Source organism: Pleurodeles waltl, chromosome 5, assembly GCF_031143425.1.
Source record: "Pleurodeles waltl isolate 20211129_DDA chromosome 5, aPleWal1.hap1.20221129, whole genome shotgun sequence".
In the NCBI taxonomy this organism is placed as follows: Eukaryota; Metazoa; Chordata; class Amphibia; order Caudata; family Salamandridae; genus Pleurodeles; species Pleurodeles waltl.
In genome coordinates, this window is record NC_090444.1 from 1,072,213,267 (window position 1) to 1,072,501,624 (window position 288,358).

Sequence of the window (288,358 nt, forward strand, 5' to 3'; positions counted from 1 at the left end):
GCAGCTAGCAAGGCTTGTTGGCGTTCTTTTGGCGGGAAAATACTTCTGCACGACTCTCCGTGGCAAGAGAGATCCGTCCACCAAAGGGGAAGTCTCTAGCCCTTTTCGTTCCTGCAGAAACCTCAGCTTCTTCTGTCCAGTCGAAGCTTCTTTGCACCCGCAGCTGGCATTTCCTGGGCATCTGCTCATCTCCGACTTGCTTGTGACTTTTGGACTTGGTCCCCTTGTTCCACAGGTACCCTAGATTGGAAATCCACAGTTGTTGCATTGCTGGTTTGTGTCTTTCCTGCATTATTCCTCTAACACGACTACTTTGTCTTTAGGGGAACTTTAGTGCACTTTGCACTCACTTTTCAGGGTCTTGGGGAGGGTTATTTTTCTAACTCTCACTATTTTCTAATAGTCCCAGCGACCCTCTACAAGGTCACATAGGTTTGGGGTCCATTCGTGGTTCGCATTCCACTTTTGGAGTATATGGTTTGTGTTGCCCCTATCCCTATGTTTCCCCATTGCATCCTATTGTAACTATACATTGTTTGCACTGTTTTCTAAGACTATACTGCATATTTTTGCTATTGTGTATATATATCTTGTGTATATTTCCTATCCTCTCACTGAGGATACACTCTAAGATACTTTGGCATATTGTCATAAAAATAAAGTACCTTTATTTTTAGTATAACTGTGTATTGTGTTTTCTTATGATATTGTGCATATGACACTAAGTGGTACTGTAGTAGCTTCACACGTCTCCTAGTTCAGCCTAAGCTGCTCTGCTAAGCTACCATTATCTATCAGCCTAAGCTGCTAGACACCCTATACACTAATAAGGGATAACTGGGCCTGGTGCAAGGTGCAAGTACCCCTTGGTACTCACTACAAGCCAGTCCACAGGTCCTAGTGGAAGCAGTGTTGGAACTAAGAGCGTCAATCACAACTGACAGAGAGGAGATTAGAGGTATAAAACTCAGAGAGAGAGAGAGAGCTGCCAGAAATACTTGAGACATTAGCGAACAGGGTAAGAAGAAATAATTTCAGAATCCTGAATTTGTCAGAGGGGGCTGAAGGGTAGGATATTCAGACGTTCATTGTGGTTCTACTCAAGGCAGGAGGAGTATAAGAAGATTCGAAGGAAGACCTGGCCAGGCATATCCAAAAGGTGCATCAGGACCCATTTAGGAAACACCCTAGCAGAAGTAAGCCCAGAAAGATCTTGATGAACTTCCTTGCATACTTTGTAAAAGAGTCAATCTTTGCCTGAGCATTGAAGCAGAAATCCTTAAAAGGAAGTGGGTTCCCATATGAGGCCAGATCTTATATTTCTCAAACCACCCTGAACAGACAGTGGGAGCTGGGAAGTGATTAGAGGAATTCAAGAAGTTAGGTGCCACAGCCCAATTGAGATTTCCCACTACATAAAGAGTTATGCATAACAATAAAATGTATAACATAAGGGACCATAAGGAAGCATATGAGGTGATTGATGTGATAAGGGAAGCCTGCCACAAGGAGATTAGTTTACATTTGATTCTGTTTAGTATATTACAGCACAATAAGGGGTTATTATGTTATATGAGTCATTAAGGGTCATTCTGTTTGTTACCATTCTTCTTTAGTTTCATTCCTCTCTTTTCCGTGTTTTTGTTACACCCCGACAAGCATTCAAAGGACTTCTTTAGGCCATGAAAAAGAATGGGAGGGTTCTCCAGGTGGGGCGGAGATCAGGAGTGAGGGGTTGGAGAGCATAACAGGAACAAAGAAGAAATAAATAGTCCTCAGATATCTCTTTCAAAATCAATTGATGCACAGATTACAGCCCGGTTTAACATGATAGCTACTTATAGATCGACTCTAGAATCAGGGTCATGAAGGCACCAATGGAAATCCTCTCATGGAATGTTAACAAGCTCAGGACAGACAGGCGACAAGCAAGATTAATTCAGTACCTAAGGGACTCAACAGCTGAAATCATTGTTTTACAAGAAACTCATTAAACTAGAAAGGAATGCCTGGACTTGTTCTGTAAACAGAAATGGGTTAGACAAGTAGTCTGTACCTATCAAACCGGCAGTATGAAAGAGGTAGCTATTTTAATAAAACAATGGGCAGAGGCAACAAAAGTAGAGAATGAAACAGAAAATATGGGCAGATGGGCTATTGCTACTCTGGAGCTATATAACAAAAGATACACCTTGGCAGGATATTCTGAACCCAACGTGGAGGATATTGAACCCCTCAAAGCTGTCTTTCAAAAATTACTGGTGTTCTCTGCTTCGCTTATCATGGCTGGAGATTGTAATATCATCATTGATATTAACTTAGGTAAATCGAATATTATCAGGGCTAAAACATCTCCTAAAATGCAAATATGCCTCAAGAATATGATGAGTCAGCTAGGCCTGTGTGATATTTCTAGAATAAGATCTAGGAAGGACCGGGGAGACACCTTTCATAATAAAAAGGTATGGTCATTCAGCCACAATAGATTACCTGTTTGATCATATGATTGTTATTTTAGACATGAAACCTATTGATAGACAAAAATCAAAGAGGTAGACCCTAGACCATACTCTTCTGTTAGATTAGGAGGTCATCGATAATGTGAGAATGGAAACAGAGAACTATATTAACATAAATGTATGATCAGCCCCTTTGAATGTAGTCTGGGATGCATTTAAGGTATTTGCGAGGGACAAGTTAATCAGTATAGCTGGCCAGAAGCACAGGTAATGCAAATAAGAGATTGAGGTATTAGAGGAAGAGATGAGCCTGCTAAAGAGGCAGCTATTGGGTCAGCAGCAGACAGTTGACAATGAAGTATAATTGGAGAAAGAATTGCAGGAGAATAAGGATTGGCTATTGTTAATATTGGAGACAAGGGTAAAAGCAAGATCGGAGGCAAGTAAGATGGCACACTTTGAGAATGGGGAAAGTGCTAGGAAGCTGTTGTGTTGGAAAACTCAAACAGATCAAGTTAGGACTGTGGAGAAGGAGATAAAAGATGAAGGGACAGTGTTAACTCTATTGAATACCCAAGAAATTCAAAAAGTCTTCCTTAACGTCTTTGCAGAGTCATATACAGTTGTATACAGAGAACCATATCATCACAAAGGAGACAGTTGATGAGTGATTGGAGAAAGACCTGCTAAAAAAGCTTTCCGAGGATCAGAAGGCACGGATAGACCAATAAATCAATAAATTATGCTACACACAGTTTGGCAGGCAGTTATTTCCAGTAAGAGATGGAAACCAGCAGGTATGGATGGTTTTCCTAATGAATTCTTTAAAGTATTGGGAAACACAATAGCTCCTATCATGACTAAGCTGTTTGGAGAAATTCTAGAGAATGGGGCAATGCTGCCTCAATCATGGGAAGACTCTGTAGTTACTTTAATCTTAAAACCAGGGAAACATCCAAGCCATTGTGAGTCTTATAGGCCCATATCACTTTGAAATAGTGATTACAAAATCTTTACTAATATTCTAGCCAAAAGGTTAAGTCAAGTAGCGGGTAACTTAGTTCATGAGTATCAGAAGGGCTTTATGAAAGGAAGGCACCTCCAACTTGGTGTCCTGACATTGGATGCCACCAAAGCTTTTGACGGGGTAAATTAGTCCCATTTGAACTCAATCCTAAAGCTATATAACCTTAGGGAGAACGTGTGGAGAGTAATTCAGTTGATCTGTTCAAACCCCTCTGCCAGACTTTTCATAACTTGTGGATTAACACCAGAATTCAAAGTTACAAGAGGAACAAGGCAGGTATGTTCCCTTTCCCTACTGTTGTTTAACCCCTTCGCTGCCAGGCCTTTTATCCTCCTGTGCCGAGCCTTTTTTGGCTTTTGGGGCAGTTCGCACTTAGGCTCTCATAACTTTTTGTCCACATAAGCTACCCACGCCTAATTTGCATTCTTTTTTGCCAACATCCTAGGGATTCGAGAGGTACCCAGATTTTGAGGGTTCCCCTGAAGGAGACCAAGAAATTAGCCAAAACACAGCAAAAACTTTTTTTGTTTTTTTTGTTATGGTAATAGGGGCTGCAGAAGAAGGCATGTGTTTTTTTTTCTCTGAAAATGGCATCAACAAAGGGTTTATGGTGCTAAAATAACCATCTTCCCAGCTTACAGGAACAGGTAGACTTGAATCAGAAAACCCAATTTTTCAACACAATTTTAGCATTTTATTGGGACATACACCATTTTTACTATTTTTTGGGCTTTCAGCCTCCTTCCAGTTAGTGACTGAAATGGGTGTGAAACCAATGCTGGATACCAGAACGCTAAACATTTCTGAAAAGTAGACAAAATTCTGAATTTAGAAAGGGGTCATTTGTGTAGATCCTACAGGTGTTTCCTACAGAAAATAACAGCTGAAATAAAAAAATATTGAAATTGAGGTGAATAAAACAGCAATTTTTCTCCACGTTTTACTCTGTAACTTTTTCCTGCAAAGTCAGATTTTTTAAATCAATATACTGTTACATCTGCTGGACTATTCTGGTTGCAGGGATATATAGGGCTTGTAGGTTCATCTAGAACCCTAGGTACCCAGAGCCAATAAATGAGCTGCAACTTGTAATGGGTTTTCATTCTAAACGGGGTATGCAGCAATTCATTTGCTGAAATATAAAAAGTGAAAAATTGGTATCAAGAAAACCTTTGTATTTCCAAAATGGAGAAAAGATAAGGTGGTTATTTGCACATCTCTGAATTCCGGGGTGCCCATAGTAGCATGTGAATTACAGGGCATTTCTCAAATAGATGTCTTTTTTACACACGGTCTTACAATTGGAAGGAAAAAATGGTACCTCACTTGCATGGGTAGGCCTAATGCTCGCGACAGGAAACACAACATGGGCACATCACACTTTTTCATTGAAATCTGACATGTTTTTTGCAAAGTGCCTAGCTGCAGATTTTGGCCTCTAGCTCAGCCGGCACCTAGGGAAACCTACCAAACCTGTGCATTTTTTTAAACTAGCCACTTAGGGGAGTCTAATATGGGGTGACTTGTGGGGCTCTCATCAGGTTCTGTTACCCAGAATCCTTTGCAAACCTCACAATTTGGCCAAAAAAACACTTTTTCCTCTCATTTCGGTGACAGAAAGTTCTGGAATCTTAAAGGACCCACAAATTTCCTACCACCCAGAGTTCCCCCATGTCTCCCGATGAAAATGGTACCTCACTTGTGTGGGTAGGCCATATTGCCCGCGACAGGAAATGCCCCAAAACACAACGTGGACACATAACATTTTCCAAACGAAAACAGAGCTGTTTTTTGCGAAGTGCCTAGCTGTGGATTTTGGCATCTAGCTCAGCCGGCACCTAAGGAAACCTACCAAACCTGCAAAGTTTTGAAAACTAGACACCTAGGGGAATCCAAGATGGGGTGACTTGTGGGGCTCTGACCAGGTTCTGTTAACTAGAATCGTTTGCAAACCTCAAAATGTGGCTAAAAAAACAGTTTTTGCTCACATTTCTGTGACAGAAAGTTCTGGAATCTGAGAGGAGCCACAAATTTCATCCCACCCAGTGTTCCCCCAAGTCTCCCGATAAAAATCGTACCTCACTTGTGTGGGTAGGCCTAGCGCCTGTGAAAGGAAATGCTGCAGAACACTATACGGACACATCAAAAATATCAAATACAAAACTAACTGTTTTTGTGGGGGAGGAGGGGCACCTGTGTTTTTGGTCTGGGCTCAGCAGCCATATAGAGAAACCTACCAAGCCCAAACATTTCTGTACACTAGACACATCGAGGGAGTCCAGGGAGGTGTGATTTGTGTGGATCCCCCAGTGTTTTCTTACCCCAAATCTTTTGTAAACCTCAAAATTTGGCTAAAAAACACTTTTCCTCACATTTGGGTGACAGAAAGTTCTGGAATCTGAGAGGAGCTACACATTTCCTTCCACCCAGCGTTCCCCCAAGTCTCCTGATAAAAATGATACCTCACTTTTGTGGGTGGTCCGGGTGCCTGCAACAGAAAAATGCCAAAAACCTGTAGAGATTGAGGGGATAGCACAGCAAGTTGATAAGCACATATTTTGTTTTATACATCTTTTAGGCTGACTCTGCTTTGGGGGCCCACACAAGTGAGGTATCATTTTTCTTGGGAGGCTGAGGGGAATGCTGGGTGGTAGGAACTTTGTGCTGGAGCGGTGATCCTACAAAGAGAAGTGAGGAATTTAATCACATTTTGAGGTTTGCAGAGGAGTCTGGGTAAGAAAATGTTGGGGGATTCAGGCAAGCCAGACCTCCTTGGACTCCTTGGGGCATCTATTTTTAAAACATGTCTGGATTTTGGTAGGTTTCCCTAGATGAAGGCCGCACCCGGGACCAAAAACATAGGCGCCACCTCCCCCCAACAGAGGTAGTTTTGCAATAGATCATTTTGATGTGTCCACGTACTTAACATGACAAACACTAAAATTGAGAAACACACTTAGGTTATGTTAAAAAGACCCCTCACCCACCAACCAAGTTGACAGCATGCTTCATCATCGGGGTCCCACCCGAGACACTTAGCGTGTCACGGGTGTGCTGCAACGCCTGATTACAGCAGAGCAGGTTTTGTCATTTTAACCAAACATACTGGCTGGATTTGGCACGAGGGTGAGTGATGGTTCAGCAGATCAAATTTTACTAACAAGAGATTTCACAAAAATGAAATGCACTGTTAATAACTGAAAGGCCAAAAAACTGATCTAATGACTCACAGCTCGAAAGCTGTAAAGCCACGACAAGGCAACAACCACTTTACAGTCCATTCACAGGCCTTTCATACATGACATGCACAAAACTATTCACAGACAGCGCCACTCAAGGGCCCATCTCTGACGTACGCCCACATGCCTGATACAGCAATCACACCAGCTGATGGGAGTGTGTGGACTGGCGTTTGGCTGGCAGTGTGTTGCAGTAGCCAACAGCAAGTCAGTATTTACACCGCCAGCCAACCACCACGCCACACACAATGGCATCCCTTTTTTTTTAAACAAAGAAACCACTAACTAATTAGAAATAAGTAAAAAATTACAAACACAAAAGCTCTAACTAAATACACGACAGAAATGGCAACCATGAAACTGAAGTTTACACTCATGGTAGTTCCCAGTACTTCTTCAGAGTGTGGTAATTTCTGAAACAACCACCCACACACAGGCCAGGCTTTGAAAGACAATCTGGGCAGTACATTCGAGTCTCCCTCCGGATACCTCTTCGAGCACAGACTACATTTTTTTGTTGGAAAGTTATTTTTGGGTGTGGGAGGAATGTGCTCAGCAAAGTGGCAATCTTTCAATCTAGCCACATCCTCCACCACTGCTTTTCTAGGAACTCTTGCCTGTTCCACCACAGTAAGGCTCTCTATCACTGACTCCTGATATTTCACAAATGTCATCTTTGACTCTGAAGACCTATCCTTGAACACAATAAAAGCATTAAAAGTTGCCAAGTGGAACAGGTGAATTACTAACTTCTTATACCAAATGTAAGACATACGAATAGCAGTATAAGGTTCCAACCTCTGATCAACTCTATCTACACCTCTCATGTGCTTATTGTAATTTAAAATGCACACAGGTTTGCGCACTTCAGCAACCTAGCCCCAAACAGTCAATGGGGAAGTACTCTCATTATGGATGGTACTTAGCATGTAGACATCCCTCCTGTCTGTAAATTTCAGAGCTAGCAGCTTTTCATTCTGCAAGGCACTGCACTAACCCTCTCAAGTTTTTTACAGACAAGCTCCCTTGGATAGCCTTTCCGGTTACAACAAATTGTGCCACAAGCACCAGTGTCCACTCTAAACAATTCCTTGAACAACTGCACTCCAGTGTAGAAGTAATCTACATACAAATGGTGACCTTTGTTAAACAGTCGTCTACCAAGTTCCCACACAATTTTCTCAGTAACTCCAAAAGTGGGAGGATAACCAGGGGGGTCAATACTGGAGTCCCTACCCGTGTAGACCCGGAAATTATAAACATATCCTACACTACTTTCAGACAACATTTAAAATTTAATTCCATATTGTGCCCTCTTGCTAGGAATGTACTGCCTAAAAACCAAACGACCCTTGAGAAGGACCAAAGACTCATCCACAGCTATTTCTTTGCCTGGAACATAGACCTCTGAAAACCGATCTACAAAATGATCAAGGACAGGCCTAATCTTAAAAAGATAGTCAGAATCAGGGTGATCTTGTGGCAAGGCTAAAGCATTGTCAACAAAATGCAGCATCCTAGTAAGAAGCAAATACCGATTACGACTCATGGTTGCAGGAAATATAGCTGTTGCCATCAAGGGACTAGTAGACAAATAAGAAGCCAGTGATGGCTTCCTTATCAACCCCATCAAAACAGTCAAACCCAAAAATCTTTTCATCTCTTCCAAATTTGTGAGAATCCACTGGGTAGCTCTAGAGTGTGGCCTAAGTCTGGCAGAGTTGTCCCTCAAATACTGTTCTGGATACAAATTAGTCTGCTCAACAATCGCTTCCAAAAACACATTATCCATAAATAACTAAAAGAAATTGAAAGGCAAAAAGTTCTTTGTATTGACTCTACACCCCAGGAGACCAGTAAAGGCAGGCAACTCTGGCTGCTCCATGTTTGGGGCAACCCAGAGTTCAGGTCTTCCAACGGGAAACCTTTCAGCCCCAGGTTGCTGCACTATTGACACATCAGTGTCCTACTCTAAAACACTCCTTTCATCTGCACTGAGAGTGGCTTCCTCATCAGAAGATTCCTCTCCGACAGAAACTCCACTGCCAGAATCTCTCACTTCTTCCTCAGCCTCAGCCTCAGATGCAGAGTCAGTCTCATAATTATGATCAGACAATGACTCAAAAAGCATACCAACAACCTGCTGAGCGGGCATCCTGCTGCTAGCCATGATCCTTTCTACAAAAAGTAACTGGACAAATGCACCACCAACAACCAGCACTGTGTAAGATAAGTAATAAACAAAGTGTGGCTTTATCACGAAGAGTTATGTACTGAAATACTCTTCCGCTCACTTGCCGGAAAAACCTACTCACCAGCAACTACTCTGCACAGACACAGCAATCACCAATAATATCCCACTGAAAAGAAAGAAAGAAAAGCAAATTAGAATTAAGACAAGACAAATATCTTTGTACACAAATCTAAGGACAATTTCACACACAATCCTGCATTTAGTATACCACCTACAAACATGCCATTCATGCATGGAAACAATACTCCTTTGGAGTAAATTGTTTTTACTTACCGAAAACATGCAGCTACGCAAACCGCAGGTCAACAACAGCCAAAGCCGCAAGGAGCCACAGCAAAGGAAGCAAAAGCTTTGAATTAGAACAAAAAGGAGAAAAAGACTGTTATAATCACAAATGCAAATACTTCGCCAGTTGACAAACACCCCACCATCAAGCATTTAGAAAGTGGTGCCTAAGTGGATTTTGTCCCCCATAGGGGCAGTTTGGCATACTAAAAAATAGGCCGATCCGCCCCAAGGGGGGCAGAAAATATCTTTAGTAGTGTGCCCCCCATGGGAAGCGACCCTTAACCAAGGGGCCACCCCCCAAACAAAAACACACACAGACTCACAGAAATAAACAAAGAAAAACAATTCCTGGCATTTGGGCAGATCAGCCTAAAAATAATAGGCCGCTTTGCCCCCAGGGGGGGGCAAAAATGGCCATACATAATATGCCACCCCTAAGGGGAGTGACACTTGCCAAAGGGGCCGCCTACCCATCCAATAAACATACACACACATTATCCATGCTGCCTAAGTGGCTTCTGCCCCCAAGGTGGCAGATGGGCCTAAAAAAAAAATAGGCAGAAATGGCCAACAGTTCTATGCCCCCCCACAGAAATAGACAAATAAAACAAATCCCTGGTGTACCAGTGGATCAGCCTAAAAATAATAGGCCGATCTGCCCCCAAGTGGGGCAGATATGACCATAAAATATATGCCCCCCCAAAGGGGAGCAACCCTGCCTAAGGGGCCGCTCCCCAACACATACAAACCACATGTAAAACAAATAAATAAAATCCCTGGTGTCTAGTGGGCATTCCTGCTGCGCGATCAAGGAAAACCCTTTCCTTTCCACGATGCAGCTTTGTGTGAAATCCCCCCCCCCCAGAGGAGTAACTTACCTGTTTCTCCAAAGACATGCTGGAAGCAAATTGCTTCCAGCATGACCAGCACCCTCTAATGATGTCAGCGCGCGATCACGCGCTGACGTCGTTAGAGGAGGGCATGGGGTTTGGGGGTAACCATTAAATCCCCGGCACAGAACGGTTTAATTTACACATGGAACCATTGGCATGGAAGTTGAGGTGAGAGAGTATGATAAGACCTTTTAAATATGTTGTGTGGGAAAAAAAAGGTTTCCCTATATGCAGACGATTTGATGGTTTTCAGTGCAAATTTGCAACCTGCTTTCTGGGGGATTGAACGGCTGGTATCAGTCTTCGGGAAGATGTCGGGTATGCAGTAATCACTTTGGAAACTGAAATAATGGGTTAAAATATGGAGGGGATCAGCCTACTAGTCCAGAGAGATGAGATATCTCAGAATAAAAATTTCACAGGCCATAGATAGGATTTTAGAAACCAAGTTTAAAAGGCTGATAAAAGACACTAGTAGCCTGTTAGTCAGTTAGTCTCATCTACTGTTAATGATATTTGGCAGGGCCAATTTGATAAAAATGAATATTGTGACAAAATTTACTTTTCTTTTCAATACAATTCCCATATATTTGAAAAAAGAGCAGTTGGGGAAGCTAAAGTGAAATATTAACATGTTCTTCTGGGCGTCAAAGGGCATGAGAATTTCATGGAAAAAGCTTCACAGAAGGTTAGTTAAGGGACGGATCTTATTGCCAGACTTTCAGATCTAGATATGGGCTTTCCAGTTGAAAAGCTATAGCTATGTTTTTTATGGAAGCAGCTGACTGGAGCAACCTGTTCAAGGCTATGTTTAAGGATGTAAGAGGGGTGAATCCCACTTTTTGTACATATTTGGGGATGTGAAACTTTACAAGAAAGTAAAAGTGCTGCAGGCAATGGCATATATCTAGTCACAGATAAGAAGGGCCATAAAGCTATCTTACTATAGCAGGAATGCACCAATGTGTGAATCTCCAGGCACACCCGAGTTTCTATGAGATAGATGAGCAACTATAGTCAGGGAGATAGAGATACATTGTTGGGATCAGCTATTACAAGATGGTGAACTTCTCCCATGGGATGATTTGCAAAGGGTCACCTGGGGCGAAATCTCTTTTTTCAAGTACCTTCAGTTAAAACGTTTGATCAAACTCTGAGGATAAAGGATGAAAACTTAAATGAGCTTGAAGAACAATGACAAAAGGTGAATTTGAAGAAGAGAGAGATCTCACAGTGGTTACGGCTGGTTCTGTACAGCATGGACGTAGACTTTGTATTTCTGTAGGAACTGTAGGGAAGAGATTTGGGGCCATATGTACGAACACATTTTCCCATTGACACAGAATGGGAAAAAGCCTTCGCCACATCTGGCCCTTGCTGAGGTGCAGATCCGGGATTTATGGCAAGTATCAATTTGCACACTTTATAGTACAGTAAAACAGCATATTTAAGAAGGAACCATCTTTTCTCCCTACACAGAGCCTTCTGTGTCCCAAATAATGTTGCAAAACTGGGGAAAAGAGACTCAGCGTGGTGTATTAAATGCGGCCAAGAAAAGCCCAACAATTTCCATCTATTTATAGCTTGCCCCAGGATACAACAGAACTGGAAAGACAAGAGTAGGGATATTAGTGAGATTTTCCAAGTAGACATCAAGGTAGCCTAGGTTTAATACATTTTGAAAAAGAGAAGACACAATGAAGCTGAATTAGGGCAATAGTAAGCTAGTGTTCTACTTGATCCTGTTAGCATACAGGGAGATCTGAAGGAAATGCATGTTAAACATGTCTCCCACTAAAGCAGAGTGGCTAGACTCAGTATTGGGCACTCTAAAATTGGACACTGACTCTAGGGACTCAAGAAGATCTAATATTTGGGGACTCTTGATTGCATGGATAGGGAAGACTGCTGAGGAAGGGTAGACCCAATAGCCCCATCATTACACCAGACCTAAATCCTGAATGGTGTGTGTTAAGATCAGAAAGGTCAACTACATCTTCCCATGCTTGTAAACCAAAGAATCCTGGTGAGTTTACAGGGCAGAAAAAGGGTCAGGATGTTGGAAGCCAGAGGTAAAAGAGGTGAATGAGTACATAACATTTTAAAAATGAAATTAAAAAAACACTTAAATGACCTTTACACAAAAGATGTGGGCCCAGAAATAGTAATTTTCCTTGCAACACAACACAGCAAATAAGTTTGCTGGGCTGCATTGCTAAGAGCATACATGATAAGGGACATATTTTCAATCCCCTAGCAACTCCTCGTGCCACATTAGCGTCATTTTTTTTACACTAATGTGCATTAAGGAGGCATTTTTGCCATGTCATTTTTACAAAGTGGCACAATGCATGGATTGAACCACTTTGTAAACCATTGCGCCACTTTATTCCTGTGCTAGGGATAATGTATGCAAGGGGGGGTTCTGGCGCTAGGAGGCCCTCAAAAATTGCACAGTGAAACTTGCAAGTTTTCAAAGTGAGACCATTTTTGGCATCATTTTGAATGCCTGCTGAAAGCAGGCGTTAAAATGACACGCCCATAGTAATCTACGGGCCTCCTTGCACTTTGCTGCACTAGCGTCAACATTTTTGTCGCTACTGTTGTAAAGCCCCACAATAGCGTTAAATATTCTAAAGCTATTGGCCTAATGACTGCCATGGTGCACCATATCATAAATACAGCTCTATCATGGTGTTGTTAGGTGCCGGTAGGAGGGGTGCAAGGAAAGTGGTGCATTATCTGTGATGCACCACTTTCTTGTAAATATGTCCCTAAGAGTGGGCAGCTGTTGCTGTCATCTGGTAGTGGCGGATCTCACAGAGAGCCTCAGACCTGGGCTGAGAGACGTTTTGCCTCCTGTGGTGGTAGGAGAACTCTTTCAGACAACTTGGTGCCAGCTATTTGTGAGGCACTTTCCCTCTGGTGGACTTGCTTGGTACAGTTCATAGCAAACGCACAAGCTATCTCTGTACAATGTACAAGATATATTCTTTGTGCTGGTTCTCTATCAAGTTGACTTAAATGACACACAGCCTCTAACCATGGTGCAGAGTTGAGTATGATATATATCATAGCATATCCTTGCAGTACAAATTCCTGTACCTAGAAAAACTCAGAAGGATCCTACACATTAGATGTATGCTAGATGCTGCAGCACCCATGCAATGTGACACTGTGTTCAGAACATATTCTCTCCTATTTACACCTGCCTCAAGTAGACATTGGCTTTTAATGGAAAGCCCAGCTGGCTACCTTATTAGGCCATGCTTTGCATTAAAAGTTTAAAACCTAGGGGTGTTTCTGCTGATCTGCCCCATTACACAAAGCACTGCACAGCAGTATAAAGGATTTCTTTCACTTAGAAAATAGCACTTCTCCAGTGCACGCACACTTTGCATGGGATGGCAACGATTCACGCCAGCCCAAAGCCTTCGTGAATCGGAGCCAAAATGCCCTAAAATCTTCAGATGGCAAAGATCCTCACTTAGGGCTGCATTATGACTGCCCCTGTAGTCAAGATATGGCCGTAAGGCGAGAGCTGCAAAAAGAGTGATGGTTCTACGAATAACACACGTCAAAACATTTTTAAGCAGCTTGATTGAGGAATTTTAAAAGTGAAAAAAGGTGTAATGCAGTATTTTAGTTGATTTTGAATGATATAAAAATGATATTTATGACATACAAGCAGTATTGCTGACAACTTTTAGAAGATTTGGCATGCAGTGACGTACACAATAAAAAACATGAATTGGAAGAAAAGTTTGAAAAGGAATAACATAAAAGTGAGTTGACAGAAGGCAGCACCAACTTTCTTCATAGGACATAAGAACAAAGCTGACAGTGATAGCAAAGCAATGGGGTGAATTAAGGGTGATGACTAAAACAGTGCATGTGTGCAAGAACAGAATCATGGGGTCAATCGCCATATGTGTTTATCTATAGACAGTTGTTGCTTGTGGGGGCCCAACAGCACTCAATTGTGGGGAGCTGCACTTATTTTTCAGCATCAGACAATCTATGAGCACAAGAGAGGGAAACAAACACAAAAAGGAATTTCATAGGATGAGAAAGATAGAAAAACCTTAAAAAATGGAGACAGCAGGAACTTGCAAGAGTGGGATAAATGGACAGAGAGTGCCTGGTAGTGAATTTAAGATGATTGAGATGAATTTAGGACCACACAGCTTTGGTCCGGGCTTCTGTTTAGAGACCTAAGCACCAGTACCCATTCTTTTACAAGTTAAGCACTGTTCGCTACCTTGACCCTCATTATGAGTGGCCCATAAATTCTGATGGGCCCAGTTAGTGAAGTTATCAAGCTCATCAGAATTAGAAGTTATGTGTGTTTCACATGGATATTTTGGCTGCTGTAGAGAGATGACATCTGTGTGAAACTCCAGCATGCAGGAATTGCCAAATAAACATATTCCCACATGCTATTCCCCAAAAACTCATAATTTCTATGATGTCCTCACCCTCAGAATTATCTGCACTCCCCAGTAATGGTAATTCCAGGGCAGAGGAAGTTAAAAAATTTCAACAGGCCACTCAGAATGATGGCATTCATTTATTTTAAGCTGTGTCAACACTTTTAGGGGGTCATTCCAACCTCGGCGGTAAAAGGCGCTTAACGCGGTAAACCGCCACGGTCATTCTGACCCACAACAGGCAAACCGCCAAAATACAGACATCCCCAAAAGTCCGCCACGCCAAAGGGCAGTGAGAAACTGGCGATGACCAAACCTCCACCGTCACGCCAACAGAAATACGCCCACACTATCACGACACACGAATCCACGCTGCGGTCTTTCAAACGCGGTATTCCATTGGCGGTACACACCGCCGCGCTCAAAATACACACACTCTTACTAAACACAGCCACATTGGACAATTCGAAATACACACACCTGATACACATACACACACCACTCCCACACACCCAATACAATATAAAACACACACCCACATCACCCACAAACCCCTACTCCTAGAGATTCGTGAACACGCACAGAGATAAGAGACCCGAGCACACAGAGGCACAATTCACTGTCACCCAGCAATACTACCACGCACGTCAAAATACACACCAATACACATCACCACACTTAGCACCACACAATCCACCCCACACATCACCCAAACCACCCAAGGGCACCGCAAAGACACCCCAGGTTTTCTGACGCTGAACTCAGGGTCATGGTGGAGGAAATTGTACGGGTAGAGCCACAGCTCTTCGGGACACAGGTGCAGCACACCACCATTGCCAGGAAGATGGAGCTATGGAGCAGAATAGTGGACAGGGTCAACGCTGTGGGACAGCACCCAAGAAATAGGGACGACATCAGGAAGCGGTGGAACGACCTACGGGGGAAGGTGTGTTCCATGGTATCCAGGCACAACATCGCGGTGCAGCGGACTGGCGGCGGACCCCCACCTCCTCCCCCAGAATTTACAACATGGGAGGAGCAGGTCTTGGCGATCCTGCATCCTGAGGGCCTCGCAGGAGTATCTGGAGGAATGGACTCTGGCATGTCATATCTTAATTACTTCATCCCCCCAACCCCACCAGCATGCCAACTCATACCCCCACCCTCACCCCCACCCCCATCACACCTACTCCTTGCAAATGTCTCACCCTCACAACCCACCCATCCCAACACCAAGCCCTGCATGCGACCACTAAGCATGGACACCCATCACCTAAGCATGCCCACTGCACATACCCATCCCCCCCCAAACCACCCTCACAAAAGCCCCCATACAGGAATGCAAGCACAGGGGTACACGGGCACCCACCCATTGCACGCTATGGCACACACAGAAGCAATAATCATACTATTATACCCCTGCAGGACCCGAACGCCACGTCACCGCGCAGGAGGGTCCACAAATGTCCACTCCACCCCCAGAAGAGGCCCACAGTGATGACAGCACCTCTGTCGACCTGGATCTAAATGACCAGCCGGCCCATCGGGGACCTCTGGACAGTCGGTTCCCCTCAGACAGCCACAGGCCACAGCAGACCTTCCCCCCTCTGGGAACACCAGCACAGCACCCACCCAGCGGGCCCATATCTCTGTCCCCAGGACACGTCAATCAGCGGTGTGTCCACCACTACAGGGCACCCAGGTAACCCACCACCCCAACAACAACAGGGACCTATGGGCAGTGGTAGTGGGCACACGGTCCAGGAGACAGAGGCACAGGGAAACAGGGGAACTGGAGGGCTGCTGTGCGACAGGGGGGGGACAGGCCCAGGGAACCCACCCTCCACGAGGCCCTCTCCTCCATCATGGGAGCATACCACCACTCCCAGGAGACGATGGTGACGGTCCTGGCCAGGTTTCAGGAGATCCAGCTTCTGCAGGAGCAACAGTATATGGGGTTCAGGGAAGAACTAAGAAACATCAGTACCGCCATGGGCACCATCGTAGTGGCTCTGAATGAGGTAGTCACCACATTGCGGGACACTGTTGCACCACAAAGGGCCCCTGACACTAGCATGGACCAAGAACTGCCTACCACCTCCGCCGGCGCTAGTGGACAGGAGGCCCCGACACAAGACCAACAGGCCACCAGAACCCCAACCCCTGCAGAAGGTGAACCACCCCCCAAGCAGGCCCTGAGATCCAGGAAGAAGACAGAGTAAGATGCCAAGACCCCCGCCAGCAAAGGATACCTCCCTGATTGTCATCCAACTGTCCCACATTGACACCCTGTCCATTCTTACACTGCCCCTGCTCCACTTTCCACAGGCATCTGGACAATGCACCTGTGATACTGATAGTCTGGTCTCTGCCATGGACAATCCTCCACCATCACACCTCAACGATTTGCAACCACCCACCAATTTAGAGCACTGTAATAAACACACGTATTGCATAAAACAATCTGGAGTCTGGCTGTGATTATGTACAAATGTATTAGACATTACCGTGCCAAATGGCATATTCACATTGTGATGCCAACATACCAATGTCACACAGCTGTAGTCCATGGGGAAATAAAGCAGATGTCACGCAGTGGGGCCCACATCTCTGAAATTGGAAGGGAAAGTCACAACTCAGTTACCACACACTGGGGGAAAAGGACAGACAGTAGAGAGGTAGTAGGGGTTAAGTATATGTAATATGCCGGTGTGGATTCTTACCTGTGTGTCATTGAAAATACTGCTGTATTACAGTGTTCCTGTTCTCTATGTCGTCCTCTTCGCCTTCCTCGTCTTCACTCTCCACAGGCTCACAGCTGCTACAACACCACCATCTGGACCATCCTCCTGCAGAAAAGGCACCTGGCGTCGCAAAGCCAGGTTGTGAAGCATACAGCAGGCCACGATGATCTGGCACACCTTCTTTGGTGAGTACATTAGGGATCCACCAGTCATATGGAGGCACCTAAACCTGGCCTTCAGGAGGCCGAAGGTCCGCTCGATCACCCTCCTAGTTCTCCCATGGGCCTCATTGTGCCGTTCCTCTGCCCTTGTCCTGGGATTCCTCACTGGGGTCAGTAGCCATGACAGGTTGGGGTAACCAGAGTTTCCTAATAGCCACACACGGTGCCTCTGGAGTTGACCCATCACGTAAGGGATGCTGCTATTCCGCATGATGTACGCGTCATGCACTGACCCAGGGAACTTGCCATTAACATGGGAGATGTACTGGTCAGCCAAACACACCATCTGGACATTAATGGAATGATAACTCTTCCTGTTCCTGTACACCTGTTCACTCCTGCTGGGGGGGACCAAAGCAACATGTGTCCAATCAATGGCACCAATGATGTTGGGGATATGTCCAAGGGCATAGAAATCAGCCTTCACTGTAGCCAAATCCCCCACCTCAGGGAAGACGATGTAGCTCCGCATGTGTTTCAGCAGGGCAGACAACACTCTGGACAACACCTTGGAAAACATGGGCTGGGACATCCCTGATGATATGGCCACTGTTGTTTTAAATGACCCACTTGCAAGGAAATGGAGTACTGACAGCACCTGCACTAGAGGGGGGATCCCTGTGGGTTGGCGGATTGGTGACATCAGGTCTGGCTCCAACTGGGTACATAGTTCCTGTATAGTGGCTTGGTCAAGCCTGTATGTCAGTATGACATGTCTTTCCTCCATTGTCGACAGGTCCACCAGCGGTCTGTACACGGGAAGATTTCTCCATCTCCTCGCATGTCCCAGTGGATGGTGCCTATGAAGGACAACAGCGAGCACAGAGTCAATCAACCCACAGGTACGTAACCACAGCTTGCACATAACACGATTCCCAATGCATTGAATGGCTTGTATGAGTGTCGATACAAGGCCTAGGTATGTGTGATGCAGTAGAAAATAAGGGATGTGGGCCCTTGAAATGGCGGCTGCCTGACCTGTGAAGTGCGACAATGGGATGTGAGGTCAATGCGCTGGCGTGGGACACCGTGGCGGTAGGCGGTCGAAGACCGCGTCGCAAAGCTGCATTGGTTAACATTGAACCCTATGGGTCTCAGGAGCCAATGACGATGTGCGCCGGCGGTCACGGTACGCACCGCCGTGGTACGCACCGCCACGGGCGTGACCGCCATTTTCTATCTGCTTAATCACTCGATACCTGATCTTCCACAGTAGAGGACCTACACTGCAAGTTCTGCTGTGACCACGGTCTGGAAGAGACAATGGCTCATGCGACTGGGGAAAGGGCCCCTGCCTTCACTGCTCAGGAGTTGGAGAAACTCGTGGATGGGGTCCTCCCCCAGTATGCGCTACTCTACGGTCGTCCAGACCAACAGGTAAGTACACTGGGACCATGCTTTGGGGGCAATGCCTTTGTTGAGTCGGGTGGATGAAAGATGGTGGGGAGGGGAGCGATTGAGGCATGCATCAAACGACAGATGAGAGCATGTGCCACATGGCAAGGGTGGGGGTGGGGGGCCACTCACATCGAGCATGCAGAAGGTGATGATTATTCTTCTCTCCCTGTACATGTCACATAGGTCAGCGCCCACCAGAAAATCGGTATTTGGCGTGCCATCGCCAAGGACGTCCGGACCCTGGGGGTCCACCAGAGACGGGGCCCCCACTGCAGGAAGAGATGGGAGGACATCCGACGCTGGAGCAGGAAGACGGCGGAGGCTCAGCTGGGGATGGCCTCCCAACGTGGGAGGGGTGCCAGTCGTACTTTGACCCCCCTGATCTCCCGGATCCTGGCGGTGGCCTACCCCGAGTTGGATGGGCGCGTGAGGACATCACAGCAGACACAAGGGGGTGAGTACACTCAAATCCTGGTGACTTTGCGTGCAGTGGAGGTGTCTGGGTGGGGGAGGAGGGCTGTGGGTTTCCCTAGGCCAGGGCGATATCTGTAGGCTAGGCCCCTCCGTAAGGCATGGCCCTGTGCCCCCGCCCCCCACCTCTGTAGGGTGCCAAGTACAGCTATTCATTGCCCTGTGTCATGTATGTGAGCAGAGGTCGCCCATAGGCTTGTAGGCCATGTCCCACGGATTGCGTAGTCGACCCCAAGTGCGCGGTGTAGTGCAGGGGGCTTCTGTGTCTGTCCTGTCCCCCAACGGTGTCGCCAATGCATGCACTCAACATTTCTTTATTTTTCCCCACCCCCCTTTTTTGTTGTCTTCCTGTTCATTTGTGCATTAGCATCATCAGGCGGAGGAGAAGTGGCATCGGAGCACGAGGGAGCTGCATCTCACATGGCCATGGCGGGCCATGCAACTGACTCGGATTTCACAGTGAGACGGAGGGGAGCTCCACAGCGGGGACTCGTGCGGATGTCAGTGACAGCGACTCGTCCTCTGAAGGGAGCTCCCTTGTGGTGGCAGCAACATCCGTGCCCCCCGCTACAACAGGTAGAGCCGCCACCCAGCGCACCAGCACTGCCCTCCCAGCAGCCCCTCAGCATTTGCCCCGTGCCCGCTCACCCAGGAAGGTGGGCATCTCCTTCGCCCCAGGCACCTCAGGCCCTGCCCCAGTCGCCCCTGCTGCCCTCAGTGAGGAGGTCATTGACCTCCTGCGGACGCTCATTGTTGGGCAGTCTACCCTTTTGAATGCCATCCAGGGTGTAGAAAGGGAGGTGCACCAGAGTAATGCATACCTGGAGGGCATTCATTCGGGTCAGGCTGCCCATCAGCGATCGTTCAACACTCTGGCCTCAGCACTGATGGCAGCAATTGTCCCTGTCTCTAGCCTCCCCCCTCCAACTTCCTCCACCCAGACCCAATCCCCTGTACCTCTGCCTATCCCAGACACACCATCAGACCAGCCTGCACACACCTCAACACCCAAGGGAAGCTCATCCAGACATAAGCGCCACACATCACACAAGCATTCACACAAGCAACATCCACATGCAGACATACCAAAACCCACTGCCTCCACTGTGTCCCCCTCCTCCTCGTCTCCCTCCTCCGTCCCTGTCTCGTCTACACTCACACCTGCATGCACAACATCTTCGGCCACTACGTCCATCACCAGCACACCCACCAGAACCCCCCGCACACGTGCAGTCACCACCCACACTACCATTCACATGTCCCCTGTGTCCTCTCCCAGTGTGTCTGTCACCCCCTCTTCCAAGCTACACAAATGCAGGCAGCCACCCACCCACCCAACAGCCATCCACCTCACGACAGCCTCCAGCACAAGCACCTGCACCAAAAGACACCAGACTTCAAACTCCTACAACCACAACCTCCTCCTCCACTCCCATACCTACTACACCTACCCGTCCCTCTCTTCCTAAACTTATTTTCCTTTCCAAACTTGACCTCTTCCCAACAACTCCCCCACCCCGTCCATCTAAAAAGACTCCAGTCAGCACCTCAGCCACCACAACAGCGGGCCCTGTGAAGACAGTCTGCCATGGACTGTGGAGTCCCCCACCCTCAAGGGCAGCCAGCTCAGTAGGGAGCCAAGGCACGGGCAGCCCACCGCCGCAAAAACATGCCAAAATTGTCAGTGCCCGGCGCGAGAGGCCTAAAACACCTGGACCAAAATCCCTACCATGGCTCCGGCAGGGAGTGTGGTGCCACCTGGCACACCGCCAAAGGTGGGGAAGGGCCACAGGCGACCAGGGAAGGCTGGGAAGGGCAGCACGCCCGCCAAGACCGCCAGCAGCCCAGCTGTGCAGGAGGGCCCCGCATGCCCCATCCCAGGTGGGCAGGAGGACACTAACAGGCCCGGGACTGCAGCCCAGGAGGGCCCCACCAGCGCGATCCCATGTGGCAGGAAGGCGCAGCCAGCCACAGGTCAGGTGGCGAATGACCTCCACGCCATGGGCTGATCCGCTGAACTGGGCACTCATCCGAAGCACTGCTGCGCTGGGCCCTTCATCTCAAGCACCGCTCCGCTGGGCACCGCCGTCTCAAGAACCGCTCCGCTGGGCCCTTCATCTCAAGCACTGCTCCGCTGGGCCCTTCATCTCAAGCACTGCTCCGCTGGGCCCTTCATCTCAAGCACCGCTCCGCTGGGCACCGCCGTCTCAAGCACCGCTGAACTGGGCCCTTCATCTCAAGCACTGCTCCGCTGGGCCCTTCATCTCAAGCACTGCTCCGCTGGGCCCTTCATCTCAAGCACCGCTCCGCTGGGCACCGCTGTCTCAAGCACCGCTCCGCTGGGCCCTTCATCTCAAGCACCGCTCCACTGGGCCCTTCATCTCAAGCGCCACTCCGCTGGGCCCTTCATCTCAAGCACTGCTCCGCTGGGCCCTTCATCTCAAGCACCGCTCCGCTGGGCCCTTCATCTCAAGCACTGCTCCGCTGGGCCCTTCATCTCAAGCACTGCTCCGCTGGGCCCTTCATCTCAAGCACCGCTCCGCTGGGCCCTTCATCTCAAGCACCGCTCCGCTGGGCCCTTCATCTCAAGCACTGCTCCTCTGGGCCCTTCATCTCAAGCACTCCCCAGGATGGCACAGTGGGCAAGCCACCCACTGTAGAGACTTGAGAGACTGTGGCTTTGCACTCCCCAGGATGGCACAGTGGGCAAGCCACCCACTGTAGAGACTTGAGAGACTGTGGCTTTGCACTCCCCAGGATGGCACAGTGGGCAAGCCACCCACTGTAGAGACTTGAGAGCCTGTGGCTTTGCACTCCCCAGGATGGCACAGTGGCCATGGAGGCCCCTCGTGGATCTGGCGTCGTGGACTCATCTGGCTGAGGTGCCCCCCCTTCCCTTCCCCCTGAGGTGCCTGTAGTTTTGCTATCTGATGCCCCTGCAGTGTTCTCTCCGTTGGAGTCAGGTATCCTGTGTGGGCTTTGCCCATGTGATTTTGGCCCAGTGGCCCACGAACAATGGCTGATACACATATTGGACTGGACAATTGATGTATATAAAGTTTTAGATGTGTGATATATTTTATACTCAGTCATACAATATATTTCTAAGTTTATAATCATTTCCTTTTGTCTTTGCATTCTTCCAGGGGGTTTGGGGGGGTAACTGTGATGTGTTGCTATGCATTGATGTGTGTGTTGTAGTGGGTGAGGGTGAGGGTGGGTGTGTCGCATATGTGTGTCCCCGATATTTTTGCCTCCCCCCACCCCTGTGTCGTAGGTGCAGTACTCACCGTTGTCTTCTGCGTCGGCGTTCGTGCTCCTGGTAGAGGAGCAGGAAGACAATAGCTGGGAGGATGTGGAGTTCGGGTTCCATGCTGTCCAGATTCCTCGTGGGGTGTATGGAGGTGAGCGTTTTCCGTTTGAAATGTCTGTTTCCGCCGTGTTTTTATCGGCGGGGCTACCGCCCCGGAAAAGGTGGCGGATTGGTGGATTGTGATAGGGTGGGCGGTACATTGTCTCCCGCCTGTCTGTTGGCGGTGACCGCCGCACTGTTTGTTTGTCCCACCGTGGCGGGCGGTGTGTTAAAGTGGCGGTCCCTGTTGGCGGTTTCCGCCAGGGTCGGAATTGCATTTTTTTTACCGCCAGCCTGTTGGCGGTTTTGCCGCCGCTTTAACACCGACCGCCAGGGTTGGAATGACCACCATAGTCTAAAAAATGAAGCCATAGTTTTCTGTTGAGGGAGTTTCCAAAGGTTTCTGACTCCAAATCATATGCAGATGTTGCTAGTGCCGGAGTTATTCAGAAAAGAATAATTTAAACCTAAAAGTGTATGATAGGTAGGATGTACAGTTTGATACTTTCAGCCCAATTTATAAATTGGATGTAAGCACACTCCGTCACAAGGGTAATGTAGTATCCTTGCCATCACTGTATTGTATGCCCACTGAGTTTATATGGGGTTGGATATTAGCTTGGCAAAGTCAGAGACTACTCCCTCTCTGCCGTGACCTAATTTACCCAACGGCCCTAAAGAGTGAGGGCTGTCAGAGAAATGGCAATAAGCCAGTCTGAACAATTTAGATGGGTGGACATATAGCCATTTTTTGTTGCCCGTCACTGCCAGGAAAACCATGGTGGCAAAGATTATAAAAAAGTTAAAACACCCCACTCGCCATGAGATGACTCCCATGGCAACGGGGGCATATTGTTTAATATTCAAAAACCCACTTTGGGGTTTTGTTTCTCAAAATTGAAAAATGTTTTGAACTTTTCCTGTATGGCAAAGTTCCAAAACATTCACAGGATCCACCTGATGGTGATGCCTGTGAGTGGTAGCAATGTCCGTCCGGATGACAGTTATTTCTAAATCTTATAGGTGGGTCCTCCATCAGGACAATGGATTAATGTACTCTGTTGCCCTGATGTAGTACAGTCGGACCACTGTCTGCTCTGAAAAAATATTTTCGATGCCATTCACAAAGGGGAAGGGGTCCCGTGGGGACCCTTTCCCATTTGCGAATGGGTTCGCACCAGTTCGAAACTGGTGCTAACTGCGATTGTTTTGTGACTACACTCATGGTCACAAAACAATGCTACATCTCGCTGCAACTCGCAATTAGGAAGGGAACGCCCCTTCCTAATTGCGACTCACAAACCTATTTTGCAATTTAGTAAATAGAATCGCAAATTAGGGTCTGTACATACCAAAATGTTTTTTTCCTGTCGCAAATGGTCCGATTCTGCGAATTGGGCCGTTTGCAACAGGAAAAATGGTACGTACATGTGCCCCTTAATCTCTTAGTGCTAAAAAATTGAATCTAACCTTGTGTAATATGACTGATGCGCATATAAAGTTCCCCAATGGCTTTGGTCTGAGTTAGCCCTACATAAAACTACAAAAGAGAAAAAAACGAAACAAAAGGGTGATTTCTTCGAGGCGTCGCACTCGCTTTACTGGCAGTGCCTTTGGTTATTTAAGCCTGTCCTCAGAAAATCTGTGATGACCAGTGATGGAAGGAATAAACCACGAAGCACAAAACCTCTGCTAGCTGCTATTTCATTTCACTGGCCCAGTTCTCACAAGGATGTCTATAATCTGGTATAATTTGGAATAGATATGTAGGGTGGAAAATAAATCTGAGATTTTGAGATGGCTGGATTGAAAGGGCAATGGGAAATATTGTTCTTCTGGCATGCAAATATTAAAAAGTGATTCACAAAATTATAGAATGGCAACACCTTACATTACAATGAAAATGCTTCATTGCATTTTATTGTATGAAAACCAAAGATATGGGAAATTGTTTTTGCTGATTTTATTCTTCAGTGGTCAATTTCTGGTTTTACTTGATTTGGTTTGGACAGCCAACACATATTTTGCCACTTTAGTTGGAACACAGGCAAGTGGAATTTTTCAAGTCATGAAAGTACTCAAGAGTATAGTTCAAATTGGTTAGGTTTAACCTGTAAACTGTAATGGTGTACAAAGGTTGCTGAAGATTTTGCAGGAGGGAAACACAATGTTCTGTAATTCAGCATCCATTTAGACTTTCGTCAGCGTATGTAGTAGCAGTATCTCAGTTTCTCGCTGTTTGTTAGAGCCTAACTTATAGGTTACCCACCTGTGCATATTTTTTGCTGCCCCACCCTCTCTTTAAAAGTAGCCCGCGTATGCAGGCTAAATGGAAAGAGTATACAGTCATAGGGGTTTCTGATACCATAATAGTGAAGAAGGTTTGGCTTCCTCAGCCTGCCTTCAGGCAGTGGCCTCATCGTTTTGCCCTTCAGACTGTTCCCCTTTCTTGCTCCACTCATGGTAAATAATCCATGTACCCAATATGTTTCAAGTTTCCACAGCATTGTACAAAAAGCATAGGACAAAAATATGTAATTCTTTCCAAGTCACCAACGATTGAAGATGCCTACAAAAATAGAGCCTCAAATTCGGAGTTTCCTGCCATAAATACAGAGAAGGAGGGGGGACTCAAACGGAGATCATTTGCTCATAGAAATGTAAGGCCTGAATGAGGAAATACGGAACAAAGGATGAACATGCCAAGAAGAGGGCAAGAATAACAAACATGACTGAAATTAGTCATTCAGTATAAAAAGTAGAATAGACATAAAGTGGCAGTTTAGTAGGTATGAAATGAGAAGTGAAAAAATAGGGCAAAACACTTGACTTATCTCCAACTCAGTGCTTAATTTGTAAAAATGCATGTGCCAGGCCACAAGGCATTCTAATGTGGCTTGCCCCACTCACAGCTCCTGTCACTGCCGAACACCAGTGTCAACATTACCTACTAACCATTACACTTTAAAAAGTGTGGCATTGTGGACTACTGTATGTCATCCCAAGCTGTAGTGATGCTAGGAAGGACAGCTTACCATAACGGAATCAGGAAAGGTCTAGAGAACTGCATAATTTAATTAGAGGAAACACCAAAGAGAGATGCCAAGACAACATTTTACAACATTGTTCAGCCCTCATACACGGAATTGTGAGTTCCATAGTAGATTGTCTTTGTTAGTTTCAAGCCTACGTTGCAAGGCACTGTTGTTGTTTTAATAATAATATAAAGAAAAGCTCATACAAAGGTGATGTGTTTAGAGTTGTACTGCAGCAGTACCCAAAGTCCGGTTCCATAGACAATTCCCTCCACAACAGAACAGTCACACTGCAGTACACGTTTCCATGCTGTTCGTTTACTACTTTTTTCAATGTGTTCACCCTAATCAGTCAAAGTTCTTCCTCAAGTCTACTCGCACCCTTCAGTTAACTGAAAGGTTGTAGAACGGGGAAGTTCCCGCTTTAACTTGAGCGAGCTGGTCGAAATGTTAAACAATCTAACAAGGTTTTAATTCTTACATAAACCAACTTCTAAAGGCCTCTCCCTAATGGCAAAAAGTCAAAAGACAACAGGTTATGTGATCCTGATAAAGAAAAATTGCCCAGGTTTTGAATAATCCTATACTATGACCGCTTGAGAAGCTTTAGCAATAGAGTAGACTGCAATGGAAATATGTGCACTAAGCAAACTTTACCCAGCATTTGTGGGGATTTTATTGATGCAACTTAGCAAGGGTGGAGACAGAGTGAATGTGCAACATTTTAATTTGGGGAAGAGTAAAAGGACACTGGGAACATTCTAGAGAACATAGAGACATATGGAAAGTCACAATTTGATATAAATAAATGATGTAAATCCTGAATTAATAAAATGCTTTTATTTACCCACAAGTAAGTGTCATTCCAGGTTTCAAACTTTTGTCTGTAGAATGTCACTTGTACGTACATTGAAATCATAGCAATAGGAAAACTTAGTAGCTACAAAGATATCTAGCTTCATTGGTAACATTTTGGGCTCTTGTTCCGGTTTATAGAGTGGTTTCACACTTGGGCACAAACAGTGTTTGCTCCTGTATCCTGATTACAAGTTGTTTGGCAATTTTGCTCCCGTGGTTTTCCGTGCACAAATTCCCCAGGGTTTACCTGACGTAATGTGGACAAGGAAACCATCAATACAAAGGAAAATCTGCAGAATTACCTGAAAAACGGATTCTGCTCATTGGTCTTCACTCCACAATTTCCTAAATATCAGAGTGGTGATAAAATGTCCCTGGGGAAAAACCACAAAGGCACTCATTATGAGTTGTGTATTAACATCCCTATCATTTAATTGCACCAGAATTATTGTTAGAATCGATCCCGAGGAACAGTGAAATTATGGGGATTATGAGATTGTATGGAATAACTTGATGGGATTGGTGTTTGTGCAGCCAATGCCAGCAGATTTCCCCCAAAGATTCATATGGAAATATGAGCTGCTTTCAGCATCCAAACTCAATGCGTGACTACTTAGAACGTTTAATTCCGATGGGGCCAGCAACTTCTGTCACTGGGTCCATCCAAATATTAGGCCTTCATAATTAAGGTCAAGGCTCAGCAATTAATTTACCCAGAGGTGAGGTGATGTTAACTCCTGGAAAGTCAATTTGACTGAGGCCCGAAAGCTAACAGCAACTATTTCTCAGACATTGATGATCATGTTTCAAACTAATGAAATCAGAACATAACTTTATGTCCAGTTTAATTATTGGAACAATAGTCCAGATATACAAACCTTTGTTAACATCTCAAACACTCTGAATCAGAGTCTGCAACTGCAAAAAATATTTTCATGCGTGCATGTCCCCTTTTAGGAGTTAGTAAATTCTTACCAACTTCTAAAATGGGGTTACAACTGGATGCGAATTTTAGAAAGGGCGTTTTGTGGGTGTCCCTACCAAATACCAAACCAGTAGCCAATGTATCAATAGTTTGAGGCCAAACCATTGAAAATTTGCAAACCATTTAAAATTTACCAACTCCTAAGTTGGCATGGTAACTGATTTGTAAAGGGACCCATTGCCCTTTATGAATTTTTGTTGGAAGTTTCAAGGAAAATTAGCAGCGGTGGAAAAGGTGACTGCCAGCTCTCATTAAAACCTTTTAAAAAACACATTTTTCATAAACACAACCCTGCATCTTTAAAGAAAACGAGCTGCTTTAAAATAAAAAAACAGTCACAGACATGGTGATCTACTGACTCTTGTGGGTCACCATCCCTATGATTTTGTCCAACTGAAGTGAGCCACAATTTGAAACCTACCTCATGAATATTAATGAAGTAGGTTTGCACTGCGACCTACTCCAATTTCCAATTTTATGAACAGGCCTATAATTAAATAGGGTGGTTCAAAAAAATCATCTAAATTCACCAAATTACTGCACAAATTGCAATCTCTTTTTTGCAATCAGTATGAGCATCCATAGGCCCTCTATCTTTTCTTTCTATTGTCAAGAAGCTTTATTACCTGTTAGTGGTTAAGGAGGCAACCTTCTGTGACTTCTTTATGTGTTTCCTTCTCGCTTTTCTTTTTTAATTCTGGAAAATGAATCTGGGAGGGAACTGCTTGATGCTGCCAGTTTCTGATTACTGAATGAATGGTTACTCACTCTACAGGAGACAAGGGGTTTAAAAGCAAATATATTGTGATCTGTCACCCTCTCTCGGGCTCCATGATAAACAAAACTAACATGAAATACTGAGCTTCCCTCCCTGGTGGCTACAGTCAATGGCAGATACCGTATTGGAGAGAGCATGGCCCAATTATGGACCCTGAACTGTGTTTTGTTAATAGGAAGCACATTATTTCGGCCTTTCCTTACTATGTAGCCTCCCCTAACTTTGCCTACACCCAATACGCAGGAGTGTTTCCACAGGGTCTATCGATTAAACATAAACTTCACATTCTTTAGAAAGTAAGTACATCCTATCGCAGGCTCCATTATCCAACAACTGAAGATTTTACTGCGTGAAATGGTAGATATTAGGATCAACCTTCTGAATGCAAATCTGCTTGTGAGCATCTGTTTTAGCACCAAAGAAAGGTTTCCAGAAGCTTCAAATACCCGATCCAAGTGGATATTGCAGTTGAAAACAATCTCCCCCATGAAAATCAAAATGAAACAACCAAAAAACACAAAAAGAGTCTATAAATTATATTACAGGAAATTAAGCCGTGTCTGTTTAGCCAAAGCTCAGGGATCAAAAGTGCACCTTCATTTAAAGAAAGTCACTGGATTCCAAGAGAGCATCCCTGAGGACTATATCTTCACAACAAACCCAAGATGAAAATGAAACAAACAGAGTGCAGCCAATGTTATCACATTTAATTGCATCCCTATATTTGTCATTATCTCAGAGCCACCTTTTGTCTCCTAATAGCCTTGTCTGAGCTTATCGGCAAGTCAAATCTGTGTGGCTTAGTGAAACTTAAGTATCATCCGTCTCCTGTATCCATGACAGGAAAAGGGGAGGTCCCTGCCTGAAAAAAGTAGACTGGCAAACCTTCTAGCGAAAGCTTTTGGGTTCTGGAACGCTTCATGCGAAACACTTTATTAAAAGTAGATCTAAGGTTTTCTTGAGGGCAAATTAAATATACTGCTGAGTCATCACTTTCATGATCACAGTATAACTTTGATTGAATTGAGCATGCTATAACACTTTTTCAAAACAGTACTGGGTAATTTCAAGGTGTGGCATGTATTTAGGTAAATTTTGCACACAAGCAAATCTTGTGTGCAGTCCTCTCTAAATAGTAATTAACAGGTTCAGGTGAATTTTCATTTACACCATCATCACTTTGCATATTTTACGGCATTCCGTGTTAAGTTTGTTGCCTCAGTTTGTTAAGTTTGTTACCTTAGAATACACCATGTTGCATAACTGGTGTTACCGCACCTGGCCCTTAGTAGGTAAACTTATAAGGGGGCGCGTATAGGCCGATGAACCTTTTGATCCGCATGGAGTATCCTAGCCATGTAGTAACAAATGTTCATGAATAATCAATACACAGATCAATAACCACTAAGAAAAACATTAATCATCAGTCAATAGTATCAACATTTCATGAATAACCACAACTAAATATACGTTTTTAGCGATTTTATTTCCCTATTAGTTACAATAGTAATCCATGAGGTTAATTCAAACTTTATTCAATCAACTCAAAATTAATCCATTAGTATCCACCAATAACATAATCTAATCAGAACTTGAGAGAACATACGTTCTAGTGCTTCAGCATAGGACAACAAAGATGAATATGTCAACATCAATAGCAGAGTTCAGCAAATCAGTCTGTAAATCATTTGTCACTATATATGTCGATGTCTCACTTATAGGGAATCTTGACTATCCCAGATTAGCATTAGCATGTGGGACTTCATGCTAAAAACAATTTGGAACATGAATTTGGAAAAACATCTAGCTAAGAGAAAAACTATTTATACAGCGCATGTGGTACCTAGAAAGAAAAGGCACAAAAGTTAATTCAGTCACATTGTCATAGCTACATATCCACAGAATGGATCAGCAACAAAGTCAGTCTTCGTCTTCAGGTCATCAATCGATCAGCAAAACATCAGCCTCTCAGGAGCATGAGCCCAATGACAGAACCTCGAATCTCTTTGAATATCCACGCCTAACCTCCGACATCGGACATCTACATCAGTTCTGAAGTTTTTTCCCTTTGTCATGACATTATATCAATGTTGCTCAGTCCATCTCCTAATTCCTAATTGGTCAGTTGATCACCAGTTATTTCCCTACCCTCTAACTTTAATTTTACAAATCTATGAATTCTAATATTATGCTGTTCTAAGGGTGTTAATTGGTTCACTGTACGATGTCTTCATCATCCGGCTCACCAGGTATTGTAAATGTTGCATCTTCTTCTCTAGTCAGGGTCTCTGTTGTTCGAGTCTTGGGAAAGTACATCTCGTCAGCTTTACACAGTCCTTGTTACAACTTTAATTCCCTCATCTCCTGTTCATCGGTTTATTGCAGAAAATTCTAGCTAAGCAGACTTTATTAACACGAGAAGTTCAGTGTCAGTTCAGCACATTGGCTTCTCTACATTACATGATTATTCAGCTTCTGCGTGAAGCCTGGCAAAACTAGGCCACAACTTAATCTAAGTTAGCTCTACAATATGATGTAAAACATACGTTATACATCTAAATATGACATACTACTCCATTATTTTAATACATTTTCTATATTTCATACCTGTTATTCATTTTATTAGTACATTTGTGAATCTTGGTGACCACTCTCTGTGGGCACATTTTTGAACGTGCGCATTAATTTTTCTATGTTTAATTATTTCTACCATTTTCTTGTTATTCAAAATGCATAAACACTCATTAATATTTCCAATTAACATATCTGCTTCAGCAGTCCCTCCTCTGATGACTAAATATGTCATCATACTACTTTTACCATCATCATTTTTATAGTTCAATCTCCTCAGTGTTTTGTCTCCTTCTCAAATCTTCTCTATAAATTATTTCCCTGTTCGTTCTTCCCTCCTCTGATGAACTTTAGACCTTTTCAATGTAATCTTTTGACACAATTTACATGAACCCCATAATCCTAACATGCGAGCAATCACAATTAATATAACCTGTATGATTTCTAATAATACCCCATTCCAAATGTTACTAAGCCAATTTCCCACTGAAGCAAATCCCTTTCCTACCTTTTCCCAAACACCTGGTTCCTTCAATTCATTTAAGTCCTTACTTGAGTTGGTCAGGTTAGTGAGTAAGGGTCAGATGTAGTAAGCCTTTTGTGCCTCGCAAACGTCGAAAAACGCTGTTTGCAAGGCGCAAAAGGCCTTACGCGATGCAGAATCACATTTTGCGAGTCGGTACCGACTCGCAAAATGTGATTCCGACTCGCAAATAGGAAGGGGTGTTCCCTTCCTATTTGCGACCGCATCGCAATGCAGAGTTGCTTTGAGACCGCGAAAGCGGTCGCAAACCAACTCGCAGTTACCATCCACTTCAAGTGGATGGTAACTCATTCGCAAAAGGGAAGGGGTCCCCATGGGACCCCTTCCCCTTTGTGAATGCCCCAAAAAATTTTTTTTCAGAGCAGGCAGTGGTCCTATGGACCACTGCCTACTCTGAAAAAAACTAAACTAAATGGTTTCGGTATTTTTTCCTTTAAGGAAAACGGGCTGCAAAAAGAAAGAAAAAACTGCTTTATTAAAAAAAGCAGTCACGGACATGGTGGTCTGCTACCTCCAGCAGGCCACCATCCCTGTGAGTGCCTAGACTCGCTATGGGGTCGCAAACTGCGACCCACCTCAATAATATTCATGAGGTGGGTCTTTGCGACCTCATAGCGAGTCGCAGAAGGTGTCTGAGACACCTTTCTGCATCTCGGATTGCGTGTTGCAATTTGCGAGTCGCTATGACTCGCAAATTGCAAGTCGCAATTTTCAACGTACCTACATCTGGCTCTTGTCTCCTTGCTATTAATAGGAATATACGAGCAGCAATGCCTAGAGTTAATAATTTTACAGACTCCGCCTTCCTTCGCTAGAAGGATATCTAATGCAAGGTGATTTTGAAGCGTCATAACTCTATCCGCAGCTAATTCAGTATCTATCAGGAGTATTGCCCCTGTAAAATTTGTCAGCATGTTATCCACAGTAGTAGACAACTTTAGTATCTTGATCAAATTCAGGATGACTCCCAGTGAAGGAATCACCGCACCAAAGATATCTCCCACAACTGCAGAAGAGGTTTCCCTCCTCTGTCGCTTATGATGTAATTCAGTCAATTTTGGAAACTTCTTTAAGTCATCTATGTGATACATCTTTGGGAAAACTATCCCCAAATAACATGTCCCATACCATCCTCTTGGAAGACGGTAATAAGCATTAAGTCCACAAATATAGTAGATACCAAGAATCGCAGGGTCCTGACCATTCAACATAAAGGTCCACTTACTCTGAAACAAAAACACTTACCTACTTTCACTTGTTCCCACAAATAAAGTGTCAGTGCAAGATTTTGGTCTATATATACAAAGTTTCTCTAGGGTTATTAATTTAATGCTAATTTTCCTTGCGTTTTAATTGCAGTGTAAGCATAATCATTCTTATAAGGCCTTTTCTTTAAGCCTTTTTCTGATTTTTCTTTTAATGTTTTTCTCCTGTCATCAGTATGCCCTATGAAGCTCTTTTCTAAAGGTGTAAGCAAGCAAGTGTGGTTATTTCTGTGTGCCTGTGCGGTTCCAAATGTTAGTGTAGGCTCAAAGAATACTCTAACTAATACTGTATCGTGATCTTTAGCTATTCTACTCAAATATCTAATAATAGGAACAAACTACAGCTTTTTCTGTAGGTTAGCGGAAGACTGTGGTACGTAGCTCCTTCCTCTACTGATGAAGGAATTTGTGTACACACAAGACAATCCCTTGCATCCATCGTATCAAAATATTCACTCAACAAGCGATAGAAAACATTAGACGAAAGCTCTCCTTAAGCATTAGTATAATCATGCAAATATTTCTCATCTAACTTAAACTTCTCCAAAGCTGTTACTGTAGTAGTCTCAGGAACAGAAGGATGAGTGGCTCCTTTCACATCAAGAACAGACATTGCCATAATCACCACTATAAACAAGATTCCATACATAATTGCCAATCCAACACTCATGTATCTACAACGCCTAGCATTTCTAGCTTGATTATTCAACTCAGCCATGATCTGTAGAGAATCAGAAAGCAGAAGTTACTTTTATATGAAGTGCAGTAAAAATCAGAAATAAAGAAAAATTCTTCTCTCACAGTTCAGTCTTACATTCAGGAACCCTTTTCCTTTGTCAAAATCGATTAGCAGCTTGTCACATCTGGTTTTCAATGTCAAATCAAGTTATCAATGTCTCTTCCGGTTTATTTTTCAACAGTCTCGTTAAGGCTTTTCCAGATTAGTTCAACAATTCAGCTTCTTGATCTCCTTCAGGTTACATCAAAGTACAAACTCGGAACCTTTCTATCAAAAAGACATAAACTTGTGTTGCCATTCATTTGGAGTTGCATATGCCCATTCAGAACCTGCGTAATGTCGACTTGCTGTTCTCCTTCTTTTCAACTTTCAATCACCACTTAGTTCTCCTTCACTCAATTCTTCTTTCCTCGTAGTATCTACTTCATCCTCTATTGTTTCATTTATGACCATTTCCTTTCTCTTCCCCACTTGCGACTCAGGCCAATTATCTCCTTTTCTCGATCCTTCTGTCAATATTCTTCTCAGGATTGGACTCTTCTCTTTTTCTTTTTCTATAGTGTTTTCTCTTGATGGACCTGCAATGGGCTCAGAAGGAGTCAGATCACCTTGACTTTGATCCATCTCAACTCTTTCTCCTTCTTGGTCTGGCACTTGCTCTGTCTGCCTTTCAGCACCGCATGCTTCTGGGAGAACCCCTACTGAGCTAGGCTCTCCTGCTGTATCTGTTGAGATTGATTCTTCCACACTCTCCTGTAATTTTTCACTTTTGTCTCTTATAGGAGTAATAGAATCATCTTCCATGAGCTCTTGTTCAAGTTTAGGCTCTCTTGGTTCCTTTCCTGGCTCAGGTGCAGCAACCTGTTTCGCTGTTGTTGGTGCTCTCAACAACGCTTCTTCATGATCCTCTGGACATACCACTTTCTTCGTATGACTCGCGTGTATCCAGTTCAGGAGTCCTGCACATTTCACAGCTGTCATAGTCATTAGGACCACCTGGTCCTCCAGTGTGGCTCTAAACATGTCCTGCAAGCATGTTTTCAAACAATGACCCAGTCATCAGCTCTCAGACTGTGCCCTGGATCTTGGATGGGTGGCAGGGTGATGGCCTGCACCTGCTGAGAGAAAAAGCAAACCACATCAGCCAGACCTTTGCAGTAGTCCAACACCATATCATCTGTAATATTTACAAATGCATTGGCTAGAACTGCTGGTAATCTCATTGCTCTGCCCATGATGATCTCACGGGGCGACAGCCCTGTCTTCCTGTCAGGTGTATTCCTCATTGTCTTCAACACCAAAGGCAATGCATCTGGCCATTTCAGATTCTTAGCTGCACACATCTTTGCAATCCTTGATTTCAATGTACCATTCATCTGTTCCACTATTCCTGATGCTACAATGCAACTTTTGCTTGATGTTTAGTGCTGCACATAAGAGTTTAATCACCTCATTGTTGAAGTGAAATCCCCTATCTGATTCTAAAGAGATCGGAAACCCAAAAACAAGGAACAACTTTGCTACTGTGAGACTGTCATTCCTTCTTGTGGGGTATGCTTCAATCCAGTGACTAAAAATGCATACAATCACCAAAACGTACTTCAAACCACCAAACGCAGGCATCTCAATAAAGTCTAATTGCATTCTGCTGAACGGACCTCCTGCTCTTCCAATGTGGCTCAAATTCACCACTGTCCCTTTTCCCACATTTAGCTGCTGACAGATTACACAGTGATGACATACTGCCTCTGCTGCCTGCCTAAACATGGGATTGCAATGGTCAATCTTGAACAAATGAACCATGGCATCCCTCCCAATGTATGCCTGTCCATGGCAATACCTAGCCATTTGTGGCAATAAACTATTTGGCAGGACCATCTGACCCTCCTCAGAAACCCAGATTTCATCAGGTTTTTTAACACATTTTAATTTGGACCAAAGTCGTTTCTCTTCTTTGTCAACATTACTCTCCAACGTTTTCAATTCTTCCAAAGTGTCAATCACTTTCAATGCAAAACTTGTACATGTGTTATCTGCCGCTGACATCAATTCCCACTTGCCTTTGAACAATATACAGTTCAATGCGCAAAACCTTGTGACTTTGATCCGCATATCCCTTTCCTAGTGAGATATAGTCCTGTGTCTTTTGATGTGCACTGCATTTCACCACGGCAATTTCTTCAGGTAACTGTATTGCATGCAACAATTCTTTTATTTGGTCGCCATTTCTTACTGGTGAACCAGTAGAGGTCAGGAAACCTCTTTGTGACCACAATTGACCAAAATCATGAACAATTCCAAATCCATACTGGCTATCTGTATAGATAGTGACTCTCAGTCTAACAGATACATGGCACGCTCTAGTAAGAGCTACCAATTCTGCTACTTGTGCAGAATATACACCTCGAAGCCAAGAAGCCTCTAATGTACCTGCAATCATGCACAAGGCATATCCTGCTCTCAGTGTCCCTGTACCATCTCTGAGACATGAGCCATCCACAAAGACAATTTGGTCATTTTCTTCCAATCGTGTATCTCTGATATTTGGTCTTGATTTTGTGCACAGCTCTGTTACCTGAAGACAATCGTGCTCAATGTCTTCTTCTTTTTCAATTTCAACAGTATCACTTGGAAGTAATGTTGCCAGGTTCAGCACTGTACATCTTTTCAATGTTACGTTTAGAGCACCTAGAATGCTCGTCTCATACCTTGTCAGTCTGGCACCGGTCAAATACTGCATTTTTGTCCTTGCCAGTAAGATCTCAACAGAGTGAGGTACCATTACGGTTAGAGGGTATCCCATCAATACTTACTCACATTGAGAAAGGCTTTGACCAACTGTGGCAACTGCGCACAAACAACCTGGTAAGGCTGCTGCGAATGTGTCCAAGGTAGATTAAAAATAGGCTACTGGGCGGTAAGCACCTTCATTGACCTGTGTCATACAGACAAAAAACAAGCATCACATTCATGACAGAACAATATGAATGGCTTCATGTAATCAGGCATTCCCAACGCTGGAGCTCTGCACAAACTTTCTCTCAATTCAGTAAATGCTTTCATCTGATCCTGGTCTAGTGTAATGGGATCTGTAACCTCCTTATGTGTCAGCTGCTGCAATTATATTAATTGTGATTGCTCGCATTTTAGGATTATGGGGTTCATGTAAATTGTGTCAAAAGATTATATTGAAAAGGTCTAAAGATAATCAGAGGAGGGAAGAACGAACAGGGAAATAATTTATAGAGAAGATTTGAGAAGGAGACAAAACACTGAGAAGATTGAACTATAAAAATTATGATGGTAAAAGTAGTACGATGACATATTTTGTCATCAGAGGAGGGATTGCTGAAGCAGATATGCAGCAGGGGTGGTCTGTGTGCCACTCGTTGAGTGTTGTGCTGTGCCGGTGCCAAGCTTGGAGGGGGAGGTGCAGGGGCTGCTGTCAGTGGTCCAGGAGCAGATGATGTTGAGGGACCTGCACTGGTGGCTGTCATCCTTGGTGCCACTTGGGTTGGAGTGGTAGTGCTGGTGGTGGTGGCTGTTGTGGACAGGGATGAGCCCCCTTGGACAAATGCCCTCCAGAACCCTGTGGCTCTCTCATGGTGATAACGCCATGCCACGTGGCAGAACCCAGACTCAACATCCAGAATGTGGAGATAACGCATCGCCCTCCTCTGGAATTCTCAGATCTGATTTGCATCCATATTGGCTGCTGTAAAAAAAGATAAAGCCAAACATTAGTTACATCATTGCGTGATACAGCTACTGATGATATTCCCAAAATTCCTCAAAATTTGCTTAAACAGGTCAAATCACAGTACAGATCACAGATTGTCCCTGACGAAGTACATGCCAATGCAGCCTACACATGTCCTACCTAACAGCACAGCAATGCTCAAAAAGATGTGTATCTACTTAAATGATCTATACATCATTGTTCTGCCATTAGTCACATAACAAATGCTGCACGTACTCCACATCTGACAGGCCAACTAATGACTATCTTCTGGATGACAATCAAGGGCCACAAGATCTGTGATTTGTAAATGGAATTGGCAGGATGGTATGCAGTTGCTAATCATGAGGGGGTATCCTAGGTTGGAACAAATGAATTTTTGAATTACAAGTATGTGTTCTACACTGGGATCCTCACACCTTAGTACACATATTTCATAACCCTAAGCCTGTGCCTCAGGGGAGGATGGGCATGCAACACATACTTTCAAACATCAAGGGCACCCAGGAAGCTTTGTACAGCTGTCCATGGGTTTCGTCAGTCCACCACAGGTAAGGAGGGCTGCCAACTAGGATAGACACAAACATTGTACAATCACATCCACATTTATGTTCCTAATTGCGGACAATTGTCCACATAATTTGATATCACTAATACCTTTCCTAAAACAAGCACATAGATGCAAACACCCATCTGGACCTGAGCTGCATGCACACCTATGACATTGTACTCAAGTGTCACATAAACATAGCAGAACATGTGGAGCTAGATGCTGCTAGGAAGTCAAACATACAGTCCTACATCCCTGTTCTGTGTGATTCAGGGTATGACTTGCTGACTAAATCATGAAAATGGCTACCTTCAAAATTTTCATTACAATAAATGTAACAACAAATGTCACCCTGTTCACCTGCCCATGCCTAAAGCGCTGCACTACAGTCCCAAAGTATGACTCTACGCCACTGATTGTCCAACTCAAAAATGGAAAAACAAGTAAAACTCCAGTCAAGCCACATATCAGATCATGTGCCAGCACATCATACCTTGCTATGTGTCCGACACACTGGAGTCAATCACACAATAGCTGCAAACACAACACAGAACTAACATATCAACACTTACTGGATATGTCTGGGTCCGCAAATCGAGCCACTTCTCCAAATGTGTAGGTGGCAGGTCCATCTGTAAGACATGGAAGGGTGAAATGTGCTCAATGTCTGCACACAGTACAACACTTGGAAGAAACAATTACTGTGTGTGACATTATATCTGATAGTCCAGACCCTCAGGCATGATGACACTCCAACATACATACGACTGCAAACATGTATTGACCCTGTCACTCCAGTGAGTGATACACACACATATGCACACATGCAGTGGCCCTAACATTCATGTGGTAACAAACATGATTACTCAGTTGGTTGCAGATTCATTTATAGAGTGTACTCCATTTATTAATTAGTTGTTATGAAAGACATGCAAAGCCACGTTCCTGGTGCACTGTAATACCAGTCACTCAGGTATTGTGGCTTGTGCATCAAGGGACAATCAGTTACTGTGTGATGCTCATGTGGGTTGAGTTTAGCTCATGAATTATTATGCTTTCTATGGTCCATTAAATGTGTGTCTGTGTTGTCTGTAGGTTACATATGCTACATTGGCAGTGTACCCAGAGCCAGATATGCCCCCTATGACACCATAATGGCAGGGATCCTGTGTGTTACTTGATGACAATCTTACGCTAAACATGGATTGTCCATTTATCTAAATTAAGACAACACAGAAATATATGCTGAAAGTGTCTATTTTGGTCATCCGTGACAGAATGCATGGACACAGGTGTAGTCATTGCACCAGAAATGTGTCACTCATGGCCCTGTGTACCTATATCGGGTATTGGAATTCACAGTTAGCCACATTCATCATCTTACATTAGCCAAGTTGGGTGATCTGCGGGTATGCAACAAACTGACACTGTCCCATAATTGAAAAATGGTTTAGCAAATGTCCTACTGTGGTAATCTTGCTGAGGTAGGTCTCAATGTGTATGCACCTTGGGAATGGCAGCAGTCACAGGAATGCTGGTCTGCTGATCTTAGCATATACCCATGTCTATGATAGCCTTCATACTGGAAAGTTAGTATTTTACATAATCTGCACTAGATCAGCAGGGGTGTACCAAAAGTAAACTAGCTAACTATTTTGGCACCTTATATGTATGATGGAATCGGCCAGGGGTCCCTTGCTCAACATCATGCAAGTAATAAATTATGACCATGCATTCACCAACTTCAGGAATCCCATGATGACCCCATAACTTATGCGAGTTGCATGGCTGTAAAGTGACACAGATGGCAAATGCATCCGCTCTGTTCCAGCAATTGTTACCAAGGCAAATTAAAACACACAGGAACATTGAACAGAGGGCCAGATATATTTTTTTATCCTCAATTTGTAGCATTTGCTTCATGTTTAACACTACAGCTATGGAAAGTAGCACCAAACATTTAGATATGAACCTGTGTGCATTACTTTGGCATCCATTTCTAATTTAAATGCTGCACAAACCAAGTCAAAGTATCAGCCTAAGATATTACCAGAGGTTAGGAAGAACTTTGTACGTTTGGCCAGGAATACAGTTCAGACATGTATTCCAAATAATTGGTGACTACATTAATTCCTTGCTCTAGCTTGTGAAATACATCTCTTTCCTGGGGGAAACAACCTGAACAACTAAGTTTGAGTTACTACTTTTGAACAATTACTGGTTTAACAACGATTTTACCTTAACAACTAATGCCAGAACAACGAATTTTAAGGTAAGTGAATTATTTTTTGATGAATTTTAAGGTGAGTTTTGTGTTTTGTTTTTTATTTGTTTAAGGTTTTATTATTATATGTTAATTTTTTTTAAGTATATTGTGTGGATTAAGTAATGGATTCTATGGGTTGTGGATGTTATGGGTGGGGTATTTTATTAATACTCAGGTGTTTTTTTATATGTTGTAATTTATGTTGTGGGTCTAGGGGTGGGATATATGGGATGTAGGGGTTATGGGTGGGGAAGTGTATTAATATTTAGGTATTAATTTAAGTACTTGTGTTTTTTTATATGTTGTAATTTATGTTGTAGGTTTAGGGGCGGGATGTATGGGATGTAGGGGTTATGGGTGGGGAAGTGTATTAATACTCAGGTATTAATTTAAGTACTTGTGTTTTTTTATATGTTGTAATTTATGTTGTGGGTTTAGGAATGGGATATTTGGGATGTAGGGGTTGTGGGTGGGGCAGCGTATTAATACTCAGGTATTAATTTAAGTACTTGTGTTTTTTTATATGTTGTAATTTATGTTGTAGGTTTAGGTGTGGGATATAGGGGATGTAGGGGTTATGGGTGGGGAAGTGTATTAATACTCAGGTATTAATGTAAGTACTTGTGTTTTTTATATGTTGTAATTTATGTTTTGGGTTTAGGTGTGGGATATAGGGGATGTAGGGGTTATAGGTGGGGAAGTGTATTAATACTCAGGTATTAATTTAAGTACTTGTGTTTTTTTATATGTTGTAATTTATGTTGTGGGTTTAGGGGTGGGATATAGGAGATGTAGGGGTTATGGGTGGGGAAGTGTATTAGTACTCAGGTATTAATTTATGTACTTGTGTTTTTTTCTATGTTGTAATTTATGTTGTGGGTTTAGGGGCGGGATATAGGGGATGTAGGGGTTATGGGTGGGGAAGTGTATTAATACTCAGGTATTAATTAATGTACTTGTGTTTTTTTATATGTTGTAATTTATATGGGGGTTTAGGGGCGGGATATGTGGGATGTAGGGGTTATGGGTGGGGAAGTGTATTAATACTCAGGTATTAATTTAAGTACTTGTGTTTTTTTATATGTTGTAATTTATGTTGTGGGTTTAGGAGCGGGATATGTGGGATGTAGGGGTTATGGGTGGGGAAGTGTATTAATAGTCAGGTATTAATTTAAGTACTTGTGTTTTTTTATTTGTTGTAATTTTTGTTGTGGATTTTGGTGTGGGATATATGGGATGTAGGGGTTATGGGTGGGGAAGTGTATTAATATTTGGGAATTAATTTAAGTAGTTGTATTTTATTAAAATTTGTCATTTATGTTGTGAGTTTAGGGGTGGGATATATGGGATCTAGGAGTTATGGGTTGGCAGTATATTAGTAGTTTGGTATTATTTATTGTATTTAATTTATTGTTTATTTTTTTTATTGAAAGTATATTTAGAATTAGGGGTGGGATATAGGGGATGTAGGGTTTATGGTTGGGGTATTGTTTTTTTGAATAAGTAATTTTTGTCTATGTTTGAGTTTTTTTTTTTTTTTTTTTTTTTGGGGGATACAATTTGCTTTATTGGTGGATTATGATTTGGATCTGTATTGATAGTTTATAATTTTTTATTATGGGTGAATTATTTTTTTGTGTTATATTTTTAGGTTTTGTATTTTTTTTTTGTTATTGAAGGTGTAAAAGTAAATTAGTTTTAAAATAGTTATGTTTAAAAATGTATAATTGATAATTTAATAGTATAGTAGTTGGTATAGTAGGTTTTGGAATATAATAATTGTAATTTTTTTATTTTTAATATTTAGTACATTAAAAAAAAAATGTGATTTTTAAAATTTGTTAAAATGTTTTTTATTTTTTATTTTGATTATATTTTTTGGGATGTGATGTAATTAATATTCTTCATATTTGTTAAATATTTTTTAGGATGTATAATTTTTTATATATATTAACTTGTCTTAATATTATTTATACAAATTAATTAGTTAAATAATTATTTGTAGATTATATATAGAATTGTTTTATTTTTTTTAGGTGTTAAATTTTTTTGCATTTGCAATAATGTTTTTTTTGCATGCAAATTACATTTTTTAAAAAAATAATGCCATTCATTTTGTTTTTATATATTTTTTATTTTGAACATAAGCAAGTTTAAAAAATGCAAAAAAAAAATGTTTTAAGTATTATTTGATATTTACATATTTATAGAATTGTTTTAATTACTTATTTATATTTCTTTATCTATTTTTAGTGTTATTTTCCTAATTTCCCAATTATAGTCTATGAGTGAAATAGTCAGTTTTCTATTTTAGTGCTCTTCCATGTTTACGTTGTTTGACGTCTTCTGTATTCAGTCGGAGGAGCGTCGCGGTCAAGATAGGACGGAAGCGGAGACCTCATTCAGGTAAGTGGGATTATAACTTTTTTTATAGTATGTAGTCGGGTATTTTTATTACAGAAATAGTTGTCGGAGGTTGTTATAAGGTAGGTAGTAGATTTTCGGTGTTTGTTATGTTGGTTATTTTTAATTATTTCTTTTCGTATACTTTTGTATACGATAGTGGTTTCGTAAAAGTAAACAAATTTGTTTAGTGGTGTTATATCTTATAAATAATTATACTGCTTTTGTAGTAGTTGGAAAGAATTGAATATATTTTTGAAAAATTTAGTTTTGGGATTTTTGCGGGCGTTAGTTGTTCGTTTTATTTAAAAAAATGTAGTTTATTGTAATAGGTTTTGTGGTAAAAAAAAAATTGTGTTAGTAGTATCCTTTATATTGTTTTCATGTCTTTTTCTTGATAGTTAATGTTTTAATTAATGATGTGGCTTTGGTTAGTATGTGATTAATTTTTTTACTTTTTTTTGGTAAAAAAAAAGTATATTTGGTATTTTAAATTTTTTAGATATTTTTCCAATTTCTGGTTTAGTAAAGTATTATATTTTATTTCTTTGATTGTTATTATAGTATATAGAGTTGTTTTTTTTATCATCAATTTAATCTGAATATTTGTTAATTGTTTTTGGATGATTAATGGTTTTTTTTTTCTTCTTTTCTCAGTATGAGATGCTTCTTTCTATTTTAATGAAGAAGATTTATTCACCATGGTGTGTTTGGATAAAGACATGAAAACTTCAAAGGTAGGAACAATTTTTGTTGAGCAACTTTAGTGTAAAAGAATTTTGAAAAAATGCCAATTTAATTTATGGTGTTTGTTTTTTTTAGAACTGGCAAGTAATTTTTTCAGTAGGTTAGTTGTTGTTAGTAATGTAGAATATATGCTAGACTGTTGAGGTAGTCTGATGGTGTTATTGTATCAAATTGTTTTGCCAAAAAACTTTCGGTCATTTCTTTGCTTTTTTTACTTGTGCGTGGATTCAGGCTACCTGACAGTGATTGAGCAAGTCTCATTTCTTGGAAACTTTGTTCCTTTTTCAAAATTTCCATGAAATGATACAGGTTTGGGTGGGGTTTACCTATTACTTTATTGAAGGCGTTGTGCCATCCTTCTATGGCATTATTAGTCTTTGCACCACCTTCTAAACAGGTTTGGTAGCAGTTCCACCATTCTATTGGAAATCTTGGCTTTCGTCTGCGACCAGATCTGTTTAGGTGTCCAATCCAGGTTTTCTTCAAAGTAATTTAGTAAGGGTTCTAATTTGTCTTCATTTTGTGTATAATAGTTAGACTCTGTTATTCTGGTGTAATACTCATCTACTTTTGTAGCTGGTGCAAAGCATAATGCTGTGAATTTTTTTAATTCAAATTGTAGTATGCAATCTGAGAAATATTCTCTACTTAGAGATGATTTTTGTATTCTACGCCAATATGCTTGTGAAAAGTGGAAAAAGCATCCTTGAATTTGGGTTTGTGGATATATTTTTAGTATTGTATTTATCATTGATAATTCGAAATCTAGTATTACTTTTCTAGGTGTTTTATTTAATGTTTTGTTTTTGATTGTTGATAAAAATTCACTGTAAGTAGAGGAATGTTTATCAGGTAGTAATGCATACACTAGGGGGATTGTAGTGTTATTTTTTGTGGAATGTATGGTGTAAATTTGAGTGAATGGATGGGGTGTAGATTTAAAGGTTCCATCCATCATCCAAATTTCACTATTTTGTAGGATTAGTAAATTGGATGATGTGCTGAATATTAGTATTCTTTTTTGAGGGTTTTCGTTGTCGTGGATGAGGAAAGTTTCTTTGGAGAAGGTAATTGTTAGTTCTGGGGGGATGTTAATGTCTTCATAGGTTTGTGGTGTTATATGTTGGGGATTACTTGCCAGTCTTTCTCGTTGAAATATTCTCCTAAGGTTTGGTACAGAAGGCATGCTACCGGAAATCTGTATTGGAATATTTTGTACTACCCCCCTTATAACCTGTCCGCAGGAGTCATTGGAGGTATGTGCAATGTTTTTTTTTTTTTTGTATGTTTTCTCTTATTTCAATTTCTATTGCAGAGGCAGAGTGGTTGTGATCTGTTGTTTTAACAACGGTGTTTTCTAGAGTTACAGCTCTGCCTCTACAATGTGAAGAGTAGAATTGTACACACCTCCAATGGCTCCTGAAGTTGACAACCTTGTCTCTGCAATAAAGATAACCTTCATACTTTAGTAGCTGGTTTCCGGTTCTTGAGGTTATGTAACTTGCTTCTCCTTGCGATGCCATTTGTGAAATATCTGTAAATAATATAAAAGAAATAGGTTAAAAGAAGTTTGCAGTTTTTATTATTAAATTTGTGGTGGATTTAGGTTAACACTTAGGCCCGTATTTATACTTTTTGACGCTAAACTGCGCTAACGCAGTTTAGCGGCAAAAATTTTTGCGCCGGCTAACGCCATTCTGAAGCACCATGCGGGCGCCGTATTTATTGAATGGCGTTAGCCGGCGCAAGCAGACCGGCGCTGCCTGGTGTGCGTGGAAAAAAACCACGTACACCAGGCAGCGCCGGCGTAGGGAAAAATGGCGTTGGGGCGTCTTAAAAATGGTGCAAGTCAGGTTGACGCTAAAAAATCGCCTCCACCCGATTTGCGCCATTTTTAACGACGCCCAGATGCCATTTACATGACTCCTGTCTTAGTAAAGACAGGAGTCATGCCCCCTTGCCCAATGGCCATGCCCAGGGGACTTATGTCCCCTGGGCATGGCCATTGGGCATTGTGGCATGTAGGGGGGCACGAATCAGGCCCCCCTATGCCACACAAAAAATATAAAAATAAAAATATTTATACTTACCTGAACTTACCTGAATGTCCCTGTGGTGGGTCCCTCCATCCTTGGGTGTCCTCCTGGGGTGGGCAAGGGTGGCAGGGGGGGTCCCTGGGGGCATGGGAGGGCAGCTGTGGGCTCATTTTGAGCCCACAGGTCCCTTAACGCCTGCCCTGACCCAGGCGTTAAAAAGCGGCACAAATGCGGGTTTTTTTGACCCGCCCACTCCCGGGCGTGATTTTTGCCCGGGAGTATAAATACGACGCATTTGCGTCGCAGTCATTTTTTTGGATGGGAACGCCTACCTTGCATCTCATTAATGCAAGGAAGGCGTTCACGCAAAAAAATGACGCTCTTTACTCCTACTTTGGCGCTAGACGCGTCTAACGCCAAAGTATAAATATGGCGTTAATTTTGCGCCAAATTTGCGTCGAAAAAAACGACGCAAATTTGGCGCATACGGAGTATAAATATGCCCCTTAGTAAGTTAATTAATATATAATGTTTTCTATTTGTAATTATTTGGGGTAGGTGGTTTGTTATCTTTTATATTTGGTGATTGTGTGTTATTTAATGAGGGAAGTCATTTTTGCTTTTAGATTTGTATTTGTGGGTCTATAGTGTTCCTAGTTTTTGTTATGAGGTAAGTAGTTGGTGGAGTTGTAATAGTATATTATTTAATAATTATTCTGTAGCAATTATGTTAATGTAAGTATCTAGTGAAGTTGCTTTGATTATTTTATAATGTTTTGAGTATTTGTAATGTGATATGAGGTAAGTACTTGGTGGAGTAGGATTAGTAATTTTAGGGCCATATTTATACTTTTTGACGCAAAACTGCGCTAATGCAGTTTTGCGTCAAAAAAATTAGCGCCGGCTAACGCAATTCTGAAGCGCCATGCGGGCGCCGTATTTATTCAATGACGTTAGCCGGCGTAAGTCGCCGGCGCTGCCTGGTGTGTGTGAAAAAAAATGACGTACACCAGGCAGCGCCGGCGTAGGGGGATATGGAGCTTGGGCGCCAAAAAATGGGGCAAGTCAGGCTGAGGCAAATTTTTCGCCTCAACCCGATTTGCGCCATTTTTTCCGACTCCCAACCCCCATTGAAATGACTCCTGTCTTAGCAAAGACAGGAGTCATGCCCCCTTGCCCAATGGCCATGCCCAGGGGACTTCTGTCCCCTGGGCATGGTCATTGGGCATAGTGGCATGTAGGGGGGCACAAAACAGGCCCCCCTATGCCACAAAAAAAATTAACAAAAATACTTACCTGAACTTACCTTAATGTCCCTGGGATGGGTCCCTCCAGCCTTGGGTGTCCTCCTGGGGTGCGCAAGGGTGACAGGGGGTGTCCCTGGGTGCATGGGAGGGCACCTCTGGGCTCCTTCCGAGCCCACCGGTCCCTTAACGCCTGCCCTGACCAGGCGCTAAAAAACGTCGCAAAAGCGGCTGGACGTCATTTTTTTTTACCCGCCCACTCCCGGGTGTGAATTTTGCCCAGGAGTGTAAATACGGCGCACATGCCTCGGAGTAAATTTTTTAGACGGGAACGCCTACCTTGCATATCATTAACGCAAAGTAGGTGTCCACGCAAAAAAATGACGCAAACTCCATGGACTTTGGCGCTAGACGCGTCTAACTCCAAAGTATAAATATGTAGTTAGTTTTGCGTCGGAATTGCGTCAAAAAAAACGACGCAATTCCAGCGCAAACAGAGTATAAATATGCCCCTTAGTGTTATTTGCTGTGTAGCAGCTGCTGTGACGTAAGTATGTGGTGGAGTTGTTATAGTACATTTAATTAGGTTTTGGGGAGGGGATGGGGGTGAGGGGGTTTTAGGTTTTGCGGTGGGGTTGGGTGGGTGGGGCATTTTTGGTTTTGGTTAGGTGGTTGGGGTCAGGGGGTTTTATGTTTTGGGGTGGGTTTGGGGGGTGGAGTGTTTTTGGTTTTGGGGAGGGGGTGGAGGGTCAGGGGGTTTTAGGTTTTGTGGTGGGTTTGGGGGGGTGGAGTGTTTTTGGTTTTGGGGAGGGGGTGGAGGGTCAGGGGGTTTTAGGTTTTGGGGTGGGGATGGGGGGTGGGGCATTTTTGGTTTTGGGGAAGTGGTGGAGGGTGAGGGGGTATTAGGTTTTGGGATTGGGTTGGGGGGTGGGGCGTTTTTGGTTTTGGGAAGTGGTGAAGGGTGAGGTGGTTTTAGGTTTTGGGGTGGGGTTGGGGGTGTGGGGTGTTTTTGGTTTTGGGGAGTGGGGTCAGGGGATTTTAGGTTTTGGGGTGGGGTTGGGGCTGTGGGGCGTTTTTGGTTTTGGAGAGTGGGTTTGGGGTCAGGGGATTTTAGGTTTTGGGGTGGGGTTGGGGGTGTGGGGCGTTTTTGGTTTTGCGGAGTGGGTGTGGGGTCAGGGGATTTTAGGTTTTAGGGTGGGGTTATGGGTGTGGGGCGTTTTTGGTTTTGGGGAGGAGGTGGTGAGTTAGGGTGTTTTAGGTTTTTGGGTGGGTTTGGGGGGGTGGGACGTTTTTGGTTTTGGGGAGGAGGTGGGGGTTTAGGGGGTTTTAGGTTTTTGGGTGGGTTGGGGGTTGGGCGTTTTTGGTTTTGGGGAGGAGGTGGGGGGTTAGGTGGTTTTAGGTTTTGGGGTGGGGTTGGGGGGTGGGACGTTTTTGGTTTTGGGGAGGGGGTGGGAGTTCAGGGTTTTTAGATTTTGGGGTGTGGTTGGGGGGTGGCGTGAGGGATGTAGGCTGAATGGTGTTTATTAGTAATTCTTTTTTCAAGTATGGTTTTACAATGAAATATTGTTTTTAAGGTATTTGTGGTAAGATTGTTAGTAGTAAGAACAAGGTTGGTAGTCTGTCTTTGTTGTTAAGGCTCTAGTTGTTTTGGAAGTTGGTGTTTTGTTGTAAAATGTATTTATGTTTATTGTGGAGCAGCTGTTTAGAGGTGAGTGTTTGGTGGAGTTGTTATAGTTATTTTTTTGTATGTAATATATGTACTGTGTTTGTGAAGAGTTTTTAATTTGATAGAATTTATGTGTGTTTGGTGTTATGTTAAGGGGTCTTTGAATAAGAATGTTTGTTTTGTTTTATTTAATTAGAAAATCTGGTTGTTTGTTATAATGAAAATATTATACTTACTTTGAGGTTTTTTTTCTTATTTCAGATGTTATTTTTTTTTTAATTGATTTCTTTCAATTATTTAGGTCTTCTGGTGTTTTTTTGGGTTCTTGGAGTCTGTAAGAAATAACAAAAAGTGTATTATTTAGTTTATTCTTTTGTTTTATTAATTATTGAGTTATTTTGATTTAGAAGTAATTTTTTTAGTAGGTTTCAAATTTGGTGAATAATATTTGGTTTTACGTTAAATTTATTAGGTGAATTTTTTTTTTGTTAAATAATTTGTACTTTAAATATTTAATATATATATTTTAATTCTATTACTGTATTCGTTATTTAACAATTTTTTTAATGCAATTGTTTATGGTTTAGTGAAATTTTTTTGGGATAATGGTAATGGTTTACCTTTGATGATGAAGGTGTTGTGTTTATTTTTTTGGTCAGATTCTTGATATTTATGCCTGTAACAAAATAGTACGAAAGGTAGGTTATTATATATTATTTTAGCTGTGGTATAGGTTAGTAAATTTATTTATATTTATTTATGGATATTTTACATTGTTATTTCAGTAGATGGCGGTGTTGGATAAATTATATTTTAATTCTTTTCCGTAGAGATATGCTCGTCTTCTCTGTAAGTTGTTCGGTTTAGTAATGAGTAGAAAATGGAGGTGGTTGGTATTTATATGTGTTTTTGTAACTATTGTTTTATTTGTAAATTGAATGTGTTTTGGATGTGTTTTTTTATTGCAAATTCGTTTGTGATGTTAGATTTATATAATTGTGGAGTGTATTTGTTTTGTAGTTTGTATTTTTTTTTATGTTCGTTCTCGTTTGTTCAGTAGAGGAAGTACTTCCTGGGTTATGTAGAAAGTGTTGTAGAACTATCGTTTTATGTGTTTTTTTTTTTTTAGTGTTGTGTTTGTTTTATAATTATTTAAGTATTATTTATTTTGTTTTAAAATCGTGTTTATATGTTTTGGATTTTTGTGATGTTTTGTGTTTTTGTATGTAGGAAATATATTGTTATTTTCGATTTCGTTTTTTTTTTGGCTAGTACTGTAGTGGTTTTTATATTTTATTTATTAATCATTATTGTTTAGATGTGGTATTAATTATTAATATATTTCGCTGTTTGGAGTTTGTTTTAAATATATTCAGTGTCTAGGCGTTTTCGGTGTTGGGTAGTATTTGTTTGGGTATTCGTTGTTTGGCTAGTCGTTTGTTTGGGTAGCCGTTATTTTAGGATACGTTGTTTAAGTATTCGTTGTTTGGGTAGTAGATTGTTTGGTTATTAGTTATTTGTGGAGTCGTTATTTAGGTAATTTTTTTTGGGGTAGTCGTTATTTAGGTAGTAGTTATTTGTGGAGTCGTTGTTTAGGTAGTCGTGGTTTACATAGTAGTCGTTTAATGGAAGATTCATGATTTAGTGGTTTTCGTAGTCGTTAAATAGGTGTTCGTTGTTAAGGAATAATTTAGTTAATGTTTTTTTTCGTTGTTTAGACTTCGTTGTAAAATAATTCGTTTTATAGGTTTTTTCGGTGTTGGGAAGTCGTTGTTTAAGTAGTAGTTGTTTAGGTAGTAGTGGTTTGGTGTCATATTCCTTTCCTGGTACACTCACAGACCATGAATGAAACATAAGTTAGAGCAGCATTATCATCATCTATTGAGGTCAAAGCAGCCATAATTGACAATATCAGATTGTGTTTTGTAAGTTTGTGCAGCTGTTGCATCAACAAATGATGGTAATGTGTAGCAAATATTGTATAAATCAGGGCCACTGTAAATATAACTTGCATTCCACATGTCCACAAACACTGCATGCAGCATGTCAACAAATCTGCTACTGTCACTACAGAGCATTTAAATGTGCACATTAGTCTGAATTGTACTTACCAATAGGGCCACCAATCACCACACCCAGGTGGTCAAGCAGGTCTTGCTCGCTGGCAACAAAATCAGCCCGGCGACGCTTGAGTTGGTGGTCATTGTGCGGTATGTTAAAAATTCTCGTCAAATGGTACAACACCTTGGACCACCTGAGCCTCCTCGCCTCCATGTGATACCCCTGTATCACCCTGCCACCAGCCTCTAACATCAGGGGGAGGAAGTGGCACACCAGCCAAATGAATGCCCCCAGCAACTCCTCACCCTTTCTCCCCAGACATGGCCTACCCAACATGACAGAAATAATAGGTATAGGAAAGGGTACAGAGGAAAATACAAGGAAAGGAGGGAGGAAAATGAAAGTTAAGTAACCCACAAACAGCCCAACAATCCCCAAACTAACAATACCCACTACACACTCCCAACAGTACAAAGACAAAATTTGAGACAAAAAATGACAATAACACACTTACACCAAATAACTAAGATTATTACAAAAACAACAAATGACAAATAGGATGGCACACAGGAGACAAAAGCACAATTTGGACAGACAAAACTCTCAGCACAGCAACACTGTCTAGAAGAATCACAGACTGCAAAGTGAAAGTGAAAGTACACCCACTGTACCATTTCTGTAAACAGGATATCCTGCTACATCACTTCCTGTCTCAAATATGGTGTCAGAGTCACCAGATCCTCGGGGTCTGCCCACGTTCCCAACACGTCCACCACTGAACAGCTCCAAGACTCTGATAGATAAATCACAGAGGCTAAGAGAGTTCAAGAGGGGAAGAGGGGATTAGGAAGGGAACAGCTGGGAAGGAGACATGTAGTAAGAAAAAGGTTAAAACACACAATATGAAAATTAGATCTCATGAAATCAATACTAGACTATGACTCTAAGCCTAGTCATTCTGAAAACATGAACAATTTAAGAATTAGACTTAAAATGACTAAGTTTCAAGATGGCTGGATACCTGTAAGGGAATCAAGATGGATTAAATGAAACTTTCAAATTCAAGTACATTCCTTTACATGAGAATCAGGAAAAACTTCTGAATAAGCTCTAAACCAGTCATATGAATCCTTTTTTTGAAAATGCATACTAGGACCATGCAATATTGCATCTAGAAACTCTGGCCTTCTGTGTTCTCTTCAAATATTTCAACACGAATTGCGCACATTGCAGATTTTCATATATATAGTAAACATCATAAAAGGATTGTGCACCATGAATAACACAATATGGATTCAGGAAACAAATCACACAACTTGTCAACTCGAATATTACCTCATAAATGTCTTAGAATTGTGGCATACAATGAACAACATGAATTAAGCTCGAGGAGAGAATCGTGCGTCTTGCCGATTCGAGTGTCACCATGTAAAATGTCAAGAAATGGTAGCATGCAATGAATATCAAGGTTAAATCACCATTAAACGAATCGCGCGTCTTGCCGATTCGTAAGCCACGATGTAAATGCCAAGAAATAACAGCGCGCAATGAATAACAAGATTAAAGCACCATGAAACGAATCGCGCGTCTTTTGCCGATTCTTGAGCCACCATGTAAATGTCAAGAAATGGTAGCGTGCAATAAACAACAAAGTTAAATCATCATGAAACGAATCGCGCATCTTGCCGATTCGTAAGTCACCATGTAAATGTCAAGAAATGATAGCGCGCAATGAACAACAAGGTTAAAGCACCATGAAACAAATCGCGTGTCTTGCCGATTCTTAAGCGACCATGCAAATGTCAAGAAATGGTAGCGCACAAAGTAATCTATTAATCATTAAAGAATTAGGCCAAGAATATGAAAGGTCTCGATAACGGCGTCGGGAGGCCCGCTCAACCACCGTCTTACCGCCCAGAACAAGGATCACCAATGAAGAATGAAGGGCAGAGGCCTGGAAGATCAAATAGGCCACCGGGACAGGAGCTCAGGAAGTAGCTGCTGCTCTGCACCGGGACCTCTGAATAGTGAGCACTTGGAGCTGGGCTGGCTCCCTTTTATAGAGTCTTGGCCCAGCCCACAACCACACCCAGGCATGCTGCAGGGAAAGTCTCTGGAAGGCCCTGGAAAGGGACCACACCCTAATACACTCTGAAAGCCTGCAGCAATACATTGCAAATGAACAGTATTTGTAAACACATTAAAAATAAGTCTTCAGGATTAAACTCTGCAATGCAAAAGGTTAAACAACAACATATCAGCACAATGCATAAATTACGTTGTTTTGAGAGTGCTGTTTTTTTGCATTCTAGTCGCCAATAGAGCGCGCACTGCACTGGTGTTGACAGTACTCCCCTCTCCCAGACGCGCTCTAGGGCCTGGTTTGCCTGGATTAAGACGATGAAAGCTTCTCACAAGTACTGGAGCATGAACATCAGATGCAGAAACACATGAGTTACTTTCAGGACCATAACATTTCCATGAGTTTAAGTACCATAGATTACGCCCTCTCAGTTTAGAATCCAACACTTTCTTAACTTCGTATTCTTCTTCCCCTTGTACTAGAACAGGAGCTGGATGAGGGTGGACCTTTTGGACTGCCTTCTTCAAGAGGGAAGTGTGGAACAATGGATGAATCCGTAAGGATCTGGGCAATTGTAGTTTATAGGTCACCGGATTGATTTGCTGGAGGACAGTGTAAGGACCTATGAATTTGGGGTTAAACATGTGCTTCTTCTTGAAATCTATATGTTTTGTGGAAAGCCACACTTTGTCATCTGGTTAATATTGCGGTCCCTCACAATGTTTCTTGTCATAATGCCTTTTGTATTTTTGTTTGGCTTTTTCTAAATGCTGTTGAATCAGTTTCTGGGTTTGATGCAAATGCTGAATGGTTTCTGACACAGCTGGAGTAAGAGAACTTTCTTGAGGAATTGTGATGGGCAAGGTGTCAGGATGATAGCCAAATAAACCAAAAAAGGGTGTAACGCCAATTGAAGTGTGGATTGAGTTATTGTAGGCTAACTCAGCTAACCAGAGCATAGATGTCCAAGAATGAAGTGCCTTTTCAGCGTAGGCACGTAGGTATTGTTTCAAAGTCTGATTTAGTCTCTCCGTTTGACCATCTGTTTGAGGATGGTGACTAGTAGATAGTGTAGATGTGACTTGGAGTGTTTTACACCATGTCTTTCAGAAATTGGAGGCAAATTGCGACCCCGATCGGAGAGGATAACTTTTGGCAGTCCATGATAACGAACCACTCTGTTCAGTAAAATAGTTGCCAATTCACTAGAAGTGGGCAATTTCTTACAGGCAATGAAATGTCCATATTTCATGAGACTACCTACTACCACCAGAATTACTGAATGCTGTTAAACCACTGGCAGACCGTTATAAAGTCTAAAGAAATGTGTTCCCATGAACGACTTGGGGTTGAAGTGGATGTAACAACCCTTTTGGTTTTGAATGACTTGTTTTAGTGTGAGCACAGACTTCGCAGTTGTTTACCATTGCTTTTACATCTTTTGTTAGGGTAGGCCACCAAAAATAGCGTTGGATCAGTTCAAGAGTTTTAGGAGTACCTGGGTGACCTGCCTTAGGTATAACATGCAACCAATGAAACACTATCTTGCAAAGTTTGGTAGTGGGTACGAACAAACGAGCGTCGTGAAAGGGTAGTCCTTGCTTGATGACCTTTTGGGGTCTGCTTGGGCCCATGTTTGCCATTTCTCAACAGTGAAAGAGTTGTGATTTTCTTCAAAGAAATCTTCAGTTTTTATGATACATAGAACCTTGTCAGGAGCATTGATAGCTCTAGAGGCTTGAAATGCAGGCAACGTGGTAGACTCTTAGCGAGACAAGGCGTCAGATTTGTGATTATCTTTACCAGGCCGGAAGGTTACTACAAAATCAAATTCAGCCAAAAACAGCATCCAGCGTAATTGCGAGGAGTCAAAAGTCTGGCGGAACTCAAGAATTGAAGATTACGATGATCAGTATATACTGTGACAGTGTATTTGGCACCTAACAAATGATGTCTCCATTCTTTAAAGGCGTCACAAATCGCCAGAAGCTCTTTTTCAGCAATGACATAGTTCTGTTGGGCTTTGTTCAACTTCTGAGACATATAAGCTACAGGATGGAGTTGACCAGTGTATTTATTTTGTGGCGATAAGAGAGCTCCTATTGCTACATCTGAAGCATCAGCTTCTACTATGAAAGGTCGATCCGCATCAGGATGAGTCAAGACTGGGGCAGTGGAGAAAGCTTCCTTCAAAGTAGAGAAGGCTTGGTCAGCTTCTGGGGACCATACAAACTTGTCTTTCTTTCTTAATAGCTTAGTGATTGGAGCCACTGTCTGAGAGAAATGATTTATGAACCTCCGGTAACAATTTGCAAACCCCAGGAAACATTGTACATCACGAACAGTCTTTGGGGTGGGCCAATCAGATACGGCTTTTACTTTCTTTTCTGCCATCACCATATCTTGAGGGGTAAGAATAACCCCTAAAAACTCAACTGTGGTAACATGAAACTCACACTTGGTTAGTTTGCAATATAAATGGTGTTTTCGAAGGGCTGCAAGAATTTTCTTGACATGTTGGACGTATTCGTTTTCATTGTCTGAGTAGATCAAAATGTCATCGATGTATACTATGGCAAAAATGTCGAGGTACTCTCTAAGAACGTCAGTCAAGAAAAATTGAAATGCTGCTGGAGCATTACACAGACCAAAAGGCATGACGGTGTATTAAAAAAAGGCCACATCTTGTGTTGAATGCTGTTTTCCATTCGTCGCCCTCTCTCATTCTGACCAAATGATAAGGACCTCAAAGGTCAAGCTTCGTGTAGATTTTTGCCCTCTTTACTTGTTCCAATAAGACCCGAATTAGGGGTAAAGGATATTTATTCTTGATGGTGACTTTGTTCAATCCCCTATAGTCGATACAAGTTTGAAGTTCTCCATTAGCTTTCATAACAAAAAACAAAGGCGAAGCTGCAGGAGACTTAGAGGGGCAAATTAAACCATTCTCCAAATATTGATCTAGGTATTTTTGTAAATGTTGATTTTCATGTTCTGACAGGGCATACACACGACAGTTGGGAAGTATCGCACCTGGGGCTAGATCAATTTGACAGTCATAAGATCTATGAGGAGGTAGGGTCTCTGCTCCATTCTCATCAAATACATCTTTGTAAGATGAATACTGTTTGGGCAGCTGAATTCCTTTCTCCGCGGCAGTAGCTATGTAAGAGTTGCAGAATTTTGGTACTTTAATCTTTTGGAGACATTGTTCTTTACATAGCGCAGATGAGAACATGATTTTTCGTTCTGCCCAATTGATCTCTGGATTGTGATGAGTTAACCATGGCAAGCCAAGGATAATCCCATATTGGGGAGCATGGATCACGTCAAGGATGATTTTCTCTTTATGTTTCTTTCTTTGATTCTTATCTTCACAAATCATCGACAAGGGAATAGTCTGAAGAGTTACTGGACCTCCAGTCAAGAGTTTTCCATCGACTGCCTGGATGATTTCTGGGGTCTTCTTTTCAATACATGGGATCCCCCATGCACGAACCAATTGGGCGTCAACAAAGTTCCCAGTAGCCCCAGAATCGACTAGAGCTTTTTTTAAATAGATCTTTTTCTTCACCTGAACTCTTATTTCCAGTTTAAGATGTCTAGATTGTGAAGGGTCCACGGTGACACCCAAGAGCAACCCTTCTCTGCATCTCAGGTGTTTTAGTTTTCCAACTCGACTGGTGCATTGGCTGCGACCTTCTGAACTGGACCTTGCTTGCTCTTTGGTTTGATTGGACAATCTTTGGCAAAATTACCCTTCCGCCCACAATAAAGATATTGCCCATTTTTTCTGCGTAGGTCTTTTCATCTTTGGTCAAAGGTCTTCTGATGGTTCCAATTTCCATCGGTTCCGGCGTTCTTTCTTTCGGTGTTCTTGAGTCTCTGTTATCATGAACACGCCATGAATATTTTTCAGTCTTTTTGCGTATTCCTTTACGTTCTGTTAAATGATGATCAAGCCTCAAGACAATGTTTATTCATTCTTGACAGTCTGTAAGTTGAGGGTCGATTTGCGCTAAGATATCTTTTAGTTCCTCTTTGAGTCCCTTGTAAAACAAGACCGCTTGTTTTTTTTCAGGCCAGTATGTCTCGGCAACCAGCCAGTTAAAGTTGGTTAAATACGACACTAGGTCCTGATTCCCTTGGCGTAAATCTAATAATTTACGATCTGCTGACTGTGTTACAGTTCTACGATCAAAAACTCTCTCAAACTCACAAACAAAATTTCTCCAGTTGTCCAACAAGGGACTATCTTTACGCACAAGAGGAATTGCCCCGGTAGCCGCATCCCCAGACAGATATGATAACAAGAAAGCTACTTTGGAGTGGGCATCTGGGAAAGTATGTTGTCTATAGGTGAAGTGTAGTTCCACTTGAACCAGGAAAGATTGCGCTTTCAAAGGGTCACCTGAGAAACGTTCTGGGGGAGCTAAAGGAATTGTGGAAGGGACATTGAGGGAAATGCTTGTCGGATTACTTCCAGGAGTCTGAGAAGAACTACCTGGCCAAGACACACCTGTGGGACTTTGTTACTTCTTCTCTACCTTATCTTGTACCTGACTCACTCTTGAAGCTAGGCTAGTTGTCAATTCTTTGGATGATACCACCTCAGTCTGGAGCTGGGTGATATCCTTAACTAGCTCGTCCAGTGTGGCCATGCTGAGAACATACACAAACCAGGAGGATATTAATTAGTGGGCTCACTATTCTGTCAGAGTCACCAGATCCTCGGGGTCTGCACACGTTCCCAACACGTCCACCACTGAACAGCTCCAAGACTCTGATAGATAAATCACAGAGGCTAAGAGAGTTCAAGAGGGGAAGAGGGGATTAGGAAGGGAACAGCTGGGAAGGAGACCTGTAGTAAGAAAAAGGTTAAAACACACAATATGACAATTATATCTCATGAAATAAATACTAGACTGTGACTCTAAGCCTAGTCATTCTAAAAACATGAACAATCTAAGAATTAGACTTAAAATGACTAAGTTCCAAGATGGCTGGATACCTATAAGGGAATCAAGATGGATTAAATGAAACTTTCAAATTCAAGTACTTTCCTTTACATGAGAACCAGGAAAACATTCTGAATAAGTTCTAAACCAGTCATATGAATCCTTTTTATGAGAATGCATACTAGGACCATGCAATACTGTATCTAGAAACTCTGGCCTTCTGTGTTCTCTTGAAATATTTCAACACGAATTGCGCACATTGCAGATTTTCATATATGTAGTAAACATCATAAAAGGATTGTGCACCATGAATAACACAATATGGATTCAGGAAACAAATCACACAACTTGTCAACTCGAATATTACCTCATAAATGTCATAGAATAGTGGCATACAATGAACAACATGAATTAAGCTCGAGGAGAGAATCGTGCGTCTTGCCGATTCAAGTGCCACCATGTAAAATGTCAAGAAATGGTAGCACGCAATGAATATCAAGGTTAAATCATCATTAAACGAATCGCGCGTCTTGCCAATTCGTAAGCCACGATGTAAATGCCAGGAAATAACAGCGCGCAATGAATAACAAGATTAAAGCACCATGAAACGAATTGCGCGTCTTTTGCCGATTCTTAAGCCACCATGTAAATGTCAAGAAATGGTAGTGCGCAATGAACAACAAAGTTAAATCATCATGAAACGAATCTCGCGCCTTGCCGATTTGTAAGTCACCATGTAAATGTCAAGAAATGGTAGCACGCAATGAACAACAAAGTTAAATGATCATGAAACGAATCGCGCGTCTTGCCGATTCGTAAGTCACCATGTAAATGTCAAGAAATGGTAGCGCGCAATGAACAACAAAGTTAAAGCACCATGAAATGAATCGTGCATCTTGCTGATTCTTAAGCCACCATGCAAATGTCAAGAAATGGTAGCACGCCAAGTAATCTGTTAATCATTAAAGAATTAGGCCAAGAATATGAAAGTTCTCGATAACGGCGTCCGGAGGCCAGCCCAACCACTGTCTTACCACCCAGAACAAGGATCACCAATGAAGAATGAAGGGCAGAGGCCTGGAAGATCAAATAGGCCACCGGGACAGGAGCTTAGGAAGTAGCTGCTGCTCTGCACCGGGACCTCTGAATAGTGAGCACTTGGAGCTGGGCATGCTCCCTTTTATAGAGTCTTGGCCCGGCCCACAACCACACCCAGGCATGCTGCAGGGAAAGTCTCTGGAAGGCCTTGGAAAGGGACCACACCCTAAAACACTCTGAAAGCCTGCAGCAATACATTGTAAATGAACAGTATTTGTAAACACATTAAAAATAAGTCTTCAGGATTAAACTCTGCAATGCAAAAGGTTAAACAACAAGATATCAGCACAATGCATAAATTACGTTGTTTTGAGAGTGCTGGGTTTTTGCATTCTAGTCGCCAATAGAGCGCGCACTGCCCTGGTGTTGACATGTGGTAGGTTTTTATTATGATGCATGAAAAATGTATGACGCTTACGGGCTGTGCGTCAAATGTTTTGATGCAAATGCTTCAAAATTCCCCTGCATTCATAATTCCATATATTTTTCACTGATAACCAATTTCATGGGGTACAGTGCAGGAATTACCGCTAGTGCCCAATGGATGTATAATGGCAAAAATTGACACATATGTGTCTTTTTGACGCATTTTCGTCAAAATATCTGTCTTTAACTGTGTTTGTGTCATTTCTCTCATTTTTCTCTCATGAAAGCTGTCACTATACAGAGATAGGCTGTTTGCACCTGCATTGTGTGTTCCAGTGTTTGGGCACATGTGGCAGACCACACTACTGCGGACCATAATACACATGTTGTTGTACCGGATGAGCACTCTTAACTGATGCACCAGCAACCCAAACATTTGGAATATAAATTTGTATTCCCAAATTTGAGCAGGTGGTGCGTCAATAGAGGATAGCAAGGCTACGCAACTTAATACATTCACTCATGGCCTGTGTGCTTATGTCTGTGAATTGGCTATTTCAATTTTTGTTGTGCCTCTGTGTGAACGTCACAAGACATGCTTTCATTATTGTGCTTGTAGGCATGTGTTGTAAATGTGGATAACCATCAGATGCTACTCAGTGTGGTACATCAGTCAGGATATGTGTTTGTCATACCCGTAGCATCTAATGCTGTGTGAACTTCCCTGACTTTTGGGACCAAACATCTCCCACGATAAACTATGCACAGGATAGATAGAGGACGGTTGATAATGTCATTGTTACAAGGGTAAGCCATCACATGTACTGGAAGTTGGATACCACTTCCTGGTCACTTGTTTGTATACTACCCATGAGTCAGGCATTTGAGCATGCTAGGTAGGTACAGTGTTTGTGACACTGAGTCCCAAAACCAATCCAAAAATGTAATGTTACACCACAGTTTGAGTCATATAAATGACCTATGTTTCTCCTGTGGCAGTGGAGGACCAGCAGACCGTGCTGCATATATTCACATATTTCCAGTGGTTCATTGCACAAAGGTGTCCAGGTCAAGTGTGTGGCCATGTGTACCCAGTGTCACTATTGGCCTCCATGTTGTCACAGTTGCATGCAGGTCTAGTCATAAGTCTGTGGAGCCATTCCCTGAATCAACAGAGTATCCTTCAAAGCAGATTTTACCGAAAGCCAAAGAGAATCTGATGACACACATGGGGATAGTCCAGCTATGGCACTGCAGAACTTTTATGAGACTGACAACAGGGCAACATTGGGATGCTCACAAACTTAATGGATCAGTAATATGAAACAGGAAGGTTTCATCCCAACATTTGTGCACAGGGTGGCCTCTAAAATTCCCACTGCAATAGGGAACATCAGTGCCTCTGGGCTGATTAAGCTCATAGCTAGTCACCATGCAAGCACCAACACTAGGTTGCAGAATCTGTGTGTGGACTATCAGGGCACAAACATGTTTTGTCCTTTCATACACATTAGCATCCCTTGTTTGTTGTGCTGGAGGCACCCTACAAAATCCATGCATACAGCTATAGTACACTGTCACTGTTTGTCACTCATGAATACATGACACCCAGACAAGGGATGGGGGCTGGTTTAGGCTATTTGAATACATGTCCCAGACCATTATACAATAAGTAAACTGATTACACTATAAAATGTATTTGCCTATTCATCGTAGACCTACCACACAAAATACCCCATGAGGAAAGAGAGGGCATGGAAAGCAACTATGAGACAAATGTAGCCACAGGGAACCTCTACGGTAATGCAAAGACAGAAACCAGTCAGGCTAACAGGATGCAGACTTTGTCAGGAACAAACATGAACGAGGCAAATACACAGTGAACAGATTGGGAAAAGCTAGGAAAACTATGTGTGAACTAAAAACTGTATTTGTGCTGTGAGCTGCAACGTTACACAATACCCCGAGGGCTCTGTTACACAAGTGATTTATACAACACTGCACAACAAGGATATTCATAAAATGTCAGCTTCTAAGCATGTCCAGGCAGCAGCAATGGCAGTGCTGGTTCAAATGGCTGGTCTGCATGGTAGTGCTCACAGGTGTGTGCAGCTTCAGTCTCTCACAACTCCTGTAGGTGTGAATCAAGTTCAAAGGGCCAACAGTACCTTTCACATGGGAAGCAATGGACAGGCGATTACAGGGCCTACTGACTACCAGGCAATGCATTACCTGACCTGAAGTCCATGCAGACAGATTAACTATGACTATGGCATGCCATGCTAAAGAGGGACGCACACAGGAATCAGAATGGGAGTCTGGGTGTGTGTAGATGAAGGTTAGCAGGGTACAAAGAGTCCATTTACAGGGCCCCCTAGAAAAGGGTGGGGAGAGACTGAAAACTTGGCAGTGGCAGGACTTATTAGCTGGGATGGCATGCGCAGGGCATGTCTTGTAAGCAATGCGTATCATACCTGGGGCACTCGTGCTATCCATTTTCAGCTTAGATGGACATCTTGTCACACATGCCCCTTGCAGAGATAGCTGATGTCACACTTACTGCTGTCAAGGGTGTGGTCATACATTCCTGTTACCTATGCAATATCACATCCACTGCCTCATGTATGGAACACTATTTAACCTTTTGATAGATGGTGTCTTAGTTGTGTGTCATGAGCTGCAATGGCACATGTTGGCCACATGGATGTGTCTCAGAGATGTAGTCCTCTGATTTTGACCTTCACATGTGAAATATACTGGACATATGTCATTTCCACTGTGTGTGATGTTGGTTGTACATTCATACCCATCAAATGTGATGTGGCTTTTACAGTATCCTAATCTGTATTTCTGCAATGCTCCATGAGGCTAAACTCTGATTATGATTCCTAGGGATCATGTGATGCATACATAATTACCCATGATTGAATGATGAAGTGAGGTGTTTAATTACATATGGTAAGAAAGTGGTGATGGTGACTATGGTTAAAAGTAGTTTTGTACAATGTGTTGTCTCAGACGCATTCCTGCTGCAGTATTTGGATGGTTCCCCTCATGTTGATGAACAGCATCCTCCTCTTCCTCCTCTTCAGGCATTTGTGGGTCTGGTGCATAGAGGGGAATGTTCCTCCTTACACAAATGTTGTGCAGGATGGCACAGGCCAAAATGATCTTGCACACCATTTCAGGGGAAAATAGGAGGCTGCCTCGAATGATGTCCAGGCACCTGAATCTTGACTTCAGGATGCCAAAACTCCTCTCTACTATGGTGTGTCCTCCGATGTGCCTCATTTTAGGCACGCTCTGCTTCAGTGCTTGGGTTTGCAAATGGGGTCATGATCCATGGCTGGATCCCAAATCCCTGATCAGCTGAAAGAGAAAACGGGTGTAAATATTTTGATGTTGCTTGCACCTTGATTATCACTTTGCATGGCAGTTGTTATCTTGGGTCGTCTGTGACTCATCTGTTTGTGTTATTGTGTGGTATCCTCGGCTTCTACGATGTTCTGCCAGTATTGGGTTGTTGCTTTATTTAAACTGGTGTTTGGCTGATTGACCAGATATCAGTGGTATATTTGTAAACTTGCAGTACATTGTGTATCTCCCATGCATTATGTCATGTGAAAGAAGTGTCCATGTGCCTTCACTGGAGGTGACATGATACTTCCACACAAAGAGTCGATTCCACTGTGGTGGTAACACGGTTGCACTATGTGGCCTGAATATCCCATCCAATTCAACATATGTAATAGCATGTGAAACACAACAGTGAGGCCCTTTGATTTGGCTAGGTGAGAATGTACAACACATCTCCACAAGTTTGCAGCACTGAAGTGTTGCCAATTGACAATGCACAAATATCCCCTGTGTGACAAGTTCTATGAAAACCTATTTTTGTGCCCTCACCAAGTTGGCTCATGTGCAAACGTGTACCTACACTACTGAACCTGGTCCAGGTGAGCTGGCGAACTTGGTTTTGGGGGTGAAAGTTTAAGTATCAGAAGGTCCATATGTCTGTACATCTTTTGTGTATCTGAGTAATTGTGTCAATCCGTATGTGTCACAATGTGCACTTTGAAATAATGTCACATCAATATGTGTTCATAGCACAGTCTATTTCCTTATTGGTAGCGGGCATTGTCACCCCAGGAGTGCTGTGAGATGCTGGTACTGCCTCAATGATTCCATGTCACCTTCATTAGAGTCATCATCATCATGCTATGTGTCTTATGGTTTTGCCATGCAGCAAACCACATTACACACCCCTTACACAGTACATATTGGTTGGAAGTGTGTGTGATTGAGTGTTATTGATGTGATATTGTAAGATTCATCTTCCAAAGTGAACTGCCAGTTAAGGCCATGTCATTGTCACTTTGTGGTTTTAAATTGGTCCCTTGTGGCTCTGGAGAGGCATCTGTTGTTATCTGCATCTGTCATTTGTCCATAGGTGTGTATCCCATTGGGCCAGGATAGCAAACATGACTAGCAGGGTCACAACCTCAGTGTCTTCCTGACCACGAGTCCATGTAGTAGTGTATGCGTTGTATGTCCTACAGGGTTGCTGTGCTGTGTGTAAATTACTGGGTTTCTGTACTTACCAAAAAGTAGGCCATCCTGGAAGTGTTGATTGATGGCGCAGTGGTGGAAGATGAATGAATCATGTACACTCCCAGGATACTTTTCCACGATGTTGGTGATCAATCCCCAGTGATTCACAATGGCCTGCACATTGATGGAGTGTGTGTGCTTCCTGTTGCGGTATAGATGCTCAGTTGCAGCAGGTGGCACAATCCGTACATGTGTGCAGTCAATGGCATCAAGCACGTGTGGGAAGTCGTTGATTTGGTAGAAGCCCTGTTTGGTCTCCTGTTGCTTCAGCTGTGTGTCGGGGAAGCTGATGTGGCGGGGTGTGAAGGAGATGATGGCGTCCAGTACCTTGGGTAGGAAGGCAGAGAATGAGGACTGTGAGATCCCAGCAACCAGGGCACACGTGGTTTGAAGAGAGCCACTTGCCAAAATGTGGAGGACAGCTAGCAGCTTGGTCTCTGGTGGAATGATGTGGGGTGTCTGCAAGCTGGGTGCCAACTGTGGCTCAATATTGCGCAGCAGCTGCTTTATGGCTTGCCAGCTTAGTCTGTACCTCTGGATGATGTCATGTTCCCTGAGGCCCTGAAGGGTTGTCCTGGTCCTGAATATCCTCTCCTGGCTTCTGCGTTGCCTTTGGGGTCCCTGTTAGTTTTGTGGAAGCTGCTCGTGTTGGTCCTGTGCTCTGCGTCTTTGTGCATGCTAGATGAATAGCATCTGCATGTCTTCCTTTTGGAGTTCTGATGTTGCTTCAGTGTGTTTTCCTTAAGTACTGGTGTGTTTGCTCCATTTTAACACCTGCCCTGACCCAGGCGTTATTTTGTGATGCAAATCGGGCTGTGCGCCATTTTCTGCTTCCCAGCCGTGAGTCATTTTGGCGCGGTTGGATAAATATGGCACATGGGTGTTTAAGTCATTTTTGGGACGGGAACGCCTATCTTGCATGTCATTAACCCAAGGCGGTTTCACGCATCCAGAAAATGATGCACACAGCAAAATGTTGAGATACGCGGGGTCGGGCATCAAAGTATAGATATGGTGTTAGGTTTGCACCAAATTTGCGTCAAAAAAATGAAGCAAATCCGGCGCAAGCAGAGTATAAATATGCCCCTATGTTTTTAAGGTCTCCAGCAGAGCCACAGATTTTGGGGGTGGGAGGGAGGTGGAAACACTAGCAATCATTGCCAATCGAAAATAAAGTAAAAAATTATAAACGCTTACAAGTTGAAAAGTTACTAAATGTAAATTTCAAATCCGTTGTTAATTCGACTTTGTAATTAAAATGTACAACAAAGCAAAATAAGTATAAAAAAGACAAAATAATGACTAACAGACTACACTTTTACAATAGGTGAAAATGTAGCCTCCGGTAAATTTGAATATGCTTGTGGTAACATTTTATAACATTTATATTTGCATTAATATTTGTTAACAATATTCATATTTTTTTTAATGTTTGGGGATATTTTTATAGCAGGGACCTAACCTTAATAGGCAACAGAGCGCAAAACTGAAAAAACTGGGAGGCACCTTGTCAGTAGTTCTACTTCCAGTCAGCTTGTGCATTCTTGACCGCTTGGATTTTGGTAGCACAATAGAGAAGCAGGAAATTAAATCAAAAGCGCATTGATCATAACTAGGAAACACAGTCAAAATCTAATTATATAAAACCGAATACATATTGAATCATCATAGTATTTAAAAATGAAGTTTCCGTTTTAGCAGATCATACTGGACTACACAGAATCCCAGCAGGGGTAGTTTAACAAGTATTTTGAGTGAAACGTGACACACTTGACTTTTTGGTGACTGAAAGGGTCAACTATTCGTCATCTCCTGCTTAGTAAAATAGCTCTGAGGGGAATCTGACAGCCTAAAAGGTCGCTCGACATCAACTAATGTCATAAATATAACAAAATAAAAGGCAATGTAGGGAACCAGACTTCCGTGCTAATATGTTCTGTTTCATTTTTTCTATTTTCTATTCCCAGTCTCACAGAGGTAGCCTAAAAGACAATAGTATGTTTGATTTGATGAGTAAGAGTGGGGCATGGAAATATTTGTAAGCATACCCTTATTTAACCCCTTTGCTGCCAGGCCTTTTCCCTTCAGGTGCCAAGCCTTTTTTGGCTATTTGGGGCAGTTCGCGCTTAGGCCCTCATAACTTTTTGTCCACATAAGCTACCCATGCCAAATTTGTGTCCTTTTTTTCCAACATCCTAGGGATTCTAGAGGTACCAAGACTTTGTGGGTTCCCCTGAAAGAGAACATTTCCCTTTTTTAAAGAAATGGGAAAAAAGGGCTGCAGAAGAAGGCTTGTGGTTTCGTCCCTGAAAATAGCATCAACAAAAGGTTTTTGGTGCTACAATCACCACCTTCCCAGCTTTCACGAACAGACAGACTTGAATCAGAAAACCCCATTTTGCAACACAATTTTGGTATTTTACTGGGACATACCCCATTTTTACTATTTTTTGTGCTTTCAGCCTCCTTCCAGTTAGTGACAGAAATAGGTGTGAAACCAATACTGGATCCCAGGAAGCTAAACATTTCTGAAAAGTAGACAAAATTCTGAATTCAGAAAGGGGTCATTTGTGTACATCCTACAAGGTTTTCCCACAGAAACTAACAGCTGAAATAAACAAATATTGAAATTGAGGTGAAAAAACTGCCATTTCTCTCTACGTTTTACTCTGTAACCTTTTCCTGCAATGTCAGATTTTCAAAAGCAATATACCGTTACGTCCGTTGGACTGTTCTGGTTGCGGGGATATATAGGGCTTGTAGGTTCATCAAAAATCCTAGGTAACCAGAGCCAATAAATGAGCTGCACCTTGCAATGGGTTTTCATTCTAAACTGGGTATACAGCAATTTGTTTGCTGAAATATAAAGAGTAAAAAATAGGTATCAATAAAACCTTTGTATTTCAAAAATGGGCCCAAGATAAGGGGTTGAGAAGCAGTGGTTATTTGCACATCTCTGAATTCCGGGCTGCCCATACTAGCATGTGAATTACAGGGCATTTCTCAAATAGATGTCTTTTTTACACACTGTCTTACATTTGGAAGGAAAAGATGTAGAGAAAGACAAGGGGCAATAACACATGTTTTACTATTCTGTGTTCCCCCAAGTTTCCCAATACAAATGACACCTCACTTGCGTGGGTAGGCCTAATGCTCGCGACAGGAAACGCAACATGGACACATCACATTTTTACATTGAAATCTGACGTCTTTTTTGCAAAGTGCCTAGCTGTAGATTTTGGCATCTAGCTCAGCTGGGAAACCTACCAAACCTGTGCATTTTTAAAAACTAGACACCTAGGGGAATCCAGGATTGGGTGACATGTGGGCTCTCACCAGGTTCTGTTACCCAGAATCCTTTGCAAACCTCCAAATGTCGCCAAAAACACACTTTGTCCTCACATTTTGGTGACAGAAAGTTCTGGAATCTGAGAGGAGCCACAAATTTCCTTCGACCCAGTGTTCCCCCAAGTCTCCCAATAACAATGGTACCTCACTTGTGTGGGTAGGCCTAGCGCCCGCGACAGGAAATGTCCCAAAAGACAACGTGGACACATCACATTTTCCCAATGAAAACAGACCTGTTTTTTGGAAAGTGCCTAGCTGTGGATTTTGCCCTCTAGCTCAGCTGGGAAACCTATCAAACCTGTGCATTTTTAAAAACTAGACACCTGGGGAACCCAAGCTGGGGTGACTTGTGGGGCTCTCACCAGGATCTGTTACCCAGAATCCTCTGCAAACCTCAAAATTTGGCCAAAAAAACACTTTCTCCTCACATTTTGGTGACAGAAAGTTCTGGAATCTGAGAGGAGCCACAAATTTCCTTCGACCCAGTGTTCCCCCAAGTCTCCCAATAACAATGGTACCTCACTTATGTGGGTAGGCCTAGCGCCCGCAGCAGGAAATGCCCCAAAAAACAACGTGGACACATCACATTTTCCCAAAGAAAACAGAGCTGTTTTTTGTAAAGGGCCAAGCTGTGGATTTTGACCTCTAGCTCAGCCGGCACCTAGGGAAACCTACCATTTTGTAAAACTAGACACCCAGGGGAATCCAGGATGGGGTGACTTGTGGGACTCTCACCAGGTTCTGTTACCCAGAATCCTTTTCAAACCTCAAACTTTTGTTAAAAAAACACTTTTTCCTCACATTTCGGTGACAGAAAGTTCTGGAATGTGAAAGAAGCCACAAATTTCCTTGCATCCAACGTTCCCCCAAGACTCCCGGTAAAAATGATACCTCACTTGTGTAGGTGGGCCAAGTGCCTGTGACAGGGAAGAGCCAAAAACATGTCGAAATTTGAGGGGGACCAAAGCGGGTCCAAAAGGGCAGTTAAAAAAAAAACATTTTTAGGCTGACAAGTGGGGCAGAATTTTTATCGGTATAGATGAGACATTGCTGGGTGGTAGGAATTTTGTGGATTCCTGCACATTCCGGAAGGTTCCATCACAAAAATGGAGAAAAAATTTGTGATTTACAGCACAGTTGGAGGTTTGCAGGGCATTGTGGGTAAGAAAATGGTGCGGGTTGCATGTGAAGCACACCATCCTGGACTCACCCAGATGTTTATTTTTCAGATGTGTTTAGGTCTTGTAGATTTTTCTACATGGCAGTGTCCCAGAGTCGAAAAAGTGCAGCCCTCACCATTACAAGTGGGCTGATTTTGAGAGTTAGCCAAGCTCTCATGGCCCAAATGTAAAACTAAAACCGAAAATATTCAAATGTCCTCTTGCTTGACGTGGATCAAGATGATTTAGTGTGCAGGGGGAGAGGTGAAAGACTGTTACTCCCTTCAGTTGGGGTGGGGGCATAACCATGCCCAGACTAGTTGGTAGCCACTACTATACTTTTTTTTTTCAAATTCCCTGAAATCTAGTAGACTCTTTGCCCCCCTGGGGTGTGGATCAGGGGTAATTGCCCCATCTGCCCAACTTTGGCCCTATTTATTTGAAAAAAAAATCTTCCCTGGTCTCTGGTGGGCTTTCTGCCCCCCCCCCCCCGGGGGGAGAGATGGGCCTTCCAAAAATAGGCCAATCTGCCCCCCAGGGGGGCAGATATGGCCAACAGTGGTGTGCTCCCATGGGGAGCGACCCTTGCCCAAGGGGCTGCCCCCCCAAACAAAACGCACACATACACACACAACAATCCATGGTGCCTAAGTGGTTTCTGCCCCTAAGTGGTTTCTGTCCTAAAAACAATTCCCCCCCCCCCCCTTCCAGGGAGTGACCCTTGCCTAAGGGGTTGCTCCCCTTATCAATATAAATAAAATAAAAAATCTCTGGTGTCTAGTGGGGGGGCAGATCGGCCTAATTAATATAGGCCGATCTGCACCTGGGGGGGCAGAAAAGGTCTGATAAAAATTGCCCCCCTGGGAGCGACCTTGTCTAAGGGGTCACTCCCGTTATCAATACAAATTTAAAAATAAAAGCATCCCTGGTGTCTAGTGGTGTCTAGTGGCTTCTGCCGCCCCCCAGGGGCAGATCAGCCAAATTAATATAGGCCAATCTGCCCCCCGGGGGGGGGCAGAAAAGGCCTAATAAAAAAATTGCCCCCCTGGGAGCGACCCTTGCCTAAGGGGTCACTCTCCATATCAATATATAAAAAATAAAAAAAATCCCTGGTCCCTAATGGTTTCGGCCCCCCGGGGGCAGATTGGCCTAATTAATATAGGCCGATCTGCCCCTAGGGGGGCCGAAACTGTCTTATAATAAATTGCCCCCCCTAGGGGAGCAACCCTTGCCCAAGGGGCCACTCCCCTTCTTTGTTTAAACAAACATCCCTGGTATCTAGTGGGCATTCCTGCAGCACGATAGCTATGCGATCGTGCTGCAGGAATGCTCAGAGAGACATGAAAAGGGAAGGAAAAGCCTTTCCTTCCCTTTTCATGCATCTTTGCCTCCCCTGCCCCCGTACTGAAGAGAATCAAATCTGTTTCTCCTCAGTTGCGCTGGAAGCATGGCTTCCAGCACCACGGGAGTTGACCTCTGATGCGATTGCACGCTGACGTCATCAGACATCAGTGGGGTTGGTGGGGGGGTCGGGATAGTGGAAGGGGAAGCGATTCCCCTTCCAGCCCTGCCCTGGAGGTTGGGGGGAGGCCTTCAGGGGGAGCGCTAGAGCTTCCCTCGGGGGCCAGTCCTACGATGTAATGGTTTTGTTGAAGCAGGTATGCTAATTAGAAATTATTAATGAATGTTTATGTGTTTTGACTTATAAGAAAATGATAGAAAAGTTAACGTAGAAAAATAATGTGCACGTTTGGAAATGTGACCAGGGAGAATGGTAGCCACTTATACGAAAGTTGTACTAAAATTATTAAAAATGCATGAAATAATGAAAATATGTAATAATAATGTAGTAGTATGTCATGTTGAAATGTATAACCTTTGTTTTGCATTATATTGTAGAATTAACTTAGCCGAAGTTGTGGCCTAGTCTTTCCAGGCCTCATGTAGGAGTTGAATTAATAAACGCACGGTATAGAAGTTGCTGGTTCATTGAACTGACCATGAACTGTATGCTTAGCCAGAATTTTCTGCAATGTACCGACGGACAGGAGATGATGGAATACAATTATGTGTAGAGTAGGCTGGATGTACTTTCCCAGGACTTGAACAATAAGGGAACTGACCGAAGAGGAAGATGCAACATTTTTGATACCTGATGAGCCGGATGATGAGGACATCGTACATTGAACCAATCAATGAACTGAGAATGGAGAAATATTAGAATTCATAGATTTGTAGAATTGAATGTATTGGGTAGCGTCCCATATGGTGATTAATTCACCAATTAGGAATTAGGGGGATGGATTGAAAAACTCTATTAAAAAGTCATGACAAGGTGCTAACATTTCAGAATTGAGGGAGATGCGAGATGTGAGGAGAGAATTGATGACGTCAAGAGACGCGGTACGAGAGTCTGTCATTGGGCTCTTGAGAGCCTGATGGGTTGCTGATCTATTGATGACCTGAAGACAAAGACTGACTTTGTTGCTGATTCATTCCATGGACAGGTAGCGATGACAAGGTGACTGTTAACTTTTGTGCCTTCCTTCTAGATACCAACTGCACTGTTTTTATAGTTTTTCAAATTCACATTTCTAAATTGTTTTCGCATGAAGTCCCACATGCTCATGTTAATCTGGGTTAGGTAGGATTCTTTAGGTGACGTTGACAGTGACAAATGATTGACAAACTGATTGCTGAACTCTGCTATTAATGCCAATATATTCTTTTTTGTTAGCTTATGATGAAGCAGTAGAGCATGTTTTCTCAAGTTTTGATTGAATGAAGTTTGAGTTAACCTTATGCACTAGAATTGTAACTAATAAGGAAACAAAAATTGTTAAATGTATATTGAGCTGTGGTTATTAATGAAATGTTGATATAATTGTTTTATAATTAATGATTTTCATAGTGGTTATTGATGAGTTTTATTAAGTACTGATAATATTGGTCACTACATGGATAGGATACTGTATGCGATCCAAAAGGTTTATCGGCCTATACGCGTCCCCTTGTAAGTTTACTTACTAAGGACCAGGCGCGCTAACATTTAGGTCCGTGGCGCTGAGCGCAGTGCCACCGAATGTAACCATTATGTCTGTGGCAGCGAACCGGTTAAAGGTCTGTCCGAAATTGTGAATTCACATCGTGATCAGTGTTTACTAACAAAGGCATGTGGCAGCTGTTTACCTCAGCTGTATTTTTGAATATGAATCTATAGAAAAGAAATACGCAGCACGCATGCGCCACTGCCCAAAAAAATAAAACAAGCATTGACAAAGCCAAGAGGTCTGGCTTGACAAGTGTGCTGTGTCTATTAATCCATATTAGTTTTTTAAACACATGCAATATGAAAAAAAGAAATATCTTGGCAACCATTTATAAAATATATTTAAAAAAAAGAGATGGGCCAGTATCCCAGACGCACCAGCCCGGGCACGAAAACGCTCTTCTTTTCAGGTGATCAGGCATTGATGAAGTCGGTTGAACCATTGCCCCTTGCTGTATGCTGTGATGCGTGAAAGCAAAATGAGAATGCCACTTGAACAGACCAATGGGCGAAAACCAAAATTCTGTGTATGTATGTATGCATCAATACATTTATTTTTATCATGATTTGTTGTTTTTTGAAAACCTGAGACCAGCAAAAAAGCTAAAGCTTTCCTAGATTTCGCTAGACCAGGCCTTACAATATACAGTAGCTCCAAGAATGCTAATCTTATGATTAAAAACCAACATGTGTATAAATATTTAGTAGAAAAAGACACCATATTTATGCGTTTCTGCATTTGAACTTTATTCCTCTATAAGGTATGTGCTCATTTAATTCTATATTGAAAACGTCAACCATTTGTTCTCTCTATAAATTCATTTTGGCATGTTGACATTCTGATCTGTTTGTACGTTCACACGTAGTGGCTATTTTTGAGAAACCCTTAGAGACATTAGACTCTTTATCAGTGTTTTTAATGGGCCGGTACTGTCCGGTACGGAGTACCGGCACTTTTTTATTTGGAGTGTGAGAGTACCTTCACTTCTCAAGAAAAACGTAATACTTTTAATTGGACAGTAGCGGCACTTCTCAGAAACAAGCAGGTACTCTAGCACAGAGTACCTGCACTTTTATTTTTCCATTTCAAGCATTGCTCTTTATAAACTGAAAACTAGCATGTGGCAGGATGGAACAACAAAATCTAACCCAACCTGCATTGTCAAAGAAAGGAGCAGTGGGCGAGAATGACAGCTCAGCAAATCCATATTTTCGTTTTCCTCAAATATAAACTAATATCCACTTCAAGGTGAGAGGAGCCCAAGAGATCCTTCAGTCACTCCCACTAACAAGGAGAAAGGTCAATGCTGTCCTGAGACACTACCCATAAGATTAGCAATACTCTTGTCTTGTCGTCTTCCCAGCTCTACTAATAAATGGATTTACCTACAAGAGGGGGCAGGAAGCAGACACATGTGCATGAGAACTGTGTTACTGACTATCTGCTATATGTAAACTGTGTACTGAGCTTCATTTGGCTTTCTATAACGGGCACTAGATTAACGACAGGTGTTAATCTTGGTTACCACATACTGTGGCTTTTCGCCTTTCTGGAATACAGGCTAGACAATTTTATTAAAAGTTTGATTTTATTATCCGTCTCAGCCAAGTTCATGTACAAGTCATGTATTGCTAGAGGCAAGCTTGTTACAATAAAACCGTTAAATCGAGTTGTTTTAAATTATATGTAATCAATACATTTTATGACGGATCTCCCATTTGCATTGAACTTTAAGGAAATACAGTGATACAAACCAGCACCGTTGTAACTTACAACACAATTAATGGCTAGTTCTTGGGTATTCTTCTCTGTTACTCTGCTCAATTTGCCCACTGAGTTAATCTAATTCTAATTTTGTTTACCATAGCAAGTGATAGATTTGTCCCTCTACTTAATAGGTTTCCTGATTCACTGGAGACACTGCACCCATTTGAATCATGACATGCCCAGATTGTGTCATCCTTAACTAATCTTTGACCATGAAGGAGTTCATGTTCTCTTTCCATTGGCAGTGATGATGACTCTGCTAAAAAAACAATAAAAACTTCTTCTAGATTAAGGCCCTCATTATGACATTTGTGGTAAATGCCACTTACCGCCGTGCTGGCGAATATCTGCTCACCATATTATGACACACAAACACCAATCTGACAGACTACAGCCACATACACAAATCCGCCAGACCAAAGGTCAGTGATGGCGGTCCCAAAACCAACACCATTAGGCCAACAGAAAAATGCCCATCACATTATGACCCACGAATCACCACAGCAGACATTAATTGGCGGTAAACCATTGGCGGTACATACCGCCATGCTCAGAATGGACACCCACAGACAAAACAACACTATATTGGCCAATTCAAACAACACACACATGACACCCATACACACACCATACCCACACACCCACACCACTATAAAACACACACCCACATTACCCACAACCCTTTACCAACAACTATTACCACCACGAGACTGAGAAGAAGAGCACAGAGACAACTATACACACACACCACTAACACCCACATACCCCTCACGCACTCCACGTCACACACCCCAACACATTACCCAACACACCCTCACCAACACACATCACACACACCCAGGGCACCACAAAGGCACCCCAGGTTCACTGAAAAGGGGTTAAGGGTCATAGTGGAGGAAATCGTCAATGTAGAGCCACAGCTCTTTGGAGCACAGGTGCAGAACATATCAATAGCAAGGAAGATGGCGCTATGGTGGAGAATTGTGGACAGATTCAACGCCGTGGGACAGCATCCAAGAACAAGGGACGACATCAGGAATAGTTGCAACGACCTACAGGGGAAGGTATGTTCCATTGCAGCAAGACACCAGTTCACCATACAGAGGACTGCCGGTGGACCTAACCTCCTCCCCCACAACTCACAGCATGGGAGGAGCAAGTCTTGGCATTACTGCATCCTGAAGGACTCGCTGGAGTTGGAGGAGGACTGGACACTGGTAAGTCCACTTTTAACAGTTATCACTCCTATACCTGCATGCCAAAACACATCCTCACCCTCACTCCCATCACTCCACTCCATCCCACACACTCCACCATCACATCAAACTACACTAATCCCAATGCCAAGCCCTACATGCTGTACCAATGCATGGACACCCCTCCCAGCCCTGCATGGACTCTCGTCACCAAAGCATGCAGAGCATAGGGAAACTATCAGAACCACTATACACCAACATACACAAGCAAAAGCTGGCAGAGGAAGAACAACCATAGAGGGGAAGCTACAGAAGTACAAATGTCAGACACCTGAAGCATAATACATCCTTTACATCCCCACAGGTACCCCAGCCATTGTGACTAGAGAGGAGGTGCCACCACTATCCAGTCCCCCAACAGAAGAGGTACACAGTGATGACAGTAACTCTGGACTTTAGGATCTGGATGACCTACCTGGCCCATCTGGGACCACTGGACAGCCGGTCACCCAAGCCCAGTCACAGACCACCACAGAGCCTCCCCCACCAGGATCCAACACCACAGCACCCACCCAGCGTACCCACACAACTCCAGGAGACGCCAATCAGCAGTGTTCCCACCTGTACAGTGACCCCGGGACACACCTCATACCCTAGCCAATCAGGGACCTGGGGTCAGTGGCAGTGGGCACACCATTCAGGGGACAGAGGCACAGGCCAACAGGGACACTGGGAGGACTGCTGTGCGCCAGGGGAAGACAGGACCAGGGAACCAACTCTCCAGGAGCCACTCTCCGTGATCCTGGGAGCCTATCAACTTTCCCAGGACACGATGGGCAAGATTCTAGACAAAGTGCAGAAGAACAGGCGGCTGCAGGAGGGACAGTATCAGGGGATCAGGGAGGACTTGCAGGCCATTAACAACATGCTGATCTTCATAGCAGGGTTGCTGGTAGACATGGCCAACATCATGAGGGAGGCAACAGCACAACAGTGGGCCCCTGCCTCTAGTCAGCCATCTGAACAGCCCTCCACTTCCGCTGCCGCTAGTGGCCAGCTGGCCCCGCCACAGGACCAACAGGCCACCAGCACCCCCCCTGCAGAAGGTGAACCACCCTGCAAACATTCTCTGCGAACCAGACAAAAGTCAGAGACAGTTGCTAAGACCACCGCCAGGGAATGAGATTCTCCTGATTGTCACCCTTGTGTCCCACTCAGTCACCTTGTCCACCTTCAACTGCCATTGCTCCCCTTCCTATGTCCCCATGGACAATGCACCTGTGCTACAAACAGACTGGAACAATACCCTGGACTTTCCTCCATCATCATCCCATTCCATTGCACTTTCCCCTTTATATTTTAGCACAACAATAAACACCCTTGGATAAAACTCGACTATTAGTATTTCATGAATTGCAAATTTGTATTGATTGAAACAGCTACAACCATTGCAAATGAACTGTACATAGAATGAGCATAGAATTAATGACCTGTAGCTGGATGTTGTGATCACACCAGGAGAACATTGTCATACCACCAACATCTGCAAAATGAATATCCATAGGTGACAGTAAGTAGGGCAAAGAGTGGGTAATGCCAGCATGCCAATGCCACACAGAATACACCAATACTCATAGAAATATGAGGTTGCACTGTCTCACCTGTGTGTCATTGGAAGTACTGACGTATCACTGATGTTATGCTGTCAACATACTCAACCTCTACCTCCTCATCCTCACTGTCCCCAGGGTCCACTGCTCCCACAGGGGCATCTCCAGTCTCCTCCTCCTGCAGAAAAGGTACATGACGTCTGAGGGCCAGGTTATGCAACATGCAGCATGCCACTGCCATCTGGCAGACTTTCTGGGTGAGTAGCACAGTGATCCACCTGTCAGATGGAGGCACCTGAACCTGGCCTTCAGGAGGTCAAAGGTCCTTTCAATGATCCTTCTGGTTCACCCATGTGCCTCATTATAATGTTCTTCCGCCTTTGTCCTGGCATTCCTCACAGGGGTCAGCAGCAATGATAGGTTTGGGTAACCAGAGTCACCTGCAGATATTGAGGGACAACATTTAGCCACACACTATTCTATATGGCCAACACAATAGGCATACACCAACATATACTGGGTGGGAACCAGGGCTCACCCATTAGCCACACCCTGTGCCTCTGTAGTTGGGACATCACATTTGGGATGCTGCTATTTCTCAGGACAAAGGCATCATGTACCGACCCAGGATACTTAGCATTGACATGGGAGATGTACTGGTCCGCCAAGCACACCATCTGCACATTCATGGAGTGGAAACTCTTACGATTCCTGAACACCTGTTCATTCCGGCAGGGGGGCACAAATGCAATATGTGTTCTGTCAATCACCCCAATTAAACTGTGGATATGTCCCATTGCAACATTTAGCCACACACTATTCTATATGGCCAACACAATAGGCATACACCAACATATACTGGGTGGGAACCAGGGCTCACCCATTAGCCACACCCTGTGCCTCTGTAGTTGGGACATCACATTTGGGATGCTGCTATTTCTCAGGACAAAGGCATCATGTACCGACCCAGGATACTTAGCATTGACATGGGAGATGTACTGGTCCGCCAAGCACACCATCTGCACATTCATGGAGTGGAAACTCTTACGATTCCTGAACACCTGTTCATTCCGGCAGGGGGGCACAAATGCAATATGTGTTCTGTCAATCACCCCAATTAAACTGTGGATATGTCCCATTGCATAAAGCCCCGCCTTCACAATGGCCAAATCCTTAACCTCGGGCAAAGCAATGTAGCTGCACCTGTGTTTTATCAGGGCAGACAAGACTCTTGTTAACACGATTGAGAACATTGGCTGTGACATTCCTGCTGCCAAGCCCACTTTCACTTCGAAATAACCAGTTGCCAGGAAATGGAGCACTGATAGCACTTGTACGTCGGTGGTGACGGTATGCACTGCCGCGGACGTGACCACCATTTTCTATCTGATTCCTCACTTGTTTCCTGACCTTCTATAGGAGAGGACCTACACTTCATGTGCTGCTGGGACCTGTGTCTGGAACCTACCATGGCCTGTGTCACTGGGAAAAGGGCCCCAGCCTTCACTTCTGAGGAGTTGGAGCGACTGGTGGATGAGGTCCTACCCCAAAACGGACTGCTGTATGGGCCTCTAGACCAACAGGTGAGCACACTGTGGACACAATGCATGTGGCATGCATGCATGGAGTTGTGTGTGAAAGCCTCGTGTAAGGGGGGTGGGTGGATGTCCTCTTGGCTGTGTACATGTTGTGGGCTGGGTTATGTGTATGCCAATGGTGATGCAAATGGGTATGGTGGGCCATTTGTGTGACAGGTTGGACTGTTTGTCTAATGGTGTTCTTCTGTCTGTATTGCCTCTGCAGGTCAGCGCCCATCAAAAGAAGGGAATATGGCATGCCATCGCCAAGGAGGTGTGGACCCTGGGTGTTTATGGCAGGCAGAGCACCCACTATCGGAAACGGTGGGAGGACCTGAGACGCTGGGCACGGAAGACCGTGGAGGCCCCGCCGGGGATGGCCTCCCAACGAGGAAGGGGTACCCATCGGACCCTGACCCTCCTGATGGCCCGCATACTGGTGGTGGCCTATCCTGAGCTGGATGGGCGCTTGACGTTATCCCAGGATAAAGCAATGAGCATGGAGCCCCTCCAGAACCAGTGGGGAAGACACCCACTCCAGATACTGTGGGCTTGCACTCCCCAGGACAAAGCAATGGGCATGTTGCCCGCTCCAGGACCAGTGGGCTTGTTCCCGCATCCGACTGAGGTGCCCTCCACCACCCCTGAGGTGCCTGCCTATTTGACAACTGATGCCCCTGCAGTGTTCTATCCAGATTGGTGCAGGATTCGAGTGGGGCCTTGGACTGTGCCCTGTGGCCATGTGGGACCTTTGAACTATGGACTGGGCAGTGTCCCTTTTTTATATAAATTTACATATCTGTTTCATGGCCAAATCAGATTGTTCCTTTTATTGTTGGACTGATTACAATCACTTATGTCAAATCCTGTTGTCCTTGCATTATACTGCAGATTTTCTGGGTCGAATTGTTTTTGTAATGCATCTGTTTGTGTGTATGGCATGTGTGTGTCGGGTGTGTGTTGTGCATGTGTGTCACTCTCAATTTTCTCCCACCCTCCCTTGTGTGCTAGGTGGCTGTACTCACTGTTGTCGGCTGCGCCGGCGTTGGTGTTCCAGGTGGAGCATAACGTAGAAGATCATCGGGAATACTTGCAGTTCGGGTTCCACGGTGGCGTGGTACTTCCCTGTGTCTCCAATGGTGAGTCCTTTGACTTTTGTGCTCTGTTTCTGCCAGGCTTTTGATGGCGTTGGTACCGCCCCAGAAAAGGTGGCAGAAAGTAGGGTCTTAATATGGTGGGTGGTACTTTGTCTTCTGCCTGGCTGTAGGTGGCTACCACTGTGGTGACTGTTGTTTCTGCCCTGGCGGTCGGTGTGGTACATTGGCTGTCTATCAGAGATATCACCGCATGGTCATAATTTGGCGATACTTACCGCCAGCCTATTGGCAGTAGTACTGCCACTTTATCACCCACTGCCAGGGTCGTAATGAGGGCCTAAGTCATTAGAAGCTTAGGTGTAGATTATCATGTCATTTCTGAATAAAGGGTGGAAGTGAGGTCATTCACTCGATTCATGTTGTGAGTAAGGGCCAGATGTAGCAAAGGTTTTTACCCATTCTGTGTCTATGGGAAAAAGTGTTCTTACATATGGCCCTAAGCATTTACAATAACTTGTCGGTGGAGCTAAAATGAAAAACTCTCTTTCCATCCAGGCTATCATCTGACTCACTTTCCAATGATTTGCTGTAAACTGATTAACTTCTAGACCCATGCCAGGAAACAATGCTTCAAGCATTTCTACAGTTACTAAAGAAAAAAAACAAAGTTCCAAATCCACATTTAATCAGAAAATTATTATATAAAATATAAATATGGAAAGTTATGTTCAAAAGCTGAAAAAACAATGGCCAATGTGTGTATACATCCATATATATTTATATATAGATATACACACACATACATACTATGTCAAATTACAACATTTTAAGCAAATGTACATAAATCTCTACATTTGTATGTATGGATTTAAATCCAGATTTGAGTTTATTCTTCCTCTTGAAATGTCCTAATGTCCAAGATCACATCATCGGGACTCTAGTTGACTCCCAACCAAAGTCTTAAATCAGCTTATAGAACAACTGCACATCAAATGTGTCATAATTACAATCCTGAAATTAACATTTAAAACAAGGTGGAAGTTATGTGCACAAATCTCAATATGTCAAGAAGCCACTAGAATTTATAGAGATCCTAACATCATCAAAGCTCTCTTTGAGGTTGTTCATGAATTCAAAGTTCCCCGTTTTCATACTTCCACTATCCCTCCTTTCAAACAACTTTTTTTTGTTTTCGCTATTTAATCATTTATTTCTAAAACTGAGAATCTTAGTGGCCCAGGCAAGTCATACTATTATGCCCTCCTGCCATCAACTGCACACCTTCATAATTTAAACAACCTATTGTTCTCATTGCATTGAAGAATGACAATGTCGATCACTTGGACCTTAATATCTGTGGGCTGCAGGGAACGGCCTTAACAATGCAGGCTAAGCCACTCGTGCTGTTTACCCGCATGCTTATCAAAGCTTGCCTAAACCACAAATTTCCCATTCTCTGCCTTAACCATGCATATGCATAAATCACACCTATGGGTGGTTAAGCCAGAGATCGATGTGTGGTCTAGCTGCGTGGATGGGTGGAGAAGATCAGAAGAGGAAGAATCAGGAGATGTAAGTACGGGCTCAGGCTGGGTTGGGAGAGGTAGTTTTTAAGGGTTGGGGTGGTTTTAGGGCTCAGGGCCGGTGGGGATGTTGTCCAAGTGTAATTCTCCATATCTAAGTTTCCTGAATCATGTACCTTGTCTGAAGACTTTCTGTCACCTTACAGTCCTCACATTGTGAAAGCTTCACACATGTGTTCCTGTGAAATACTGCAAATAAAGTCACTTAGCCTGATTCACAAAGGTGAATGGCCTTTTTAGGTGTGGAGAATCTGCACTCATGCAAGCGAATGGCAAACAAAGCAAATTGTAGAAACATGTAAGTTGTCAACACCAGTGCAATGCGCGCTCTATTGGCGACTAGAATGCAAAAACCCAGCTCTCTCAAAACAACGTAATTTATGCATTGTGCTGATATGTTGTTGTTTAACCTTTTACATTGCAGAGTTCAATCCTGAAGACTTATTTTTAATGTGCTTACAAATGCTGTTCATTTGCAATGTATTGCTGCAGGCTTTCAGAGTGTGTTAGGGTGTGGTCCCTTTCCAGGGCCTTCTAGAGACTTTCCCTGCAACATGCCTGGGTGTGGCTGTGGGCTGGGCCAAGACTCTATAAAAAGGAGCCAGCCCAGCGCCAAATGCTCACTATTCAGAGGTCCCGGTGCAGAGCAGCAGCTACTTCCTGAGCTCCTGTCCCGGTGGCCTATTTGATCTTCCAGACATCTGACTTTCATTCTTCATTTGGAGATCTTTGTTCTGGGCGGTAAGACGGTGGTTGGGCTGGCCTCCCGATGCCGTTATTGAGAACTCTCATGTTCTTGGGCCTAATTCTTTTATGATTTGACAGAGTACTTTGCGCGTGTGAAATATGCGCTTGAGTGTTTGTTACATTTGCAGGGTGACTTGCGAATCGGCAAGACGCGCAATTCGTTTCATGATGATTTAATCTTGTTATTCATTGCACGCTACCATTTCTTGAGAGTTGCATGGTGGCTTAAGAATCGGCAAGACGTGCGATTCGTTTTATGGTGTTTTAACTTTGTTATTCATTGCACGCTACCATTCCTTGACATTTACATGGTGGCTTAAGAATCGGCAAGACGCGCAATTGCTTTTATGGTGTTTTAACTTTGATGTTCATTGCGCCCTACCATTTCTTGACATTTACATGGTGGCTTAAGAATCGGCAAAAGACGCGCAATTCGTTTCATTGGACTTTGATCTTGTTATTCATTGTGAGCTATTATTTCTTGGCATTTACATTGTGGTTTACGAATCGGCAAGACGGGCGATTCGTTTAATGATGATTTGACTTTGATATTCATTGCGTACTACCATTTCTTGGCTTTTTACATGGTGACACTCGAATCGGCAAGACGCACGATTCTCTCCTTGAGTTTAATTCATGTTGTTTATTGTATGCCACTATTCTGAGATATTTATCATGTAATATTCGAGTTGACAAGTTATGTGATTTGTTTTTCCTGAATCCATATTGTGTTATTCATGGTGCACAATCCTCTAATGGTGTTTACTATTTATATATATATACATATATATATATAAATCTACAATAGGCGCAATTTGTGTTGAAACATTTTAAGAGTACACAGAAGATCAGAGTTTCTAGATGCAATACTGTATGGTCCTAGTATGCATTCTCAAAAAAGGATTTATATGACTGGTTTAAAATTTAGTCAGAATGTTTTTCTGATTCTCATGTAAAGAAACATACTTGAATAAGAAAGTTTTTATTTAATCCATCTTGATTCCCTTACAGGTATTCGGCCATCTTGAAATGTAGTCATTTAAAACTCAATTCTTAGATTGTTCATGTTTTCAGAATGACTATGCTTAGAATCATAGTCTAGTATTGATTTCAGGAGATATAAATTTTATATTGTGTGTTCTAACCTTTTTCTTACTACAGGTCTCCTTCCCAGCTGTTTCCCTTCCTAATCCCCTCTTCCCCTCTTGAACTCTCTTAGCCTCTGTGATTTATCTATCAGAGTCTTGGGGCTGTTCAGTGGTGGACGTGTTGGGAACATGCGCAGACCCCGAGGATCTGGTGACTCTGACATAAGTTTACTTTTGTGAATCAGGCCCCTGGTCTACCTCTTTAGCCACAAGACTAAATCTGCACTCTGTCTTTCATGTTCTCCTTCCTGATTCCACCTACTGGCTTGCATATTCAGTTAGTCATTTAGGCTGCTTACTGGGGTCCCTTTTCTTTCTTTTCTCTTATGGAAACTTATCCATGTAATGGTTGACCTGTCCTGGTTCTTATTCATTATTCATTACATCCTGAGTGGCTTTCCCCTCACCTCCTGAAGTTTCTTCTCTTATCCCCTTCTTTCCTAAAAGTTGTATTCTTATCATTTTTGTGTCTTGCCTTTCAATGGGATATTGCACAATTGGCCTTTCCAACATTTATTCTTTTGGACAACAGCACCACCTCTGACCATTTGTCAGACCAGAATCACATAATTCTTGGTGGTTTGGGAAGCATGTCTTCCAGTTGGTTGCACCTCCAGCACTTCCTGTGGAATCCAGAGACTTCTAACTCTGTTGGTGGTTTGGGGGGAGTTATGTCTTCCATTAGATTCCACTTCCAGCACCCATTGGTGTTCTCAGTGGAATTAGATTAATATTATTTGGATTGGGAATCTCTGCTTTCCAGTAGGTTACTCCTCTGATGCTTTTCGGTGAATTTAAAATCATTAACAAATCATACAAAACTGCAAACCTATTTGCCTTGCTACTGTCTATCTCTTCTACCCTTCTTTCTTCACCCCACCAGCCCCCACCAACCCCCACTCTGCCATCTCCTCATTTTACCATAACACCACCAGGGAACCTTTAGGTGACAATTTGTGCTTCATGAATAAATTAATAAATGCATTAATAGATAATTGGAGCACTTCATGTAGAATATTCAGACAACTAGATTAAGAGCCAAAACTACAAACAAAGCACAACTTTGGGGTACCTTCTTACTCAATCAACTGAAGATAGTTAATATACACAAGCACAACTATTCCTATTTCATCTCTGTGTTGTGCTCCTATGCTTAGGGACATCAACAAGTTCACTGCAACATACATAAAACACCCCTCCCATCCTTCCTGTAGAAATGGGGTCTCTAGTTGGTAGTCAGTGTACACTCTGTCCAAGTAGGGACCTTCACTCTAGTCAGGGTAAGGGAGTCACCCACCTAAGATAAACCATGCTCACCCCCTTGGTAGCTTGGCACAAGCAGTCAGGCTTATCTCGGAGGCAATGTGTAAAGTATTTGTACACACAAGCAGTAACACAGTGAAAACACCACAAAAGTACTCAACACCAGTTTAGAAAAATAACCAATATTTATCTGAGTAGAACAAGATAAAAACAACAAAAATCCAACATGCACAAATGAAGTTATCACAGTTAAAGGATTAAAAGAGTCTTAATCCTGAAAAATCAGTGGTTGTATCCTTATAACACACAGTACCTGGGGTGTGCCAAAATCAAAGAAAACACGGGCCGCAAAGGAGGTGTTGCATTGGAAAAGCAACCAATGTGTTGATTTTTTTCGTGCTAGACAGGCGATGTGTGGATTCTTTTCGTGCCTGGCTGGAGATGTGTCAATCCTGTTCCTGCTTGGCTGACAATGCGTAGATTATTTTCCCGCTGGACTAGCGATGCGTCAATTCCAGGTTGTGGAGCAATGTCAATGAAGAAAATGATGCCCAGGGATGATATGTGAAACATCCTGAGACACGGCGTCGATTTTGCAGCCGAGAGGCAGGCACTGAGTCGATTTCTCAGCCACGGTGCAGGCGCCACATCGTTTTTTCTGTCTCAACAGCCTTGGTGCATGGATTTTCAAACATATCACCAGCTTCCACTTCTAAGAGCCCAGGGACTGGTTTGGTATCACTTAGCAAGTCAGGACTCTCAGCAGAACAGCGCACGCACTGGCAGATTAAGTCTTTGATGTCCCTGAGGCTTCACAACAGGAGGCAAGGTCTTTTAAAGCTCTTAGAGAACCTTGTAAAGCAGGGTGTAAAAAGCAAAGTCCAGTCCTTTCACTCCCAGGATAAAAGCAGCAAGCAGCAGCCCCGCATAGAAAAGCAACAGACACTCTGCAGTTCCTCCTACAGCATCCAGTTCTTCTTCCTGGCACAATGTCCTCAGTCTAGAAGTGTCCTGAAGTCCAATACTTACTGGCAAACTTCAGAGGAAAGTCTTTGCAGTGCACAAGACCCCGCCTCTCCCTGTCCTGGCCCCAGATATACTCTAGGAGGTTGGAAACTGCTTTGTTTCAGGCCAGGCACAGCCCTATTCAGGTGCAAGTGTCAGATCCTCCCTCCACTTAAACCCAGGAAAACCCATTAGCATAGGCAGGACATAACTCAGCTCCCTTTGTGTGACTGTCTAGAGTGAATTCACAGAGAGCCCAACTGTCAATCTGACCCAGATGTGTATTCAGCAACCAGGCAGAGGCACAGATTGGTTAAACAAGAAAATGGCCACTTTCTAAAAGTGGCATTTTCAAACTTACAATTTAAATACAAACTTCACCAAAATATTTTTTTTTAAATAGTGAGTTCAGAGACCCCAAACTCCACATCTCTTTCTGCTCCCATTGGGAAATTACACTTAACAGATATTTCAAGGCAATCCTCATGTTAGCCTATGGGGGAGATAGGCCATGCAATAGTGAAAAACAAATGTGGCAGTGTTTCACTATCAGGACATGTAAAACACACCAGTGCTTGTCCTTCCTTTTAAATACACTGCACCCTGCCCATGGGACTGCCATTGGCCTACTTTAGGGGTTACATGTAGTAAAAGGGAAGGTTTGGGCCTGGCAAGTAGGTGCACTTGCCAGGTCGACATGGCAGTTTAAAACTACAGACACAGACACTGCAATGGCAGGTCTGAGACATGTTTTCAGGGCTAGTCATGTGGGTGGCACAATCACTGCTGCAGGCCCACTGGTAGCATTTGATTTACAGGCCTTGGGCATCCATGGTGCACTATACTAGGGACTTACTAGTAAATCAAAAATGCCAATCATGGATAACAAATCATAATAACAATTTACACTGTGAGCACTTGCACCTTAGCACTGATCAGCAGTGGTAAAGTTCCCAAAGTACCAAAAGCCAACAAAAACAGGTCTGAAAAAATAGGAGGAAAGAGGCAAAAAGTTTGGGGATGACCCTGCAAAAAGTGTTGTTTCAAAAGGAAAAAAATACACATTTAAAATGTATTTTTTATGAATACAACACTGGGACCACTGCCTGCTTTTAAAAAATATTATTTTTCACTCTCAAAGAGGACAGGTTTTGATGAGGACCAATTACAATTATGAATTGGTTACCACCAACTTTAAATTGGAGGTAAAGTATTAATTTTTTTATGACAAAATGTTAATACATAAGTCTGTGAATCGGTATTTGGAATAGTTAGAAATTGGGTTTCGGATTGGATAGGGTATGCACTTAAGCCAGGTAGAACCCACCACTCTAGTCAGGACAAGTCAGTTACACACCAAAGATAACCTGTGTTCACCCCCTGGTAGCTTGGCACAGAGAAGTCAGGCTTATCTCCAGAGGTCATGTGTAAAGCATTTGCATAACACACACACACACCAGTGACACAATAAATACACCAGAAAAAAAAAACTACACATAGGGTTATCTAAGAATAGACCTATATAGTGTATATTGTACATAAACAGAGTTCAGAAGCAACATAACACATAAATGCTGCGCATATCATGTGATCACTGTTATAGTACTGGTCACTCTGACAATGAAAGGCAAAACAACATATTTGATATTATCAGGGCATGGAATGAAGCAGGAAAACACATGGCTCCTCACAGATCGCAGCAACATGCATGAACCACGAAATGACCCTCCAGACCCAAGGGTGCAGCACACGGGGGCAATCCAAGGCCTCCTCTTGGGTTTGTTTGGATGGGTTTACTTCAACCAGCCATTTCCCCAGGCACTGCAAAAAGGTAAGGGACCCTGAGGGACATGCACACAATGAAATACAGCAGGAAGACCCTCCGGGAATCTCCTTGGGTATGCAGCATAGCTGTTGGAGGTGCAGGCTATCGGCAAACTTACAAAATACAATTGTATTTTGTACGTTTGCGCCGCTTTTGCTTCAAAAATTGACGCAAATCCGGCGCTAAAAAAGTATAAATATGGGCCTTAATTTACAGGCCCTGGATATATGGTATACCACTTTACAAGGGACTTACAGGTAAATTAGATATGCCAAACGGGTGTAAGTCAATTACACCAAGTTTTAGAGGGGAGAGTACATGCACATTAGTACTGCTTTGCAGTGGTAAAGTGCCCAGAGTCCTAAAGCCAACAAAAAGAGGGTCAGAAAAATAGGAGAAGAAAGGCAAATACTTGACCAGCCTGAAGCCTTTCAGAGCATCACGAAGGTTATGAAGAGCTATGCAAATGCTACACCACAATACAATAAAATATGTTACCTCTCATGTCACAGATGTCACTTGCCAAATACCAACTTAACACTGCACCGGCACTCAGGAAACAATCATTGGCTTCAGTCATTATGGTCATGGAGAGAGCCCATCTCCACGAGAAAATGTTCCCCCTGCCTTGGAAAGTAATGGCCTTCTTTCAGCCTGAGAGGCATGATGACCTAAAAGGCTTCCATAGTCTTGGAATCTGATGCATCCCCCGTGTCACTGTCCCAGTGTCCTAAGAAGGATAGAGGGATTAAGAATGTTGAACAGTTAGTTTTCCCGTCTTTTTAGGAGGGTAACCTGTAGGGTTGCTCCTGCTAAAACTTCGAAGCTGTGCCTCAAAATGTCAGTTCTCTGAGTAATTTTGATTGTGCTAACATGCTGTCACTTCGTTCACATATGTATTTTGAACTGCTGTTTTTTTAAGAGCTTTGTGTGCTTAGATCTCTGTGATTGTAATGTTGGAACTTTGCAATGTCTTATAATATGTTTAAAAAGATAATAACACATAATTAAAAAAGAAGAGCAGCCTAAAAGAGTTAGCCTCTGTTTTGTTTGATGCTGATAAAGGTTTCCATAGCTACGCTTCATCTCTTCTCAAATCTTCATTGTAATCTAATGTCATGTGGGTAAGCAGTAAATGGAGACAAATGGAAGCTGGAATAATCTCTTATTATGAGGGTCTATTGGCGTGCCTGGCATACAACTGGTAGCCTCCCCTCCAGGGAGGCTCCGGATTTAAACACCACGTTAAAAGTTAGATACCAGTGCAGTTAATTCACAGACAATTTGCCAGGATACGATGCTAATTCTTTCATTTGATGATTTTAATCGGTCTCGTTTTTTAAAAAACTTTTACAACATTTGTCATATTAAAAGTTGCTAGATCGTGCAATTGTGCAGTTACCAGACTGTCACAGCTAAAGATTGCAGCATTGCCAAGATATTTATTCACCGAGCGTTTCCTTAATTAAAATTATACGTTGCTGGATGAAACATTTTTGTTCTGCAGAAACAGTGCATTGTACAATCATGATAGATGCCAAGCCTTTCCCGGAAACCCAGATTGACCCGATATTCGCATAATGTATTTTTTTCTTTTGAAATTAAGCTTGCATAAACTTTTCCTGTGTAAGGTTCAGGAGCGGCTCACAGTACTTTGGAGGGGCGGGGTGGCGATTGGAGAGTGGGAGGGAATATATAAAAAAAAAAAACACTTACCTGCATCGTCAGTGTCACTGCCACCACCACAATGCCCCTCCTCTGCTGAAGGCACGGGCTGCCAGCCTGCCCTGCGGCCAATCCTGATTCTGCTTAGAGCAGTGTTAGGATTGGCTCAGGAGCACCCAGCCAGGGCACTCCCAGGCAGACTGGGAACATGTGCCTGCTTTCTCTAGGCCAGCAACACAGAGCTGGGCAGGAGAGAGCACAGTGGGCAAACATAAATGGGCAATGAGGGGGAGTGCTCGTCATCCCCAATGCCCCACCCCTTTTACTACAAAACGATAATAAACATAGTTTATTATGGTTTTACAGTAAAAGGTTTGCAGCTGCTGTTGCTGGCGGGTGGGGGGCGGGTGATGCTCCTCTGCCCTAGCAGAAGAGCCGTGCCTGGTAAACGTGTGACAAATTGCAATGACATTGGCTGGCCATGTTTGTGCGTGCCGTAGAGAGTAACCAGATACATTTTAAGGCATGGGCACAGGGGACTATTGCCCATGTCCACCACCTTCCAAGCCCCCAACACCTCTCCCTTTTCTCTGCCTGCCTCTTCCTCTGACTCTGTAGTTCTCTTCCCCATCTCATCTTATGTAGTTTTGAGTACCAAGGCAAGACATATTTTCATTTTTTTGTTTGAGCCTTTATTCCTGAACATTTAGCGCATGATTAGCATTGTTTGGCACCATGCAGGTTTGATTTATCGTAAAAAAAGGTAATAAAGTTCAAAGTTGTCCCAGATGGGTGCCCCAAAAAAGTCACCTTGCACTGGATTCTCCAAATCAGGGTCAGTGGTAGAGACATCATTTATTGAACAAATGACAGGACACTTCCTGAAAGTAGGGGTCCACCAGTATCAAGAGGCCGCTTCAAACTGTGTAGTACTTTATGCCCCAGAAATATGAACAAGGTGACACTTTTGGGATGCTTCTTGAAAGACAGATTTACCGACTGTAACACTAGGACAATAGACAAATTTTTGATGTGGGCTCAGGTAAGGGGTGTCTGGGCGAATAACAAAATGGGCACATGCCAAGCTGTCTGGCTGCATCACTGTATCTTGGGTTGGCCCACTGATGATTGAGGTGCTGTGTCACTTAATGTGATCACAAAGTGACAATCTATCTTACCAGATGCACCACAATACTTTAAAGCTTTATTGGCCAAACAGAAGACAAAAGTACTGCTAAACGTGATGGTTTTATGGCATCTGCGGTGCTGCAGTAGCTCTCTCCAAATGTAATCAAAGTAAGCAATAAAACAAAGGCATGGATTTATTCGTTTTGTGCTCTTGAGAAAATCAAATTGACATAAAAGATGACCTGACCAACTTTCACACATAAAGGGCCAGATTTACTAATATTTGAAACTGCCAAAGTTGCTGCTTTGTCGTCTGTCAGAGAAAGAACAAATGTGATATTTCCAGTGTCCCACAGCGCTAGCAAACATCTGGATTCAGTGAGCAAACAACACACCGTTGCACCATAGCACAAAAGTGTCTGCAATCTCTAAAGCATAAGTTTGTACTTAAAGGGGGCCCTGACAGTACAAAAAATAAGTACATTTATCCCAACATCTTTTCTGTGTGCCAAAGTCTCTCCAGAGCTCAGTGCTAACACACAAACCTATACATATTAATGTAGTGGAAAATAGAACTACCTAGCATTGCTTGAAATACTACTGGCAAATTAAAACAAAACTGGCACATTTTGTGTCTTACTCCTGTATTAGACGTTAATTAATCCTTAATCCAGAGGCCTAAATTAGAAAACAATTTATGTGAGCAATAGTGTCTTTCTCCGGGCCAAGGTGTGACTTACTCTTCCTTTTCCAGGAGTAAGATAGGCTTACTCCCTTTTTCTAGGAATAAACATGTCTTTCTTTCTGGAAATACTTCTGTAAGTCACACTTAAGTAATTGTTTGCTAAATATGCATAGAAATCCACCCAGGAGTGATTCACAGCTAAGAAGTAAGAAGGCTACTTACAGAAAGAGCTTTGAAAAATGGGCCCTTAGAGTGAACAACGGAGGGTTGTGAAATGGTTGAATCACATTAGAGGTTTTTGGCTTAAGAGAGGTCAGATTACAAATCATTGTCACTTCTGATGAATCATCACAAAAGATATCTTTAGAAACACCATCTTCTTTCTCAGGCTTGCTAATTTCAAGCTTTCCGTTTAATTTGCTCCATGTTCTAATTCTCAAATCTCACTCTTGAAAGTGCTGCAGCTCTCTGTTGTAATTTTTCTTACTTCTTCAGCCATGTTTGCTCAGTCATGCCAAAATCCTTTATAAATGATATTCTCCCTTTATCAGTTTTCTGGTTCTTAACCCATAGTTTGTCCTCTCTTATACCTACTCTTATACACTTTCTTGTCTCTCAATGTCCGTCACTCCTCTCTCTTTAGGTTCATCCCCAATCGTGTTATTTCTATCTTTGCCCTGATTTTTTCTGTTTCTTGCCATTATTTTCTACCCTAGTTCTTTCAATTGTTTCACCTCCAAAGTTGATCATTCTAGCAAGTCATTTTTCCACTGTAAGATTATCTCTCGTCGTCTCCTGTCTCACATCTCCATGTTTGAAGACTCTACATGCAATCAGAGATCTGGTGAGACTTGGTGCACATTCTACAGTTGAGGCTTGGAGCCCCCTTCCTTCACCTACCAGCAGAAGTAAGTAAGCAAGTATGAGTAACTAATTAATTTAATGTTCATTTAATAAAACCATAACAAGACATTATTAAAAGGAGACTAGCGTAATAAAATACTAAACATTAAAAGAAGATTGAATGTGCTGCCGTTACCTAGAAGAAGGTACAGCTTGATCACCCAGGTGCGCCTAGCTATGAATAAAATAAAACAGAATAGAAAAAAAGGTGTGGCTAATCGAGCTGATACCTGGACTAAAGGACTGTGTGCAGTGATGCGCGATGCACCCCCCAGACAAACAGAGTCATTCAGACTTGAGCCAGTTAGACCCATGTAAAATAGCCTGTTACAAGTTTTTGACTGTAGGCAGTAGGATTTTTGGTCTTTGATTGGGGGCGCAGAAGAACTCTGAGCTCCTTCACAAATTTTTCACTTCTAGCTAACGAGGCTGAGTTGATTAAAAAAAAACAGAGCGCAGAGTACCCCTTCTGCTAGAAAAAGTGGTTTCAGTAGAGACCTCCTGCTTGCGTCTAAGGCAAGGCAGCAGCACAATAGGTGCAACCAAGATTCTTGTTTATAGTTGCACAACTGACAGGCCCCTCCATAGCCTGTGTTGGCCTACGCTGAATTAAATGATGTTATTGGGAGTCCGCGGAGTCTCATGAACAGGATGTATGTCCACGCCCGGCAATTAATTGAATCAGCAAGGTAGGGATGGGGTCTCTCTACTAAGTAAGACAAGTTCAATGGGAGTACGATATCTGCAGAGGTCAGTAAAGTGATGTCTAGCTGGAGAGAGATTAGGCAACATTGCCAGTTGATCACATCTTTCCTTGCAGAAAAAGGGATAGAGACCCTGATTTATACTTTTTGATGCTAAACTGCGCTAACTCAGTTTAGCGTCAAAAAGTATACAGCTGGCTAGCGCCATACCAAGATGGTGGCGAGGCATCATATTTATGGTATGACGGTAGCCAGCAGTAAAGCTAGGCTAGCATCATGAAAAAGGATGCTAGCCGGGTGGGAGAGGCATAAGGGGTACAGGGGATTTAGCGTCAAAGGATGCCGCTAGTACGGGCAAGGGCATGAATAATACCTCTAACCAGACTAACATCATTTTCTGATGTTAAAACCCCATGGACGTGTCTCCTGTCTTAGCTAAGACAGGAGCCATGCCCACCACCCCAATGGCCATGCCCAGGAGACATATGTCCCCTAGGCATCGCCATTGGGTCCAGTGCCATATAGAGGGGCCCAAGTTAGCCCCCCCCATGGCACTACAGGAAATAAAAAATAATACTTACCTCACCTTACCTATACTTACTTGGGATGGGGTCTCCATTCCTCCACTGTCCCTCTGATGTGGGTGGGGGTGTCCTTGGGGCTAGGGAAGGGCACCTGTGGGCTCTTTCCATGGTCTCTGACCAAGGAAAAAGGCCCACAGGTCCCCTAACGCCTGCCCTGACCCAGATGGTTAATATTGGCGCTAAGCAAGCTTAGCACCATTACAGTATTTAAGGCCCCCATCCCCCAGGCTTGATTTTAGCACAGGGGGGATAAATATGGTGCTAAGACCATAATGTCATTTTTTGCCCAGGAACGACTACCTTGCATCTCATAGACACAAGGTAGTTTTCCACAAGCAAAAAATGACTTTAACTCTAACATTTTGGCACTACACATGTCTAGCACCAAAATATAAGTATGGAGTTAAGTTTGCGCTGAATTAGCGTCAAAACATGATGCTATTTCAGTTGAAACGGAGTATAAATATGCCCCAGAGTTTGCTACAAATGCTGAGTCAGCAATTTGAAATGATCCTGCGGCCTACTGCAGTATTCGTACCATGGGTTCCCTGGGCTTTGAAAGATTACTTTCAAACGGGCCTTTAGTGAATTCTCAGGTGCCTTCAGAACCTATAGGTAATATTTCAGGAAATCTGCTTCACAGGATAACCCTTGATGCATCAAGCCAAATTCTAGATGGATTTGGGATTTCTGAAGGTGCCTGCGTAGATGGAACATCCTTTTGTGGGCTAAAGACTGGGCAAGATCCAAGGCAAGTGAACAGGCCCCAGGGAAAGCCAAATGTCCATTGCATATTGCTGGAAGAAGATTTGCAATAATGACTTTTAGAATTGGTACAGCAGATGGACTTTTTTGTTTCCTATTGAGACGTGCTAGGCCACACAAAATCATTGCTTCTATATTCCTTATGGAGGCTAGTGGGCAGCTGGATTTGCAGTGTCTGAGAACCAGACCCCCAGGTAGTTGTATTGTATTGCAGATTTAATTGTCAATGTCCCCAGTCTCCCGGAGTGCAATTTCTTATGTTTTTTGTCAGATGAAGATTACCACCTTCGACATATCCTGATTTACTTTTAGGTGATTTTTAACATTGTATTCATGGAGGCAGTTTGGGACACACTGCATTCTGCTTCTGGTGTGGTCCATTATCACAATGTCATCCGCGTATTGAAGAATTAACAAGGATGATTGGCCTAGTCGAGGGGGAGCCGAGCATCAAGGAGGTGGTTCGCAAGCCCAAATCTGCTGTGTACAAATTGGATAGCAGTGGGGCAAGGACAAAGCCTTGCTTCAAGCCTCCTTGGGTAGGGATTTTTTAGATGACCCAGTTTTTATACGTGCCCTTGTATTTGAGTAAAGTGAAATGATGGCTTGCATGAGGTTTGGTTGTATCCCCCACAATGCTAGCTTTCTCCATAGAGTGGGGCGATCTACCTTGTTGGAGGATACACTATAATCTATGAAGCAGAAGAAGAGTGACAAGGACTTCAAGAGATGGCCACTGGGTAAGAACAGCCAGCAGAAGGTGGTCTGAAAGCAAACCATTTAGGTGCAGATCACAGGCACAGGATCCAAGAAAACATCTTAGATTTTCTCCAGTATCATCACTTCTATGAGCATTTGCAACAAATTTGGAGCTCGAAAAATATTCTGGGAGTGCTAAAATACATAAGTCTTTCTGCATGCCAAATTCCAAAAGGTCTACATCTCCTCGTGTGCAACTTTTGTACAAATGCTAGTGTGCTTGTATACTATTTTTATTTTAAAAAAAGACTGTAGAGAAAATATTCTCTTCCATGAAAACACCTGCTATCTTCCCACTCCTACCATGGAAACACATTTTATTTGAGTAAATGTAATTGCATTCAGTGGGCGGGAGATTACTGGTAAATTACTGGTGAAAACCACAAACTCATATGTTTGTGGGTGTTCACCAGATTTTGTGGGTGAAACTACACAGGACTAACTACAAACATTCCTCTGAAAATAGTAGAATTACTGCACACATAAATTCAATTTTTTTAAGTGAACTCTAGAAAATTTCCAGATCGCTAGAATTCTTATACTAAACTTGTCTTGCATGCACAGGACCGGTCCAATGATGGAATGAATACTTCCAACCTTCCTTCCATTCCATTATGTTGGAATGAGTCATACCATCATTGTATGTATGGGTGTAGAGTGATTCATCTAGTCAGTGTCCACATCAAGCTCACCACGCCAACTCCCCAGATCAGCTGTACGCCACATGGAGAGAGAAGACCTAGACAGCTAAACATATTCAATGCACACTTCAATCACTCTTTGAGGGCACCGTGAGGACTTACATGAATGCCAAACTCCTTAGTATGGAGTTCACAGGGCACTCGTTCAGAAGATTCAGGACCTAAAGCACAAAAGACCTTGCACTTGCAAATCTAGCACAACTCACTCTTCATGAAGCAAAATCTCAATTAGCAATGAACAGAAGTGATTTTTGCTTCATAGTTGCCACCGCAAATCATAATGCACACATTGCAAACCTTTGTAAGTAGCATTGGAAAGTGAGTGGCCAAAAGTCAATCCTTACCCGCAGTAGTATGCACAACTGCTTTATGGCCATACTTATGATCACAAAGCATGGAGTGACTAGTGTCTGCTGAGGTATGCAGTATCCATTCTCAAAGTGTAAGCTGTCAATGGATAACAGCTTACATTGTACTTGTGGAGGTTTGGAGTGCTGGGAGGGACAGAAAGCAGTCCCTCTTTGTCATTGTGACTCATGTCCCTGTCTTGGATAGCGCTCCGATGCAGGCACATTGCAAATGTGTATGCTGGAAAGGAGGTCTGCTGTCCCATTGCAGCTTCTGTCTCATTATTTATAACTTTTCACAATGAATCACAATCTGATTTCTGCACCATTAATAGTAATGAGGATGGTGGTTTGTGTCTTATTGTAAACAATTCTTTTGATTCCTGAGAGATTTAAGGAAACTCGCCAGAAAAGATGAGACTGGTAACATTGCAAAGATCTCTGTGTAACAAAAGTAATTGTAAATTAGATGCCTGATCCCCATGCGTAAACAATCAAGGGTTAACCACACAGAGTTGTGCCACTTAGATGCGACATGATTACATCACAGTCACATGATAACTAATATGTTATTTTATATTGAGTTCTAGAGCTCTTGTGCCAGACTGCAAGTGTCATCAGTGCATACTTACCTCTCGGTTAGAATGTGTACTGTCACTATCACATACTACAACTTCACTTAAACACAGAGCAATTGCATGTGTTGAGAAAAAATTACAGACTACTCTTTATTTTGTGACCTCCCCAATTTACAACTTGCAATCTATGAGTGGTGGAGCTTTCTCTATACCATGCCAGTGTCAGTCTGCACAGTCCTACTGTCCCCAGTCCTAGCTGCTACCAGACATCTCCCTTTTCTCAAAATGCAGTGCAGCCTTTTTGTGGTACCACATCACACTTAAACTGGCAAACCTTCTGTCATCTGACATGTCCTAGTTTGGTTCTATGATTATCCTACATGTCTTCAATGAGTTTCATACTGTTCTCAGTGATCTGCAAAGCTAGGATGAAGCCTTCTGGATGGGCTCTGCATTTACTTGTGGTGCTCGGAATCATAATCCTAGTCTTCCATTTCATAGATATCCCTTGCGGAACCTTCATAGGTCATGAAGTGGGATGATTTTTTTTGTGATGATTCTCCCTGGATAAGCAGCCATAGTCTGGTGCCCTTGACGTCTCCTTCTTATAGAGCTTCCACATTCAGCAAAGTGTGTTTCACCAGCTATATCTGCGTGCCTCCATTTGTTCTTTGTGCTTTCTGTCCAGGCATATGTAAGCATTGTCCATTAGAGGTGTTACTCCCTTGAGGTATTCTTTTTTAAATTCGTTTTCCAAACATCACGTCAGATGCACATCTGGACTTCTGTTCTGTGAGGTGTGCTGCCATATAATCTCAACATCTGTCATACGGTTTTTATAGAGACTCCTTGTACTCCTGTTTGCTTGATTGCTCTCTTCACAGTATGCAAGCATCTTCCCACAATCTTGTTTTCTTTGAGGCCAAAGTGTTATAATTTTCCTGTGGTGAGAAGTCATGCATTCATTAAATGTTAAGAAAGAATTTTATCTTTCCTGAGGGAAAAGCCCCAAGTGAAAAAGATGCCCTCATATGCCGAGATCACCTTCCCTGAGCATGTTGAAAAGATATACTTCATGAGAACATATCATTATTAATCCAGTGGAATGAAGTGGTTCTTTCCTGATGCCAACAGTCCAAAGAGTACATGTGTGACCACTTCACACATAACTCCAGGTAGTTCTCACATCTGAAGAGAAGTTCCTTGCTCCGATGTGCATAATGTGGGCACCATGTTCTTTCTCAGAGCATGTTCTTTATGACCACAACATTCCTTTGCCTTCATGAGCTAGGTCCGCTACAGGTTTCCAGAAACACTAGGGGATGGCAATGTGCATATAGCCTAGCATGATGCCTTTGAGTGGTGAGGTCTGTTCATCTTGGACATGCCTAAAAGCAGCATTTTCCTCTGCATCCACCCTTTGGGCCATGATATTTATAGCCCTATCATGCATCCAACTTTATGTGTCAGTCAAGAGCTCTATGAAAGGTAGGATGTCTTCAGATACATCTCCCACGCTACTTAACTAAGTGGTGCTCCTTGTGGTGTGGTCACTTGAATGAGACATTCCATTGCCATGGATATTTTTTCATCCACTGTTGAAGGGGTCACCAGAACTTTAGCAATCCAAGTTTTAATCCTTTGAAGGCCTGTAGATAGTATGTATTCTTATTTCAGCAGTTGGATTCTCCATCTCTTGATTATTGGTGGTATTTTTGCTTGGGTTTTCAAAAAATTGTGACTAATGCCTGGTGATCTATATATACCATTAAGTGCTTTTTTAGAGGAACAGATGGTATCGTTTGCATGCCCTCATAACATCCAGGATCACTTTTCTATGAGTCTCTAGCCTGTGGGCATTTATGCTCCACTTCTGAAGGGCTCTGCATGGATTATGGCTCAATGTGCCTGGCAGTGACTGTATCTTCATTGTCCTATACCAGTATGGTGCCTAGATCTCATGGACTTCCATATACTGCCAGTCCTATGTCCAGTGTGGGTTCAAAACATGCCTATGATTTACGTTTTAAACTTCCTACTAGAATGCTTTCTCACAGACCAAGGACAACACTTATTCTTGGCCTTGATATATCAGTTTGTGTAAAGGTGTGCTTACTATGTCACAGTGTCCTTGATTAACTTGTGGAGCAGCTGGCCATGACCAGAAAAGATCTGATTGAGCTTACGTTGCATGTGGGTGGTGCCTGGAATATCACTTTAACTTTTGCTTGATATGACTGCATATGATGTGCATAGAATTGGTAGCCATATAATTAGACTTGGGTGTAGAACTCCCCTCCGCAGGCAAAATTTGTAGAATTTGGGCACTCCGTAGTACGAAGAGTAGCACGGAGTTCCAAAATTCCACCCTCCGGCAAGGAAATTGTTTGTACTCATGAGATTGTGTATTGGCGCTCTCTCTCATGAGTGTAACAATTCTCCGGAGCCACTAGCAAGCTTGCAAAAGACTTTGCGTTCTCTCGCATTGCATCCACCTGCACTGGCTGCCAAAATGGGCTGCTCGTGAGCGTGAACTCCATCCCCTGGTTACTTTTCACTTGGATTTCGAGGTGGAAGGATCACTTTCTTTGTCTTCTGGATATACCTTTGGATTTAAGGACTTTGTTTTTGTGAAATCACACAAGTAAGTTCTAAAAACTATTGAATAAGGGTGTTGTTTGCTTGGGCATGCACCAGTATTTCTTTGTATTTTAATTTGATTTTTAAAATGTATAGTGGTGGGTGGCCTGGAGCTTAGCTACTGGTCTACTTATGATTTATTTTGCATTTAATTCATTATTCACCTTTTTTGAAGGAATATTGTTGCATAGCTCAGTACCTTTTCTACATGTTTGTAACATTTGCAATATTATTTTAGTATGTGACCTAGATTTCCAAAGAGCCATTTAAGCCTGTCGGCCCAGGCCAGTACTAGTAGTCATCAGGGCATGAAATAAATGTTTCAGTGATACATGTTTTTAAAACTTAATTTAGGGCAGGGGTGGCATTGAATTAATTTTAAAATGTTGGTTATTATTTGCATTTCATTTTTTTGCAGAAAGTTTATATAGTGTGGGATGATAATATTTGATAGCATAGGAGGATGTTGTTTGACCATTTGCCTGACCACCATTTTGTGCATTCAGCCAGTGTCCCTTTGCCATAGGCTTACATGTGTTCTGTGTTTGCCATGCCTCTTGCTCCTTGTTGTTGTTTGACCATGTATCTGGCTGTCAGCCATTTTGTCCATCCAGCCAGTGCCCCTTGCCGTAGGCTTGCATGTGTTCTTTGTTCGCCGTGCTTCCTCCTTGCTCCTTATTGTTGTTGTGTGACCATGTGGCTGGCTTTTATATGCACACTGTGCAGCTAGTGTCTTTGACAGAGGCTTACATACAAACATAATAAATTATTGTTTTTTAAGTTTCTATTTTTATTTTTACTTTTTATTTTTTATTTTTTACATTTTTATTTTTATTTCAATTTAATTTGTATGCCATTTTTATTTTATTTTTGTATTTATTTTTTATATTAATTATTATGTTTTAGTTTTATTTTTAATATTTGTTTACTTTTTTACTTTTCATTTTTTAATTTATTTTTCATTTTCGTTTTTATATTTTATATTTTAATATTTTTGTTATTATTTTATTTTAATTGTTAATTTTAATTTTTAATGTTTCATTTTTATATTTTATTTTTTATATATTTTTTATTTTTCTTTTATTTTTCATTTCATTCCTCATGTTGCCTTGTTCCATCCATTCGATCCATTCCATTCCTCCATCCCTCCATCCCTCCATCCATCCACCAAAGAGGCACAGCTGCACTAAAGCATCCTCCAGGACACCCTGGCTTGGGATCACGGCAGACAAATCAACAACACAAATCTTTTTATTAGTGATTATACCATTTCCCCTGGGCCACCTTGCCGCCATAGGTTATTTTATTTGATTAATTATTCCGTTCACCCATGCACCTTTCTCTGACTACCCCAGGTGTCTCCTAAAACAGACGGAGATAAAGCAAAGAGCTAGATCTGCCTGTTTTGCTGTCTGTTTTGAAATGTATGTTTTAATGGTGTCGTAGTGTGGTTTGCCTTTACAATGTTAGATTAAATACTAGGTATATTAAATAAGTAACCAACCGCACTATGATTGCATTTCTCTGTACTATTTTCAACCTGCTGCAACAATGCCACATTTCACTAAAACATGTTTTTCTTGGTTGGGTGTTTTTAGGTATACAAGAGAAGACACCCCACATCACTTGGAGTACTGCCAAAGAGAAGTCCTTACAATTACTTCGGTCCACGGGCACCAAACTCTTTTGCTTGTGCATCTTAGTGCCACTGCCAACCTAGAGCTATTAAGATGTCTCCAAAGAAAGTTGCTCCCAAGAAAATGGTCAACAAACGGATCAACATTTTCACGGTGGTGAAGATGAGGAGAGCTAGGAAACATCAGCTACACCTGGTCAAATCATGGTGGAAGGTGAGAAAGAACAGGGTGACATCATCCTCATACATAGCAGCCCTGTCCCCAGCAGTGCGCCAGCATCATCCACCTTAGCGTCCTCACAATGGCACAGGAAGACTCAGAGTAAGATGGAGACACCACAGCATACAATGACAGCACCACCACAACGTGCATTGAGTCTACTAGACCTACATCTGAAAAGTCGCCTGTGTCAGTGGCCCCACAAAAGAAGAAAATGCAGGTTACAATTATGGCCATGTTTAGGCACAACCACCCAATGGCACATTTGTACAATGGCAAGCTGGCAAAAAGGTTAGCGCTGGACCTCCTACCTTTTTTTGTGGAAGGAGTGGGATTCTTAGAGTGGAAGCCCTCTGCCTGAAATCTAAGGTTCCAGGGTGTTCCGCCGGTTTCCCGCTGCCCAAGGGAATCCTCCATGGATTCCGACCCCCTTACCGCCAGCCTGGTTCTGGCGGTTTTGACCGCCAGAACCTGGCTGGCGGTAACAGGTGTCGTGGGGCCCCCTAACAGGGCCCCACCAAGATTTTCAGTGTCTGCCAAGCAGACACTGAAAATCGCGACGGGTGCAACTGCACCCGTCGCACCCCTACCACTCCGCCGGCTCCATTCGGAGCCCGCATCCTCATGGAAGGGGGTTTCCCGCTGGGCTGGCGGGCGGCCTTCTGGCGGTCGCCCGCCAGCCCAGCGGGAAACTCAGAATTACCGCGGCGGTCTTTTGACCGCGCAGCGGTATTCTGCCGGCGGGACTTTGGCGGGCGGCTTCCGCCGACCGTCAAAGTCAGAATGACCCCCTATATGTTTCCACGTCTGTTTGAGCAGTACAAACATATCAATGGCTATGTCATTCAAAGAGAAGCCGCGGTCAGAAACGGGAAACCGGCGGTGTCCCGCCGGTTTCCCGCTGCCCAAGGGAATCCTCCATGGATTCCGACCCCCTTACCGCCAGCCTGGTTCTGGCGGTTTTGACCGCCAGAACCTGGCTGGCGGTAACAGGTGTCGTGGGGCCCCCTAACAGGGCCCCACCAAGATTTTCAGTCTCTGCCAAGCAGACACTGAAAATCGCGACGGGTGCAACTGCACCCGTCGCACCCCTTCCACTCCGCCGGCTCCATTCGGAGCCCGCATCCTCATGGAAGGGGGTTTCCCGCTGGGCTGGCGGGCGGCCTTCTGGCGGTCGCCCGCCAGCCCAGCGGGAAACTCAGAATTACCGCGGCGGTCTTTTGACCGCGCAGCGGTATTCTGCCGGCGGGACTTTGGCGGGCGGCCTCCGCCGACCGTCAAAGTCAGAATGACCCCCTATATGTTTCCACGTCTGTTTGAGCAGTACAAACATATCAATGGCTATGTCATTCAAAGAGAAGCTGATGCAATTGGGAAAGCTATGGCCATGGATGTGGACAAATGGGACCTTGTCAAATGCCTACCACAGATACTGCTCCCTTTCAAGGATTTCAAGAGGGAAATTAGCAAGGTGGAAAGCACAATGGGCCAAGCTATCTCGTTATTGCATCTGCTACAGGAGCAGCTGAAGAAGGTGTCTCAAAGGTTGTGGTGAAAGCAACACCAATTTATTGCATGACCTTCTACCTTGTATTACCTGAGCAATATTCCACACTGGCCCCATCAACATCTTCATTCATGCCTTGTGGATGTGTTTCATAAATGCTTAACCTGGTCCAAACACTTTTGAGTCTGAGCCCACTTCTGACTCTTTAATCGCGTTTCCTAAGTTTAGTTTTATACTATAGCTCCTCTCCATTGCTCAGAAGAAATTGATATTGATATATTTTATTATCTTCATTTCAGGTCTTCTTTGCTGTGTGGCAATACTGCCACTGTGGGTGTCTGGTCTCAGTCTTCCTACAGTTATGATATATGATGATGACCCACTAACTCTGGTTTCTTTCAATCAAGTTGACAGTGATGGATAACCCTTTGATCAATCCTGTATTTGGAGTTCGCATAGGTGGGAGTGGCACCTTTTGTCAAGGTCTATCTTCCCCTTTAGCATGCTAGCCTCCTCCTACTACTACTACTACCTACCTATCAACACCATAATCCCCTCTTGGGAAAACCCTGCAGTAAGAAGAAGACTCCCTTGCTTCATCTATCTGGGTAGGATAAGAACTATGGATTGAAGTGAAATTTTGAATTAGTATTTAACTCCTACTGAAGAAGACTTTTATAGGCAAAATAGGGAAGGGCAATCATCCACTAGTGGTCAATAATAATTGCAGAGGGCAATAGAGCAAGGGTCTAAGTCAATGACATACAATATTTTTAGCAGATTAAAAACAACAGGCTACACTAAAAGACAGCAGTGCAAACTAAAACTCTAAAACACCAACATAAAGATATGGGACACAAATTAAGTTAAAAAAAACCTTTATTATTTACATATATAACAACCTTCCTCTTCAGCCACAACAGTCCCACCCCTCTCCCTGAACAAATATAACCCTGTCCCCAAAAAGTCCAATGAAAAGTCCAAAGTGAAGTCCAGCCCAATTATCTCCCCACCGTCTCTATCCACAACAAGTCCCTCCCACCAAAAACAAAAAGTGCTTAACAAGTGCAGTGTCTATATGGGTCCAGAGATGGTCAATGCTCTGCTCTATGCTGGCGAGCTGGCTCTCCATCTGGTTTAACTGCTGCAGGATGCGTCAGAGCAATACCCTGGTGGCGTGGGAGGGTGCAGCAGCAGTAGATGTCCGGCACCCTGACTGCTGGTGCCAGCGCTGATGATGTACTGGCCGGGAGGCAGGGGGCTGGTGTAACCAAAAATTACCTATTATTGAAGGCATGCTAGTCAGCGCTTGAAGTACATTGCTACTGTCTGCAGCTCGGGCAGCTGTAGCTGACAATTATCTATCTTTAATTCCAATGGCCCTGCTCTTCCCCACATGCCTTTCACTTAGTTTAATTTTTACCCTGATGCCAAAGAGGCAGATGAATAAATAGAAGATACATCACACGTTATGTATAAAATGCAGATATATTTTATCCTGTCTGCCGTAAGTAGATGGGGAGAAATGATGCACTGCAATACATGGAAAGGAATGGGCGATATTGATTGTATTTGGCACGTTCATCACAGAGTATCCCCTGCCCCAAACTTGAAATCAAATCAGGCACTTACTAGTCCCACCTTTTCACTGGTCTCGCCCACCATCACAAATTCTTTCCAACAATTTGATTCACTGGGCAGTAAGGAAAGTAAAGAAACTTGACTTACTCTACTGCAAAGTAAGGCAGGCGGCAGCTTGTGCCCTGCTGCTCTGCCATGGTCCAGGGTGGGTAGAGTAGGGAAAAAAACAGGAGGAAAAGGAATAAACAAAAATAGAACAAGTCACAAATAACACAAAAAAAACCGTAAAAATAATGAGACACAGAACGAAACACTAATACAATAAATTAAAAAATAGGTGTAGATCAAGTATGGGGTGGAGGATGACAAAGATTGAGGGCTGATTGAAGTAGAAGTCCCAGCACCATAAACAGAGTGAAAAACAAGATGGCGTGCCTACGTAAACACACAATTTTAAACGTGAGTACATACAACTCATTGCATTTGACATCAATCGCAACACAAACTGGTGAAAACGGAGAACTCTGCCCACTAGCGGAACTCCTCGTAGCATGGCAGTGTTTTTTTTGCCACTTCGTGGAGTTCTGCATAGCTCCACTCTGCATAGCACCACTCTGCGCACTCCACCCAATATGAACTTCTTTCTGTAGAATTCACACTTGACTTCTTGAAGTGCAGTGCATTTTTTGTGTAGTGCTGCATAGTCTTTGCCCTTTGTTCTCTCCAAATGCAAGAATTTTGTTACTGTAGTCTAGACTCTGGGGGTCATTCTGACGCCGCCAGGGCCACCGACCACGGGAGCACCGCCAACAGGCTGGCGGTGCTCCCACGAGCATTCTGACCGCGGCGGTTCAGCCGCGGTCAGAAGCGGAAAGTCGGCGGTCTCCCGCCGACTTTCCGCTGCTCGGGGGAATCCTCCATGGCTGCGGAGCGCGCTCCGCAGCCATGGGGATTCTGACACCCCCTACCGCCATCCTGTTCCTGGCGGGTCTCCCGCCAGGAACAGGATGCCGGTAGGGGGTGCCGCGGGGCCCCTGGGGGCCCCTGCAGTGCCCATGCCCATGGCATGGGCACTGCAGGGGCCCCCATAAGAGGGCCCCGCAAAGTATTTCAGTGTCTGCCATGCAGACACTGAAATACGCGACGGGTGCAAACTGCACCTGTCGCACCCCTGCAACTACGCCGGCTCAATTCTGAGCCGGCGTCCTCGTTGCAGGGGCATTTCCTCTGGTCCGGCGGGCGCTCTTTTGGAGAGCGCCCGCCGGCCCAGCGGAAATGTTAGAATGGCCGCCGCGGTCTTGTGACCGCGGTGCGGTCATTTGGCGGCGGAACCTTGGCGGACGGCCTCCGCCGTCCGCCAAGGTTAAAATCAGGCCCTCTATCTGTTGTGATGATGGTGAATAGTACAAATATTGAGTTGAAATTATTGTGTGGCATGAATATAAAACAATATTAATAATGTGCAATAGTAATTGTAAGGTGAGATTATTGTTTTTGTTATATAATATAGTTTTTAAGAATATTGTATTTCAATCAATAACTTTATTATAGTTGTAATAGATGTAGTTTTTGTCACTGTTTTAATATACATTAGTTACTCTATTAATTTTAAGTGTTAGAATTATTAATATAATTCTTACATTTTTAAAATATAGGAACTCATTATGAACACGGTGGTAAACACCGCCGACCGCCATGGTGACGGTGAACAGAAGACCGCCATTGGCGATGAACAGAAACCCGCCATATAATGAATTAAAAAGCTGATTCCGACAAAAATCACCAGTCCACCAGCCTCCGCCAGGACCTTGTGGGTGGAAATGCTGGACCTCCCACCCCACCACCGCCAAGCACACCAACACCCTGCCCTCCAAATAATGATGCACAAATCACCTTGGCGGTCAGTGGAAGCCGAACGACCCTTTAGCGGTGCAGACCGCCACGTGCAGCAAGTGGACCCAACAGTAAGAACTGCACACTTTGGATATGTTAGAAACCCACACGCCTGACACACATCCACAACACCATAAAACACTCACAGACACCCCACAATCCTTTGCAACGTAAGTAGGCCAACGAAGACAGAGATCACCAGAAGCAGACACCAAGGGCCTGATTCTAACTTTGGAGGACGGTGTTAAACCGTCCCAAAAGTGGCAGATATACCACCTACCGTATTACGAGTTCCATAGGATATAATGGACTCGTAATACGGTAGGTGGTATATCCGCCACTTTTGGGACGGTTTAACACCGTCCTCCAAAGTTATAATCGGGCCCCAAATGCCACAATCCATGATACTTACACCCAACCACAGAAGAGCACCCTCACTGAGCTCCACACCAGACACTATCCACGACACTCACCATAGCACCCCCCCAAACACCCACGCTTCACAGAAAGGGATCTAAGGACCATGGTGGACGAGATCCTGACGGTCGAGCCACAACTCTTCGGGGCTCAGGTGCAGCACACACCCATCGCCAGGAAGATGGAGCTATGGCAGACAATAGTCAACAGGGTCAATGCAGTGGGACACCATCCATGCACCAGGGACAACATCTGCAAGAGATGGAACGACCTGAGGAGCTATGGCATCTAGGCACCACATTGCAGTCCAGAAGACTGGGGGAGGACCTCCACCAACACCACCTGACTACACTGACTGGGAGGAAAAGGTAATGGCCATCCTGCACCTTGAGGGACTCACTGGACTCACTGGAGGAATGGACTCGGGTAAGTCGTATACATTTACCCCATATCCATCACACCTGTAATGCATGCACCACCCCACCCTACCAATGCCCGCCAGGACCACTACCCCACCCAGCCCACAGACACAGAATCCACTCCCCCTGCATGCACACAAACATACTAACAGGCCCACATCCCTCCCCCTGTGCACAGCCACCCACCCCTGCAAGGAAGCACAATGGCCTATAACACCCACAATGCACCTCCACATCCTAAGCTAAAAGCAATGCTAACCCCACTAAAGCATTATGCATGGCCCCAAAGTGTGTAAGCTGCACAAACCCGCCCAGGCCCCTGCCCCACATCCGACCATGATAATGTAACCGACATGTCAATTTTCCCCAACAGTCACCACCACCCATGCCACCCTGATGGACAGGACAAGGAGTGGCAGTGTCCCCCAGGGAGCCAGAGGCGCCTCACAGGACACTGGGGATGGAACCCTGGACCCTGATGATCAGGCTGGCCCCTCACACAGTCCTGGACTGCCACCATCCAGCAGCCCCACCTAGGATACCACTGACACCCCTACTACCCAGGCAATAACATCAGCCCAGGGCAACCGTCCCACACCTGTGTATCCAGGCCACAGACTGGTGGAACACAAGTACAGAGGCCACAGTCACCACCTACCAACAGGCAGGAAGACGATGGCCCCAGTACAAATGGTACTGCCAGACCTGTGCAGGGGACACAGGCACAGGGGGCTGTGCCCAGTGGGAGGGCATCAGTGGCCCAGGTGGGAGGCCACAGGATGGATGCTGCAGCCCAGGACATGATCTCTGAGGTCCTGGGAGACTACCACCATGCCCATGACAGATTGGCCCAGATAGTATCGACCCTGGAGTAGAGTCAGAGGATGCAGCAAGCACACCACCAAGATGCCATGGAGCAGTGGAAACTGCACAATGCTACAATGGCCAGCATAGCAGGTGCGCTGCTGCATGCTTGCTCAAACACAGCCTGAGGCCCACACAGAACAGGACGCCCCCCCTACAGCACAGGAGACAGCCTGTACAACAAGAGCATCAGCAGCAACCTAACATGTACTACCCTCTGAGGAAATACAGGGGACATCTATCTCATCCCCTACAGGCCAACAACAGGTGCCCAAACGGACCCACAGGCCAAGATATGGGACAGGAACACCTGCCAAGAACAAGGCCCCCTCTAAGAAGTGACTATGCAAAAAACTGTCCACAAGCTATCCCACTCAATCAACCACCAAACAGTGCTACCAATAATTAAAAACTCATGTAAGCATGGATGGACCTACCAATACTGACAACAATGCTGCCACCATGTTGCCATTTTGGATAACTACCATTGACCCACGACCATCACTGTAATTTGCACAATTTTATACCTGCCCCAAATAAAACACATATCACACATGTAACAATGCCCCCTGTCATTATGTGTGAACAAAGTGAAGTATGGATGCAACTGGTTGATAATTCCTTTATTTGTACCTGCATAGCATGAAAAGCACCACTCGCCTTACATGTTGTTGTGTCCAAATATGTTCAGAAAAAATATACTTAATTGTAATCTGTCCTATGCAGACCTGGACACAGTGGCAATTAGTATTAATCCAACCCCCCCTCCCAGATGACAAGGCACACTGACAGTATGATGCACAGACACCAATCTCATCCAATTGTCCCACATAGTTACTGGAAGTAGAGTTGTATCAGTTGGGTCCTGGAATTCACATCTTCCCCTTCCTCATCATCACCATCACTCTCATCCCCTCTCTGGGGAAGCTGGTCTGGACATAAAGCACCCTCCTCCTCCAAGAGGGGGATAGAATTTCTCACAGCCATGTTGTGTAGCATGCAGCACGCCCACTGTCACTCGAAATGAGCCCGTGGCCAGGAAAAGGAGTGAAGAAAGCACCTGCACTTCAGTAGGGATGGCATGCTGATTATGATTTGCCGGAGTCAGTGCAGGGTGCAGCAATGCACAAAGTTCAAGAATAGTTGCACGGGTGAGTCTGTAATTGATAATGATGTTACGCTCCACCATGGTCCACAAATCCACAAGTGGTCTGTACACCGACGGGCCCTTCTTCGCCACAAGGGTCTGTACCTAGGAGAACACGTGTGAGGAACACACATACATCGGCACATATTGTCAGTCATTGAGCACTGCTGGCTTGAATGTCATCAACACAAATGCATAGTGTGTATGACATAACAGCAACGTGGCCACAAAGATAGATCTGGGCTTGTCAGGTGAGGTAATGTTAATTGTCACATACCTATGGGTGTTTGGGGACCAGTAGGGCCTGAATTGTGCAGATGGGAGTTTTATGAATGTGTATTTTGACAAAATGTCTGCCCCATGTAAACCAGAACTGTCGTTGTGGAAGTGACCTCATACTGCTAGTGGTTGACGTAACAGCGTAAGGCGGTGTTTACCGCTGTGTGCAAATTCATTGGTTAACATGGATGTCAACGGGGAATCCTAGCATATCATGATCACTGCCGGCAGTGACAGTACACTTGCTGCAGTGCGTATGCGAACTCATCACCCCAACTTTACTTGACTCACTGATCTCATGCAAGCAGGTACTCAACTGAGTGTACTGCTGTGTCCTGCCTCCTTTCATGGAAGTGGCATGTGTTGCATTGGAAAGGGCTCCGGCCTTCACCCAAGAGGAATTGGAGAGGCTCGTGGATGGGGTCCTGCCACAGTACGCCAAACTCTACGGATGGCCAGAGGTACAGGTGAGTAGGAGGATTGGGGGCCATGGATATGTGTAATGGTTGGTGTTGGCAGCATACATGTGTGCACCGCTGACACTGGATGGGCCAGGGTTTCTGACATGCTGCGTGTGTATGTGCTGTTAGTCCATTTGTACTGTCCGTCCCATGTGGACGTATAGCCAGCTGTATATGATTGGCCAGTGCCTGACCTCTGTGTTACATTTCTGTGGTTCCTTTTAGGTAAGCGCCCACCAGAAGAGGGCACTTTGGCATGCCATCGCCAAGGTGATGAGGACCCTGGGGGTCTACAACCGGCGCAGCACCCACTGCAGAAAGGACCTGCGGCGCTGGGCGTGAAAAATCTGCGAGGCCCAGCTGTGGAAGTCCTCCCAACAGGGAAGGGGTGCCCGTCCAGCACTGACCCCCCTCATGCTATGCATCCTGGTGGTGGTGTACCCAGACCTGGATGGGCGCTTGAAGGCTGCACAGCAGTCACAAGGGGGTGAGTACACATATCAAATTTGTGACCCTTGATGGATGTGTGTGTGTGTGTGTGCATTCAGGTTTATGCTGTTTAGTTGTAGGGACTTTGACTGATGTCCATCTACTTTATGGCCCCAGTGGGGAGTAGGGGTGTTTTGGTCAGGTCTCCTACACATCTGGTCCTTAAGTGATTTGGGGAATGGCTGTAGGGCAGGGTTCTGGGCAATAGTCAGGGGCATAGCCAAGGGTATAGCAGTAGGTGCTGCCTGTTGGAAGATATTCTGGCTGGGTGTATGTATGAACCACTATGTGAACTCCATTCAGCTATTTACAAATGTCTCTGCTTTTTTGTCTCCACATCCCTGTTCTCTTGTGTTGTCTGTGTACATCAGCATCATCTGGCGAGGGAGCTGAGGCACTCGTGAGTGGGGATGCAGCGGCCCATGGATCCTCAGAGGTAGAGTCCTCTGACGCCAAGGGGACCAGTGGGTTGGAGGGCGAGGGGAGTACCACGGGGGAGGTAACTACCACTGGAGGAAGTGACTCCAATACCTCCTCTGATGGGGGCTCCCTGGAGGTGGCAGACCCTAGTGGGCCCACCCCTACTGTGTCATCTTCTGCCATCCCCCATACCATCCCCGCCCTCCTATTTGCTCCCCACTGAGTTGCCTGTGCCTGCTCACCCAGAAGGGTGGTCTTCTCCTTCGCACCAGGCACCTCTTCCCCTGCCCCAGTCAGCCATGCTGCCCTCACAGAGGAGGCTTTTGACCTCCTGAGAACAATCTCTGTAGGGCAGACAACCATTGTTAATGCCATCCAGTAGCTAGCATCAGAGATTCAGCAGACCAATGCCTATCTGGATGGCATTCACAGTGCCGTGTCTGGCCTACAGAGATCTTTTCAGGCTCTGGCCTCCTCTTTGATGGCAGCCAGTGTCCCTGGTCATTCCGTCCCCCCTCCAACCTCCTCTACCCTTCCAGCACCCCACTCCCTTCACCTGTCCAAAGCACACATTCTGACATGCAGGCACACACCTCAACACACAAGAAGCACACTCCAAAAGACAAGCATCACACCTCCCACCACAAGCATTCACACATCCAACATACACATGCACACACAGCAACATCCACTTCCCCCAGTGTGCCCACCTCTTCCTCCTCCCTGTCTGTCCCCTCTACATACACACCCCCAGGCACTGCACCTTCATTCACTGTTGCTGACCCTATTTCTGCAATCACCACAATAGCACACATCCATACATGCACCCCAGACACCACACCTGCACTCATCACAACTACTTTAGTTGACACATGCAGCACACTCACCAGACTTGCAGACACCCAGACAACATACATTCACCCTGGCAGCCTGTCTTTTCCCACTGTGTCCACCCCCCGTCCTCCCAAAACACTCAAACGCACCAAAACGCCCACCCATCACACATGCACCACATCTCAGCATACTGTCCAGTCACCTGCACCCACAACACGCACACCTACACCACTTACGACCACTCCCTCTACCTCCACTCCCACGCCTTCCTCCAGGCCCAACCCAATTGCACCAAAGAAACTTTTCTTCTCCCGTGCTGACCTATTCCACCCACTGGCCCACCCCGTCTCATCCCTAAATGTGCACACCTCCTTGTCCTAACCACTCCTTCCACGTCACAGCCTGCCCCTGTCTGCCCTTCACATTCCTGTGCCTCTTCCCCAGAGAGGAAGAAGCCCCATGCAGAGCCTATTCCATCTGGCTCCACCCAGTCCAAGCATACTCCCCCACCTTCCAAGGCCAAACCCAAAATCCCTCCACCTTCCAAATGAAAATCTAAGCCCTACCCCGTCGTAAATCCCCACCCCCACCATCCCCTGACCCTGTTCCCTGAGGTGCCTGGATGCCCCGTTGTTGCCCCTATGAGGTGGAGTACCATAGCACTTGTGGAGTCAGGATGGGGCCATTGTGGCCCATGGGACTTCTTGCACTATGGACTGGCCATTGGCCTTATATCCAATTTGTTTGCTCAGAGTGCATAATTAAAAGTTAATGTGTGGCCTGTGTTTTTGGAGGCACACTCAGGATCCCTGGTCTCTTGTTTCATTGTTTGTGGTTGTGGGGCACATGTATGTACTTTGGGCAGGTTGGATTTGCCTTGTGTCGGGTAAGTACCTCTTGCTGTGGGGTATATGGCTTGTGCTTCTGTGAAGGGTTGTGGGAGCATTGCAGGGTGGGTGGAGTGGGTGGGTATGTAACTGTGCCCTTTCTTGCCTTGTTTCGTAGGTTGCGGTACTTACCGTCATCTTCTTCGTCAGCTGTTTCGGTCGTGGAGGTATATGGCAAGGAGAAGGGCTGGCATGATCTGCAGCTCTCTATCCATGTCTGCTTCAGCGTGTTGTAGTAGCCACCGGTGAGTGTTTCCTTATATTTGGGTCGTTTCCGTCTGGCTTTGCGTGGCGGTGGTTCCCGCCCAGGAACTGACGGCGGTCTAGTGGTTCATTATTTGATGGGCGGGTAGGGCATTTCCGTCGGCCTGTGGGCGGCCTCTGCAGTCGTTGTCGGCACTCCTCTGCTGGCGGTGGGTGGTTTTCAGGATACCTGTGTTTCAGTAGGTTCATTATTTGGCAGTCCGGACCGCACCTCTGTTGGCGGTTTTTACCGCTGCCGCCGGAGGTGCCGTGTTTACCTCCGTGTTCATAATGAGGGACAAAGTCTGTAATTTTAAATATGTAGTTATTTTTTATGTATTTGGTAATGTATAATGTTAGCACATTTTTCAGTTTGTAAGGGAATATGGTGGGAAGTTAAATACATTACAATTAACTTAATTTTAATAATAATTTATTTTTTATTGTAATTTGGACATTTAGGGACATATTTAAAAAAATTCACGCTGCACTCAGTGAAGTACCACTTTTCTTGCGACCTGTACCGTCCCTCTACTGCCACCATGTGTGCGCTGTATTTAAAATATGGTGCACCATGCTGCAGGGTAGGGCTCAATAGCATCATTTTTTATGATGCTACTGATGTACTCTGCCGGAGTAGCGCTACTCCTGCAGAGTACATATATGCCCATGGTAAACAATTGTGTGCCCCCTTTTAACGGCTGCTCTGAGCAGGCATTAAAAGTGCTGAAAAAATGACACAAGGAAATCTGTTAGATTTCCTTGCTACATTTTTTCGGCTTCCCTAACTGGGGTATGCACGCTCTCTCACCCTCTTTGCATAAATTATCCCTGGAGCAGGCATGATGTAGCTCAAAGGGTTACAAAGTGGTGCAATGCAAGAATTGAGCTACTTTGTAAATATGGTGCATGGGATTTTGGCCATATTGGACCACATTTTGTGAAAGAATGGAGCTAATGTGGTGCAAGGAGGCTCTAGGGGCTCTTAAATATGTCCCTTAATTCATTATTAATTCTGTAGATGGTTTAACTGTTCAATTGTTATTTTTTTATTTGGGTGGAATTGGTTAATTTTAATGTATTGTAATATCTATATTTATTTTAGTAATTTATAATTATGTAGTGGGTTGCTGGGTTTGTAGGGCGTTAGGGTGGGAAGTTATTTCATTTATAATTAGGTTAATTGCACTGTTAAAATAATTTCTATAATAAATAAAATATTTATTCGATTAATATTTAGCTTAATTGTTTCATTGTTATTTTATTTTAAGTTTAATTTGTACATTTTATATATCTTTTTATTTCTTTCCTTTTGATAGTAATGTATATTTTAGTAGCAGGTTTTTGGTTGAGTAGGGACATAGGGTGAGAATTGTTTAAGCCATACTTTTATAAATTAATTGTTAATGTTAATTAATAGTTTACTGGTAATTAATTATGTATATTTTAATTACCTATTTATTATGTAAACTATTCATTTGAACTATTCATTAATTTATTGGTAAGTGTTTTAATGTTAATATTCGTAAAATGTATTTGTTTTGTATTATATATGCATTATTTTTTTATTTATTTGCTTCATTTAAGTAATAGTTAAGTTTAAATATTTATTAAAGTATATAGTATGTATTTTTCATGCAAATTATGATTTTATAAATCTCTGTTGTTAAGTACTTAAATGTTTTCTATAATATGGTTAGGAGCTGGAATGGTACATGAAATTCCTTAAAATTCCAAGACTTTCCCTACTGTTGCATAGATTGGACTGGTAATAGCAACTGTGACCCATGTAAAGTCCTAGTCTTTCCCTACTGTTGCATAGACTGGAGTGGAAATAGTACACTTAACCCCTTGGAAGTCCAACATTTTCCTCACTGTTGCTTACAGTGGAGGTGGGAATAGTTAACATGGCCCCTTCAAAGCCCAATACATTCCCTACTGTTACTTAGACTGGAGTGGGAATAGTAAATATAACCCCTCCAGTTTCTAATGATTTCCTGCCTGTTGCTTAAATTGGTGTGCGAAGGGCAACACTATTCCCTCCAAAGATTAACGCTTCCCCTACTGTTGCTTAGACAGGCATTGGAATGGTAAATGTAACCCCTTTGAAGTCTACTTTTTCCCTACTGTTTCTTAGATCAGAGTGGAATAGTAAATCTAAACACTCCATGGTCCAATGTTTTATCAAATGTTGCATAGAATAAATGGTGTGGGAACAGTAAATCTAAGCCCTCCAACGTCCAACACATTTCCTACTGTTGCTTAAGTTGGAATGGAAATAGCAAATTTAACCCATCTGTAGTCCAATGCTTCCCCTACTATTGCTTAGACTGGAGTTGGAATGGTAAATGTAAATCTACTAAAGTCTAATTTCCCCCCACTGTTTCTTAGATTGGAGTGGAATAGTAAATCTAAATCCTCCATGGTCCAAGGTTTTCCTAAATGTTGCTTAGAATGAATGATGTGGGAATAGTCAATCTAGCCCCTCCAAAGTCCAATACTTCTTTTATATGTTTTAACTTGTTACAATATTGTTATTACTTTAAAAAAACAAATGCATTACTGTCATTTTACAATTGTATTTTGTAAGTTTGCGCCGCTTTTGTGTCCAAAAATTAGGGTAATGCGGCGCAAGAAAAAATATAAATCAGGGTTTTAGCTCAAAGTAATAATGTTCATTTTAATATTTAAATTACGCTAGACTGTTTTATTGCATCTAGAGATTTCCTCCCCTCTAACTGTTGGTAGCCCTTGTTCATGTCAGGTTTTGAGGCCACTTTTGCTCCATTTAATTGTACTCTCATGACATGGATGTGTGGACTAAGTTGCCAATCTCTAGCATTTGTTTTGTTTGGCTGATTCATGACCATGCATTTTATGATCTTGACAGTTTCTTTCTTAGGTAGTATAACTATCAGAGATACCTACAGCACAGGGCCTTTGAACTCTTATTTTATGTAAAGCTCCATCACAGTTCGTAATTGTTTCCCTACAGCCCCTGAAGGCGGGTGCAGTCTTAGGATGTGCTTATTCCACAGGGTAAACAGCCTTGCTTATGTAGAGTTTGACTTGAAAATTCTCACATTTCTAAAGGCCAGTGAATAGTGTCAAGAACTTAACTTACATTGGTGAAGATGTCTCCATCTTATGGTTGGCAGAAAAGTTTTGCAGGCTGAAAGCTTATCATGGAGTATGCTGGTAAATCCGGCATGTTGGCATGTATGTCATTACATTCCTAGAAAAAGCTGGCCTATATGACTCACCCTGAAAGTGTTCTGGGAACAAAAAGTTACTTCTGGTGAGGTCACAGATTGCACAATGAGAATGTTGTTGACCTTGCTGCACTGCCCTACATCATAGGGAAAGGGCACGAATACACTGTATTTATCCAATACAGCGCATACCTGTCCTTTTGCCCTGCACTGGTGCCATTTTGGCAGCCTAGCGCCAATGCAGGCACCCTTGCACCATGGTGCAAAGATGCCTGCTTTGCATGCAGGGTTGTTTTTGTGCAGGAAAGGACACATTCCTGCACAAAAACAATCCTGAGAGGCTTTTTCCTCTTTCTATATGTGCTAAAGAATGCACACATAGAAGAAAAAATGAGGAGAAATAAACATATTTCTCCTTATTTCTTCTCTCCTGGGGAGGCATATCTTTTTGGTGCATTCCCAGGTTTACAAACTCTTGTAAATATGAAAATGCATCAAAATCCATGGATGTTGCATGGGAACACCCACCAAAAAACCATGAAAATGCCTTTGTGGCTCAGAGTAATGTCATACAGGTATTTAAGCTGCATTATATTACTCGAGATTCATGAAGTCATGCAAGGTGGCCTTTAGTGGCTTTATAAATCTAATTTGAGGTTTGTGTCACTCTTCCACCACAACCAAGGCCATAAATATGGTCTTAAGTGCCTTGCTCATTTCAGTAGGTGTGGGATACTGGCTTAAAGGTGGGTTGCATTGTAAGACTGAATGTGGTGCTTTACCGGTAGCTCCCTGTAATTGCACCTTTGTTTGATTTTCCTTTTATTTTAGTTCTAAAGTATATACTCAAGTGTGAGGGAGAACTACTGATGCCATTAAAGGAGCTATGAGTGCAGGGAACAGCTAGGTCACTGATCTGTAGACAAATAGGAGCTGTGTTACTGGAAACTAATAAAATAGTGGGTCACATACAAGTTTGGAGCCACTCCTGCATACTCCTGTGAGAATATGTATTCTTTCAGCAGCATGTGCAGGAACACTATGGGAAAGACAAGCCCAGTGTGGTGGGGGTCACTGCATACTGCCACCCCCACCAACACTCATGCAGTTGGAAGTGGAAATTCTGGGGGCAATGGTGACACAGGACCTGGGATCAAGGGGAGAAGCCTGGGAATGAAATGACAAATATTGTTACAGATACTCACAAAAGATGGAAATGGATGGGGGTTGTCAGCTCAGGGGGGTTGTCTCAGGCTTTGTAAAATAAATCAGTGCCATTGGTGCCAACTGCTTCCACTTTGATCAGTGCATGAGGAACACATCTCAACCCCCAAGCACTGATACGAATGAATTCTTGCATAGGGATCTCTGCAGAGCTACATTTCTTAAGCAGGGCTCTACCCACTGGACACCGGGAGGTGGAGCACCATCCCCAGCTATGGCCCGGTGCTCCCCCCCCCAAAAAGGGAGCAGTCTTTCTGTCCTGGGCGAGCAACAGACAGATGCCTACTAGACACCAAGAAAAAAGCAGAAATGGGATGACCCACCCTGGCTTAGGGCCATTACCCCACACTAAAACAGCCCTAGCAGTCTTTCTGCCCAACCAATGGGAGCAGAAAGCTCACTAAACACCAGGAAAAAAAAAAAAAAGAAAGGGATGTGGATGGCTCAAGCTGGTACCGGGCTGTCCTTCCACCCCAAATCAGCCAAACAGTCTCTCACCCCTTTGGAGGGCACATGGGGGTGCTTACTCCTGTTTGCCTCTGGGATGGCAGAAAGTCCACTGGGCACTAGAGAAATTAATTTAAAAAAAAGAGTTGGGATGAAACCCCCTATCATTGGGCTGTGACTCACACCATAACTGTCTTTTTACCACTCTGGGGGCTGATTGGCGTAACACCCCTCAACTTGCCCCACTTGGGGGAAGAAAGAAGGGATGGGGAGTGGCCCACCCTGCATCGAGCCCTGCCCCTACTCCATAATGAGCCCAGCAATATTTCTGCCTCTCTGGGGCAGCCGAATGCACACTAGGTACTAGGGAATTAGTACCCCCCCAAAAAAAGAATGAAGAAGCCTGCCCAGGCAAGGAGCCATGCCTCCAACACATAATGGCTCCAGGAGTATTTCTGCCTCATCAGGGGGCAGGAAGTCTGCTAGTCATCAAAGATATTATTTATTTTTTAAAAGGGGAAAACCACACCAGGCATCAAGCTGTGCTCACAGCCTATAAAAGACCCAGCTATTGTTCTTCCTCTCTTGAGGGGGCAATTATGTGGTTTATCCCAGTCCACCCGTGAGACACCAGGGATATCATTTAATAAGAAAAAGATTTTGGCCTATGGCCTCACCCAATAACAACTCTAACAATCATTCTTTCTCTTTAGAGTCAGATTAGAGGAATTTACCTTCAATCTGCCTCCCGTGTAGGCAAAATGCCCACTAGGCACAAGGCAAAAATGGTCCAAAAAGACAGAAGATGTGGGGCAGCCTGCCCATATATCAGGTCATGCTCCCATTCGATAACAAGCTAAGCAGTTTTTTCAGCTTTTGTTGGTGGGGGCTGAAAGCCCACTAGACACCTAGGATATTATATAAAGAAAAAGAGGCATGGGTGGCCTACACAGGTTTTGAGTTATGTTGCCAACCACAGAATGGCATCAACTATATACCAGAGAAAAATAGTCCAATGAAAATAAGAAAGTTTTCAGTGGCCCACCTAGGCATTGGGCCATGCCCCACCTGATAATGGCTGCAGCGGCATCCCTGCCCCTAAGGGGACAGAACTTGCACTAGACACCATAAATATTTTGTAAAAATAAAAAAGAAGGAAGAGTGACCCACCAAGCTATCAAGCTATGCCCCTAAACAACGGTTGTCCAAGCAGTCTTTCTGCCCCACTGGGGGGCAGTTGGGGTGATAATCCCCAAGCTCACCTCTTGGTTGCAGAATGGCTACTAAAGACCAGGGGGAAAAGTATCCCAAAAAAGAAGGGGTGAGGGCAGCCTATCCAGGCCTCAGCCATTCCCACAACCCATAACAGGCCAACCGTCATCATGCCCCTCTAGGGGCAGAAAGTGTCGTAGACGGCAGAAGGGCAAAAACTCATTATACATCAGGGAAAAATAGAATACAAATAGGAGGAAGAGACTGCCTGCTCAAGCATAGGACATTGCACTCACCCCATATTGCGACAATCAGCCCTCTTGGTGAGCAGATAGCCTTCTAACCACTAGGGAAAAATTGCAAAAAAAGGAGTAGGGACTGCTTGCCCAGACTTTGGGTCATTCACTCACCTCAGAAAAGTCTTTATCCCCCCCAGTTGGGGCAGAGTAGGTAGTATATCCCCAATCAGCCCTCCCAGAGGTTAGGAAGTCCAGTAGACACCGGGGAAAATTTGATAAAAAGGGGTAAGGGTAGTGACAGACATCCCGGGCACCAGGCCATGCCCCACTACACAATGATCCCAACAGTATTTCTGCCCCTACCCAAGGACAGATGGGGTGGGTTACTCCCAATTAGCCCCCTGCAGAAGGCGGTAGGCTTACTAGACACTAGGGATATTGGTTAAAAAGGAAGAAGTGGCATGTCCCACTCAGGCTGTTGGCTGTGCCCTCACCCCATTACATTCCCAACAGTATTTACACCTCCCAAAAAGCCAATCGCGTGGGCAGACAGCCAGTATATACAAAGGAAGATTGGTCAAAAAAAGAGGAAGACACTCCCCCTTCTTCTCCATGGCTCCTTCATTTTCAGTTATTTTTAGAAAACAGAGACTGGGGGACTCATTTTGAGTTTGGACTCTTTATGACAGAAAACCGCCACTCTGGTTTTCCATCAGCTAGCCCTATTACGAGTTTTCTACTGGGCCAGCGGGAAGCAGGCCACAGTTTCCCGCTGGGCCAGCGGGAAACAGGCCACAACATTGATGCCAGCTCGTAATTGTTCCGGGGCATTGGTGTGACAGCAGTTTCCATGTCCTTTAATGGTGGCTGTTTTCTTCAAGTAGTGGCAAGCTAAACAGAGATCTTTGGGTTCACAGATCCAGTTTTGGGGTTCCAGGCTTGACATTAACAACCAAATTAGAAGCTCCATAATCCATTGCATTTGTGGATTTTTTAAAATGTGGGTCCCTGTGGCTGCACTGGTGGCCTGCCAAAACAAGTTATGTAGTATTAAAAACTACTAATGGGTTTATGCCAAGCCAAACAAATGCACTATCTTTAGTAAAGTTCTAGTACCCTGCCAAGTTTGGTGTAAATACATTCAGCGTTGGGGGAGGGGACCCGGTAAATACATGTGGGGAAAGATGGGAGCGACGCAGGCCTGGCTGTTAGACGGCCTGCTTCGGGACCAACCAAACTGAGAAGCAAAACTGGAGGTGGGTCTGGTAAGGATGGCAAGGATATCATCAGGGGGGCCCCACCTGAAACTAGGGGAAAGGGCAAATCACAGCACGCTATTACGAACTTCTTGACCAGTGGTGTGCAAGAGAGTGGCATTGAGAGTTTCTCATCTCCACCCAAAGATAGTCCACTCTGTTTACAAGAGAACTCTAAGACAATGACTCCCTACAAGCTAAGGAAGGGCTTAGGCCACAAGATGGTGAGGGTTGGCTGCTAGATGATCCAAGTAGGTTTAAGGAGCAAATGGCGTAAAATGATGCGTGTGCCATCAGCGACAACATGCATCTACATGCGGATGTGCATAGACAAGCTACTCAAGCTGCTCTGCGTACTCATGGCTTAGCCAATAAGCCCCCTGCACTCTGTTCCAGGAAGGGGGAAGGATCAAATCTGGCAGGAGGTAACAGTGATGGCAAAAAGTTGGAAGTGGAAGCCGGTAAAATTGGTAGAGGTAAAAAGGTCCCAGATTGGTATAGGGATGGTGGAGATAAATTGTATTAGCTAACTGAGGATTCCAGAGCTATCAGCAGTGGCTGTAATCAGAGTGTAGTAGAGGGCAGTACATCATCAGAGTCCGAGAGTGTATCATCAGTGGCTGGGTCCACAGTGCGACCAGAGGGACGACATCATAGGTGTATAAAATCACAGTCGGGCTTAACCGGTGGAGCAGAGCTCTCAGGACAGAGTGCCAGGGCACTCAAATGGGACTATTCAGGAACCAGATTGACGGGATTGGAGAAATACTTTAAGTTTGACTTGCTACCCAAGGCTGATGGGGGTGAGGATTGTCAGGGCCCAAGCACTAACACACCGAGCACAGATGCAAAAATACTACAGATGATATACGATATGATAAGGGAGTTGCAAACAGAGACAAGGGCAGAGAGCTGTAGGGACGGATTGCCACCACGCAACTACAGGGTACGGTCCATAAAGTAGCAAGAACCTGTACAGAAATTGAAGAAAAACTAAATACAATGGAGAACAGAACTGCTGCTGTGGAGACAGAGGATGAGGCACTAAAAGAGCAGGTGGAAACACACGGAGGGCAATTAACTGACATCATGTGGAAACTGGAAGATTATGAGAATCAACAGAGGAGAAACAACTTGTGATTTTTGGGTATAGAAGAAGGCGTGGAGGGTAATGACATCAGGGCATACATGATTAAGCTTCTGCGGAACGCATTCCCAGAGCTTACAAAATGGGATTGGGAGATAGAGATTCAAAGAGTCCATAGATTTCCAATAGCTAGGCGTGAGGGAGATCGTTATGCGGAATCTAAGCACCCTAGAGCTGTATAGGTTTTTTTGGGTAATTACTTGTTAAGACAGGTAAAAATTTTTAAATCCCATCCTGATGCTCCATGCCATGTGGATAATGTAACCTTCTTCAGTCGACCGTGCCATGTTACTGTGGAGCGAAGGTGGAGGTATTGACAGCTGATCAAGCCCTTTCAGGATAGGGGAGGGGAGGCTTTTCTGCTGGCCCCAGCACGGCTGAAGACAGTGGTTAATGGGAAACTTAAAATATTCATGTCTGAGATTCAAGCAAAAGAGTATTTGATGGAACTGAAAGTACTGAATCCGCAGAAATTGGAGTAGAGGTTGCAAGTACTCCAGTTGTAATGATAGTAGGGGTAATTATGTATGCAGGAAGTCCGGCAGTCCTGGGTGGGTCTATGGCAGACACCTGGGGTCTCCATTATTCAGACCAGCGACGGTCTGATTGCTCTTAGGGATGGGGGATGGGGAGACATGGGAGTGGGGTGTCTGTTGCTAGGCAAGGGGGGCTGAAGGGGGAGGAGTAGGCTCAAGAGTAGGTGAGGGGGGAAGAAGGGTTGGGGCTGGGAAGTATTGGGGGTGGGGGAAGGGGGGAAGGTGGGCTGGGGTGTGGAGATTGAGGGGTGGAGATTGAGGAGTTTTCAGGTGGGTTAAATAAGGAAAATTGGTTTCCTGAGAGAATGCAGGGGAGGTGCAGTAACATGGTGAGGGCTGGTTTAATGTCTGGAAGTTCAGGTGGGAAGGCTGATGCAATAGATTGTAGGTGCTGCTATAAGAACAGAGAGTTTATAATTGTATATGGTGATCCCAGGGGGAAACTCGCTTGAGGCATATAAATGGCAGCGTTTCGGATAGCATCCGTTAATATACTGTATGTGGTTTAAATAACCCTTGTAAGAGAAGGAGAGCAGCAGAAGATTTGAAAATATTAAAAGCGGATATTTTTTGTCAGCAAGAAACCCATATAGAATATTCTGACAAAGCTATGCTGGAGTCTCTTGGGTTGCAGTTGCTGGTGTGTACTGAGCAAAACGTTAAAACAAAAGGGGTAGCCATCCTAGCAAGTAAAACTAAATGCAAGGTTATTCGGCGCAGGGCGTACCAGCTTGGGAGGTGGGCGGTTATAGAGCGTCAGCTGGGTAAGGAGAGGTTTACCTTATGCTCCCTATAAGGCGCTGTATTTGACGACCTGTCTCTATTAGATTATATTTTAGTTGAATTAGCAGTATGGCCAGCCCCATACATTATCTGCGGGGATCTGAATTTTAATGGGTCATGGGATGGATTACAAAACTTAATGGATGTTAATACAAAAGCTACTTGGGCCGCAAACTCAGAGTATTTCAGGCCATCAGGAATGCAAAAGGAAGTAGGATTGGTAGATGCATGGCCTGCACTGAAGGGGCCGGATCCGGGATACACATACTTCTCAGCTCTTCACAGGAATCTGGCCCGGTTAGATTATTTTCTTATCTCACCAGAATTTTTGGAGGGAGCGGAAATAAAACTATATCCACGGTTTATGTCAGACCATAACCCTCTACTTCTGGAGGTTAAGAGCACGTGTGATTGGAGTTATGGGAAGAGCTGGACATTCGAGAGAGGGTTGCTGAACAATCCTGCATATTTGCAACATAAGAAAACATGGCTAAAGGAGTTCCTGGAATTTAATAGGAGGTCTGCCCCAGCTGAGATTGTGTGGGATACAATAAAAGTGGGGATAAGGGGGGAAATGCACAGTTTTAAAATCAGACCACAGAAACAAGTAGCAGACCAGACCCAAGAATTATTTACAAAGCTCCACAAGGCAGAAAAACAACTTATCACGGCGGTTGAGGGTGGTTTGGATGTTAAAGATGCTTTACAGCAGATAGCGATAGCTAAAATGTTAATAGGTAATTGTTCAGCGGAAAGCACAGCGGAACAATATTTGGCAATAAGGAAGGAGTGCTATGAATATAATGAGAAAGTGAGTCATTCATTAGCGGTACAGGCTCGCCAGAAGGTTATATCTAGTTCAATCATGGAGATCCAACACAGGCTGGAGAAGATAGTTACAGACCCCGACCGAACTAGGGAAGCCTTTTGGGAGTATTATGCAGAGTTATACAATGCCACCCCTGTGGGTGTGGTACAGACTGGTCGCGGCTGGTTAAGCGAGGTAACGGGTGGTAGGATTACCCCTGTAGAACAGGAGGAATTAGGAAAGGAGGTTACTATGGAGGATTTAGAAGGGGCAGTGAGAGTATTGCCAAGCGGGAAGGCCTCAGGGACGGGCGGTATCCTGCTTGAATTATATAAGCAGTTTAAGACATTGCTGCTTCCGGTGACGTTAGAACTGTTTACCCAAGTGCAGCAAGGAGGTAATCCTCCTCCATCCTGGGGTACTGACACTATAGTGGTGTTCTTGAAGAAGGGAAAAGATCCGCTTAGCCTGGGTGCGTAAAGACCTATCACACTTATGAACAGTGATGCGAAGATCTATTCTAAAATCTTTGCGACTCATTTGTCCTCCAGTATTTGTAATTTAGTTACTCAGAATCAGCATGACTTTGTTCCAGGGAGGGATACAACCGACCATATTAGAAGAGTCATTGTTTTGTTTGATGCCACTCATGTCACAAAGAAGCCTATGGCAATGATTCTGCTAGATGCCAAAAATTAATGGTTAATTGGGAATTTATGTGGGAAACACTAGGGGTCTATGGATTGGGAAGCCACTTTATTACAGAAATTAAGGCCTTATTTAAGCAACCAAGCACTCAAATTCAAAAGCTAGGCAGCCATTCAAACAAGATACGTATTGAACGTGGTACAAGACAGGGATGCCCATGCTCACCCTTGCTGTTTGCATTATATATAGATCTATTTTTACGACAACTAGAAAAGAATATAGCAATTCAGCCGGTGACCCGCTACAGTTGGGATATAAAAATATTAGCATATGCCGATGATGTTGCAGTGGTCACTGCTGAAGAACCAGAACCTTTTGGGCCTGGCGGCGCAGGGTACGCCTAAAATCTCCTTGGATTCACCTGCCTCAACTAACAGAGACACGGGACACTCTGTCAGACGTAAAAGATCAGATTTTATTAGCTGCAGCTAGTACAGTTGTCCAAGAAGTACACAAGGTATGTTCTCAGGAGACTGCCACTTTACTTTGTGGCGCACAATCTTATATACCGTATAAAAACCATTTATTAACTACATACACTCCCAGAACACATAGAAAGGAGCCAGTAAGAATAACGTAAAGATAGAACAGAGCCAATAGAAATGTCGGAAAACAAGACAGCACCAATAGAAGGAATTGGAAAACAAAGTATCAAGTGACTTAAGGTTGCCTCCCCTCCAGCTGTGTTTGTCACCCCTCCCTTGAACTAATTCATTAACCGATCCACAACGAAGTTGCATGTGGTGCGATAAGTTTGTGTGCGTTTGGAGGACAGTTGTGAAATGAGAGAATACTAGCAAAGGACAGCGAAGGCCAGACGATAAGATAAGATCGGCAGAGAATAGTGTGAGCCTACAGATAGTTGAAACAAGGATTAGAAAACCAGACAGGGATTAGTGTACTCGGTCAGACCTTAATACCAGCCTTGTAAAGATAGAGGCAGAAGGCTGTTTTGAACACCATGTTGCAGAATAAGCAGAAAAGGCAGAATGGACTTCGTTCGCTGTGCTGCCTGAGTGAAGGCAACATAAAATGGCGGAGGGCCACAAAATGGCGGGTCGATACGATCGTATTAAAAATCGAATTTCCTCAGACCCTCCTTTTGCCAGAACTCAGGCAAGATACACAAACTCATGTTAATCTGAGTCGATGTCTATGGCCATGAGGTCATCAAGCTGTTGCTGTACCATCATTTTGATATTCTCTGCTCTTTGTGACTTGGGTTTGGGAATACATGCAGTAGCACATAGGTTGCAGATGGCAGGACCGCAGTGCATACAAAGACAACAAGAGAATATAAAAGCTAAAATTACTCCAAAGAATGTCAATACCTTCCAACCCCATTTGGACAGTAATCCCCAAAACCACTCTGAAAAGGACCAATCTCCTTCGTCCTGATGAATCGACTCGGAGATTATGTGTAACTTAGAGATAGCTTGGTATACTGTTGGAGCGTCATTAGGTATGAAAATACAGCAACTTGATCCGATCAATTTGCATACTCCACCACGGTCCGCAAGAACAAAGTCTAAGGCAACACGGTTCTGCAAGGTCATAAGACGATCAGCCTGTAGTTCAGCTGTAATGTTACTTAAAGCTCCTACAGTGATGTCTATGGTGGTTTCTACGACACGAACCAATTGCCTTATATTTCTGCTGTTGGCCATTGGACCCCAGAAGGGAAGAAATCCTTTGAGGAAATCTCCTCCCTCTTGTCCTGCTGTGTCTTTCGAATCCACAATCCCTCTGCCATATCTATTTTTATGATGGTTCGCAGGAGCGGTGTATGTAGGGGGAAGAAGAAAGGCTATATAACAAGTACCAGAGAAATCAGCTGGCAACCATGTATAAGCCCTATCGTGGCAAACGAAGTATGTACCTTGAGATGGTACTAACGGCGGTGAATTCAAGGCTGAATAAACATATGTATGGGAACATAAACTTTCTCTTTGTCCGGTGTTTGGAGTTCTATCATTTATTTGCAGACAGAAATTTCCTTGTTGGGGTATGACCCGTATCGGAGGAGATTTTCCTTGCTTAACCTTATCATTGAGGCTGGAAATGTAATTAGTTATGTTCCAATTGGTATATGCTTTTCTTTCATCTATGGAAGCTTCACCTTTTTCCATGATTTTAGCCATAGCTACCATTCCCTTTATCAATAAACTATGACTGAAATCTGAACCAACACTATGTGAACTGACAGGTTGTTTAATTTTACTTTGATATGCATTATTGAAAATGACAAAATAAGCCCAAGCGGAACCTTCATAGGAGAATGGAAGAACTAAATATGGCATTCCTTTTTCTACCGTATGTGGTATGAGTCCACACACCCAACAGTCAGTTGTATTGATCACTAACTGATGTTGATGTAACAACTGGACGAAGGAATTGTTAAAGTATTCAGTTCTTCTGATGAGTTCATGCTGGGGAAGAGTGTGAAATAGGTGCGGAGAGATAGTAGAAGAAGATGTAGAGGTAGGAGAAGAGACAACTTTTTGCTGCAGAGTAATAATGATCCAGTTTACAGATGCCAAAAGAATACACGACAATATAATGACGCATAGAGCAATACTACAACGACTATATATTTCTTTACAATTATTCTTTACATTTTTACTTTCTCTTTTATCTAATGTAGCCTCCATCTTTCTAAGTGGATGCTCACGGCAATCTTCCTCAATCACTGTAGTCACGATTATCTACCGTCCTATGACACTGTGAGGTCCTGCAGGCCTATTGCCACTTACTCAGGTCGTAACTAAGACTCCTACCGTGACCCTGCAACCGGGATAGAGTACTACATAGGAGAGAAATTTACAAGTTCTTTGGTCTTGGTCTCAAATTATAGCGTTCCTGTCCAGAGGCAGTCTGGTTTTGAAACAATGTTCCTGGATTTGTCGTGTTCAAGCGACGATGCGATGGTATTGCTTCTTGAAGGATGTCGTCGTCCTCTTTCTCAGAAAGTGTTCCAATTAGACGCGCATCACTGAATGGTACAAATTGCGGGACTTTCTCACTTTCAGAGTCACTGATGCCTCTACGGACCCACTGATCGAAAGGCAAGGGCAAAGGCACTTTCTTGCAGTGCACGGCATGCACCCAGTTTTTCTTTCCTTCGACTTTAACTGCTGTTCTTGTGGTCAAAAGAACCAGGCGTGGCTCTCTCCATCTGGGCTCCAAATTTCTCTGTCGCTGGAAATTTTTCGTGCAGACCCAGTCACCTGGTCGGATGGAATGACCTGGGTCTGTGGAAGCCTCTGGTAGAGCACTCTGAACCTGTTGATGAAGAACATGCAATTTAGTTGTAAGGTCATGCAAGTAGTCAATCAACATCGGGTATGGCAAGTCTGAGTATTTCTTAGGGCGAGGAACTCCCCATACATTAGCTGGGCGACCAAATATCACTTCGTAAGGGCTAAGCCCCAAACGAGAGTGTACTGCTGTTCTGGTGGACAGAAGAGCCAATGGTAAAGCATCAGGCCAATTAAGACCTTAGCAATTTTAAGCTTCAAGGTTCCATTGTAGCATTCTACTAAACCAGCCGACTGTGGGTGATTCGCCGCGTGGAACTTCTGTTTTATGCCAAGACCTGCACAAACTTTTTGCATGACTTGACCCACAAATTCGCTCCCATTGTCACTCCAGACAATGCGCGGTAAACCAAACCTAGGGAAGAATTCTTTCAAAAGTATTTTGGCAGTTGATAAAGCAGTATTGTCCTTCAGAGGGTAGGCTTCTACCCATCTAGAAAAAGCACATACTACCACCAGAACATATTTGAGGTTGTTGCATCGTTCCATGTGAATATAATCGATCTGCAACACCTCAAATGGATATGTCGGAGGAGCAAAATGACCTGCTGGAGTTGGGGTTCCCTTTCCCGGATTGTACATCAAGCAAACAATACAATGTTTTACTACATTATTTGCACACTTTGGGATCCCCTCATTTTGCCACACTGGAGCCAGAAGTCTACATATTCCTTTTGCACTTAGGTGAGCTGGACCATGTGCCATAGTAACTACAGGTAGTACATAAGCATCTGGTAACAGCCAACGTTGATGTTCTGATAATTCAACCCAACATCCCATCTCATCTAACATTCCTGTACTTTCCTTCCACTTTCTCAACTCATTCTCCGTAGCCTCTCCTTGAATTGATTTCACACTCTCTACTGTATCTTCACACATTCCCTTTTCTCTTACGCAGTTTGCGGGACCTGCAACATACATTCGACTTGTGTTGTCTCTGGCTGTCTTTTTCGCTACCTCATCTGCAAATGCATTTCCTCGACCAACATCGTCCACAATCTTTTTGTGTGCACTACACTTCACGATCGCTATCTGAGTAGGCATTGTAAGTGACTCAAGAAGTTCAGTCACTAATGGACCATGTTGTATCTTAGTACCATGGGAAGTAAAGAATCCTCTTTCCTTCCATAAACGCCCAAAGTTAAACGCTACACCAAAAGCGTATTGGCTATCAGTGTACACGTTTACTCTTTTTCCTTCGGATAACACACACGCTCTAGTTAAGGCTATCAATTCAGCTGCTTGAGCTGAATTATGTCTAATGCGTGCTGTCTCCACAATCGTATGCAAAGTAGTAATAGCGTAGGCTGAAACTGTATCTCCATTCGGGAGCTTGAAACAAGAACCATCTACCCATAGTGTTCCATCTGGATTCACTAATGGCGTGTCTTTTAGGTCAATTCTAACCTTAGTCTCTTCTTCAGTACGGAGAAAACAATCATGCTGTTCAGAGACATCTCTCTCTTCTGGAAGAGGCAACAAAGTAGCTGGATTCAGGGTATTACATCGTTTGATGTGTATGTGACTAGCCAAAAGCGTCAGCTCATATCCGGACAACCGAGCACTCGTAAGATGCTGCGTTTTTGTCCTATTTAGTAAAATATCCACTGCATGTGGCACCATAACAATGAGAGTATTATCTAGCACTACTCCAGCAGACTGTCGAATAGAAATTGCTGCTGCCGCTGTCGCCTTAAGACAACTAGGCAATGCTTTAGCTACTGGATCTAACGTAGCTGAGAAATATGCGCATGGTCGCTGTTGATCTCCAAAACGCTGCGTTAAGACTGACAATGCACAACCCTCTCTTTCGTGGACATAGAGCGTAAAGGGCTTACTGTAATCGGGAGTACCCAATACAGGAGCAGAACACAAAGCAATACGCAAATCAGTAAAACTCTTCTGACATTCGTCAGTCCACGGAAGAGGCTGAGGCGTATCTTTTAAAGTTAGCGCCAACAGCGGTTTAGCCAATAAAGAGAAACTCGGAATCCACTGTCTACAATAAGAAGTAATGCCCAAAAAAGCACGTACCTCTCTTTGTGTGGATGGCACTGACATTTGTGCAATTGCCTGAATTCGTTCGGGGGTCAATCGTCGTCCCTCCTTTGACAAGAGATGACCCAAATAAGTCACCTCGCGACAGACATATTGTAATTTAGAAGGAGAAACCTTGTGATTCAGATCAAACAAATGACGCAACAGTGCAACGGTCACGTTTTTACAAATCTCCTCTGAATCAGCGGCAACTAATAAGTCATCCATGTACTGAATGAGAGCGGCACCGGACGGTAAGGAAAAGGCATCAAGATGACATTTTAGAGCTTGACTGTAAACAGAGGGACTTTCACAATAACCTTGAGGTGCGCGTTTAAACCGGAAGCTTCGGCCTCCGAGGGAAAAACCAAAAATATCTCTACTCTCTTCGGCGATGGGAATACTAAAGAAAGCATTCTTTAAATCAACAACTGAAAACCAAGTCGCTGTAGAAGGTATCATCGTCAACAGAGCAGTGATATCTGGGACTACAGGAAACTGCGGTACGACAATCTTGTTTACCTCCTGAAGATCAATTACAAAACGATAAACAGGAGGCTGAGAAGGATCAGTGCGTTTAAGAACCGGAAGAACAGGACTGTTACATGTATTTCCTCTCGTTTCCTCAACCACACCCTTCTGAATCAAATCATGGACAATTTCCAGAAGTGCTTTCTCACCTTCAGTAGAGATTCTGTATTGCGGAATACGTGGCATTTCAGCATTGGGCTTAAGAGTAACAACATAAGGTGGGATCTCAAGACAACCAACGTCATTCGGACCCGTAGCCCAAAGCGTTTCGGGAAGAGAAAGCAATTCAGGTGGAAATTGATCTTTTGATAAGTACATTGGACTAGTCATTTTCTGTCCTAGAGTGAGGTATACACCAGAAGGTGAACAATATATCGTAGCATGCATTCTTTTTAATAGATCTAAACCCAACAGATTTTCACCACAACCATTCGTCAGAAGAAGCGAAGCTTCTAAATCATAAGGGCCTATTGAAACAGGCAAAGGGCAAGAAACTGGATTGCGAACAGGGGCGCCAGAAAATCCTACAGATACATTCGTTAAGCCAGACAAAGGTGCGCCAGGGAGTTTAGAATGAATGATAGAGCTTCTCATGGCACCAGTATCTAAAAGAAATGGCTCTGAAACACCCATTGTAGTGACATTAACATAAGGTCCATTCTGATCCACTGGAATTGACGTAACCCCCTTACTTTGTCCATGGCTGTCCTATTCAAAATGAAGACTTTCATTCCCTCCTTCAATATACTGATCCTCACTGTAATACTGTGTAGACCTAACATTTTGCTGGTCAAAGTAATTTCCGGAGTTTGGAGGAACAAAAGAACGCTGCTCTTGGGTTAACACACCTCGACCTCTACCTCTATTTGCTGACTGAAGACCACCACGACCTCGTGAAGCAGATGTTGCTCCATTACGCTGCAACAATGCCGGACAACTGTTCTTAAAATGACCTTCCTCCCTACAATAAGCACATTGATTGGGACCTAGCAAAGGTCTTGGAATGAATGGTTCAGGCTTTTGATACAACCTCTGAAACTGCGGAGGCTGTTGAAACTGAGGCTGAACATAACGAGGAGGATAAGCCTGTTGCAAGAGAACTTTAGTTTTTAATTCTTTCGTCTTTTTCTCTTGTTTTTCCCTTTCTTCTTTGTCTCTATTTTCATAATATTGTGCAGTAGCCAATATCTGGGCGGAAGAAGAAACTGCCCATGAACTCTCGGAGTCTTTTAGCTTGTGTGATAGTTCAGGAAGCAAGTTATATACGAACTTATCCACAAATAATCGCTGTCCCCCTTCTGTAGCCATATCTTGACCACTGTGATCAATGAATGTCTCCTCGAATCGGGTAAAGAAATCGGAAACACTTTCATCTTTCTTTTGTTTACATGCTGCTAGCTTATCCCAATTAACTCTCAAAGCAGGCATCATTGTTTTCATTAATGTAATAATCCTACCAGGGAGTTCTGAGATCAAAGCGTCGGGCTTTGCACCACCTACTTGACCTCTATCTGCGGCAATAATAGCGTTCCAATCGCCGCCTAATTCTTGAGCGTGATCCTCTCTACGAATTTTAGCCCATATTGTCTGTGGAACTACATTTCCCATCAACATGTCAATATCTGCTAGATTCATAGTACATGCATCAACTGTTTGCGACAACTCTTTATAGTAACCAGCAGGATTTTTGCGTGGATCTGGTAGTGACTGTTTAAGTGCTAAAACTTCAGACCTTTTCCAGGGGACATGTATCCATATGCGCTGAAAATGCGCAGGAATAGCTGGATTAGCACCTGCTGCTGCAACTTCTTCCTTTCATATTGGAGAAACCTCTCTCATGGGATAGTTTTTCAGTGCTGTCCTAACTGAAGGATCAGAATCAGGAAAAGTCTGTGAGAACAATAGGGATCTGAAAGAAATAAGTGTTCTGACAGCGTTTTCAACCTTAGGACCCACAATAAGTCCTTTGTCAAAGTCAGCCTGAACATCTAACAGATCCTGTGGGACCGAACCCAAATTCATATCCTCCCATTCTTTAGCGAGAGTATCGCACATAACTTTAAAAACATATCTCTGCGTAGGTGCATTCCATTGCAGAAAGGTGGACATAATATCAGACGTACTATATTGGGGACCCTTCTTGATCCATCTACAAGCAAGTGAGTCCAATTTTCCTCGCTCTTCGGAGTCTGGGAATTGACTACGAGACTGTCTTCGAGAAAAAGCTGGAGACACGTTTAAAGCTTCAAAGAAAGGTGATAAGAGACCAGAGACAGTATCTGCAAATCGCTTACGCATAGATGGAGAATTTGACATAAGGATAGGGGACAAGGTATTAGGTGAATTAACTAAAGGAGCATTAGGAATTGCCAAAGGAGCAGAAGGCAAAGGAGTTAAAGGCAAAGCTGACATAGGCAATACTTGAGGAGGCAAATGTGGAAAAGCTGGAGCAGGCGGAAGCACAACTGGCGGCTGAACAGGCTGTAACATCGGGGGTGCATTAGCACCTTGTACATAGGGCGGAGGCAATTTCAGTAAGTGGGACATTAAGGAATCTTCCTCAAAATCTTTTCTCTTATCAAGGGAAGAGATAGGCAACGTCGGATAGCATTTATCTATTGCCATTCGATGCTGTCTGTCTGAAATTTCCATTGCATTATCTATTTCATCATCTTTGAATTGCTGAGCAGCCTGTATAATCGTCATTCCCTTTGTTTTCCTATCTCGTTTCGCTTGTTTAATTTCTCTCTGTTTGGCTTCCTTACGCCAAAGGCGAAAAGAGTCAAACATTGCCGGCCGGGCTTTTCTTTTAAATAACGTTGCTTCTAAATTATCTAGCACATCAGTTTCGAAACTACCATTTTCTGGCCATTTTAAAACACCATCTTTCTTTGTATATCGGGTCCATGTCTTATTAAAGGCAATAGGACCAACACCATGTTTAGAATAGAGCTCATATGTGGGAGTTCCAACCGAAGGAATCGGACAGGAGTCCTCAAGCTGGGAGTCCCTATTACAACCAAAGCAACAAAGTTTTCCAAACTTAGTCAGACCAGACATCTCACGATTTTTACTGGCTGTTCACAAACATCAAGGGGGTAAAACTTTCAGTTTACACAGCACAAATGCACTTACCCCTCGGCTTTGGCCACTGCAATGGCCAAATCTAAGGACCTAAGGACAAAACAAAGACCAAAATTTGTGGGCGCGACCCACCAAATACTTAACTAGGGATGTCTTCTTACACCAACAGAGGCCCGTCTATCGTCTCGCTTTACCATACATCATCAAAGAAAGGGCCAAGGCAGGGCGGCAGTCAGGGCAGCAGTCGTCAGTAGCCGTCAGGAAGGAGTAACCGCGCTGAAAAAGACCTTCGGACCACTTCGACATACAGGGGTCGCTTGACGTGGCTCGCGATTCCTCCAGAATTTTCTTGCGGGGTTCCTCACGACCTTCAGGCAGAACCGGTACCGCTGAAGCCGCCCCACGTTGGGCGCCAGTTGAAGAACCAGAACCTTTTGGGCCTGGCGGCGCAGGGTACGCCTAAAATCTCCTTGGACTCACCTGCCTCAACTAACAGAGACACGGGACACTCTGTCAGGCGTAAAAGATCAGATTTTATTAGCTGCAGCTAGTACAGTTGTCCAAGAAGTACACAAGGTATGTTCTCAGGAGACTGCCACTTTACTTTGTGGCGCACAATCTTATATACCGTATAAAAACCATTTATTAACTACATACACTCCCAGAACACATAGAAAGGAGCCAGTAAGAATAACGTAAAGATAGAACAGAGCCAATAGAAATGTCGGAAAACAAGACAGCACCAATAGAAGGAATTGGAAAACAAAGTATCAAGTGACTTAAGGTTGCCTCCCCTCCAGCTGTGTTTGTCACCCCTCCCTTGAACTAATTCATTAACCGATCCACAACGAAGTTGCATGTGGTGCGATAAGTTTGTGTGCGTTTGGAGGACAGTTGTGAAATGAGAGAATACTAGCAAAGGACAGCGAAGGCCAGACGATAAGATAAGATCGGCGGAGAATAGTGTGAGCCTACAGATAGTTGAAACAAGGATTAGAAAACCAGACAGGGATTAGTGTACTCGGTCAGACCTTAATACCAGCCTTGTAAAGATAGAGGCAGAAGGCTGTTTTGAACACCATGTTGCAGAATAAGCAGAAAAGGCAGAATGGACTTCGTTCGCTGTGCTGCCTGAGTGAAGGCAACATAAAATGGCGGCGGGCCACAAAATGGCGGGTCGATACGATCGTATTAAAAATCGAATTTCCTCACTGCCAACCCAGATCCGGCCCTTAAGGAAATTGAAGAAGTGGCATGTAGTTCTGAGATAGTATCTGGTTACTCACTAAATGAAGACAAGACCCAGATAGTGTTAAACGAGTATGGTATGACAACCGATACTTGCAGGGTCGACCATGCAGTTTATTTAGGGATTGGCATCAGACCTAATGTGGAGCAGATTGTTCAGTTCAATCTAATACCGATTATAAAAAAAGCCAAATATAACTCCGACAGATGGAACAATTTACATATGTCAATCATGGGGCGGTGCAATATGGTTAAGATGATGTTTCTCCCCTATGTCTTATATCTATTTTGAGCTATCCGTTGGAGTTTGAGAAATCTTGGTTTAACATGCTGGATCAACTCGTGATGAGGTTTTTTTGGTTGCATGGCAAGATCAGGAGGGCTAGCAGATATATGACTTTAACAAGGGAGAAGGGGGGCTGGTTCCTGCCAACTTTTAAACTATATCAGTTGCCAGCTGCGCTACAAGTTATGCGCCCTCCCTTCAACAGCAGAGGATTCTCGAGAGGTAAAGGGTATGTCCCGGATATTTGTGAACTGTTAAGTGGGCATTCGGTTGGTGGCACGCTGTTGACATTTATAGAACCCAGCTATTATAAGAAGACGCGATTTAAGGTTTTAGAGTCTGCGTTTAAATGTTGGGACCCCTGGTGGAAAAGAATGGGACTTGGCAGATTTAATCGTTACACCCTGATCACAAATAATCCATCTCTTCCCGAGATATTTAGAGATAACTATATGGTGAAATGGAGTCAATAGGGTGTACAAAGGTTAGGTGATTTTCTTGTAGGATCCACAATAGGTACGTTTGAGAACTTGTGGGAGAATTTTGGTCTGGAGCAAAGTGATTTTTTAAAAATATTTACAAGTAAAGGACTTTACGCATAGGAAAACAGGGGGGACAGCAAGGTTTGCTAAATGTCTGTTGATGGAGATAATGGTAACCGGCGCAAGGATCCGTACAAGGTCAGTGTATGCCAGATTGAATGACGAGCAGCCAGGGGATTTGGAGAAACACTGCAAGAAGTGAGAAGTCCAACTAAGTATTAGAGAGCAGAAATTTATGAGTCACTCGAATTGGTGTTCAGCATCCTTATTTCCGTAGTACTCCAGGCACAGCACACTACACAACTATTTTCGATTTATACTTTACCCCAGGGAAAATAGCTAAGTGGGGTAGGACAGAGGGGTCACACTGTCCAAGATGTCAGTTACTCGGTGCTGATCTAATTCACATGTTTGCTACATGTATAAAATTAGAAACTTTGAGACGAGATATCGGGCAGTTTTTAAGAGTAGTAGTTAAGCAAATGGAAATTGGAATTAACTCCCGGTTGTAATATTCGGGGTATCTGAGGCAGTTGGGCCACGGACCTCTACATTTATTTTTGTCTCTATGGCTGTATATCGACTCTGTAGCACGTCTGCGTGGCTGGATCAGCAACCCCCTGTATTTCGATCTTGGCTAGATTGGCTCCTCTCAGTATATCAGCTCAAACACTCATTGTACGAACTGAAAGGGAGGGAAGCGAAACAGAAAGAGCAAGCCATCTGGGGAGTATTGGGTAAATGGTTCAGATCTAAACAGCCGGCAATATGGAAGGAAGTGGCGGTAGAGACCATAAGTGTATGATTTTGGACATTTATGTATATATTTGTCTTTTGCATGTTGCTAGTGACTTTATGTATCCATTCTCTCGGGTTACAATAAAAATTAAAATTAAAATAAAAAAGGAAAGTATATTACACACAAAAAAATTGCAAAAATAAATGCAAACTAATATTTTTTTATTTGGAGCAACTGTACTAATAATTACACAATCATGCATTTTCAACTTCAGCGGAGGTTCCAGTTTATTAATACAGCAGGGCAAACTTGACCAAAGTAATACTCTGTTTACTGCATTGTAGAGTACATATTGCAGTTACTTTACACACGTATATAAATCCACTAATAGCTATCAGGCCTCTTCAATTTGTTTTTTACTGCTTCACAAATGTAACTACTTCCATCCTGGTTTTAGTTAAACATTTTTTTAAATAAATAAATGGACAAGAAAAAATGCCTTCGCATAAACCAGATATGCAGAAACCAAAATGAAATACTCTTTTCATTGTCAATGGTGTCTGGAGGCATCATGACCCACTGGAGGCTTTCCCTTGTTAGTCATTAACATGGTACTTATGCACATATACTAAAGAGAGCTAGTGTTCAGGTTGTGTGCACTGTGTGTTAGCTAAATAAAAAATAAATATAATTTTTCAGCCAGGCTGCAAATTAAACATTTAAGACCTGCAACAAAATTGAACCTTTTTTGCATATTCTGTATTTGACATTGATTTCTAGTAGGTGGTGTACTCTTTTAGAGATTCATACATTTATGATAACACTATCACCCATGTGGGTCTTCAGAAAATAGAAGTGAAATATATAGCTAATGACATATACACTGGTATGCATATATAGGCATATGCACTATGTGTAGACATGCACTCATTGATGCCCATACAAATGCACACAACTTTATAACCACTGTAGGGAACTGCCTTTTTTGCATGGTCAACCTCCTAACTTTTGCTGGATTTTATTGCTGATGTATGGACGCTGAACATTGGGGTGCTGCTGTCCAGGTCCAGTGTATGTATTCAGACCCTTAAAACATGTAGAATCAGCTAATCCTTGACTGGCATAATTAACATACCTATACGTCCTCACTATATGGACCACAGTGTACCCAGCACCTGTAAGTCCAATGTCATTAGTGGTCTGCAGCACCTATTGAGCCACCACTAAAGTGACAAGGCAAAGCATACCTTCAGGCCTGCCCCTGCAGTTTGAGTGTGTGGTTTTTATACTGCAAATTCGACATGGCAAAATAGTTTTTGCCATGCCTACATCTTCCTTTTAAATACTTATATATCACCCCTATTTAAGCCCTAGATGCCTCTAGAGCAGAATGTATGGCAGTTAAAAAACAGGACACATATATTTACGTTTTACATGTCCTGGTAGTGTAAAATCTCCGAAGTTGTTTTTCACTGTAGTAAGGCCGGGTGTCCATAACAAAGTTCTGGGTTGCATTACAACACCTCATAATGAATAACGTCAGTTTGGAAATAGCTAGAAAAATGATTCAAGGACTCAAATTAATTATAATTTAATATCCAATCTAATGTTCAAGTTGGATTTTAAATTTTGAAAATTAGACTTATGGAAAGTTGCCATTTTCTCACCTAAAACCTCTAGTAGTGTGTTAGACCTGGCATCCTTGGCGTGGTCTCTCCTAACTTTTTGCCTCTACTTCCCAGGTTGTTGCTGTGTGCTGGAATCAGTTTTTACTGTTTTTGTTACTCTGGGAACTTTGCCACTGCTGACCAGTGCTAAAGTGCAAAGTGCTCCCTATGTGAAATTGTATGTGTAATTGGCTTTCCCGTAATTGGCATACTTGATTTACTAATAAGTCCATAGTAAAGTGCATAAGTGGTACCTAGGCCTATTAATCAAATGCTACTCGTGGGCCTGCAGGACTGATTGTTCCACCCACATGAGTAGGACTGTAAACCTGGCTAAGATCTATCACAGAAGTTGCCGGTGTGTGCAGTTTTAAACTGTCAATTGGACTTGGCAAGTGTACCCACTTGCTAAGCCCACACCTTCCCTTTTTATACATATAAGGCACCCCTAAGGTAGGCCCTATGAAGCTCCATGGGAAGGGTGCAGTGTATGTTAAAGGTGGGACATGTACTGTTTACAATGTCCTAACAGTGAAATACTGCCTAATTTGGTTTTCACTGTTGCAAGGCCTATCTCTCCCATATGTTAACATGGGAACTGCCTTTAAATATCTTTAAAGTTCAGTTCCCCTTTGAGAGCAGATAGAAATGTGGAGGTTGGGTCTCTGAACTCACAATTTAAAATACATATTTTAGTGAAGTTGTTTTTTGGATTGTTAGTTTGAAAATGCCACTTTTAGGAAGTGGCCATTTTCTTGCTAACCATTCTGTGACTCTGCCTGTTTGTGGATTCCCCGTCTGGGTCAGAATGACAGTTGGGCTGTTTGTGCATTTCCACTAGACAGTGACACAAAGGGTGCTTGGGTGTAGCCTGCATATCCTGATGAGTCATCTGGGCAAGCTGAAGGAAGAATTGGTCAATAACACCTGAAAGGGCTGTGCCTGCCCTCACAGCATGCAGTCTCCAACCCCCTGGTGTGTGTCTGGAACCAGGCCAGGCAAGGCAGGATCCTGTAAACAACAGAGACTTTTCTTTAAATTTGGGCAACTCCAAAGGCAGAAAAGGGTATAAGTACTGGACTCAAAACCCCATACTTCATATTACTTCAAGGAACCTCTGCCGGGAGAAGAGCTGAAGAGCTGAGGAGAAGTGCTGCTCCTGCCAGTGACTGTGCTTTGTTGAGCTATCCTGTAGTTGCTACTTCTGCCTGAGAAAGGAAACAAAGGCTGGACTTTGTGGTATAGTCCTGCTTGTGATGATTCTGCAAGGGCTTAGACTGACCTTGCCCCCTGTTATAAAGTCTCAGGGCCATCAAAGACTTCCTCTACCTGCACCTGGACTCTCTGCTGAGACTCCCACCCTGCCAAGTAGTGCCTAATCCAGTTCCTGGGCCCTTGGAAGGAGTAGCTGGTGAAAAACCAAGAAACAACAAGTGCACCAACTTCAGACGACTCCGCACCGAGGCTGCTGCCAGATCCTGCTATGACACCTGCAACTCCAGCCGTGGACTACGCTGGAGTGAGACGACCACTGCAGCCTCTCTGAAGTCCATGACTCCATGAGGGCCTAAAGTGCTGTGTCACCGATGTTTGTGACACGCAACTTCACAGCACCACGCCGTGACTGGTGGATATTGACCCCGTCAGAAGTGCGCCGATCCTATGGTTCGCACTGACACTGCCTCACCTCCATAGCTCTGCAGCAAAGACCCGATGCCTCACACCAACATCTCCGCTCCTTTGCTCCGCAGCACAGGAACGAACACCACCCCGGATTCAGCGACACCTCGATCCCTGACTTCGTGCACCGGCTTGTTTCCTCATTTTCACAAGGTACTCTACCTCGGGATCCGTGTGACTCCGTGACCAGTGCCATTAGCGTCGGATTGTTGGGAACGACTCCGTCACGACTCTGTGATATCACCAATTTGAAGCATTTGTGTTTCTTAGTGTTATATTGAAGTTTATTCTTTAAAAATTCATAACTTTGCTTGTTAATTTTGGATTTTTGTTGTTTTGTCTTGTTTTATTTAGATAAGTATTTACAAATTTTCTAAACCTGTGTGGTGTCCATTTGGAAGTGTTTCACTGTATTACTGTGTGTGTTGGTACAAATACTTTACACATTGCCTCTGGGTTAAGCCTTTCTGCTCGTGCCAAGCTACCAAGAGGGTGAGTGGGGGTTAACCGGGGGTGTATTTCTCCTTTGCCGACTAGAGTGAGGGTCCTTGCTTGGACGGGGGAAACCTGACTGCCAACCAAAGACTCCATTTCTAATGTAAGCTTTTTAGAGTTAATCCACAACTGTCACTTGTGTGCCTGCTGGTCTTCTGCAAGAAGGTGTGAATGACTCTCATGAAAGGGAAAAACATCTTGGCTAGAAGGAGGTATGACCCCCTACTGACAAGAAGGCATAGGGGCTATGTCCATCAAATGCACAACCTTCAAAGGGACATCCCACGTCACAGTCAGAAATAACTCACAATTAGACCTTCTTCTGTGTTACATCGGTCGTACTTGGTGTGTTCTTCCCCAACCTTTTTGCCTTTACCCTTCCTGTTTTATGAGTTAGGTTTTGTTGGCATTAGGTCTCCAGGTACTCTATCATTGCTAACCATTGCTAAAGTGCTTATACTCTCTCCTTAAGACATGATGCAATTGGCTTACATCAGATTGTCATATAAAATTTACTTAGAAATCCCTAGAATATAATACTACTGGTAGCACTCACTTGACACCCACTTAAGTAGCACTTTCAAATATGCCTAAGGCCTGCCACTGCAACATGCTGTGATGTTTTAAAACTACAATTTCGGCCTGATAAAATAAACCTTTTACCAAGCATAAACCTTCCCTTTTAAAACATATTTGTCACCCCTAAGATAGGCCCTATACTGCCCATAGGATAGGGCCCATTGTATATATAAAGGAGGACATATGTTTTCATGTTTTACCTGCCCTGGTAGTAAAAAACTCCTACATTCATTTTTCACTACTGTAAGGCCTATTTTGCCCATTAGATAACACTGCATTACCTTATTGCACTGAAGAAGTGCTAACATTTGATTTCACGTCACAGTTCTGAAAATGCCTCTTTTTGAGAGTTAGCACTTTTTTGTCCTAAAGATTTGGTGCCTGGTGCCTGTATACTGGGTCACATGATTGTGAATAGTTTGCTACTGACATTTTGTATTTCTCCCAGATAGTAAGACAAAGGGGCACAGTGCATTGGTAGGATGGGCCATCCTTCCAGGATGGGTGGGTTAGAGATGTTTCCTGATCCACTTACATTTCAAATGGATGCTCCCATAACACAGAAAAAGGAACCTCACAACAGCCTGTTGTCATCCTAGAGTATTTGACACCATAGCAGAGGGAGGAAAAAACTTTCCAGAACCAGATATAGGGATAGCCAGGATGTCACCCACACTTCAAAGGCTGGCACCAGGAATATATATTGGACCTCCTGAACTACCTCTTCAGTACACTCCAGAACCTGTGTACTACAGAAGAAGGACTGCCTTGTTTCTTAGAGACCTATCCTGCTGCTTGAGGCCTGCCTTGTTTTCGAAAGTACTGCTGAGTTGCCACAACTAGGAGCCTATTCTGCTGCTTGAGGCCTTCCTTGTTTTTCAAAGGACTGCTGAGTTGCTTCCACTAGGAAACTGTTCTGCTGACTGAGGCCTCCATTCTTCTCCAGAAGACTGTCCTGCTTCTGGAGACCTGCCCTGCTCTCTGGGAAGACTGGACCTGCCCCTCTCATCCGAGGCTAACCTCAGTGATTCCAAGGGTTTGGTGCCTGACCTTACGTTCTGACCTACAGGGACACAAGACATTTCAGATGCCTCCCTGCAACTGCCAAATGTCCTTCTGCAAATGGACCTGTACCTGGACCTGCCTGAGACCTTCTGACCTCTGCTTAAGCTATTCCCTGATCTTCAAATGTTGCCTTTCCAGGTCTGGACCTTTGGCTGGCATCAGAGTGCACTCCTCTGAAAGAAAAGGAGAAATTCAGTAATTTAGTTTTTTTGCAACTGCCAACGTGCCCGATCATACAGAGACTTTGCCACCTGTGATGTCTGTCAATGCAAAGCTTCTGTGAACCTGACTCTTTTCAGTACAGTGACCGCTAGAGTTATCTGGAAACATGAAAACTGCACTTCCGCTCCATCAATGATAGCCCACGGTGACTGCAATGCGAAGCTCCAGCACAAACGACTGTGACGCCAGACTGGACCTTCATGCTTCAGTGACAACTGCCCACATTGCAAAGCCTGCGCTTCGTGCTGCAGTGATGTCCATCCACAATGCTCTACCTGCTCCTCACACCCACCACGAATGGAACATTTTGTGCTGGACTTCAGAAGGTAACTTCTTCAGCTGGACTAACTTAGTCCCTGCATATTGCCCGCACTCTTTAATGGCTGGCCTGAGCTTACTTAAAACTTTGAAATTGCACATCTCTCTTTATACTGTTTGGATTTTTATCGTACTGGTATCATTTTCTAAATTGGTGTGGAATATTTGTTGTGTTATGCTTTCACTTTGTTAGTGTTTGGGTGCTGCATAAATACTTTTGTGCCACCTTACCAGATGGCTAAGCAGAAGCTTCTTTAGTGACTATTTTTTCACCATGCCAAGGATTGTGGTGTTGCTAGAGAAGCATTTCACCCCCTCAAATGATAACCCAGTTTTGAAACCTGCCATCCTCTAAGTAGTCAGGGTGGCACCAATCTCAGTGAGGAGAATACCTGTCCCAGAACTGGTTTTCAGGGGGTGTTTCTAATTTACCTAGCGGACACCTCAGGGGTATGCCCAGAGTCTGCACAAGGGCAGAAAGGTTCTGCCATATTGGTTTTAGGTAGACGGTCACTGTGGAATACTTTACAGTAAAACACATAATGCGTGCTGCAAAGGTGGGTTGGATCACTCCTGGGAACTTTTATCCCATCAGTTAGGAGTGACCAGATGTTTCCCACACCCATAGGCTTGCAATGGTTATAAAAGTAGCCCCCACAGTACTCTATTCAGAACACCTTGGACATGTGGAAGACAAAAGAAGAACTGCACCTGCTGTTTATCCTGTGGTGAGAAACCCCAAGGGCTGGACATGCTCCTCACTTGAACCCGGGATAGGACAGTGGACTCCAAGTGCTAGCTGGCTAGACTGCTGTTTAGCTCCAGGATTGCAAAAGCTGCAAAAAGCCCAAGTTTCTGCTGAGCCAAGCTCGCGAGTTCCAACTGGATTTGCCCTGAAACCTGCAGGTGGCTTCTTGGAAAATGAGTCCTAACCTCCAAAAGGTACCCAAAAGGTCATGGTCCCTAGGCTGGTGTTAAAGTGTACTCTATTCCTGTTTGTTCAAACTTGCAAGACTGGACACAGAAACTTTTTCTGAACTTCTTTGCCAAAAGAACGGGAGGCTACTATTAGACAATCACTTGAGCCACAGCGACTGACGTCAAACTGCCAGTCAAACTCTCCTTGCTGGTTTGCACCGCTGAGAGGATCCTGACTTTTAGAAATGCTTCTAAGCCCAAACGTAGAGGATTTCACTTCACCTGACAGTAAGCAGCAACCTGACAACACCTTCTTAGGCCCTGACTTAGGACCTTGCCTGCTCAGTGTTTTGCTGTCTTTAACTTTCAGAACTTCGAACTTCCTGCCAAAGCCAAGCTCCCAACGAGGTCCTGTGCTGCAGCAATGGTTGAGTCCTTCTTCTGATCCAGGTGGAACCCTGACCTGGTTGACCTTGTTGACAAGGAATTTTTTACCAGAACATAAGTTTTCCACTGGAACAAACCTGGTCCCTTTATCTGACCCCAGTTCCCTTTCAGTTGGCCTTAACTTTTGACTTTGACCTGGTGTAGCATGACCTGATAGCCACAGTTACTGCTGTGTGCCTTTTGGCTTTAGAAACATAAAAAACTTGGAAAAATCATATCACGGGTTCCTTTCATCAAATTTTTGTTTTGATGTCTATTTGCTCATTAAAATTGTCTCTATCTTTTTAAATTGGAGTGTGATTTGTATTTTTGTGTTTTATATTTTTGAACTATTGTGGTACTGATAAATGCTTTCCACATTTTCTTATTTTAAGCCTGCCTGCCCTGTGCTACAGCTATCAAAGGTTGAGCTCAGGTTTGAATGATTGAGACCTAACTGAACACAGTAAGGAATAGTGCCATTATACCTTGAAGAGGACTACCATGCACTTCAACTAGCCATCCAAATTCTCACAATCATGTTAGTAACCCCTAGCCTTAAAAATACAAAACAAATCTTGGAGCAAGAAATACGGAGCTTAGTCGGTGAGTCATTGATACGTTTTATTATGAAAGCTTTGCACCCCATTTTGAAAAATGTTATATTTGCTTTCTTTGTTTTTAGGTGGGCGAACAATTTCTGCCCAGCAAATTAAGGTCATGGGCCAGAATAGGTAAATTGTAAACTGGTATTTGCTCCGAACAGCTAATTAAAAGCAATATGTGACCCGAACCACCAGTGCAAACACGACATTTGAAACCTGTCATGAGTTGCAAAATCACATTTTCCATTACCTACTGGTAAAGAAAATGCATTTTTACACCAGTTTTTTGTGCAAATATCAGTTTTGTACAAGGTTGTCAGTGCCAATGGTGATGCGAAAAGTACTCGTGAGTGCGTTGTTTAATGTAATCTGTTCACTAACCACGGACTCTAAAACTAACCTTCATCTCCTTATGTAAGAATTGGTTACTAGTCATATTGACCAACACCTGAAATGTGGCTCGGGTGTCAAAACTGTTAAATGACTGATAATTTGCAGATCACAGTTTCAATATCTCACAAATTAACACTGGTTTTAGCAAATTGTGCACTTTGAAATATGAGGCGTTGAAAGCAAGATTCTCCGTGTGTTAAACTGAAGTGCTTTCTGTTATACAGAAGCTGATTCACCGCACAACTTTTTTTAGTACCAGCACTAACCAAAGGAGGTTCCATTTTCTGTGAGTGTCTCCTCTGGGGAAACAGTTGTTATGCACGCTCAACCTATCTCAGCAGAAACATGTTAAAGTCGGATGCAGTGATGTAACACAAATTCAGATCGAAGATGACATGTTCAAATTCTTGATGGCGAATTATGTCTAAAAGCCCATTGATGTTGTTTTCGATAAATGTTTAAAGTCATTGTTGTTGTACTTTTATATGGGGAGAATCGCTTTTCAATGCATGTGCTATAAATATCACATTAATCCTGGTGGGGTCAGTGACCAGAGTAGTAAGGCTCGAGGAAGCCCTGTGGTTCTGGGTTTTTTCCTCCGGACCGTTACATTGAGGAATTACATTGAGGAATTGATCGTTACATTGAGGAATTGAGGAATACATTGCTTTCATACATATATTCGTACAGTGATCGGAATAACGAGTTATGTGCTACATACTGGCATTTAACAGGTCAGATAAATACCTTACCTATTCCATCTAACTTGTAAGGAAGGACATTTGGGCTATTACTTTTAACGGTTTGTGTTGGCAGTCATGTAGGTCAAAGCGATGCAAAGGCCAAAGTCTATCTATCAGAAATACTGTCCAAAAACCTGAGGGAACTGATGCAAAAACATTGATTCCCACATTTTATTTCCCAAAATCCTTTAATATGCAATACATACATTTGCACCCCTGCACTATCAAATGCCCTCTGTATCAGCAAATTTTGTTTGGGAGGGCATTACCCGGCTGTTTTCTGGCCCACTGATTAAGTGCCTCTTTGTTTGTTTCAGTGTATCACTCCACCAGGGACATTAAGGGCCTGATTTATACCTTTTTAGCACCGCATTTGCATCATTTTTTGACGCAAAAGTGGCGCAAACTTACAAAATTCAGTTATACTTTGTAAGTTTGCGCTGCTTTTGCGTAAAAAAATGACGCAAATGCGGCGCTAATAAAGTATAAATCAGGCCCTAAGTCTTTCATCATAATGCATTCATTCACATAGAATGGACCTTTGTGACTGTTTGTAAGATATAACCATACTTACATCCAATTTAACTAGGTTTGCCGTGGGGGCCTGGCCATGGCGGCAACCAAGATGGTCGCACGGCACTGAAGCTCCAGAGGAATCCACCCAATCCTGCTGCCCGAGGCATACATGGGACTGCAAAGCAGGTGTGCAGGGCTGCCCAATGCCTCCCCCGCCCACCTGCTCACTGCTGGATCAGCTGCCTCACTAAGGGCCAGCTGCTGTGGCCTAACGAGACCCTCAAAGTCCACATGGTGACAGGGTCCACAGGTGAGTCTGAGGGCAGGGCTACAGTGTGTGCGGCCTGCTTCCTGTGATTCGATTGACTCTTGTAACCTGGGGCCGCAAGTGGCAGTGCGGCATAGACCTCCTGACATGATGTGGGGACCGCATGCACACCTATGCAGAGTGGCGGTGCCGGGTCTGCCTTCCACACTGAGACAAGTGGATTAGAGGCATGCTGGATGGCCTCACTGAGGTCCTATAATCTACTCCCAATGCTTCCAGGACCCGCTGGTCCTTTGTGGTCCATCTCCCGTTCCGGCTTCTGGTGAGTGCTGACTGAAATGGGGCCCTCCTAAAATCCTGAAGACGCTGCTGTCCTTACATACTCTCTCCTACTCGCTCCTGGCCTGGGCTCTGTGTGGCGCCGTCAACTACACTTTCCCGGCCTGACTGACTTTAGCGATCTTGGCGCTGTGGATTGCAGTGCAACATGGCCCCTTTGATGTGTGGAAGGTGCCGAGAGAGCGCACTGCTGGAACGGCTGTGCGGAGACTGGTTGGGCCATTGATTTGGGGATAACAGAGACTGGAATCCTGGTGATTGCATTTGAAGGGTATGCTTGTATTGCCTAGGGCACCCCCTGACTCCGCTAGCTACTTTAGGCTCTCCCACTACAGGAACCCTCAATATAATACAGATTTACCAAGAGATGGCGATCACCACATACCCTCTGCCTACCCTGCGATCTAGGAACCGCTACTTCACCCCTCCAAGAGCTGGACTGCCTGGCAGAGTATATCTGCTAGTTCCCAACCCCCACAACCACTCTCAGAAGCCCAGCTAGCCACCCTACTTCTTAGTTCTCTCTCTTTGCTAGTGACGGGCCTGGTGCAACCTTTGTACCCTCATTATATTGCCCATAGGCTGGTGCCACAACAAACAACAATAACCACCATGCTGCCAAGGCGAAATGGGACTTGGTGACCACAGGCAAAAAAAGCTGTCTTTTGACACTGCTTTAACTTCATGACAACAGCACTCCCCCTCGGACTCTGAGGATCCTCTGCCAAGCGATGTTGACAAGCCCTCTTTTGAAGGTGCCTCTGCCATCATGGCCGAACTGTCAGCTGTCTTTAAATCTATGGATGCGTACTTTGACACCCTTATTAGCCACTTAGATTGCATGGGTGAGCATCTGGACCGCCATACTGTGAGGCTAGATGGTGCAGAATGCAGGATATCTGAGATTGAGGATGACACTGTGAAAGTTCAGAGAAAGCTTCAGAAAGTGGAGTTTATGCTTCAATTCGCCATGGCTAGGAACAAGGGTTTGGAGGCACGATCGTGCCACAACAATATACAGATGGTAGGAATTGCTGAATCTATAAACATGGGATGTCCAGATATTTCTGTTGAGAACCTATTGATTAACCTCTTCAGCAGACAGGTCTTTACAGATACCTTTGTTGTTGAAAGGGCCCACGGATCACTTGGACCACAGCCTGTACCAGAGTGCCTATGCGTTCAATTATAGCTTGACTCCTCAGTTTCAGAGACAGAGACACAGTACTTCCTCTAGTATGTGAACAGAGTCCCCTTCAATACCAGGCCGCAACATTGTCCATTTTTCCCTGATTTTACTCAAGCATACAAGAAGCACAACAGAAGTTTGCAGATGTGAAATGTACTCTCAGAAACATGGCCTCAAGTATAACATGCTTTATCCAGTATGTCTGCGTGTTGCGGTGAACGGTCCACACAACATCTTCCAAACCCCTACTGATGCTGTTCAGTTTTGTAAACAGTACAAGGGTTGTGCAGATTCTCCTTGTCATACCACGCCTGACTGTTCGCCCGTTGCCACCTCTGTAGACTCCCAACAAAATCTACCACCCTGAGTGTTCCCCACTCCATGTTGATAAAATAACTCTGTCTGAACTTCCATAGGGTTGATTTTGTTACCTTACAAGTAAAGACATCAACCTGCGCACACCACTAATCGGACCTCCTGTTCACTTGGACAGTGACCTTCCCGATACATACCTAATATCCAGAAGGGCGATGTTCTATTGAACGTTGCCACCCCTCCGAGTAGAACACCAAAATGTTTGATTATTTGATTTATTGTGTTTACAGTGGGATTTGCCAGATGATGTTCCTCTTTTGTGAGTGAGGGTTGTTTTTGTGTTAATTGGTTCTGTTACTGTTAACTGCACTGCCTATGCTCTGTTTAACACACAACATCATTTTGTATTACACACATAACTCTTCTGTGCCACACAGCATGACTATATGCTCTACCAGTACACAGGGACTTAAGACCTCATCACGTAGTTGGAAGGCTGACCAGTGGACCGCCAGCCCCATGGAGAGGACACCATTGCAGAACCGGCTATCTCTTCCCCAGGCTGATTACAAGGTTTCCACTGGGTTGACCGGTGGAAAACTCAGAAATCTGAGGTTTCCACTGGTCAGTCCAGAGGAAAACGTGCAGTGGCATTGGCCTTGGCTCCTCATGGAGCTGAGGTCAATGTCATCACACAGAGGGTGCCCCCAGAGCCCTCGGGTTGAGCTCTGTCTGCTGTAGAAGACAGTGCACATTCCAATGGTGCTGGGTAGGGGGGCCTCCAACACTGGCTTTCCACCAGCCTTTTCATGGTGGGGTCCCAGCCATGAAATGGCTGGTGGAAACTGGACTTGTGATCAGCACAACAACGCTGAACTCAGTGCCGCCGTGGCAGACCATGACTCCGACCATGACTCCGAGCGCTGCCATACCACCTGGAACCTTGTTCCTGGCAGTGGACCCTCCCAGGTTCAAAATGTGGAGGTCGGACCGACTGGCGTATGGCAGTTTAACCACCCCAGGGAGTCTGGTGGTCTAAAGACCACCAGACTCGTAACAAGGCTCTTATTCTCCTGTGTAATAGTTGGAATATCAGAGGACTTAATAACCTGAGGAAAGAGAAGCAGGTCCTTTCATACTTAAACAGACATGGAGTAAAGCTGGCGTTTCTCCAAGAAAACCATCTTTCCCCCACTTCACACACTACAGTTCTTATTCCCGAGGGGTATGTATTTTAATCTTTAAAGGTATTTCTTTGGTGTGTCGGGACTATGGCCCTCATTACAACCCTGGCGGTCGGTGTTAAAGCGGCGGTAAGGCCGCCAACAGGCCAGTGGTATGAAAAAGGGAATCACGACCATGGCGGAAACCACCAACATAGACAGCCACTTTAACACTCCGACCGCCATAGCGGTACAAACAAACAGTATGGCAGTCACCGCCAACAGACAGGAGGAAGACAATGTACCACCCACACTATCATGTAAACTGTAAACTTCATACTTGTATAGTGCACTACTCACCCGTTAGGGTCTCAAGGCACTGTATGCATACCACTGTGGAACCCCTCCTGGCTTTTCCCTGTGAGGTGCCCACTCCTGGGCAACCTCCAAGGTGAAGCCAGGCATCCCAGCGCTGTTGGGGATGTTGTGGAGATTAAGCAAGCTATTGCCCAGAGTTACACAGTGGGACCCATGAATTAGAGTAGGCACCAATGTGAGAATTATCAGGTCTGAGGAAAGTGAGCCCAAGACCCGCCGAGACGGGAATTGAACCCTGGTCCGGGGCCAGATTTCTGCATCAGGGTCTGCTGCTCTAACCATTGAGCCACACTTCTCTACGTTATTATGAGAGGCCAATCTGCCACCTTTTCCGGGGCGGATTCAATGCGAACAAAAACACAGCGGAAACAGGACTTGGAAGGGGAAACACTCACCTCTACACAACCCACGAGGAACCAGGACACCATGGAGCCAGAACTCCAAATCCTCCCAGCGATAGTTTTCCTGCTCCTCTACCAGGAGCACGAACAACGGCGGCGACAACCACGGTGAGTACTGCACCTACAACACAGGGGAGGGGGAGGGAAAAGAGAGTGACACACACACGCAACACGCATCACCCCCACCCCCACCCTCACCCACAACAACACACACACCAATACATGCTGCAACAATAGATTTACACCCCCCAACCCCTCCTGGAAGAACACAATGACAAAAGGAAATGATTGTAACAATTGTAATAAAAAAAATCCATTAGTCAAAACTTTAAATACAGTATAAACAATTATGTACACCAAGTATACAAGTCCGGATAGTGCACCATTCAAAGTCCGAGGACCACTGGGCCCAAAATGCATGGGCGAGGCCCACACTCGATACCAGACTGCAAACAGAGAGAACACTGCTGGGGCATCAGATCGAAATGAAACAGGCACCTTGTCATGACCACACAAACTTGCCAAGTCAAATCAAAGAAGTGCATGAGAAAAGCAAAGAGATATCCTCAGTGGAGACAGCAAAGCCCAAACTGGAAGAAGGTTTGCAGAGTAATCTTGCGCTTATTTCAAAGGAAGAATCAAGAAGAGAAGATCCAAGATGGCCGCTGTGAGTCCTGAAGGTTAGTTACAGTTCTAGTCTTGCAATCGGTTGGTTGCTAGGTTACGAGCTCTCCAGCTGGAAGCCTTGCACTTCAACTGAGGTCTGACAGGAATCAGCTGTGTGGAGAGAGAGCGCGCTTCAGAACAGAAACTTCTGTGAGGTAAAATTACATTTGAAGATTATATTACAGAAAACTGATAAATATTGTCAAGGTTTATTCGAAGAGTTTGATAGTAGACCGTTCCCGTGGAAGTCGGCAAGGCTACAGAGTTAATGTAAGAATTAACCTTATGTTTACAAGGTTCTTGTTTAAGATATTAAAGTCAAAGAAAAAACGAACTTTAAAAGAGCAAGTATCTACAAATGTCAAGGTTATAAACAAAGGCCAAGTTTAAAGGAGAAACGAACTGTTAACAAATAAGCATTTACAAATTCAATGGTAATAAACCAAAATAGAGTTTAAAAGAGAAACGAACTTAAATAAACAAGCATTTACAACTACAAGTTATCGACAGATGCCGAAGTAAGGAAGGAGAAACTAACTGTAATAAACAAGCATTTACAAATACAAGTTATCAACAAATGTCGAAGTAAGAAAGGAGAAACGAACTTTAATAAACAAGCATTTACAAATACAAGTATTGACAGAAGTCACAATAAGACAAGAGAAATTAAATAGCATCAGCTGATTTGAAGAACGCATTATCACCAACTATATATATATATATATAGCAACATAAAACCAATCTCTAACAAAGGTTGAGAAGTTCTTCCAGAATCAGTAATAAGCATTTTTTTTAAGAAGAGCTATCATTTATAGAGAGAAGCAAGGCTACAGAGAACTCAGGGTGAGTGAAGAAATAATAGAATTAAAGAGAATTAAGGGGGTCATTCTAAGCTTGGCGGGCGGCGGGAGCCGCCCGCCAAACGGGAACCGTCAGAAGACCGTACAGCGGTCAAAAGACCGCGGTGGTCATTCTGGGTTTCCCACTGGGCTGGCGGGCGACCGCCAAAAGGCTGCCCGCCAGCCCAGTGGGAAACACCCTTCTACGAGGAAGCCGCTCCGAATGGAGCCGGCGGAGTGGAAGGTGTGCGACGGGTGCAGTAGCACCTGTCGCAAATTTCAGTGTCTGCTAAGCAGACACTGAAATTCAAAGTGGGGCCCTCTTACGGGGGCCTCTGCAGTGCTCATGCCATTGGCATGGGCACTGCAGGGGCCCCCAGGGGCCCCACGACACCCCTCACTGCCATCCTGTTCCTGGCGGTCGAAACCGCCAGGAACAGGATGGCGGTGAGGGGGTCGGAATCCCCCATGGCAGCGGAAAACCGGCGGGACACCGCCGGTTTTCCGTTTCTGACCGGGCCCTACCGCCGCGGTCAGAATGCCCTTAGGAGCACCGCCAGCCTGTTGGCGGTGCTCCCGCCGACCCCGGCCCTGGCGGTCAAGGACCACCGGGGTCGGAATCACCCCCTAAGTGTTGAGAGTAGAAAGTGAAAAACTGATGTTGTATGTCCCTAGTAATTGCGACTGTGACTCTTGCAGGTGCTGTATCCAATCTTAGATGTGAAGAGGCAGACTGAGTACTGGCGTTCATCATCTCTGTGGCAGTCTCTCTACCATCCCATTCCCCTTTCCCCCTCTGGGGTACTCAGCACGAAGGATTAATATTCGTTGTGAGTAGCTCAGGTCGGGACTGAGGAGTTATCTTCTGCTTCTGAGGAAATCGAATTGAAGTATCCTGACACACCTCAGGGGGAAGGGAAGGGGGGCACCTCAGCCAGATAAGTGCACGACACCAGCTCCACGAGGGAGCTCCATGCCCATTGATGTATCCTGGGGAGTGCAAAGCCACAGTCTCTCAAGTCTTTTCAGTGGGTGGTTTGCCCACTGCTTTTTCCTGGGGTGTGCAAAGCCACAGTCTCTCAAGTCTTTTCAGTGGGTGAGTTGCCCACTGCTTTATCCTGGGGAGTGCAAAGACACAGTCTCTCAAGTCTTTTCAGTGGGTGGTTTGCCCACTGCTTTATCCTGGGGAATGCAAAGCCACAGTCTCTCAAGTCTTTTCAGTGGGTGGTTTGCTCACTGCTTTATCCTGGGGAGTGCAAAGCCACAGTCTCTCAAGTGAATGCCTTTCTCCACTGGTTCTGGAGAGGGCTTTGTGCCCAGAGTGCTTCATCCTGCCAAGGACTGAGGTAGTGGATGTGATACTCCACTGGTTCTGGAGGGGGCTAAGGGCCAGATGTAGCAAAGGGTTTGCGCCTCGCGAATGGCGAAAAACGCCGTTTGCGAGGCACAAAAGCCTCTCTGCTATGCAGAAATGCATTTTGCGAGTTGGATCCGACTCGCAAAATGCATTTCCGACTCGCATGGTAACCCAGTCGCAAACAGGAAGGGGTCCCCATGGGACCCCTTCCCCTTTGTGAATGGATTTTTTTTTTTTTTTTCAGAGCAGGCAGTGGTCCAATGGACCACTGCCTGCCCTGAAAAAAACCAAAGCTAAAGGTTTCGGTTTTTTTTTCCAAGTGCAGCGCGTTTTCCTTTAAGGAAAACGGGCTGCAGATGGAAAAAAAAAACTGCTTTATTAAAAAGCAGTCACGGACATGGTGGTCTGCTGACTCCAGCAGGCCACCATCCCCGTGAGTGCCCATACTCGCAATGGGGTCGCAAACTGCGACCCACCTCATTAATATTAATGAGGTGGGTCTTTGCAACCCCATTGCGAGTTGCAGAAGGTGTCTGAGACACCTTTCTGCATACCAAATTGCGACTTGCAATTTGCGAGTCGCACGGACTCGAAAATTGCAAGTCGCAATTTGCTATTTTGCTACATCTGGCCCTTAGTGCCCAGAGTGCTTCATCCTGCCAAGGACAGATGTAGTGGATGCCTGTCTCCACTGGTTCTGGAGGGGGCTTTGTGCCCAGAGTGCTTCATCCTGCCAAGGACTGAGGTAGTGGATGTGATACTCCACTGGTTCTGGAGGGGGCTTTGTGTCCAGAGTGCTTCATCCTGCTAAGGACTGAGGTAGTGGATGCCTGTCTCCACTGGTTCTGGAGGGGGCTTTGTGCCCAGAGTGCTTCATCCTGCCAAGGACTGAGGTAGTGGATGTGAGACTCCACTGGTTCTGGAGGGGGCTTTGTGCCCAGAGTGCTTCATCCTGCCAAGGACTGAGGTAGTGGATGTGACACTCCACTGACGGTGGTGCAACATGCAAGCTGGCCAGGCTCCTGGAACTGACCACCGGCCTCGTACGACTGACCACTGGGGATGGCAGCCATGACTACGGTGGTGCCATTGTGTTGTAGTTTAGCAGCGATTAGATTAAGCATTAGCAGAAGACATCTTGTATTTAGTAACTATTGTGAACATTTCGCGGAATCCATTTTGTATTCATGGCAGCCATTTTCTCTGCCACATGCTGCCGTGTGCTCACCGTGTGCTCTGTCCTACCTTTCTGTTAACTACTCTTGAAATCTGCCTAGTGACAAGTTATATTTAGCATCTCCCACTTTCGCACATGCTCAGTAAGGTCTGCAGCTGTTAGTCCTTGAAAACTGTTAGCTCCTCCTACCTGTCGACTGTGCATTTTCCACATGACCTTACATGTATGCAGAGTCTTGTTTCTATAATTGTACCACCTCCTTTTAGCCCCTGCGTGGGTATAAAAGGACCATGGTCCCTCAGTTCAGTGTGCTACTTCAGACATTACCTAAGGGTGCTGTTTGAACTGTGGTACCACCTCATGAGGTTTAATAAACTTTGTCTTTTATTTCAGTTCCTGTGCCAACTTCTTACTACATGGTCTGAGGACTTTGTGCAGAGAAAGGTGAACCCCTTGCACTAGTAGGCCTTGCTGAGGCTTACTTCAACAAATTGGCGCCCGAACAGGGACTTATAAGTGACTCGGACGCCCAACGGATTGGTCGCGACGAAGGATTGGGATCTCGCTGCGGACGATCAATGCCTGAGGAGACCCGAGTCTTGTCAACCACGGCGTTTTTCCCTTCTTTCTGATTTGACCATCCAGGTGGCGCCGGTCCTCGACTGAGATCCTTTTTGTTCATTCGTCATGCAGTGACCATTTGGTCGATTTTAGAACTTGGCAGTTGGAACCTGGACACCCTGGGATTGGTAAGAGCCGTTTTACGGCACTTGCTGTGGGTTTTGATGCCTTTGTTTGGTAATGTAGTTTAGCACTACTTACTGTGGCTCTCGTGTTCTGGGTGACTAGTCAATTTGTGTCCATTGAATTGATATATAAATTGCTATTTATATAGGCAGGTAATGAGGAGAATTTTCTCCAATTTAATTTTGATTTGAACAGCACCTTAAGTGCTACTTTGATTATAATATTGCATATTTTGCAATATTTTTGGCATGCCTGTTTTTAGCGCACTCCGTAGGATGTGTTGCTTTTGTAATGGTACCAATTTGAGACTGGAAGAATCGCAACCGGCACCCCCAGAGGGGACGCCAAATAGAGATATGTATGTTAAACTTGGTCTTTCTTCTATAATGTACAGCACATTATGGAATAAATACACTCGTGCGGATCCTGAGTTGCGTTGGCCTATGCATGGGTCATTTGATTTGCGAAAGATTGAGTATGTGGAACAATGTATGTGTAAGCGAAAGTCTAGGCAAGATATGTTTGACTGTGTACAAATGTGGGAGAAAGAAGTGCGTGGACGAGTGAAGCGTGTGCAAGACTTGCTTGAGAAAGAGCAGCGGAAGAATGTATATGTGAAAGCATTGGAAATGAGAAAGAAAGAAATAAATGACTTAAAGGAGCTAGAAGAGAAAGAACGTAAATTACAGGTAACTGGCCAATACACCGTTAGGCAACCTCTCTATCCTATCCTTAATAAACCACATGATGATTTTTTGTTACTAGATCGCCCTCCACCTCCGTATGTTGTTCCTTCTGCCCCTCATGAGTTAGCTAAGGTCTCCAGTTCGGAGCAACAGAACATGCGAGACAGTCGCTCTATGTTGCCTGCTGACCGTGCGTCTCAGCTTAGATCTATTGCTCATAAAACAATTCGTAGCGTTGTCTCTGCTTCTAAACTTTTAGACAACATGAAAGGGTGGACGGAAAAGGAGCAGCTATATTTTACTGAGGCATTTGGCTCAGAAGTTATTGAACTATATCAGAAATATTCTGATGAGTTAGAGCCCGATGATGTAGCAGCTGGTCATAAGCAAATGCGTGATGGTCTTTTTGTTTTCTCCCAGGTGGCTGATGCAATCAGACATTTGGTGAAATTATGTGTTACGGCAGTCCGCTTGCAAGAGGAGAAAAGGGCTGTGTACGTAGTTGCACGGACATCTCGGACCGGTGGGGTGCAAGCTTTCATCTTTGGAACAGATAAGACTATGATAGTTCACGCGAAACCAATGCGGGAGGCCGCGCCTTTGTATGTTCCTCCTAAAGGATTGGGTACAAGTGATGATAAAACTTCTGTTGTTGCTAAGGGTTATTTTATTTATAATTGGGTGTATACTCCTTGGAATAGGGCAGATGTAATGGCACTTAAAACAGCATTACCTGACCCGTGGAAAAATCCAGCCGCCTTTTATGAGGAAGTTGAGGGAGCAATTAGTTCTTGTACTATGACTTTGGCTGACATTGATTTATTTTTCGGATTGATATTACCGCCAGATATGTGGAGAACTGTTTGTAAAATTGATGATCGTGCAGTTTTTGGGGCGTCATGGAAAGAATTAGAACAGATGGACGGGGATAGGGAACCTGCAAAAAAGCCATATCAGTTGATTCTAGATCTTCCTGCAGCCATATTAGTTAAGTTAAAAACGATTATTCCCCCTAAAAAGATAGATTGGACTGTTTTAGCGTCTTGTAAGCAAAAGGCAGATGAATCGGTCTCTGATTTCTTTACACACTTTGAAGAAGCATTTCATGATTTTAGCGATCAGTTAATGTCAGATGATATGGGCAGACATTTGTTTGTCGATAAATATGTTGCAAATCTGTTACCAGGAATAGCTAGTCGTCTAAAAGCTAGTGAAAGTTCATGGACTACCTCTACTCCGGTTTCTCTTTTGACTATGGCTCAGTATTATGAACGTCAGGAATTAGAAGCAAAAGATAGCGAGGGCAAAAAGATTAAAGAATTAAAGATGAAGGTTATGTTGGCTCAAGCTTATGGTCTGCCTTTTAGAGGTAGTGATAGAGGTGGACGTGGATCTTATGGTTCTTCTTACACTCGTTCGAATTTGTCTGTTGATCAGTGTGCGTATTGTAAGAAATTTGGGCATTGGGCTGCCGATTGTCCAGCACTACGTATTCAGCAGTGTTCACGTGGTTGGGGACAAATGAGAAATCGCTCAGGATGTTCAGGACCAAGAAGAAGCACGAATGATCATGCTAGAGTTGATGCTAATGTACGAGGGCAGGATGGGTTTAACACTTTTGATAGACGGAACCAATACCAGATGTCTAACCATGTGCAGCCTGATTTCCAAGATTCTGCCTATGCATAGGATTGCCTAGGATGGGGTAAGGAATCAGTTGAAGTTCCAGTAGATCAGAGGGGTCCCTATGTTACAGCACATGTTTTGGGTTCTACTGATCAGTTTCTGGTTGATACAGGAGCTACTCGTAGCGCCTTGTCTAAACAATTGATTCCAAGGGCTCCACTGTCTGGCTTAACCATTACATCGATAGGTTTCGATGGAACACCTTCCCCTAGCCCATTGTCACAACCACTTGCATTCCATGTTGATACATTTACTGCTCCATGTCCATTTTTGCTTTCTCCAAATACACCAGACAATATTGTGGGTCTTGATATGCTCAAGTATTTCAGGGCTACAATACGATGCTCTCCTGAAGGGGTGCGTGTTATTTTAAATGATAATCATCCTGTGATGGAAAGAGTTTGTCTTGTTAAAGAGGATATTGCATTAGCTTCACTCCCTAGTACTTTGTGGGCTACTTCAGATACTGATGTGGGACAAATTATTATTCCACCGGTACATATTAGTGTCAATGAGGGAGCTGTATTGCCACGTTTGCCTCAATACAAAATTTCACAGGAGGGCGAAGAAGCACTCACACGAATTGTGCATGATCTCATTGCAGTTGGAGTTGTTGAGGAAGTTCTGTATAATGTTTGTAACAGTCCGATTCTTCCTATTCTGAAAAAGGATACTGATACTAGGATTTACCGATTCATTATTGATTTACGAGAAGTCAATAAGATTGTGATACCACAATATCCTGTGGTATCTGACATCACAACACTTCTTACTTTGGTTCCCCCGACAGCAACTACGTTCTCTGTGATAGACTTGAAGAATGCTTTCTTTTCAATCCCTATTCATCCTGACAGCCGATATTTGTTTGATTTTACTTTGAATAAACGATCATATAGATTTTGCAGAGTTCCTCAAGGCTGTTCGGAGAGTCCAAGTATTTATAGTCAAGCGTTAAAACGACAACTTGATTCTTTTGTTTTGCCTGAAGGTGTGGCTCTCATACAATATGTCGATGATATTTTGTTGACGGCTGATACCCCTGAGCAATGTCAAAAGTGCACTTTGTCCTTAGTTTCCTTTCTTGCTTCACAACTTCATAAAGTGTCACAAAAGAAATTGCAATATTGTAGACCAAAGGTAACCTGTTTAGGTCACCTTTTGTCTAAGGAGGGCCGTGCACTTACATCAGATCGTATTCAAGCAATTTTAGACACACCAGTACCCTCTACTCAGAAAAATGTTCGGGCATTCCTTGGTCTTACTACTTTTTGTAGGCAATGGATATTAGGGTTTTCACACATTGTCAAACCTTTGCTAGCACTTTTGACTAAAGATACTCCAATGCCCCTCCCATGGACAGATGAATGTGAGACTGCTTTCAGGCAGCTGCGACAAGCCCTTTGTTCCGCACCAGTGTTAGGTACTCCAGTTTACATGAAGCCTTTTGCACTTTACGTACATGAGAAAGATGGATGTGCATTGTCAGTTTTAGTACAGACACATGGCGATAAGCAGCTTCCCTGTGCATATTTTTCAGCAGTACTTGATCCTGTCGCTCGAGCGTTGCCTGGGTGTTTTCGTTCAGTTGCCGCAACAGCTGTGTCAATACGTCAGAGTCAAGGGATAGTTTTGTCACATAAGCTGTTGGTGTTAGTACCCCATGCGGTTGATGCTCTTTTAAATCAAACAAAGACACACCATTTAACTAGCGCCCATATAACAGGATATGAGTTGACATTGCTGGCTCCTCACATTACACTGAAGAGATGTGCAACACTAAATCCAGCCACTTTGTTGCCATATCCGGTGACTCAGCCTCAGTCACAAGAAACACATGATTGTATATTCCTTACCGAAGAACAGACAAAGGGTCGTATTGATTCACAAGATACGCCCCTTCCAGATATAGACGGGGAATTGTGGGTTGATGGGTCTTGTTTGAAGTTGCCAGATGGTACGACCTCAGCTGCATATGCAATCACCACAATACACACGGTAGTGGAGACAGCTCGTATACCACAGAAGTCAGCTCAAGCAGCTGAACTAATAGCTTTGACACGAGCATGTGAGATTAGTACTGACTTATGTGTGAACATTTATACAGACAGCCGCTATGCTTTTGGAGTGGCTCATGATTTTGGTTTGCTTTGGAAGGAGAGAGGCTTTCTCACATCCCACGGGATGCAGATAATGCACAGAGAATTAGTGCATAACCTCTTGACTGCATTGACATATCCAAATAAACTAGCTATTGTGAAATGTAGTGCACACAAGAAAGTGACCGATAAGATAGGGCAAGGTAATGCTCTTGCGGACCGCGTAGCACGTGAGACTGCGATGCAGCGAAGTACTACTTCTATGTATGTGGTGAAGTCACAAGCTGAACGTTGGCATAATGCTAGACAAGACGTATTAGATATACAGAAATCTGCTTCTGTGAAAGAACGTGAGCAATGGTCTGAAGATGGAGAATTGGATGATGAGGGCTGTTGGCTGAATAAGCAGATGGATAAATGGAAATTGCCTATAGCTTTTGTACAACCTATGGTTCAGATGGCACATGGGCTGGCACATGTTGGAGCTTCAACAATAATGAAGTTGCTTACGCAAGTTTGGGAGCATCCAGAAATTTCCAGTACAGCTAAGAGAGTAGTACAGTCTTGTTTGATCTGTTTACAATACAATCCTGGAAAAGGGACACGTACTCCTGCGGGAGGGTTTGCTACACCAACTGCACCTTTTGAAGTTCTACAAATGGATTATATTCAGCTTGAACGCTGCAACAATTTAAAGTATGTCTTGATGGTGGTTTGTGCCTTCAGTAAATGGATAGAGGCGTATCCCACAAAGGATAATACTGCCATTACCACAGCGAAGGTGCTTTTGAAAGAATGTTTCCCTAGGTTTGGTGTTTGCAGGCTTTTATGGAGTGATAACGGACCTCATTTTGTTGGGGAAGTTATTAAGTATGTCCTGAAAGGATTAGGGATCAAACAGAAGTTCCATGCGGTTTTCCACCCACAATCAGCAGGGTTGGTGGAAAGGTATAATGCTACTTTGAAGCTGAAGTTAGTGAAGATACAGGCTTCCACATCCTTAACTTGGCCGGATGCATTACCGTTGGCATTACTGTCTATTAGGTCAGTGCCACACTCTCGAACAAGCCTGACCCCCTATGAAATAGTATTCGGAAGGCCAATGAATATTTGGGGAGTTCCTAAGCCAAAATCTGTATATGATGTACCTTGTGTCCTGATGAATGATTATTTGGCACAGTTAACCGACAATTTGGTTTCTATTCATCAACAGGTTTGAGAAGCACTTCCTGACAGATCTACAGGTGAAGGCCATGAACTCCGACCTGGTGACCAGGTGATGATTAAGTCCTTTGAAAGATCAAGCAGCTTGGAACCAAGGTGGCGAGGCCCAGAACAGGTGCTCCTTGCGACAAGGACAGCAGTTCAAGTGACGAACCGAAAGAATTGGGTCCATAGTACTCACTGCAAGAGAGTGCTACCTACCTTGGTGGAACCTGCTGTGCTGACCGATCATCAACAGATTTTGACTACGGAGAAAGGCCGTGCTATATCACCTGACGAATCTGCAGAGGTCTTCCCGGACCATACGACTTCTGGAGCGTCGCAATATAATTTGAGACCGAGGAAATAATCTGAACATTTTTTGAAAAAAACTGGTTGAGCTACCGCCCTGGGTTAGTGAAACGGAGAGCCAATGTGGCAAGGGAAGGGGGATCAGCCATGCATTAGAGTAGTGACACCCCTCTTGGCCCGTGGTGAAGAAATCAGCGGCTGTCCAGGGATAAGAGCTCCAACGATTGTTTTTAATCCATTTCTGAAAGGGTCGATTATCACTGTTGCTAAAATGAATAACAAACTGATCATTAGTACTATGGGGTTTGTTGTTGTTTTGGTGGTTATAGCAATAATCACCTGGTTTGATAAAAAGAAGGCTCCTGCTCGTGAGTTTTTTGTTGCCACTACTCCAGTACCAAAGGATCACTATTACTTTACACTTCCCTATCAGGAGCAGAAGCACCGTCAATCGTACTTCAATAATACTTTCATTCAGATGTTGCATCATACTCATAATGCTACAAATACTACTAACTGTTGGGTATGTCGAATGATACCTGCGCATCAAAAGAAAGGAGGAACACCTTTCATTCCACTTCCTTTTTCACACAATGGTTCTTGTCAAGCTTGGTACACGCTTTTATTTGCATCTGGAAAACGTACAGAGGGCAGACTTCTTTTTCGCCTTAATAAAGTATGCTACCAAGACAAAGATGGGTATCCCCAAGCCAAAGGAACTAAATGGGAATGGGAAGAGTATCAACCGGACAATGTTTCAATACCATATGTCTTCACAAATATAAGAGACTCTGACAAGAAAGAACAATTTGTGATTTCTGTTACAAAAACTAAAGAAGATTTATGTATACGTAGCATTGGGCGAATTCCAGTAGGGATAAGTGATTGTACCTTGATTTTAACTATTGAGGGTGTAAACAATAGTAGTTTTACAGCTTCACATAATACATATTTTGTTTGTGGTAGCTATGGATATTACCAACTACCTGTTGGGTGGTCAGGTGTGTGTTATGTATCTTTTCTATCACCCCCTGTGTTTTTGGCCCCTGCATCATATCACCGAGATTTTAAAGTGTTCAATGACATCATTAAAAATAGATATAAAAGGGCAATAAGTACAAATGAGGTAGACCAAACGGATACTAGCCTGCAACAATATGTTGATTTTAATTTAGGATTGTTCCCCTTTGTGGGTGCTGCATTAAACAGTAGGAAAGTGAGACGATTGACTAGGGTTGTGGAAGCTGTTACCAATCAGGCAGCTCTGCCACTTGGTAATATTACTGAAGAGCTCCAAATTGAGAGGATTGTAGCGCTCCAAAATTGTATGGTACTAGGGGCCAGATGTAGCAAAGGATTTGCGCCTCGCAAATGGCGAAAATCGCAGTTTGCGAGGCGCAAATGCCTCTTTGCTATGCAGAAATGCATATTGCGAGTCGGGACCGACTCGCAATATGCTTTTCAGAATCGCAAATAGGAAGGGGTGTTCCCTTCCTATTTGCGATTCTGAGTGGTATGCAATACCATTTGCGACCGCCTACGCGGTGTCGCAGTCGCAGTTACCATCCACTTCAAGTGGATGGTAACCCACCTGCCACTTTGTGAATGGACCCAAAACAATTTTCAGGGTAGGTAGTGGTCCAAGGGACCACTACCTGCCCTGAAAAAAACCCGAAACTAAAGGTTTCGTTTTTTTTTTTAAGTGCAGCTCGTTTTCCTTTAAGGAAAACGGGCTACACTTAAAAAAAAAAAAACTGCTTTATTGAAAGCAGTCACGAACAGGGAGGTCTGCTGACGACAGCAGGCCTCCATGTTTGCGAGTGCCTATACTCGCTATGGGGCCGCAATTTGTGACCCACCTCATGAATATTGATGAGGTGGGTCATTGCGACCCCATAGCGAGTCGCAGTCGGTGTCTGAGACACCGTACTGCATACCAATTTGCGAGTTGCAAATTGCAAGTCGCATGGACTCGCACTTTGCAACTCGCAAATTTTTTATTTGCTACATCTGGCCCTAGATGTAATATTAGCTGACCGAGGTGGTGCATGTCGCATCATCGGTAGTAGTTGCTGTATTTTTATTCCTGATCACTCACCTTCAGTATATGATGCAATATCTAAATTGCATAAAATTGCTGCAGAAATCCACACAGAGACTGGTATTTGGACTTTTTCTGGATGGTTTTGGGCTCTTGTTTCTGCCTGGGGCAGGAAACTACTGACTATCCTGTGTGTAATGATTGCAATATTTTTCACATGCTGTATCTGTATTCAGTGTGGTCAAATGTTCTGCTCCATGTGTATTACTGCTTGTATGCCTACCAAAATAAATATTACAGAAATGAAAGCACAACATATGTGAGATAAGGAAATAGCTGAAATGATGAGCATAAATATACAAAATGAATATTTAGATTATCCCAGAAAGACGAATGTCTTCAGCTAATGCTGAAAGGGTTGTCTGTTGTAGTTTAGCAGCGATTAGATTAAGCATTAGCAGAAGACATCTTGTATTTAGTAACTATTGTGAACATTTTGCGGAACCCATTTTGTATTCATGGAAGCCATTTTCTCTGCACATGCTGCCATGTGCTCACCATGTGCTCTGTCCTACCTTTCTGTTAACTACCCTTGAAATCTGCCTAGTGACAAGTTATATTTAGCATCTCCCACTTTTGCACATGCTCAGTAAGGTCTGCAGCTGTTAGTCCTTGAAAACTGTTAGCTCCTCCTATCTGTCGACTGTGCATTTTCCACATGACCTTACATGTATGCAAGTCTTGTTTCTATAATTGTACCACCTACTTTTAGCCCCTGCGTGGGTATAAAAGGACCATGCTCTCTCAGTTCAGTGTGCTACTTCAGACATTACCTAAGGGTGCTGTTTGAACTGTGGTACCACCTCATGAGGTTTAATAAACTTTGTCTTTTATTTCAGTTCCTGTGCCAACTTCTTCCTACATGGTCTGAGGACTTTGTGCAGAGAAAGGTGAACTCCTTGCACTAGTAGGCCTTGCTGAGGCTTACTTCAACAATTGGCTCAGGATGTCACAGGGCCGCTGGCAGTGCTGGTGGCGGTGTCAGTAGCAGCAGTGCTGGCGGCGGTGTCAGTAGCGGCGGTGTTTACGGCAGACTCTGTGGCATCGGTGCTGGCGGCGGGCTCTGTGGCATTGGTGCAGGCGGCGGGCTCTGTGGCATCAGTGCTGGCAGCGGGCTCAGTGTCTGCGGTGTTGGTGAAGGGCTCAGTGACTGCGGTGCTGATGAAGGGCTTAGTGTCTGCAACGCTGGTGAAGGGCTCAGTGTCTGCGGTGCTGGCGGCGGTGTCTGTGGCGGCGGTGCAGGTGGCGGTCTTGTTCGCCATGCAGGTTGGCGTCGACGTGGACCTGTCTTTGATTTTTTGGCCCTTCCCCACCTTGGATGGTGGCGCAGCTATCTTCCCACTTTCCACTTTTGTTTTGCCTGAGCCCTTGGTGGCAGGTGTTTTCGCCTTCTCCCTCGGGATGTGGGCAACTTTTTATGTTTTGGAGGTGGGGGAATGTCCTTGCCCTCGCTCCTTGGGACACTGGCAGCCCTGTTGCTTGGCGCACTCCAAAATCCCGCTATTGCTGGCACCACTGTGCCCGGTGATGTGGTGGCTGAGGTGCTGGGTTGGGATGTGGAAAGGTGGGCCCTAGGGGACAGACGGGGGGAGGTGTAGGGAAGAGGTCAAAATTTGATAGGAAAATCTTTTTAGACACACTGGGATGGGTAGATGGAGGGGGTTTGGGAGTGGAGGAAGAGGTAATGGATGTAGGAGGTTTACGTTTGCTGACTTTGGGTGAAGGTGCATGGGCTGGAGGCTGTTGTGAGGTGGATGGCTGTTGGGTGGGTGTGTGACTGCGTTTGTGTACTTTGGGAGGAGGGCTCACAGACACACTGGGAGAGGACACAGGGGATGTGTGAATGGTGGTGGGAGTGGTGAGTGCACGTGAGTGGTGTGTGGTGATGGGCGTGCTGGTGATGGAGGTAGTGGCTGAAGATGTAGTGCATACAGGTGTGAGTGGAGTCGAGACTGGGAGGGAGGAGGGAGACATGGAAGAGGGGGACACAGTGGAGGCAGTGGATGTTGGTATGTCGGCATGGGTATGGTGCTTGTGTGAGTGCCTGTGGGATGTGTGGTGCTTATGTTTGCCTGAGCCACCCTTGTGTGTTGAGGTGTGTGCATGCTGGTCTGATGGTGTGCTTGGGATAGGCTGAGGTACAAGGGATTGGGTCTGGGTGGAGGAGGTTGGAGGGGGAGGCTGGACACAGGGACAATGGCTGCCATCAGTGCTGAGGCCAGAGCCTGAAATGCTCGCTGTTGGGCTGCCTGGCCAGAATGAATGCCCTCCAGGTATGCATTTGTTTGTTGCAACTGCCTCTCAACACCCAGGATGACATTCAGAATGGTAGACTGTCCAACAGCGAGGGATCTCAGGAGTTCAATAGCCTCCTCACTGAGGGCAGCAGAACTGACTGGGGCAGGGTCTGAGGTGCCTGGGGCGAAGGAGATGCCCAACTTCCTGGGTGAGCGACCACGGGACATACGCTGAGGGGCTGCTGGGAGGGCAGTGCTGGTAGGGGGGCTGGCGGCTGTACCTGTTGATGCGGTGGGCACAGAGGGGCCAGCCACCGCAAGAGAGCTCCCATCAGAGGAGGAGTCAGTGTCGCTGGTCTCTGCTCCTGTACCCACCGTGGAGCTCCCCTCGCCCTCCGTCTCACTGGTGACTTCAGACTCTGTTGTCTCGCCCTCCAGGGCCATGTGGGATGCAGCTCCCTCCTGCTCCGGTGGCACTGCTCCTCCGCCTGATGATGCTAATGCACACAAGAACAGGAAGACCACAAAAGGGGGGGGAGAAAGACATGTTCAGTGCATGCAATACCGCTACAGTTGGCGGAAACTACAGACACTGCAGACCTCTGCACTACTCCATGCACTTATAGTTCCCTAATTAATCACAGGGACATGGGGTACAAGGCCTATGCCCGATTGCTGCACACATGGAAGTCACAGGAACCTGACTAGGTGTAGATGGCTCTTACCACTGGTGGGGTTGGGGTGCCACATAGCCTGCCTCACAAAGGGTCCTTGCCTACAAAGCTCGCCCTGTCCTAGGGTAATCCACTGCCCACCTCCCCCACCCAGACACTTCCTAATGCGTGCAGAGTCAGATGGATTTGACGGTACTCACCCCCTTGTGGCTGCTGTGATGCCCTCAAGCGCCTATCCAACTCCGGACACGCCACTGCCAGGATCCAGAACATCAGGGGGGTCATGATGTGACGGGCACCCCTCCCACGTTGGGAGGCCATCCCCAGCTGGGCCTCCGCCATCTTCTTGCTCCAGCGGCGAATGTCCTCCCATCTTTTCTGGCAGTGGGTGCTCCGTCTGTGGTGGACCCCCAGGGTCAGGACGTCCTTGACGATGGCATGCCAGATATCCTTCTTTTGGTAGGCGCTGACCTAGAGGAATAGTACAGGGGAAAAGGATGATCTTTAACTGTCCAAACCGTCACAGTCATTGCCCACGTTCCCACCCTTGCCCTGACGCACATACATTCAACATCCGCTCAAGCAGGCCCCAGTCCCCCCGTATCTTCCATCTCCACCACTGCAAACAGGCATTGCCCATACAGCATGCTCACAGTGTACTCACCTGTTTGTCTGGAGGACCGTAGAGTAGCGTGTACTGGGGGAGGACCCCATCCACTAACTTCTCCAACTCCTCCGAAGCGAAGGCAGGGGCCCTTTCCCCAGACACATGAGCCATTGTCGCTTCCAGACACAGGTCACAGCAGCACTTGCAGTGTAGGTCTTCTCCTGTTGAAGGTCAGGTATCAAGTGAGTGAACAGAGAGAAAATGGTGGTCATGTCCACGGCGGTGCGTACCGTCACTGCAGGTGTACATCGTCATTGGCTCCTGGGACCCATAGGGCCCAATGTTAGCCAATGCAGGATTGCACCGCAGTATTCGACCGCCTACCGCAATGGTGTACAACGCGAGCTCAGTTACTTTATATCCCCTTGTCCCACATTACAGGTCAGGCAGCCACCATTTCAGGTGGCCACATGGCATTATTTCTAAATGCGCCACACATATCTAGGCCTTGCATACACACAGTGACAGGCACATAGTGGATTGACAAATGTGTGCAATAAATTATTTTTTTACTACCTCAGTGTTGGCTGACTCTGTGCTCGCTGTTCTCGTCCATAGGGCACGTCCGCTGGGGCAGGTGAGGAGATGGTGGCATCCTCCAGTGTACAGACTGCTGGTGGACCTGTCGACAATGGAAGACAGACACATCATTATCACATGCAGACTTGATCGTGCCACAATCCAGATACTGTGTACTCAGTTGGAGCCAGACCTGATTTCAGCTATCCGCCATCCCACAGGAATCCCCCTTCTAGTGCAGGTCCTATCAGTATCCATTTCCTAGCAAGTGGGTCTTTTCAAACAACAGTGGCCATTGCATCAGGGATGTCCCAGCCTACGTTCTCAAACGTGTTGTCCAGAGTGTTGTCTGCCCTGCTGAAACACATGCGCAGCAACATCGTTTTCCCTCAGGTGGAGGATTTGCCCACAGTGAAAGGTGACTTCTATGCCCTGGGACATATCCCCAACATCATAGGTGCCATGGGACACATGTGGAGTTGGTACCCCCCGCAGGAGTGAACAAGTGTACAGAAACCGGAAGAGCTACCATTCAATGAATGTGCAAATGGTGTGTTTGGCCGACCAGTATATCTCCCAGGTGAACGCCAAGTTTCCAGGCTCAGTGCATGACGCTTACATTTTGAGGAATAGCAGCATCCCTTATGTGATGGGGCACGTCCAGAGGCACCGTGTGTGGCTAATAGGTGAGCCAAGGACCCTATACCCTGTGAATAGTTGTCTGGATCTGGGGTTGTCCCTAAGGGTTAGTGTGTGTCTAACAGTTGTCCCTCGACATTTGCAGGTGACTCTGGGTACCCCAAACTGTCATGGCTACTGACCCCAGTGAGAAATCCCAGGACAAGGGCAGAGGAATGCTACAATGAGGCACATGGGTGAACTAGGAGAGTGATTGAAAGGAACTTCGGCCTCCTGAAGGCTAGGTTCCGATACCTCCATATGACAGGTGGTTCTCTCTACTACTCACCAAAGAAGGTGTGCCAGATCATCTTGGCCTGCTGCATGATGCACAACCTGGCTTTGCAACGACAGGTGCCTTTTCTGCAGGAGGATGGTCCATCAGGAGGTCTTATGGCAGCTGTGGAGCCTGTGGACAGTGAAGAAGAGGAGGCAGAAGAAGAGGATATCGACAACAGAAACAATGTGATCTATCACTGCCTTCTACATCTCATACAATTGTTAGACCTATCATGTGTCTGTCACTTTCACCCAGTGTATGGACCCTGACCTGTCACTTTGCCTTTCCATGTCACAGATGTGGGTCCCACTGTGTGACCTCTGCTATGTTACCTCATGGACTAGAGCTGTGTGACATAGGTATGTTGACAATGCAATGGACATTGCTATTTTCGTTAGTTATAGCAAATACACATTTGTGAAAGCACAGACTGACTCCAGACTGTTTTGTGATTCAAGGGTGTTTATTTAAGTGCAAATTAGTGGAGGGGGTTGGAAACTGGTCATGGGTGATAGTGGAGGAATGTCCATGGCAGAGTCCAGTTATTTGTTTCACAGGTGCATTGCCCAAAGGGGCATAGGAAGTGGAGCTAGGGCAGTTTAAGGATTGATAGGGTGATAAAGTGGGACAGAAGGATGACATTCAGGGTGGTCTCATTTCTTGGTGGGGTTCTTGGCATTATTCTCTGTCTTTGTCCTGGATCTCATGGACCGTTTGCGGAGTGGTTCTCCATCTGCAGGGGGTGGGGTGCTGGTGTCATGGTCCTGTGGCGGTGCCTCCTGTCCACTAGCGACGGCGGAGGTGGTGGGCAGTTCATCATCAAGGCTAGTGTCAGCGGCCCCTTGTTGTGCCACAGTGTCCCTCCTGGTGTTCACAAGGTCCTTCAGCACCCCTACAATGGGGACCAGGGTGGTGTTGATGGACTTGAGTTCCTCTCTGATCCCCAAATACTGCTTCTCCTGCAGCCGCTGGGTCTCCTGTATCTTGGCCAGTACTGTTGCCATCGTCTCCTGGGAATGATGGTAGGCTCCCATGATGTTGGAGAGGGCCTCGTGGAGAGTAGGTTCCCTGGGCCTGTCCTCCCCCTGTCGCACAGCAGTCCTCCCAGTTCCCCTGTTTTCCTGTTCCTCTGTCCCCTGAACCGTGTGCCCACTGCCACTGCCCCCAGGTCCCTGATGTTCTTGGGTTTGTGGGTTTGCCTGGGTTCCCTGTAGTGGTGGACACACTGTTGCTTGACGTGTCCTGGGGACAGAGGTATGGGCCTGCTGGGTGGGTGCTGTGCTGGTGTTTCCTGAGGGGGAGGCTCTGTGGTGGCATGTGCCAATGTGTGGGGAACCGACTGTCCCGAGGTCCCAGATGGGTCGGGCTGGTCATCTAGATCCAGTTCAGCAGAGTTGCTGTCATCACTGTGGGCCTCTTCTGTGGGGGGGGTTGACATGTCTGGAACCTCCTGTCCGGTGACGTTGGGTAGGGGTCCTGCAGGGATGTAAAGGCATGATTATTGCATCTGTGTGTGCCATCGTGTGCAATGGGTGGGTGACCCTGTACCCCAGTGCTTACATTTGTGTCTAGGACCTTGTGTGATATTTGGTTTGGGGATCTGTGTGGGTATCTGTAGTGGATATGCTTTGGTGATGGGTGTTTATGCTTTGGTGTTGCATGCAGGGCTTGGTGTTGGGATGGGTGGTTCGTGATAGTGGACATATGTGAGGTGTTGGAGTGATGGGGGTGAGGGTGGGGTTATGTGATAGTATGCAGGTAGGGCGGGGAATATTATAGTTAAGATTTGACTTACAGTGTCCATTCCTCCTGCTACTCCTGTGAGGCCCTCAGGATGCAGTATAGCCAAGACCTGCTCCTCCAATGTTATTAGTTGTGGGGGAGGAGGTGGGGGCCCGTCGCCAGTCCTCTGAACTGCAATCTGGTGTCTTGAGACCACCGAACGCACCTTCCCCTGTAGGTCGTTCCACCTCTTCCTGATGTCATCCTGTGTTCTTGGGTGCTGTCCCACTTCATTGACTCTGTCTATGATTCTGTGCCATAGCTTCATCCTCCTAGCAATGGATGTGTGCTGCACCTGTGATCCGAATAGCTGTGGCTCTACCCAGACGATTTCCTCCACCATGACCCTGAGCTCCTCCTCAGAGAACCTGGGGTGTCTTTGCGGTGCCATGGTGTGGTGTGGGTAATGTGTGAGGTGGTGTTTGTTGTGATGTGTGAGGGGGTGTGTTTGTGAGTGTTGTGTAAGGTGCGTGGATGTTGTGTGAGTGATGGTGTTGTGTGCCTGTGGATGCTAGTTTGTTGATGGTGGTGTCTCTCTCTGTGCTTCGTTCTCAATTTTTGTCGTAGGGGTTTGTGGGTGATGTGTGTGTGTGTTTTATATTGTATTGAGTGTGTGGGTGTGATGTGTGTATGTGTATCACGTGTGTGTATTTCGATTTGTCCAATGTGGTTGTGTTTTGTAAATGTGTGTGTATTTTGAGCGTGGCGGTGTGTACCGCCAATGGAATACCGCGGTTGAAAGACCACCTCTTGGATTCGTGGGTTGTGATAGTGTGGGCGTATTCCTGTTGGCGTGACGGTGGAGGTTTTGTTATTGCCAGTTTATCACTGACCTTTGGTGTGGCGGACTTGTGTGGGTGTCTAGATTTTGTCGGATTCCGGCCTGTGGGTCGTAATAGCTGTAGCGGATTTCCGTGGCCGCAGTGGTGTGTTGGTGGTCTTCTGCACGGCGGTAAGCAGCATTTACCGCCAATGTTGTAATGAGGGCCTATGTCCCTGACACATAGGGCAGATATCTGCTTGTGACAGGAAACCTAGAGGATAGGCCAGTATTGCTCGTCAATCAATATGCACACAACATTGAATCACAAACTATCTGCGCTCATAGGTCACTCCCGGGTGGAATTTGTTTTAATGGACGGCAATTTTAATATCACATGCCACCCTTCACTATACACTACTGGTTCCACTACAGTTACCAAACTCCGCTCCTTGTAGGCGCTTACTGAGCTTTTCAACACCTTTCAGCTACCAGATGCATTGTGCTCTCGCAATCTACACTTTACAAACGACGTGCTTTATTCTACACCACACAATGTATGGACCCAAGTGAGCATTGTTACAAGTCATACGGGGGCCTATTGTGGCTCACAGATATCACTCATAATCCCTGCACCCTATCTTGTGACACCAGTTACAGCAAAATTGCTTATACCATGCCAAGATCAGTCATGCAAGCACTGGCGATTTCCTGAGAATGCACTATATGACAAGGTTTTCAGTACAGAAGTCTGCAACGCCATAATATATTTCTTGATCAGCGCTGGTTCAGTGGAAAAGTATTCTATGGTTTGGAAAGCTTTCAAGGCTTATATAAGGGGAGTATGTATTGCCAAGCATACAGGGGGTTTCGAAGCATTTACAATGACTTGGTTAGGGTTGAGGGAGAACTGCGAGATAGAAATCTGTCTGGTATGGCTGACACACATTTATCCCAACTGCATTACCGATACAAACTTCTGCAGGAGGTTTGTGAACTGTCAGAGAGAGGGTTAGCCTATTTGGGCAAATGCGCTAGAGCATGCCGTATGAGGCTGGGCTGGCTTGTAGGGAGAACCAATGGTACTTACACCTTGTGCCAGGTCCAGTTATCCCTTATTAGTAGAGTTTAGTAGTGTTCTAGCAGCTTATGCTGATAGAGGTAGCTATAGCAGAGCAGCCAAGGATGAACTAGGAGACATGCAAAGCTCATGCAATACCACTTATATCATATAGACACTATATCATAAGAAAGACAATACTCATAGTTACTAAAAAATAAAGCTACTTTATTTTAGTGACAATGTGCCAAAAATATCTCAGAGGATATACTCCCTTAGGAGGTAAGTAACATACACCAAATATACACAACAAACCAATCAGGTTAAGTAAAACAGTCAGAAAGAAGTGCAAACACTGTACAATACGATAGGATGCAATAGGCCTAGGGGCAACACCAACCATATACTAAGAAAGTGGAATGCAAATCACGAATGGGCCCCTAGGCTAGTGTAGTGTGTAGAGAGTCGCTGGGAGTGTAAGACAACACTAAGGGTGTAAAAGATACCCCACCCCAAGACCCTGGAAAGTAGGAGTAAAGTACTACTATTTCCCCCGAAACACACTAAAGTGGTGGTAAGGGATTTGGCAAGGACCACAACAGACTGCAAAGCACTGAAGACAGATTCCTGGACCTGAAGACGTCAAAGGAAGGGGACCAAGGCCAAGAGTCACTAAAGTGTCCGGGGGGCAGGAGCCCACTAAACCCCAGATGAAGGTGCAAAATGGCGGCCTCCCTTGGAAGAAGCTGCAGGTTTTGCAACAACAAAAGGAGGTAGGAAGTTCTTGTTCATGCAGAAGATGTCCCATGGCATGCTGGAGGATGCAGAGTTGTTTCCTTGGCAAAATACTGCAAACAAGCCTTGCTAGCTGCTAGAGTCACAGTTGGAGAAAAAGGGTGCTGCCCGGGCCCAGGAAGGACCAGGATGTCGCCACTTGGGAGAGGAAACAGAGGGAGCCTTCAGCAATGTACAGAGCCCTCAGAAAGGAAGCCTTTGAACACAGGTTCAAGAAGTCTGAACACAGCGGTCATCTCAACACTGCAAAGAGAGGTCACACGACACCGGACATCAACTCAGGGAGTTGAGCATCGCAGGACGGACTGCTGGGGACCTAGGCTCGGCTGTGCATGCTTTCTTGGAAATGTGTACATAAGCCCTGGAAGCTGCAGATCACACTGTGCACTGGATTACTGTCTGGGGAGGGGAGGCAAGGACTTACCTCCTCCAAATTTGGACAGTTGGACCACTGGACAGTGTGGGTCACTTGGGTCCACCACCTGTGTTCCAGGGGCCCCGCTCGTCAGGATGAGAGGGGACCCAGAGTACTGGTGAAGCTGAAGTTTGGTGCCTGCTGGAGCAGGGGGAAGATTCCATCGACTAACGGGAGATTTCTTTGTGGCTTACAGTGCAGGGTGAAGGCAGGGAGCCCCAAGAGCATGGACCACCAGGAAACAGTCGAGAAACCCGGCAGGATTAGGCGCTACAATGTCATTGGTAGTCTTCTGGCTACTTTGTTGCAGTTTTGCAGGCATCCTGGAGCAGTCAGCCGTCGATCCTTGGCAGAAGTCGAAGAGAGAAGTGCAGAGGAGTCCTGCTGTATTCTTGCATGTCGTTATCTGAGGAAAAGCCCATCAGAGAGACCCTAAATAGCCCTCAGAGGAGGATTGGCCACCTAGTCAGGTAAGCACCGATCAAAAGGGGTCTCTGATGTCACCTGCTGGCACTGGCCACTCAGAGCCCTTCAGACTGCCCTCACACCTCTGGAAACAAGATGGCAGAGGTCTGGGACACACCAAAGGACCTCTGGGCACCACCCTGTGGTGGTGATGGACAGTGGAGTAGTCATTCCCCTTTCCTTTGTCCAGTTTCACGCCAGAGCAGGTACTGGGAGGTTCCCTAAACCGGTGTAGGCTGGCTTATGCAAGGAGGGCACCATCTGTGCCCTTCAAAGCATTTCCAGAGGCTGGGAGAGGCTACCCCTCCCCAGCTTTTAACACCTATTTCCACAGAGAGAGGGTGTAACACCCTGGTCTCAGAGGAAATGCTTGGTTCTGCCTTCCTGGGACTGGGCAGCCAAGACCCCAGGAGTGCAGAACACTGTCTGTGGGGTGGCAACAGCAGTAGTGTAGGAAAGTATCATATTGCCTGGCATGTTAGCCCCATATTTCACTGTATACATGTTGTTTTAGTCTATCTGTCACTGGGACCCTGCCAGGCAGGGCCCCAGTGCTCATAAGTATGTGCCCTGTATATGTTCCTTGTGTGATGCCTAACTGTCTCACTGAGGCTCTGCTAACCAGAAACTCAGTGGTTATGCTCTCTCTGCTTTCCAAATTTCTCAATAACAGGCTAATGACTAAATTTACCAATTCACATTGGCATACTGGTACACCCATATAATTTCCTTTGTTTATGGTACTGAGGTACCCAGGGTATTGGGGTTCCAGGAGATCCCTATGGGCTGCAGCATTTCTTTTGCCACCCATAGGGAGCTCTGACAATTCTTACACAATTCTTACACAGGCCTCTGCAGCCTGCGTGAAATAACGCCCATGTTATTTCACAGCCATTTAACACTGCACATAAGTAACTTATAAGTCACCTATATGTCTAACCTTCACCTGGTGAAGGTTGGGTGCAAAGTTACTTAGTGTGTGGGCACCCTGGCACTAGCCAAGGTGCCCCCACATCGTTCAGGGCAAATTCCCCGGAATTTGTGAGTGCGGGGACACCATTACACGCGTGCACTATACATAGGTCACGACCTATGTATAGTGTCACAATGGTAACTCCGAACATGGCCATGTAACATGTCTAAGATCATGGAATTGTCACCCAATACCATTCTGGTATGGGGGGACAATTCCATGATCCCCCGGGTCTCTAGCACTGAACCTGGGTACTGCCAAACTGCTTTTCCAGGGTCTCCACTGCAGCTGCTGCTGCTGCCAACCCCTCAGACAGGTTTCTGCCCTCCTGGGGTCCAGGCAGCCCTGGCCTAGGAAGGCAGAACAAAGGATTTCCTCTGAGAGAGGGTGTTACACCCTCTCCCTTTGGAAATAGGTGTGAAGGGCTTGGGCGAAGTAGCCTCCCCCTGCCTTTGGAAATGCTTTGATGGACACAGATGGTGCCCATCTCTGCATAAGCCAGTCTACACTGGTTCAGGGATCCCCCAGCCCTGCTCTGGCGCGAAACTAGACAAAGGAAAGGGGAGTGACCACTCTCCTGACCAGTATCTCCCATGGGAGGTGCCCAGAGCTCCTCCAGTGTGTCCCAGACCTCTGCCATCTTGGAAACAGAGGTGTTGGGGGCACACTGGACTCCTCTGAGTGGCCAGTGCCAGCACGTGATGTCAGAGGCTCCTTCTGATAGGCTCTTACCTCTCTTGGTAGCCAATCCTCCTTCCTTGGTAGCCAAACCTCCTTTTCTGGCTATTTAGGGTCTCTGCTTTGGGGAATTCTTTAGATAACAAATGCAAGAGCTCACCAGAGTTCCTCTGCATCTCCCTCTTCACCTTCTACCAAAGGATCAACCGCTGACTGCTCCAGGACGCCTGCAAAACCGCAACAAAGTAGCAAGATGACTACCAGCAACATTGTAGCGCCTAATCCTGCTGGCTTTCTCGACTGTTTCCAGGTGGTGCATGCTCTGGGGGTAGCCTGCCTTCACCCTGCACCAGAAGCTCCGAAGAAATCTCCTGTGGGTCGACGGAATCTTACCCCTGCTAACGCAGGCACCAAAAGACTGCATCACTGGTCCTCTGGGTCCCCTCTCATCCTGACAAGCGTGGTCCCTGGAACACAGCAACTCTGTTCAAGTGACTCCCACAGTCCAGTGACTCTTCAGTCCAAGTTTGGTGGAGGTAAGTCCTTGCCTCCCCACGCTAGACTGCAAAGCTGTGTACCTCGTGATTTGCAGCTGCTCCGTCTCCTGTGCACTCTTCCAGGATTTCCTTCGTGCACAGCCAAGCCTGGGTCCTCAGCACTCTGTCCTGCAGTGCACAACCTTCTGAGTTGTCCTCCGGTGTCGTGGGACTCCATTTTGTGACTTCATGTGGACTCCGGTTCACTTTACTTCCAAGTGCCTGTTGGGGTACTTATGCGAGTGCTGCCTGCTTCTGTAAGGGCTCTCTGAGTTGCTGAGCACCCCCTCTGTCTCTGCCTCCAAGTGGCGACATCCTGGTCCTTCTTGGGCCCCTGCAGCACCCAAGAACCTCTACCGCAACCCTTGCAGCTAGCAAGGCTTGTTTGTGGTCTTTCTGCGTACGAACACCTCTGCAAGCTCCATCGCATCGTGCGACATCTGTCTTCCAAAGGAGAAATTCCTCGTCCTCTTCTTTCTTGCAGAACTCTAAGCTTCTTCCAACCAGTGGCAGCTTCCTTGCACCTTCAGCTGGCATTTCCTGGGCTCCTTCCCCCTCTCGACACTGTCGCGACTATTGGACCTGGTCCCCTTATCTTACAGGTACTCAGGTCTGGAAATCTGTTGTCAATGCACTGGTGGTGTGTGTTCTTCCTGCAGAATCCCCCTATCACAACTTCTGTGCTCTCTGGGGGTAGTAGGTGCACTTTACTCCTACTTTTCAGGGTCTTGGGATGGGGTATTTTTCTAACCCTCACTGTTTTCTTACAGTCCCAGCGACCCTCTACAAGCTCACATAGGTCTGGGGTCCATTCGTGGTTCGCATTCCACTTTTGGAGTATATGGTTTGTGTTGCCCCTATACCTATGTGCTCATATTGCAACCTATTGTAATTCTACACTGTTTGCATTACTTTTCTTGCTATTACTCACCTAATTTTGGTTTGTGTACATATAACTTGTGTGTATATATTACCTTCTTACTGAGGGTACTCACTGAGATACTTTTGGCATATTGTCATAAAAATAAAGTACCTTTATTTTTAGTAACTCTGTGTATTGTGTTTTCTTATGATATTGTGCATATGATATAAGTGGTATAGTAGGAGCTTTACATGTCTCCTAGTTCAGACTAAGCTGCTTTGCCATGGCTCCCTTCTATCAGCCTAAGCTGCTAGAAACACCTCTTCTACACTAATAAGGGATAACTGGACCTGGCACAAGGTGTAAGTACCTCTGGTACCCACTACAAGCCAGGCCAGCCTCCTACAGGTGGCGGTAGAGAAAACCCCAGAGAGCTGGTTTGGCAGTACCAGGGTCCATAGTGGAGCCCCTGGGATGCATGGAATTGGCTCGCCCAATACCATATGTGGAATGGGGGGGCAATTCCATGATCTTAGATATGTTACATGGCCATATTCAGAGTTACCATTGTGAAGCTACATATAGGTATTGACCTATATGTAGTGCACGCGTGTAATGGTGTTCCTGCACTCACAAAGTCTGAAGAAATGGTCCTGAACTTTGTGGGGACACCTATGATAGTGCAAGGGTGACCTCACACTTAGTAACTTTGCACCTAACCTTCAGCAAGTGAAGGTTAGACATAGAGGTGGCTTATAAGTTACTCAAGTGCAGTGAAAACGGCTGTGAAATAACGTGTGCATTATTTCACTCAGGCTGCAATGGCAGTCCTGTGTAAAGGTTTGTCTGAGCTCCCTATAGGTGGCAAAATAAATGCTGCAGCCCATACGGATCTCCTGGAACCCCAATACCCTGGGTTCCTAGGTACCATATACTAGGGAATTATAAGGGTGTTCCAGTATGCCAATTGAATTTGGTAAAAGTGGTCACTAGCCTATAGTGACAAATTTAAAGGCAGAGAGAGCATGAGCACTGAGGTTCTGATTAGCAGAGCCTCAGTGAGACACTTAGGCACTACACAGGTATACACATTCCGGCCGCAAACTATGAGCACTGGGGTCCTGGCTAGCAGGATCCCAGTGAGTCAGGCAAAAACATACTGACATACATGTAAAATTGGGGGTAACATGCTAAGGAAGATGGTACTTTCCTACACAACCCCCCCAAACGAGGGACACTAAGGCTAGCATTGCCCAGATGAGTCTTCATTGTCTAAGTGGAAATAACTGGAGAGTCCATCTGCATTGGAGTGGTTACTCCCAGGTCTATGTTCCACTGTATAGTCCATTCCCTGTAAGGAGATGGACCACCTCAACAATTTAAGGTTTTCATATTTCATTTGATTGAGCCATAATAGAGGTTTGTTGTCTGTTTGAACAATAAAGTGAGTACCAAAGCCCTGTCAGGAATAAGGCTGTGCGCGGTCCAGGTCCCGCCCGAAACTCTGCTGTGCGGATTTGCGGTGCTTTATGCACACCACTTGTCATCCCTTTTTGTTCCAAAAGTGGCCAACGGTTACACCCAAGCACGTTGCTCACTATTTTGAAGACTTCGAAGCAGTCAGACCTCGTGGGGGTTCCTCTGAAGAAGAGCAGATTTCTTGCATGGCAGATGGACGGCAAATCGGAGTAACCTTGTTTCCATGGTGAATTCAGATACGAGTAGGACATATTCGTAGCGGTAAGGTTTTGATGAGCCAAATCTTGAAAGGAGTTGTTACTTCCAAAAGGTAAAGCGCCATTTTAGCACAACGAGCAAAGCGTTTTCAGTTTTTAGAGTAAGGCAGCTTTGGTGCGACGATTAAGGCGCTTCGGAGCACAGAAGTAAAGCGCCCCTTAGTCCAACGAGCAAAGAGCTTTAGGACACACGTTAAGCGCCTTTGGCATGGCAATCAAAGTGCTTCAGTCTGCATGAGTAAAGCGCTCTTGGCACAGGAATCAAAGTGCTTCAGTACGCATGATTAAAGTGCCCTTGGCACAGCAATCAAAGCGCTTCAGTCCGCATGAGTAAAGCACTCTTGGCACAGCAATCAAAGAGCGTCAGTCCACATGAGGAAAGCGCCCTTGGCACGGCAATCAAAGTGCTTCAGTCCACATGAGTAAAGCGCCCTTGGTATGGCAATCAAAGCGCTTCAGTCCACATGAGTAAAGCGCCCTTGGTACGGCAACCAAAAGTGCTTCAGTCCACATGAGTAAAGCGCCCTTGGCACGGCAATCAAAGCACTTCAGTCCACATGAGTAAAGCGCCCTTGGCAAAGCAATCAAAGCGCTTCCATCCACATGAGGAAAGTGCCCTTGTCACAGCAATCAAAGAGCTTCAGTCCACATGTGTAAAAAGCCCGGCACAACAAGCCAATTGATTCAGGCCACGTTAGTAAGGCGCCCCTTAGCATAACGAGCGTAGCGCTTCGGATGAAACAAGTGAAAGCGCTATCTGGCATAAGGAACAAAGCGCTTCAAGTTCAATGAGTAAAACTTTCCGGCCTATAGTTGTGAATGTGAAAGCATTTTTGTAGATAAACAAATTATAGATTTTCATTGTATTTTGGAAAGCATAATATGTGAAAAGCATATTTAATTCTTTGAGAATTTCTAGGCTATGATCAAAAGTTTATGTTATGAATGCATAGTTGTTATACGATTGATATTCAGAGTATGACCATAGTCCAAAGCTCTTGCCATCTCTTGGTTCTGAGGTTGTAGTTTGTTCATGTTCCATGATTGAAAGAGGGGGCTTTGCCCCACTCAATCTGATATCACGGAGACCCCTTTAGTCAAGAGTCTATTGATGAGTTATACTGCTATGAATGAGTATATGCATATTTGTTTTGTAGAAGAATTTGTAAAGGTATTTGACAGAAGCGCAATAACTATGTATGCAGACAAATAGTTACTAGATTTACGCCAAGGAAAAAAAGACTTGATAACGTATTTGTCACACTTTAACCGGTTAGTAGAGAAAACCGCTTGGCCAGAGGAAAAAAAGGTCAGCAGTATTTTATCAAAGGCTAAAAGACGAACTAAAAGATGTATTGGCCGTAGCTGAACCACAACCAGAAACTTACACTGATTTAATTAATCTAACCCTATGGATAGATCATAGACTCTCTGAAAGAAAAGGAGTAAGGAAAAAATGGGAAAAACCCAACTGGCGAAAGGAAAGGTCCAGACCCCTTCAATTGTCCTCAGATCCTATGATAGAACCGATGGGTATCGGAACTGTTCGCCCATCATTGACCAAAGGGGAGAAAGACATGCGACAGAGAAATGGTCAGTGTCTGTATTGTGGAAATAAGGGTAATTTCGTAAAAGAATGTCAAAAGAAACCGAAAAGTAAAATTGATCCAACATTTGTGACAAAGAAAAAGATAGCAGTTGCTTTGGAAAATTCACAGGAAAACTAAAGTGCCCAAGAAAAAATGAAGGGGACCTCTTGAGCACATTGACAATCCCTTCAGTGTGCTCTTGCACAAATCGTTATGTCAAACATTTTCTAATTTTAGTACAAATGACTGTGCAGAGAAAAAGACATAGGTGGTCATTACAACCCTGGCGGTCGGTGTTAAAGCGGCGGTAAAACCGCCAACAGGCCGGCGGTAAAAAAAATTGAATTACAACTGTGGGGGAAACTGCCAACATAGACAGCCACTTTAACACTCCGACCGCCACGGCGGTACAAAGAAACACCGCGGCGGTAACCGCCAACAGACAGGCAGAGGACAATGTACAGCCCACACTATTACAACCCACCATTCCGCCACCCTTTCCGGGGCGGATTCACCGTGAACAAAAACATGGCAGAAACAGGACTTCGAAGGGAAATCGTTTACCTCTACACACCCCACAAGGAACCAGGATACCATGGAACCGGAGCTCCAAATTCTGTCAGCCTTTATCTTCCTGCTCCTCTACCAGGAGCACGAACGCCGGCTGCAAAGACAACGGTGAGTACTGCACCCACGACACAGGGGAGGGGGGAGGGAAAAAACTGTGACACACACATGCAACACCCCCACCCACACCCCCACCCTCACCCACTACAACACACACACAAGTACATGTTGATACATCACAGTTACACCCCACAAACCCCCCTGGAAGAATGTAAAGGAAATGAGTCGAATAATTTGTGATATATTCAAAGACATGAATCAAAAATATATACAAATATATACATTTATACTATATACAATTATATACACCAAGAAAACAAGTCCAAGGGATTCCACCATCATAGTCCGTGGATCACTGGGCCCAAAAGGCATGGGCGAGGCCCACACTTAGTACCCGATCAAAACGGAGAGAACACTGCAGGGGTATCGGATAGAAATAAAACAGGCACCTCAGGGGGAAGGAAAGAGGGGGACACCTCAGCCGGTTGAGTGCACAACACCAGATCCACAAGGGGGCTCCATGCCCATTGATGTATCCTGGGGAGTGCAAAGCCACAGTCTCACAAGTCTCTACAGAGGGTGGTTTGCCCACTGTTCAATCCTGAGGAGTGCAAAGCCGCAGTCTCTACAGTGGATGGTTTGCCCACTGTTCAATCCTGGGGAGTGCAAAGCCACAGTCTCTCAAGTCTCTACAGTGGGTGGTTTGCCCACTGTTCAATCCTGGGGAGTACAAAGCCACAGTCTCTCAAGTGGATAACAGTCACCACTGGTTCTGGCGGGGGCCTTGTGCCCTGAGTGCTTCATCCTGCCAAGGACTGAGGTAGTGGATGCCTTTCTCCACTGGTTCTGGAGGGGGCCTTGTGCCCAGAGTGCTTCATCCTACCAAGGACAGAGGTAGTGGATGTATCTCTCCACTGGTTCTGGAGGGGGCCTTGTGCCCAGAGTGCTTCATTCTGCCAAGGACAGAGGTAGTGGATGTATCTCTCCACTGGTTCTGGAGGGGGCCTTGTGCCCAGAGTGCTTCATCCTGCCAAGGACTGAGCTAGTGGATGTATCTTTCCACTGGTTCTGGAGAGGGCCTTGTGCCCAGAGTGCTTCATCCTGCCCGTGGCGGACTCAGTAGCGTCAGAATCATTTGCGCTGACTGGCCTGCGGGGCTGTTGGCGGCGGTGTCCTGGGCAGTGGTGCTTGTGGCGGGGTCCTTGGCAGTGGTGCTTGTGGCGGCAGTGTCCTGGGCAGCGGTTTAGCTGCTGGCGGTCTTGTTCTGCCCTGCGGGGCTGATGGCGGTGGTGTCCTGGGCAGCGGTGCTTGTGGCGGTGTCCTTGGCAGCGGTGCTTGTGGTGCGGTGTCCTGGGCAGCGGTGCCTGTGGCGGTGTCCTCGGCAGCGGTGCTTGTGGCGGCGGTGTCCTGGGCAGCGGTTCAGCTGCTGGGGGTCTTGTTCTGCCCTGCGGGGCTGCTGGTGGCAGTGTCCTGGGCAGCGGTTCAGTTGCAGGTGGTCCTGTCAGTGGGGCTGCTGCTGGCGGTCGCTTCCTGGGCAGCGGGGCTGCTGCTGGCGGTCGCTTTCTGGTCAGTGTGGCTGCTGGCGGTCTTGTCTGTGGCAGCGGGGCTGCTGCTGGCGGTTGCTTCCTGGGCAGCGGTGCTGCTGGCGGTCCTGTCTGTGGCAGCGGGGCTGCTGCTGGCTGTCGCTTCATGGGCAGCGTGGCTGCTGGCGGTCCTGTCTGTGGCAGCGTGGCTGCTGCTGGCGGTCACTTCCTGGGCAGCAGGGCTGCTGGCGGTCCTGTCCGTGGCAGCGGGGCTGCTGCTGGCAGTCACTTCCTGGGCAGCGGGCTGGTGGCGGTCTTGTCCACTGTGCTGATCTTCCCAGACTTGCCGGTTTTACTGTGCCCCTTTCCCCCCTTGGATGGTGTCGCAGCTGTCTCCACACTCCCAACTGTACCCCTGGGAGCAGCTTTGGTGGCTGGTTTCTTTACCCTCTCCCACCGGGCACTATCCAACTTTTTATGCTTGACAGGTGGGGGACTGTCCGTGCTCTGGCTCCTTGCCACACTGCCTGCCCTGCTGCCTGGTGCACTCCATAATCCGCACTACTGGTCCCGCCGATGTGGCTGAGGTGCTAGGTTGGGACCTGGAGAGTCGGGCCCTAGGAGACCGACGGGGTGGGGGAGGTGATGGAAAGAGGTCAAGGCTGGCCAGGAAAAGTTTCTTAGGAACACTGGGACGGGTAGCTGGAGGGGGTTTGGGAGTGGAGGAAGAGGTAGTGGTTGTAGGCGGTGTACGTTTGGTGACTTTGGGTGAAGGTGCATAGGCTGGAGGCTGTCGTGAGGTGGATGGCTGTTGGGTGGGTGTGTGGCTGCGTTTGTGTACTTTGGGAGGTGGCCTTACAAACACACTGGGAGAGGACACACAGGGGATGTGTGAATGGTAGTGGGGGTGGTGAATGCACGTGAGCGGGGTGTGGTGGTGGGTGTGCTGGTGATGGACGTAGTGGCTGAGGATGTAGTGCATGCAGGTGTGAGTGGAGACGTGACAGGGAGGGAGGAGGGAGACGAGGAGGAGGGGGATACAGTGGAGGCAGTGGATGTTGGTGTGTCTGCATGTGTGTGATGCTTGCGTGAGTGCCTGTGGGATGTGCGGTGCTTATGTTTGCCAGAGCTTCCCTTGTGTGTTGAGGTGTGTGCATGCTGGTCAGATGGTGTGCTTGGGATAGGCTGAGGTACAGGGGTGTGGGTCTGGGTGAAGGAAGTTGGAGGGGGGAGGCTAGAGACAGGGACAATGGCTGCCATCACTGCTAAGGCCAGAGTCTGAAAAGCTCGCTGAAGGGCTGCTTGACCAGAGTGAATGTCCTCCAGGAATGCATTGGTTTGTTGCAACTGCCTCTCTACACCCTGGATGGCATTCAAAATGGTAGACTGCCCAACAGTGAGAGACTTGAGGAGGTCAATGGCCTCCTCACTGAGGGCAACAGGGGTGACAGGGGCAGGGGCTGAGGTGCCTAGGGCAAAGGTAATGCCCACCCTCGTGGGTGAGCAGGCACAGGGCAAAGGCTGAGGGGCTGCTGGGAGGGCGGTGCTGGTAGGGGGGGTGGCGGCTGTACCTGTAGGTACGGGGACACAGATGGGGCTGCCACGGCAAGGGAGCCCCCATCAGAGGAGGAGTCCGTCTCGCTGGTGTCAACTCCTGTCCCCGCCGTGGAGCTCCCCTCACCCTCCGTCCCACTGGTGAATTCGGAGTCCGTAGTGTCGCCCTCCAGGGCCATGTGGGATGCAGCTCCCTCCTGCTCCGGTGCCACTGCCCCTCCGCCTGATGATGCTAATGCATACAAGTACAGGGAGACCACAAAAAGGGGAGGGAGACAGAAGAAAAACATGTTCAGTGCATGCAATGCCGCTACCGCTGGCGGACACGACAGACACAGAAGCCCCCTGCACTACGCCGCGCACTTGGGCTCCACTATTCAATCCCTGGGACATGGCTTACAAGTCAATGGACGATTTCTGCACACATGGATGTCACAGGAGCCTGTCTAGGTGTAGTTGGCACTGTACACAGGTGGGGTGGGGTGCCACAGGGCCTGCCTCAAGAAGGGAACTTAACTAGCAAACTAGTCCTGGCCTAGGGGAACCCACAGCCCACCTCCCCCACCCAGACACCTAAAATGCACGCTGAATCAGCAGAATGAGAGTGTACTCACCCCCTTGTGTCCGCTGTGATGCCATCAAGCACCCATCCAAGTCCGGATACACCACCGCCAGGATCCTGAATATCAGGGGGGTCATGGTGCGACGGGTACCCCTCCCACGTTGGGAGGCCATCCCCAGCTGGGCCTCCGCCGTCTTCTTGCTCCAGCAGCGAATGTCCTCCAATCTTTTACAGCAGTGGGTGCTCTGTCTGTGGTAGACCCCCAGGGTCCGGACTTCCTTGGCGATGGCACGTCAGATGTCCTTCTTCTGGTGGGCGCTGACCTACAGGAATTGTACAGGGGAAAAGAGAAGTAATTACCAAATGCACCATCACAGTCATTGGCCCGCATCCCTACCCTTGCCATGACGCACATGCACTCACCGTCGTTTCATGCATGCCTCATTCTCACTGCCCCCTATCTTTCATCCACCCCACTCCACACAGGCATTGCCAATACAGCATGCTCACAGTGTACTTAACTGTTTGTTTGGAGGACCGTAGAGTAGCGTGTACTGGGGGAGGACCCCATCCACAAGTTTCTCCAACTCCTTCATGCTGAAGGCAGGGGCCCTTTCCACAGACACACGAGCCATTGTCTCTTCCAGACTGAGGTCACAGCAGCACTTGCAGTGTAGGTCCTCTCCTGTCGAAGATCAGGTATCGAGTGATTGAACATATAGAAAATGGTGGTCACGTCCGTGGCAGTGCTTACCGTCACCGCCGGCGTACATTGTCATTGGCTCCTGGGACCCATAGGGCCCAATGTTAACCAATGCAGAATTGTGCAGCGGTCTTTAACCGCCTACCGCGACGGTGTAGAACGCCAGCGCAGTTACCTCATATCCCCCATCCCACTTTACAGGTAAGGCAGCCGCCATTTCAGGGCCCCACATGGCATTATCTCTTACTGTGTCACACATACCTAGGCCTTGCCTAACCACTCATACAGGCAAATTTCGATTTATGAATATTCTCAGAGTAAGCTGTGTTTACGTACCTCATAGTCGGTTGACTCTCTGCTCACTGTTCTCCTCCATTGGCACCGTCCGCTGGGGCATGTGAGGAGATGGCGGCATCCTCCGGTGTACAGACTGCTGGTGGCCCTATCGACAATGGAGGAAAGACATGTGATCATCACCTACAGGCTTGAACGTGCCACAATCCAGGAACTGTGTGCCCAGTTGGAGCCAGACCTGATGTCAGCTATCCGCCATCCCACAGGAATCCCCCCTCAAGTGCAAGTGCTGTCAGTACTCCATTTCCTTCTCAACTGCAGTAGCAAGAGAGTGTTGAAGATTTCCTTCTTTGTCTTGTCTTGGTTGAAAACATCTTTTTGCACAAGAGGAAGAATAAAAACGCGAAACCTGGTTGCGCCAGTCTATGCATGGATTGTGTAACATTAACCACGGCATTCCTAGGATAAAACCATATTGGGGTGCTTGGATTATATTGAAGCGAATTATCTCACAGTGGTTCTGATTCTCATCATCTTTACAAGTCACTTGTATTCGTGAGGTTTGGTTAGTAACGGGGCATCCTGCCAATTCACTATCATCAACTGCATAAACAACTTCTGGAATATTTTTCTAGACACTGGGTATATGCAAGTCTAGTTCAGTTTGTTGGTCCACAAAATTTCCTGTTGACCCTAAATCAATTAGAACTTGTACATTATGGGGGTCATTGCAACATTGGCGTTAAAAGCCGCATACCGCCATGCAGAAGACCGCCAACACACAGCCGTGGCCGCGGAATTCCGCCACGGTCATTATAACCCAAAGGTCGGAATCCACCAAAATCTAGACACCCACAAAGTCCGCCACACCAAAGGTCAGTGATAAACTGGTGATAACAAATCCTCCACCGTCACGCCAACAGGAATACGCCCACACTATCACGACCCACGAATCCACACGGCGGTCTTTCAACCGAGGTATTCCATTGGCAGTACACACCGCTGTGCTCAAAATACACACACATTTACAAAACACATCCACATTGGACAATTCGAACTACACACACCAGATACACATACACACACCACTCCCACACACCCAATACAATATAAAACACACACCCATATCACCCACAAACCCTTACAACCACAATTGCGACTGAAGGCCACAGAGAGGCACCACCATCTATAAACGAGCATCCACAGGCACTCAACACCATCACCCACATAGCATCCATGCACCTCACACAACACACCCCTAAACATCACCCCACACATCACAACACACACCACCCCACACAGCACCCACACCACACCATGGCACCACAAAGACACCCCAGGTTCTCTGAAGAGGAGCTCAGGGTCATGGTGGAGGAAATCATCCGGGTAGAGCTACAGCTATTCGGATCACAGGTGCAGCACACCACCATAGCTAGGAAGATGGAGCTATGGCGCAGAATCGTCGACAGGGTCAACGCAGTGGGACAGCACCCAAGAAATAGGGATGACATCAGGAAGAGGTGGAACGACCTACGGGGAAGGTACGTTCCGTGGTCTCAAGACACCACATTGCAGTTCAGAGGACTGGCGGCGGACCCCCACTTCCTCCCCCCCAACTAACAACATGGGAGGAGCAGGTCTTGGCTATACTGCATCCTGAGGGCCTTGCAGGAGTAGCTGGAGAAATGGACTCTGGTAAGTCAAATCTTAACTATTACGTCTCCCACCCTACCTGCATGCTATCACATACCCCCACCCTCACCCCCATCACTCCAACTCTTCACATATGCCCCACTATCACAACCCACCCATCCCAACACCAAGCCCTGCATGCAACACCAAAGCATGGACACCCATCACCAATGCATAGCCACTGCACATACCCAGACACACCCCTAACCAATTATCACACAAGGTACCACACAAGAAAAGCAAGCACTGGAGTACAGGGTAACCCAATCATTGCACACCATGGCACACACAGATGCAATAATCATGCCTTTACATCCCTGCAGGACCCCTACCCAACGTCACCGGACAGGAGGGTCCAGACATGTCCACTCCACCCACAGAAGAGGCCCACAGTGATGACAGCAGCTCTGTCCAACTGGATCTAGATGACCAGCCCGGCCCATCTGGGACCTCGGGAAAGTCGGTTCCCCTCACACAGGCACAAGCCACAACAGAACCTCCCCCCTCTGGAAACACCAGCACAGGACCCACCCAGCGGGCCCATACCTCTGTCCCCAGGACACGTCAATCAGCAGTGTGTCCACCACTACAAGGAACCCAGGCTAACCCACCACCCCAACAACACCAGGGACCTGGGGGCAGTGGTAGTGGGCACACAGTTCAGGGGACAAAGGCCCAGGAACACAGGGGAACTGGGAGGGATGCTGTGCGACAGGGGGAGCACAGGCCCAGGGAACTCACTCTCCATGAAGCCCTCTCCAACATCATAGGAGCCTACCACCATTCCCAGGAGACGATGGCATGGGTATTGGCCAAGTTTCAGGAGACCCAGTGGCTGCAGGAGGAACTGTATTTGGAGTTCAGGGAGGAACTCAAATCCATCAACACCACCCTGGGCACCATTGTAGGGGTGCTGAAGGAACTCGTCAACACCAGGAGGGACACTGTGGCACAACAAGGGGCCCCTGACACTAGCTTGGACGAGGAACTGCCCACCACCTCCGCCGGCGCTAGTGGACAGGAGGCACCGCCACAGGACCACAACACCAGCACCCCACCCCCTGCAGATGGAGAACCACCCCGCAAGCGGTCCCTGAGATCCAGGACAAAGACAGAGAACAATGCCAAGACCCCCGCCAAGACATGAGACCACCCTGATTGTCATCCTTCTGTCCCACTTTGTCACCATGTGCATCCTTAAACTGCCCCAGCTCCACTTCCCATGCCCCTTTGGACAATGCACCTGTGAGACTAATAGACTGTATTCCACCATCACCCCTGACCATTTTACAACACCCTCCAATATTTAGCACTTAAATAAACACCCTTAAAGCACAAAACAATCTGGAGTCAGTCTGTGCTTTCGAAAATGTGTATTTGCAATAACTGTGTAAAAATGCTACATCCATTGTATTGTCAACATACCCATGTCACACAGCTCTAGTCCATACGGGAATAAAGCAGATGTCACACAGTGGGATCCACATCTGTGAAATTGAAACGGAAAGTGACAACTCAGGGTCCATACACTGGGTAAAAGTGACAGACAGATGAGAGGTGGAACAATTATATCAGATGTAGCAGGCAGTGATGTCTTCCTACCTGTGTCTCACTGGAAGTATTGATGAATCACTGTGTTTCTGTTGTCAATGACCTCTTCTTCTGCTTCCTATTCTTCACTGTCCACAGGCTCCACAGCTGCCACAACACCTCCATCTGGACCATCCTCCTGCAGAAAAGGCACCTATCGTGTCAAAGCCAAGTTGTGAAGCATCCAGCAGGCCACAATGATCTGGCACACCTTCTTTGGTGAGTAGAATAGGGAACCACCTGTCATATGGAGGCACCTGAACCTGGCCTTAAGGAGGCCGAAGGTCCTCTCTATAACCCTCATAGTTCGCCCATGGTCCTCATTGTTGTGTTCTTCTGCCCTTGTCCTGGGATTCCTCACTGGAGTCAGTAGCCATGACAGGTTGGGGAAGCCAGAGCCACCTGCAAATGTCGAGGGAAAGCTATTAGACACACACTAACTCTTAGGGACATCCCCAGACCCAGACACCTAGTCACACTGTATAGGCTCCATGTCCTCACCTAATAGCCACACACAGTGCCTCTGGAGTTGCCCCATCACATAAGGGATGCTGCTATTTCTCAAAATGTAAGCGTCGTGCACTGAACCAGGAAACTTGGCATTCACATGGGAGATGTACCGGTCAGCCAAACACACCATCTGCACATTCATTGAATGGTAACTCTTCCGGTTTCTGTACACCTATTCACTCCTGCGGGGGGTACCAAGGCCACATGTGTCCCATCAATGGCACCTATGATGTTGGGGATATGTCCCAAGGCATAGAAGTCACCTTTCACTGTTGGCAATTCCTCCACCTGAGGGAAAACGATGTAGCTGCGCATGTGTTTCAGCAGGGCAGACAACACTCTGGACAACACGTTTGAGAACATAGGCTGGGACATCCCTGATGCCAAGGCCACTGTAGTTTGAAAAGACCCACTTGCCAGGAAATGGAGTACTGACAGCACCTGCACTAGAGGGGGGATTCTTGTGGGATGGCGGATAGCTGAAATCAGGTCTGGCTCCAACTGGGCACACAGTTCCTGGATTGTGGCACAATCAAGTCTGTAAGTGATAATGATTTGTCTGTCTTCCATTGTCAACAGGTCAACCAGCGGTCTGTACACCGGAGGATGCCGCCATCTCCTCACCTGCACCAGCGGACGTGCCCTATGGAGGAGAACAGCGAGCACAGAGTCAGCAAACACTGAGGTATTAAAAAAATAATTTATTGCACACATTTGTCAATCCGCAATGTGCCTGTTACTGTGTGTATGCAAGGCCTAGATAGGTGTGACGCATTTGAAATTAATGCCATGTGGCCCCCTGAAATGGCGGCTACCAGACCTGTAAGGTGGGACAATGGGATATGAGGTAACTCCTCTGGCGTGGTACACCGTTGTGGTAGGTGGTCGAAGACCGCGGCGCAATCCTGCATTGGTTAACATTGGACCCTATGGGTCCCAGGAGCCAATGACGATGTACGCCAGCGGTGACGGTACGCACCGACGCGGACGTGACCGCCATTTTCTCTCTGTTAACTCACTTGATACTGACCTTCGACAGGAGAGGATCTACACTGCAAGTGCTGCTGTGACCTCAGTCTGGAAGCAACGATGGCTCATGTGTCTGAGGAAAGGGCCCCTGCCTTCACTTTGGAGGAGTTGGAGAAGTTAGTGGATGGGGTCCTCCCCCAGTACACGCTACTCTACGGTCCTCCAGACAAACAGGTGAGTACACTGTGAGCATGCTGTATGGGCAATGCCTGTTTGGAGTGGTGTGGATGGAAGATACAGGGGGGGGGACTGAGGCCTGCATGAGCGGACGGTCAGTGTATGTGCATCAGGGCAAGGGTGGGAATGTGGGTCAATGGCTGTGATGGTCCGGACGGTTGAAGATTATCCTTTTCCCCTGAAATGGCGGCTTCCTGACCTGTAAGGTGGGACAAGGGGATATGAGGTAACTGCGCTGGCGTTGTACACCATTGCGGTAGGCGGTTGAAGACCGCAGCGCAATCCTGCATTGGTTAACATTGGACCCTATGGGTCCCAGGAGCCAATGACGATGTACGCCAGCGGTGACGGTATGCACTGACACGGACGTGACTGCCATTTTCTCTCTGTTAACTCACTTGATACCTGACCTTCAACAGGAGAGGACCTACACTGCAAGTGCTGCTGTGACCTCAGTCTGCAAGCGACGATGGCTCATGTGTCTGGGGAAAGGGACCCTGCCTTCACTTTGGAGGAGTTGGAGAAGTTAGTGGATGGGGTCCTCCCCCAGTACACGATACTCTACGGTCCTCCAGACAAACAGGTGAGTACACTGTGAGCATGCTGTATGGGCAATGCCTGTTTGGAGTGGTGTGGATGGAAGATAAAGGGGGGGGAACTGAGGGCTGCATGAGCGGACGGTGAGTGTATGTGCATCAGGGCAAGGGTGGGAACCTGGGTCAAAGGCTGTGACGGTCCGGACGGTTAAAGATTATCCTTTTCCCCTGTACTATTCATCTAGGTCAGCGCCCACCAGAAGAAGGATATTTGGCGTGCCATCGCCAAGGACGTCCGGACCCTAGGGGTCCACCACCGACGGAGCACCCACTGCTGGAAAAGATGGGAGGACATTCGCCGCTGGAGCAAGAAGATGGCGGAGGCCCAGCTGGGGATGGCCTCCCAATGTGGGAGGGGTGCCTGTCGCACCATGACCCCCCTGATGTTCTGGATCCTGGCAGTGGCCTATCCGGAGTTGGATGGGCGATTGAGGGCATCACAGCAGCCACAAGGGGGTGAGTACATTCACATCCATCTGACTCTGTGCGCACTATGAGGTGTCTGGGTGGGGGAGGTGGGCTGTGGGTTCCCCTAGGCCAGGGCGAATTTTGTAGGCAAGGTCCCTTCGTGAGGCAGGCTATGTGGAACCCCAACCCCACCAGTGGTAAGAGCCATCTACACCTAGTCAGGCTCCTGTGACTTCCATGTGTGAAGCAATCAGGCATAGGCCTTGTACCCCATGTCCCTGTGATTAATTAGGGAACTCTAAGTGCATGACAGTAGCGGTATTGTATGCACTGAACATGTCTTTCTTCTGTCTCCCCCCCACTTTTTGTGCTCTCCCTGTTCTTGTGTGCATTAGCATCATCAGGCGGAAGAGCAGTGCCACCGGAGCAGGAGGGAGCTAGATCCCACATGGCACTGGAGGACGAGACAACAGAGTCTGAAGCCACCGGTGGGATGGAGGGGAGCTCCACGGCGGGGACAGGAGGTGACATCAGCGACTCCTCCTCTGATAGGAGCTCCCTTGCGGTGGCGCGCTCCTCTGTGCCCCGTGCATCAACAGGTACAGCTGCCACCCCCCCACCAGCACCGCCCTCCCAGCAGCCCCTCAGCGTGTGCCCCGTGGCGGCTCACCCAGGAGGGTGGGCGTCGCCTTCGCCCCAGGCACCTCAGGCCCTGCCCCAGCCAGCCCTGCTGCCCTCAGTGAGGAGGCTATTGACCTCCTGAGATCCCTCACTGTTGGGAAGTCTACCATTCTGAATGCCATCAAGGGTGTAGAGAGGCAGTTGCAACAAACAAATGCATACCTGGAGGCATTCATTCTAGCCAGGCAGCCCAACAGAGAGCATTTCAGGCTCTGGCCGCTGCACTGATGGCAGCTATTGTCCCTGTGTCCAGCCTCCACCCTCCAACTTCCTCCACCCAGACCCAATCCTCTGTACCTCAGCCTACCCCAAGAACACCATCAGACCAGCATGCACACACATCAAAAGACAAGGGTGGCTCAGGCAAACATAAGCACCACACATCCCACAGGCACTCACACAAACATCATACCCATGCACACATACCAACATCCACTGCCTCCACTGTGTCCCCCTCCTCCATGTCTTCCTCCTCCCTCCCTGTCTCGTCTCCACTCACACCTGCATGCACTACATCTTCAGCCACTATCTCCTTTACCAGCACGCCCATCACCACACACCGCTCACGTACAATCACCACCCCCACTACCATTCACACATCCCAGTGTCCTCTCCCAGTGTGTCTGTGAGCCATCCTCCCAAAGTACACAAACGCAGCCACACACCCACCCAACAGCAATCCACCTCACAACAGCCTCCAGCCCATGCACCTTCACTCCCAAGTCAGCAAACGTACACCTCCTACTTCCACTACCTCTTCCTCCACTCCCAAACGCCCTCCATCTACCCGTCCCAGTGTGTCTAAAAAGCTTTTCCTATCAAATGTTGACCTCTTCCCTACACCTCTCCCCCATCCGTCCCGCAGGGCCCACCTTTCCAGGTCCCAACCGAGCACCTCAGCCACCACATCACCGGGCACAGTGGTGTAAGCAATAGCGGGATTTTGGAGTGCGCCAAGCAACAGGGCCAGAGTTCCACGGAGTGAGGGCAAGGACATTCTGCCACCTCCAAAAGTCAAAAAGTTGCCAACGTCCCAGAGGGAGAAGGCGAAAACACCTGCCACCAAGGGCTCAGGCAAAACAAAAGTGGAAAGTGGCAAGACAGCTGTGCCACCATCCAAGATGGGGAAGGGCCAGAAAATCAAGGGCAGGTCCACGTCGACGCCAACCTACATCACGGAAAAGACCGCCACCAGCACCGCCGCCACAGAGACTGCCGCCAGCACCGCAGACACTGAGGCCGCCACCAGCACCACAGTCACTGAGCCTGCCACCAGCACCGCAGTCACTGAGCCCGCCACCAGCACCACAGTAACTGAGCCCGCCAGCAGCACCGCAGTCACTGAGCCCGCCACCAGCACCACCGGCACAAAGACTGGCACCAGCACCGCCGCCACAAAGGCCGCCGCCAGCACCGATTCCACTGAGGCCGCCGACAGCACAGATTCCACAGAAGCCGCCACCAGCACCGATGCTACAGAGCCGGCCACCAGCACCGATGCCACAGAGTCCACTGCAAGCACCACCGCTACTGACACTGCCGCCAGCACCAATGCCACTGAGGCAGCCACAAGCACCGCCGCGACTGACACTGCTGTCAGCACTGCAAGCGGCCCTGCGACATCCTGAACCAGTGGCACCACCGCAGATATGGCTGCCATCCCCAGTGGTCAGTCGTCCGAGGCTGGTGGTCAGTTTCAGGAGCCTGGGCAGCTTGCATGTTGCACCACCGTCAGTGGAGTGTCACATCCACTACCTCAGTCCTTGGCAGAATGAAGCACTCTGGGCACAAAGCCCCCTCCAGAACCAGTGGAGAGATAAATCCACTACCTCAGTCCTTGGCAGGATGAAGCACTCTGGGCTCAAAGCCCCCTCCAGAACTAGTGGAGAAAGGCATCCACTACCTCAGTCCTTGGCAGGATGAAGCACTCTGGGCACAAAGCCCCCTCCAGAACCAGTGGAGTGTCACATCCACTACGTCAGACCTTGACAGGATGAAGCACTCTGGGCACAAAGCCCCCTCCAGAACCCGCAGGATGAAGCACTCTGGGCAAAAAGCCCCCTCCAGAACCAGTGGAGTATCACATCCACCACCTCAGTCCTTGGCAGGATGAAGCACTCTGGGCACAAAGCCCCCTCAAGAACCAGTGGAGTATCACATCCACTACCTCAGTCCTTGGCAGGATGAAGCACTCTGGGCACCAGGCCCCCTCCAGAACCAGTGGAGACTGTTATCCACTTGAGAGACTGTGGCTTTGCACTCCCCAGGATAAAGCAGTGGGCAAACCACCCACTGTAGAGACTTGAGAGATTGTGGCTTTGCACTCCCCAGGATAAAGCAGTGGGCAAACCACCCTCTGGAGAGACTTGAGAGACTGTGGCTTTGCACTCCCCAGGATACATCAATGGGCATGGAGCCCCCTCGTGGATCTGGCGTCATGCACTCATCCGGCTGAGGTGCCCCCCTTTCTCTTCCCCCTGAAGTGCCTGTTTCATTTTGATCTGATGCCCCAGCAGTGTTCTCTCCGTTTGGAGTCTGGTATCGAGTGTGGGCCTCGCCCATGCATTTTGGGCCCAGTGGTCCACGGACTATGAATGGTGCACTATCCGGACTTGTATAGTTGGTATACATAATTGTTTATACTGTATTTCAAGTTTTGACTAATGGATTTTTCATGATTACAATCATTCACCTCATTTCCTTTTGTCCTTGTGTTCTTCCGGGGGGGCTTGGGGTGTAAATGTAATGTTGCAGCATGTATTAGTGTGTATGTTGTTGTGGGTGAGGGTGGGGGTGGGGGTGGGGGTGGGGGTGTTGTGTGTGTGTCACTCTCCCCTCCCCTGTGTTGTAGGTGCAGTACTCACCATGGTCGTCGCCGCCGTCATTCGTGCTCCTGGTAGAGGAGCAGGAATATTATTGCAGGGAGGATTTGGAGTTCTGGCTCCATGGCGTCCTGGTTCCTCGTGGGGTGTGTAGAAATGAGTGTCTTCCCTTCCAAGTCCTTTTTCTGCCGTGTTTTTGTTCAAGTTGGTTCCGCCCCGGAAAAGGTGGCGGATTGGCATCTCATAATACAGTGGGCGGTACATTGTCTTCCGCCTGTCTGTTGGCAGTGACCGCCATGCTGTTTGTTTGCACCGCCGTGGCGGTCGGAGTGTTAAAGTGGCTGTCTATGTTGGCGGTTTCCACCATGGTCGTGATTCCATTTCTTTTACCGCCGGCCTGTTGGCGGTGTTTCTGCCGCTTTAACACCAACCGCCAGGGTTGTAATGAGGGCCACAGTTTATTGTTTGAGTAAATATTATGGGATATGTATTTGGAGCTGTGTGGTTTATGTACTGTAATTATTTTACATGGTTGAGCTTGTTTTTTAGTTTTTGAATTGGTGCTGGATACATTTTGTTGTTTAAATCATTTGCATATCATTTTATTATCTCAGTCTTCATTAACATTGGGCTTTTATTTAAGTATTAGACTGATGCAATACAATGTTCTATTTATTATTCATAAAAAATTACTTATGTTTGTTTAGATTTTGTGATAACTTTGGGGGAATTTGTAGGTTACTATATATTTTATAATATGCTTTTGGCTATAATTTCTAAGTAATCTAGTGCTTTGTTTATTATGAAGAGTTTGACTTTAAATTGTAGCATGCTGTACATTCTTTTGGTTTCTTTACTAGTTTTAGGGGCAATTTGGCTAAAAAATTGCTCCATTTGGAGTTGTTGCTCTTTTTATAATGCTTATAGAAATTTACCATTGTTAAATTGTGTAGCTTGGTTCTGCCTAGAGTGGATTTCAAAGCATTTGACCATTCTTCCACGACAATGTTTGTTTTGGTTACTTGTGCCAAGGTGCTGTTATAGGCATTCCACCATGGTATTTGGGTTGGTGCTGTGTCTGGAGTGATGCAGTCTGCCAACCCAAGTGTCTTTCTTTGAAACAAACCATTTGGGATCTTAATTTGTCTTCATTTTGTTGGTAAAAAAGGGCTTTCTATTAATAAATAGTAGTGGTTAGCTAGCTCTATGACAGAGACATACGCTAGAGCTATCATTTTATTCTACACTTAGTGCAGATGATTAAATGTGTCTCCATATGCTTTGATTGAAATGATAGTAATAGCCTTGTGTGGCCATGTGGGTGTACATTTTTATAAATGTTTGAATCATAGGTTTTTCAAATTCTATGTTTATTTTTTTTACGTAGAGTAGTTATATTTCTTATGTTTAATGTGTTTTAAGAGGTGTGCAGTAGTTGCTGCTTTATTTATTTGGTAGTAGAGCACACATAAAAGGGATATCTGTATTTTGATATTCACCACATATGATGCGCACCTGAGTGAATGGTTTGGGTCACATTTCGAAGGTCCCATCCAACACCCAGGTTTGACAATGGCTTAGTTTTAGAAAGTTATTTGATGTTTGTTTCTCATTGCTTAGGTTATCATATAAAAAGAAAGATTCCTCATTAAGGGGGTCATTACAACATTGGCGGTAAAAGGCGCTTACCGCCGTGCAGAAGACCGCCAATACACCGCCGCGGCGGCGGTAGTCCGCCACAGCTATTATCACCCACATCTCGGAATCCGCCGAAATACAGACACTCACACAACTCTGCCACACCAAGGGTCAGCGTTAAAGTGGCGAAAACAAAACCTCCACCTCCACGCCAACATAAACACGCCCATGCTATTACGACCCACGAATCCACGCGGCGGTCTTTCAACCGCGGTATTCCATTGGCGGTATACACCGCCGCGCTCAAAATACACACACATCTCCAAAACACCGCCACATTGGACAATTCAAAATACACACACCTGATACACATACAAACACCACTCCAACACACCCAACTCAATATAAAACACACACCCACATCACCCACAAACCCCTATGACCAAAATTCACGGACGAAGGCCAGAGAGACAGCACAGCCAAGACAACACCACCATACAGAGGCACACAACACCATCACCCACACAACATCCACGCACAAAACACCACACACCACTACACATCACCACACACATCAACACTCACACCGCCCCACACATCACACACACCACCCCATGTCACGCCAAAGACACCCCCACTTCTCCGAGGAGGAGCTCAGGGTCATGGTGGATGAAATCATCCGGGTAGAGCCACAGCTATTTGGCTCACAGGTACATCACACCTCCATAGCCAGGAAGATGGAGCTATGGCGAAGAATCGTGGACAGGGTCAACGCTGTGGGACAGCACCCAAGAAATCGGGAGGACATCAGGAAGAGGTGGAACGACCTACGGGGGAAGGTGCGTTCAACGGTCTCCAGGCACAACATCGTGGTTCAGCGGACTGGCGGCGGACCCCCACCTCCTCCCCCACAACTAACAACATGGGAGGAGCAAGTCTTGACCATCATGCATCCAGAGGGCCTCGGAGGAGTCGGTGGAGGATGGGACACTGGTAAGTCAAATCTTAACTATCATATCCCCCACCCTACCTGCATGCCATCACACACCCCCACCCTCATCCCCTCCCCTATCACCCAAAATCCTCACTAATGTACTAATAACACAATCCACCCATCCCAACACCAAGCCCTGCATGACACAACTAAGCATGGACACCCAGCACTAAAGCATGCCCAATGCACATACCCAGAACAACCCCCTAACCATCATCACACAAGCCCCCACACAGGAATGCCTGCACTGGGGTACACAGACACCCACCCATTGCACACCATCACACACACAAATGCATTAATCATGCTCTTATGCCCCTGCAGGAACCCGAAGGTCCGTCACCACACCAGAGGGTCCAGACAACACCACTCCACCCCCAGAAGAGGCCCACAGTGACAATAGCAACTCTGCTCTACTGGATCCTGATGACCAGCCCGGACCATCGTGGGCCTCGGGACAGTCGGTTCCCCTTGCACAGGCACAGCCCAACACTGACCTTCCATCCTCTGGTAACACCAGCACAGCACCCACCCAGCGGGCCCAAACCTCCGTACCCAGGACAGGTCAATCAGCAGTGTGTCCACCACTACAGGGAACCCATGATAACCCACCACCCCAACAACAACAGGGACCTGGGGGCAGTGGTAGTGGGCACACGGTCCAGGGGACGGAGGCACAGGAACACAGGGGAACTGGGAGGGCTGCTGTGCGACAGGGGGAGGACAGGTCAAGGGAACCCACTCTCCACGAGGCCCTCACCTCCATCATGGGAGGATACCACCACTCCCAGGAGACAATGGCGACGGTCCTGGTAAAGTTTCAGGAGACCCAGCGCCTGCAGGAGGACCAGTATTTGGGGGGAGGACCATCAGCTCCGCCCTGGGCACCATCGTAGGGGTGCTGAAGGACATACAGCAGACCCTGAGGGACACCGTGGCACTCCAAGGGGCCCCTGACACTAGCCAGGACGATGAACTGCCCACCTCTGCCGGCGCTAGTGGACAGGATGCAACCGCCACAGGACCACCACACCAGCACCCCACCCCCTGCAGACGGACAACCACCACGCAAGCGGTACCTGAGAGCCAGGAACAGGACAGAGCAAGATGGCAAGACCCCCGCCAGGAAATTAGACCACCCTGATTGTTCCCCCACTGACCCACTTTGTTACCCTGTCCATACTTTAACTGCCCCAGCTCCACTTCCTATGCCCAGATGGGCAGTGTGCCTGTGAGACTAATAGACTGGACCTTCCTCCGCCACCACCCATCCTCATTTTACAACCCCCTCCCATTTCTGAGCACTTCAATAAACACCCTTGAAACACAAAACAATCTGGAGTCAGTCTGTGATATTGTAAATATGTATTATCAATGACAGAGTCATAATGCGTTTCCCATTGTAAAGCCAACATACCTATGTCACACATCACAAGTCCTTGAAGGATGCAAGCAGATAACACACGTTGGTAACCACACCTGTGAAACCGTAATGGAAAGGTACAACTCAGTTACCAAATACTGGTTCAAATTGACAGACAGGATAGAGGTAGACGTATGAAAGTTAATGTAATGGTAAAAATGAAAATGTTCTCACCTGTGTCTCACTGGAAATATTGCTGTATGACTGACTCCCTGTTGTCGTTGTCTTCTTCCTCAGCTTCCTCCTCATCACTGTCCACAGGCTCCACAGCTGCCACAACACCGTCATCTGGACCATCCTCCTGCAGAAAAGGCACCTGGCGTCGCAAAGCCAAATTATGAAGCATTGAGCAGGTGATGATGATCTCGCACACCTTCTTGGGTGAGTAGAATAGGTAACCACCTGTCATATGGAGGCACCTGAACCTGGTCTTCAGGAGGCCGAAGGTGCGTTCGATCACCCTCCTAGTCCGCCCATGGGCCTCATTGTACCGTTCCTCTGCCCTGGTCCTGGGATTCCTCACTGGGGTCAGTAGCCATGACAGGTTGGGGTAACCAGAGTCCCCCAATAGCCATACACAGTGCCTCTGGAGTTGAGCCATCATATCAGGGACGCTGCTATTCCGCAGGATGTAGGCATCTTGCACTGAGCCATGGAACATAGCATTTACCTGGGAGATGTACTGGTCATCCAAACAGACCATCTGAACATTCATGGAATGATAACTCTTCCTGTTTCTGTACACCTGTTCACTCCTGTGGGGGGGGACCAGAGCTACATGGGTCCCATCAATGGCACCTATGACGTTAGGGATATGTCCAAGGGCATAGAAGTCACCTTTAGTTTAGCCAAATCTTCCACCTCAGGAAAAATGATGTATCTCCTTACGTGTTTCAGCAGGGCAGACAACACTCTGGACAAAACGTTGGAAAACATAGGCTGGGACATCCCTGGTGCCATGGCCAACGTTGTCTGGAATGACCCACTTGCAAGGAAATGGAGCACTGACAGCACCTGCACGTCAGGGGGGATTCCAGTCGGATGGCGGATTGGTGACATCAGGTCTGGCTCCAACTGGGTACATAGTTCCTGGATATTGGCACGGTCAAACCTGTAGGTGACGATTACATGTCGCTCTTCCATTGTCAACAGGTCCACCAGCGGTCGTAACACCGGAGGATTCCGCCATCTTCTCACATGTCCCAGCTGACGGTGCCTACGAAGGACAACAGCGACAAATCAGTCATTTTTCCTCCAGGTATGTACCCACAGTTACACACAAGACTACACCAATCACAAAACCCTTCCTGTATGTGTGTTGAGTGTAGGCCTAGCTATGTGTGACGTAGAGGTCAATGAAGCCATGTGGGCCCCTGAAATGGCGGCTGCCTGACCTCTAAACTGGGACAATGGGATTGTGGGGTAACAGCGCTGGTGTTGCACACCGTCGCGGTAGGCGGTCATAGACCGCGGCGCTATGCTGCATTGGTTAACATTGGACCCTATGGGTCCCAGGAGCCAATGAACAGGTGCGCCGGCGGTGATGATGCGCACCGCCGCGGACGTCACCGCTGCGGACGTCACCGCCATTTTCTATCTGTTCAATCACTAGATACCTGACCTTCGACAGGAGAGGACCTACACTGCAAGTGCTGCTGTGACCTCGGTCTGGAAGCGACGATGGCTGCTGCGTCTGGGGAAAGGGCCCCTGCCTTCACTGCTCAGGAGTTGGAAAAACTGGTAGATGGGGTCCTCCCCCAGTACACGCTACTCTACGGTCCTCCAGACCAACAGGTTAGTACACAGGGAGCACGTTGTATGGGCTAGGCCTGGGTGGAGAGGGCTGGTTGGAAGAGGGAAGGGGGCAGAGTTCATAGAACATTAATGCATGTGAATGAATGGGCCACATGGCCAGAGTAGGGAGGGGGCCACTCACATTGACGGTGCAGTTGGTAATGACTGTTCCTCTTCCCTTGTGCATGTCATGTAGGTCAGCGCCCACCAGAAGAGGGACATTTGGCGTGCCATCGCCAAGGAGGTCCGGACCCTGGGGGCCCACCAGAGACGGGGCACCCACTGCCAGAAAAGATGGAAGGACATTCGCCGCTGCAGCAAGAAGACGGCGGAGGCTCAGCTGGGGATGGCCTCCCAACGTAGGAGGGGTGCCCGTCGCACCATGACCCCCCTGATGTTCATGATCCTGGCGGTGGCCTACCCGGAGTTGGATGGGCGCTTGAGGGCATCACAGCAGCCACAAGGGGGTGAGTACAACCTCATTCTGCGGACTTTGCCCGCAGTAGAGGGGTCTGGGTGGGGGAGGAGGCCTGTGGGTGTACCTAGGCCAGCCAGAAACACGAAGACTAGGCCCCTCTGTAATGCAGCCCATGTGGCACTCTACCCCACCTCAGTAGAGTGCCAAGTCGAGGTATACTTGCCCCTGTGGCATCCATGTGTGCAGATGTCCACCATTGCCATGTAGGCCATATCCCAGAAATTGCATATGCAGAGGACAGGAGCACGGCGTCATGCAGGGGGCTGCTGTGTCTGTCTTGTCCGCCAATGGTAGCGGTATGCCATGCACTCAACCTGTCTTTCTTCTGTCCCCCCCCTTTTTCTGCTCTCCCTGTTCTTTTGTACATCAGCATCATCAGGCGGAGGTACAGTGGCACCAGAGCACGAGGGAGCTGCATCCCACATGGCCATGGAGGGCCACACCACGGACTCTGAATGCACCAGTGGGACGGAGGGCGAGGGGAGCTTCACATCGGCCACCGGATCACCAACCAGCGACACGGACTCGTCCGCCGATGGGGGCTCCCTTGTGGTGGCGGCACCATCTGTGCGCCCCACTTCTACAGGTACAGCCGCCACCTCCCCTACCAGCACCGCCCTCCCAGAAGCCCCTCAGCGTTTGCCCCGTGCCCGCTCACCCAGGAGGGTGGGCATCACCTTCGCCCCAGGCACCTCAGGCCCTGCCCCAGTCACTCCTGCTGCTCACAGTGAGGAGGCCATTGACCTCCTCAGGTCACTCACTAATGGGCAGTCTACCATTGTGAATGCCATCCGGGGTGTAGAACGAGAGTTGCAACACAGTAATTCATTCCTGGAGGGATTCATTCTGGTCAGGCTGTCCTTCAGCGGACCCTGCAATCTCTGGCCTCAGCTATGATGGCAGCCATTGTCCCTGTGTCTAGCCTCCCCCCTCCAACCTCCTCCACCCAGACCCAATCCCCTGTACCCCAGCCCATCCCAAGCACACCTACAGACCTGCATGCTCACAAGTCAGCACACACAAGTAGCTGAAGCAAACATAGGCACCACACAACCCACAGGCACTCACGCAAGCCTCACCCACATACAGACACAGCAACATCCTCTGCCTCCACTGTGTCCCCCTCCTCCTCTTCTCCCTCCTCCCTCCCAGTCTCGTCTACACTCACACCTGCATGCACCACATCTACAGGCACCATGAATCGCACAAGGACACCCAGCACCCCAAGCCGCTCACCTGCATTCACCACCTCCACAGCCATTTACACGTCCCATGTGTCCTCTCCCAGTGTGTCTGTGACGCCCCCTCCCAAAGTACACAGATGCCGGCAATCACACACCCAACATCCATCCACCTCACGACAGCCTCCAGTACCTGCACCTGCACCCAAAACACCTAAAGTGACACCTCCTACAACCACCTCCTCTTCCTCCACTCCCAGACCCCCTCCAGCTACCCATCCCAGTGTTCGTTAGAAACTGTCCCTCTGTAAAGTTGACCTTTTTGCCCCCCCCTCCAATTCATCAGTCCCGTCGTAGCGCCTCAGCCAAAAAGCCTCCAATACCAGTGGTGCCTGTTCAAGGTATGTGGAGTGCACCGGCCACCAGGGCAGGCAGTGTGACCCGGAGCCAAGGCACTGGCAGCCCACTACCTGTAAAGGCTCTGAAATTGGAGAGTGGACGACGGGACCGTGTGAAGACTCCTGGTGGGAAAACAACTCACATGGGTTCCAAGGTGATTGGAGACTCAGCTGTGACTCCACCAAAGGTGGGGAAGGGCCAGAGGAAGTCTGCCCAGCCTGTTGTGAGTATCACGGCGGAGAAGGGCGGCATCATTCCCGGCGGTCGAGAACCAACCGCCAGCACCGTCATCACTGGTCAGGAGACCACCGCCGGAGTCATAGCCCAGGAGGGCCCAAGTATCATCACTGGTCAGGAGACCACCGCCGGAGTCATAGCCCAGGAGGGCCCAAGTATCGTCACTGGTCAGGAGACCACCGCCGGAGTCAGAGCCCAGGAGGGCCCAAGTATCGTCACTGGTCAGGAGACCACCGCCGGAGTCATAGCCCAGGAGGGCCCAAGTATCATCACTGGTCAGGGGACCACCGCCACCGCCGGAGTCATAGCCCAGGAGGGGCCAAGTATCGTCACTGGTCAGGAGACCACCGCCGGAGTCATAGCCCAGGAGGGCCCAAGTATCGTCACTGGTCAGGGGACCACCGCCGGAGTCAGTGCCCAGGAGGGCCCCGGCTGCCACAGCCCAGGTGGGCTATGAGGGAACGTCATGCCACACACCAATGCCCAGTCTAGGGAACGTCATGCCACACACCAATGTCCGTATCAGAGCCGCCATGGCAAAGCACTGCTTAACAGTCCAGAACCGCCATGGCAAAGCACGGCTGAACAGGGCAAGCACCACCATGGCAATGCACTGCTGAACAGGGCAAGCACCGCCATGGTGAAGACCGCTGAACACGGCAAGCACCCCCATGGCAAAGCACAGCTGAACAGGGCAGAGACCTCCATGGTGAAGACCGCTGAACAGGGCAAGCACCACCATGGCAAAGCACCGCTGAACAGGGCAAGTACCGCCATGGCAAAGCACCGCTGAACAGTCCAGAACCGCCATGGCAAAGCACCGCTGAACAGTCCAGAACCGCCATGGCAAAGCACCGCTGAACAGGGCATGCACCGGGTAAGAATGAATAGACCGCCACATCAGGCATCCTTATCCCATGTGCAGCTGGGACAGTGACGGGATAGGAACTTTCACGGGGAGACTTATCCAGTCTGGGCACTAGTCCTCCTCACAAGCCACTGGCGGATGTTATCTACTTGCGAAGTTGAGGCTTTGCACTCCCCAGGATGGCACAGTGGGCAAGCCACCCACTGTAGAGACTTGAGAGACTGTGGCTTTGCACTCCCCTGGATGGCACAGTGGGCAAGCCACCCACTGTAGAGACTTGGGAGACTGTGGCTTTGCACTCCCCAGGATGGCACAGTGGGCAACCCACCCACTGTAGAGACTTGAGAGACTGTGGCTTTGCACTCCCCAGGATGGCACAGTGGGCAAGCCACCCACTGTCCTCCACTTGAGAGACTGTGGCTTTGCACTCCCCAGGATGGCACAGTGGGCAAGCCATGGCACAGTGGGCAAGCCACCCACTGTAGAAACTTGAGAGACTGTGGCTTTGCTCTCCCCAGGATGGCACAGTGGGCATGGAGCCCCGTCGTGGATCTGGCTTTGCAGTCATCCGGCTGAGGTGCCCCCCCTTCCCTTCCCCCTGAGGTGCCTGTAGTATTTCTATCTGATGCCCCGGCAGTGTTCTCTCCGATTGTGGTCAGGTATCTTTTGTGGGCCTCGCCCATGCATTTTTGGACTAGTGGTGCGCGGACATTGATATGTACATATCTGCACTACTTCTCGTAATGTATATATTTCTGCCAGATTTTCGTATATATCTGTATATTTTTGCAAGACATGTATATTGCTACATTACAATGTTTGAACAGATTTCGCTTTGTCTGTGCATTCTTCCGGGGGGATTGTGGGTTGTTACTGTGATTTTTGTGGATGCATTGGTGTGTATGTTGTAATATGCGAGGGTGGGGGTGGGAGTGTTTCGTGGGTGTCCCCCTAACATTTGCCTCACCCATCCCCTATGTCGTAGGTGCAGTACTCACCGTTGTCTTTGGCGCCTACATAGATGGTGGTCGTAGAGGAGCAGAAAGACAAGCGCAGGGAGTATTTGGAGTTCTGGCTCCATGGAGTCCTCCTTCCTCGTTGGATGTGTTCAGGTGAGCGTTTTCCCATTGCAGCAACTGTTTCCGCCGTGTTTTTATCCACGGTGAATCCGCTCCAGAAAAGGTGGCGGATTGGCGGGTTGTGATACTATGGGCGGTACATTGTCTTCCGCCTGTCTGTTGGCGGTGACTGCCGGGCTGCTTGTCTGTACCGCCGTGGCGGGCGTTGTGTTAAAGTGGCTGTTTTTGTTGCCGGTGTCCGCCAGGGTCATCATTCCCTTTTTTTTTCCGCAGGCCTGTTTGCGGTATTACCGCAGCTTTAACCCCGTCCGCCAGGGTTGTAATGACCCCCTAAGTGTCATTGTTAAATATTCAGGTATTTCTGTATGTTGGCACATTCCAGGGGCATCACTGGTTGCTTTCTTAGTTTGTGCAATTAAATGTTTTAAAGTAGGTATAGGTGTCTCCTGTGATGTGTTTGCGGACTTTAAGCAGTGTACATTTAAGGATTTTAGTTGTGGGTTCCTTGGAGTTGGTGCTTAACGCTCTTATATCCTGCTGTACTTCTCTTACTTTTATTTCTGTCACATTTGGGGGATGGTTGTGATCTCTTACATGAATAACTGTATCATCTTTTGTAGTTGCCCTCCAATAGCATGTATTAGAATAATATTTGGCACATTTTTAATTTATATGTTTTGCTGATGCACTTTCTTGGCTGTCAATCAATCAAAAAAATGTATAGGGCGTGCTACTTACCCGTGAGGGTCTCAAGGCGCTGGTGGGGGTGGAGAGTGGGTTACTGTTCGAACAGCCACATCTTTAGTTTTTTTTCTGAAGAGCAGGAGGTTCTGAGTCTTGCGGAGGTTGGTGGGGAGGGAGTTCCAGGCCTTGGGGGCGAGGTAGGAGAAGGATCTGCCTCCGGTGGTGGTGCGTTGGATGCGGGGGACTGTGGTGAGTGCGTGGTCGGCGGAGCGTAGGTGGTGAGTGGGAGTGTGGAAGTTCACTCTTTCGTTCATGTAGGATGGTCTGGTGTTGTGGAGGGATATGTGTGCGTGGATGAGGATTTTGAAGGTGATCCTCTTGTCGATCGGAAGCCAGTGAAGGGATCTGAGATGTGACAAGATCATGGCGTGGGAGGTCCAGGATGAGGCGGGCGGCTGCGTTCTGGATTCTCTGGAGTTTGCATTTGAGTTTGAGTGTGGTGCCGGCGTAGACAGTATTGCCATAGTCCAGCCTGCTGCTGATGAGTGCGTGGGTGACGGTCTTTCTGGTCTCTATGGAAATCCATTTTCGCCGCATGTGGAGTCTGTTGTAACAGGAGGAGGTGATGGCGTTGCTTTGCTGGGTCATGGAGAGGGAGGGATCCAGGATGATGCCGAGGTTACATGCGTGTTTTGCGGGGGTTGGTGGGGGGCCTAGGGCGGTGGGCCACCAGGAGTCGTCCCATATGGTTTTTTAGTTGGGGCCGAAAATGATGATTTCGGTTTTGTTGGAGTTGAGCTTGAGGTGGTTTGCTGTAATCCATGTGGCGGTGTTAGGGAGTGCAGCGTGGAGGTTGATTTTGGCGGTGGTAGGGTTACAGGTGAGGGAGATGATGAGCTGAGTGTCGTCTGCGTAGGATATGATGGTGATTCCATGTGGTTGGAGGATGTTGGCAAGCGGGGTCATGTAAATGTTGAAAAGGGTAGGGCTGAAGGAGGACCCTTGGGGGACTCGCAGATGATTTTGGTGGCTGTGGAGTGGAAGGGAGGGAGGCGGACTTTCTGGGTTCATTGAGGAAGGAGGTAAGCCAGTCTAGGGCCTTGTGTCAAATCCATGTGTTAGGAGGCATGTGCGGAGAGTTTGATGGAAGACAGTGTCAAAGGCAGCGGAGAGGTCCAGGAGGATGAGTGCGACCATCTCGCCCTTGTCGCCTGTGGTTCTGATGTCGTCAGTACATGCGATGAGGGCGGTCTCAGTGCTGTGGTTCTTGAGGAACCCAGACTGGGAGGTGTTGAGTGTGTTGCTTTCCTCTAGGAAGTGGGACAGGCGGGTGTTCACTAGTTTCTCAGCGACCTTGGCGGGGAAGGGGAGGAGTGAGATAGGGCGATAGTTGGTGAGGTCATCAGGGTCAGCTTTGGGCTTTTTCAGGAGTGCAGTGACTTCTGCGTGCTTACAGGGGTCTGGGAAGGTGGCGTCGTCGAAAGAGCTGTTGATTATGTTGCGAAGCTTGGGGGCGGTGGTTGGGCTGGCTTTGTTGTAAACGTGATGGGGGCAGGGGTCTGGGGGGGAGCCTGAGTGGATAGAATTCATTGTTTTTTCAGTTTCTTTGTCGTTGGTAGGTGCCCAGGTGAGTAGTAGGTTGGGGGGGTTGTGGAGGGTCTTTTATGGTCGAGTCGGAGGGATGTGTGATGGGTGTGTGTGGTTTGAAACTGTTGTGTATGTCTAAGATTTTGCAGTGGAAATGGTTGGAGAGGGAGTCGCAGAGGAGTTTTGTGTGCGTGGGGTCTATGTTGCTGGCTTTGGGTTTGGAGAGCTCTTTGATGATGGTAAAGAGTTCCTTGCTGTTGTGAGAGTTACTGTCTATGCGTTCCTAGTAGTATGCTCTCTTGGTGGTGCATATGAGTTGGTGGTGTTTGCGAGTGGAGGTTTTGAGGATGGAGAAGTTGGTGGTTGAGGGTTCCTGTCGCCAAGCTTTCTCTGCTTTGCGGCATTCACACTTGGAGGCTTGGAGTTCAGTGGTGAACCAGGGGGCGTTCTTGATGTTGCGGGTGGTGATGTTTCTTCTGAGAGGGGCGAGTGAGTCTGTGCAGGTTGTGATCCATTGTAGGTGTAGTCCGTATGATTTAGAACCTTCTTTCCTTTCTGTGAGGTTATGTATTTTGCTGTCTCTGCCATTGTATCTGAAAGTAGTGTAACAGCATAAATATTTACAAAGTTTTAACACTTGTAAGATTGTTACTTACATCTAAAATCATGCAACTACTTCTATTTTGTATACTTACATGTATTTTCTATTTAGATGTTTCACACTTTTTTGCAATTTTTCCGTTTAGGGTGTTCTGATGTGAAGCAGGTGCTTTCTTTTCTGTTGGATAAAAAAAGATGCTGGTTTCATTTTAAATGTTAATTTGTTGGTAGTTCATGGAGGTTGAGGTTGTTAGGTTTATGTTTACTCTCTAGCAGAGTGAGTTTTTTAAACATTAATTTATGTACACTTACATTCTTATATCTTTTTGCTTGTTTTTGATAGTTGTTTTTTTATGATAGTTTATCACTTGTCCAATTTGCTGTGTTTTCTTTTATAAACTCGATGTAAGAAGATAGAAGTTGGAGACTGTTTTATTAATTATTTGCTATTTTACAATTTTGTGTTATTAGATTTTTTTTTTTGTTTAAATATAAGTTTTACCTACTTGTTTAGGTAGTTGTTGAGACATATGTATATCTTCTTTAATGGTCTAGTCAGAGAATCAATCAGAGTCTCCCCATCTTGCAGCTTTTGCCGTTTTTGAAGTATTTAATTAGATTTTTTTAATCAGTGTGCCTTTTATGTTGTTGATTCAAATCTTTGTCTGATGTTATTGGCTAAAGTGGTTTATACTGTGATTTTATTGGTTTGGTCAGTTTTAGTTTGAATTTTTTATCAGTTATGTCCGTGTTTTGTAAACACTTATTTAGGTTTTATTTATAATGTTTTGTATGTGGTTCGATCATTTTGAATATAAATTTATTTACGCATACTTTTTTTGTTGCTGTCTAAATGTTTGTGATTAATGCTAATATTTTTTGGGTTGTATTCTAGTGATTTTAGTTATATAATTTATTTGGGAGAATGGTAAATATTTCAAGAATGAAATGTATTTATATTTTATTTAAGCAGGTGTATAAAATGTTTTAATTTATTTCAAAAAATTGTTTTGAATATAAGCAGTTTTTTAAACATATTTATTACCTACATTTATATTATTTTGGTAATATTATTGTAGTCAATATTGGAAGAATCGATATTTTTGTCATCTGATATGTTTGTTTAAAGGCATCTAATTATTTTTGTTTTCAATTTAAGAAGGTTAGATTTTTAACTACAATGTTTGTAGTCTCTATATTTGTGATTTTACTAATTAAGTATAAGAAGTGTATATTTTTGTTATCAATATTTATTTTTCGATTTTTTTGTGTTTTGAAATTGAATGCATCAATATTGTGTTAGTGATCCTAAGAAAGAACCTCCAACTGGGAGATGGAGTAAGAGGAAAAGGGAAGAAAAGGTCATGGGGGAATCTGGTCTAGGCAGTTTTGGCGTGCAGAAATACTGGAATAGAATAGCTCCCTTGCCAGTATTTTTCAGAAAATCATTGGACTCTGCCACTTATATTTTTTACAAATGAACATTGACAAAAATTCACATTTTTGTGAACACAAATATGAATTAAGTCATATGTGCATGTAAATTACATGTACGTCTGCAATTTACTTTGTTAGTCATGCACTATGCCTATGTGACTGTCTTCCCAGCTGTCTGAGGTCCTTTCAAAACACCAAATTTTGATGTGATTTGTTCTTATCCTCGTTTTCAGCTGAAAGATTTAGGGGGTTATTACAACTTTGGAGGAGGTGTTAATCCGTCCCAAAAGTGACGGTGAAGTGACGGATATACCACCAGACGTATTACGAGTCCATTATATCCTATGGAACTCGTAATACGGCTGGTGGTATATCCGTCACATTTGGGACGGATTAACACCTCCTCCAAAGTTGTAATAACCCCCTTAATGTCCAGAATGCTTCCTAGAATCTATATCAGTGATATCAGAGATTTGTACTAATACTGCCATCGGCCCCTAAAATAACCTTCCTGAAGAAAATAACCAAACTGGAGTTCAGAAGGTGAATGAACATTAAAGATGCATTTAAATTTAGTTTTTAGTTTTTTTCATTTGTTGTATGTTCAAAAACAGAGGGCAAATGTCAGGCTGTCTCAGAGTCTGACTAAATATTCCTTTAACATGGAGGATGGTGTTCACTTTTCTTTTTTTTGACTGCAGAGTGAAATGATTCTGTTAAGTGGATTATGTGGCTGTCTTGCTGGTGCGAAAGGAAAGGATATAGAATGTCCTTTTTACTAACATTCAGTAAAATGTCAGTATCTGTAAATGAACTGTAGGAATATTTCAAAATACATCAGCAGTTAGGAAAGCAAAAATTAAGCATTTTTGTTTACTTGTGAAGTGACATGCAAACAAATATTTTAATAGGGAATGGGGGAAATAAGTGAATCTCTTTAACTTTGCCAGCACCATATTATGAACATGGGCGCAGGCAAGCAAGCTGTCAGGAGGTGCACTGAAAGTGTGCCACGAAAGGTGGACCACTGTCAGTGTGCCCTCACATGGCAGCCCTTGGGAGTGGGAAAGGGTATCCTATCAACCCCTCCAGACATCCCCTGGCAGGCAGGTACAGTCACTCACTGCACCCACCTGCAAAAGAATCTCTAATCCCTCTTTAAAGTGCAGGCGATTTGCCACCTGCACAGTGAAACACAGAGTGGCTTTGAAGCAGCTGCTCCGTATTTCACTAGATTGCACTGCCCCCAGGACAGCACGTTTGTGGTTGCCCCCAGGGCAGCACATTCACTGTAGTAGCACCCATTTCACCTGTTTAGGCACAGCATACCCATTTAAAGGTGTGCAGTGGCACAAACAGGACAAGTGCATTCTTTGTGTAATAATGGGGCTCCAGGCAGAAAGTGATGCAGTGAGGTAAAAGAAACTGTAAATTAACAGTTGAAGAGAAAATCTAGAAAGGTAGCAAACAAATATTTTTTTCAGAAAGCGCAAAGGCCAATCAAACTCATTATCCTCAGTAAAAAAGTACACTGGACCAGATTCACAAATATATCCCAGTCTTTGATTGTGAGGCTCAGTTGGACATGGGCAAGTATGCCCCCCCACACTGCAGGCCTCTATACAGTGATGTACCTGCATCAAGGTGTAGAAATGCACAGCTTTGCATTTTGCTCCATCTGCCCTTTAAAGCCTGTCAGCTACATGGGATGGGGCCTGGTGACCTCCCTAAATGGCCCATGTGTGGTAATGACTGCTAAAGCAACTGGTCTGTACCAGTTGTTCTATTATACATGGAAAGTTGCCCATAGGGGACACTATGGCATTAAGTTTGCATGTTTGCTCCTTCTCTTGCCACAAATGTCCACCTCTTATTCAGGCTGGCATAAACTGGAAGTGCACATGCACATTTGCAAACCCCTAACTATGAGTCACAAGCTTGTGCTTCTACTCTGGGAAATTACATTCCACTATGAAACTCCTAAATATATGGTGACAATCACTTCAATTTATAACAGATTCTTAACAATTTAAGATCCTCTGAATTTGGATTATAAATTCTGGGATTCTTTACCAGGATTCACCCACAGATCTACATGCAACAGAAACTTTTGCATTGGGCAGTTTTTTGGGGTAAATTCGTATCAATTGCTGACTGAGAAGACAACATAAGCCATTTGTATACTTCGGATTCATATTTTGTGGTAAGGAGTGTCAGGTGCCTTGTGTCTATGACTTCTTGTTAAGGGGGGCAAAATTTCCCATAAACACACATAATTTATGACACACCACACTACGCTTGTTACACTTAAAGCCCAAGATTACGTGATCATATCGTGCAGGGTAAATGAGATTTTGTTTGGGTTAAAAGGATATCCACAGAGAAAGGAACAATGCAAAAACCGAACACAAGTGACTGTTTTTCACACCATATAAGTTTTTTCCATCTTTGCTTCCATTTTGGAGTCTAGGTGCCAGACTTATATTTCATGTACTAATGCAACTTTTCTCGTAATTCTTTGCATTTCAAGATTCACCTAGGCTTATGTCTTGTACAGATTATTTAACAATGTACTCAGGAGTGTAGCTAGATCAGTAAGATTAAGGGGTGTGAGCTTCCGGTTTCCCAACAATCACACTGATATATAATGGTAAAATACATAAATACATTAGCGGAGAAGCACAACATGAGGGCATGGATGTCATCTAGGAGTCACCAGGGGTCGCAGCTGTGACCCCAGCTAGTCTCCTCACAACCACTCACACTGCCTTTGTGACCTCAGGCCTCTGAGGTGGCAAAATTAGTTCCTGGAACACAGAGGTTGGGGCTACACTTTCCTGGTTTTCTTTCAACTTTTTACTACTCAAAAAGTGAATAATATGATTCACTATTTATGTAGTAAAAAATGGAGCCCAATCATCTGGAATATGACCCCATCTGGCACGTGTCTGAGTCAAAGTAAAGGTCAAATGACGTGGTACGTGATGTCATTTCCACTACCCCTGGCATTTTGGTCCATTGATGGCATGCATAAGGGGGACTTAAGGTGCAGTGGAATGGGAGAGTAGTGTGGCTTGTTAACAGTACTTAAAACAAAATATTTTGTAAAATCACAACCATTCTTTTAGAACTTCAAAACAGAGAGGAGAGAGAGATTATGCGTGCGTGTGTGTGCTTTAGGTCCTCAATGCCAGTTTGGCGGTGGGGCCACCAGACCGCTATGTTGTCATTCCAAAAAGACCACTATGTAGGTGGTCTTCCAGACTGCCTTATTACGGATTACACAGGCATGACCACTGACCGTCAAGCAAAAAAGGAAGACCAGCAGTGGCGCAGAGGCCCTGAAATAGGCGGTTCGAACTCCAGGCCCGACAGCCACATGACCAAATACTGACCATATTACAAGTCCAAAGTCACAGTGGCAGGCACTCATGGCAGTCAGCCAATGCATGGCAAGCCTCGGTCACCAAAGTAATACACAACTGCATATTGGACGGATTTGAAAACAACCCAACTGACACACATTGCCACACGGGGCACATCTGCAAAGGACACTATAAAACACACCCCTTTACACACCACAATCCTATGCATTTTCACAGCAGGTGCCAGCAAGACAGAGCCCTTAAAACTCCATATAATACGCATCCCTTGCATTTTTTTTCAACATCCCATACCACATCCTGCACACACCTTTGTCCAGTCACACCCTTTTGCACTTCCCCTCTATAGTACGTCACTGTCAGCTGTAAAAAAACAGGGTTTTAACAGTGGCACGTATTAAAAATCCACGGTTCACTGATGAAGAGTTTAGAGTCATGGTGGATGAAATCATAAGAGAGGACCCACAATTGGTTGGAGTCCAAGTCCAGCACACTACTCTTAGTAAGAAAATGGAAATGTGGGATAGGATAGTCGACAGAGTGAATGCTCTAGTCCCCACCTGCTCACAAAGGAGGACATCAGAAAGATGTGGAATGACCTCAATGGCATGGTCCGTTCCCTGGTCTCCAGGTACCAGCTGCAGGCCAAGAAGACTGACGGTGGAACCCCCACTTATCCCTTACAACTCCATCCCTGGGAGAAGAAGGTCTTGGCCATCCTGCATTCTGAGGGCTTGGCAGGAATACCTGGGGGACCATAGTCTGGTATGTCACTACACAAAAATATGTCCCAAGAATGTTATGCAAATGGATGCTCACTGCTCACCTTTTGCCACCTTCACTGTCACTCCACTCACCAGCCCAGTATCTAACTCTCAAAAGACCCCTGTTTGGCATTTCACAATTGAAGTAGGCTCACCTGAGGGAACAATATCTGTATATAGTGAGTGTAGCACAGGGACTGACATGACTACAACTCCCAGGACGCACTGTCCCTGTAACTCTCAAAACCAGGCTAATGTCCTCTGCTTCAAAGACCCCTGTTTGTCAACCCCCACTTGAAGTGTACTCATCTGGGAGTATAATATGTGTATTTTGTGTACAGAACAGGGACTGACAAGACTGCTAAGGCCAGGAGGCACTGTTACAGTCACTCCACTAAGCCAGCCCAGTGTCCTCTGCTCCAAAGACCCTGTTTGTTAACTCACAATTGAAGTGTACTCAACTAGGAGGATAACATTTGTGTAGTGTGTGTAGTACAGGGACTGGCGATTGCTAGGGCCAGGAGGCACTGTTTCTGTTACTCCACTCAGCCAGCCCAGTGTCCTCTGCTCCTAAGACCTCTGTTTGTCAAGTCCCAATTGAAATGTACTCACCTGGGAGGATAACACTTGTATAGTGTGTGTGTGTAATACAGGGACTGACATGACTGCTAAGGCGAGGAGGCACTGTTACTGTTACTGCACTCAGCCAGCCGTGTGTCCTCTGCTTGAAAGACCCCTGTTTGTTGACTCCCAATTGAAGTGTACTCACCTGGGAGGATAACATTTGTATAGTGTGTTAGTATAGGGACTGACATGACTACAAGTACCAGCAGGCGCTGTTTCCATAAATCCAAGTACCAGACCAGTAGTCACTTGCTCAAAGACAACTGTTAGTGAACTCTCAATTGATGTGTGCTCACTAGGGGGAGAACATTGGTCAAGTATGTGTACTAGGGTGAATGACATGACTGCAACTCACAGCAGGTGCTGTATCTGTAACTCAAAACACAAGCACAGTTGTCTCTTCCCGAAAGACCACTGTTTTTTATTACAAAATGAAGCTACCTTACCTGGGGGGATAACATTTGTCAAGTAACAGGGAGTAGTGAGTGCGACAGGACTGCAACTCCCAGCAGGCACTATTCTTCAAACTCCAAACACCTAACCAGTGTTCTCTCCTCAAAAGACCCCTGTGACTTAACTCTCTATTGTAGTGTTTTCATCTGAGAAAAAAACATTTGTAAAGTATGTGTAGTAGAGGGAGCAATCTGACTGCTAACGCTGCGAGGTCCTGTTTCTGGAAAACAAAACATCAACACAGGGTTCTCTTGTCCAAGGACCCCTGTGTCTTAACCCTCAATTGAAGTGTACTTACGTTTGAGGATACCATTTGTATAGTGTGTGTAGTACAGGGAGTTACATGACTGAAACTTCCAGGAGGGTCTCTTACTGTCACTCCAACCACCATCCCAGTGTCTTCTTCCCCAAAGACTCCTGTTTGGAAAATCACATACGAAGTGTACTCACCGGAGGGATGACATTTCTCAAATGTATGAAGTAAAGGGAGTGAAATCACTGCAAAGGCCAAGAGGCTCTGTCACTCCAGTTCCTAATACAAGCCCAGTTACACTTGTCCATCCACTCTTGTTCGTAAACTCACAATGGAATTTCACTCTCCTGGGAGGATCATATTTGTCTAGTGTTGGTAACTAGATGGAAAGACCTGAATTGGCCCTGTTTTGCTAACTCCAATCACCAGCCAAGTGTGCACTTGCCCCAGTGCATCTGTTAGTGAAATCACAAAGGCAGTATACTCACCTGGGAGGATAACATTTGGCTTGTGGTTGGAATTAGGGGAGTGACCTGAAAGCAACTCCCAGGAGGCACTATTCAAGTGACTCTAAATAGTGGTCACTTGTCCAAAAACCTTTGCCTGATCACTCTGAAATGACATTTTCTCACCTGGGAGGGACCAGGATACAGATCATGCTCAACTCAGAGATATGGCTGACCACCTAGCTCAATCTTGAACTGCTAAGACAAAATGAAACTATGAGGAGAGGAAGGACAGCTCACCCAGTGTGCAACATAAATGAAAAACAAGGCCTCAATATGTATCACCAGAATGGTAGTGCTAATGAACTCAAATGGAATTGGCATCCTTCACAAATGTCAGGTCAATACAACCAATAGCATGGATACCTTTCACAATAGGATAACCTACAAATCAACTATGTACACAGGCTTTGCAAAATGTCACTGTAAATTTTAGAGGTAGATGTCACAATACAACCAGTAAGATTGATTCTTTCATATCAACAGGTCAAGCTGCCACTGACCATACAGAGCCCACAGAAAAGACTGCCAATATCCCCATGGATGAAGTGTCAGTGATGACAACAGTCCTGGACGTCTGGACATGGAGGACAGTTCAGGCTCATCTGGAGAACCTGGTCTGACCCCTACAGTGAGTTTCACTTTGAATTAATAAATTAATTTATTGTACAGTTAATAAAAATCATTACAAAAATATATTATATATTATCATAATAAAAATTACAAATACCCTAAACATAAAATACATTAATATTGTATTCTCTTAAAAGAAAATCAATTTAAAATAGCCAGTTTCGATGAAGTGCAACATTGGAACTAACCTTTATTGAAAACTCATACAGTGATTACTTCAGTTCAAATATCTCTATTGCTGCAGCAGAGAATGTGTCCTCTGATTTTCTAAAATGTTCTTATCTGCCACATTTAGAAATGTCACTATATGGGAGTTCATCATTGGATCATCTGGTTTAAAACATGTTATTACTGCTGTCTGCATGTTCGTATATCACATTGATTAAAAAGAAATTTTAACAAACATCTTCTTTCTTGCACTAAGGCTTGGCAAATGCATAAGAAATGTATAAGATGCATTTTCCTGTTCTTACATAACCTGCAGCTCTCTGTCAAGCTCAGTCTTTCTCTTAAGTGGTCACTCATGTCACCCGGCAGCTTTCTTAATCGAAAATGCAAGAATCCTAATTTTAAAACAAAGGACCAGCTGGCTTCAAAATACAGCTGAAATCGAAGGAACTTATAATCATTCAACATACCCATGCATGTGATCTTTTTGATAATGCTTCTTTATCTTACAGTAAAGACAGCCTCTTTGTATTACTGTTTACTACTCTCTTAAAACATGCTACCGGTAAATCACCTTCCCAGATTTCATGCAACTCTAAATAATTTATGGCCAGATCCAAATAAAGGGACACAGGAGTCCTGCTATTTGATTGAAGTTCTTGCCACAACACCTAGTACAGGTCATTCCTTTTATTCATTTTTAGTCTGTACCAAATCTTTGGGTAAGACCCCTTTTCTGGCTATTATCTGGTTTACTAGCCCAAACTCCAAACATATTTGTGCTGGAGATGCATTTAGCGGTAGGTAAAAAAGCCGCCTATACGATTTTATTATTATTATGTTTAAACATACTGCATCCCATCCACGCAGTGCTTCACTACCGTAAGTTAAACTAGGTACCAATTTGGCTGATATCCCTTTTAATAATGGTGAAATACTAGGGTCATTCAAAGATCTTTTTAAGGATTCTAACCCCAGTGGTATACTTTTTCTTCTAAGTTCTTTCTTATGTTGAATAAAACATCCACGTTCATCAAACAGTACTCCCAAATATCGATAAGATTGTACTTGCTCTACCTGTTATCCATTTAAAAAACATCTAGAATGATTTATCCTCTGGCTGCGTTTCATTGCCTTCGTCTTTTTTAAATTCACTATAAGCCCAGTTTTCTGTGAATGATCTGAGAGCCTTCCCAAGAGTCTTTGTAACCCAATATTTGTTTGGATAATATGAATAACATCATCTACATAGACCAGATTAGAAATACACATAGGACCTAGCCTAGGTGCGTGTGAGTTTACTACTTTAAATTTGTTTAACAAATCTGCTAAAAACAAATTAAATAAGTAGGGTGCCAGGACACATCCTTGTTTTAGTCCCTGAAAGGTGTATATTTTCCTTGAAAAGTCAGATTCATCCCCAATTCATATCCTCACCCAAGTATTAGTGTAAAGGAGCTGAATAGCTTTAAGAAGACCAGATGGAATACCCAATGCTGTACATTTTTTCGAAAGCAAATTCTGATTCACAGAATCGAGAGTCGATTTAAGATCGACAAAGCAGAGATATATTTGTTGCTTCTTAAGGATTTGCTTATCCCTTAACAAGGACAAGGTCAATATATTAATCTCCATTCCAGCTCCTTGTGTAAACCCTGTTTGGTTTAATGGTACAATCTTTCTTTCTGCTGCCCAATCACACAATTCACACATATATCTTGGACGGTAATCATCGATAATTTTCCAGTAAGTCCCTGTTACCTTTCTTGTATGTAGGGTTTATTATTGACCCCCACCATGAATCTGGCACTATCTGCTGCTGTAACACACAGTTATAGACTGAAATTAATACTGGTACCCACAATTCTATATTAGATGAGTACAAGGCTTGGGGTAACTTATTTGACCCAGGGCACCATCTTGCCTGGTACCTAACAATATTTTATTTATCTGATTCTCTGAAAACCTGTCTATAACAGAGACTTCAGTTTCTAGTCCCCCCTTCCTGATATTATCATGTATAAGATCTTCTTTTTGCATCCCAATTAACGATCATTTAAATAGTTCTTTTATGAAGTTTAGCCATGTCTGTTCTGCTATATTGAAGCTAACTATTGGGCTTTAGGGTCGATGTATCCTATTTACGACTTTCCAAAACTGCCTTGAATTCTTTTGCTTTGATAGATATAGAACCTTAGACTAAAAAGTATCATTTACTCTCCGTTTCTCTTCCTAAACCAATCTTTGAAAGCATTTGTATAGTTTATCAAAAATACAACATAGATCTTTATTAAGTGGATCTTTCCTAATTCTATTTTGCAGTAGTTTTTGCTCTTTGCTTAGCATACAACAAGAGATGGACAATTTTATTCTGCCTCTATTCTCCTGCACTGACCATCCTCGAGGGAACTTTCTGGACCTCTTTTCTACTTCATTTTCTGTTATTCTATTCAGAAGATTCACCCACTGCTTAAATTTATTGCCATATCTCCCAACTAAACTTTCATGTACTAAACTTTCGGATAACTCCTTACTTTGGACATCCAGATTACTAGACCGTGTAAACCTTCAATAATTTATCATAGTATCTTCCCCAAACAACAATGGAGCTTGTTGGTGATGCTATACTTGTGCTGAAAGCACAATACTTTGCTGCCCATGGTCACTACTCTGGTTTTTGATGTTAAAAGATTTTACCCTACCCAAGAGCGTTAGAGTAACCACTGTGTAATCTATAATGGAGCATCTCGTAGTCAAGTAATAAGTCCACTACGGTGGGCTATCTGATTGAAACCTACCATTTAACACTTGCATACCCAAATACTCCAAGTCTTTTACTAAGTTGTTTGCCCTTTTATCATATGTTCTTCTCATAGGGTCCCTTTTTGCAGGAGAACTGCCAATATGTAATCTTGCTAAGTTACCTGAGCTTCACGCTCAAAAAGGTACATCAAATCCATATTAAAATCCCCCGTTACTATTTTATCAGGTAGATATGGCTCCTGTAACAACGCTATAATCACATCAAAAAGTTCAGACACTATTGAGCACTTTATTTTTGCGTTTGGAGGTGTAGACACATTTATGATATCTAATAATGGAGTGTTAGTATCTTTTATCCCATTATTCAGCTCAAGCACAACAACGTTATTATTTTCTGAAGATACCTGAGCCACTTCAATTGCCAGAGCTATTTCAGTAAAAATTGCTAACCCTCCTTTTGGCCGCCCCTGATTTTTTGTTTTAACTGCTGGTCTGAAGTAACCAACATACCCCAGTCAAAATCTTTGAGTGCCCATGTTTCCTGGAGGCATTTTATCTGACTTCTTTCTAACACCAAAGCAATGTCTTTCTTCTGTGACTTTGTTTGTACTCCATTAATATTCAATGAACTAATCGATAGCAAGTCCTGCCGTTTATTTGTAGCCTTACACCCATTAGGTTATGTCCTACATTTACCATGTAATGCCTCTGTTAGCCAGTCTACATTTACTTGTATACTCCGTTCATTCTCCTGTAAATATAGGGGATGGGGAAACTCCTCAGATTTACTGATTGTGCTAATGACTTATCTTGAAAGGAAACCAAAGTGGCTTCCTGCACCCTCCCTTCAGCAGAGCCCAGAAACTCAATTGACACTATGTCACTCAAGGTACATTTTGACAGTGATGGAACTGTATGAAGTAAGTTCAATATATTCCCCAAGTTTATGATGTCATGTGAGTCACTAGACTTATATGCGGGGGTTAAAATTATTTTACTTGATGAGGTCCATGGTTGGATAACAGAGTTCCAGTCCACTTTTTCTGCTGGTGTTCCAACTTGAACATTTCTCACAGTTCCTTCAGCATTTCTCCAATCTCCTTCGTCATCATAGTCCAATGCTTGACACCTCATATCTTTTTTAGTTGCACTCTGTACCTCTGAGATATATTCATTTGTGTCTAGGGTGGCAGTCTCACTTCCTTATTCTTCACAGCACAGGTAGTCTACTGATGTTGATATTTATTGTCTACTTCTAGAGACTCCCACACTATTAAATACTTCTGCTTGATGCTTTTTTTGGTCCCAGGTCCCCTGTTGGGACACTGTATTTTTCCTTTCGTTTGGAGACACTGCTGTTCTAGGCTTATCTGCTTTCATTGTACTTTTTTGAGAAACTAGCTCCCTTTTTTAACTTTACATTTGAGGTCTTTCCGGCATAATCATCCTCCAACTTTTGAAAAATGGGAAATAATTGTATACGTTCTATCTCTGGTTGCACCATTGCCGGTGACATCTCATCATTTTTTTCTCCTTCTGCTGCATGTTTTTTGTTTTTTTGTCGTTTTTCACGTTCCCTGTTCGAATGAATGATTTGTTACTTGCACATCAGAGACATTGGCTTTTTCCAGGGCATTCACTATAACATCACTCTTAGTGTTCTCACTGATTTGCATGTCGTAACTGCTTTTTCTATTAAAGTTATTGAATTCATCTTCTTTTACTTTTTTTTAAAGTTCATTACCTCCAAAAGCTTGCTTTTTTATCTTCCCTCTTGGGGGCACAACATTGGTTCTCTTCCTCTTGTATTTTTCCATTACCGCAGGATGGTTCACTTTTAAATCCTCTATTATAGAAGTTAGGACCTCCAGGATTCTCTTCAATTTGTCCACTACTGAGGCTCACAGTCACTCAATATTTGATGATACTGTAAACATTTGTCCGCTAGCTTCTGATTAATACCTGATATTGAAGTTGCCATTATGTTCAATATATCTATTTGGACATCCATTTTGTTTGCTTGATATGCCAGTGCCTCGGGAGTCAGTTGTGATGTTTTAAACCTAACTTCCCACACATTTACTATATCAGCTGCTGGCAATCATGCATTTTGTTGGTCTATAGTCTCTTTCTGCATATCATATGTGGCCTGCTTCTACTATCAAGTTTGTTTTACTCGTGAGATATTTTGGGGCACTTCAACATTTTTTCTTACTAGATTTTTACTATCCATATCTCTTTCAATTACATTGATTGTCTGTTTCATCTGGTTTTGATTAAAGGTATTTTTTACTTTTCCTGCCTTATTACTATCAGTCTCCACAATAACTTCTACTGACATTGGATATCTATTCTTCAATAAGGGGATTGTATGCTCACTCCTATTATTGTGCTGAGGAGGAGACTCTGGCATTACTGATAAAAGATCCATGTCACTGACAGGGCCCCACCCCAACATCACACTATCTTCCTTCTTATCCTTAGTTTCACCTTCTTGGTTTTAACTATTTTTTAAACAGACTCCAGGCAAGTTCTCTCTCACATCACCCCTTTGATCATTCATTTGTGCTGGGCTAGATTTTGTTGATGCAATTGGTTCTGTAAGTAAATTTGTATCCTTCAGAGTAGAGAAGAATATTTCCACTGGATTCTTTAAAAAGTCAAACTTTTCTGGCACTTTCAGTACTTTCTCAAACATTCATGTCAAAGGTGATATTAGAGATTAATTTTCCCTTCCAGAGCTTACTTTGCTGTTTTTATTGTTTGACCCGTCTGCAGCCCTCTCCTCTTATTTCTTCTTGTATGTGCTTGTCTTGCACGTCCCAACCTCAGTTAGGGCTGAACTACAATTTTTTTGAGTCAAGCTCCTCTGCCTGAGCTTCTCTTACATTTTTTTCCACTCTTTTTTGTCTTTTTTTGGGCCACCTTGAACACCTTATGGAGTCTGCAGAGGCTGCATAACGGATTACTATACAGTTCTTCTCAACAATTGTTATTCCATACACTCATAGAGTAAGTCTACTTTTCTTCACAATTAAATTTGACGAAGAAAATTTGAAAATTATATTGAGGTATTAGTGATGTAGATATTGACTAATGTGCAAGTACGCATATATTATCAAACAGTTCTGCTGTTCAGGTGGTATTGTCACAAGCAGCACTTAAGGAGTCATAGGCTATTTATTCTGGTCCCGGCCACACAATCATGGTATAGAGCCCGAGCGGAGCATGCTGCTAAACACCTGCAAGCCACACCCAGCACTAACCAGGCCGCTTCTGCTGGGTCACAGGGCTCACTCTCTGTGGTAGCTCACTACTGTCACCGCACTCTTGTCCTTTACCTCACAAATCAGAGGCGTCCAAGGCCTCAAAGCTGTGCACTTAATGGGCTCATTGAACTTAATAGGCCATCAACGCAAGGCACTACAGTCTTTTAAAACAGTCTTTATAGCCTAAACTCAGGAGCTTTATGAGCCTTATAGGTGCCTTACCAACGGGAGGATAAAAGGAACTTTTACTTTTACTATCACTCTCCACTTCTTCACATTTTCCTAACACGGAACTGCCCAGACCCTAACCCCTGCCCCAGCTCCTTCTCACAGTATGTATAGTCTATATAGTCTCACCGCTTCCAGCTGTTTCCAGCCATATTTAATCTAGTACAAACTGCTAATCTGCTGGAAAAAACAGCAGGATTTATCTCCTCACACGCTTCAGAGACTTTTGAGGCTAGCGGCTGGGTTGGGTTGGCTGGGCTGGGCCGAGGCTAAGAAACTGCGTGATTTGTGTGATTTGTTCCCTCACACGCTTTGAAGGTTTGGAAGGCTATAATGCTGGACTGCAATGGAGAGACAAATGTATGGAGACTCCATACTATTTTACTGGTCTCCCTCCTTCTCACTGTGGCCACATCAACACTTCCCAGCCTGGTTGCTTCTACCTCACAGGCAACCATTCGTCCCCCAATCTGTGTCCCTAGTACAGTGGCATCCATCTTGCCTCTCCAGTCCAGAATCCTGAGTTGCAGCACAACACCTTGGATAATAATGGTCCTGAAACCAGTAGTAGGGGCCACCATGTGACAAGGGCACAGGCCTGTGGGCGTAGGGTTTGTGGGAGGGATGTTATTGGCTTCCAGGGCGAGGCCACTGGGAATGCTACTGGCCAGGACACCCTCAGCCAAATCTTGAGGGTCTATCAGGAGCCCCAAGGCATGATGGGCCGGGTAGTTTTCGAACTCCGGGGGATGAAGAAGCTGCAGAGGAACATCCATAGGGATAGGCTTCAAGAGTAGGAGGCCACCAATACCAACCCTGCCTCCCTAACAGGAAGGGATGCTAGCAGTACCATGATCAGGGATCGTCAGTAGCACTGTATCCCTTCCTTTGGTGCAGCAACACCAGGCGCTTCTTCATCGGTGCCAGCCACATGAAAGGAGGCCCTGTCAGGGGAAGAACCAGCCTCTGACACCCCTGTCTTTGTAGCAGCAGCTTCTCCCCCCACACAAGCGGGGATGTCCAGCTAAGAATCAAGGAGGTGCATTTGGCCACAGAGCGACCACTACCAGCAAGTGACAACTTCCTGAAGGAACTCCTTTGTGTGCAACATTTTCTCTTTGTTGACTGTTCTTCAACCACCTTCCATTTCCAATGGATGGGGTACACTGTACTTTGAACTTCCAATGCTGTGGCATCTACTACAATCATTTCATCCACCATGATTGAACAATTCACTTTTCTGTTCTGTCATTCACCTTACTTTAATTCTATGCACAAATTCACAATAAATACCACCTATTGCAAAGTTTGTGACTGATTGTTTCTATTTCAATTGTTGCTATGTAGAGATGTGAGACCAAGTGAAGCAAATAATGAAAACACAAGATCCTAGTGCAAGGAGAGATGTGTTATAGGTACAGTATTCTGCTAAGGCTTAAAACCAGCACACACAAACACATTGGTACAAGTGTCTCGTCACACCAAACATTTTATTTTACTGTACAGCACATAGCCTATCCATATGTCTAGACTGTCATAGCCAAGAATGGCTGGCTCAAATTGTGTCAAGGTAGATATACGGAGGTACACTCCCCTCAGATGACAGAAGGAAGGGCCATGTCAGACATTGTCCTATAGAATAGGCAAACAGAGAAGTGAATGGTGTCACCAGCTTGAGCCTTATCACATACGAAAACCAAGTAATCCAACATCACATAAACCACGATACAGACAGAGGGCAGTACAAAAGTGCCTGATCACAAGTCCATCATAATCTAATGACCATGCATCTGATGGTACAACACAAACATATTTCAGTGTTGTGGCACAGATATTGTGGCCTGCAGTGATAAGACATATCTACAGCTACACACAGGTCAAACCTATTACACAGATTACAGAGGGAACATCTGGAAATGAGGTCACATTGCCATGAGATTGACACAAACAAAGCAGCTAAATCAAGAACCCTTTGACTGAATATCACAGAACACTAGCTCCCCACTGTTTTGTCAAAACACTCTACTTCACATATTCTTACAACTACAGTTCTTCATACAGTAATATTCATTACATCACATGTCATACTTACACTCAAGTAAAGTAGCTGTTGATGAGATCTTCCTGAAAGTTAGTTACTGTTATCCTCACTTGGCATTTCAGGAGGATCACCTGGTGGCGCTGCAGGCTCCTCCTACTCCTCTGGGATGTATGGGATATTCCTCTGCAGAGCAATGTTGTGGCGCATGCAATAGGCCAAAATGGTCTGACACACTTTACTTGGTGGGTACAGGAGGGCTCCCACTAGTGTGGTCCTGACACCTAAATCTGGCCTTCAGGAGCCCAAAAGCATACTTCACTACCCACCTTGTTCTTACAAGGGCCTCATTTAAGCAGACTTCCCCGGACATAGTTGTATTCCTGATTGGCATCAACAACTAATAACGGTTTGGATATTCACAGTCTCATGTAAAGGAATGGGACATATGTGCACCTATGAGTCCATCATATCAGATTTATTTCACCAGACACTGCATACACAAAAACAGGACTGATGTGACTTATCAACTAGCCAGGCCCTCTCTGGGTACAGTTGGGACATCAGCTGGGGGATAGTGCTGTTCTGCATAATAATGCATAATGATGGCATCATGGTCTGAACCTGGATAAAGAGCACAGGGGGTCATTCTGAGCTTGGCGGGCGGCGGGAGCCGCCCGCCAAGCGGGAACCGCCAGAATACCGCTGCGCGGTCAAAAGACTGCCGCGGTTATTCTGAGTTTCCTGCTGGGCTGGCGGGCGACCGCCAAAAGGCCGCCCGCCAGCCCAGCGGGAAACCCCCTTCCTTGAGGATGCCGGCTCCGAATGGAGCCGGAGGAGTGGAAGGGGTGCGATGGGTGCAGTTGCACCCTTCGCGATTTTCAGTGTCTGCTTGGCAGACACTGAAAATCTTGGTGGGGCCCTGTTAGGGGGCCCCTGCAGTGCCCATGCCAGTGGCATGGGCACTGCAGGGGCCCCCAGGGGCCCCGCGACACCCGTTACTGCCAGCCAGGTTCTGGCGGTAAGGGGGTCGGAATCCCCATGACGGCGCTGCTTGCAGCGCCGCCATGGAGGATTCCCTTGGGCAGCGGGAAACCGGCGGGACACCGCCGGCTTCCCGTATCTGACCGCGGCTGTACCGCTGCGGTCAGAATGCCCATGGGAGCACCGCCAGCCTGTTGGTGGTGCTCCCGCGGTCGTTGGCCCTGGCGGTCCATGACCGCCAGGGTCAGAATGACCCCTACAGACCTGTGAAATGTATAGGTCTGCAAACATACAATTTGGACGTTGATGGAATAGAAGTTCTCTCTGTTGCAGTATACATGTTCTACAAAATCTCTCACGACTCCTGACACAACTGCCAGCAACACCTCCACTACTGAGCTGGTGTGTACTGCCTCTGGGAGCAATCATGCCACGTCCAGCAGGTGATAGGGTCTCTGCCTTCTCACCAGAGGAGTTGGAGAGGAGGTGCTACCCCTGTATGAACAGCTCTATGGTGCACCAAAGGAGCAGGAAAGCGACTCATCTGCACAGTTTTCTCTGTATTTCACTATCCTTTCCCTCCACACAGTCTACATTGTGCCCATGTGTGCCAAACTGATTACTCATGTGTCTGTAGGTGCAGTCTCTGTGGCATCAATGGGAGAGCCAATGTGCAGGTATTGGTGGCCAGTGACATATGTTGAGTTCATTTACATTGAGGTGTGTGTGTTTTTTGTGTTCCCTGATCCACCTTGTGTTGGATGTACAAAACTGGTGAGGTGACATTACAGCCACCCACTGACATCTCTTTCTCATGAATGTTGTATATGTGAGACAACATGTATGTACATTAAAGCATGATCTGAGTATGCATGTTGTATGTGTCAGTTGTGTGTAAGGTAAGCAATGTGTATGCTGCCACAGAGATTTCTTCACACATCTCCCCTTGCTAGACTGTTGTTTGTAAGGAACGTCATCACTCTCTCTGCCCTTTAGGTTGGCCACACACCACATGCCAATTTGCTGCTGGCTACATTAAGTACTGTGAGACATGGAAGTGATGGGAATGTATGCTCAGCCTGCAGATACCACAGCCTGTCACATGTATCTCCCAGTATGGATGCTGGTCTAGGCTGGGGGAGAATCACTGTGGCTATGCAACTGCAGCACTGTGCCCACTCCCTGTACCCCTGCAGATCCTGTCACTCCTGTCATGTGGTCAATATGAGGCTCTGTTATAATATGCTGCACAGAATGCCTCATTCCTTTAATCAGATTGGGAATGGGTACTCGATGAGTTACTGATCTGTGACAGATGTGCACTTAGCATCATTGGCAATGTGTGTCTCCGACTCCTGACAGGTCGCTTACTGCCATATCCCTGTTATCACCTTCATACAGCTCATATTTGTCCTGTGCAGGCTCATTGCATAACTGATATTTCCCCAATACTGACGGAGTGATGATTCCTGGGAGATCATGAGATGTGAACTCAGAAGCTTCGTCACATAGCAGAAACTGTATAATGCATACCTTTGTCTGTTGGATGCCATCTCAGTGAGATAGACAGATATATCCAAAAGCTTGTTCTGTGGTATAAATTACACAGAACCTCATTCCCTGAAGCGGCATGAGTCTGCATTTGTTAATGCAAATGTTCACACATGGACAGGCTAGACACTTTCTGTACCCATCATGCCAGTTCCTTCATTGTTACCCATGTGACTGTATGCAGAGAGTCATTCTGTGAGTGTGAATGTGTTGGTCCATTCATGCCTAAGGAGTCTACTTTTCAGAAGCCACAGAGGTGTGATGTGTCTCATAGTGGCTCACATCTCAGTGAGGTTGCTACAGCATGTCCCACAAGATGTCAGTAAACCTGCCTAGTCATTGTAGGGTCTGAGGAAGGAGGTGGGTTGGACTGCAGATTGGGAAATCTATGTCTGTAGTCATGGCCCTCTACTTATTGGCGTGTATGTTTCACACTTGGGGAGTATTGACAACATTGGAAAGTTCAAGCTTGGTGTTACTGACATGTATGTGACTCAACCATTTGTGATGAAACTTATGATCTCTTGATTTATATTTTACATCCATGCAGGTCAATGCCCATCAAAAGAAAGTGCAGACCCTCGGGGAGGACAGCCGATGGATGCCCACTGCAGAAAAAAGTGGGAGGACATGAGATGCAGGACCCGGAAGACCGTGGAGGCCCAGCTGGGGCTGTCCTCCCAACGTGGGTGGGGTGCCTGTTGGACCATGACCCCCCTAATGTCTGGCATTCTGGCAGTGGCCTATCCGTAGCTTGATGAGTGTTTGAAGGCATCACAGCACCCACACGGGAGTGAGTGCAGGGCATGTTCCTGCCTTTCACATTGCCATGTGATTGAGTGAGGTTCTGACTGCACCCTCTGACAATTGGGGATGAGCCCTGTGTCACACAGTAGATGAGAGATTGTGTTGACATGTCATTATGCTGATGTGCTTTGCCTTTTGTACCAGGGACCTAGAACAAAACTGGGTGGAATCCTCAAACCACTTGCTCTGAAAGGACCACACATGTCTGTGTACAGTTATCAATCATGTACTGTTTTTTGTTGTAATGTGTGTATTTTGTATGCAACAAACCATTACTCCTCAGTGTTCCAGGCCAACTCCTCAGTGTTCCAGGCCAATGGAAAGTAGGTGATAGGTCACTGTTCTCAGCCATGTGTCTGTGGAAATGTGTATGTTGGCACCTGCCACCCAGAAGCTTATTTTCTTCAGTATATGCTGTGTGCTTTGTAATGTGAAGGTGGCCAACATACATGCAACAGGACTGACATTGTTCCTTGGATGCAGCTATAGATCACTACCTTTCCTTGGTAGGTGGTGAATATCCATTGACATTAATTATGTGTCAATGTTGTTGCCAACATTCCTTTGTGCCTAAATGTCAGGATGTGTCCCTTTCTCTTAAGAAGTCATTTGTAAGCTGTAGTTTTATGCATGGTCTGCCGATGTTGATGGGATGATGTTAGTATTCTCTCACATATATGTGCATGGCAAACTGTTTGTGAAGTAGTGCATTTAAAATGGGGTTATATTACAGGTTGTGCCACATACAGGAATGTGCCACCATTGAGAATTATCTGACACATTCCCTCAAGTGTCATTGCACGTCTTTTGGCATATACAACTGCCTGAGCAACAAGGGACATGACAGGTAGGCCCAGAGTTTATAGCCACAATGTGAATAGCTATGACCTTGATGTGGCATTAGGTGGAAAAATACATTGCACATGTGTAATAGTTAAGGTGTGTGCCCTGACTGTTGGCATGCATCATGGAGTGACTTGCAGTTATGTTTTGGGCACATGTGTTTGGGTGCAGACATTCATCCACAGACAGACATCTGGGTTTGCATGACCACAATGGGGATAGTGAAGTCCCATTGGGCAACTTGTTTAGTGCCTTCTACAAGTCTTTGAAACTTCTGTGTCTCTCCAGCATGCAAAGGACTACTGGCTTCTGCTGAAGCACTCAGATAACGTAATTGTGAGGGGTGCCATACATTAGTGGTGATTAGCCTGGCAGTTGCTGATTCATTGTAATGTGGGTGCATCTCTCCCTGCCATATCGGACATGATGTCTACAGTGGTCATTTCCATGTCACATGTGTGACCTGTCTGAGTAACATTAATACTCCCTCCTTAGCTCTATTGGGACAAATATGTTGATATGTTTGCAAAGTGACATAGGTATGCCCATGTCACCTTATGAAGGCTATTGTACTTTTCTCATCAACATGGCTGAATTTTGGAGCATCATTTCTCATTGTTGGGTCATTATGCATGTGACAAATAGATGTTTGCATGACCCTGGTGTGATCTGTGGAAATTGACTTTACAGTGGCTACTCTGCTAACAGGTGACTGAGGTCTGCTCCATGGGGCAAAGCTTTGAGGGTGATGAGGTCTCCTAGTTTTGAATAGTTATTGTAATTGCTCAAATTAAGCAATGTAATTGTAGTAGTCTGAGATCCAGAATTTCCTGTGGGCAACTGTTGATAATTCAGGTGGCATGTATGCATATGGTATGGCACACGTATGGGTCACTTAGTTTATTGCTGGGGTTTACTTGACATCATGGTAATGTTTGCTAATCAGAGCTGTTGTTCGAGTTTGATCATGGACATGTGATGACCCTATTCCTCTTTGTCTCAGCAGCATCGGAACCCGACAAGCACAGGAGACAGGGCAGAGCTGAGTGAGGAAGCATCTGGTCATGGGACCTCGGGTCAAGACACCACTGACACGGAGGGACCCACTGATCTGGAGGGTGAGGGGAGTGCCACAAGGATGACTGGATCTACCTCCAGTGGTCACATTCTATCAGTGGCAGACCATCAGGGCATCCCCCTGTACCATCCTTGTCCATCACCCACATTCTATCGCCACCCTCCCTGGTGCTCCCCACTAAGATGGCCATGTCAGCTCACTCTAGAGGGTGGGTGTCTCCTTCGCTGCAGGCACCTCTGCCTCAGCCCCTGTTACCTCTGCTGCCCTCAGTGAGGAGGCTATTGACCTCCTGAGAACAATCTTTGTGGGTCAGTCAGCCATTGTAATTGCCATCCAGGGTTTGGCCACCGAACTACAACAAACCAATGCTTTCCTGGAAGGCATTCATGGTGCAATGGCAGGCCTACAGAGATGTTTTCAGGCTCTAGCCTCCTCACTGACGGCAGCCAGACACCCTCCATCTTGCGTTCCCCCCTCCAGCTCTTTCTTCCCAATCCAAATCTCCCTTTCCCTACCTACCCAAAGCACACAGACAGATCTGCAGGCATCCACATTGACAGCCAAGAGGAGCACACAAAAACACAAGCACCACAAAACACACCGGCACGCACACAAACAACAGCCATCCACAGACACAACAGTCACAACTTCCCTGGACATTCCCCCATTGTAACACACACAACATCCAGCATGCCCACATGCACCATTCCAACAGTCAGTGACACACCCACCACACCCATCATGCCCACAGACACCACCACAACAGACTCCCAGAACTTCCACCACAGGCACCACACCTGCAGACACCACAACAACAGACACACACATCCACCACTCCATCCCCCAGCACCTCCACCTCCCGTACCCCCAAGACACACAAACGCACACACCTACCCACCCAAAAGGTACCCACCACACGCAAGCATACGTCCCAGAAGCACACACCTATAACATCCACACCAACACAGCCTGCAACCACTCACTTAACCTACAAATCCTGACCTCCTTCTGATGACCGTCCCTGTGTCCCTTAGAATGTTTTTTTTTGACCTGGACCTCTGCCCTCTTGCCTTCATCCCTCATCCAAAAACCAAAGAGGCCCCCACACAGCCCATCCCTTCCACCTCCAAAACCTCCTCTGTCCCCTGCAAGCACCCATACCTCTCCCCAAGAAGAAGCCCACCTCTCCCAAAAATAAACCCACCCCTCCCAAACCTAAGCCAAAACTCCCCTCCCAAATCTGACCATCACCCATCCCCCGTATAATCCCTAAGGTGCCTGCCTGCGCCCTTGAAGATCCTTCCTGCGGAGATTCCCAAGTCTGAGTACAGCGATGTGCATGAGCATTTGATCATGGACTGGCCAATGGCCTTGGGCATTTTACATTTTCTTAAAAAAGAAACCCAAACAATTGTTTATTGGGTATATATTTGTCCTGCAATTCCTTTTCTACATTTGTGTTGTTCCTGAGTGACTTGTGTTTTGTGCCTAACGTTATGTCTGTTTCAGCCTGCTTGCTGATCCATGTGCTGTTGTTTGCAGTATGTGACTTTGTGGGCAGTGCTGGTGTCCTCCAAGCAAGAGTATATGTTATAGGTATGGATATGTGGGTTTAATTGCAATGGTGGTGTCATGGCATTGTGTACTGTTTGGTATGGTAAGTATTTCATATTGTGTTGTCCACTGTGAGCATGTATGGTGATAGACTTAACCCCGTGAAAAGGCTTATGTATTCATCTGATGTGTGTCAGCCTGAGTTTTGTTTCTGCAGACATGGAGTGTGCTCAGTTGTGCTACCTCTGTTTGCAATTGACTGTGCATGTGTCCATTTAGGTGTGTGTTCTTTGCAGCTAGTTCCTGTAAAAGTATGTCCCATGCAGTTGGAGTTGCATATGCTTTGTTGACTTCCACTTCCACATTGTGCAGATGGACATCACATTTGCATCTAGTACTGTTTGTCTCTGTGACACATGTAGGGCCAGTTCCAGTGCACATGTTGTTTGAGGGGCCTATTCAAAGTGATATGTGCTCCAGTGCAGCCTTCTTCACTGAGTGTTCCTTATGCCCCATCCCTATTGTTCAGGAATTGTTAGCATAATGCTCTTTGTCTATATGTCTCTTTGTGTATTGTGCATGTCACTGTCCTTCCATTGTGCTGTGATGTGTGTGATGTGTGTGTCTATTGCATGGTTGTTTAATGGTAGTGTTGTTGTGTCCCATGCCACATCAATACATATGTGTGTTGTATGTGACAGTCCAGAGTGGAATGTGAGTGTGTGAGTTGTATTTGTATATGTGATGTTTGTGGGTTGTTGCTGATGTGTGAGACAGTGTTGTGTAGGCTTCACTGTCCCTGTGCCTGAGATGTGTGTCCATGTGTTTTTGTGTGGTGTTGCAGTGCAGTGTGAGTGGCTGCCCAAAGGGGGCGTATTGTGACTGTGGATGTGTCAGTCTTAATGTATGTTTTGGACTGTGTACAGGATGTAATGTGTCCTTAATGCCTGTGGCGTCCCCCCATATGATTTGGACGGCAGTGCTACAGTTTTTCAGGCTAACGATACAGGTAGATGTGTATACTTAAAGTAAGAAGTGCCACAGCAGTATTGATTTGATGGTCCTTCGATGAGCAGCAGCAGGACCTGCGTGATGGGCTCCATGGGGGCATTGGGAATGTAAGGCTGCCTGCAGGTGAATGTCTTCCTTTATACAGTCTGTTTCTGAGAAGTGGTGGTTGGCCCACAATGGTCACATTGGCGGTGCACAACCTCGTAATGTGTCTGGTAGAAACACAGCCTCTGCCAGCCTGTTTGTGCTGCCTCACGACTGTGGTGGTCCGTGCTGCCTGGTGATGTCGGCGCACCCGCATCGGTCTTTGCTCCATAGGCATGACTCATAAGACGGCGGTCCAACTGCAATCCTAGCGTCCAGGGACTGCAAAACTGATAATGAGGTCCTTCGTCTATGTGTACATGTAAAAATCTTAGGTGAAATCCGACAGACACCTCACCATACCCAACATAATGAAACTATTCCCATCTATTTACTGGAAAATACATTTATTCCGGGGGTGTAATACCCCAAACAACCCCCCCTCTCCAACGCTGTGGTCCTGAAACTACTGCAGACCACAGGTCACTTAATCATATTCACATTTGTGTATAGTTTTTGTTTGATAGTGGTTGGTTGTGTTATAATCTTTAGGTTTTTGTTTTCACTTCATGCTTGTGACATTATTTACCACATTGCAGAACTCCCTAAGGTGTTCTTTGTTTGCCTTGTCTCCTTGCTCCTTGTTGTTGTTGTTTGATCATATGGCTGGTTGGCGGCCTTTTTGTGCATGCAGTCAGTGTCCCATGCCATATGCCTGCATGTGTTCTTTCTTCTCCATGCCTCCTTGCTCACTGTTGTTGTTTGACTATGTGCCTGGCTGGCAGCCATTTTGTGGATCCAGTCAGTGTCCCTTGCCCTAGACTTGCATATGTTCTTTGTTCTCCACGCTTCGTTCTTGCTCCTTGTTGTTGTTGTCTGACCATGTGTCTGGCTGGCATCCATTTTGTCCATCCAGCCAGTATCCCTTGCCATAGGCTTGCATGTGTTCTTTGTTCTCCATGGTTCCTCCTAGCTCCATGTTGTTGTTGTTTGACCATGTGGCTGGCTAGCAGCCATTTTGTCCATCCAGCCAGTGTCCCTTGCCATAGGCTTGCATGTGTTCTTTGTTCTCCATGCTTCCTCCTAGCTCTGTGTTGTTGTTGTTTCACCATGTGGCTGGCTGGCAGCCATTTTGTCCATACAGCCAGTGTCCCTTGTCATAGGATTGCATATGTTCTTTGTTCTCCATGGTTCCTCCTAGCTCCATGTTGTTGTTGTTTGACCATGTGGCTGGCTGGCAGCCATTTTGTGCATGCAGCCAGTGTCCCTTGCCATAAGCTTGCATGTGTTCTTTCTTCTCCATGCCCCCTTGGTTGCTGTTGTTGTTTGACTATGTGGCTGGATGGCAGCCATTTTGTCCATACAGCCAGTGTCACTTGCCTCAGGCTTGCATGTGCTCTTTGTTTGCCATGCATCCTTGTTCCTTCTTGTTGTTGTTGCACCATGTGGCTAGCTGGCTGGCATCCATTTTGTCCATGCATCCAGTGTCCCGTCCCATAGGCTTGCATGTGTCCATTGAATCCATCCTGCCAGTGTCCCTTGCCATAGGCTTGCATGTGTTCTTTGTTTGCCATGCCTCCTTGCTCTTTGTTGTTGTTGTTTCACCATGTGGCTGGCTGGCAGCTATTTTGTGCGATGACTGTGCAGCCAGTGAGTCTTTCACACAGACTTACCTAGAAACATCATTTATTATTGATTAGTTATTTTTTAAGTTTCTATTTTAAGTTTTTCCTATTTGAATTTTAAAATTTTGTATTTTAATTTACTGTTTATGCCATTTTTTAAAATTTTATTATAGTTTATTTTTATTTATATACTTTTTAAAAACTGTTTAAAAAAATTATTTTTTATTTTAATTTTTATATTGATTTTACTTTTTAAATAATTTTTAACTTTTTCTTATAAGTTTTTCATTTTTATGTTTTATTTTTTTTAATGTTTTTTATTTTCATTTGAATTTTTATTAAATTCTGCATTTTGCCTTCATCCATCTGATCCATTCCATTCCTCAATCCATCCATCCAGCCATCTACCAAAGATGCACAGCTGCACTACAGCATTCAGGGGCAGATTTAACAGCCCCTAGCGTCACTGGAACATACATTTTTGTGATACTCTGGTGGCACTAACCACTGTTCCATATTTACAAGGAGGTGTAATGCCACTGCAACACCCATTGTTTTTGATGCTGCCTCAGATTTACGAGTTGTCGTAAATCTGAGGCAACGCCAAAAACGAACACCACCCCAGGGGTGGCGTTAGCATGGCAAAACGAGGAGGAATGCCTTTATTCCTCCTCATTTTTTGCTTTCACTGTGTGTGCTGCATAGAAGAAGCAAAATGCCATGGATGATTGTTTATGTTCAGGAAGGTCTGCCTTCCTGCACATAAAACAATCATTCAGAAATGATGCTTTGGTACTTCTATGTGAGCAGCACCTTAAACTTAAACAAAAGCGGCTAAACGTGGTTGAGGTTGTGAAGGTGAGGAGAGCCAGGAAACATCAGCTACGAATGGTCAAATCATGGTGGAAGGTGAGGAAGAAGAGGGTGACATCATCCTCATGCAAAGCAGCCCTGTCCCCAGCAGTGCACCAGGATCTCCTGTCCCAGTGAGCTCTCAAAGGCACAGGAAGACTCAGAGTCAGATGAAGACACCACAGCATACGGTGACTGCACCACAACACGCCGTGAGGCTACTATCAACTACATCTGAAAAGTTGCTGGCATCGTTGGCCCCACAAAAGAAGAAACTCCAGGCTACAATTACGGGCAGGTTTAGGCAGGAGGGGTGTAATGTCGGAGACTTCGTGTTTTAAAATCTTCTTTATTATAAGGTACAAATTAATAAAGGCTTGTCAAAACGATAGTGGTAGTTGCGTGTATCTCTCGTTGCGTGTCTCCTCCGCTCCCGATCTCCAACTCCCAAGAATCCAAATCCACCCACGCAACCACCACGCGCTAAAACAATAGTTCTAAAGCACATAACCTCTGGAATATGGCAGCTGCGGAAGCTAAACCGAATGGTAATCTTTTATATTGGAAACATCCCACAGGAGTAATAAAAGCAGTATATTTCTTACTTGCTTCACTTAATTTAATCTGGTGATATGCTGCAGATAAATCTATGGTGGAAAACCATTTTGCTCCCTTAATTAATGTTAACATCTCTAAAATTTTAGGCAGAGGAAATTTATCCACTACAATATTTTTGTTCAGATGGCGCAAATCTATGCATAATCGAATCTTCCCATTTGCCCCTTTAGCTACTACTATTGGAGAAATCCATTCAGAAGACTCAATTTGTTCGATGATCTCGGCTTCCACCAATTTATCTAATTCTCTCTCCACTTCACTCCTAACTAAAATGGGAATGTTCCTTACTTTATGTATCTTTGGACTGGCATCAGTTTTAAGAACAATACTATGTTCAAAACCTTCGAAAACACCAATTTTCCCACTAAAAACTTTAGGAAAATTCTTAAACATTTCATTTGCAAAACTGGTTCAGGACTATTCGGATCAAGAGTTATATGCAAATCACCCTGATCCTTCCAACCTAAGACTGAAGGTCCCTTCTTTGCTACGTATAATTTCCCCACAGATTTTCTGTTTTTAAAAACAAATAAAAGTTCCCTGAAACCGAACAACTCTATTTTCTCTCCAGAAAATCCTTCTGGGTTAACATCAGGTTTTTGTAAATTACTACCTATTTTTCCTATAAATTTCGACTTCCACACTCCTTCATTAATGATAGTAAAAGGCGAACCTGAGTCAACATAAACTTGAATCTCAACCCCTCCTATGTGCATTAAACATACTGGTTTCTTCTTATTACCGACAGACTCTTCCTGAACATTAAATACAAACATTTGATCTTTACTTAAACTCTTGCTGTCCTGCTTAATTTTATTGACCTTACTCTTATCCTCACTTGAATTATCACTTACTCCATCCACATACTTCACATTATTATTCTTCTTTTTCTTTTTACACACCCTAGCAAAATGTCCTATAACGCCACACACTTCTGCTTCAATGCAGGACAATATTTGTGAGAGCTAAATGTGAAGTGCTATCACAACGGTAACACCTTTGACCATTATATCTAATTGCTTGTTGGTTCGTCTCACTTTCATTCTTTGTTCTGCCTGTTCCTTTGTACTTTACTTGTTTACTGTATCTTCCTTAATATCACTATACTCTGTTTTAACTGCTTTCGCACTACGACTAGACAACTCAGCTTTTCTAACAATCGCTAAAATATCATCCAACTCAGCATCTCCATTCATCCACAATCTTTCTTGAATCGCAGGATCACCTATATGCATTACTACTTGATCTCTAATTAACTGATTTTGCAAATGATCAAATTTACAATCATTCGCCAAAACCCTAAGCGCAGCTACATACTCATCCACAGTCTCACCACACTCTTGTTTCCTTTGAAAAAATGTGTATCTTAGAATGCCTATACACACTTTTGGTGCAAAATAATTATCGAATTCCTTCAACACGTTTTCAAATACATTAGTGTCCTCGCTGCCGCTAATTTTTGTCATAGACTCAAATACTTTTAGTCCTTCAGGTCCCACAGAATGTAGAAAATTTTTTTTTTCCTCTCCGGACTCATTTTTCCTTCCACGTCGATAGTCTCCAAGAAATTTAGAAAATACGATTTCCATTCTGTCCATTTCATACATGGAGTTGTTCCTGCTGGCCAAAATGCTTATGGGGGTTGAAGTGAAAATTGTTGTGTGGCCATCTGAAATATTATTATGCACAAATGTGTATAAATGAAATTATTCAATGAAGAATACGCAGCACCGTATGAAAATGTCACAGATTATGAACTTTTCTTCCATTCAGTTTCCAAAAGCTGTGTACAAAAGAATTTATTCAGTGAAGAATACGCAGTACCATTTTAAAAATGCCACAACTAATGAAAATCCCCTTCCATTCAGAATCCATCTGTGAATTGCCGGTGAATAACTGTCCTGGTTCCTCTGTTACATATCAGGTGACACGCACGCTGTTTCCCCTGCACTATTACTGTGAAAAAAAATGATGAAAAAAAAAAGTTCAGATTCCCAGCTGAAACACTTTCTAGATGAACAAAGTGTTGCCAAGGTTCATTCCTCTAATTAACGTGAATACGTCCGATCACTTCCCTGAATCAGATGCTCCTGGTGTGGAACGTAGAGCACAGCTTGAAGGTCGCTCCGTGTAACAGTAAGTTTCTTCAATATTTTCTTTTGGTTGATTTAAAATACAATCCTTAAATAAACTACTCGTCTCGGCAAGCCTTATGGTGCAGTATGTTTAAATTTCAGCGTAGGGTAAGATTTTACGCTCATATTCCATGTTGAGGAAAACAAATCTTACCAGTACCACGCCCACCGTTTTCTCCTTAGGTTCGTCGAAGATCCTCGTCGCCAATATTGTAATGTCGGAGACTTCGTGTTTTAAAATCTTCTTTATTGTAAGTTACAAATTAATAAAGGCTTGTCAAAACGATAGTGGTAGTTGCGTGTATCTCTCGTTGCGTGTCTCCTCCGCTCCCGATCTCCAAATCCCAAGAATCCGAATCCACCCACGCAACCACCACGCGCTAAAATAATAGTTCTAAAACACATAACCACGCGCTAATACAACTATACTTAGCGCTAATATAACTATACTTACGTATCAACATAACAAGGGGCCTATGATCGTAACCATTCATTAGCATGTTTGTACAGTGGCAAGCTGGCAAAAATGTTAACGCTGGACCTCCCCTGTTTTTCTTTTGTGGAAGGAGTGGGATTGTTAGAGTTATTGGCAGCCGTCTGAAATGGAAGGCTCTAAGCTGGACCGATTTTGCCAGAGTTGCTGTTCCAGCGCTGCATCATGATGTGCTACAATTGCTTGGCTAAGCTTTGCCGCAAAGTGTTGTCCATACTATCCTCCTGACGACAGACATGTGGACCAGTTGTCAGGTGACTGAATATATGTGCATCTCTGCACACTGGATCTGTTTTCTGGTGGTAAAGCAAAAGCTACCTACAGGTCTTAGCCCTTAAGAACTTTTAAGAGTGTTTGGCGGCATGCAACAGTAGCAATGTTCACCATGGAGAAGTCACAGCTGCAAACATCTTGAAGGAATTTAATAGTGAGGTGTCTGAGTGGCTGAGACCCAGAGGTCTTTGAATTGGATTTGTTGTCACGGACAATGGCAGTAACATAGACAAGGGCATGGCAGATAGTGGCTATTTTAGGGTCATGTGTTTGGCGCACTGCATCAACCTGGTTTTGCAAGACTTTCTTAAAAAAAAAGACATAGGCGGTCATTCTGACTTTGGCGGGCGGCGGAGGCCGCCCGCCAAAGTCCCGCCGTCAGAATACCGCTGCGCGGTCAAAAGACCGCCGCGGTAATTCTGAGTTTCCCACTGGGCTGGCGGGCGACCGCCAGAAGGCCGCCCGCCAGCCCAGTGGGAAACCCCCTTCCATGAGGATGCCGGCTCCGAATGGAGCCGGCGGAGTGGAAGGGGTGCGACGGGTGCAGTTGCACCCGTCGCGATTTTCAGTGTCTGCTTGGCAGACACTGAAAATCTTGGTGAGGCCCTGTTAGGGGGCCCCTGCAGTTCCCAAGCCATTGACTAATGCCTTTGGCATGGGCACTGCAGGGGCCCCCAGGGGCCCCACGACACCCATTACCGCCAGCTAGGTTCTGGCGGTCAAAACCGCCAGGACCAGGCTGGCGGTAAGGGGGTCGGAATCCAGGCAGCGCCGCCATGGAGGATTCCCCAGGGCAGCGGGAAACCGGTGGGACACCGCCGGTTTCCCGTTTCTGACCGCGGCTGTACCGCCGCGGTCAGAATGCCCATGGATGCACCGCCAGCCTGTTGGCGGTGCATCCGCGGTCCCAGGCCCTGGAAGTAGACAACCGGCAGGGTCAGAATGACCCCCATAGTCAGCAACATACTGACCACCTACAGACACATCTGCACTCATTTTAGCCCTCCTTTTAATGCCCACAAATAGTTGAGGATTATTGAGCATTATAACAGAGAACAGTTTAAGCCCTTACACAGCAGGTGCCAACACGTTGGAACTCAACCTATTAAGTGCTGCAACATCTGTTTGAGCTGTTGTAATGCTATCTGTATTTAACCACCGATTTCTCATGACCACTAACTCCATTTTGTGCTTAGCTTAGCTTCAAATTCATCACATTGGTGGTGCAGGTATTTTTCCACACACAGCTTGTTTTCTACATTGAACGTGTTTTTGCTCTTCTCACCAGAGAAGGGAACATATCATGGGGGAAGCAATAGAGATAAGAGTGCACCAGGATGAGAATGTTTATAGCAGGATATGGCTCTGTTTTAGAAATGCTCATTGGGATCTGGCCAATTCTTTTGTGTATTTTAAACACAGACCAAGTACAGCCAGCGCTTGAATTTCACAACTTACTCAAAGGGAGGGGGGAGGTTACCAGAACCATCCTCTTGTCATTGTTTAAGGTATAAAAGGTAGGGAAGCCTGGCGCTGAGGTAGAAGGAGCTCTCCTAAACGTGGAAGCACAGTTTAGGAAACACCCCAGGTTGGGAAGACCTACTGCCTCAGCCATCCAGGGTCCCTCGGCTTGATGATGCTGGCAAGGATGAAAAGTTCGAACCCCAGGGTGATGCATTTTTACATCTTAATTATCTAGCTTTGCTGTGCGCATTCATAAAGATATATATTCACTGTATACCTATTCATTGTTGATATATTGCATGTTTTCTGCTAATTATTATTCAACTTCAAGTTAAATTCTCATGTTAATATTTTTGTCTACTCTTGTTTGAGGCCTGGGAAGTGTCTTAATAAATTAATTACTCAGACTAAGAGTGCTGTATTCTTTGCATTCTTTAGCCTCATTCCCTCTTAGTATGAAGCTGAGCAGAACAATTTGGAGTAGTCGTTTGCAGGATACAAAGTGAAAGATTTAAAAGTTCAAAATGTTTGGCAAAAAATCAAGGGTGGTTTCCCAGGTTCAAAATGACATACCAGGGTGGGAAAATACACCCTATGATTTTCTTGCAAATGAATGGTCTTGTGGAGCAGGATTACACAAAAACTGGGACAGTTGTCTTATTGATGCTTAGCCAAAAACACGTATACTCTTTTTACAGAAAGTGCCAGTAGAACAAAAATGTAATTTATCTATTTTAGGCAGACGGGGCTGGATCCTGTTATCTGCTTATAGAAAAATGCAAGAAAGGTATATACAGTTAGGACAAGAAGAACAGCAATTATAATGGCAGCTAGTTGAAGCTAAAATAACGTAACAGTGCTGTCTTGTCAGAATAAGTTATTGCAAGATAAAGCGGATACTTATCAATCTGTCGCCAAAAAGGCAGATGTTCTCATTGCCAAATACAAATATCAGACACATATGGGTAGAGTCAATCAAAAGAAAGTTCATTTAGCTATTGCTAAAGCAGGTTTAAATTGGAATCCAGAAATCTGTGACGCTAATATTTGGGATTCCACAGATTTTTCCGATTCCAGTAATGAGTCAGTTAAAAAAGGTGGGGGCCAGCTTGAGCCATATGAACAGAAAATGGTTTGTGCACAGCCTATATTTACATGGAAAATACAGGGCACCCCACAAAACCCCGGGGGGTTGATATGCACTCCCTAGAAGATTATATACAACAGGAAGTCCATGATATCATAGACAGATTCAGGCACAAATCTGGGGAAACATTACTTACATGGATGGTGTGGTTATTTGACACAAGAGCCTCTGGAGTGATGTTAGATATGGGAGATGCCCCTAAGCTTTGTACTCTTACTACTGACCCCATAATAAAGGAGCAGTTTAGAGGTTATCAAGGTAACTAACAGATCATCCTACTGCAGCTAGCAGTTGTGAGGTGTAACCATAAGTATCCTACAGAATCAGATTAGCCACAAAATGACAAGCCCTGGTACACCTTAAGAGATGCAATGCAGAGAACTAAGGATGAGGGAATAATAACTGTTTTTTTCTGGGTAATGCTCACTGTCTGTTAGACTGCAATCTGAGTGAGTGCAAAATAAAATTATTCGCCTTGCTCTCCAGCTTACAAGCAGGTAATAATTACTCTCCTAATTAATCAGATAGGGCGGGCTTTGAAAGATGAAGTTAGGAGAGCTTGGATACTGGACAATACCTGAGAGAGCCTTCAGGTTTGAGGGTCACACAGATAATCACAGAGTATCTAGGAGAGTCATGTATGTGGAATTACTGAAGGATGGTGTCAACAAGGAGCAGATTGATAGGATGGATACCAAAAGTTTGTTGGAGATGTATCTTAAGCAAGGGCTGGACAGAAAGGAGAGCAGCAGGAAAGTGAATGAGCAGGAAAATAAATTAGTGAGTCGGGGCCAACCACAGATGCAGGAGGAGGAAAAGAGAGGGAGAAAAATGTTTCTTCACAAGGGAAAGAGAAGGAAGAGTTGGACAGCGATTGATTGACTGCTGAAAGACGGAAGGAGAGGAATCTCCTCACACATATGAGAGAATATTTCAAGACCTGACATGGGCAAAAGTGGACAGATTTAAATCAGATTAGGAAACAGGCCAAGCTTAGGTACATGGATGGGCTCATAAAGATACAGACCCCATGTTGATTTAGAAATTCACAGGTCCAGGCCTTAGTTGGCATCGGAGCGGAGGCTTCTTAAATTTATGGAAATCCCAAAAAAATTACAGGTCAGCACTACACCATTCACAGGGTTGGATGGAAAGCAAATCCCTGCAGTGCACACTACTGTTCAAATGAAAATAGCGAGAATGCCAAAAAGAGAATATACTGTTTTGATTGTGCCCCTCCTACAATATATACTGAGAATTGACATTCCGAAGGGGCTGACTTTGTACTTGGATCATGGTTGTTATCAATTTGGAGCAAAGCGATATATTCCAGTGGCAGCAGCGAGGGTGGGTTATCTGAAGATACTCCCAGTGAAGGTGCCCTCAGCAACCTAGGTAGTTCGTTTGAAACAATATCAATTTCTAGGAGGGCATGAGGAAATAAGTGAGACTATTTAGGAGTTGATGGAGGCGGGTGTGGCTGCTTAAGTCACTGCTGAATGGAACAATCCTTTGTGGCCCCTGCCCAGACCGGATAGGCGCTTTAGAATGACTATTGGTTACCGCCAATTGAACACATAAACACCTCCTTTGACTGCTGCAGTCCCTTCAACACCATCACTTTGAGAGCATACAAAACATAAAGAGACCTGGTATGCAACCATTGATATTCCCAATGCTTTCTTGTCTCTATCATTGGCCCGTGAGAGTCAGGCGCAATTCCGTTTGTCTTGTAACCGCAGACAATTCCGAATGCTAAGACCCCCCCAAGGTATGTACATAGCCCCACCATCTGTCACCGGCTGGTGGCAGAACAAATGGATGAAGTATTTGTCATTCCAGAGGTGCAATCGTCTCATTATATCGATGATGTGATGATTCAGGGAGAGACACAAGAATAGGTGCAGACTAAATTGTACAGGGTTGTGGAACTCTTGCAGAGCAAAGGGTGGATGATTAATCCAGATAAGATGCAAGGACCCTCTCAAAATGTGAAGTTTCTAAGAATCCAATGCAATCAGGGATGTAGAGAGGTGTTGCCGCAGGCAAAATATTGGATATTAGAATTTGCCACTCCCCGGAATAAGCAGGAAACTCAGCGCTTCATTGGACATTTTGGTTTTTGGAGACAGAATATCCCTCATTTGAGTCAGATTTGGCCCCTTTGTACAAAGTAATAAGAAAGAAACATTAGTTTGAATGAAGAGAGCAGCAGCAGCATGCATTTGACTTGGCAAATAAGGCAATTCAGCAGGCTTTAGACTTATGGCCAGTGCAGGAAGGAGACATTGAGTTACATGTAACTGTTCAGGGGCAATATGCAAATTGCAGCTTGAGGCAAAAAAAGGGAAGAAAGAGGGTGCCCCTGGATTTCTGGACCAAAAAGCTACCAGATGCTGGAGGGCAATATACTCCCTTTGAGAAACAGTTACTTGCATGTTACTGGGCTTTAGTGGACACTGAGCAAATGACCCAAGGTCATAATGTGATTCTGAGACCTGAGATTCCAATAACGCAGTGGGTGATGAGTTTACCTAATACTCACCGAATGGGACATGCACCAGATGTCAGTATAATTTGGTAGAAGTGGTGCATACAGGACAGGGCCCGATTGCGACCAGCAGGGACCGCAGTCCTTCATGAACAGGTGGCACAGGCCCACATGCAGGATCATGAGAGGGTGCAGGAGGTGCCAGCGATAAAGGAGTCACCAGTGAGGTGGTGTGAGCCACTTTAATCTTTGTCACCTGAGGATAGGAAGCATGTAGGGTTTACAGATGGGTCAGCCAAGTATGTGGGGGCCAAAAGACATTGGAAGGCAGTGTTATATAACCCGGTCACTATGAAATTGCTATCCTCTACAGGAGAAGGGAGGAGTAGTCAGAATTGTATGCTGTATATCAGGCACTAAAACAAGAATTGCCTAGGACCTGTCACATTTATACTGATTCTTGGTCTACCACCAATGGATTAGCCACATAGCTTCCCACATTGCATGCACATAACTGGCAATTACATTCCAAGGAGGTGTGGGGCAAAGAATTGTGGCAAGAAATTACGGAAATGCTTGAGCAAAGTACAGTTACTGTGTATCATGTAGATGCCCACTGTCCCACCGACTCACTAGAATGATGGTTTAATTCCCTTGCAGATGACAAAGCCAAACTCTCAGTCAGAAGTGGCACCACAAGATTCTGATTTGGTGCGGAATGCTTATTTTGTGCACCATAAATTTGGACATCTGAGAGAGAAGGCCATTAACAGGTGGGCAGAGATTGAGGGGATGCACATTCCTCTAGATTTTCTAAAAACAGTGATCATGCAGTGTCCTATTTGTCAACAGACACAACAGAGATCTGTCCCACAAACTGTCAAGGGTCAGTTGGGGAGAGGGAAGTTGCCAGGGAAGATATAGCAGATTGATTACATTGGGCCACTGCTGACTAGTCGCGGATGTCAATACACTTCCATAGTAGTGGACACTTATTCTGGTTATCTGATTGCCATCCCTTGAAAATGTGGCACTCAGTTTAATACCATCAAAACTTTGGACGTGTTAATGTTGTATTACGAAATCCCACCCCAAGTCCAGAGTGGCACATTTCTAAGGGAAATTTGTGCAAGATTATTGCTCACAACACAATATTGAGTGGATTTATCACATTCCAAATTATCCACAAGCTGCAGGACTGATTGAGAGAATGAACGGCTTGCTGAAAAGCCCAATTACAAAAATTATCAGATGGAACTTTGAGAAACTGGAGAGAGCATTTTAATGAAGCCCTCCAAATTTTGAATAAGAGACCATTGACAAATGCAGAGACCCCTTTAATGCGAATGTGACCCCAGCACTACAGATACAACCCCATGTAGCGACCAACACCATTATATATTGGGAAATAAAACCAGGAGCCTTAGCTCCTTACTGAGCCACGCCAGAATCTGCAGGTCTTGACCTACATGCCTTAAGCACCTACTGATTTAAACCATGAGACATGGCACTTCATGAAACATGTGGTGGAATACGGATTCCCCCAGAGCATTTTGGATTGATTCCTTCCAGATCTAGGTTGTCACTCAAAGGTATTCAGGTCTTGGGGGAGTGATTGATGCAGACTACCAAGAAGAATTAAAAACTATTCTTTTGAATAGTGGAGACACTGACTTGATAATACAACCTGAAGACAGAATTGCTCAAATTTTAATCATTCCAGAATATGGAGGAATAATGAAAAAAGGGGACTGCCCTAGCCCTTCTTACAGTGCGTGGGGAGGGAGGTTTTGGCTCAACTGACAAAAACCCTGGTACTAAGGTATGGGTAGAATCCCTAAATCGTCCTCTTGAACCAGCAGAAGTTTTGGCGAAGGGCAGAGACAATATCTTAATACAAATGAAACCAGGAACGGATAAGTGGGAACATGTACCCGCTGATAAATGTTATTTGTGAGAATGATCATACTTGCCTCTTTTACAGATCATACTACAAGATGTCTTTGTGCTAGCTGTACTACATAATCTCCCTTTTGGTGTGTGCATGTGGGGTTGGGAGGGACTGAAAGCCCCCAGCTCCGAAATGATTGACCGACCACGCTGATCAACACCTTTACTGCACCTGACCAAAAATGTTTGGACCCATCTGGCACGAGCCATGCTCAATAGATCAGACTTCTGCATGTCTAATATGAAAAGTACTGTTGATGTAATATCAACCTGTTTGGTTGCCATACCGACTCCTGCCAGCATTTTGCTACAAATCTTTTATGCCACCAACAAACATGGAGCAGTTCAAGAAAGTGACGTGTTGTCACATTTCCTCTTGTCTGAATACTGCAGGTTTTGCCAAGAGGTAACGGATAAGAAATGGGATAACCTAACCCCATGTGATTACTTACAGTATTACTACCGGTGATATCTGCTACAACTTAACCTGTGATTCTCACAGAATCAGAAGATGTGCTCAGATGTGCCTGGAGACAACAGCGGGGTCTATTCAAGAGATCCGGTGGGAACAACAAGTACTGTGTCAGCATAGAAACAATAAACTTGTAAGAATATGGACAATAGCTTGTCTTACCAACATATTGTGACTGCTGCTAGCCACATCAAGCATGTGAAACTACCAGTGGGGTGGTTGTTCGCTTGTTGAAATACTACTTATAGATACATAACGGCCAATATAGCAGGTGGACCGTGTGCATTTACGCAGTTAGGACTCATGTTGTTTCCATTTCCCTCCATACATACTCACTATCCAAGGGAAACAGTTCAATTGAGCAAAGACTGTGACTCTGAATTTCAGTTATTATCTAAATCAGAATATTTGAGTTTAAGTATTTCTATAGTAGGAGTTCCAGGATTAGTTGTTTATAATACTCAAGTTATTAACAAGTTAGCATGTTTGATGGTTAAGAACATCAGTCACACATCCATTGCCTTAACTAAACTTCTCCTTGATTTATGAAGCACTAGAAAAGCTCCATTGCAAAACAGGGCAGCCATTGACTACTTATTCTTGAAGCATGACCATGATGCTCAAAGTTTGAGGAAATGTGCTGCTTCAACCTATCAGACCACTCTAAATCTATCCAATCCCATATTGATGCTTTACATCAACTGAAAGGAGTAAGACAAGATGTTGACAAAGGGTGGTGGGACTGGGTATTTAACTGGTTACAAGATTTTGGGCAATTACGCAATATTTTAGGCAGAACACTCGTAGCAATTTGTATTATAATCATTCTATGTTGCTGTGTACAATGCATACCTAACCTACTCAGAATGCTTAAATCAAAACGGGTTACTTTTAGACCAGTATGTTATGAGAGTCACCGGTCAAAGGATGGCGTTTAATGCTATTTGTATTTAACCTCTGATTCCATCTTGACCACTGACTCCATTTTGCGATTAGCTTAGCTTCAAATGCCATCACATTGGTGGTGCGCGTATTTTTCCACACACAGCTTGTTCTATACATTGAACATGTTTTCGCTCTTATTACCAGAGAAAAGAACATATCATGGGAGATGCAACAGTGATAAGAGTGTACCAGGATGAGAATGTTTATAGCAGGGAAGGGTACGGCTCTGTTTTAGAAAGGCACATTGGGATCTGGCCAATTTTGTTTGTGTTTATAACACAGACCAAGTAAGTTCGGTGTGAATTTCACAACTTACTCAAAGGAAGGGGTAAGGTTACCAGAACCTTCCTCTTGGGATTGTTTAAAGAATGTGAGGCGGGGAAGCTTGTCGCTGAGGTAGAAGGATCTCTTCTGAACCTGGACGCATGGTTAAGGAAATAAAACCTCCTGCCTGAGCCATCCAGGGTTCCTCGGCTTGATGACGCAGGCAAGGATGAAGAGTTTGATCCTCATGGTAATGCATTTTTACTTCTTAAATATCTAGCTTTGCTGTGTGAATGCATAAATATATAAATTCACTGTATACATATTTATTGTGGATATATTGCACTTTTTCAGCTTATCATTATTCAACTGCTGAGATTATTTTAGTATCTGCACGTGTTTCGCTGCATTCAAGTTAAATGCTCATGTTAATATTTTTGCATACCCTCGTTTGAGACCTGGGAAGTGGCTTAATAAATTAATTACTCAGATTAGGAGTGCTGCATTCTTTGCATTCTTTATCCTCGTTCCCTTTTGGTTTGAGGATAAAGAGAACAGTAGTACAAACAGATCAAGGACTATGGCCCTCATTACAACCCTGGCGGTCGGTGTTAAAGCAGCGGTAAAACTGGCAACAGGCCGGCGATGAAAAAAAATTGAATCACGACCGTGGCAGAAACCGCCAACATAGACAGCCACTTTAACACTCTGACCGCCACGGCGGTACAAACAAACAATGTGGCGGTCACCGCCAACAGACAGGCGGAAGACAATGTACCGCCCACAGACTCATAAGAGGCCAATCTGCCACCTTTTCCGGGGTGGATTCACCGTGAACAAAAACACGGCGGAAACAGGACTTGGAAGGGAAAACGCTCACCTCTACACACCCCACGAGGAACCAGGACACCATGGAGTGGAACTCCAAATTCTACCTGCCATTCTCTTCCTGCTCCTCTACTAGGAGCACGAACACCGGCGGCGACGACCACGGTGAGTAGTGCACCTATGACATAGGGGAGGGGGGAGGGAAAAGAGAGTGACACACACACGCAACACGCAAAACCCCCACCTTCACCCACTACAACACACACACAAATACATGTTGATACATTACATTTACACCCCCCAACACCCCCTGGAAGAACGCAAGGACAAAAGGAAATGAGTTGAACGAATGTAATCAATAAAAATCCATTAGTCAGAAATATATATACACTATTAACAAATATATACACAAAGAATTCAAGTCCATGTACTGCACCTACATAGTCCGTGGACCACTGGGCCCAAAATGCATAGGCGAGGCCCACACAAGATACCCGATCAAAACAGAGAGAACACTGCAGGGGCATCAGATCGAAATAAACAGGCACCTCAGGGGGAAGGGAAGGGGGGCACCTCAGCCGGGTGAGTGCACTACGTCAGCTCCACGAGGGGGCACCATGCCCATTGATGTATCCTGGGGAGTGCAAAGCCACAGTCTCTCAAGCCTCTCCAGTGGGTGGGTTGCCCACTGCTTTATCCTGGGGAGTGCAAAGCCACACTCTCTCAAGTCTCTCCAGTGGGTGGTTTGCCCACTGCTTTATCCTGGAGAGTGCAAAGCCACAGTCTTGCAAGTCTCTCCAGTGGGTGGTTTGCCCTCTGCTTTATCCTGGGTAGTGCAAAGCCACAGTCTCTCAAGTCTCTCCAGTGGGTGGTTTGCCCACTGATTTATCCTGGGGAGTGCAAAGCCACAGTCTCTCCAGTGGGTGGGTTGCCCACTGCTTTATCCTGGGGAGTGCAAAGCCACAATCTCACAAGTCTCTCCAGTAGGTGGTTTGCCCACTGCTGTATCCTGGGGAGTGCAAAGCCACAGTCTCTCAAGTGGATAACAGTTCTCCACTGGTTCTGGAGGGGGCTTTGTGCCCAGAGTGCTTCATCCTGCCAAGGATTGGGTGAGTGGATGTCTTTCTCCACTGGTTCTGGAGGGGGGCTTTGTGCCCAGAGTGCTTCATCCTGCCAAGGACAGAGGTAGTGGATGCCTTGCTCCACTGGTTCTGGAGGGGGGTTTGTGCCCAGAGTGCTTCATCCTGCCAAGGACAGAGGAAGTGGATGTGAAACTCCACTGGTTCTGAGGGGGCTTTGTGCCCAGAGTGCTTCATCCTGCCAAGGACAGAGGTAGTGGATGCCTTTCTCCACTGGTTCTGGTGGGGGATTTGTGCCCGGAGTGCTTCATCTTGCCAAGGACAGAGGTAGTGGATGCCTTTCTCCACTGGTTCTGGAGAGGGCTTTGTGCCCGGAGTGCTTCATCCTGCCAAGGACAGAGGTAGTGGATGCCTTTCTCCACTGGTTCTGGAGGGGGCTTTGTGCCCAGAGTGCTTCATCCTGCCAAGGACAGAGGTAGTGGATGTGACAGTCCAATGACGGTGGGCCTACATGGAAGCTGTCCAGGCCCCTGGAACTGACCACCAGATTCGTACGACTGACCACTGGGGATCGTAGCCATGTCTGCGGTGGTGCCACTGTCACATGATGTGGCGTGGCCGCTGGCGGTGCTTGCGGCAACCTCAATAGCAGCGGTGCTTGTGGTTGCCTCAGTAGCGGCGGTGCTTGCAGCGCTCATTTGCCAGCGGTGCTGGTGGGTGGCTCAGTGAGCGTGCTGCTGGCGTGGCAGCGGTGTCCTGGGCAGCGGTGCTGGTGGCAGCGGTGTCTGGGCAGCAGTGCTGGTGGCGGCGGTGTCCTGGGCAGCAGTGCTGGTGGCGGCAGTGTCCTGGGAAGCAGTGCTGGTGGCGGCGGTGTCCTGGGAAGCGGAGCTGGTGGTGGCGGTGCATGTGGCGGTGCCGGTGGCAGTCTTGTCCGCCGTGCAGGTTGGTGGCGGCTTCCCTTTCTTTCTCTGCCCCTTCCCCACCTTGGATGGTGGCACAGTTGTCTTGCCACTCCCAAATGTAGTCCTGGGAGAGCCCTTGGTGGCAGGTGTTTTGCTCTTCTCCCTCTGGGCTGTGGCCAACTTCTTATGTTTCTGAGGTGGGGGACTGTCCTTGGCCTGGCTCCTTGGCACACTGGCTGCCCTGCTGCTTGGCGCACTCCAGAAGCCGGTTACTGCTGGCATCACTGTTCCCGGTGATGTAGTGGCTGAGGTGCTCGGTTGGGACCTGGAAAGGCGGGCCCTATGGGACGGAAGGGGTGGAGGAGGTGAAGGTAGAGGTCAAGGTTTCACAGGAAAGGTTTTTTAGACACACTGGGACAGGTAGACGGAGGGGGTTTGGGAGTGGAGGAAGAGGTAGTGCTTGTAGGAGGTGTTCGTTTGCTGACTTTGGGTGAAGGTGCATGGGTTGGAGGCTGTTGTGAGGTAGATGGCTGTTGGGTGGGTGTGTGACTGGGTTTGTGTAGTTTGGGAGATGGGCTCACAGACCCACTGGGAGAGGACACAGGGGATGTGTGAATGGTAGTGGGGGTGGTGAGTGCAGGTGAGCGGTGTGCGGTGATGGGCGTGCTGGTGATGGAGGTAGTGGCTGAAGATGTAGTGCATGCAGGTGTGAGTGGAGACGTGACAGGGAGGGAGGAGGGAGATGAGGAGGAGGGGGACACAGTGTAGGCAGTGGATGTTGGTATATGTGCCCAACAGTGAGGGATCTGAGGAGGTCAATGGCCTCCTCACTGAGGGCAGCAGGGCTGACAGGGGCAGGAGCTGAGTTGCCTGGTGCGAAGGAGATGCCCACCCTCCTGGGAGAGCGACCACGGGGCACACGCTGAGGGGCTGCTGGGAGGGCAGTGCTGGTAGAGGGAGTGGCGGCTGTAACTGTAGATGCGGTGGGCACAGAAGGGCCCGCCACTGCAAGGGAGCTCCCATCAGAGGTGGAGTCGGTGTCGCTTGTCTCAGCTCCTGTCCCCACTGTGGAGCTCCCCTCGCCCTCCGTCCCACTGGTGAATTCGGAGTCTGTAGTCTCGCCCTCCAGGGCCATGTGGGATGCAGCTCCCTCCTGCTCGGGTGGCACTGCTTCTCCGCGTGATGATGCTAATGCACACAAGAACAGGGAGACCACAAAAAGGGGGAGAAGAAGGAAGAAAGACATGTTCAGTGCATGCAATACTGCTACCGTTGGCGGACACTACAGACACAGCAGCCCACTGCACTACGCCATGCACTTACAGTTCCCTAATTAATCAAAGGGCCATGGGGTACAAGGCCTATGCCCGATTGCTGCACACATGGAAGTCACAGGAGCCTGACTAGGGGTAGATGGCTCTTAACACTGGTGGGGTGGGGTGCCACATGGCCTGCCTTACGAAGGGATCTTGCCTACAAAACTTGCCCTGGCCTAGGGGTACCCACAGCCCACCTCTCCCACCCAGACACCTCCAATGCACACTGAATCAGATGAATGTGACTGTACTCACGCACCCATCCAACTCCGGATATGCCACCACCAGAATCCGGATCATCAGGGGGGTCATGGTGCGAGGGGCACCCATCCCACATTGGGAGGCCATCCCCAGCTGGGCCTCCGCTGTCTTCTTGCTCCAGCGGCTAATGTCCTCCCATCTTTTCCGCCAGTGGGTGCTCCGTCTGTGATGGACCTCCAAGGTCCGGACTTCCTTGGCGATGGCACCCCAAATCTCCTTCTTCTGGTGGGCGCTGACCTTCAGGAATAGTACAGGGGAAAAGAAGAAGATATAACCATCCGGACCGTCCCAGTCATTGTCCCACGTTCCTAACCTTGCCATGACGCACATACACTCACCGTTGTTTCATGCATGCCTCATTCCCCCCCCAATCTCCCATCCACACCAGTCCAAACAGGCATTGCCCATACAGCATGCTCACAGTGTATTCACTTGTTTGTCTGGAGGACCGTAGAGTAGCGTGTACTGGGGGAGGACCCCATCCACTAGTTTGTCTAGCTCCGACGATGTGAAGGCAGGGGCCCTTTCCCCAGACACTTGAGCCATTGTCGCTTCCAGACTGAGGTCACAGCAGCGTACCGTCACTGCCGCCATACATCGTCATTGGCTCCTGGATCCCATAGGGTCCAATGTTAACCAATGCAGGATTGCGCTGCGGTCTTGGACCGCCTACCGCGACGGTGTACAACGCCAGCGCTGTTACATCATATCCCCTTGTCCCACCTTACAGGTCAGGCAACTGCCATTTCAGGGGGCCACATGGCAGTAATTGTAAATGCGTCACACGTATCTAGGCCTTGCATACACACTAAAACAGGCACATAGCGGATTGACAAATGTGTGCAATAAATATTCTATTTAATACCTCAGTGTTGGCTGACTCTCTGCTCGCTGTTCTCGTCCATAGGGCACGTCCGCTGGGGCAGGTGAGGAGATGGCGGCATCCTCTGGTGTACAGACCGCTGGTGGATCTGTTGACAGTGTAAGAGCGACATGTAATTGTCACCTACAGACTTGATTGTGCCACAATCCAGGAACTGTGTGCCCAGTTGGAGCCAGACCTGATGTCAGCAATCCGCCATCCCACAGGGATCCCCCCTCTAGTGCAGGTCCTGTCAGTACTCCATTTCCTGGCAAGGTGGTCTTTTCAAACTACAGTGACCCTAACATCAGGGATGTCCCAGTCTATGTTCTCCAACGTGTTGTCCAGAGTGTTGTCTGCCCTGCTGAAACACATGCGCAGCTATATCGTTTTCTGTCAGGTGGAGGATTTGCCTACAGTGAAAGGTGACTTCTATGCCCTGGGACATATCCCCAACATCATAGGTGCCATTGATGGGACACAAGTGGCCTTGGTACTCCTCCGCAGGAGTGAACAGGTGTACAGAAACCGGAAGAGTGTGCTTGGCTGACCAGTACATCCCCCATGTGAACGCCAAGTTTCCTGGCTCAGTGCATGACGCTTACATTCTAAGGAATAGCAGCATCCCTTATGTGATGGGCCAACTCCAGAGGCACCGTGTGGCTATTAGGTGAGGACAAGAACCCTATACCATGTGAATAGTTGTCTGGGCTTGTCCCTAAGGATTAGTGTGTGTCTAACAGTTGACCCTCGACATTTGCAGGTGACTCTGGCTACCCCAACCTATCATGGCTACTGACCCCAGTAAGGAATCCCAGGACAAGGGCAGAGGAACGCTACAATGAGGCACATGGGCGAACCAGGAGGGTTATAGAGAGGACCTTCGGCCTCCTGAAGGCCAGGTTCCGGTGCCTCCATATGGCAGGTGGTTCGGTTCCCTCTACTACACACCAAAGAAGGTGTGCCAGATCATCGTGGCCTGCTGTATGCTGCACAACTTGGCTTTGCAACGACAGGTGCCTTTTCTGCAGGAGGATGGTCCTGATGGAAGTGTTGTGGCAGCTGTGGAACCTGTGGACAGTGAAGAAGAGGAGGCAGAAGAAGAGGACATAGACAACAGAAACACTGTGATCCATCAATACTTCCAGTGAGACACAGGTAAGAAGACATCACTGCGTCCTCCATCTAATACAATTGTCCTACCTCTCATCTGTGTGCCACTTTCACCCAGTGTATGGACCCTGATTTGTCACTTTCCCTTTTGATTTCACAGATGTGAGTCCCACTGTGTGACCTCTGCTTTGTGACCTCATGGATTAGAGCTGTGTGACATAGGTATGTTGACAATAGAATGGACATTGCTATTTTCCTCAGTTATTGCAAATACACATTTATGAAAGCACAGACTGACTCCAGATTGTTTTGTGATTTAAGGGTGTTTATTTAAGTGCTAAATATTGGAGGGGGTTTAAAATGGTCAGGAGTGATGGTGGAGGAATGTTCATGGCAGAGTCCAGTCTATTAGTCTCACAGGTGCATTGTCCAAAGGGACATAGGAAGTGGAGCTGGGGCAGTTTAAGGATGGACAGGGTGACAAAGTGGGACAGAAGGATGACAATCAGGGTGGTCTCATTTCTTGGCGGGGGTCTTGGCATTGTTCTCTGTCTTTGTCCTGGATCTCAGGGACTGCTTGCGGGGTGGTTCTCCATCTGCAGGGGGTGGGGTGCTGGTGTCGAGGTCCTGTGGCGGTGCCTCTTGTCCACTAGCGCCGGCGGAGGTGGTGGGCAGTTCATCGTCCAGGCTAGTGTCAGGGGCCCCTTGTTGTTCCACAGTGTCCCTCCTGGTCTTCACAAGTTCCTTCAGCACCCCTACAATGGTGCCCAGGGTGGTATTGATGGATTTCAGTTCCTCCCTGAACCCCAAATACTGTTCTTCCTGCAGCCGCTGGGTCTCCTGAAACTTGGCCAGTACTGTTGCCATCGTCTCCTGGGAATGATGGTAGGCTCCCATGATGTTGGAGAGGGCCTCGTGGAGAGTGGGTTCCCTGGGCCTGTCCTTCCCCTGTGGCACAGCAGCCCTCCCAGTTCCCCTGTGTTCCTGGGCCTCTGTCCCCAGAACCGTGTGCCCACTGCCACTGCCCCCAGGTCCCTGTTGTTCTTGGGGTGGTGGGTTAGCCTGGGTTCCCTGTAGTGGTGGACACACTGATGCTTGATGTGTCCTGGGGACAAAGGTATGGGCCCGCTGGGTGGGTGCTGTGCTGGTGTTTCCAGAGGGGGGAGGCTCTGTGGTGGCCTGTGACTGTGTCAGGGGAACCGACTGTCCCGAGGTCCCAGATGGGCCGGGCTGGTCATCTAGATCCAGTTGGACAGAGCAGCTGTCATCACTGTGGGCCTCTTCTGTGGGTGGAGTGGTCATGTCTGGAACCTCCTGTCCAGTGACGTTGGGTACGGGTCCTGCAGTGGTGTAAAGGCATGATTATTGCATCTGTGTGTGCCATGGTGTGCAATGGGTGGGTGACCCTGTATCCCATTGCTTGCATTCCTGTGTAGGACCTTGTGTGCTAATCGTTTAGGGGACTGTGTGGGTATGTGTAGTGGCCATGCATTGGTGATGGGTGTCCATGCTTTGTTGTTGCATGCAGGGCTTGGTGTTGGGATGTGTGGTTTGTGATAGTGGGACATATGTGAGGAGTTGGAGTGATGGGGGTGAGGGTGGGGGTATGTGATAGCATGCAGGTAGGGTGGGGGTGTAATAGTTAAGATTTGACTTACCAGAGTCCATTCCTCCTGCTACTCCTGCTTGGCCCTCAGGATGCAGCATAGCCAAGACTTGCGCCTCCAGGTGGTTAGTTGTGGGGGAGGAGGTGGGGGTCCGCCGTCAGTCCTCTAAACCGCAATGTGGTGTCTTGAGACCACAGAACACACCTTCCCCCGTAGTGCGTTCCACCTCTTCCTGATGTCATCCCGTGTTCTTGGGTGCTGTCCCACTGCGTTGACCCTGTCCACGATTCTGCGCCATAGCTCCATCTTCCTAGCTATGGTGGTGTGCTGCACCTGTGATCCGAATTGCTGTGGCTCTACCCAGATGATTTCCTCCACCATGACCCTGAGTTCCTCCTCAGAAAACCTGGGGTGTCTTTGCAGTGCCATGGGGTGGTGTGGGTGATGTTTGAGGTGGTGTGCGTTGTGATGTGTGGGGTGATGTTTAGGGGTGTGTGGTGTTTTGGGCATGGATGTGTATGTATGATGGTGTTGTGTGTCTCTGTATGCTGGTGTTGTCTTTGCTGTGCTGTCTCTCCGGCCTTCGTCTACATTTTTGGTAATAAGGGTTTGTGGGTGATGTGGGCAGATGTTTTATATTGTATTGGGAGTGTGGGAGTGGTGTGTGTATTTGGAATTGTCCAATGTGGTAGTGTTTTGTAAAAGTGTGTGTATTTTGAGCATGGCGGTGTGTACCGTCAATGGAATACCGTGGTTGAGAGACCGCTGCGTGGGTCGTGATAGTGTGGGCGTATTCCTGTTGGCGTGACGTGGAAGTTTTGTTATCGCCAGTTTTTCACTGACCTTAGGTGTGGTGGACTTGTGTGGGTGTCTAGATTTTGGCGGATTCCGAGCTGTGGGTCTTAATAGCTGTGGCGGAATTCCGCGGCCGCAGCGGTGTGTTGGCAGTCTTCTGCATGGCGGTAAGTGCCATTTACCGCCAATGTTGTAATGAGGGCTTGTGTAATTAAAAGGGAGCTGATACAATTGGAAGAGCTATGACCATGGATGTGGACAAATGGGGCCTAGTCAAATGTCTCACACAGGTGCTGCTCCCTTTTGAGGTTTTCACGTGGGAAGTTAGCAAGGACGACAGTGCAATGGGCCAAGCTATCCTGTTGTTACATCTGCCACAGGAGCAGCTAAAGGTGTCTGAAATGTTTTCATTCGGGTGTGTGAACAAAAACTTAGAAGCACATGCCTTGGTTAGTAGCCTAAGCTATCGCTTGACTTGTAATGCAAGGCTGCAAACCACACTACAAAAAAAATATTTCCACTATCTTTCCTTTTTTTGAAGGGGATGTTTCACAATACAAGAAGTGAATTATTGAGCAAGCAGGAGAGCTGGAAGAAGAACGACTGGAAATCAATGTCCAGCTCCGCAGTTCTGGGGTGTTGCCTTTAACATCCAGAGTAGGCAGTCTTGTCTCACATATGCCAACCCCACCAACAAGAAAACCATCGACAACAGTAACAGAAGAATCAGACCCAACCTCTGCATTAGCTTGGTTTTAAGTAGCAAGTCTTAAGTCCAGTACAGAGGTGAAGGAAAAAGCTTTTGAGCAGGTGGCAGCGCCAATGACCATTCGGAGATTGCTCCAGGACTATCGGGATGATCCAAAAGAGGTGTGTGGATCAAAACCCATTGGTTTATTGGTATGGGAAGATGGGCCAATGGCTATAGCTCAGCAGGCAGGCAGTAAAGTATCTGGCTTGTTCTGTAGCCACCCTGTCTGCTGAACGTATTCTCAGTGAAGCTGGTGCAGTTGTAACCTTCAGAAGGACTAGTTTCTTGCCTCAAAACGTGGAGAGATTAGCCATGAATAAAATGAACCAGCATTTTATACCACCGGATTACACCATTCCTGAAGCACCTAAAGAGGAGGAAGAGGATGATTGGTCAGAATCAAGTGTGTTAGCTGACCAACTTCCGGGTGAACCACCAGATTTTAAGGATGAACGTTACTTCCTGGACTGACTATGCCAGTGTCATCATAGAACTTTGCAATTATTCTTCTTCTTCAACTTCTGTTTGACTTTCTTTCTTTGCAAAAAAAGTGGAACATTATGTTTGTGTCTGATATGCTGCCCCACCATTTTATAGTCACATATTAGAAGCCCGGATTGGAGTTGGAAACACGTGCAGTGAGGAAGCCCCCACATACCCTTCATGACATTGGAAACAATGCCTGCCTCCCTCACATGCCATTGCTTATCTTATTTGTGTTTACATCACCTAGCAGGGCTGCCCTAGAAGCTCATAAAACAAAAGACTGCCAGTGCCAATGTCAACAATGTGTTGAGTTGCCACCAAAGAGGAGATATTCTGTTCAACCACCATGCCTGGATTGGAAGAGCTAACTACGACTAGTACTAAAGTAACTCTTTTTGCGCGAATGAGTGGTGCTAGTTTGAGTGTTTGTGAATTTGTGAGTGATGATTGATGTATGTGGTGACTGACATTGAGGGAGGGAGTTCAAGAAATGTGTAAATTTGTTTCTGAGGATTTCCAATGTTTGGGGCTGATGGGTGATAATTTTTTCCTGAAAGTGATTGGCCTTTCAATTATAGTGAAATTTATCTGCAGGGTTCACTCCTTAATTTTTTCTAGCTTCTCTAAACAGATCAGCCACTTTAGTTATCAAGCACCTACACTTAGTAATAGGCCACTAAGCCCCACTAGGTTCAGTTAGGTCTCAATAAATTAACCCCAGCCAACATACCGCCATGGATATCCATTTACCATATTATGACACACATACACCAATCCGTCACTATACAGCCACAGACACAACTCTGCCACACCAAGGGTCAGTGATAAACTGGCAGTATCAAAACTCACACCGTTACGCCAACAGAACAACGCCCACCACATTACGACCCACGATTGACCACGGCGGACATTCAACCCCGGTAAACCATTGGTGGTACATACCACCGCACTCAAAATACACACACACAAACAAAACAACACCACATTGGGCAATTCAAACTACACACACCTGACACCCATACATACACCACACTCACACCACTATAAAACACACACCCATAATACCCACAGCCCTTTATGACTACAATTAATTGCCAACAGAGAGAGACAGCAAGAGCACACACACAACCAGAGCCACATACCACCATCAACTTTACACCACCCACGCACCTCACAAAACACACCCCAACACATCATCCTACACACCCTCACACACACCACTCACACTACACCCATGGCACCACAATGACACCCCAGATTCTCTGAGGAGAAGCTAAGGGTCATGGTGGAGGAAATTATCCGGCTAGAGCCACAGCTATTTGGAACACATGTGCAGCAGATATCCATTGCAAGGAAGATGGAGCTATGGCAGAGAATCGTGGACAGGGTCAACACCGTGGGACAGTACCCCAGAACAAGGGATGACATCAGGAAGAGGTGGAACGACCTACGGGGGAAGGTACGTTCTGTGACAGCAAGACACCAACTAGCTGCACAGAGGACTGACGGTGGACCTCACTCTCCTCCCCCACATCTAACAACATGGGAGGAGCAAGTCTTGGCAATCATGCATCCTGAGGGCCTGGCAGGAGTAGGAGGAGGACTGGATTCTGGTAAGTCAACTTTATACTACTACTACCCCTCCATACCTGCATTCCAATAACATACCCCCACCCTCACTCCCATCACTCCACACCTCCCATACACGCACCCCACCATCATAATCCTCTCATCCCAATGCCAAGCCTAGCATGCACCACCAATGCATGGACACCAATCACAGACCTGCATGGACACCTATCACTAAAGCATGCACACTGGAGAATCACCTATCCCACCACACAAGGAAAAACTTCTAGGGCAATAACAACCATAGAGGGCAACCCACCCATGCACAATATTTCACACACAGAAATAATAACACTGCATATACATCCCCACAGGTATCCCAGCCAATGTCACCGGAGAAGAGGTGCCAGCAACAACCAGTCCCCCCACAGAAGAGGCCCACAGTGATGACAGTAACTTTGCTCGCCTGGATCTGGATGGCCAACCTGGCCCATCAGGGACCTCCGGACAGTCGGTGACCCAGGCATAGTCGACACCACCACAGAGCCTCCCCCCTCAGGAAATACCACCACAGCACCCACCCAGCATGCCCATACCTCTGTCCCCAAGACACGTCAATGAGCAGTGTGTCAACCACTACAGGGACCCCAGGGTAACCCCCATACCCAAGACAATCAGGGACCTGGGGTCAGTGGCAGTGGGCACACGGTTCAGGGGACAGAGGCACAGGACAACAGGGAAGCTGGGAGGACTGCTGTGCACCAGGGGGAGGACAGGTCCAGGGAACCGACTCTCCAGGAGGCAACCACCATGATTCTGGGAGCATACCAACATTCTCAGGATGCGCTGGCACAGATCATGGATAAGCTGTAGGAGAATATGCGGCTGCAGGAGGGCAGTACCAGGGGATCAGGGAGGACTTGAAGGCCATTAACAACACTCTGCTCTCCACTGCAGGGGTGCTGACAGACATGGCCACCATTATGAGGGAAGCAGTGTCACACCAGCGGGCCCCTGCCACTAGCCAAACATCTGAACAGCCCTCCACCTCTGCTGCCGCTAGTGAACAGGAGCCCCTGCCACAGGACCAACAGGCCACCAGCACCCCTCCCCCTACAGAAGGAGAACCACCCCACAAACATTTGCTGCGATCCAGGCAGAAGCCAGAGACTATTGCCAAGACCCCTGCCAGGAAATAAGACTCCCCTGAAGGTCACCCTTGTGGCCCACCCTGTCACCCTGTCCACCTTGAACTGCCAATGCTCCACTTCCTATGCCCCCTTGGACAATACACCTGTGCTACTAATAGACTGGACTCTACCGTGGACTTTCCTCCATCATAACCCCAGCCCATTGCACTACCCCCTTTTCTTCATAGCACTTAAATAAACACCTTTTGAAAAAATACAAGTACCGAGTATGTCAAATGATTTAAGTATGTATTCGTTTAACAAGGTGTAAACATAGCAATTCAACTGTACAGTAATGTCTACATAGGAAAGACCTTACGTTGGCTGCAGTGAACACACCAGGAGCGATAGTGGGGCACCAACATCTGCAAAAAGAGTTGTCAAAGGGTACAGTGAGTGGGCATAGATGTGGGAATTCACAGCCTGCCAGTGACAATGTCAAACACAAAACTGTCAATGAAATGTGAAGTTACAAAGTCTTATCTTTGTGTCATTGGAAGGATTGACTTATCACTGCAGTTCAGTTGTCCTCATTCTCATCCTCTGCCTCCTCATCTTCACAGTCCACAGGTTCTACTGCTGCCACACGGCCATCTCCAGCCTCCTCCTCCTCCTGCAGAAAAGGCACATGGCATCTCAATGCAAGGTTGTGAAACTTGCAGCATGCCACTATTATCTGGCAGACCTTCTTGGGTGAGTAGCACTGGGATCCACCTGTTAGATGGAGGCACCGAAACCTGGCCTTCAGGAGGCCGAAGGTATGTTTTGTTATCCTTCTTGTTTTCCCATGTGCCTCACTGTAACATTCCTATGCCCTTGTCCTGGGATTCCTCACAGGGGTCAGTAGCCACCTGCAAGTTTTGAGGGACAACTGTTGGCCACTCACTATGCCGTAAGGCCCAAACCATACCCTTACACCAGCATATACTGGGTGGGAACCAGGGCTCACCTATTAGCCACACCCTGTGCCTCTGGAGTTAGCCATCACGTTTGGGATGCTGCCATTCCACATGATAAAAGCATCATGAACCGAGCCTGGATATTTAGCATTGACATGGGAGATGTACTGGTCCGCCAAACACACCATCTGCACATTCATCGAGTGAAAACTTTTACGATTTCTTAAGTCCTGTTCATTATGGCCGGGGGGGGGGGACAAATGCAATATGTGTTCCATCAATCGCCCTAATGATGTTGGGGATATGTCCCATTGCATAAAGTCAGCCTTCACTGTGGCAAAAACCTCCACTTGGGGAAAGACAATGTAGCTGCACATCTGTTTAATTAGGGCAGACAACACTCTGGTCTGCACTATTGAGAACATTGGCTGTTACATTCCTGCTGCCAAGCCCACTGTCACTTGGAAAGAACCAGTTGCCGAGAAATGGAGAACAGATAGCACTTGAACAAGAGGGGGAATCCCAGTAGGGTGACGGATACCAGAAATCAGGTCAGGTTCCAACTGGGCACACAACTCTGTGATTGTGGCCCTGTCAAGTCTGTAGGTGAGTATAATGTGCCTGTCCTCCATTGTTGCCAAGTCCACCAGGGGTCTGTACACAGGGGGATGTCTCCATCTCGTATTCATGTGCAGTGGTTGCAATCTATGGAGCAAAAGAGTGAGGAGCCGGTCATAATCTGTACATTGTAGCCACCACAGTTCAATGTATGATGTGATTTAATAATGTATTAGTGGCATATGTCTGGAATGTACAATTGTGATCTGTGATGCAGTTAGGATCCATGGTCTACGCCCCCCTTGAAATGGCATCCGCCTGTCCTGTATGGAGGGACAGGTCAAAGTGAGGTAATTCCGCTGGCATTGTGCGCCGTTGCGGGAGGCGGTCGGGAACTGCCATGCAACTACTCATTGGTTATAATTGGGCCCTGTGGGTTACAGTGCCCAATATTGATGCACGCTGGCGGTGACGGTATGCACCGCTGCGGACGTGACTGCCATTTTCTATCTGTTCACTCACTTGCTACTTGACCTTCAACAGGAGAGGACCTACACTGCATGTGCTGCTGTGGCCTGTGTCTGGAACCTACCATGGCCAATGTGACTTGGGAAAGGGCCCCTGTCTTCACCTCGGCGGAGTTGGAGCGACTGGCAGATGGGGTCCTACTCCATTATGGACTGCTTAATGGGCCTTCAGAGCTTCAGGTGAGTACACTGTGAGCACGATGCATGGGGCATACATGTATGGAGTGGTATGTGTGAAGGCCTCGTGTAGGGGGGGTTGGTGGATGGGCCCTGGCAAGCATGCAGCATGAATGGTGGGCTATGAGTGTAACAAGCAGGACGGTCTAACTAATACCTTTCCCTGTGTATATTTCCTCTGCAGGTCAGCGCCCATCAAAAGAAGGGTATATGGCGTGCTATCACTAAGGATGTATGGACTCTGGGGGTCTACGGCAGGTGGAGTACCCACTGTCGGAACTGTTGAGAGGACCTGAGACGCTGGGCATGGAAGACAGTGGAGGCCCTGCTGGGGATGGCCTCCCAACGAGGAAGGGGTGATCTTCAATCCCTGACCCCCCTGATGGCCCGCATACTGGCTGTGACCTATGTGGAGCTGGATGGGCGATTGGGGGCATCACAGCAGCAACAAGGGGGTGAGTTCAGTGCCCATCATTACTACTTACGTCTGGTGAGGTGATATCCGGGGGGGGATGTGTGCCTGTGGGTGCCACTAGGCCAGGGCTGACATTGCAGTGTAGGTCCCATGTTGGGCAGGGTTCTGATGTGATATTCCTCCAACCTAGCTAGTAGGCATTCACTACTGGGCAGTGGTGTGTGGGTCCCAGTATGCTGCAGTGGGCATAGGAAGCTGGTTTCGAGTCCACGTCGTCAGATTGCCTTTCCAGGAGCCCCTGGTGAAATCCTGGAAGTCTGGGGCTCCAAAGCTTTTCAGATAGATGAACCTGCAAGTCAGACCGGGTTGTGGTCGACGTAAGCCGGCTTGACTTGCAACGGCGGGTCAGTCCCTTTATGAAGCGTTTTTTACCAAAACTTCTCCTACCTTCTCCAAACTTCTGGATCTTCTTCCAGAAGATCTTTGAAGGTCCTTTAGGTTTTCACAGCTCACCCGAAGGTTCTACAAGTTCTGAATTGCTATTTGAGGGCTAGGACTCCAACTCCCATAATGCACCTGGCTCAAATACCAAAATGACCACTGGACAGTAGTCAGCTGGTCAGTTTCTTCAGGATTTGATGCAGGGGACTCTTGTTAGCTATTTTTCACCTGTAGCATGCAGGGAGTCCCTTCTTGAACCAGTTGAAGTCAGGCAAAGTCCTTTTTGTGGTTAAGCCCTAGTGTGCTGCTGGTGCAGTCCTTCAGAGTTCAGTTTCCAGGTGCAGGTCAGGGGTCCAGCAAGGCAGTCCTTCTTCTTCTGATGTTGTTCCTTGTAAGGATTTGAGGTGTGGGTGCAGCTCTGCCATATTTATCCTTGCTCCTGGGGTGAAAAGCAGGGGGGTGACTGTCCAATCACAGGCAGGCTACTACTACACCCTTGGATGAATACTTCCTGGGAAGTGTGGCAAAAATCTATCACAGGGAGAAACATTCTTTAAAAATCCAACATGGCTGAAACTGAATTGTGGAGGTTAGGTCTGGCTGATCCCACCCACCGGTGTAGCTAAAAATCCTTAACACACCCCTCTCCTAATCTAATCAACAGGGCACCTGATTTTCTGGGGTTGCAGGAAATGGGGGAGGTTCTGAAATGCTTCAAATGGCCTTCCCTCATTTGAAGACCAAGTTGGCTGCTCTCCCCCATCCTGTTTCACCATCTGCTGAGGCAGATCTCCTCCCCCAGGCACTTCCTTTGTGTTCAGCCCAGGCCATTTTACTCCTCGTCAAGGCAGCCTACCAGGCTGCTAGGGGCTGTCCAACCAGAGAAGGTCACTACAGAGGTGAAGTTGGCAACTTTCAGGTAGAGTTTTAAAACTCTTTCCCTGAACTAGTTATATTAAATCCAACAAAGGCAAGTTGTCCTACCTTCTCCAAACTTCTGGATCTTCTTCCAGAAGATCTTTGAAGGTCCTTTAGGTTTTCACAGCTCACCCGAAGGTTCTACAAGTTCTGAATTGCTATTTGAGGGCTAGGACTCCAACTCCCATAATGCACCTGGCTCAAATACCAAAATGACCACTGGACAGTAGTCAGCTGGTCAGTTTCTTCAGGATTTGATGCAGGGGACTCTTGTTAGCTATTTTTCACCTGTAGCATGCAGGGAGTCCCTTCTTGAACCAGTTGAAGTCAGGCAAAGTCCTTTTTGTGGTTAAGCCCAAGTGTGCTGCTGGTGCAGTCCTTCAGAGTTCAGTTTCCAGGTGCAGGTCAGGGGTCCAGCAAGGCAGTCCTTCTTCTTCTGATGTTGTTCCTTGTAAGGATTTGAGGTGTGGGTGCAGCTCTGCCATATTTATCCTTGCTCCTGGGGTGAAAAGCAGGGGGGTGACTGTCCAATCACAGGCAGGCTACTACTACACCCTTGGATGAATACTTCCTGGGAAGTGTGGCAAAAATCTATCACAGGGAGAAACATTCTTTAAAAATCCAACATGGCTGAAACTGAATTGTGGAGGTTAGGTCTGGCTGATCCCACCCACCGGTGTAGCTAAAAATCCTTAACACACCCCTCTCCTAATCTAATCAACAGGGCACCTGATTTTCTGGGGTTGCAGGAAATGGGGGAGGTTCTGAAATGCTTCAAATGGCCTTCCCTCATTTGAAGACCAAGTTGGCTGCTCTCCCCCATCCTGTTTCACCATCTGCTGAGGCAGATCTCCTCCCCCAGGCACTTCCTTTGTGTTCAGCCCAGGCCATTTTACTCCTCATCAAGGCAGCCTGCCAGGCTGCTAGGGGCTGTCCAACCAGAGAAGGTCACTACAGAGGTGAAGTTGGCAACTTTCAGGTAGAGTTTTAAAACTCTTTCCCTGAACTAGTTATATTAAATCCAACAAAGGCAAGTTGTCGGATTTATTATAACAATTTATTTGATACCTTACTGGCTCCTATGGGGACTTTATTTATTACAATAAAGTCACCTCATTTTAGCCTATGGAGCCTATTCACTACAGTGAGGGAAAAATTAATTTGGCAATTTATCTTACCATGGATTATAAAAAAAATGTATAAGGTTCCTGCTTATAATTCCATGGCACCCAGCCCTAGGGGTGCTTAGGGCACACCTTAGGGGTGACTTATATGTAAAAATAAGGTAGTTTAAGACTTTAGAAATTACTATTAATCCCAAAGTTGAATTTACATATAACTTCAGTTTAAAAGCAGCCAGCAAAGCAGGCCTGCCTTTAAAATGACATTGGACACCTCAGCAGTGCACCTATGGGTTCACTACCTATGCTTGGGTCCCTAAACCTACATGCCCTACCATATACTAGGGACCTATGTAGGATGTTGCATATCCACTTTACACAGAGCACTGGCCCTGGGTCTGATAAGCAGTGCCCACGGCACAGCCCAGTGTCAGTAACCACCAGTATCTATCCAAAATGTTTGGGGGTGACAATGGCAAAAAGGAGGACTTTTCTACAGGATCCGAGGGCACATCCTAATTCACTAGAGTAGGGTCTAGCTATCATCGAGGGTCACCTCAATGCATGCCACCTGGAGGTCCAGTCCTGCAAGGTGTTACAAGATGCAGTGTTGGAATATGCGGACATGGGCCTGACGTGAGAGGGGAGTAGCAGTGGTGGAACTGGGACGGTTGGCTGCCAGCTGCAATGGTGTTGCCAGTTCGACTGGGAGGCTGGAGGTGCCGGTGGCTGGCTGGAGGAGCTGGGACTGGTGGCCATAAGTGTTGCCTTAACCTAATTCCACCCTTGGAGGGCTACCAGCCGCCAATATTCATTCTGGATGCTCTCCAAACTCTGCTGCCAGAGCCGTGCTGCTATGGATGATGATGTCCACCAGGAGTAGCTATAGCAGGAAAGAAAAAGGGAAATGACAAATTATAAATTGTGCTCTGGTCAAAAAAAAAATTGAAAAGTACAGTGGCAGAGTAGCAATAAATTGCAGGTCCCTGAGGGCCATTGGAATCTTATGTGGCATATTATTTACGAGTTACAGGGTCATTTTTCACCTACACATGCCCCACTGTAGTTGAGTTGACATCCGAATGTTAAAAGGGTCAAACTTGAGCGGGAATGAATCCGTTATAAAGGCATGACATATAATTAACTTATACATAAATGTGGTGCATGTCAAACAGATTTAATTGTTTCTTTGGGTGGCCTGGGGCACAACGTTGGAAAAAATAAAGGACTGAAGTACTAGTAGGTGACAGAGTGGGCACTGGGGTGGAAGGGAAATTGAATGCATTAACAACTTTGTAAATGCTGCATTAACTGAAGCAGATGCGCCCACTGCACATAAAACACTATTGTATGCTGCCACACTGGAGTTACGTACTCATAGTAGCATTGGTGGCTAATGAGGAGAGAGGTATGACTATGGTGGGTAAGAGAATACATTTGCCTTGATTTTAAATAGAGAGAGGTAAAGAGAAGACAGAAAATTAAAATAGCCCCATTTTGAACCATAATTTTGATAACCATGTAAACCAAACAAGCAAATTAGGTGAACAACAGACACGTCCCTCTCCACAACAGCTTCCTTATTTCTTCTTGATCCAAGCAATTATACGCTCATCTTTTCATTAATCTAATCTATACACCCTTTAATACCCACCATTTGATTTAAGCTTACACTCTCTCATCCAGTCTTTCACTATTCCAATCACGTTGTCCATATTTATCCACCCGTCCATCCATAGATTCACCTATGGAGTATTCACCTTTTCAAACACCCTGCTTTCACTTATCCATCAGGCATTTACACATGTATGATTCATTACTATCCACCCATCCCTCACCCGAGCATACTCATTTACCCTTCCTTCACCCACTGAGGCATCCTTTCACCTCTTTCATCCCTTTCATCTTTCTTCACCGACCCATGCATCTCCTATAATTCACCTACACACCTTTTTTTTTCCTTTCACCCACGCATTCTTTCACCCATATACCATTTCACCCTTTCTTTCTTTTAGCCACCCATCCTTTGAGTTTCCATCAAGCCATCATTTTTGGCCTCCCTTCAATCATTATGATGAGCTTTTGTCTGCAGGTTTGCAGAGCAAAGAGGATACTAAGATTAAGAACTCAATCCTCACTGTAGCTGCTCAACCAGATGCTTCACAAGCAACACCCTTGCGGTGAGTATATTAGTAATTGTCAATGAGCAAGAGCAATATGACTTTCCAGAGCCCGTCCCTACTGCTGCTGGGTCTCCCCCTCTGACCGCTGCCAGGTCCGGTGCACTTTATGCCGCTGCTGGCCCCAGCACTGGTGGTTGGTGTGAATGGAAAAACGTTACACAATTTAGTTCCAAAAAAATAAATACAGCACAATAAATCATTACAGTTCTATCTCATTCACTATAGGAATTTTATTGGTTGTTAGGAAAGCAAGCTAGACCAATCATCAATCACAAATGTTTTGTAATGGAGGGGCAGAGCTCAGCTAAGCCACAGAAGCGCAGTAAAGCGTGGGATACTTTGGTCAATCGAGGAGAACCTATGATGAGGTCTTGGTTGGCAAATGCAATAGGCATCAGCATGGCAATGAAAACCTTCACAAACGTGTAGAAAAGCTGACTTGGGCATGCATGCAATCTTGTTGGTAGGGTGCCTGTCTTAAATATCTGTCCTCTTAGTATTAAGTACTAGTCTGCAAGATATATAAGGAGAGAAGAGAAGGCTAAGCTTAGTAAATAGTAACAAGGCAAAATAAAGCTAATATCGACTGCAGACAGGAGGAAGTCAGGTACAGAAGAAACATGTAAAAAATAGATAACCACAGCACCAGCACCATGGCAGATTATGGCAGTAGCAGCCACCTACCTTGCAGGCGGCGGTACCAAGGGGTACAGCCTCAGCCCATCTTCAGCAAGGAGAAGGTGACAGCACTAGTTTTATTTCTGCAGCGACACCTCCCCTCCATGCTGAAAGCAGGCAGCAGGCCTAGTTTGGGGTACCCCATTCAGGAGCATTGACTGCTGAGGGGGAGGGTGTGCCAGTTGCTTCGTCAGCCCACTGGGAGTCAGCATATCCAGCAGAAGTTGATGCACTGTTGGGTGGTCATCATCAACCGTGAACTGTATCTCCTCGACCTGCTGGGAGTTGAGGTGTCTGGGATTAGTGAGCAATAATTATTCATTTTTATTTACTGTTGTTTACAAGTCACTTCGGTGACTCAGCCTGCGACAGGGAGGTGTGCCATGGTTGTGACAGAGGAAAACTCCTCTTGCAATAGTTTTTTTTGAAGGAAGGTGTCCCTTCCTGGACAAAAACAATCATCCCCTAAAGGAAAGCACCCTTGCAGCATGGTGCAGGGTGACTGCATTCGCTCATAGCAGCCCACTGTGCGCCAATGCAGGGGAAAAGGAGGACACAAATGTGCCATATCTATCGTAGATACAGCACATTCCTGCCCCCTCCTTTTGACGCAGGGAAGCACTGCAAGAAGGCTTGAAGCACTGCCCTGCAGGTGAGTGTATGTTTTTCTAGGCCAGGGTGGGAGGTTTGTGGGCAATGAGTAAGAAGAACCAGACGGGGGAGTAACATCCATTCTTACTTCACTATTCCTCTAGGTCAGTGCCCACCAGAAGAAGGGGATTTGGCGTGCCATCGCCAAGGAAGTGCGGACCCTGGGGGTCTACCATAGACAGAGCACCCACTGCCACAAATAATGGGAGGACATGCACCGCTGGACCAAGAAGAAGGCGAGGCCCACCTTGGGATGGCCTCCCAACGTGGAAGGGGTGCCCGTCAAATCATGACCCCCCTGATGTACCGGATCCTGGCGGTGGCATATCCTGAGTTGGATGGGCGCTTGAGGGCATCACTACAGCCATAAGGGGGTGAGTACAGTCTCATTCAGCTGACTCTGTGCGCTTCATGAGGTTTCTGGGTGGGGGAAGTGGGCTGTGGGTTCCCCTAGGCCAGGGCAGACGTGCCAAGTTAGATTCATTGTTTTGCAGGCTCAGTGCCTCTCCAACCCCAAAAGTGGTAGTGGCCCTCTACACCTAGACAGGCTCCTGTGGGTTCCAGCTGTGCATCAAATGGGTCTAGGCAGAGTCCCCCATGGGCATGTGCTTTTCCCCTGAACTGTTAGTGCCTAGGCTAGTGCTTAGGGCTACTCCCTGTGTGTTGTGTCCGCCAACGGTAGTGGAGTTGCAGGCATTGACCATGTGTTTCTTCTGTCTTTCCCCCCTTTTTGTTTTGTCACCCTGTCCATGTGTGCATTAGTATCATCTGGCGGAGGAGCATTGGCACAGGAGCAGGAGGGAGCTGCAACCCACATGGCCCTGGAGGGTGAATTTATGGAGTCTGAAGGCACCAGTGAGACGGAGGGCGAGGGGAGCTCCACGACGGGGACAGGAGCAGACACCAGCAACAGCAAATTCTCCTCTGATGGGAGCTCCCTTGCGGAGGCGGGCACCTCTATGCCCCCCGCATCAACAGGTACAGCCGCCACCCCCCTACCAGCACCGCCCTCCCTTCAGCCTCTGAGCGTGTTTTCCGTGCCCGCTCACCCAGGAGGGTGGGCATCTCCTTCGCCTCAGGCCCTACCCCAGTCAGTCCTGCTGCCCCCAGTGAGGAGGCTATTGACCTCCTGAGATCCCTCACTGTTGGGCAATCAACCATTTTGAATGCCATCCAGGGTATCGAGAGGCATTTGCAGCAAACAAATGCATACCTGGAGGGCATTCATTCTGGCGTGGCTGCCCAACAGAGAGCATTTCAGGGTATGGCCTCAGCACTGATGTCCCTGTGTCCAGCCTCCGCCCTCCAACTTCAACTACCCAGACACAATCCCCTGTACCTCAGCCTATCCCAAGCACACCATCAGACCAGCATGCACACTCATCAACACGCAAGAGTGGACATGGCAAACATAAGCACCACATATCCCACAGGCACTCACACAAGCACCATCCCCATGCAGACACACCAACATCCACTGCCTCCATCGTGTCCCCCTCCTCCACGTCCTCCTCCTCCCTCCCAATCTTGTCTCCACTCACACCTGCATGCACTACATCCTCAACCACTACCGCCATCACCAGCACGCCAATCACCACACACCGCTCACGTGCAATCACCAGCCCCACCACCATGCACACATCCCCTGTGTCCTCTCCCATTGTGTCTGTGAGCCCTCCTCCCAAATTACACAAACGCAGGCACACACCCACTCAACTGCCATCCACCTCACAACAGCCTCCGGCCCATGCACCTTCACCGAAATTCAGCAGACGTACATCTCCTACAACCACTACCTCTTCCTCCACTCCCAAACCCACTCCATCTTCCCGTCCCAGTGTGTATAAAAAACCTTTCCTGGCTAACATTGACCTCTTCCCTACACCTCACCCCCGTCCTTCCCCTAGGGCCAGGATGTCCGGATCCCAGCCCAGCACCTCAGCCACCAAATTCTCCAGCACTGTGGTCCCTGCAAGTCCTGTAACATCGCAGACGGCACCCATCAGGGCTGCCAGTGTGCCACCTAGCGAGGCCAAGGATCAGCCCATTCCGCCACCTGCCAAGGTGAAGAAGGGGCCCACATGCCATAGAGAAAAGCCGCACCAACCACCCAGCAAGGCCTCCTCCAAGCCAAAAGGGGACAGTGCCAAGGGCCCAGCAGCGACATCCAAGGTGGGGAAGGGACACGAGGCTAAGGGGAAGTCAGCACAGGGCACAGAGCCTCCGGCTGAGGGACTGGTGTCACCCCTTCTGGCAAACAGAACAGCAATCTGTACGGCGGTGGACATCGCCGCCTGCACCGCCACCTGCATGTCTGTTGCCTCAGCAACAGTCCCCGGCATTATCCCTAGTGGGCAGCCATCCGAGGCTGCAGGAGACATCCCGCTTTCTCCCTCCACAGGTGCTGACACATGTACCACCGGCAGCATCTCCGCCACAGATACCAATGAAACCACCACCACCAGCCCTGTGACGTGTACAGACAGTGCCACCACAGTCGACATGGACAACATTCTCAGTGGACAGCTGTCTGAGGCTGCAGGAGACGTCCTGGACCCTGCACAGCATACATGAGGCACCACAACCAGCACTGTTAGTACCAGCAGGTGGCAGGCAAAGTCGCAACAGGGTGGAGTGTGTCTCTGACTCCATGTATCATGCTACCTGTTCCCAAGCAATCTTGTGACATACACACCCAGGTGAGGGAATGGGACCTGCCACACAGCATGTGCAGCATTCTGGGCACAAAGCTCCCTCCAGAACCAGTGGAGAAAAGCATCCACTACCCCAGTCCTTGGCAGGATGAAGCACTCTGGGCACAAAGCCCCCTACAGAACCAGTGGAGAACAGCATCCACTCACCGAGTCCTTGGCAGGATGAATCACTCTGGGCACAAAGCCCCCTCCAGAACCAGTGGAGGACAGAATCCACTACCCCAGTCCTTGGCAGGATGAAGCGCTCTGGGCACAAAGCCCCCTCCAGAACCAATGGAACATGTCACATACTTGAGAGACTGTGGCTTTGCACTCCCCAGGACCAAGCAGTGGGCAAACTACCCAGTTGAGAGACTTGAGAGACTGTGGCTTTGCACTCCCCTGGACCAAGCAGTGGGCAAACTACCCACTTGAGAGACTTGAGAGACTGTGGCTTTGCACTCCCCAGGACCAAGCAGTGGGAAAACCACCCACTTGAGAGACTTGAGAGACTGTGGCTTTGCACTCCCCAGGATAAAGCAGTGGGCAAACCACCCACTTGAGAGACTGTGGCTTTGCACTCCCCAGGACCAATCAGTGGGAATGGAGCCCCCTCGTGGAGCAGTGGCGTCGTCCCTTCATCCGGCTGAAGTGCCCTCCCTCCCCTTCTCCCTGAGGTGCCTGTTTATTTTTGAGCTGATGCCCCAGCTGTGTTCTCTCCGTTTAGAGTCAGGTATCATGTGTGGGCTTCGCCCATGCATTTTGGGACCACTGGTCCACGGACAATGATTCGAACACTATCCGGACTTGCCTAGTTGCTGTACATATTTTTATATAATGATCTGTTACGGAGCTGTTTCCATATCTGATTTTTCGATGATTACACTTGTTACAATCATTTCATTTTGTACTTGCGTTCTTCCAGGGGGTGACGGGGTGTAAATGTAATGTTGATGCATGTATCTGTGTGTATGTTGTTGTGGGTGAGGGTGGGGGTGTTGCGTGTTGTGTGTGTGTCACTCTTTCTTTCCTCCTCCTGTGTGCTAGGTGCAGTACTCACTGTGGTCGTCGCCTCCGTCTTTGCTGCTCCTGGTAGAAGAAGAGGTAAACCAACATTGGTAGCACCTGAAGTTCGGGCTCCATGGCGTCCTGGTTCCACGTTGGGTGTCGAGAGGTGAGTGGTTCCTGTTCCAAAGACTGTTTCCGCCGTGCTTTTGAGGGCGTTGGTACCATCCCAGAAAAGGTGGCTGATTGGTGCCTTGTAATACAGTGGGCGGTACATTGTCTTCCGCCTGTCTGTTGGCGGGGTGTTAAAGTGGCTGTCTGTGTTGGCGGTTTCCGCCATGGTCGTGATTCCATTTTTTTTTACCGCCGTCCAGTTGGCAGTCTTACCGCCACTTTCACACCGACCGCCAAGGTTGTAATGAGGGCCTCAATGTTTTCCTACCTGAACATATGAACAAAAACATTATAAATGGAATACATCTTATACTACATTAGTTTTCTTTGCATTCTCTCTGGCTCACAAAATAAAAGTGGCACAACAAGCCAAAAAAAAAAAAAACATCATCCTTATGCACCCCTTTAAAACAAAAATGGATAAGTGGCCTAGTAGAGAGCAGCACAAACTACTATATGGAGGTACTTGATAATTGGCCACTAGGGAAAAAAAAATATCTTAATTTTTATAACAACAATTGGCCTTTCTTCACTTTGGGCTTCATAGGTAGCACAATCCTAATAATAGTAACAGGGAAGCCCAAAAGATAAACTAGACTACATATGTAAAGTTTAAGAATTACTGTAAGAACAACTAGAAGACACATTTATTCTCACATGAATACGTAAACCAATAAACAAATACGATAGATAAAAAGATCAAAATCACATTCTATCTGATTGCCACTCTAAAGTTAGTGTTCCCAAAGACAGCACTTCCTTGAATATTGCCTCTCTAATAACTTTCTACTCATTTGATATCACCACAAAAATGTCCACATCTATGGCATTTACTACGTTTTGAGGTGAATCATTAAGGGGGTGCAAAGAAAAAAAAGAGGGTTCCAAAATCCATTTTTCCAGCAATGCATTTTCTATAGATCATTGTATTTGATGTAATGTGCAAACGGCTAAAGGGACTTACATGAAATTTGGCAGGATTATACATTATGGTGCATAAATTATAAAGATTTGTTGGAAATTAAGAAGGGTGTCTGCGGTGGGCATTTGACGGTGGAACCCTTAATTTGTTGGCAGATGTCACAACAAAGGACATACTTCTTGGCCTGTTTGTATAGACCTGGCCACCAATAACATGCTTGCAATAATGCTATTGTATCCGCCACACCAGCTTGGGCAGATGCAACCCTCTCATGGGCTGTTTTAATCTACTCTGATCTCATGTCTTTGTTGGGAATTACTCGAACCCCCACGCCAGGTATCTTTACTTTGGTGTCAAAGCAGCCTTCTATTCGGTGGGAATATTTACGAGGAAATGTTTTCGGATAGGGCATGCCTTAAGCCATGGCTTTCACTGCAGCCCATAGTATGTCATTGTTTCGTTCCACAATGGGTTACTACAGCAAAAGCAGCCGTAGCTACTGCTGATTTGGCAGCTTCATCAGCCAGTGTACTTCCAGCAACGTGTGTCCAATTGTATGTACAACATGAATGTTTGGTAGCGTTTCCTTCAGATCTGCTACTTTCCCCCACAGAAGACTGTTGGTGTTGCCATTAGAATCACTGAACCCATTCTGGCACCAGTAATGCAGGTACTCATTGAAGGACTGGACAGAGTAGTACAAATCACAAACAATCAGTGTTTAACTGTGCAGGATCCTTATGTTTCAGTGCCATCACCAGAGCCTTTAGCTCTGCTAGTTGTGCTGTGTAATCCCCTAGGGTTTGCGTATATGTGTGCTGGGGGCCAAAATGTATTATCCTTCACATAGCCACTTACGATTGCCCAAGCAGTAGAGTATTGATGTTTTGTACCTATTGCTGGTTGTGCTGAGCCATCGGTGTACATGACTCTTTGATATTGATCAATAGGCATTGTATTTGCTGGAACTGGGTATTCTAGTTCATATTGCAAAAAATCTTGAGTTTCTAATTTTGGGTCAAAAATGTAGCCAACATCAATGGCCTGTCAAAGACGCTGCCCATTGGAACCAATGTGGATGTAATGCTTTAGCGTTTGGAATGCTTGCTTTGGTTACAGCCTCAAGGGCTGAAATTGAAGAGATGACAATAGTGTGTTTCCCCTGGGCTAGTGGTCTTTCTTTAATGACAGCCATCTGAACAGCAGTGAGAATTTTCTCAGTGGGAGCAAAGCGTTTTCCTGCTTCTGAATACAAATGTGGTTTGTATGCAATCGGGACTGTCTCACCCTCATTGAATGACCAGATGTTTTTTATTGTCCCTTGTGTGTAAGTGTTTTGCTACAAGCATGTCTGTTTGGAAAGCTCTAAGAATGCGTGTTTTTTTCGACTGTCCAAAATTTACTTGAAAAGTCAGGACGTACTAAGTCATAGAAAGGTTTTATGCATGATGCATAATCTGAAATGTAAGTTCTGCCAAAATTTAGAAAATCCAATATGAATTAAAGTTTTTTAATTGTATGTGGAGGTTGTAACTGTGCGCATTTTTCCAAGAATAGGCTAGGCTCTTTCCTTCACTTGATAGCTCGTAGCCCAGAAACAGAACGCTAAGGAAGGCTATTTTTGCTTTTTTTTTAAATGAAATTGAAGTGCGCTGAAACGTGTTAAGTCTCTACTCTCGGGCGCTATATTCGTACGTGTATGACTGTTTAAATGTCTGTAGTCTAAGACTATTCTGCATGAATGGTCCGGTTTAGCTACTAGGAATAAGGGATTATTCCTTGGTGAGACACAAGGTTCACTTACTCCCTGTACTCTACTTGTGTGAAGATTTCCCTCACGGGTGCTTTTGCGTCATGTTTTATTGGACACTGGGGTTGTGGTTGAAGTTGATTTTTAATAGGAATTACATGATAGAGGGAATCTTTAGCCCATCCTACGTGGTTGTGATATAACACGGGTGCCTGCGCCAATGCCCAATCGATGGTGTAGGATTCTACGAGCTCCTCTGAAATAAGGGATAACATCTTCCCCATATGGGAAAGTAGAAACAAATTCAGGTGGTCAATCCCTTTCGGCTAGTAGTATATCATAGATATTTACGACGTGGTCCCAAAAGATTGCTTCGATTGTGCGCTCAATGTCTCCTTCTAACTGTAACGTTACTTTGTACACCTTATCAGGTGTGGAGACATACATGTCCGCAGTTTCAACTTGTAAGGAATCATCAGTTGCTTTCACCTCCAGATGCTCTAGAAGATTCCGGAGAACTATTGTGACCTCTGCTGCGCTGTCTAATAGAGTTAATGCCCACTTCTTGTTCTCCAATAGAGCTGTCTTCTTGAGTGGCATGTCGGACTACAACTGCTGCCACCTTTTGCTTTTTGTATTGGGGTTTATGTTGGGAAAGTTTATCTTCTTTTTTAACAGAAACTTCTTTTGAGCGTTGTGATTCCTGTCTCGGTTTCACAACTCAGTTCTTCGCTCTGACTGCCCACCACTCTCACTGCGTTTTTCTGGTGAGTCCTGAATGGAACGAGATTGGCATGCATCAGTATATTGATATCTGTCAGGCATTTTTATATTATTCCTATTTCTGAGATTATATCTATTCTGTGAGTTCTCCATATGTGGAGATTTTCCCTTTCTTTTTTAGGTGTTTGTTGGTTTTGTGGACCTTGAGAACCAAAGCAATAGGAATAATGTACCCATAGGTTCGACCCAGGGCTGCATGTACACCATTTGTGCCAAATGTAGAGCTAAGCAGTAACATTCCATAGAAGGCAGGCCCAATCCCTCTGCTGACCTGTGGGTGATAAACCATCAAATTGCCAGGTGAGGTCCTGCTGAACCCCAGTTTAAGGCCTTGATGTCCTTATCTATCTGACAATGGATAGAGAGGGGTATTAATTGGGGAAGCATGTCCAATTCATTCATGACTCAAGGAAGGGTAACCATTTTTACTGCCTGAGTCTGTCCCCAGAGAGAGAGACTCAGCGGGGACCACTTTGTGAAGTCCAATAGCATTTGCTCCATTAACTGCTGCAGGTTATCTGCCACCATACGCTCCAGGCCCATTTACTAGAATGCCCAGATGCCAGAGGCAGGACTTCTTACATTGGGATGGGTAACAATGACAACAGCACAGGTGGTAATGCCTGAGAGAGGTGAAGGAAATCCTAGAGCTATGTCACTTTGAAGATGAAGTCCTCACCAAGGCCAAAATTCCAGAGAGTGGCAAATAGATAGTCCCATTCTATCCTCTCAAATGCCTTCTCGGCATCCAATGAAAGTGTCAAGGCCTCATCCAGAATGTCCGCTGCTAGCCAGATCGTATGAGCTAACGTACCACTATGATTGTGTGATGATCAGCATGGGACAAATCACACTTGTGAATGGTGAAAAGTGAGGGGAGGACTCGTTTAAGGTGGCCTGCAAGATTGCTTGTCAGCATCTTGGTGTCCCCATCAAGCAGGGATGTGGGATAGTAGCTGCCACAAAGGAGAGATTCATGGTTTGGGAGGACTGAAATCAGCATCCTGTTAGACAATAAACCCAAGGAGCCAGAGTAGTCAGCCTCAGCGAAGGGCTCATACAGAAGATCCACTACCTCCGATTTGGTCAATGTATAGAACTTTGCCAGGAAGGCATCTTCACCCGGGGCTTTGTGATAGGGAAATCTGAGATGACTTGCTCTGTCTCCTCCTTTGTGATCTCACCCTGTAGAAGCTACGTGCCATCTTCTGAGAGGCATGGTAACTGAATTCCATCCAAAAAGGTGTTTATTTGCTCTGTTCCCTCTACACTTTCCAGGGAGGTAAGGGCTCTATAGTAGGATGCGAATAGAGATGCAATTTCCTGTGGCTTGCTGGCCAACATCCCCAAATCAGTGATGATAGCAGAAATGGCCATTCCAGCCTCCCTCTGCTTGAGCTGTGACGCCAGTAGCTGTCCCTCCTTGTGTCCCTGTTCATAGTGCTGGTGTTTCAACCTTAGAAGCCCATATTTGGCTTTGGAAGAATAGAGAGTATTGAGGTCCATGCGTGCCTCCTGAAGGCTGCGCCTGGTAATAGCAGAAGACTGGGCCATGTAAGCTTGCGTGAGGTGGGCTATACATACCTCTAAGGCCTTATGACGCTCCTCACTCTGTCTGTTAATCAGGGCTACATCCCTCGTCAGCTGTCCCCTAATGGTTGCCTTCACCACTACCCACAATTTCTGGGCAGTGTCAACTGACCCATCATTATTCTCCGAATAAGTATGGACGTTTGCTTTGAGCTGGTCCTTGCCCCAAGGTGGTAATACCAGGACAAGTTGATATGGCTGAGTTTCCATTTTGGCTGTGACAGATCCAGATAAACTTCCAGGGCAACAGGGGAGTGGTTCAAAAGTGCACCCTCTAACATAGAGGTCTCACAAAGATAGGGAAGTAGAGGGTGGACCATCAGGAAAAAATCCAACTGTGATTGCTTGCCATGAACCGGAGACAGATATGTGAATTTCCATTCCATTGAATGTAATAGATGCCATATGTTGCAAAGGCTAAGGCCATGATCAGCCCCAAGATGTCCTATGAGTGCTCTATCCACATTATTGGATACATCAACTAGACTGGTGCGGTCTAAGATTGCATCCCAGGCTAAGTTCTATCCCCTGCCTATTAGGATTTTGGTGGTATCTATGTATGTCAATACTTGAGTGAGTTGAAAAAGGAAGGCACTTTTTGAACCCAAGGGCGTGTACACTGTACCTATGTATAGCACCCTTTTCTTAATCCTTAATTTGATGAAAACATATTGACCCTCCGGATCGACCCAGGTCTTAAGCACTACTTGCAGCAATGTTTTTTGAATCAGGATCTATAAGCCACATTCCCTCTGGGTTGGTAAGTCATCTGCCACTTGTAGTGGGAAGCAACTGTGTACGTCTTTGCCCATCCAATTCCACTAAAGCTTCTCTGCTTCTGCCTCAATGAGGTGCGTCTCCTGGATGAGAGCTATGTTGGCGAGATTGGAATTGAGATAGGAGATAACATTTCTACACTTGATGCAGTGCGTAGGACCATTGATATTCCAGAAAGAATGTGTATGGACATGTGTGCTGACATAGAGTTCAAAAGATCCAAAGGAAATGTCCAAGGGTCATAAAGGGGCTGTGATGTTAGTCAGGTTCCACTGGCAGTCGATGAATTAGTAAAAGGGTAGACCACAACCTACCACCAGAGGAAGGGAAAGGGGCTAAATAAGCAATAAAAGAATGCTCAAAAGGAAGTGAAAATGTGTTTAACTAAAAACAGAAAAGGTGAAGGGAAAGAGGGGAAGAAAGAGCAAGAATTTATAGTTGTGAAAGAAACAAACAATGCACAATATTTGTTAAGCCAAAAACCAATAACATATTCAGGATAACTGTGTATCCTATCAACTGTAGTCAGCGAGTCTACACCTGAGGAGGGCCATCACATCTGGAAGGCCCCAGGGTCTAGTGATCTAGATGAAACTGGAGTGATGGGAAGGTAGACCCTACAAAGTATTCAGGACATTAACAATGGTAAAGATCAGGCAGTAGGTGGGCAATAACATAGAAGACAAAGGATGTAAGCCCTGCTCCTATGTCCACGAGCTGAGTGGAAAGGCAATTAATAACCCTGTGTCTCCGCAGTAGGTGTACATTTAAAGGGTAAATGGGGCAAAAGATGGGAGGCATATGTGTGTGATTTTTTTAAACTATAATCTATAAAGAGTGCAAACAACTGGACAAGAAATATCTTGTTAGTCTGTGAAAGAGAATATTAGAGTGAAGTGAACTACAAGGAGAAAGGTGACCCCATCAGTGACAAACACGTAGTCTACTATACCTAGTCTGCAGACTGGGGATATTCTGAGTGATTCAGTGCATCAACTGTTATTCAGCTTAAGAGGTGATCAAGACTAGTCACACCCTCAATCCTGTGTGTGTTCCACCACTGCTTTTAATATCTTCTCCTTATCATGCTGCATTCAATGATTTTTGTCTTGTTGTTGGGGGCCCCCTAGCATGTGTCTCAAACTTCCTCTGGACAGGGGAGTCCCCCCTCCAAGGCACAAGCATCAGGTGGAAAATGTGAAGTGTTCATCGTCCCTTCGTGTAGTTCATCTAAAAAAAAGACTGCCATTCCCCAGGATCAAAAAGTTCCTCAACATCCCAGCCATAGTGATCCACATGCATCCGGTTTGAAGAGGCCAAATTTGAAGTCCCATTGTTGAAGAAGCAGTTGCAAGGGGAGAAAAGCCTTTCTTCCATCACTTGTTTCCTTTGAAAAGTCTGCTGCCACCTGTATCTTGTGACCATCAAAATCATAGGGCCCATGAGCTCATGCCTCTGCCAGGATCTGATGGACCTATTTGTATGGGAGGAAACAGGCAATAATAGGTCTTGGTCCAGATGAGGTTGAGGCTTGCCGTGGTCTTATTCTATGCCCTCTTTGTTTCTCAAGCAGAGGTGAAGAGTCAGTCCCTGGGAAGGTTGGCAGAAAGTCACAAAGAACACCTCTAACATCTGCACCTTCATCTTTTTCAGGGATCCCTAACAAGTGTACATTATTCCTATGGCTTTGGTTGTCAAGGTCCACAACTTTGTTGTGTAAAGCGTGGATTTCCAGGTCCCAGTTTGGCTGGAGCTCAACCTTAGATTCAAAAGAGGACAAGGAGTGATCCAGATTCTCCAACTTGTTATGGAAACCAGATATCGCACAACAAATCAACTTTGTCTTGGTGGTGAGGTCATTTATTTTCATGTCCCTTGTCTCCAGCCTATGACCTACTAAAGTTACCTCTTTGAAGATCAGGTCCATTGTAAACACCTAAGGTCTCCGTGAAGAGGACAAAAGTTTAGCTTGTTTATTTTGGGACACCATCTCTGTATTAGGCAGCTGCCTCAGTGATTTTCCAGACACCATTGTGTGTGTGGTGATCTTTGGCAAGGGACAATATCCCATTACATGCAGGTTGTTTCTCCTCCTCTTTGGCGGGGAGGATTTGGGGGGCATCAAGTAGCCTGAAATTAGTGCAGATTTATTTGACAATGGCCACTTCTGGCTGAAAGGGTGCAGAGCAGTAGTAAACCAGGTTAGAATGGGTTTATCTGCAGTATTCAGGCCATGTGAAAAGAATATGTCCGGTGCTTAGCAGATACTACAAATCAGCTGTTACCTGGGCCCAAGGATATATTCAATATTATGAACTAGAGGCAGGCTGCATCTGGTTGCAAGCATCCAAAGCCAAGGCTTTCTTTAAAGTATCAACTGCAGCTCGCTAGGCCTATTAAATTCCAGGGAAGGAATTGAATTAGTTACTAGCACAGGTGGTAAAAAGGCAAAGTTGTGAAAGAACAGGTTGCACTTAAGCCATGGGTTTTTACTCTGTCTAAAGACCAGCTGTTCTCCACAAAGAGAATTCTTGTTAGAGGGGGCAATAACATGATTGAATCACTAATTTGAGCCTTTGGTGCCATTTCTGGGTGTTCAGAATAGAAGAGAGCATTCATTGGGTGTTGTCTTTTCAATAATACCCTGAAGAGGTTTTTTATGTAAACCTCAAGGCCTCCGGCTCTTCACTAGCCTTATGGTTTATGTGTAATTTAAAGGCTATAGGTTTCTTCCATAGGTTTTTTCCTCAATTTTGTTATTATTCAAACTAGACTAGGAATAGGTAAAGATATAAAAGTTCCATCAATACCATGACCACTGCCTTAGAAACTGTGTTGCACCACTTGCAGGCCTTCAAGATCACCTGCAGAGATGTAAGGAGTATAGTTACTGAAAGTTGCTTTCTACTTTGCTAATTCACTTTGTGGGGGCTCCCCGCAACAACTGTCAAATGGCCCAGATACTAAAATTCAAGGAGGAGACATCATGAGTGTCCTTCTCAACACCTGCTCACTCGTTAGACACACTATTCAAGTTTTGGGCCCCACTGCATGACCTCTACCTGAAACTGCTCTTTCTAACCAAGACAGGCTAAATCTGACATCTACACATGATATTGCAGTGGCTACCTACCTGGCTTCAAAATTTCAAAGCAGGAGAGAAACTGCAAACCCAGAGGAGGATTAGCCATCCCTCTACATAGAAAACATACATCACATCTGCTAACTCCTTAGACCACCTGCAACATCTGGCTTTTAAGCAAAACATCTCCAGCATCACCACCCGAAAGGCAATGCTTTTCCAGCCTCCTGGACTTAGAATCCTCACTGGAATCATTATTACAGACCTCATCACGGACTTGTCCTTGACTTCAGCTCCTTCATTTTCTTTGACTTTAACTTTCACCTGCAGGACCTTATGCCAATGACCTCCTGGAAGACCTGAACACACTTGGACTTCTCCTGGACCACCTGCTCTCTTGTCCTCTTCGACCTATATCTATACCTAGCCTACCAATGCTAGACCACAGACACCAAACCTGTCTGATGCAACTGGAACAAGATTAATGAGGAAACCTGGACCACAGAGCTCAAAACACGCCTCTCACCACACAAAGATGACCTCCCCCAATACATCATCCACATTTACTGTTGGATCATCTCTTGCTCAGACACCCTGACTCCGCCACAAGCACAAGCCAGCTGGTAGGCAGAAGAACTGCAACCCTCCAAACACTATTGCAAACAACTAGAATTACTTTGGAGATACACCCTGGATAAAAATGACACAAGTACCTACATACCAGCCCTCCAGATCTACCACCAGTGACTCAGATCTATCACATCCTCAGCTCTGACTGAACAAGTTGAAAACAGCACCAGCAGAAGTATTCTCTATAGTAAATAAATTGACTCCCCCACCACCAGCATAACAACCATTGCTCCTACGAAGTACCTCAGCACCCAGCTCTCCTACTACTTTAGTGATCAGCACCATTTACAACTTTGCTCCCCAATTGGAACTGTCCACCCTCACCCATCCTCTAATCAGAAGAGTCAAGTAAACCACAATGACCAGCTAGCCTGTCATCACCACTGTGGAAACTGCCAATACCATGCAATCCATCTACTCGAGAGCCCCATCAGATCCCTGCCCACATTTTATATTCACCAAAGGAGTAGATCCCTTCGTCACCGCCTTCACCTTGTTACTCAAAAACATGCTCACTACGGCCACTATCCCAGACACCTGGAAATACTTTACCATATGACCTTCACTAAAGAAGGATTATCAGAGAGGATTGTTAGACATCTTCAAATACACACACTGTCAATGAATGAGACACACAACTCAATAAGGAGAGCTACACCAATTTACAAAAATGACAATTATCTTTATATATGTTTAGGCACCAAAATCAATACAATCATATAAGTATGTTTTGCAAGACATTTTCTTACAGTTTTGTAAGTTTGACAAACTTAAATTTTTGGAAGCTGCAATGTTATCTTACAAAAGAAAAATTAATATGGCAAACAAGTATAGTACAGCGACTTTCAGAACCAATCTCCTGAACGTAAGGTAAGTATTGGGCAAGGGTGAAGACCACACGAACAGGTCACTGGGGAGGCTGGGTGCAGAGGTGTAGTTCGCCGTTGGGCGCCCAATGTTAGTCAATGGGGATCAGTCCTGTCAAAAGGAGGCTGCAGGTTTCGACAGGGAGTCCAGTTGAGGAGAATCAACAGGTGGGTTCAAGTCTTGAGATGCGCGAGGGCTTGGGGACACCTTAGATGCTGTTCTTCAGAGGACAGGAATGACCGGGTGACTTTTCTCCACTGGGAACACTCGTGGTGGAGGGGGCCTGCGGGCAGAGGCTGCAGGAAGCGTCAGGGAATTCAAAGTGAACAAGTCCAAGGTGGGTTCTGTCTCTGGAGGGCTGGAGTATCATGTTGACACCGTTGGCTCAATTCAACTCGGGCTAAGCTGCACTGGAGCAGATGTGCTCTCTGGTATTGGGATTTGGGGTGTCTTGGGGTGTCTCCAAGACGTAGCGAAGCAGCTCTGCTGCTCCATGGGAGTTCCTGGGTCTTTATTGAAGGCAGGCAGTCCTCCCAGGCTTTTCGAAGGCACAGCAGCTAGAGGGACAAGTCAACTTTGGCCCAAATCAGTATAAGAAGACAGGCCAGCAGAGCTGGAGCCAAGTCTGGTGCTTCTTCCCTGAGCTTTGCTTTTGCAGCTCTTGAGTGCTCTTCTTCATAGGTCAGCAGGAATCTGATTTCCTGGTGACAGGTGCTCCCCTAAATACTGAATTTAGGGGCATTTCCAGGGAGTGTAGGGTAGTAATCAAAGGGCTACTTGCCCCTGGGGCTACTACACCCCCTGTATGACCACTTCCTGTGTGAAGTGGGCCTAACTCTGTCCCAGAGTTCATAAATCTGCCAACACCAATATGGCAGATTTCTAAATGTTGTATCCTCATCAAGCAGTGCCCCTTAGGGGTGGGCCTGACCTGAGGGGCAGACACGTCTCTCTGAATACTAAACGTTCTGCCTGTCCAGGTGCCAAATGGGCTCTGGGGTAGGGGGGCAGCATCTCTTCTTTGAATGAAGCCAGAGCTACATACCAAGTGTGGTGGAATTCTTTGAAGCCCACTATCTTGGAATGAGGATTCACAGGTCATCCTGTTGAGTGGGGTGTGGAAAAACACCTCTCACAGAATAGGTGTTGCTTCTGACCACCTAGAGCAAAAGGTCTAACCTTTGGGGGTCTGAATCATGTCTACTGGTGGCCAGCTGGCTAAAACTAGTCAGTCTGCTCACTGGTAGGTGGTAGCTTTTCAGGGGACACCTCTAAGGTGCCCTCTGGATGCATGTATTAATAAATCCATCACTGTTATCAGTGTGGGCTTATTAAATATTAATACAAGATGTTTAATATCAAACATCCCTATTTTCAATGAAGCCATCATATAGCTGGGGAACTGGTATTGATCAGAGTACAGCACATGTACATAAAATGGCTTCCCTGTTCACTCACTATGTCTACAAATCAACAATGACATAGCAGGCGCATATCTGCTCGTGCAGATATGTCCTCATGTGTCATTTAATGCATCCAGCCTAAGGGGTGTAAGGCCTGCTGTAGGGGTGACTTACATATATTGCATGCAGTATTAGGGGACATGGCACACAGTCTGTGTGCCATATCATGTTTTCACTTTTAGCTGCATCAAGACACACAGCCTAAAATGGCAGTTTGCATGTGCTACATGAGAAGGGGTCCCAGAGAATGCCATAATATATGCTGCAGCCCTTGAGGACCCTCTATTTTACCCATGCCCTAGGTCTCTGGGGAACCATTTATTAGGGACTTGCAGGGGGACTAAAGATATTGTCAATTGGGAAACAACTGCACAGTTTTAGGAAAAGCGATCTAGCACTGGGGACCTGAATAGCAGGAGCCCAGTGCACTTTCAGTTAAAACTGCATCATGTACCTGGCAAAATGTGGGTATGACCATGTAAAAAAGGAACACTTTTCTACAGAGAAGGAAACCAGGCACCTCACTGATGTCTGCAATGTGGAGTGGGCTGTACATCAGGTGAAGCATTAGTGGGTGGATGTCATCTCAGGTGAGGGTGACCTACTGCATCATATTTGCTTTGAAATGGGTGGTTCTGTGTATAAATGGCTGCTCCTGTTTATTCATATTATATCGTGGTGAAAAGAATTATGAACAAATTAATTTTGATTTAAAAAAATATTTAGCCTCATTCTAATAATCAAAGAGTATCTGCCTCTATTATTAATTGAATCTTGTCATTTTCTAAATGTGTGTGATTATTAAAATTAATATTTTATTATATTTCTTGCAGGTGGCCCTCCTCCCTTTGAATAAAATGAGATTGCTTCCTTTAATGATCCTTCCAGCCCTGGTAAGCGTTTAATATTTAATTATGTATATATTAATCAAAGTTACATTTTGCTTACATAAATCATACGAAAAATGCAGCTTGCTAATGTGCCAAGACATTGCATGATGTTAGCTACAATGGCTCACATTTTCAAACAGTTTGTGCTGTGTTTGCTTTACTTTTTTTAATACAAACCCAACACAAAGGGTTGTTGTGTGATTCACAATCGAATGCAAATTGCAAATTGTATTTACATGTAACCCAAATTAACACAAAGCTACCCAATGCACTGCCTTGCATTACTTTGCTATAAGGGGGAATTCTGGCAGTGGTGCATGTGCGCTCCTATCCAATCCCTCGCGACTTTTGATGCAAATCAACATATAGAAAGAATGTCAGGGATTTGCACTAATATCATGTGCCTCCTTGAGGCAGCCACAATGAGGAGAAATGTATATATTACGTTTTGTTTTTCTAATTTTGTATTTGTGCTGTATTGAAGACCACATATACATAGTTTGAAAGCCTTAAAGCTTTGCTTTTGTAATGGAAGGTATCCCTTTAAGTGGCCTGTACAAGAAGCCTAAATTAGTTTACTTACACATCTATTCCCTTTATCTAAAGAAAAGTATATCAGTGTCTCATGTACACAACTTATACCCAGTTCATTTGACAATTCATAATTGTTATGTTTACTTTCAATATATGTGCTTTGTATATGAGTCACAAATTATACCCATATAAGGTAGATGTATTCATTGCACTGTTCCAAATAGTGTGGCATTTGTTACAATGCCTTTTAAATATAAAGACATCAATATCCTGTGTTGCATGACAGCTGTAGTTTTAAAACATGCTGAATGAACTATCACAATTACCATTTGGGTCTAAACATTCTCACATTTTGAAATATGGCTATGCCGTGTTATATTTTAGTAGTAAGGGTGACTGATTAAGAAACATACAGGTCAGGTCAACATACTTGTATTTTGACTTCAAAACCTTTTGATGACTGTGGCAGGCCTACCAAGCCAATCCACACATGATGCAACCTCACAAAGGTAAACCACCAAAAGAATTCTCAGTCTACAGCCTTCTCTGTAACACCAAATTGGAATCTAATGTCTGATCTTCTGAATTTCTGAACACTCATGTAGCCCTCATAACCTAAACCCTGCTGCCTTGCCCCACAGAAGAAAACCAATTTTCTAATTTTCAAACAAACTTCAAAGAATACACATCTAAATGGTTACAACATGCTCATTCTATCATACGACCACTCCACTGCGAAGGGCCTGAAAATGGCCCAGTGTTTTGGTCCACATCAAACACTTTTTTACATAGTTACATACTTTATTTGTGTTCACCTTAGGTTTAAAGCTTTCAAGACAGTTATTTATAACAAACAATATTGGTTGTGTCTTTCTTTGTGTAGTAAATATTTTTTTACAGTTAATATTATTCTGAAGTTGACTTTGTGGTTGAGGGTACTAAACCACAAATAAATATTCAATATCATGTTAGCGCCAATAATAATTGTTGTGAAATAAATGAGCTGATTCACTGTTAGATAAAGGATAGATCAGACAGCCCAACCTTTGAATAAATCTGTAAATTATGGGCTTACACATTTACTGGTGAGAAGGTTAAAAAAACACAATAAAAATTACATTTGTACTTTAAGCTTGAAAAGTTATATTTGCTTTCCTGAAAAAACTAAAACATAACACAAAAAAGGTGAACAAGAGATATGATGCTTTTTACATCTATATTTATAGTACAGAAGAAAAAGAAAACATCTATGCAAGTGAAAATCTCCAGCTACTAAATGATGTAGACAACATTTATTAAAAATTAAAATGTAGAATAGGTAGCCTACATCCACTAGTTTAAAACTAGTTTGAAATTTTGGGAAATGATGGAATTCTAGTTACAGCAACCACAGCGTTACTAACAAAGACTCCACACTGTTTGATACATTGTTGCAGATGTCACATTGAAACAGATGTGGTACAGGTGAGCATCTATGAGCATTTGAACCTGTTTCATATTGACAGCAATGTGTTGCATTTCCGCCTGTCTCACGCTCCTCCAGAGGCCTATGAGATGAAAGCCTTTGCAAGTTGCAGATTTTGATGGGTAATGTGAGAAGTGAAATATCACACAACGAGGTGTTCACAAACTGAAAATTCTCTTGGGTATCAACACTCTCTCCGGCATATGGCAACAGTGGGGTGCAGATGTACTTCAATTGATTCTGATTTGCTGGGCCCTTGTAGAAAAATGACTCTTTATCATTGCTGTTGGTCTGTAGTTTGCACAGGATGTCTCCCAAAACAACTTTAAAACCAAAAATATAGTCCTGGATACAAGTGTGAACAGTTCCTCCACTTTGTGTTTTACCACAGGTCTCAAAGAGCATGTGATGTTGTTCTTTTATGCTTACCCGGTTTAGGAGTGTTTTGCATAATGTTTCTGTAAATTCAATTTTCTATGAGTGGTTCTAGCTTGAGAAGATGCAGATATTTACTTGGTGGAGGGTTATTTTAAATAAAGTTATTCATCTGAAATTCTAACCATGAAACTAGACAATACTGAGAAACTTGTTTGTAAAATAAATAAAAAGATGTGTTTCTATAGATACATTTAAACGTAGAAAAGATGATTACCTACTCTGTCTAAAAAGTAATGTAAGCCAATAATTACAAAGGATAAAAATAAAGATGTCACACAGCATAGTAAATACAAATGCTTTCTGTAGACATGTATGGAAATGGCATCAATATGTTAATGAACAAAAATGGGTATGGGTTGTCTGCTATGATATTATGGGGGTCATTACGACCCTGGCGGCCGGCGGTATGTTGGCGGTAACATCGCCAACAGGCTGGAGGTGTCCCGCCAGCAATTATGACCGTGGCGGAAAAGCCACGGCCATACCGCCGGCCCCTCCACTTTGCCGCCAGGATTCCGCCTGGCGGTTATAATCCCCAGGGCAGCGGTGCATGTACTGCTGCCCTGGGGATTATGAGTCCCCGACCGCCGGCCTGTCCATGGCGGTACACACCGCCATGGAAAGGCCGGCGGTAAGGGGACTTGGGGTGCCCCTGGGGGCCCCTGCACTGCCCATGCACTTGGCATGGGCAGTGCAGGGGCCCCCAGGCATAGCCCCGTTGCGCATTTCAAATGTGTGACGGGTGCTACTGCACCCGCTGCACATCAGCATTGCCGCTGGCTCTATTACGAGCCGGCTGCAATGTTGATGTGACATTTCCGCTGGGCCAGCGGACGGTAACACTGTTACCGTCCGCTGGCCCAGCGGAAATGTCATAATAGGGAGACAGAAATACCGCCGGCAATGGCGGTATTCTGTCTCCCGCGGCCTCGGCGGTCTTTTGAAAAGACCGCCGAGGTCGTAATGACCCCCTATGTGTCCTTACATAATCATCTGCTGCGGTTAGTAAATGCATTGTAATATTTTATAAGGATGCTTGTATTCAGAGATTAATAGATTTGTACATTTATTTTACAGACAATTTGGGTGATCAACAAAAAAAGAAAAGAGCTATAAGGCAAACTAGGCTCAATGGATTGGAAACTATGGTACAGGGCTTCATAACAATGCAAAACATCTGTAAAAAGCTAAGGAGGGACACAAAGCTGCAAGGCAGGCTGGACCAGCAACTAACACCAGTGACAACAGCAGCAGCACCCGCCCAACCAGCACCAGCAGCAACATTCCCTGCAATTCCTACAGCACAACAACCTAGCATGAGGAGACCTAAAAGCCAAAAAATACTAATGCTTTACAGATTAATGTGGAAAAACTGCAAAAGAGTAAAAAACCTTGAAAAATCTCAAGTAGCATAAACAGGCAGTTGACGATTATCATGTGAGGATGCCTGGAGGCTTTGTAGACTAATGCCCAGTAAATCGATACTATATTTGGACAATGTTGGTTTTATTTTCTTTATTTGGGTATTGAGATTGGGAAAGGTTTTACTTTTGCTAGAAATAGAATTTAGTGGTAGATATAGTTGTTTTAGTGTAGTTTTAGATAGATAATAGAGTGTTGTGTGTAGATGTGATGATTAGAGGGAGAGCAAATTGTTTTAGTGTGTGTTTACAGATACATATTTTTGTAAATGTGCAGCATAGATGTATGTGTAAATTATATGTTGCTTTATTGATATTGCTGCTCTTAGTCCAGTTTAGTCTTGTCTTAAATACCGGTGCATAGTAGATTTTGAAATGATCGATTATTGTCAAAGAGGACATTCTATTCAAGAAATCGTTTGTGTGCATAGTTGGCAAATGTGTTTCCACACACATCCATGCTCAACACAGTAATCTGCTTCTGCTGATCCAGTAACACTTTGAGGACTGGGAATAGGAGTCTGGGGTTATTTGTGACAAACCACCTGCTGCCTGTTTTCATTTCTACTGTATGTCTGGTAAGATACTCTTTAGTGCCTCTCTGCACATGGCTTGGTGTAGAATCTGTTTCATTCCTGTGAAGCATATGGAATATCAGAAGAACTATGAAACAACGTATTTCCTCTTAAAGGCTCCATGATCCCATGTCCCTCTGTACAGCTAGCTTATTTATGGGTAGAAATAGCCTACTGTCATATGGTCTCTCACTTTGCATCCTTCATGCAGAGTGGATCAGATGCTTCAGCATGCTCTAAATTGGCACCACTGTCCCAAGACTGCTGCAAAGTGCAGATTTTATAAAGCAATGAAAGAAGACCTTTTAAATCTTCTACCTGAGAGCTGAAAAACTACAATGCAGCTTTCCCGCAAAAAAAATTCAGACTTTTTAGGTTTATGGGAACTTATCAAGCTCATCTCATTCGTCCTCCTATAGTCCTACATTCAAATGCTTATAAACCTAGGGTCACACCTTTAACTGTTAAGAGGAGAAGTTGGTTTTCTTCTAAAATGGGGTTCAATGGGAAAGAAGTAGCAGGGCTGGCCATAGGTAGTTAGTGGTTCCAAAAATCGCTAGTAATTTTAGATTAGATTAAACTTTACATCTTCTGTCATACAGAAACCCTATCATACTCTCTTCCTCACATCTACACATTCACACTTCAAAACAGGAATTTGATTTGCAAAAGCTTCTGAAGACACAAGTTGACTGCCTTTGTCACTTTAACCTTCAGTTTTCAAAGGGTTCCAACTCCACTTCCCTCACAGAAAATCTCAGCAACATCAGCCTTACACAACTAGTCACCAAACCCACAACAAAGATGAACACACACTAGACGCCATCTTCACTTCCAGGGACAGAATCTATTTCACCCACATGACGGAACTGACCAAACATCATCCACTTCACCATCTCCAAATCCCAGCACACCACCTCCAAGCACCACAGCATCCCCCTGCCTTAGCTGGGGCAAGGTAACCAAGACCCTGTAGGCACAGGCTCTAGGCACCTCACAACTCATGCCCACGTCAGATCTCAACCGAGCCATCCAGAACATCACCACCTGGATAACCAAGTCTGCTGACAAAGTCGCCCCACTGAAACCAGCTAAAACTAACAACACATCCAAGCCAGCAAGATGGTACACTACGGAGTTTAAAAACTCTAAAACCAACTGCCACCAACTCGAGAAACAATGGCAGCTGACCAAGGACCCCTTTGACAGAGCCACCTACAAGGCAGCCCTCAACAACTACAACCACTACATCAAGGCAGCAAAGAAAGCAGCGATCACTGCCTGCATCAACACCGCAGCCAACCATACAAAAGAACTCTTCAAATTCTCCATGAGTTCTCCAACCTGATAGCCTCAGCAACCACCATCCACCCTTCCGGGAACTCTGCGACACTCTCTTAGCATACTTCGACAACAAGATCACCACCATATACAACAGTTTCGACCCCCAACACTCCAGCCTAGACAAAATCTCTCAAACAATGAACACTTGCCACAAGATAACCTTCTTGTCCCTGATCACCACACAGACCACCGCAACCATCATGTTATCCATCCAACTCCTGCCCCCAACAGCTTTTCAACCTAAGAGCCAACGTTATTAGCACTGACCTAACCTACTTACTCAACACCTCCATCTCCACTGCAAACTACCCTGACAATTGGAAGCATGCAGAGGTCAGATACCTCCTAACAAAAGCCTCAGCTAACTCCAGCAACCTCAAAAACCACAGACTAATCTTGCTGCTTCCCTTTCCATCTAAAGTACTCGAGAAAGCCATCACCAACAGCTCACCGACTTCCTCGAATGAAACTGCCTTCTTGACACCTCACAACCAGGATTATGGACCAACTACAGCACGAAGGCCTCACCACTGATCGCCTCCATAGATGACGTCAAGTTCATTCTCGACTGAGGAGAGAGGGCAGCTCTGATCCTTCTGAACCTTTCCACAGGGT